This window comes from Fulvia fulva, chromosome 7, assembly GCF_020509005.1.
Source record: "Fulvia fulva chromosome 7, complete sequence".
Taxonomy (NCBI): domain Eukaryota; kingdom Fungi; phylum Ascomycota; class Dothideomycetes; order Mycosphaerellales; family Mycosphaerellaceae; genus Fulvia; species Fulvia fulva.
The window spans coordinates 2,401,512-2,677,510 of record NC_063018.1 but is presented as its reverse complement, the minus strand read 5'-3'; the positions used below and the strand labels follow the sequence as shown (position 1 = coordinate 2,677,510).

The window sequence follows — 275,999 nt, the reverse complement described above, 5'->3', positions numbered from 1 at the left end:
TCTTACTATCCTCTTCGTTCTAATATTCAGCCCATTTCACCTTATACTATATATCTACCCTGCGCTTATGCCCCTTCTTTGCCTTGCCTACCCGCTTACGGGTATATATATTAAGGATCTTTTCTACCTCGTATATATACGTAGGTGCTACTACTATATCGGCTACTACATTAGCCTCGGTAGTGTTAGGTTCGATAGTTATCGGTAGTAGCGGCGCTAGATACTACCCTTTAAGTAGTAGGAAATCGGGGTGGTCGGCTCGTTATAGTAGTAAGGTATAGAAGTAGTTATTAAGTCCTACTAGAGCGTCTAATAGTTTTAGTCGATAAGAGAGTCTAGCCGGTATAACTTCCGTAATCTAGTAAGGGCCGGCATATTTCCTATCTAGCTTCTTAGATAGTCGAGTCGTACGGATGTTCTTAGTACTAAGATACACCTAATCACCTACCTTATAGTCTAGAGGAATGCTTCGGTAGCGGTTTGCTACTTCTACTTAGAGAGCTTATAACGTTCGTATATTCTCTTAAAGGTACTTATAAAGCTCGTAAATTCGACGTATAAAGGTTTCTACTAATCGCGTATCTAGTCGCTAGAGAGTAGTTAGTCCTCCCTCCTTTCTAGCGTTCAGGTCAACTCGCTCTATAAACTTAGGGTTATAGCCTAAGGTGGCGTAGAACGGCGACATACTAGTAGTCTCGGATAGGTGATTATTGATCGCGAACTAAGTAAGGCATAGCTATTCTGCCTAGTCATCCTATACCTTATTAGTAAATACACGAAGATACTGTTCTATCGCCTAGTTAGTACGTTCTGACTATCTATTAGTTTCTAGGTAATACGAAGAACTTAGCTTACGATTTGGACGGAGCATCTTATAGTGTTTCTTCTAGAAGGTAAAAACCTACTACTTGCTACAGTCTGATATAATAGTGTTAGGAAACCCGCGCCGACAGAACATATGTTTAAGGAAAAGCCTTGCCGTATTCTATACTATTATTGCGCTAATAGGGATCAGCTCGACTTCCTTAGTAAGCCTATTAGTAACGGTTATAATGTTGTTATAGACTATACCGTTAAGAGTACTATCTAGGAGTCCGATAACGAAGTCGACTACAATATGTTTTTAAGGCCGATCTAGAATAGGAAGTAGCTATAATAATCCTAGTGGCTAGGAGTGTAGAGATTTTGTTATACGGTAGGTACGGCAATTCGCGGTATATCTACGTACGGATCTCGCTAATCTAGGCTAGTAGAATTTACGTACTACGAGTTTATAAGTACGAGCTCGTCCTAGATAGCCTACTACTAGAGCGTTATAGTTTATCTCAATTATCCTAGTCTATAAGGCTTAGTCATTTAGTACCTATAAGCTCTAGCCGTCGTATTGATTTCGAATATATAGTAGGTCGCTATCTACTTTATAGTGTACTAGGTGAATCTTCGCTCTCTATAGTAGTGTAGGAGTACGGTCTTTCTATAGGTCCTTAATCGCGGTCTTAGGCTCGTTATCGGTTACGTACGCCGTCGATATTCGATACTCGAGTTCGGCTTCCCGTTAACTTTTACGCGTCGCCGGTTATTTAGTAGGCGTATCTCGTTCTATAGGCATAAATTCTTTAGCTTTAGGGTCTAGCTATACTAGTTCCTCTTCTTCCGGCGTATCTTCTACTATTGCCTATAGTAAGGCGATCTTAAGGAATCGCTTAGGAGGCAGTAATGTCTAATGCTAATACTAGTTCCGAGGGTCGTTTACCCCCTACGGAAGGTCCTAGCTACGTCTCGTTAGGCTGTCTAGCTTTGTACCTTGAAGTCCTAGACGGTATATTATCTTAAAGTTGAACTATAATAAGAACTTAGCCTAATGCGCTTGTCGCCGATTTAGCTACTTTGTCTTTATAAAGTATTCTAGGTTCTTATAGTCGGTATAAATCTTGACTAGCTATAAGTCCTTATTATCTACTTCGTAGGCGAGCTTGGGTCTCTATTCCTCAAAAGCCTTAATAATAGCTAATAGTTCCTTATTATAGATTTCATAATTACACTCCTATAGACTCAACTTCTTCGAGTAGAAGGCTATAGGATGTAGTATACCCTTCTCGTTATACTACGAAAGCACGCCGGCGTTTATAAAATCTAAAGAATCTGTCTCTACTACCGTTTCCCTACCTAGTACATAATGTACGAGCATGCCGGCTTTGCTAAACGCAGCTTTTAAATTGTTAAAGGCTCGTTAGCAATCTGGTGACTATTGAATCCTTCTGTTCTTGTGATTACTTAGTCCGTCCGACTTGGTCAGGTTTGTAAGAGGAGTAGCTATACGCGAAAATGCTTCGATAAACCGCCTATAGAAGTTGGTAAATCTAAGGAAGGCCTAGACATCCTTTAGGTTCTTAGGAGCTTCCTATGTCTAAATATATTCGAGTTTCTCGGGGTCTATCTCGATGCCGTTAGGGGTTATAATTAGCCTAAGATACCTCACCTTCTATTAGTAGAATTCGCTTTTGTCGATGTCTACTATAAGTCCTACATCGCGTAGCTTAGTAAGAACCTTCCGTACGTGTTTAATGTGCTCCTCTAAGGTGTTACTAAAGATAAGTACGTTATCTAGGTAGGCCGATACAAAGTCGTCTAGGTGTTCTTATAAGACCTTGTTGATATATAATTAGAACGATGCTAGTCCGTTATATAAGCCGAATGGCAGCACTAGACACTCGTAGATGCCGTATCGTATCGCAAACGCCGTTAACTACTCGTGCCCTTTAGCTATCCGTAACTTGTTAAAGGCTACTATAATGTCTAGCTTCGTAAAGTACTTCTTGCCGTATATACGGTTAAGCGTCTCTTGTATTAAGGGAATCGGATACCGGTTCTTGATAGTGATCGCATTCAATCCTCTGTAGTCGATATAAACACGTAGCCTACCTCTAGGCTTACGTACCACTAGCACTAGTATAGGAGACTAGCTCGTCTTTTGCCCTACTTTCCGTACCTTCCCTTTAGATATTTGCTCGTCTAGCTATTTCTTAACTGCCTCGTTCTCCTTCTTAGCTAGGCCGTAGGGCTTGCGGTATAGTGGCTCTTATAGACTATTAGGCTTAATATAAATCTTATGATCTACGCCTAGTCGGTAAGGTAGGAGTCCTTTATAATCCTTAGCTAAGAAAGCGTCCGTAATATCGTAGTATATCGGCGGCAACTTCTCCTTTAGGTTGTGATTGAACTACTTGTTTAAGAATTGGTCTAGATCATTAGTAGCTATTACACTTAGCTTAAGCTCTCCGTCGTCGCTCTTACGCCTAGTAGGCATATTATAGAAGTACTTAGCCCTAGGCCGGTACGCGTACATTCCCTACGCGCGTTAAGAAACGCCCTAGTAGTCTACTTCTTTATCGTCTATGTCTTCTAGGTCATATAATAAGACGTTTAGCTCCGCCCCTCCTACTATAAAGCTCGCTACTTCTCTAGTAACGGGCTCTAGTCCGTACCGTACTAGTGCCTACTTCTTCTTCTCGCGATAGTTTAGGGATTATACTATTGTCGATGTCTTATTCTATAGATAGTAACCAAAGTAGTAATCCGATCTAAATGCTACCTCGCCTATCTCCTAGAAGATGTTTAGGTTGTACGCTATAAGCTACGGTAGGCCAAAGACGATATTGTATTCGAGGTCGGTGACGTAGTATAATATTTACTCGTAATAATCGCCGATAAGTACGTCTATAAGGGCCGCGTATAATAATCTGCCGTATAGTGGCCGTTCTATCTCCTAGTATTAGTCGTCGGCTTTACGTCAAAGGGATCAGGGGTATTGTGTATATGCGTATAAATTTCTAGTTAAGAAAGAGAGAGGTAGAAGCAGAATCTATAAGGCCTCGAGCCTTTCTAAATTATATTATTACGGGTAATAATATATAAGGGTGTATAGCTAGCTATTGTTTATCTAGTACGTATACCGATATCTTAAGCTCCTTACTATAGTCTATTACCGTCTCTTACATTCCGTGTCTCTCAATCTTATACTCTTTCTATCCTAGGAAGTTCGGGTGACCGCTATCTACTACGCTTAGGTAGCGGTCGTACTATTTCCCTACTACGGATCGGCGGCTAGGGAACTAAGGTTCGGGTTCGGATTTGGCGTAGTATTACATAGACGCGGTAGGCGATAGTCGCTATCGTACCTATATATTAGGTATTTAGGGTTAGTCGATACGTAAGAACCTATACGGTAGCGGTAGCACTTACCCTACTTCTTAAGGTCTTCGCGCTACTTACGGTTAAGCGTAGGTAGGTTCTATAGATATGTCGGTAGATCCTCCTTCTTCTTAGTACTAGCGTACTATAGTAGGCGCTATACTAAGGTACCTACTATACCGGTAGCGGTACTAGTAACTACGTTACCGTTATTCTAGTTGTTCTAGCCGCTATTACCGTTCGAGTTACTATTACTACGGGGGCGCTCCTTCTACGGGTATAGTCGATCTGTCTCGTAGAAGCTCTCGTCTAGTACGGTATACTCCTCGATAACGTCTTATATACTGTCTAGGCGGCGGTCGACTTCGCGGTCGCCGAAGGTCTTAATAAAGTACTTACGGTTTAGTCGGTTACGGAACAGTATAAGCTCGGTCTTATCGGTCTATAACATCTAGGCGCGTAACTTCGAGTAGCGTATATAGAAGGCTATAAAGGTTTCGCCTTGTTCTTCCTTATAGGTAGTAATGTTAACTATAGCCTTAGTTCCTTTATTACGTATACTATATTAGCGTGTTATCTAATCTAATAACTCTTCTCTAGTCTTAAACTCGTTAAAGGACTACTGTCTAGGCATAGGGATCCTCGGCTTAATGCTTCGCTAAGGATCACCTTGCGTCTACCTATATACGAAGCGTAGACTATCTACCTTAGTACGGAAGGTTACTATAGTTAGCTTTAGGAGAACACTGCTATACTAGCTGTCGAAATTAGGGTCATTATCGTTCTTAAAGTACTTAGGGTTAGGCACACCCTTACCGATCTCTATACCGCGAGTAAGGGTACGGTTAATAGTAAAGAGACGTTCTAGAAGGTCAACTAGTAGTGTCTAGGTACGGGTATTACGTATTCTCGAGTCACGACTATTATTAGGTCCTAGTCGCGGACGGTCATTATCACGTCCTCGGCTATTATTACTACGGTTATAGTCGTCTCTATCGTTATTACTACTACCGCCACCGCTACCTCTACTAGCAGCTTCGCGATACCTACGTAATAGTAACTCGAGTAAGGTCTCGCGTAGGCGGGAACGAGAGGGTCGGCGGCCTAAGCTGCCCCTACCTCCGTTCTATATAGTGTCTCCTACCTTAAGCCGAGCCTTTAGGTCATCGACTTCTTGTTATAGGGCCTAGTTCTTCACCTTAGCATCTTATGCCTTCTTCTTCTCCTTCTCGTAGATCTCGCTAAACTGCTTATATAGGTTGTTAGCTTCCTTATATTTCTTCTCTAGCTCTTATAACTTAGCTAGGTCGTAATCCTTCTTACTCTTAAGATCTGCTGCCATTTTCTATATAACAAGCTCTTCACTTCGTAGCATCTTATAGATACGGTCGTATTCGGTGTATAGCGTAGTATACTAGGTGTTCTAGAGGTCGTTAGCTTGCTCTATTACATCGAGTTGTCTGCCCTTAGTAATCGCCGTATTGACTACTTATAGTACGAAGTCGTAGGTAGTCTTAGGGTGTTAGGATGTAAGGGTCGTGAGGTTGTCTAGGGTGACATTCTAGTATTCGGATACGAGAATATGTTCTGCCTTATCGAGTAATAGATACACCTCGTCTAGGTCGCCGCCTAGGTTCTCTTCGAGCTTGAACTCGAACAGTTCTATAAAGTCAATCTTACTACCTTCTTCTCGCTCGAAGGCCTTCTAGTAAGCTTTATTAATCTCTTATTATAGCGCGACACCGGTGTCTACTATAACCCGCCGGTTGTCGTCCTATGTCTAACTCTAAGGGAAAGAGGAGAGGTCGGGGAAAAGAGATGTACGCTACTTGCTTTTGCCCTTAGGCTTAGGTGGCGGTAGTATGCCGCCGTTTGCTATTTATAAAGTCATATTGTCTAGGTTCGGGGGAGGCGTAACGGTGCCTATATCCTAACTATCTACGAGCGCGCGACTACCTACTAATAATGTCGCTACGTTACGTTCTCTAGGTATCTACGCGCTATACGCCTTACCGTGTTCTATATTCTAATACGACTCTACGCGTTCTCGAGTTCTACGGTTCTGTCTATTCCTATTGTTACGCGTCCCTTACCTAGATCCGCGATCTAGGTAGGGTGGTAGAACAAACTATAAGGGCGCGCGTATTATAGGGTCCGAACGAGATAGTTATTGTTCTATAAAGCTACGAAAGAGGAGCGCGAGGCGCGGCGAAGTTATAAAGCAAAGCTAAGCCGCGCTAACCCGATACGGAAGGTCCGCGGTTTAGCCGGGCCGACGTAGCTATAGTAGGGGGTCGCGGGCTGCCCGTAATATAGGCAACCTTATTAATATCATTATCTTCTAATAGTATCTTAGAGTCTAATACGTCTTCCTAGGTCGTATAGGCCCTTATAGGCTTACTAGAGGAGGCCTTTGGCTTACGGCTCTCCTTTATCTACTTTATAAGGTCTGTTATTACCTTAAGGACATTACGAAGGTTTAGTAATAATGACCTCCTACGAGGTGGTAACGGTTGTCTCTTAGTAGGGTAGGTAACTATAGCTAGTTTGTCCTTGTTCCTAATAGCCTACTAAGCTATAGAAAGGTATAGGCACTTGCTTATAAAATGGTCACTATTATAGAGATGGTACGTAAGCTTGCCCTAGAAACCCTTCTTAGCGAACATAGCTGTCCCTTAATAAATTATTGATTCTTGCTTCTCCCTAAGGATTATAAGAATGTCTTATAGTAAGAGATTCACCTAGGCATCAATTACATCGCGAATCGAGCTAAATAAGTCTAGTAGAGCTACTAAGAGTTACTAGATCTTTCTGTCCTTAGTCTTAATATCTTAGAACTAAGGCGAGATTAAAACAGCCCTCCTTATAATTAAGCTAAGCTCCTACTAGGCGTTATCTATTGACTAGTCCTCTGTCATCACGAAATTAGTATATTACTAAAGCAAAATTCTTCTAGTAGCGAGAAGTCTTCTCTTATATTTGGCTTTAGCCTATTCCTACAACTCCTTCGTATACCGGATCTCGTATATTATCTCTTAGTTATCTATCGACAGACAGATATACATCTTATATAGGGCCGTTACATTGTGCCGTCTATACGATGCCTTCCTTATCGCTTGATCTAAAGGAAGGAATGACTCCGATAATATAGAGGGTGTCGCTATAGATAGGGTTGTAGCGGGAATGTCCGTAATAATGTCTTCGAGGACCTAGTTAACCTACTTTAATACTAGGTAAATTCTTATTAGCTTGAACTATGTTTCGTAGTTCTCTCTTATTAGAAGAGGTGCTGCTCTCTTTCTTATAAACCTAGTCTCGTTCTCTATTTTTTGTAAGTTAAGGGACAGGTTGGCTACCCTTAGGTAAAAGGATGTATTCGGTCGTACGCGATCGGATCGAAATAGGATAAAACAAACGCGAGGTTAATAGCGGAGAGGATAGCTATCCGCCGGGAAGAGGAGGAAAGTCGAAGGATCGTATTAGTACTAAGACACTATAGCGTAACTCTCTTAGTAGAGGGGGTTTCTAAGACACTACGGCTCTCTTATAATGAACAGTTAGTCGATACGAACGCGATGTCCGGAGAGCGACTCTTCTTAGTAAGCTCGCCTACTTATCTAAGGTATTAGTATAGGCTCCCTAACTCGGAGTCTAACAGTGCCTTACTAGACTCTTTTACGTCTTATATATATCTATAGCACGGCTATAGCTTCCTATATAAGGCGGGTGCGGCCTCTAGTCTACCTTCCTTTTGTTCTAAAGAGGAATAACTCTAATACGACTTTGTCGAGAGTAAAATACCGAGTTGCTAACTCGGGCTTATAACCTATTAAATAGATAGATAGATATTTCATTAAGCTGTTGTAGTGCCCTTTGGCCTATGCAGCTATGCTATCTTGTTTTTGTATATATAGAGGGGAAACCGTGTTGGTGAAAACCCCTCCTCCTTCCCGCCTGTCTTTTCCTCCTCGTTGTCGTCTTAAATTTCCCTTGTTAGGGGTACGCTAGTGTCATGGGCCTGCCCTGATGACTACCCTATCTGCAACCCCCCTCGCTTCCGCCTCTTGTCTATCCACTCCTCCGTCTCGCTCGCGAGGCTAAACTGCTGGAGGTATCCCTGCTGTAGTATCCACCGAGAGATTCGGCGAATGTTGCCTTTGTCCCTAATAATTGACTTGTAGTCTCTCCTTCCCGCTTGGTGCCTCCAATTTCCCCTGCCTCTCGCCCACTGCGGGCATCGTAGTAGCATATGTTCTAGGTTTTGCGATGGGTAGCCACACTGGCAGGCTGGGCTATAGATGTCTAGTGCGCGTCTCCTGAACAGGTAGGCCCTTAATCCAATGTGTTCAGACCTGATTTGGATCGCTATGCTTGCTTCGGCCCTTGTCAGGTCCCTATATAGCTGGTAATTGTGTCTCTGGAAGGCTCGGAGCGCTATCGGGCCTGTTGTCTTAGGGGGCTTCCTTTTCCAGTCCTGCTCCCATAGGCAGCTCGCTATCTGTTCCGCTAGGTTTTGGGTCTTAGCCTTGCTCCCGCCGGCCTGGCGAGTCCTACGCTCCTCCTCCTTTCGTGCTAGCCATTCGGTGCTTGTCTATACGGCCGTAAAGGTAGTAAGGTCATCCTCTTTTTGGCTTGTCCTATATCCTGCCCCTCTCCGGTAGCGGCTTTCTATCTTATTCTTTGCCTCCTGGATCGTGGTTTGTGCTAGGTAACCTGTCGTCTTTGCCGCGTATTGAATTCTCATTCCCCGGATGTACTGGCCGATTGGTGGTATTCCTGTCTCCATTTCTACCGTGCTTGTTGACGTTGTCTTGTATGCGCCTAGTACCCTACGTAGGTTGCCTGCCTGTGTCCTGTTTAGGGGTTGCTCTATCCGTTTCGGGATCGGCTTGCCTGCGCCTCCTATTCCCCAAATCTGTGCCCCGTACAACATAGCTGGTCTGACGATCGCCTTATACATTACTCTTGCCTTGTCGAATGTTGCTCCCTATGTAGATGCCGTAAGCCTCTTTATCGAGGCTTCATTGACTTGCGCTCGACTCTGGGCTTTCTTAATCTGTACATTCCAGCTTAGCTTCGGGTCGAGCCAGATCCCTAGTACTCGTAGCTCCGCTGATGGCTTGGTCTCGTAGCCTTGGATTCTTACCGCCGCCTTCATATTATGGTGTGTTCTCGCTTTACTGAAGTGTATAAGTTGGTACTTTTTAGGGGCGAACCGGGCACCATGCTTCTTTGCCCACTCCTCGCATTTCTTGTGCCTATCTTCAAGGAGGCGACAGTTCTCTTCTGTCGAGTCTGACCAGGCTAGGATGTTTGTATCGTCTACGAACCCCGATGCTGAGGTTTGCGGAGAGGTGAGTAGGGGGATTAGATCCGACATAAATATCAGAAACAGGATAGGGGAGAGAGTAGATCCCTGAGGTATTCCAGTCTCTGCCTTCACCGGGTCGGACGTGTACCTTCCTAGGACTAGGTATGTCGTCCGTTCCTGGAGAAAGGAGAAGACGAACGACGTTGCCCACTAGGGGATGCCTTTCTGCTGTAGGATATGTATTAGCCTTTGGTGTGAGACGTTGTCGAAGGCCCCTACGATGTCGAGGGATAGTAAGGACGCCGCTCGGTTCCTGCCGTAGTGCCAGAGGGTCTGAATTTGCTCCGTAATTAGCTCCATTGCTGTTAGTGTCGATCGCTGGCTTCTTCCCCCCATCTGTGTTGCTGGGAGTACGTGGTTGTCCTCGGCAAGCTGCGTAAGTCTCTAGGCTACTATCTTTTCTAGGACCTTCCCTATCGTATTTAGAAGTGCTATTGGTCTGTACGACTTGGGCTGAGTATAGTCTTCCTTCTGTGGCTTGCGTAGCACTACTGTCATAGACTCTCTGTACGGCTTCGGGTGATACCCTAGCCGTAGGCACGCGGTAAATAGGTTTGCAAGGCTCGGCGCGATCTCTTCTCTACACTCTTTTAGCAGTACGTTTGGTATCCTGTCTGGGCCTGGGGCTTTTCGTCCCTTTAGCTTACTTATGACTCCTGTTACTGTGTTAGAGCTAACCGCCCAATCCATGTCCAGGGGTTCCGGGTATTTGCTCGGGTCGATGTCCGTAAGGTCTGCCTCTACTTGCGTCGAAAAGAAATGGTCGGCTAACGCTTTTGCCTTGCCCCGGGGCGTAGCCTGGGCAATCCCTTCGCGGTCTACGATTGGGGGGAAGTGAGGGGCTTGTTGCTCTTCAGGTAGTCGTGCCCATTTAGCAAGTCTCCACATCTGTTCCGGGTTTTCTGTAACGAGCCCGATCGTCGCTCTCCAGTCCTACAGCTTATCGCGTCTTATCTGTGCCTTCTTCTCTTGTGTCGCGTGGCAGTATTGCTCCCACGTCTCTTGGGTGTGCTCCTTCGTCCACTGTCGCCTTGCCCTTCTAGCCTCCCTTACCTTCGTAGAGCATTCAGGGGTCCAGAAGGCCTTCTGCTGCGTTGAGGGCCGGAGTAACGGCGTGTATTGTTCCGCTGCTTGCCATATGACCGAGGTAATCTGTTCCGCTGCTTGATCTAGCTGAGCTATCGTCTCGAGTTCTCTATGCTGTGGTAGGTTCGCTATTAGGAAGCCTCTTATGTCGTCCCAGCGTGCCTTCTTCCAGTTACGGCGTGGTTCGTTTGCTGGCTCCTCTATCGCCTTCACCCCTAGCGTCGTTTGGGAACCGATTAAATAGGTACGAGTTACGTAGTAGTAGAAGACGGCGGATTATACGAAAGACAAAGAAGGACCTAATAGGATAGCGTGTATCTATATATAGTATCGCCGGTATTAGTATAGGTAGATACTAGGTGTCCGGATATTTACTAGCCTATAGGCTAGCAAACCCTAGTCACGTGATCTAGTTATATAACACACCTACACCTACATACTTGTCCTACGGCCTGTATGTTCTTAACATAATACGAAGTTTATAAAGAAACACCTATTATAAATACGACTACCTTAGGCTCAGAAGATAGGCCTAGGAGCTAACCCTAAAGTATCTAGTTAAGCTATAGAATATATTAAGACTAAGGTCGACCTAAACGGTTATATCGAGGAAGTTAGTTACTTCGTTACTAACCTCGACTACGACTTTATATTTAGTATACCCTAGTTCTAGAATGCCTATACTAGACTAGAGAGCTAATATATTTATATTTACTAAAAAGTACTCTACGGATTATTACGATCCTTACCCTACGACTATCGGCGGTACGAAGGTTCGTATATAGTACGCTATCCCTTGTTTATAGACTCTAGACTCTAATATCTAGGTGTCTAGTATAACGATTAGCGAAGCCTACAAAGAAAACCTAGATAAAGATGACCTTATTTAGGAAATAGGGAGTCTTAACCCTAATAAGCTAGAGCCTACGACTAAGGAACTTGTTTACGATATTAGTATACGGCTAAGTACTATATTAGCTAAAGACAAGGCTATCTATATAAACAAGAAGTAAGCGACTATACGAGAAGTCGAATCCTTACTACCCTAATAGCTAAAGGACCTAAAGTACGGATTTGACCCGTCTATCGCTAAAGGCCTACCTCCCTATCGCCCGAATTAGATTTGGCGATTGAATTCGTTAAAGGCGCTAAGCTACCTTTTAAGCGTCCTTATTCTATATCGAAACTAGAGCTCGATATAACTAAAGCCTACGTTAATAAGGAAGAAGCCGCTAGTAAAATCCGACGCTCTACGTCCTAGATCGCTAGTCCTATTATTATTATTAAGAAGCTAGGTAGAGGACTCCGTATCTACGTAGACTATAGAGCTATTAACGCTATTACCGTTTAGAATAGGTACCCGATACCTTAAGTCCGTAAGACCCTAGCTCGTATAAGCGGTAATCGTAGTTCACTACCTTAGACATTATTATAGTACTTAACGAGCTACGTATCCGTAAAGGCGACGAATAGAAGACAGCCTTTACTACCCGATATAGTACCTACGAATAGCTTATAGTACTATTTAGTCTCTATAACGTACTAAGCGCGTTCTAGGTATATATTAATAAAGCATTATATAGACACCTAGACGACTTCGTATCTATATACCTAGACGACTATATAATATTTATGTATAGTCTATTTAAGGAACACGTAAAATACGTACGTACTATTATTAAGTATCGGTCGACGACGAGAATTACCTCTACGTAGTATCGGCTACGAACCTCTCGTCTTACTACGAGAGAGCTAAGTATTCTTACGCTAGAGCGTCGTAGGCGCGACGGGCGCGTAACGTAGGTAAAGCCGCGGCGAATAGAGGACTACTAGTAAAACAGGTATAAAAACTATCCGACGAGCGTATACTCGTATTAGGAGCGAGTCCCTCTTCTTTCTACGTATAAGAAGGGCGTAGAACCGTGGCCTATACGCTCGATAGGACACCTCTAGTATAAGTATAGAATTTTTACCTCCGGAAACCGTAAACCGAGCGGGCCGAGCGGCGAACATTAGACGAGCGGACTATAGAACAATAACTAAGCGGACTATACGACGGCGTCGAGTAGACTACGAAACAATCTAGTGTTTACTAGCGGGTAATACGGAGGGTAGGTAGACACGCGACGAAGCCTATAAGGGCCTATTAAGTACCCGGTATAGGATCGAGGGTTTTGCCTAAGGTACTACTTATTCCGCTATATAACGTACCTAGTCTAATATAGTAGATTACGACGTAGAAAAGACGATAGCCTAAGTAAGGAAAAGACGGCTATTAGGACGGGGAAAAGACGTATAATACGAGTAGATTAGTTCTATAATTAGGGAGGATCGAGGGTAGGGTAATAAGGAACTTTATTCTAGTTAGTAGGTAGAAACGTAAGGAGTACGCTACCCGGCGTAGTATATGCCCCGAGCAAACCTACGAGGTATAGACGGCCGCTTTCTAGAGATAGGCTACGGTAACGCGAAGGGCGTTAAAACCTAGGGCGTAGTATATACTAGTAGCGACGGCTAATACTATCTTTATAGCCCGAGAGGACGGATACGTATATCGGTTAATAGAGAGTACTAAAGGGCTTAGGCCTATAGAGGTGGATATTGGCTTAAGGAGCAAATAGGGAGGGAGGGCGTAGAGGGAAGCTTTTACTCCGGGCTAACCTCTCGAAACGAGGCTATACGTTAGTACTAGATAAGTAGGAAAGCGTAGTTAAGACTTGTTACCTTATCTCGTAGCTAGCTTACTAGATACGATTCCTTCCTTACTATAAGGGCCTATTAAGTACCCGGTATAGGAACGAGGGTTTTGCCTAAGGCACTACCTATTCCGCTATATAACGTACCTAGTCTAATATAGTAGATTACGACGAGGAAAAGACGATAGCCTAAGTAAGGAAAAGACGGCTATTAGGACGGGGAAAAGACGTATAATACGAGTAGATTAGTTCTATGATTAGGGAGGATCGAGGGCAGGGTAATAAGGAACTTTATATTAGTTATGTCATGGTCTCCCTACAGAGTGTACAGAAGGTGGGGACAGAAGAGCCTCAGAGTGCTCAGAAGTCGTCAAGAAGTGACAGTCTAGCTTAGTATATAAGCGCCAAGAATTATATGCCCCGTAACATTTACTACGGGACCTAGCCCTCCAAATTTACCCCTCTACCAAACCTTGACAGATTCACTTCGGCTCGTGACTGTGTGACTCACGGCACTCCCGCGAGCACCCGCGACTACGCTGGACCCTAGAAGAAGCACGTAGAAGACTCGGAACGTAGGGCAGGTTGGAATAAGGTTTTGAGCAAAGCTACTAAGCGCGGCTCCGCACGGGTTAGCCCTGTTGATACGGGGACACGCACTCGCGAGGGTCGCGTATAAATATCTGGCCTTCCCTAGGCCTCTCTTGCTTTCTTCGTCTTTTGTTTTGTGTAGCAATCATACTATACCCTTTTATATCTGCACTTCGTACCTACATTCTCGCTTTCACCCTTACATCTCACAGGCCAGGCTCTCGCCCTAACATCACAAAAGACCAACAAACCGTCAACCACTCGAGTCATCCTTATAGGTGACCACGCCACCGATAGAGGTGTCAACCTCGACAACTAAGACACTCTATTCCACTTTAGTGAGTGGACTGACATCCCCTTCTCGAACGCCGCTACCTTCGGTACCTAGGCAAACGCCAACCCCGACACCGCCTACGCTCTCATCAACCGCACCGTCTCCTCTTTCCGCGAGACCGCCTAGCAGGTCGAGCAAGCAAACAACCAAGCAATATACCTTCAAGGTATTGTAAACACCTTCTAGAACCTCGCCCCGCACGCCGACGACAACCACCGCCAGCACTTCTCTAAGAAGGTCAACGACCCAGACGAGTTCGACGGCAACAAGAGCAAGTTTAAGGCATTTGAGACACAGCTTACTATCAAGCTGTTAGCTAATGCCGACCACTTTCCGTAAGAGAAGGACAAAGTCACGTACGTCTTCTCCCTCCTTCGGGGAGACGCCGCGGCTCAGGTACAACACTATATCGACAACGCCACGCAGACTATCGGCTGCCCGGACGTCCTCACCTTGATGCAGGACCTCCGTGCTGCCTTTGGTGATCCAGACCGTAGAGCTACCGCCTAGAACGCCATCTACAACCTCCTCTAGAAGAACAAGAGCTTCGCCGAGTATCTCGCGGCCTTTAACCGCGACATCGGGTTCACCGGCTATAACGAAGAGACTAAGAAGAGCACTCTCCGCCGTGGTTTGTCAGCAGAGCTTCTTCGAGCCCTCGAGGACAAGGACGTCGGTGCTATAAGCTTCCGTGAGCTCGTCGAGACCTACTAGCGCCTCGACTCTAACATAAAACACACCGCCTCTCTCCTCGCTTCCCGTTCTCAAGGTCGTTAGCCTCGTGGTCCCGGAAGCCACTTCGCTGCTCTACTAGGCGCCGCCGCTCCTACGGCTCTCCCTCCCGTCTCTATAGGTGACGCTATAGATCTTAGCGCTAGTGCCGCCGTCCCTCGAGTCTAGGGCCTCGTCAACGGTAAGCTCACTCCCGAAGAGAAGCTTCGCCGTCGCCAGGCCGGACTCTACACCTACTACGGCGGTCCAGGCCACATCGTAGCTAACTGTCCGTAGCTCGCTACCCGTAACGCCCGCAACCCGGTTCGCGGCGCTGTCGGCGCTATCGAGCCTGCTCCTGCTGCTCCCGCTAAGTAGGAAAAAGCCTAGGTCTTCCTCATCGACGCGATAAAGACCAAGAACAACGTTTACCGAAAGTAAAGAGAGGAAAGAAGTTGAGGATCAATATAGCATAGCTAGACCTATACGACGAGACGGGCAAGGACTACGCTTATAAACCGTTCGTCACGAATGTAAATATCGGCTTAAAGAAACTCTCTTCTTCCAATCTCACTCTCATAGACACTGGCGCACTAGGCGAGTCTTTTATAGACTATAAACTCGCGACCTCTCTCAACCTCGAACCCTAGGAACTAAAGTACCCTCGCACCCTTGAACTCTTTAACGGCACGGAGACTACCACTAGTAAGATTACTCATGTTGTACACACGTCAATCACCCTCGGAGGCAAGCGTATGTCGATCACTAGCTTCCTTACGTCCCTACCGCATCAGAAGTTTATCCTCGGCCTCCCCTAGTTCAGACGACACCGACCTATCATCGACTGGACTTCCCTTACTGTCAGCTTCCCTCTAGAAGTTCCTCCGGCACCTCCGCCTTCTCCGCCGCCTTAGCGCGGTCCTGAGTATACTAAGATCTTCTAGGTGAACGCCGCTGCCTTCACTACTGCTACTAAGCAGCCCAAAGCTCAAGTCTTCGCCGCCTCTCTCCGCGATATCGACATCGCCCTCGAGAAGCTCGATAAGAAGCGTACACCTACCGACCCTACTACGAAGGTCCCTCCTTAGGCACACCACATCCTCTACGTATTCGATGCTAAAGCCGTAGACGAGCTGCCTCCTCATCGCCCTTACGACCACAAGATTGAGCTAGAAGAAGGTGTAGAGACACCGTTCGGACCGTTATATTCTATGTCCCGAGAAGAGCTTATCGTCCTTAAGAGATACCTCGAAGAGAACCTAAAGAAGGGGTTTATTCGAGCGAGCCGTTCTAGCGCTAGCAGTCCCGTCATGTTCGTCAAGAAGCCCGGCGGTGGTCTACGCTTCTACGTAGACTACCGAGGCTTAAACGCTGTTATAAAGAAGAACCGCTACCCAATACCGTTGATTTAGGAGACGCTCGAGCGCCTCTCTAAGGCCAAGTACTTCACTAAGCTCGATGTCATCGCTACGTTCAACAAGTTACGAATAGTAGAAGGACACGAGTATCTCACAGCCTTCCGTACTCGCTACGGGCTGTTCGAGTCGCTCGTTATGCCCTTCGGCGTTTATAACGGGCCTAGTACCTTCTAGAACTTCATTAACGACATCCTTTAGGAGTTCCTCGATCAGTTCTGCACTGCCTATATCGACGACATCCTAGTCTATAGCGAGACCAAGGAGGAGCACCGCGAGCACGTCTATAAGGTCCTTTAGAAGCTCGTAGACGCCGGCTTGCAGCTCGACATCGACAAGTGCGAGTTTGAGAAGACCGAAGTCAAGTTCCTTGGTTTGATCATTACCGCAGACGGCATCAAGATGGACTAAGAGAAGATCGACGCTATCGTCGAATAGGATGCTCCTACGAACGTCAAAGAGGTCCAGGGTTTCCTAGGCTTTACCAACTTCTACCGCCGCTTTATCCACGCATTTTCGGGCGTGGTACGCCCTTTGACGAAGCTCACGCGCAAGGGTAAGAAGTTCGCCTAGACCGACGAATGCCAGGAGGCTTTTGACTTGCTCAAAGCGAAGTTTGTTAAGAACCCGCTTCTACGGCACTTCGATTTCGAACTGGAGACCCGTGTAGAGACCGACGTATCCGACGGCGTGGTGGGCGGTGTCCTGCTACAACGCCGCTCGCCTGAATCCCCCTGGTTACCTATCGCCTTCCTCTCTAAGAAGATGACCGCTACGGAGTGTAACTACGAGATCTACGACAAGGAGCTTCTCGCCATCGTCAAAGCTTTCGAAGAGTGGCGCCCCGAGCTCGAAGGCTCTACTATGCCCGTCTAAGTAAGCTCCGACTATAAGAACCTCGTCTACTTTATGAAGAGCAAGCTGCTCAATCGTCGCCAGGCCCGCTAGAGCGAGTTCCTCTCCCGGTTCAACTTCGTGATCTCGTACACGCCCGGCAAGGCCAACTCGATGGCCGACGCCCTTACCCGCCGCCCTAGTAACTCTCCAGTTGATCGAAGAGGGGGCCGGCAAATCGTAGGGCAACAAGTCATCAAAGAGCACAACCTCTCTTCCGAGCTTCGAGAGTACCTATCGAACGGCTAGCCTACGCTCGCCGCTTCCTTTGCTACTCTCGTGCTCGCTCCTGCCTACCTTGACGAGAGTGACGATGAATCCGAGCCTAAAGAATACGCCTCGGACGCTAAGGACTTGAACGACGATGAAGAGGGCTTAGTAACGACCGACGGCTCATCCGAATCAGACTTTAAGGGGTTTGATAATGAGGAGTAGCCCGAAGGCATCATGGCACGAGTACGAACAGCGTACGATGCCGACATAGACGCCTAAGAGTTAGTTCAGGCCCTTGAATCTGGCGCGAGGACATTCCCGGGCTTCTCGCTGTCCGAGTGCGAGCTCTAGGAAGGTGTCGTCTACTTCCGTAAGAAGCTTTACGTACCGCAGCCCGAAGGCTCTAATATCCGAGCTGAGATTCTTCAAATCATCTACGACTCCGCCTCTAGGGGTCACCTAGGCGTAGCCAAGACCTATAAGCTCCTCGCTAGGTATTACTGGTGGCCGCATTCCTAGAAGGACGTCCGCCGCTACGTGCTGAACTGCGCTGCTTGCCGAAGAGCCAAAGCTAACCGCTACCGTCCCTACGGTCTCTTATACCCTCTCCCGGCTCCTAATCGTCCGTGGAAGCACATCACTATAGACTTCATCACCGATCTTCCTTACGGCAAGACCTTCAGCGGCGTGAAAGCAAAGGCCCTTCTAGTGATCGTGGACCGTCACTCTAAGGACCGGTATATGATCCCGTGCTAGAGCATGACCGCAAAGGAGACTGCTCGCTTGTTCTACGAATTCGTCTGGCGCTTTCAGGGCCTCCCGGATAGCATCACCTCTGACAGAGGCACCTAGTTCATCTCGCACTTCTGGAAGCGTCTGTGTGCTATCCTAGGCATCAAGCATAACCTCTCGACCAGTTTTTAGCTACAGACCGACGGCCAGACCGAAATTACGAACGCTATCCTCGAGCAGGTCCTTCGTTGCTTCGTCGACTACCACCAGAAGGATTGGCCTCAGCATATCCCTACGGTGGAGTTCGCTACTCGTAACTAGGACTCGGAGACTACTGGCTACTCTCCCTTCTATACTACGAGAGGTTACCACCCTCGTATAGGCATGGAACTAGAAGAACCTCTCCCGCCTACCGAAGACGCAAACGAGCAAGCAGCAGACGAGTTCGCTACTATGCTCTCACAGATCTATGAAGAAGTTCACGACGAGATAGTGTACGCACAAGCAATCTACGAGGATCAAGCCAATCGTCGTCGCCAGCCAGCTCCCGACTACTAAGTAGGCGATATGGTCTACCTCAACTCCAAGAACATCAAGACAGACCGCCCCTCCAAGAAGCTAAACTAGAAGAACCTAGGTCCTTTTGAGATCACCGAGCGTATCAGTTCACACGCCTACCGTCTAGCTCTTCCTACGAACATAAAGATCCACGACGTCTTCCATCCCGTACGCCTTCGGCCGTCGGCTAAGGACCCATTCCCGAACCAAAACTAAGACATGCCAGGTCCTCCCGATGAAGTAGAAGTCGACGAGCCTGTTAACCTACCTTCTGACGACTATGCCGTCCGCAAGATCCGGGGAATCCGCGTAGAGCCCAACGACGTTAAAGGACTACCGCCGATGAAGTATGAAGTCGAATGGCAAGGTTGCCCTAAGTAGGATACCTCATAGGAACCTATCCAACATATCATCTTCAATCGTCAAGCAATCGAAGAATACCACGCCCGCGCAGACGGCCCAGAAGTCAACATCGGCAGGCTCTTCGAATCTGAGCTCTTCGACGGGGCTTACCAATGGTGTATCGACCATAACATCAGGCCTAGGCCTGGTACTAAAGCTGAACATCCTCGATATATGGAACTACTACGGCTTCGTAGGAACTCAGCTTTGTTCGGGGGGGCTACTGTCATGGTCTCCCCACAGAGTGTACAGAAGGTGGGGACAGAAGAGCCTCAGAGCGCTCAGAAGTCGTCAAGAAGTGACAGTCCAGCTTGGTGTATGAGCGCCAAGAATCATATGCCCCGCAACATTCACTACGGGACCTAGCCCTCCAAATTCACCCCTCTACCAAACCTTGACAGATTCACTTCGGCTCGTGACTGTGTGACTCACGGCACTCCCGCGAGCACCCGCGACTGCGCTGGACCCTAGAAGAAGCACGTGGAAGACTCGGAACGTAGGGCAGGTTGGAATAAGGTTTTGAGCAAAGCTACTAAGCGCGGCTCCGCACGGGTTAGCCCTGTTGATGCGGGGACACGCACTCGCGAGGGTCGCGTATAAATATCTGGCCTTCCCTAGGCCTCTCTTGCTTTCTTCGTCTTTTGTTTTGTGTAGCAATCATACTATACCCTTTTGTATCTACACTTCGCACCTACATTCTCGCTTTCACCCTTGCATCTCATAGGCCAGGCTCTCGCCCTGACAAGTTAGTAGGTAGAAACGTAAGGAGTACGCTACCCGGCGTAGTATATGCCCCGAGCAAACCTACGAGGTATAGACGGCCGCTTTCTAGAGATAGGCTACGGTAACGCGAAGGGCGTTAAAACCTAGGGCGTAGTGTATACTAGTAGCGACGGCTAATACTATCTTTATAGCCCGAGAGGACGGATACGTATATCGGTTAATAGAGAGTACTAAAGGGCTTAGGCCTATAGAGGTGGATATTGGCTTAAGGAGCAAACAGGGAGGGAGGGCGTAGAGGGAAGCTTTTGCTCCGGGCTAACCTCTCGAAACGAGGCTACACGGTGGTGCTAGATGAGTAGGAAAGCGCGGTTAAGACTTGTCACCTTATCTCGTAGCTAGCTTGCTAAATACGATTCCTTCCTTGCCAGAATCCTGAGAAGATGTGGAAACTAGCAAAGTGGGCAAGACGACCCACACAGGACAGAAACATGCTGCCCCAGTTTCTAAACATTGAAGACCAGGAAGGAGTAATCCAACACACTCTCCCAGGAAAGGCACAGGCATTGGGGAAACATTTCTTTGGCACACAGGTAGAAGCTGACCTGCAGGATCTGGAGGGCAGTGTGTATCCAACACTACTAGAGCAATCCTGCACAGTGGGAGAGGGAGAGATCAAGAGCATCATTAAGAGACTCTCAGGAAACAAGGCCCCAGGACCAGATGGGATTCCAAACTTGTTCATCAAGACATGCAAGGACCAGATCCCCCCTGCACTGTCAAACATCTTTTTACAGTGCATAGCCTAAGGACACTGCCCTAAACACTTTAAGGAGTCACTGACTGTGGTCTTGAGGAAACCACAGAAAGAGGACTACACAAAGCTAAAGGCATACAGACCTATTGCCTTACTCAACACACTAGGCAAACTCCTGGAAAAGATCATAGCAGAAAGGCTAACAAACCTAGCTGAAGAACATGGAATCCTTCCTAAAGAACAGATGGGAGGCAGGAAACAAAGATCAACACTAACAGCTATAGAACTTATCACAGAGCAGATCAAGACCCTGTGGCACTTTGGGAACAATAAAGCAGCCACACTCCTCTCACTGGACATATCAGGAGCCTTTGACAATGTCTCATACCAGAGGCTGATCCACATCCTGAAACAGAAGGCTATCCCTAACTAGACAGTCCAGTTCATCTAGTCCTTCCTTAGAGGCAGAACCACAAGACTAAGACTGGGCAGATACAAATCTGACAGCATGCCTACAGAGACAGGAATCCTATAGGGATCAACAATGTCTCTAATCCTGTTTCTCCTCTTTATAGCAGACCTGCTAGCAAAGCTAAACTCTAGAAACACATCAGCCTCAGGGTTTGTGGATGACACAAACATCCTAGCCTGGTCAGACAGCACAGAAGAGAACTGCAGAATCTTGCAGAAGAAACACAAGGAATGTGAGGAATGGGCCAGGAAACATAGAGCCAGATTTGCCCTAGAGAAGTATCAACTCATCCACTTCAGTAGAGCTAGAAACAGACACAATATGCAAGCCCTAATCACTATTCAGGGACACACAACAGAACCCTTAAGTGAATTAAGGGTGCTAGGAATATGGCTGGATCCAAAGCTCAGCTAGGGACCACAGGTCAAGAAAGCACAGGCAAGAGCAGACAACAACAGGCAATCAATTGACAGGCTTACAGCCTCCACATAGGGAGCCACATTTGCGAAAGCAAAGGTTATGTACAAGGCCATTGTGAAGCCAGCCATGCTATATGGAGCCCAGATCTGGTCAGCCCAAGACAAGATCCCAAAGAGAATTGCAGATCCCATCAGCAGAGCCTAAGCCTCCTGTCTGAAAAAGGTGCTTGGAGCATACAAGTCAACTCCAACAAGGGTGGTCGAAATGGAGTCTGGCTCCCCACTAGCCAAGCTCTACCTTCAAGGGTTGAGATACCAGTATGCAGGAAAGACGTCTACATACCCAGCCTAGCTAGTAATCCAGAAGGCAGTCAACAAAATCAGGAGCCAGTGCACAAGAAGGCACAGACAAGCAAGACCCAATCCAGCCCTACAGAAGCAGCAGCACCTGCAGAAGTTCAAAGAACTAACAGAACAGCTGCACCTAGCCCAGCAGGAACAGGACAGAAGGGCTTAAGGGAGAGGATCAGCAGCCAGCCAAGGGAAGAAGCAACAGTCTCTAGCTGAAAGGATGGCAGGACTCCTCTAGAAGACTGAGTGGACAAGAACCCCACAGAGGCCAGGAACCCCAAAGGCACTCCAACAGTTTGGTAGCCACAACTACCTACTGTACTCAGACCTGACCAGGTCAGAAGCAAGCATAGCAATACAAATCCGCTCTGAACACATCGGAGTTAGGGCATACCTACATCAGAGAAAAGTCCTAGGTATCGAAGACAAGAGTTGCCTATGCGGCTACCTGTCCCAGAATGTCGAACATAGACTTCTGGTTTACAAAGAATGGAGTACAGGGAGAGGTGAATGGAGGGCAAGGGCAAGGAACAGAAACTTCTAAGCCATGATCAGCAATAAGGGAGACCTCTAGAGAATTACAAGGTGGATTATCCACTAAGGATTTTTGGAGCAGTTCTCTCTTACTAGGGAAACAGAGAGATGGATTGAGGAGAGAAAGAAGGAGGAGGAGAGCAGGAAGAGGGGGACAACTCCAGGGTTGCAGACAAGGTAGTTAGAGGCTAACTACTATGACACTAGTGCACCCTAATGGAAGGAAAACTGAGAACTCATGGCAAGGAAGCTATTAGAGAAGGAGAGGAGGTTTTTACCTAGGAACAGGTTTTCTACCTTATATAGTAACATATATAGACATAAACCCGTATAGGCCGGAGGGCACCATAACGGGTAAATGAATCATCTATCTATCTATTATTAAGTATCTGATTAACGCTCGACTTCCTATAGACGTCTATAAGTACCGCTTCTTCTAGAAGAGCGTCAAGTTCTTAGGACTAATCATTACTAACAAGGGCATTTAGATAGATCGATCCAAGGTATAGACTATTATAGATTAGGCTACTCTATAGAGCTTAAAGGATATACTGTCCTTGCTTAGGCTAGCTAACTTCTATAGGAGGTTCGTTAACAACTTTTCCGGTATCGTTATACCTTTAACCGACCTTATATACGGTAACGTACTTAAGAATCGTATACCCTTTATATAGAGCCTAGACTACTAAAGTACGTTCGAGACCCTAAAGGTAGTATTCTATAAACGCCTAGTATTAGTACATTTTGATATTACTAAGCCCTACGTCGTAGAAACTAATTCCTTAGATAGGTATATAGCTAGCGTATTGTCTTAGGTTAGAGAGGACGGTAAATTGTATCCTATCGTATTCTACTCGATAAAGATAAACCTAGTAGAATATAATTACGAGATTTACGATAAGGAGCTAATAGCTATTATTAGAGCGTTCGAGGAATAGAGGCCGGAGCTAATAAGCGCTCCCTCTAAGGTTCTTACCGACTATAAGGGCTTAGAGTAGTTTATAACGACTAAGTAGCTAACCCGCCGATAAGCGCGCTAGAGCGAGTTCCTGTCCGGGTTCGACTTCTAGATAGAATATTGCCCTAGTAAGCTTAGGACAAAGCCCGATAGCCTTACGCGCCGTAGATAAGATATAGACGATAAGGATGATATAGAATATAGGTAGTAAGCTATATTAAAGCTACGTAATCTCCCTCCTAATATACGTAAGCGCTTAAAGCTATTAGCTATAACTACTCCGTATACTACGGCCGACTAGTATTAATTAGTACTTTACGTACTCGAAGTAAACAAGGCCTCTATCGAAGAACTTATCAAGGAAGCCTATACTAAAGACGAGCTAGCGTATGGTATTAAGAAGGTTCTAGACGATAATGCTCGTACTTTACTACGAAACCTAGAAGGCTCTAGCTATATCTTACTTAGCGACTATAAGTTAGACGGTGACCTAATTAAGATCTAAGGACGTATATACGTACCGTATAAGCTTCGTCCGGAGCTAATAGCGAGGCACTACGGTACTCTATTAGCTAGATATCCTAGGCGTAAGAAGATAGTCGACCTACTTACGCGTACGTACTACTAGCCTAGTCTAGTAGTAGATATCGCTAAGTACGTTAAGAATTGTTACCTATATATACGATCTAAGGCTTTTTATAATACGTACTAAGGTATACTCCGATAGTTACCCGTACCCTCGGGTACCTATAAGGAGGTAGTACTCGATTACGTAGTAGAGCTACCGGATAGTTATAGTACTAAGGGCGTAAAGTATAACGCTATCCTTACCCTAACTTATAGACTTACTAAGAGGAAGTATCTTATACCCGTAGTAGATTTGACCCCTAAGGTAGCGGCCGACGCCGTATTAAAGTACGTAATTAAGGATTAGGGCCTATTTGATACGGTAGTATTAGACCGTAGTAGTTAGTAGGGAAGCTAATTCTAGAAGGCTCTAATAGCGCGTCTAGCTATACGTATAAAGATCTCGACTACCTTTTACCCTTAGACTAATAAGTAGTTAGAACGTACGAACTAAGCTATAGAATAGTACCTACGCGCGTACGTTAACTATACGTAGGACGATTAGGTCTAGTAGTTACCTATCGTAGAGTTTACCCTAAACAATTAATAGAGCGCTACTATAGGTATATTACCGTTCTTCGTAACGCTAGGCCGTAATCCTCGAATAGAGGTGTTACCTTAGGCTACGAGCGGTAATAGTACTAAGCTTCCGAAAGTATAGGCCTTATCGAAGTAGTACGTAGGAGATTTCGCGCCTTTTATAGAGAACGTTAACGTATACTATATTATATAGCTTAGATATACCTAAGAGCGGTACGTAGACACTATAGCGAATAAGCGTAAGCCTATACTAAGATACGCGATCGGCTATAAGGTTTAGCTAGATACTAGAAACATCCGTACTCGAAGGCCCTATAAGAAACTTAACTATAAGAATGTAGGTCCCTTTACGATTACCCGTAAGATTAACGTAGACGTATACGAGCTCGATCTTTAGGAAAGTATACGTATATACCCGAGGTTCTATACTAGCGTACTACGCCTAGTAAACGACGACCTATTCCCTAATTAAAGCTAAGGTCAACTACTTATCGAGGCCTCCGAAGGTGATAGCGAAGAGCTAGATAAATACGTAGTTAAGGCGATTATAGACAGTAGATAGACTAGTAGAGCTAAGAAGTACGTAAAGTATACCGTCCGTTAGGAAGGTAGTACTATTATAGAAGTGCCTTATAGTATATTAAAAGGTAGTACCGAGGAAGCGATAGTAGATTATTATTATAAGAACCCGTTAGCGGCCGGTCTACTACCTAGATAGCGTAAGCCTAAAGGTTAGATATTAGATAACCTAGATATCGTTACCGATAGTATAGACGACTAAATACCCTAGTAAGTAAGGGCGCGCCTAGTGACCCTAGGATAGCTTACGCGTAGTTATATATACTTGCCGGTCCGCGGGCCGTAAAATATATATAGTAATCCTGAAAGATAATAAATCTGAAATTTTTAGATTCCTATATTTTCGCCTTATAGAGAGATTCTTCGTAAATCCTACGTTTCTACTAAGGTCGCCTCCTAACTATATATATCTTAGTAGTACCTCTATATATCCCCGCTACGTAATTAACCGTTAAAGGTTAACGAGATTCGACGCGCAAATTTCAGGGTCTAAAGGGGGCCCTTAGCTCGTTAATATATCCTCCTCTATTACGAAACTGTCCCTAGTTTTACCTCCGCTACGCCTAATATAAACTAAGAAACTATACCTATAAGTTATACGTAAGGAAGGCGGATCCGGCGTCTAGTTAAGTAGTTAGTCTAGAGATATTAAGGAGATCGTAAGTCTATTCTATAAGGGGCTAAGTATTACCGTACCGGCGTACATTTACTTAAACCCGCGGGTACGTACCTAGACCTCGCGCCCGCTAACTAATCCGACTAGCGGCTAAGCGCCCGTATATAACTCTCGCGCCCTCCGCGCCTCTCTTAGATAGAATATCTATTCAACTTATACCTTACCCGACTACGTACTTATACCTACTTATAACACTTCGAATAGATTATTACTAATATATAGAGGGATACGAGAAGCTATATTCGGGAGATTATAGAGAAACCGCGATAGTATACGAGGAAGTACTAAGATTAGGTATCGTACTCGCTAAGTCGTACCTTAAAGTAGATTATAGCTGATATAGTAATAATAGCGAGACAGACCGGTACCGGCGTACTAGGCGTAAGTATAGAGAATACGGACAGACGCGTTTATCGCGCGTCCCTTAATAGATTATCCTCCTTTACCCTACTATCTAATCTGCCCGATAACGATAGCGCGAACCTAGCGACGTAGACTTAAGGACGTAAAGAGGATATCGTAAATAGGCTCCTCGACGAGAATAACTAGTACCGTAAGTAGTATAAGAAGGTGTTCGACTAACTTAAGGCGATTAAGGAAGAGGAGGTCGAGATAGAGCTAAACTTAGCTAACCTATATAGGGCGGAGTTTATTAAGGATAAGATAGAAGATAAGGGTACTAAGGCATCGAGGAAGAGGAGGGTTACTATCGATAACTTCTAGGAAGCCTTCGACTCGTTAAACGGGTTGAATATAGATAAGTTTAAGAAGACGGTTAATAACTATCCCTAGTAGATCTATAAGATCCTCTATAATATCGAGTCTAATTACCGACGTACGTATAAGCTTAATACTACGCTCGATATAGCTAACCGTATTAACCTCCGTAAGGCGTAAGATACTAAGGACTAGATAGACCGACTCGAGGATATAATCGATACGAAATAGGCGACTAGACAGTCCCTAGAAGAGAAGGTTACGCGACTAAAGGAGGAGATCGCTAAGCGCGATAACACTATCGTTATTAACCTAGACGAGCTTACGAGGGCTAAAGATATAAAGAAGGTGTATCGTATATAGTATAAGGTAGTAGAGAGTAAGCTAGTAGAGACCGAGACTAAGCTCGTAGTAGCCGAGAAGCGTATTACTAAGCTTAAGAAGTAAGAGAAGGACCGTAGCCGGTCTAAGGAAAAGTAAGACCTACTACCCTAGCAAACCGAGTCTAAAGAGTTACTAGAGCGTCGGTAAAATAGAGGTAAGCCTAATAAGAAGAAGTCGGACCCGGATTTAGCGGACTTATTAGACAACGAGGACGACGGTAATAAGGGCCGTAAGAATAGCCGTAAGGATAGTAGTCGTAAGGGTAGGAAGAATCGCCCGAGTACCGACTTAGATAGTAACCCTATCTCCGTATATACGACTTACGACGCCGATATAACTACTAGTATCAAGTCCTCTAACGAGCTAAAGGCCCCTCCTAAGTTCGATTTAAAGAGCGACGATATTAAGTTCTAAGAGTAGTAGCGTACTACCGAAGCTAAGCTCTAAGCCTTAAAGTACCGTACCGTAAAGGACTCCCTTTAGAACGTCTAGAGCTAGTTAAAGAACGGTATATAGACCTATATCGACTTAAAGATCCCTAGTCTTACTAAGTCTACGGAAGGTATAACTACTTAGTACGCTTCTATAGATAAGATAATAGAAGATCTAGCCCGGCGCTACGGTACCCGTAATACCTATACTAATACTATAACTAAGCTTAATAGTCTATAGTAGGGTGATTAGGAGAAGTTTAGTAACTTCTACCTATCCTTCCGTAAGAATACCGATATCGTTAACCTTAATAACGGCGCGAAGGAAAAGAAACTCGAGAAGGACTTCCTACTCCGTAAGTTAAACTCGCGCTATAATAACCGTATTAGATAGATAGATTTGTCAATCCCCTGTTCTAGGACTCTATTCGGCCTATATAGGTATATATCTATTATTATATATAAAGGGAAACCTGAATAGGTAAAAACCCTTCCCGCCCTCGACTTCTCCTTATCTAGATTAGCTTTCCCTCTAAACGTACGTAGTCTATATCACTACCCCGTTAGCCCCCGCTCCTAGCCGGTCTCGTCGCGCTACGTCGTATCCTCTCTTTCTATACTACTCCTACTAGGCGGTACTATTCTAGCTAGCCCTTCTCTAGTATCTAGTTCGTAATACGCCGTAGGTCCTTAATGTTATTAAGAAGTGCCCTAATCGTCCGGTTCCTCGCCTTTACTATCTACTCCCCCCTTCCTAGCGACTACCTCGGATAGACGAGGAGTACGTACCGTACGTTCTAGGAGTAATAGCCGTAGGGGTAGCTAGTATTTATATATCCTAGAACCTTCCTCTATTATAGGTACCCCTAGAGGCCGATATGTTTGCTTTGTAGTTAGGTTGCTATACTACTCTATACCCTCGTAAGGCGGTAGTAGATAAGCTTCGGGGGGTGCTTAACCGCGGATTTCGTAGCTAACAATTCTTTAGGTTATCCCGCTAGCTAAGGGCGTCTACTATACCCTATACCTAAGTTGTTCTACCTCTCTTTCTATAGTTACTCTATAAACGATTTCTTACCTTCCTATTATATTACTAGCTATTCGTCTATTGAATCCTAAACGAGCTACTAAAGAAGTATAGAGATTAACTAGCCCTAGTAGTTATAGCGATCTTTAACGCCTGCCTATAGACCGGATACTACCCGATAGCTTTTAAATAATCGACGATAGTAGTCCTACGCAAGCCGTAGAAGGAAGACTATACGTAGGTGAAGTCGTACCGCCTAATTGCGCTCCTTAACACTCTTAGAAAGGCGCTTAAGAAGCTAGTTATAACGAGACTCTCCGAGGCGGTAGAGGAACACTCCCTACTCCCGGACACCTAGATAGGTACGCGCCTATAGCGATCGACGCTATCCGCGATAGAACTTATTACCTCTTAGGTAAAGGCTATCTAGTATAGGAATAGGGACAAGGTGGCTTCCTTACTTAGCCTAGACATATCGGGAGCCTTCGACTACGTATTATATCCGCGGCTACTCTATATCCTAAAGTCGAAAGGACTCCCTAAGTAGCTTGTCAACTTCGTACGGTCCTACCTCTAAAACCGTAGTACGTCGATCCTAGTCGGCTAGTATAGAAGCCCATTTCAAGTAGTCTATACTAGAATCCCGTAAGGCTTAACGCTAGTACCTATTCTGTTCCTCTTCTTTATAGCGACGCTACTCCTAGCCCTAGAATCCTAGAACACCGCTACGAGCGGCTTCGTAGACGACATAAACATCCTAGCGTAGTCTTCCTCGACTAAGGAGAACTATAGGCTACTAGAAGAGAAGCACAAGATCTACGAGGACTAGGCTAGGAGGCACGGGGCTCGGTTTGCCCTAGAAAAGTACAATCTGATACACTTTACGCGCCGGCTACGGTTCTATAATATATAAGCTTCTATCTAGATATAGGGGCACACGACTAACCCGGTAAATCAGCTTAGGATCCTCGGACTATAGGTAGACCCGGCGCTACGGTAGAGGAAGCACGTATAGGCAATATTACGGAAAGCTAAACAGAATATAGCATTATACTAGAGGCTTACTACGTCTATATAGGGGGCGGACTTCCGGTAGTCACGACTTCTATATACGGCTATTATACGGCCAGTCCTTACCTATAGCAGCTAAGTGTAGTCCTTAGGCGAGAGGGCCTGCCTATCGAAGGGACTCGTCGCGCCGCTAGCGAAGATCTAAAACTAATGCCTAAGGAAGGTCACCGGGGCATATAAGTCGATACTAACGAGGATGCTTAAGTACGAGACCGCTATACCGCCGATCGACCTATATATCTAGGGACTACGGACCTCCTACTTAGGCAAGTCGGCATAGTACCTAGTATAGAAGGTCATCGCTAGTATAGTCGTAAGGGCCCGCGAATCAGTACTAGCGTATAGGGGCATTCGACCCGGAAACGAGCCGAACTACCGGGTAAGGGACGAACAGCTAGCAATATAATAGGAAGGTAAGAAATCGTTTGTAGAGCAACTATAGAAAGAGAGGTAGAACAACTAGGTTGTAGGGCATAGTGGACGCCCTTAGCTAGCGGGACAACCTAAGGAATGGTTAGCTACAAAATCCGCGGTTAAGCACCCCCCGAAGCTTATCTACTACCGCCTTACGAGGGTATAGAGTAGTATAGCAACCTAACTACGAAGCGAACACATCGGCCTCTAGGGGTACCTATTATAGAGGAAGGTTCTAGGATATACGAATACTAGCTGCCCCTACGGCTATCGCTCCTAGAACGTACGGTACGCACTCCTCGTCTGTCCGAGGTGGTCGCTAGGAAGGGGGGAGTAGATAGTAAAGGCGAGGAACCGGACGGTTAGGGCACTTCTTAATAACATTAAGGACCTACGGCGTATTACAAACTAGATACTAGAGAAGGCCTAGCTAGAACAATACCGCCTAGTAGGAGTAGTATAGGAAGAGAGGACACGGCGTAGCGCGACGAGACCGGCTAGGAGCGGGGGCTAACGGGGTAGTGATATAGACTACGTACGTTTAGAGGGAAAGCTAATCTAGATAAGGAGAAGTCGAGGGCGGGAAGGGCTTTCACCTATTTAGATTTCCCTTTATATATAACAATAAATATATAAATAAAGAAATAAATATATTTATAATACCTATCTAGCTCCTAAAAGGTCTACGAGGCCGGGGGCTATTAAGGAAGAGAGGGGGAAAAACCGTCGTACGGGGAAAACCCCTCTTTAGGTATTAGTAAGTTCTCTCTATTACTTATCGGTCAATCTGTCGTACTAGAAGCGGTAAGCACTAGGCGATTACAGCGCTAGGATAGAGAAGGAGGGGCTCTATATAGGGTCCTATCGGGCCTATTTCGCTAGCTTCTATATCCTCGCTAGCTTGTCGGCAATTTCTTCTACTATAGCTCTCTAGCCGACTACTTTCTCCCTTCGTATCGTAGCTTTCTTCTATTAGTATACCTCCCTATATACGTTCTAGGCCTCCTCGCTATAGCTACTCGTCTATACCCGGCGGGCTCTCCTTACTTCTCTTACTATCGTAGTACACTTCGGCGTCTAGTATAGTTTAGACTATATCGTTAGTTAGGTAAGCGGAACGTAAAGTAAGGTCGCTTTTCTTATTTCGTCTATTAACCCTTAGACCGCCTCGTCTATCTCGTCTTTACTATTATATTACTACTACGCGATCTAGACTAGCCTCTCGTAGTCGTCGAGGTATACCTAGATATAAGCCTAGTAGGCCTTTCTCTAGTTTAGCTTAGGGGTTCTCGCTAGTATATATTATATCTATATAGTCGACGACGAGAATTACCTATACGTAGTATCGGCTACGAACCTCTCGTCTTACTATAAGAGAGCTAAGTATTCTTACGCTAGAGCGTCGTAGGCGCGACGGGCGCGTAACGTAGGCGAAGCCGCGGCGAATAGAGGACTACTAGTAAAACGGGTATAAAAACTATCCGACGAGCGTATACTCGTATCGGGAGCGAGTCCCTCTTCTTTCTACGTATAAGAAGGGCGCGGAACCGTAGCCTATACGCTTAATAGGACACCTCTAGTATAAGTATAGAATTTTTACCTCCGTAGACCGTAAACTAAGCGGGCTAAGCGACGACTATTAGACGAGCGGACTATAGAACAATAACTAAGCGGACTATACGACGGCGTCGAGCGGACTACAAAATAATCTAGTATTTACTAGCGGGCAATACGGTAGGTAGGTAGACACGCGACGAAGCCTATAAGGGCCTATTAAATACCCGGTATAGGACCGAGGGTTTTGCCTAAGGTACTACCTATCCCGCTATATAACGTACCTAGTCTAATATAGTAGATTACGACGAGGAAAAGACGATAGCCTAAGTAAGGAAAAGACGGCTATTAGGACGGGGAAAAGACGTATAATATAAGTAGATTAGATCTATAATCGGGGAGGATCGAGGGTAGGGTAATAAGGAACTTTATTCTAGTTAGTAGGTAGAAACGTAAGGAGTACGCTACCCGGCGTAGTGTATGCCCCGAGTAAACCTACGAGGTATAGACGGCCGCTTTCTAGAGATAGGCTACGGTAACGCGAAGGGCGTTAAAACCTAGGGCGTAGTGTATACTAGTAGCGACGGCTAATACTATCTTTATAGCCCGAGAGGACGGATACGTATATCGGTTAATAGAGAGTACTAAAGGGCTTAGGCCTATAGAGGTAGATATTGGCTTAAGGACTAAATAGGGAGGGAGGGCGTAGAGGGAAGCTTTTACTCCGGGCTAACCTCTCGAAACGAGGCTATACGTTAGTACTAGATAAGTAGGAAAGCGCGGTTAAGACTTGTTACCTTATCTCGTAGCTAGCTTACTAAATAGATAGATAGATTTGTCATTCCCCTATTCTAGGACCCTATCCGGTCTATATAGGTATATATCTATTGTTATGTATAAAGGGAAACCCGAATAGGTAAAAACCCTTCCCGCCCCCGACTACTCCTTATCTAGTTTAGCTTTTCCTCTAAACGTACGTAGTCTATATCACTATCCCGTTAGCCCCCGCTCCTAGCCGGTCTCGTCGCGCTACGTCGTGTCCTCTCTTCCTATACTACTCCTACTAGGCGGTACTGTTCTAGCTAGCCCTTCTCTAGTATCTAGTTCGTAATGCGCCGTAGGTCCTTAGCGTTATTAAGAAGTGCCCTAATCGTCCGGTTCCTCGCCTTTACTATCTACTCCCCCCTTCCTAGCGACCACCTCGGACAGACGAGGAGTACGTACCGTACGTTCTAGGAGCGATAGCCGTAGGGGCAGCTAGTATTCGTATATCCTAGAACCTTCCTCTATAATAGGTACCCCTAGAGGCCGATGTGTTCGCTTCGTAGTTAGGTTACTATACTACTCTATACCCTCGTAAGGCGGTAGTAGATAAGCTTCGGGGGGTGCTTGACCGCGGATTTTGTAGCTAACTATTCCTTAGGTTGTCCCGCTAGCTAAGGGCGTCCACTATACCCTATAACCTAGTTGTTCTACCTCTCTTTCTATAGTTGCTCTATAAACGATTTCTTACCTTCCTATTATATTACTAGCTATTCGTCCCTAACCCGGTAGTTCGGCTCGTTTCCGGGTCGAATGCCCCTATACGCTAGTACTAATTCGCGGGCCCTTACGACTATACTAGCGATGACCTTCTATACTAGGTACTGTACCGACTTGCCTAAGTAGGAGGTCCGTAGTCCCTAGATATATAGGTCGATCGGCGGTAGGTACGCACTCCTCGTCTATCCGAGGTAGTCGCTAGGAAGGGGGGAGTAGATAGTAAAGGCGAGGAACCGGACGGTTAGGGCACTTCTTAATAACATTAAGGACCTACGGCGTATTACAAACTAGATACTAGAGAAGGCCTAGCTAGAACAGTACCGCCTAGTAGGAGTAGTATAGGAAGAGAGGATACGACGTAGCGCGACGAGACCGGCTAGGAGCGGGGGCTAACGGGGTAGTAATATAGACTACGTACGTTTAGAGGGAAAGCTAAACTAGATAAGGTGTAGTCGAGGGCGGGAAGGGTTTTCACCTATTCGGGTTTCCCTTTATCTATAACAATAGATATATACCTATATAGGCCGGATAGGGTCCTAGAACAGGGGAATAACAAATCTATCTATCTATATATACCGGTGACCTTCCTTAGGCATTAGTTTTAGATCTTCGCTAGCGGCGCGACGAGTCCCTTCGATAGGCAGGCCCTCTCGCCTAAGGACTACACTTAGCTGCTATAGGTAAGGACTAGCCGTATAATAGCCGTATATAGAAGTCGTAACTACCGGAAGTCCGCCCCCTATATAGACGTAGTAAGCCTCTAGTATAATGCTATATTCTGTTTAGCTTTCCGTAATATTGCCTATACGTACTTCCTCTACCGTAGCGCCGGGTCTACCTATAGTCCGAGGATCCTAAGCTGATTTGCCGGGTTAGTCGTATGCCCCTATATCTAGATAGAAGCTTATATATTGTAGAACCGTGGCCGGCGCGTAAAGTGTATTAGATTGTACTTTTCTAGGGCAAACCGAGCCCCGTGCCTCCTAGCCTAGTCCTCGTAGATCTTGTACTTCTCTTCTAGTAGCCTATAGTTCTCCTTAGTCGAGGAAGACTACGCTAGGATGTTTATATCGTCTACGAAGCCACTCGTAGCGGTGTTCTAGGATTCTAGGGCTAGGAGTAGCGTCGCTATAAAGAAGAGGAATAGAATAGGTACTAGCGTTAAGCCTTACGGGATTCTAGTATAGACTACTTGAAATAGGCTTCTATACTAGCCGACTAGGATCGACGTACTACGGTTTTAGAGGTAGGACCGTACGAAGTTGACAAGCTACTTAGGGAGTCCTTTCGACTTTAGGATATAGAGTAGCCGCGGATATAATACGTAGTCGAAGGCTCCCGATATGTCTAGGCTAAGTAAGGAAGCCACCTTGTCCCTATTCTTATACTAGATAGCCTTTACCTAAGAGGTAATAAGTTCTATCGCGGATAGCGTCGATCGCTATAGGCGCGTACCTATCTAGGTGTCCGGGAGTAGGGAGTGTTCCTCTACCGCCTCGGAGAGTCTCGTTATAACTAGCTTCTTAAGCGCCTTCCTAAGAGTGTTAAGGAGCGCAATTAGGCGGTACGACTTCACCTACGTATAGTCTTCCTTCTACGGCTTACGTAGGACTACTGTCGTCGATTATTTAAAAGCTATCGGGTAGTATCCGGTCTGTAGGTAGGCGTTAAAGATCGCTATAACTACTAGGGCTAGTTAATCTCTATACTTCTTTAGTAGCTCGTTTAGGATCCTATCCGGCCCCGGGGCTTTCTTCGCCGGCAACTTCCTTAGTATAGCGGCAACTTCTCCTTCGGACACCTCCTATTAGACCGCGATACTAGGGGCTAGGGGAGTAGAGCTGTTTATATCGCTTAGATTAGCCTCGACTAGGGGCGGGAAGAACTTGCTAGCTAGTAGACGCGCCTTGGCCTCGGGGTCGCTAACCGGGCTACTAGGCGATTGTAGCGCTAGGATAGAGAAGGAGGGGCCCTATATAGGGTCCTGTCGGGCCTATTTCGCTAGCTTCTACATCCTCTCTAGCTTGCCGGCGATTTCTTCTACTATAGCCCTCTAGCCGACTGCTTTCTCCCTCCGTATTATAGCTTTCTTCTATTAGTATACCTCCCTATATACGTTCTAGGCCTCCTCGCTATAGCTACTCGTCTATACCCGGCGGGCTCTCCTTACTTCTCTTACTACCGTAGTATACTTCGGCGTCTAGTATAGTTTAGACTATATCGTTAGTTAGGTAAGCGGACCGTAAAGTGAGGTCGCTTTTCTTATTTTGTCTATTAACCCCTAGACTGCTTCGTCTATCTCGTCTTTACTATTATATTGCTACTACGCGATCTAGACTAGCCTCTAAGAGTCATCGAGGTACGCCTAGATATTAGCCTAGTAGGCCTTTCCCTAGTTTAGCTTAGGGGTTCTCGCTAGTATACGTTATATCTATATCGTAATAGAGGTCCTGACTAGTATATAGTCTAACGACGCCTCGAGTTCATATTCGATCCTATAGTAGGTTACCGTGTAGTAGTAGCTATCTAAGATCTAGGAGAGGTCGATCGTGCCTTAGAGTCCCCCTCTCTTCTAGGTACCTAGGTCCTTCGGGGTATTAAGGGCAATTGCGTTGCTCGCTATCAAGTCGAGTACTTCGTCGGCTATAGGGTGCGGCTACATAAGGCTTTCCTAGGAAGGGTAGTATATATTGAAGTCTCCTACTACGATGTGGCACCCTTGTCTCTTAAGCGTACTGTCTAGGTGTCTATAGACCCCTAGGTCGCGGCTAGACCTCGAGGCTAGCGGTTGTATATATAGGTTGCGTATCTAGGTACTACCTACGTAGAGGGAGGTAATATCGCCCCCGCCTTCTTCGTCTACGTAGTACACTACCTCCTAGTCGGATTCTAGTATGTCCTTGCTAATATAGAAGTACGTGCGGGGTCTACCGTCGCCTCGTAGGTATGTCGTGTAGCCTAGTAACTTGTAGGTCGTTAGTCTCTTATAGTCCGGGTTAATCTATAGCTCCTAGATTATAAGGACGTAGTGGACGCGCGGGTCCGCCTCGTATAGGAAATGGTTCTGGACTATATCCTTACTATAGTTAACGTTATACTAGATGATGCTAAGCGTGTCGAGGCTAGTTATCGGCATCGACAATCATTTCCTCTATATCGTCCTATGTCCTACTGCCCTATACGTCCTAGTCTACGCCTATCGGCTATATACTAAAGGGGAGCCGGGCCTAGTTAGATTCCCTCGCCGTAGCTAGTAGAGTACGTGGCCTCCCGTACGCCCTAGGTTACGTATCCTTTATATCGTTCTCGGCCCTAGGGCGCTTATACCCGACCGCCGCTAGTTAGTTCCGGTATAGGCTAGCCTTACGGTCGCCGTAGAATCTTAGGGCGACGGTTCTGTTTGTGATTGCCTTGTTTTTCGCTAGTTTCCGCTATAGGCATTCCGTACTATACGATAGGTAGTGCCCCGGACAGTTCGCGTACCGTCTCGTAGTCGATATATAGTCCCTAGATATATAGTCTCCTATATAGTTTGAGCAGGCCTACTTATTTGTACACGTATAGGTTTGGTGTCTATACTATTAGCATTTGAAGCATTAGAGGACACGAAAGGATAAGGAGTGCTTTTCTCCTATCTTGAGGCTATATTGCTAGACTAGGCCTTGTTCTATCGCTAGATCCGCCGCTTTCGCGTCTTATAGCTATACGATTAGCGCCGAGACCTTCTTACCTTCTAGCCATTTCCTGTAGAGCCAAGTCGCCTTCTAGATTAGAGAGTTAAGAGTGACCGGGTTGTCCTCTTAGAGAGCGCGTAGGTGACCCTAGTTAGTTAGGTCAAACTCCTTAGGCATATCGTAGACTAGGATCGTAAATTGTTTTATTAAGACCTTCGCTAATACCGTAACCTTAGATACCTACTATAGCTATGCCTCTAGGTGCCTCCTAGTAGTAGTAGAGCTAGTATAGATCTATAGAGTACCGTTAGACTATTAGTTCACTACGACTACCCCTAGTTAGTTAATTCGTTAGGCGAGCTCCTTGTTCGATAGCTTCGTAACTTCGGCCTAGTCTTCCTTTACTATAATACGGATCGTAACTACATCGTACGTTAGGCGGGGGCCTAGTATCGATGCCGCGACCGATGCCTAGCTATAGGGGTGTTAATTCCGGGTGGCCTTACTAATCGCCTAGGACGTCGTCCTTATTTCTTATTACCCTCGGTAATACGACAGTATAAGCGCCGTACGTAGCTAAGTAATCATTACCTATAGAGACCGGTAAGGGAGCTGATCGTTAGTTTCTATACTTTTTGCGTCCTCTATAAGTTGCTACTAGTTGTCTTAGGGGGGCTTCGCCTATAGGGCCGTAGGCGCCGTTAGTGCCGTAGCCTAGGCTACTATTACCTAGGAGTTGCCTAATGTAGCTAGGTACCTCCGCGGCGTTTAGAGCTAAAGAAACAGGGTGAAGAGAGCTTTAAGCTATCTAGATTGAATAAGGTAGAACTCCCTTAGTCCTAGGGGTAGTGGCCTGCTTTATATATCGTTAGAATAGCCTTAATAAGAGCTTTCGAATATGTCGTGTTTTAGCGTAGAGATCGATGATTCCCTACACTCGCTATTTACTACTTTTATGTATAGGATAGGATAGCTACCTATAGAAGAAAGGTATTCGTTCGTACGCGATCGGATCGATAGGAGGTAAAGCGAACGCGAGGTTAATAGTAGAGAGAATAGCTATCTACTAGAAAGCGAGGAAAGTCGGTCGTAAGGATCGTATTTCTAAGACACTGTCTATAGCTCTCTTAGGAGAGGGTGTTCTAAGACACTACGGCTCTCTTAGACGGAACAGTTAGTTAGTAAGGACAATACGATGTCCTAAGAGCAACTCTTCCTAGTAGGCTCGCCTACCTTTCTAAGGTATTAGTATAGGCTTCTCTTCTAATCCCCTAAGTTAGTCAAAGTCTAATAGTGCCTTACTAGGCTCTTTTACGACTAATATATACCTATAGCGAGCTATAGCTTCCTATATAATACGGAGGCAGCCTCTAGTCTACCCTTCCTTTTAGTATTATAGAGGAATAACTACTACGACTTTAATCTATAAGACCTAAAGGCTAACCCGGGCTTATAACCTATTAGGAATAGGACACGAATTACGTAGCCGTAGAAGATAGAAATTATAGATTATATAATAAAGAAGGACCTAATAGGATAGTATATATCTATATATAGTATTGCTAGTTAATAGTATAGGTGTTTTAGGAGGGATAGCGATACTTAGGACTTGACTAGTAAGCCCTAATTACTAATCCCCCTAAGTACCTAATATTGACCCTATGACCTATATATTCTTAACACTTCCGGCGTTTAAAGACGCGTTTTTCGACGTGTTTACCGCGTTAAACTATAAGAAGGCCTTTAAGGCTATAGGGTTAGTTCCTATTAACGCGTAAGTAGTACTTAATCGCCTTAATATACGCCTACGAACCCCGCTAGGACTACCCCCGCCTTAGACGACTGTTACGAGGCTATAGTGCGAGAGTATAGGGGTATAGTATTAATAAAGTTGATAGCTAAAGAGAGAAGTAGGTTCTAAGGTCGAGGCCTATACTTAAGGGCCGAGGTGTTACGGGTCGGCTTCGGGCCGAGCGTTACGTAATCTAAGGTCACGTGCCCCTTCACTAATCCTTTACTTACGGAGCGGCCGTGACACTACCCCCCCTTAAAACACCTTCGTCTCGAAGCGTATGTCCTGAAATCTTCCTTAGTATATATACGAAGGCTTCGTTATCCTCTATACCGTCCGTCTTATTAAGTAGCTCTATCTAGGCCGTTTTAATTACATCCTCTATCGTTACATCCCTCGTTATATCTATTAGCTTACCGTAAGCCTTTATATCGCTTACGCCCTCCTACTATACCGGCGGGTAGTTAACTTGGCCTATACGAGCGTATAAAGGTATAGTCGAGCTAGTACTCTCGCTTAATAATATACTAGAAGTAGGTACTAAAACTCCTTTAACATTACCTATAGCAATATTAGAAGGCGTATAGTTACTAATAGGAAGAGCTATAGTACCGGTACCGTTAAAGGGAGGTCGTACGACTATAGTTACCTAAGGTACTAGATCTATACTATATATATCTAATTTAGGTCTTATATCGCGTAATGTTTTATTCGGGATCTAACTAGGTAGCGGATAAAAGTTAACCGGTATAGACTTCGCTAGGTTATTATACTAGAAGTCTATAACTACCTTCGGTATATCTTTATATACTACGCACGCGGGCTCCTAAGTAGACTTACTATCTAAATATCCCTACTACTTCACTAGTATAGTAATGCCTCTGCCCTTCGGCTTTGAATCTAGAATGCGCTTAATCTCCTACGTTTTAAACGTATTGCCTATATTATCTATAACCTTAATTAGCGGGGGACGTATATTATCCTCGGGATCCGCCGGTCGTAGAAGGTTTGCGTAGAACGAGTTATATACTCGTATACGGGTCTCGTCGAGGTTGACTCTATATACGTTCTGTCCTAGTATAGCGGTAATAGTAACCGGTCCGTACTACTTTACGTCGAGCTTCTTAGATAGTCGCGATAACTTCTAGTTCTTAGTATTAATATAGACGCGGTCGCCTTCCTAGTATCTAGGCGGTACGGTACGGTACATATTTATATTATTAGCTTATAGGGCTTGATTATAACGGAGGCACTTATATAGGTACTCGTAGAAGTCCTTTATCTACTATACGAAGCGCTCCGCTTTCTTAGTACTAATACGTTACTTAGTAGGTATAAGGCGCCTCGGTAAGTTACTATTAAAGTTACTAGGTCGACGACGAGAATCACCTGTACGTGGTGTCGGCTACGAACCTCTCGTCTAGCTACGAGAGAGCCAAGTATTCTCACGCTGGAGCGTCGTGGGCGCGACGGGCGCGTAGCGTAGGCGAAGCCGCGGCGAACAGAGGACTACCAGCAAAACGGGTATGAAAACCATCCGACGAGCGTGTACTCGTGTCGGGAGCGAGTCCCTCTTCTTTCTACGTGTAAGAAGGGCGCGGAACCGTGGCCTATACGCTCGACAGGACACCTCTGGTATAAGTGCAGAATTTTCACCTCCGGAGACCGCAAACCGAGCGGGCTAAGCGACGAACATTAGACGAGCGGACTACAGAACAACAACTGAGCGGACTATGCAACGGCGTCGAGCGGACTACGAAACAATCTGGTGTTTGCCAGCGGGCAATGCGGTGGGTAGGTGGACACGCGACGAAGCCTGTAAGGGCCTGTTGAACACCCGGTATAGGAACGAGGGTTTTGCCTAAGGCACTGCCTGTCCCGCTACACAACGCACCTAGTCTGACATAGTAGATTGCGACGAGGAAAAGACGATAGCCTGAGCAAGGAAAAGACGGCTGTTAGGACGGGGAAAAGACGTACAATGCAAGTGGATTAGTTCTGTGATCGGGGAGGATCGAGGGCAGGGTGATAAGGAACTTCATATTGGTTAGTAGGTGGAAACGCAAGGAGTACGCTGCCCGGCGTGGTGTGTGCCCCGAGCAGACCTGCGAGGCATGGACGGCCGCTTTCTAGAGATAGGCTGCGGTAACGCGAAGGGCGTCAAAACCTGGGGCGTGGTGTACACTGGCAGCGACGGCTGACACTGTCTGTACAGCCCGAGAGGACGGATGCGCATGTCGGTCAATAGAGAGCACTAAAGGGCTCAGGCCTATGGAGGTGGATATTGGCTTAAGGAGCAAACAGGGAGGGAGGGCGTAGAGGGAAGCTTTTGCTCCGGGCTAACCTCTCGAAACGAGGCTACACGGTGGTGCTAGATGAGTGGGAAAGCGCGGTTAAGACTTGTCACCTTATCTCGTAGCTAGCTTGCTAAATACGATTCCTTCCTTGCCCTCGACATCGCAGGGGCCTTCGACAACGTCTCACACTAAAGGCTAATACATATCCTACAGCAGAAAGGCATCCCCTAGTAGGCAACGTCGTTCGTCTTCTCCTTTCTCCAGGAACGGACGACATACCTAGTCCTAGGAAGGTACACGTCCGACCCGGTGAAGGCAGAGACTGGAATACCTCAGGGATCTACTCTCTCCCCTATCCTGTTTCTGATATTTATGTCGGATCTAATCCCCCTACTCACCTCTCCGCAAACCTCAGCATCGGGGTTCGTAGACGATACAAACATCCTAGCCTGGTCAGACTCGACAGAAGAGAACTGTCGCCTCCTTGAAGATAGGCACAAGAAATGCGAGGAGTGGGCAAAGAAGCATGGTGCCCGGTTCGCCCCTGAAAAGTACCAACTTATACACTTCAGTAAAGCGAGAACACACCATAATATGAAGGCGGCGGTAAGAATCCAAGGCTACGAGACCAAGCCATCAGCGGAGCTACGAGTACTAGGGATCTGGCTCGACCCGAAGCTAAGCTAGAATGTACAGATTAAGAAAGCCCAGAGTCGAGCGCAAGTCAATAAAGCCTCGATAAAGAGGCTTACGGCATCTACATGGGGAGCAACATTCGACAAGGCAAGAGTAATGTATAAGGCGATCGTCAGACCAGCTATGTTGTACGGGGCACAGATTTGGGGAATAGGAGGCGCAGGCAAGCCGATCCCGAAACGGATAGAGCAACCCCTAAACAGGAAACAGGCAGGCAACCTACGTAGGGTACTAGGCGCATACAAGACAACGTCAACAAGCACGGTAGAAATGGAGACAGGAATACCACCAATCGGCCAGTACATCCGGGGAATGAGAATTCAATACGCGGCAAAGACGACAGGTTACCTAGCACAAACCACGATCTAGGAGGCAAAGAATAAGATAGAAAGCCGCTACCGGAGAGGGGCAGGATATAGGACAAGCCAAAAAGAGGATGACCTTACTACCTTTACGGCCGTACAGACAAGCACCGAATGGCTAGCACGAAAGGAGGAGGAGCGTAGGACTCGCCAGGCCGGCGGGAGCAAGGCTAAGACCCAAAACCTAGCGGAACAGATAGCGAGCTGCCTATGGGAGCAGGACTGGAAAAGGAAGCCCCCTAAGACAACAGGCCCGATAGCGCTCCGAGCCTTCCAGAGACACAATTACCAGCTATATAGGGACCTGACAAGGGCCGAAGCAAGCATAGCGATCCAAATCAGGTCCGAACACATTGGATTAAGGGCCTACCTGTTCAGGAGACGCGCACTAGACATCTATAGCCCAGCCTGCCAGTGTGGCTACCCATCGCAAAACCCAGAACATATGCTACTACGATGCCCGCAGTGGGCGAGAGGCAGGGGAAATTGGAGGCACCAAGCGGGAAGGAGAGACTACAAGTCAATTATTAGGGACAAAGGCAACATTCGCCGAATCTCTCGGTGGATACTACAGCAGGGATACCTCCAGCAGTTTAGCCTCGCGAGCGAGACGGAGGAGTGGATAGACAAGAGGCGGAAGCGAGGGGGGTTGCAGATAGGGTAGTCATCAGGGCAGGCCTATGACACTAGCGTACCCCTAACAAGGGAAATTTAAGACGACAACGAGGAGGAAAAGACAGGCGGGAAGGAGGAGGGGTTTTCACCAACACGGTGTTTAACAGGTTATGAGCCCGGGTTAGCAACTCGGTGTTTCACCCTCGACAAAGTCGTATTGGAGTTATTCCTCTTCAGAACAAAAGGAAGGCAGACTGGAGGCCGCACCCGCCTTGCACAGGAAGCTACAGCCGTGCTGTAGGTGCATATAAGACGTGAAAGAGCCTAGTGAGGCACTGTCAGACTCCGAGTCAGGGAGCCTGTGCCAATACCTCAGACAAGTGGGCGAGCTTACTGAGAAGAGTCGCTCTCCGGACATCGCGTTCGCATCGACTAACTGTTCATTCTGAGAGAGCCGCAGTGTCTCAGAAACCCCCTCTGCTGAGAGAGTTACGCTACAGTGTCTCAGCACCAACACGATCCTTACCGACCGACTTTCCTCCTCTTCCCGGCGGATAGCCATCCTCTCCGCTATCAACCTCGCGTTCGGTTTATCCCATTTCGATCCGATCGCGTACGACCGAATACATCCTTTTACCTGAGGGCAGCCAACCTGTCCCTCAACTTACAAAAAATGGAGAACGAGACTGGGTTCATAAGAAAGAGAGCAGCACCTCTTCTGACAAGAGAGAACCACGAAACATGGTTCAAGCTGATGAGAATACACCTGGTATCAAAGCAGGTTGACTGGGTCCTCGAAGACATCATCACGGACATTCCCGCTGCAACCCTATCTATAGCGACACCCTCTGCATCATCGGAGTCATCCCTTCCTTTGGATCAAGCGATAAGGAAGGCATCGTACAGACGGCACAATGCAACGGCCCTGTATGAGATGTACATCTGTCTGTCGACAGATGACCAAGAGATGACATACGAGATCCGGCATGCGAAGGAGTTGTGGGAATGGGCTGAAGCTAAATATAAGAGAAGACTTCTCGCTACTGGAAGAAGTTTGCTTCAGCAATACACCAATTTCGTGATGACAGAAGACCAGTCTATAGATGACGCCTGGCAGGAGCTTAGCTCAATTGCAAGGAGGGCTGTTTCAATCTCGCCTCAGTTCCAAGACATCAAGACTGAGGACAGAAAGATCCAGCAACTCTTAGCAGCTCTGCCAGACTCATTTGGCTCAATTCGCGATGCAATTGATGCCCAGGTGAATCTCTCACCACAAGACATTCTTGCAATTCTTAGGGAGAAGCAAGAATCAATGATTCATCAAGGGACAGCCATGTTTGCTAAGAAGGGTTTCCAGGGCAAGCTCACGTGCCATCTCTGCGGTGGTGACCATTTTATGAGCAAGTGCCCACACCTTTCTGCAGCTCAGCAGGCTGTTAGGAACAAGGACAAACTAGCTAGGGTTACCTACCCTGCTAAGAGACAACCGTCACCACCTCGTAGGAGGTCATCATCACCAAACCTTCGTGATGTCCTCAAGGTGATGACGGACCTTGCAAAGCAGATGAAGGAGAGCCGCAAGCCAAAGGCCTCCTCTAGTAAGCCTGCAAGGGCCCATGCGACCCAGGAAGACGCATCAGACCCTGAGATACCATCAGAAGATGATGATGTTGATGAGGTTGCCCATTCCACTGTGGAAGCCAAAGGCAAGTACCCCTCGTCCGAGTGGTTGCTTGACTCTTGTGCATCATCACATATGACTGACCAAGATTCACTATTCAGGACACTGAAGCCTCTTCAAAAGAGGAAGTGGATCAAGGTTGGGGGTGGCTATCTACAAGCTACACATATGGGAAGTGCAGTAATGGGTGGTCCTTCTGGAAAGCAAATTGTCTTAGAAAATGTCCTGTTTGTTCCTGGCCTTGGAGTTAGTCTTGTTTCGTGGAATCAGTTCAGCCAACAGTTTGCTGTCCAACCACCCAGTTTCACCCTAAAATCCTTGTCTGGTAAACCCGTTGTCCAGACCAAACTTCGAGGAGGAGTACCGTTTATCCACTCGATCTCGGAAATTCTTGAGCCACAGCATGCTGGCATACTCTCTCAAGAACGTGACGGTACCGCTATGGCTAACACTGAGTCCGAAGATCAGTGGGAGCTATGGCATAGAAGATGTGCACACCTTGGCAAGGGACTGCTAAGAAACCTGCATAGAGTCACTGACAAGAAAGATCCCATTCCTGTTCCTTCTGAACACCAGAACTGCAAGGTCTGCTCCCTTGCAAACATGAGGAAGTTCAAAGGACCTGCCACAGAGAGGAAAGGGGAGAGGCTGGCCCTCATCTCCATTGACATCTGTGGGCCTTTTCAGGGCGCAGTCTCTAGGCTAGGATACAAATATTGGCTTGAGATTGTAGACAACTTCTCTAGGAAGAAGTGGGTAATCCCTTTGAAGGCCAGGAGCGACGCTCCTGCAGCCCTACGGGATTGGAAGGTCCAGGCAGAACGGCAGTCAAGGTGCTTTCTGTCTGCGATCCGCAGTGATGGTGCAAAGGAAATTCTCGCCTTGCTAAAAGAGTGGGAGAAGGAGTTTGGCACTCAGATGGACACAACTGATGCCTACAACTCTCTTCAAAATGGACCTGTGGAAAGGTCAATTCAAGCCTCTGAGAACACAGTCCGGGCTATGCTTGAAGACTCTGGCATGCCAGTTGAGTTCTGGCCAGAAGCTTTGCAAGCACAGACTGTGATCAGAAACAGACTGCCTAATGGTCCGATCATTGATGGTATTGCTCTTTCACCAGAAGAAGCCTTTACTGGCCAAGTACCGTCAGTCGACCATTTCCGCGTCTGGGGATGCAAAGCTGTGGTCTATGTAGACCCAAGAGCCCAACCTCAAGGCTTGAGGAGAGACAAGTTGATGAACCGAGGAAAAGAAGCCGTGTTTGTGGGCTACTCAGAAAACACCACAAAACAATGGCTGTTCTGGGATCCCGACATGAAAGCAATAAAAGCGCATAGTCACGTCGACTGGTTTGAGAATGAGAAGGGGGGAGATATGGATCTTGGTATCACCTTCACTAACCAGCCGAGTCGAGCGCCACAGCGCAATCCTGTTGGGAGGAAGCCCTTTGGGGCGAAATTTTCCGATAGGGGATTATCAGAGACACCGTTACGAAGGCCAGGAGAAAATATTGAGGCGGTTTCAACACTGTCGAAGGCCGATAACGGTGGATCTATACAGAACCTACCCAAGTCATCAACACCACAGCAACCGCTGTTTGTGCAACTTCCCCCTCCCCCAAAGGACATTGGGGAATACCAGAAGTTTGGAGATCAGGGTACTCCAATGAAAGAAAAAGAAGATGTCGTTCAGTTCGACCCATCCGAACACCCAGCGCCACCTCAGGTTGCAGGCAACAAGAGGTCAAGGGGGGACGGAGATGATAACTCTGAAGAGCATGAGGCTAAACACCATAAGGCTCTTATCGCCCAGATGTTCCATCTAGACCCTACAATGAGCTGGGTAGAGGAGATTCTGAACGACGTGGAAGAACATGCATTTGCTGCTGTTGGGCAGGCCATAGCCTATCAGCAGGAAGTGCCAATCCCAAAGTCCTATAAGGCAGCCGTAGGAGACCCCGAATGGGGACATATGTGGAGAGAGGCAATCGAGAACGAACTTATTGCCTTAGCAAGCAACAACACCTGGGAAGCAGTTGTACCGCCAAAGGGTGCGAATCTAATTACTTCTAGGTGGGTCTTTGATGTGAAAAGAATGATTAGTGGAGCCATTGAGAAGTTCAAGGCAAGACTAGTTGCAAGAGGGTTTTCACAGAAATATGGGGTTGACTTCGAAGAGACCTTTGCACCTACTGTTAGACATGATACTCTCCGAGTATTCATGGCAGTAGTATGTGAGAGAGATCTCGAGATGCACCTAGTGGATGTGAATAATGCTTTTACCCAAAGCAGCCTTCTTGAAGACATCTATATGATCCCACCCCCAGGAGTTGAAGCACCTCCAAACATGGTGTTCAAGGTCCTACGAAGCCTTTATGGGCTTAAGCAAGCAGCTAGAGACTGGAACAAGCTCTGTGTTGCGAAGCTAGAGAAGATTGGATTTACCCAGTCCCAGGTAGATCCATGCCTACTTATCCATACGGATAGAGACCTTATGGTCCTTACCCATGTGGATGACATACCCATTGCAGCTCCGAAGCTGTCAGATGTTCAGTGGTTTAAGGCTGAGCTTGGAAAAGTGTTTAAGATTAAAGATCTTGGTGAACCTACGAAGATCCTTGGAATGAGGATTACAAGAGACAGGTCCCAAGGCACTTTGAAGCTTGATCAAGGACACTATGTCCACGCTAACTTAGCCAAGATGAACATGGCTAGAGAGAAGGCTACGCCAACCCACTCACCTATGGAGAGCTACGAGCATTTAGTGCCTACGGCACCTATGGATGAGAGGTGCAACAAACAGGATTACCAGAGCCACAATGGTACCTGGATGTGGCCAATGACAATGACAAGGCCAGACTTAGCATTCCCCCTTGGAAGAATTAGCTCATTTGTTGCTGATCCCTCGCAGCAGCATATGAAGGCTTTGAAGAAGCTCTCCCGATACCTGCGGTCGTACCCAGACCTAGGTCTTATGTATAGAAAGGGAGGGGGCAATCTCCAGGGATACTCGGACTCTGACTACGCTATGGACAAAGTGGATAGAGTCTCAATTCTGGGATACGTGTGGTTCCTTTGTGGATCACCTGTGTCCTGGATGAGTAGGAAGCAGAAGTCTGTTGCAACATCAACAATGGAAGCTGAGTTCATGGCTATGAACGCAGCCGCAAAGCAGTCACAATTTCTTGCTGCTGTCCTCAGGGAAATGGGGTGCCCAGAACTGGTAGGAAAGAGCTCTTTCCAGCCGAGTGTAAGGGCAAGCAAGGGCACTGTTGACGAGCTAAGGCCAGTCAAGCTCATGGGTGACAACCAAGCCGCTTTGACACTTGTCAAAGATGCCCATGTGCATGAAAGGTCAAAGCATATTGATGTTGCATATAACTATGTCAGACATCTCTGGTGGCAGAAGAAGATTGCAGTGGACTACTGCCATACAAAGGACATGGCTGCTGATGGGTTAACAAAGCCCCTCAATGGCCAGCAGTTCCAAAACTTTGTAAGGCAGCTCCAGCTTGCGTAAAGGGATTGTAGGAGACCATGTGGCCTGAGTGGGAGTGTTGAGAACATACAGGCCGCAGGACAAGCATGTAGGTGTGGGTGTGTCATGTGATAGATCACGTGACTAGGGTTTGCCAGCCTATAGGCTGGCAAACATCCGGACACCTAGCATCTACCTACACCAACACCGGCGATACTGTATGTAGATACACGCTATCCCATTGGGTCCTTCTTCGTCTTTTGTGTGATCCGCCGTCTTCCACTGCTGCGCAACTCGTACCTGTTTAACATAAATAGAAGTTGTGTTTTTACGCGTAGGAAGTGTTTACGAGTTTAGAGTTAGTACCGTTATCGAGAAAGGTATATATATAATGTCTATTTGCTCTACTCTCTACTATAAAGTAATACGAGACTTTGGGTCCTTTATCTACTTCTATAGAGGGTGTATTCGGACGGGCTTATAAGGAAAATGCCTATACTGTTCTTATACCGTAATGTTTATGTTCGTGTTCGTATTTATAAGGTAAGTAATAGTACTTATACTAAAATAACACTTCCTATATCGGACTATTATCTATTACGCTTAGATAATAGTCTAGACGTTTTCCGCCGGTAGTACTACTACTATAGCGGTTAGACTATTATTAGCGGTCTTTCGCTTTAGGCGCTCGTAGGGGTCGAGTAGATAGCTAGCTACTCCTAAGGCGTGTCCGGTACCGCGGTACCGTAGGTAGCTACCGCTTATAATAATCTAGGTACGCTAATCTTAGGTAAGTAGTACGAGGTTCTTATATTGCTTAGGCCGGTCCTTCTATAGAAGCAAGGCCTAGTTAGTATACGGTGAGCGACTAAGCGGTATACTAGTATTAGCGGGAATCGCTAGCGGTGTTACCTAGCCGATAGTAGGCGTAGTTATACCTAGCGTCGCGCCCGGAGGCTTACTACTAGATAGCTTCTTATTGTCCTTGTTATCGTTAACCTTTCGAGGTAGGTCGATATCGAGCTAAGCTATCTCGCTCTCTAGGCGATAGTATTACGAAGCTAGGCCCTCGACTGTCTTAAATTCCGTACGTCCTATAAGATGGGTACGGTACTTAAAGCTAAGCTTCTTCTTTAGCTTAAGAGTTTCCTACCTACGGCTTAAAGCTAGCGGTAGGCGAGCGCGTTCCTTCTAGTACTTAGCGTAGAATAGAGAGAACTTGTCTAATTCTCCTATCTTTAGAACGTCTATATTATTACGTACCGTACCTTCGGGGTTATAGTCGCTAAAGTTACGGTTAAGAAACTTAAGGGCTTTCTATACGGACTTAAAGGGCTTACTAACTATATACTTTCCGATAAGGATCTTCTATAGAATATAGTTTCGAAGCATCTACTATACTAATCCGGTAGTATATTCTTAAACGAAGCGGAGGGCGGATAGTACGTCCTTAAAAGTCGAGACGGCGAACTTGTTACCAAGTTATATAGTCTACTTGTCGAGGCTTAGGGAGTCCTTACTATAGTTCTTACTAGAGAACTTAGGCTTCGGTATGTCGACGCGGCTACTAGTCTTAAAGTCCTTAGATATAGTAGGATTATAGCGGACCACGTCGACGCTAGTATCTACTATCTCGTAGTCCTCCTTAATAATAACTAGTTCCTTACTCTTCTTCTTATCCTTCTTCTTGCCCTTACTCTTACGCGGAGGTAGATCGACGTCGGAAATTGGAGTCGGAGGATAAGTCGGATAAATCTAGATTAGATAAGTCGTAGACGCGCTACTTACGGTACTTACGGGCGGTAGGCTACTTCTTAGTCCCCTTAGCGACAGGCTTACCGGCGGGCGTATTAGTAGGCTTGTTACCGCGGCGGCGTCGTAACTCGGAGAGGGAACGAGTACTACGTTCCTTTAGTTTCTCGGTAGTACGGCTACGCTTAGCCTCCTCGAGTTCCTACTAGAGCGTCTAAATCTTCTGTTATAGCCCTACTACGTCTATAGTAGTAGGTACGGTCTTATTAGGTACGAGGCTATCGAGTTCGGCTACCTTAGCCTTAAGTATACTAACTTCCTTCTTAGTAGACTTGGTATAATTATACTATTCGTTAGCCTACTTCCTATACTTAGTTACGTCCTACTTTGCCTTACTTAAGTCCTCGTTTACTTGTTCGAGGTCTTACTTATATTCCTACTCATACTTCGTAGTGTATTATAACTCGGTATATATATCCTTAAACTTCTTCTTATTTAGCTCGTTAGCCTTATATAACGCCGCCCTATCTAGGATAGCTTGACGATGATCGGCTTCGAGCTTACGAAGTACGTATAAGATAGCTTCTAGTTGATTCTTAACGTGATCGTAAAGCTAGGTCGAGTCGAGTATACGTAGCTACTCGAGTAGGATACGCTAGGTGCTACCGCGACCCTAGGCGTCTATAAAGTCAACGGCGAAGTCTTTTCGAGTATTATCGTAGGACCTATCGTCGTTCTTATACTTAATAATGTCGCCCTCGTATAATAACGTAGTAAGGTTAAGAGTGTCGGAGATTTCGAGCTATATCTCGTTACCTTCCTCCTCTTCTAGAAGCTAGTCGAGAATCTCGCGCTCCGTGTTAGCGTATGTTAAACAGGTACGAGTTGCGCAGCAGTGGAAGACGGCGGATCACACGAAAGACGAAGAAGGACCTAATGGGATAGCGTGTATCTACATACAGTATCGCCGGTCTTGGTGTAGGTGTTTCAGGAGGGACAGCTGTACTTAGGACTTGACTAGCAAGCCCTGATTACTAATCCCCCTAAGCACCTAATGTTGACCCTATGACCTGCATATTCTCAACACTCCCACTCAGGTCAGAAGGTCTCAAACAATCCCTTATACAAGCTGGAGCTGCCTTACAAAGTTTTGAAACTGCTGGCCATTGAGGGGCTTAGCCAGCCTATCAGCAACTATGTCCTTTATATGGCAGTAATCCACTGCAATCTTCCTTTGCCACGAGAGATTCCTGACATAGTGGTATGCAACATCAATATGCTTTGACCTGTCATGGACATGGGCATCTTTGACAAAGGTCAAAGCTGCTTGGTTGTCACCCATAAGCTCCACGGGTCTCAGCTCATCAACAGTACTGCTTGCCTTGATCCTAGGTTGGAATGAACACTCTCCAACCAGGTCAGGACACCTCATCTCCCTAAGGACTGCAGCAAGAAACTGTGACTACTTGGCTGCTGCATTCATGGCCATGAACTCAGCCTCCATTGTTGATGTGGCAACAGACTTCTGCTTCCTACTCATCCAGGACATAGGTGATCCACAAAGGAACCATATATGTCCAAGGATTAAGACTCTGTCTGCCTTGTCCATAGCATAACCAGAATCTGAGTATCCCTGGAGAATACCTCCTCCTCTTCTGTACATCAAGCCCAGGTCCGGGTATGATCTCAGATACCTGGAGAGTTTCTTCAAAGCTCTAAGATGTTGCTTTGGAGGGTCAGCAACATATGAGCTGATTCTTCCAAGGGGGAAAGCAAGGTCTGGCCTTGTCATTGTCATTGGCCACATCCAGGTACCATTGCAACCCTGGTACTCCTGTTTGTTGCACCTCTCATCCATAGTAGCTGAAGGTCTCAGATCCTCATAGCTGTCTATAGGTGAGAGTGTGGGTGTGGCCTTCTCTGGAGAGATGCCCATCTTGGCAAGGTTAGTTTGGATGTAGTGTCCTTGATCAAGCTTTACAGTGCCTTGGGACCTGTCTCTTATAATCCTCATTCCAAGGATCTTCGTAGGTTCACCAAGATCTTTAATCTTAAACACTTTTCCAAGCTCAGCCTTAAACCACTGAACATCTGACAGCTTTGGAGCTGCAATGGGGATGTCATCCACATAGGTGAGGACCATGAGGTCTCTTCCTCTGTAGATGAGTAGGCATGGATCCACCTGGGACTAGGTGGATCCAATCTGTTCTAGCTTGGCAACATAGAGCTTGTTCCAATCTCTAGCTGCTTGCTTCAGTCCATACAGGCTTCTAAGGACCTTGAAGACCATATTTGGTGGAATTTCAACACCTAGGGGTGGGATCATGTAGATGTCTTCAAGAAGGCTGCTTTCGGTGAAAGCATTGTTCACATCCACCTGGTGTATCTCAAGATCTCTCTCACATACTACAGCCATGAAGACCCTAAGGGTATCATGCCTAACAGTAGGTGCAAAGGTCTCTTCAAAGTCAACACCATATTTCTGTGAAAACCCTCTTGCAACCAGTCTTGCCTTGAACTCTTCAATGGCTCCACTGATCATTCTTTTCACATCAAAAACCCACTTAGATGTAACCAGGCTTGCACCCCTTGGTGGTACAACTGGATCCAAGGTGTTGTTGCTTCCTAAGGCAATAAGTTCTTTCTGGATTGCCTCTTTCCACATATGTCCCCAATTGGGGTCTCCCACTGCCTCCTTATAGGACTTTAGGATTGGCACTTCCTGCTGGTAGGCTATGGCCTGCCTAACAGCAGCAAATGCATATCCCTCCACATCATTCAGGATTTCCTCAACCCAGCTCATAGTTGGATCAAGATGAAACATCTGAGCAATCAATGCCCTATGATGCTTGGCTTCATGCTCAGCAAAGCCATCATCTTCATCCCCCTTGACCTCTTGTTGCCTGCAAGCTGAGGTGGCTGTTGAGGTTGATCCTCCTGAACAAGTTCCTCTTCCTTTTCTTTTCTTGGAGTCCCCTCTACTCCACTCTTCTGGTACACTCTAATGTCTTTTAGAGGTTGGGGAAGTTGCACAAACAGAGGCTTTGCCTGGAGCTGCTGTGGCTGCATTGGTGAACTGGAGACCTGAGCAGGAGGTCTTCCAACGGGGTTTCTCTTCAGGGCTCTGCTTAACTGGTTTGTGAAGGTGATGCCAAGATCCATATCACCCCCCTTCTCATTCTCAAACCAGTCAACTTGCCCGTGTGTTTTGATGGCTTTCATGTCAGGCTCCCAGAAGAGCCATTGCTTTGTGGTGTCCTCCACATAGCCAACAAAGACAACTTCTTTACCCCTATTCATGAGCTCGTCACTTCTCAAGCCTTGAGGTTGGGATCTCGGGTCTACACAGACCACTGCTTTACATCCCTAGACTCTCAAATGGTCAACTGATGGTACCTGGCCAGTGAAGGCTTCTTCTAGTAAAAGAGTAGTACCATCTATTATTGGTCCATTTGGAAGTCTATTTCTGACCACAGTTTGAGCAATAAGGGCCTCTAGCCAGAATTCAGCTGGCATACTCGAGTCCTTAAGCATAGCTCTCACTGTATTCTCAGAGGCTTGGATTGACCTTTCCACAGGTCCATTCTGAAGTGAGTTGTAGGCATCAGTTGTGTCCATCTGAATGCCAAACTCCTTCTCCCACTGTTTTAGCAAGGAAAGAATTTCCCTTGCACCATCACTACGGATTGCAGATAGAAAACACCTTGAGCTGTTCTCTACCTGAACCTTCCATTCCTTTAGAGCTGTAGGAGCATCACTCCTAGCCTTCAAAGGGATTACCTACTTCTTCCTCAAGAAGTTGTCTACAATCTCAAGCCAGTACTTGAAGCCAAGTCTTGAGACTGCCCCTTGCAAAGGCCCACAGATGTCAATAGAGATGAGGGCCAGCCTCTCTCCTTTCCTCTCTGTGGCAGGTCCTTTGAACTTCCTCATGTTTGCAAGGGAGCAGATCTTGCAGTTCTGGTGTTCAGAAGGAACAGGAATAGGATCTTTCTTGTCAGTGACTCTATGCAGGTTTCTTAGCAGTCCCTTGCTAAGGTTTGCACATCTTCTATGCTATAGCTCCCACTGGTCCTAGGACTCAGTGGCAGTCATAGCCTGTTCCAATTCACACTCAAAATGTGTACCTAACTTGGACAGATCCAAGTCACGCTCCTGTAGAGAGGCATATGCTTGAGGCATAGCTTCAAGCTGCTCTGAAACACTTTGAATGAATAGAACACCCCCTCTCGGTTTTGTCTGGACAACAGGTTTTCCAGAAAGGGATTTAAGGGTGAAACTGGGTGGTTGGACAGCAAATTGTTGGCTGAACTGATTCCAAGAAACAAGACTAACTCCAAGGCCAGGAACAAACAAGACATTTTCTAAGACAATTTGCTTTCCAGAAGGACCACCCATTACTGCACTTCCCATATGTGTAGCTTGTAGATAGCCACCCCCAACCTTGATCCACTTCCTCTTTTGAAGAGGCTTCAGTGTCCTGAATAGTGAATCTTGGTCAGTCATATGTGATGAGGCACAAGAGTCAAGCAACCACTCGGACGAGGGGTACTTGCCCTTGGCTTCCACAGTGGAATGGGCAACCTCATCAACATCATCATCTTCTGATGGTATCTCAGGGTCTGATGCGTCTTCCTGGGTCGCACGGGCCCTTGCAGGCTTCTTACTAGAGGAGGCCTTTGGCTTGCGGCTCTCCTTCATCTGCTTTGCAAGGTCCGTCATCACCTTGAGGACATCACGAAGGTTTGGTGATGATGACCTCCTACGAGGTGGTGACGGTTGTCTCTTAGCAGGGTAGGTAACCCTAGCTAGTTTGTCCTTGTTCCTAACAGCCTGCTGAGCTGCAGAAAGGTGTGGGCACTTGCTCATAAAATGGTCACCATTGCAGAGATGGCACGTGAGCTTGCCCTGGAAACCCTTCTTAGCGAACATGGCTGTCCCTTGATGAATCATTGATTCTTGCTTCTCCCTAAGGATTGCAAGAATGTCTTGTGGTGAGAGACTCACCTGGGCATCAATTGCATCGCGAATTGAGCCAAATGAGTCTGGCAGAGCTGCTAAGAGTTGCTGGATCTTTCTGTCCTCAGTCTTGATATCTTGGAACTGAGGCGAGATTAAAACAGCCCTCCTTACAATTGAGCTAAGCTCCTGCTAGGCGTCATCTACTGACTGGTCCTCTGTCATCACGAAATTGGTGTATTGCTGAAGCAAACTTCTTCCAGTAGCGAGAAGTCTTCTCTTGTATTTGGCTTCGGCCCATTCCTACAACTCCTTCGCATGCCGGATCTCGTATGTCATCTCTTAGTCATCTGTCGACAGACAGATGTACATCTCATATAGGGCCGTTACATTGTGCCGTCTATACGATGCCTTCCTTATCGCTTGATCTAAAGGAAGGGATGACTCCGATGATGTAGAGGGTGTCGCTATAGATAGGGTTATAGCGGGAATGTCCGTAATAATGTCTTCGAGGACCTAGTCAACCTGCTTTAATACTAGGTGTATTCTCATCAGCTTGAACCATGTTTCGTGGTTCTCTCTTGTTAGAACAGGTGCTACTCTCTTTCTTATAAACCCAGTCTCGTTCTCTATTTTTTGTAAGTTAAGGGACAGGTTGGCTGCCCTTAGGTAAAAGGATATATTCGGTCGTACGCGATCGGATCGAAATGGGATAAAACGAACGCGAGGTTAATGGCGGAGAGGATGGCTATCCGCCGGGAAGGGGAGGAAAGTCGAAGGATCGTGTTAGTGCTAAGACACTGTAGCGTAACTCTCTTAGTAGAGGGGGTTTCTGAGACACTGCGGCTCTCTTAGAATAAACAGTTAGTCGATGCGAACGCGATGTCCGGAGAGCGACTCTTCTTAGTAAGCTCGCCTACTTGTCTAAGGTATTAGTATAGGCTCCCTGACTCGGAGTCTAACAGTGCCTTACTAGGCTCTTTCACGTCTTATATACACCTACAGCACGGCTATAGCTTTCTATACAAGGCGGGTGCGGCCTCTAGTCTGCCTTCCTTTTGTTCTAAAGAGGAATAACTCTAATACGACTTTGTCGAGGGTGAAACACCGAGTTGCTAACCCGGGCTCATAACCTGTTAAACAGGTACGAGTTACGTAGTAGTAGAAGACGGCGGATTATACGAAAGACGAAGAAGGACCTAATAGGATAGCGTGTATCTACATATAGTATCGCCGGTCTTAGTATAGGTGTTTTAGGAGGGACAGCTATACTTAGGACTTGACTAGTAAGCCCTAATTACTAATCCCCCTAAGTACCTAATATTGACCCTATGACCTACATATTCTTAACAGCGTACTTAGTATAGGGATCTAGTAGGACGGAGTCATCGGACTAGATGTACTAATCGGCTCGCGTAAAGAGTTCTAAGTTTCGAGTTAGTCGCGTATAGCGTACAATACGTTAAGTATTCGCGCCGCCGCTAGGGCCGGTGCCCTACGGTCTCGCTATACTATAAGTATAGTGCGCCCTTCTAGCGTCTTTACTAGGAGGGAGAGAGAGAGTACTACGCTTCTACGCTAGTACGGGTCGGGGATTTTGAGGAGTCGCGCTATCGCGATTTTTGAGCTAAGCGGCGCCAAATATAGTAGCGTCCTTATTAATAAGCTATCGAAGTGTTACGAGGCTATAGTGCGAGAGTATAGGGGTATAACATTAACAAAGTCGATAGCTAAAGAGAGAAGTAGGTTCTAAGGTCGAGGCCTATACTTAAGGGCCGAGGTGTTATAGGTCGGCTTCGGGCCGAGCGTCACGTGATCTGAGGTCACGTGCCTCTTTGCCGATCCTTTACTTACGGAGCGGCCGTGATAGGAACACGTAAAACACGTACGCACTATTATTAAGTATCTAATTGACGCTCGACTTCCTATAGACGTCTATAAGTACCGCTTCTTCTAGAAGAGCGTCAAGTTCTTAGGACTAATTATTACTAATAAGGGTATTTAGATAGATAAATCTAAGGTCTAGACTATTATAGATTAGGCTACTCTATAGAGCTTAAAGGATATACTATCCTTCCTTAGGCTAGCTAACTTCTATAGGAGGTTCGTTAATAACTTTTCCGGTATCGTTATACTATTAACCGACCTTATACGCGGTAACGTACTTAAGAATCGTATACCCTTCGTATAGAGCCTAGACTACTAAAGTGCGTTCGAGACCCTAAAGGTAGCATTCTATAAACGCCTAGTATTAGTATATTTTGATATTACTAAGCCCTACGTCGTAGAAACTAATTCCTTAGATAGGTATATAGCTAGCGTATTGTCTTAGGTTAGAGAGGACGGTAAATTATATCCTATTACATTCTACTCGATAAAGATGAACCTAGTAGAATATAATTACGAGATTTACGATAAGGAGCTAATAGCTATTATTAGAGCGTTCGAGGAATAGAGGCCGGAGCTAATAAGCGCTCCTTCTAAGGTTCTTACCGACTATAAGGGCTTAAAGTAGTTCATAACGACTAAGTAGCTGACCCGCCGATAAGCGCGCTAGAGCGAGTTTCTATCCGGGCTCGACTTCTAGATAGAATATTACCCTAGTAAGCTTAGGACAAAGCCCGATAGCCTTACGCGCCGTAGACAAGATATAGACGATAAGGATGATATAGAACATAGGTAGTAAGCTATATTAAAGCTACGTAATCTCCCTCCTAATATACGTAAGCGCTTAAAGCTATTAGCTATAACTACTCCGCGTACTACGGCCGACTAGTATTAATTAGCACTTTACGTACTCGAAGTAAACAAGGCCTCTATCGAAGAACTTATCGAGGAAGCCTATACTAAAGACGAGCTAGCGTACGGTATTAAGAAGGTTCTAGACGACAATACTCGTACTTTACTACGAAACCTAGAAGGCTCTAGCTATATCTTACTTAGCGACTATAAGTTAGACGGTGACCTAATTAAGATCTAAGGACGTATATACGTACCGTATAAGCTTCGTCCGGAGCTAATAGCGAGGTACTACGATACTCTATTAGCTAGATATCCTAGGCGTAAGAAGATAGTCGACCTACTTACGCATACGTACTACTAGCCTAGTCTAGTAGTAGATGTTACTAAGTACGTTAAGAATTGTTACCTATATATACGATCTAAAGCTTTTTATAATACGTACTAAGGTATACTCCGATAGTTACCCGTACCCTCGGGTACCTATAAGGAGGTAGTACTCGATTACGTAGTAGAGCTACCGGATAGTTATAGTACTAAGGGCGTAAAGTATAACGCTATCCTTACCCTAACCTATAGACTTACTAAGAGGAAGTATCTTATACCCGTAGTAGATTTGACCCCTAAGGTAGCGGCCGACGCCGTATTAAAGTACGTAATTAAGGATTAGGGCCTATTCGATATAGTAGTATTAGACCGTAGTAGTTAGTAGGTAAGCTAATTCTAGAAGGCTCTAATAGCGCGTCTAGCTATAAGTATAAAGATCTCGACTACCTTTTACCCTTAGACTAATAGGTAGTTAGAACGTACGAACTAAGCTATAGAATAGTACCTACGCGCGTACGTTAACTATACGTAGGACGATTAGGTCTAGTAGTTACCTATCGTAGAGTTTACCCTAAACAATTAATAGAGCGCTACTATAGGTATATTACCGTTCTTCGTAACGCTAGGCCGTAATCCTCGAATAGAGGTGTTACCTTAGGCTACGAGCGGTAATAGTACTAAGCTTCCGAAAGTATAGGCCTTATCGAAGTAGTACGTAGGAGATTTCGCGCCTTTTATAGAGAACGTTAACGTATACTATATTATATAGCTTAGATATACCTAAGAGCGGTACGTAGACACTATAGCGAATAAGCGTAAGCCTATACTAAGATACGCTATCGGCGATAAGGTTTAGCTAGATACTAGAAATATCCGTACTCGAAGGCTCTATAAGAAACTTGACTATAAGAATATAGGTCCCTTTACGATTACCCGTAAGATTAACGTAGACGTATACGAGCTCGACCTTTAGAAAAGTATACGTATATACCCGAGGTTCTATACGAGCGTACTACGCCTAGTAAACGACGACCTATTCCCTAATTAGAGCTAAGGTCAACTACTTATCGAGGCCTCCGAAGGCGATAGCGAGGAGCTAGATAAATACGCGGTTAAGGCGATTATAGATAGTAGATAGACTAGTAGAGCTAAGAAGTATATAAAGTATACCGTCCGTTAGGAAGGTAGTACTTTTATAGAAGTGCCTTATAGTAAATTAAAAGGTAGTACCGAGGAAGTAATAGTAGATTATTATTATAAGAACCTATTAGCGGCCGGTCTACTACCTAGATAGCGTAAGCCTAAAGGTTAGATATTAGACGACCTAGATATTGTTACTAATAGTCGACCCTACAATATCCGCGTAATATAGATATAACTTAAGGCAAGCTAAGGCTTAATATATAGTTAGCTTATCTAAGGTATACTACAGTATAATATAGACTCTCGACTTAAGGCTTACTACGGTAAGATATATAGTCTCTCTACGGTTAACCCGACGTAAGCTAGCGCTTCCTAATAGTACGGTTCTTACTTACGGATATACCCCGCGGCGATATATTTCCGCGTACGAGAGCGTACGGCGGTTTAAGAGAGGGGGTATTATTACGGTTTACCTCGTAAGACTATACTTAGTATTACGTAACCTAGTACGCTAGCGCGCCCGGACCCTAGACCCTAACCTCGACGTTTACTTTATTATAGCTTCGCGACTTTCTTATCTTCTCTTCTTCGTAGAACTTATTCGATTCTAAGGTATTAATACGTTTACGCCCTATCTTACGCCTTGTCCGTATTAGTTCGATAAAGTTTCCTACGCCCGACTACTCTATAACCTCCGGGCGAAAGGTCTACCTAGCTAGCTCGTCGCGTTTGTTAAGTCCTTCCTTAGTAACCGGTCTACGTAGCTCGTCCTAGAGGAGTAGCGTAAACCTTAGATACGGCCTATAGAAACGGGGATCCCGTAGGGCTTATCGCTCTCTCCGATCCTCTTCCTTTTCTTCGCCTCTACGCTCCTTCTGCTACTTAGGGGAAGCGCCGGCGGTACTAACTCCTATATAGGCTTTATCGACGACATAAATATACTAATATATAGCGACTTAACCGAGACTAATTACCGCTAACTCGAAGCGGCGCTCGAGGTATATAACGACTAGGTAGCGCGATACGGGGTTGTCTTCGTACCTAAGAAGTACTAGATAATCTACCTTACGAGGACCCCGAAGGAGTATAACCTCTAAGCTACGATCGAGGCCGTGACCGGCGTAAGCTAGATTACTCTATAGCTATCTATCCGGGTCCTAGGTTCTAAGTAGATACGTAACTCCGGTAGTACGCCTACCTAAAGTAGCTCCGGTAGCGGGGAGACTAGAACAAAGCCTTAGTTATATACCTCGCGGCCTCTATATAGGGCGTAGCCTTCGTAAAGGCACGCTAGCTATATAGCTCTATTGTCCGACCGGCGATTACCTTTAGGGTACTAGTCTAGTATCTATCCTACGCGACTAGCTAGATAAAGTAGATTGAAAACGTATAGAACGAATGTTTACGTAGGGCGACCGGGGTATACGTACTATACCGACGTAGGTCCTAGAAGCGGATACGTAAATCGCGCTACTAGACCTTTACCTCTAATAGCTCGCTATAGGCTATACGCTCTAGACGGCGAATAGTAAGGTAGGGAGCGATATCCGCGCGGCGTACTAGGCGATAACGATACGCCTTCGATCTATAGCGCCTAAAAAGAAGATAGGATTATAGGCCTAGCGGTAGCTAGATACGTAATAAACCCCGATAGTAAAGTTCCGAGTATAGGCCCTAGCTAGTAGTATACTAGTAATAGGAGCGGGATAGGGACGTAAAGAACGGAAGGCTATAGTAAACGCGGTCCGTAGATATATATAGAGAATCTAGAACGAGCGCTAGGAGAAAGGCGAAAGGTATCTAAACGGGTAACTACTACGGCGACGAGCGTACTAATAAGAAGACGAGGTAGCGGCGAAGATAGGACCTATTAGCCGAGATAGAGTAATACTCTTCCGAGCCCTTACCCGCCTATAGGTAATAGTCGCGATACTACTCCGCTCGGAATATATTAGGTTTAAGGACTATCTATATCGCCGAAAGGTACCGGGAGTAGATAGTAGCCTATATAGATAGATAGATTTGTTATTCCCCTGTTCTAGGACCCTATCCGGCCTATATAGGTATATATCTATTGTTATGTACAAAGGGAAACCCGAATAGGTGAAAACCCTTCCCGCCCCCGACTACTCCTTATCTAGTTTAGCTTTCCCTCTGAACGTACGTAGTCTATGTCACTACCCCGTTAGCCCCCGCTCCTAGCCGGTCTCGTCGCGCTACGTCGTATCCTCTCTTCCTATACTATTCCTACTAGGCGGTACTGTTCTAGCTAGCCCTTCTCTAGTATCTAGTTCGTAATACGCCGTAGGTCCTTAGCGTTGTTAAGAAGTGCCCTAATCGTCCGGTTCCTCGCCTTTGCTATCCACTCCCCCCTTCCTAGCGACCACCTCGGACAGACGAGGAGTGCGTACCGTACGTTCTAGGAGCGATAGCCGTAGGGGCAGCTAGTATTCGTATATCCTAGAACCTTCCTCTATAATAGGTACCCCTAGAGGCCGATGTGTTCGCTTCGTAGTTAGGTTACTATACTACTCTATGCCCTTATAAGGCGGTAGTAGATAAGCTTCGGGGGGTGCTTGACCGCGGATTTTGTAGCTAACCATTCCTTAGGTTGTCCCGCTAGCTAAGGGCGTCCACTATACCCTATAACCTAGTTGTTCTACCTCTCTTTCTATAGTTGCTCTATAAACGATTTCTTACCTTCCTATTATATTACTAGCTATTCGTCCCTAACCCGGTAGTTCGGCTCGTTTCCGGGTCGAATGCCCCTATACGCTAGTACTAATTCGCGGGCCCTTACGACTACACTAGCGATGACCTTCTATACTAGGTACTGTGCCGACTTGCCTAAGTAGGAGGTCCGTAGTCCCTAGATATATAGGTCGATCGGCGGTATAGCGGTCTCGTACTTAAGTATCCTCGTTAGTATCGACTTATATGCCCCGGTGACCTTCCTTAGGCATTGGTTTTAGATCTTCGCTAGCGGCGCGACGAGTCCCTTCGATAGGCAGGCCCTCTCGCCTAAGGACTACACTTGGCTGCTATAGGTAAGGACTGGCCGTATAATAGCCGTATATAGAAGTCGTAACTGCCGGAAGTCCGCCCCCTATATAGACGTAGTGAGCCTCTAGCATGATGCTATATTCTGTTTAGCTTTCCGTAATATTGCCTATACGTGCTTCCTCTACCGTAGCGCCGGGTCCACCTATAGTCCGAGGATCCTAAGCTGATTTGCCGGGTTAGTCGTATGCCCCTATATCTAGATAGAAGCTTATATATTGTAGAACCGTGGCCGGCGCGTAAAGTGTATCAGATTGTACTTTTCTAGGGCAAACCGAGCCCCGTGCCTCCTAGCCTAGTCCTCGTAGATCTTGTGCTTCTCTTCTAGTAGCCTACAGTTCTCCTTAGTCGAGGAAGACTACGCTAGGATGTTTGTGTCGTCTACGAAGCCGCTCGTAGCGGTGTTCTAGGATTCTAGGGCTAGGAGTAGCGTCGCTATAAAGAAGAGGAACAGAATAGATACTAGCGTTAAGCCTTACGGGATTCTAGTATAGACTGCTTGAAATAGGCTTCTATACTAGCCGACTAGGATCGACGTACTACGGTTTTAGAGGTAGGACCGTACGAAGTTGACAAGCCACTTAGGGAGTCCTTTCGACTTTAGGATATAGAGTAGCCGCGGATATAATACGTAGTCGAAGGCTCCCGATATGTCTAGGCTAAGTAAGGAAGCCACCTTGTCCCTATTCTTATACTAGATAGCCTTTACCTAAGAGGTAATAAGTTCTATCGCGGATAGCGTCGATCGCTATAGGCGCGCACCTATCTAGGTGTCCGGGAGTAGGGAGTATTCCTCTACCGCCTCGGAGAGTCTCGTTATAACTAGCTTCTTAAGCGCCTTCCTAAGAGTGTTAAGGAGCGCAATTAGGCGGTACGACTTCACCTACGTATAGTCTTCCTTCTACGGCTTACGTAGGACTACTGTCGTCGATTATTTAAAAGCTATCGGGTAGTATCCGGTCTGTAGGCAGGCGTTAAAGATCGCTATAACTACTAGGGCTAGTTAATCTCTATACTTCTTTAGTAGCTCGTTTAGGATCCTATCCGGCCCCGGGGCTTTCTTCGCCGGCAACTTCCTTAGTATAGCGGCAACTTCTCCTTCGGACACCTCCTATTAGACCGCGATACTAGGGGCTAGGGGAGTAGAGCTGTTTATATCGCTTAGATTAGCCTCGACTAGGGGCGGGAAGAACTTGCTAGCTAGTAGACGCGCCTTAGCCTCGGGGTCGCTAACCGGGCTACTAGGCGATTGTAGCGCTAGGATAGAGAAGGAGGGGCCCTATATAGGGTCCTGTCGGGCCCATTTCGCTAGCTTCTATATCCTCTCTAGCTTGCCGGCGATTTCTTCTACTATAGCCCTCTAGCCGACTGCTTTCTCCCTTCGTATTATAGCTTTCTTCTGTTAGTATGCCTCCCTATATACGTTCTAGGCCTCCTCGCTATAGCTGCTCGTCTATACCCGGCGGGCTCTCCTTGCTTCTCTTACTACCGTAGTGTACTCCGGCGTCTAGTATAGTTTAGACTATGTCGTTAGTTAGGCAAGCGGAACGTGAAGTAAGGTCGCTTTTCTTATTTCGTCTATCAACCCCTAGACTGCTTCGTCTATCTCGTCTTTACTGTTGTATTACTACTACGCGATCTAGACTAGCCTCTAAGAGTCATCGAGGTACGCCTAGATGTTGGCCTAGTAGGCCTTTCCCTAGTTTAGCTTAGGGGTTCTCGCTAGTATACGTTATATCTATGTCGTAATAGAGGTCCTAACTAGTATATAGTCTAACGACGCCTCGAGTTCATGTTCGATCCTATAGTAGGTTACCGTGTAGTAGTAGCTATCTAAGATCTAGGAGAGGTCGATCGTGCCTTAGAGTCCCCCTCTCTTCTAGGTACCTAGGTCCTTCGGGGTATTAAGGGCAATTGCGTTGCTCGCTATCAAGTCGAGTACTTCGTCGGCTATAGGGTGCGGCTACATAAGGCTTTCCTAGGAAGGGTAGTATATATTGAAGTCTCCTACTACGATGTGGCACCCTTGTCTCTTAAGCGTACTGTCTAGGTGTCTATAGACCCCTAGGTCGCGGCTAGACCTCGAGGCTAGCGGTTGTATATATAGGTTGCGTATCTAGGTACTACCTACGTAGAGGGAGGTAATATCGCCCCCGCCTTCTTCGTCTACGTAGTACACTACCTCCTAGTCGGATTCTAGTATGTCCTTGCTAATATAGAAGCACGTACGGGGTCTACCGTCGCCTCGTAGGCATGTCGTATAGCCTAGTGACTTGTAGGTCGTTAGTCTCTTATAGTGCGGGTTAATCTATAGCTCCTAGATTATAAGGACGTAGTAGACGCGCGGGTCCGCCTCGTATAGGAAATGGTTCTAGACTATATCCTTGCTATAGTTAACGTTATACTAGATGATGCTAAGCGTGTCGAGGCTAGTTATCGGCATCGACAATCATTTCCTCTATATCGTCCTATGTCCTACTGCCCTATACGTCCTGGTCTACGCCTATCGGCTATATACTAAAGGGGAGCCGGGCCTAGTTAGATTCCCTCGCCGCAGCTAGCAGAGTACGTAGCCTCCCGTACGCTCTAGGTTACGCATCCTTTACATCGTTCTCGGCCCTAGGGCGCTTATGCCCGACCGCCGCTAGTTAGTTCCGGTATAGGCTAGCCTTACGGTCGCCGTAGAATCTTAGGGCGACGGTTCTGTTTGTGATTGCCTTGTTTTTCGCTAGTTTCCGCTATAGGCATTCCGTACTATACGATAGGTAGTGCCCCGGACAGTTCGCGTACCGTCTCGTAGTCGATATATAGTCCCTAGATATATAGTCTCCTATACAGTTCGAGCAGGCCTACTTATTTGTGTACGTGTAGGTTTGATGTCTATACTGTTAGCATTTGAAGCATTAGAGGACACGAAAGGATAAGGAGTGCTTTTCTACTGTCTTAAGGCTATATTGCTAGACTAGGCCTTGTTCTATCGCTAGATCCGCCGCTTTCGCGTCTTATAGCTATACTATTAGCGCCGAGGCCTTCTTGCCTTCTAGCCATTTCCTATAGAGCCAAGTCGCCTTCTGGATTAGAGAGTTAAGAGTGACCGGGTTGTCCTCTTAGAGAGCGCGTAGGTGACCCTAGTTAGTTAGGTCAAACTCCTTAGGCATATCGTGGACTAGGATCGTGAATTGTTTCGTTAAGACCTTCGCTAATGCCGCAACCTTAGATGCCCACTATAGCTATGCCTCTAGGTGCCTCCTAGTAGTAGCAGAGCTAGTATAGATCTATAGAGTGCCGTTAGACTGTTAGTTCACTACGACCACCCCTAGTTAGTTAATTCGTTAGGCGAGCTCCTTGTTCGATAGCTTCGTAACTTCGGCCTGGTCTTCCTTTGCTACAATGCGGATCGTAACTATATCGTGCGTTAGGCGGGGGCCTAGTATCGATGCCGCGACCGATGCCTAGCTATAGGGGTGTTAATTCCGGGTGGCCTTGCTAATCGCCTAGGACGTCGTCCTTATTTCTTATTACCCTCGGTAATACGACAGTACAAGCGCCGTACGTAGCTAAGTAATCATTACCTATAGAGACCGGTAAGGGAGCTGATCGTTAGTTTCTATACTTTTTGCGTCCTCTATAAGTTGCTACTAGTTGTCTTAGGGGGGCTTCGCCTATAGGGCCGTAGGCGCCGTTAGTGCCGTAGCCTAGGCTACTATTACCTAGGAGTTGCCTAATGTAGCTAGGTACCTCCGCGGCGTTTGGAGCTAAAGAAACAGGGTGAAGAGAGCTTCAAGCTGTCTAGATTAAATAAGGTAGAACTCCCTTAGTCCTAGGGGCAGTGGCCTGCTTTATATATCGTTAGAATGGCCTTAATAAGAGCTTTCGAATATGTCTTATTTTGACGTAGAGATCGATGAGCCGACGCGTCGAGTGCCTAGTAGCCTATATAAATATAGACGTATTTAGACGCCGAAATACGTCGTACTGTTCTACCTACGCTTTATAGAAGCCCGGTAGGTAATACGCCTCGAGACTAGGGCTATAGACTTCTAATATATAATAGGTATAGCGCGTACGATACGAGTAGCGGTACGAATAGTAATACGGACCGGCCTACTATAGTAGTTCTAGATAGCGGGTAAGATAGTAGTAAGAATAGGGGAGATAGCCTAGGAGGAAGAGCTCTAGGAAGCCTTCGAAGGCGCCCTACCTATAGACGTAGTAGAACTCCGGTAGTACCGACGACTACGTAGACGGGTAGATCGTAGCCTATAGCGACTCCGAGCGTAGGAGGAATAGCGATAGGAGTACTAATAGAGTATAGGAGCCCGGAAGGGTCGACTCGTCGTCTACTCGACGGCTAGCTCGTTTTCCGCTCGACGGTCGACCTATCTCCTACTCGATAGGCGACCCGCCTCTACTAATAGTCAACCTATCGTCTATTCGATAGTCGGCTAGCTACTAATACTCGTTCCTAGGTACCGAGTAGATTAGTACTCCGGGGCGGCTAACTACCTAGTACTTACCGCTTCTAGTACGATAGATTAACTAATAAGTAATAGAGAGAACTTACTAATACCTAAAGAGGGTTTTTCCCCGTACGACGGTTTTCCCCTCTCTCTTACTTAATAGCCCCCGGCCTCGTAGACCTTTTAGGAGCTAGATAGGTATTATAAATATATTTATTTATTTATTTATATAGTAAGTTTAATACGGAGAGAGTATAAGTATTACGAATATAGGTCGGTAGGTATACCGTATTAGTCGAGACACTAGTATAGCGTTAGTACGAGACTACTATAGAGATCGTCATTATATAGTAAAACTTAGGTAAAACCGCTAAGGCGTCGGGAAAGGAGCAGGGGCTAGAGATCTAGATTCCCCCTATATAGGTATAAGAGACTACGTCTCTAATCCTAGGGAATAAGATATCTTTATAACTAAAAGCTATTCTACTATATACCGTCGAATACTATATTAGTCCTTCCTCGTTCCCTATTACCTATCCTAACTTCTATACGTATATATACTATACCTCTTTAATAATAAGGGCTATCGGGCGCCGCGATAAAGTCTACGGTCGGAAGTATAGGCCTAGCCCGTACTAAGACCTAAGGGCTCGCCCTTTATACCGGCCTTATTTAAGTACTACTTCGTAGATAATACTATCGAGTACCTTACCGATAGCTACTAAGCGACGTCGTCTATATCCTTAATACAAAAGTTATAGTTATCCGTTATTCTTCTTTATATCTTTAGGTCTCGTAATATCTATATAAGGTTATCGAGGACGCTCTTCCTTTACTAATCTACTCGAGCCTTCGGCGTAGTATCGTCCGCCGTAGTCTTCGGAGCCTCCCGAGCCTTCCTCGCGGTCTAATAGGCTACTAGATACTTACGCTTATAGCGTAAGTCGTCGTACTTAAAGGACTGTTTCTACGATATAGTACTAACGGTATATATAGTAATCGGCGACGCGCTAAGAGTCTGATGGCGATGTTGTGGGATAATTGATCGAGTTCGTCCGCTCGGTCTCGAGGTTGGAACTTGGAATTAGGCTCTTGGCAAATTTGGGGGCGGAAAGGCAGGGATCATCGTGAGCAGACGCCGTTCTTGTGAGTCTCATGATGGATCAGTCGGGCTCAATGTCCTACGGCTACTACACTACACTTGGTGATGACAAGGTGAGTCTAGACATTATCGTGTGTTCAATGCAGTCAAAGCCTATACTCGGTCGCTACGGTAATTGTCATGGTCATTAGTATGTTGACGAACTTGCACCGAGCGCGCTCGGCGGAAGCGAAATGGAGGGAAGCGAGGAGTGCCAGTGTTGCGCTCAAAGATGTAGCAATGCGCGAGCGCCTCGCGCAAGTAGCCATGATCGCCGCATCGCTTTAGCACGCCGGCAGGTTCAAGCATCGATGTTTGTAGTGAAGAAGACGACGCGCTCGGCGGCAACAAACTTTGTCCACAGCCCTTGACCCGGCTCACAGGAACTATCTCGACAAGCTTTGGGTACGGTGGTCCGTATCAGGGGAGACATATGATCCACCAAAAGATCCAGGTGATCACCAGTGGGACTCTTCGAGGACGACTTGAGGTTTCACCAAGGTTGCTTAGGATGGACCAGCATCCTCTTCTCGAGAGTGGCCATTCGTAAGACTCAAGGCAAGATTCTGTTGAAACACCTGGGAAGTGTGTGCTATCAAATCTCCCTGAAGATTCGGCCGATGGCATTAGACGACTGGGAACTGTTCGAGAGCGCCAAGTCTCTCTTCAGTCATAACGAGCATGACTGCTTTTGCATCGTCGATCAAAGGCGAGGCGTGCGTACGGGAGGATGCGTCGACGGTGTGCTTAGCGGTCGTGCCTGGCAATACTGCTCGCCACAAGTCGCAGAACTTCGCAGAACTTCGCCAAGCCTGTTGGAACGAATGCTAGCGCACTCATTTGCTAGGGGCGACCTCATCGAGACCACCACTGCTCTTTACAACCTCATCGAAGTCCACGCCATTCTTCTCAAACTCCATCTGCACCCTCTTCGCAACCCTCTCCTGCCTCTCTCGTGTGAAACCACCATCTTTGTCCCTCTCTTCTTCCACGATCTCCGTCCACTTCCAAAACAGACTCTCTTTACCCATCTTCCCCAGCGTCTCCTTGAAGGCCACAACTTTCTGCCTCCTTCCCTCCACAACATCAACCTGTCCCTCACCCTCCCACTTCCACTGCACCCAACCCGCTCCTTCCAGGAATGCAAACACCACCTTATCCAGCTCCTTACTCTTCACATCCTCCCTTTTCACCAGCTCATGCGAGTCCAACATCACCTCAAAATCAAGATCCCAGCTCTTATCCATCATCAGATACCCCGTCTTCCCCATGACCTCCCGACTAATTGCAGGCAAGACTCTCGTCTTGAAGAAGGGATTCTCTTCACCCTGCTTGACGCCCTGCATCAAATCTTCCGTACCCCAACCACGACTGACTCGGACAATGATCTCATCTTTCCTAAACCCCAGCTTCCACCGATAATGCACCGGGTTCGAAGGTCGTTCCAGGAAGAATGTCAACGGCCACGGTCCTACAAATCGAAAGAGCAGGAAGTCGAGAAGGAACATCAGAGTTCGACGGAGGAGGATGCCAATCTGCTGTTTGCGAGTTGTGGATGTAGTGTCAACCGTGAGGGGTGTGTAGTAGCCTAGGAGGGTTTGGGCTAAGGTGAAGTACTTTGGGACTGCAACGTAAAGACGCCATAGTAGGAGGGCGGTGATTGTGGTGTTGAGCAGGACTGGAATGAGGAAGATAGACTTCTTGTAGTCGGCAGGTTGGCGGTCGATGTGGGTGATGTGGACGAGTTTCGGGTCGAAACGTTGGAGCAGTGGTTCGAGGGAGGAAGGAGCTTTGGTGAATGGGGCGGGGATCTGTGTCGATGTCGATTTATCCTGCTTGGCCCTCTGTTTGAAGCCTTTAGGGGCCATGGTGGCGTCTGTCTGCAGCGAGATGTAATTGTTGTAGTTGGGGAAGAAAAGTGACGAAGCAAAGGAACATGAGATGGACACAACACCTACGACGCAGCAGCAGCTTTGGAGTCTGGTCGTACCCCACAACGAGAGCAAAACCTTGTCAGCCAGGCCGAGGGCGTTGAGTATAGCAGTCTGACATTCGCAAAAGAAGATACATGTAGTGTTCGACATGCGTGCAGCAAGGTGTTGTTGGTTGTTGGTTGTGTCGGTGGCGCGGAACTCTTCCGTGCACCTCTCCTTCCAAGGGCTGGTGACAAAGTACGTCAACGGTCTAGGTCTCAACCCTACTTTTCAAAATACTGTCTAACGGGCGCTATGGCCGTTTATAATATATACATACATACGGCGACGCGCCGCAAGCCTGACTTTATCAGTACGGCCTTGCTACTTAGCTACGCGCCAGCATGTTTAGAGAAAGGCCTTGGCTTTAATAACAAATCGAAGCGCTTGGCGGCAATCAACTTTGTCACCTGCCCTCGTTCGTCTTGATCAATGGCAGCCACTCTTAGCCCATTCTCATGCTCGCTGCCAATGACAAAGCTTTGAAGAGGACTTCGATAGCCGATATATGGTACAAGCAAGGCTGTCCTGGCAGTTCCAGCCCAGACCATGCCATTCCAAAACGCCATCTCTACCCACCGATCCAACGCCGCGCTGAGGTATCACCAATCGCACATCCACCTCATACCTTAACCCAAAGACTGAGCACACCCTTGAGGTACTCCACAATCTCCTCTCCTCCCAATTTACTCTCCCCATACACTCTGTCCACAAACGAGATAGGCACCTCTGCAACCTTGAACCCCATGCCCTTCGCCCTCACCATCATCTCCATCTGAAATGTGTACCCCTTTGATTCTGTCCTGTTCATAACCTCCTGCAGGACCGCCTTCTTGTACAACCGGAAAGATCCAGTCAGATCGCTGACCCCCGGCCTCAACACTGTGTCCGCGAAAAGGTTTGCTCCTCTTGACACCATCTTTCTCTTGAGATCCCATCCGTAAACGCCTCCGTCTCCGGCATACCGTGTTCCTGTTACGATGTCGTAGTTCCCCTCTGCCTGCTTCTTGATCATTTGTGGGAGGAACTTTGGATGATGGGAGAAGTCCGCATCCATGATGATTACGAAGTTGCCAGTCGCGAATTGCAGTCCGTGGACGTAGGCTGTTCCAAGACCAAGCTTGCCGGCGCGGGGCTGCAGTTTGATATGAGAGGGACCGTAGGCTTTGATGAGTTGTTTGGCGATTTCTTGGGTTCCATCGGGGGAGCCGTCGTCGACGATTATGACTTCCCAGTCGAGCTTGCTGCAGTAGCATCATGTCAGCGTTTTCTGTGATCGGAAGGTTCAAGAGTGGTGAGTTTGTGTACATACTGCTCAGTGAACGTCTGATTGAGAAGCCATACAACGATGGGAAGGTTGCGGCGCTCGTTGTAGGTGGGCAGCAGGACCGAGTACTTGTTCTTCTGCGTTGACATGGTCGCGAGTTGTGGGGTGGAGCACTGTCAGGTGGAAGTGTTGTCCTTCGATAGGCGTAAAGAGTGACTGTAGTTGGTGGAGTGGTCAATGGCAATGCAGACAGGGATTAAATTGATGTCGCTCAGGTGAAGCTGGCCTTCGGCCCAGGTACCGAAAGTATCACGAGCCCCTGAACGCTGACTTCCACGTGCACGTATCCGCATTGCACAAGCACCGTCCGTATCAACGAGACCATATCCGCCCAAAAGGAGCTTACACCAGAGTGATGAGCTGCAACACTGGGAGCATAGGCGTCAAGGACTATTGGCATCATGTAAGTCGCACGCTCTGGTCAAAAGGCGCATCACTGCTGCCGTTCATTTGCCGACTATATAACATTGCACGTTCGCCTCAAGGCCTTCGTCCATCTCGCGTGATCGCTCAGGCGTCATGCAATCTCTTCTGAGCGCGCTGTAGTACTGACCGCATTCTCACAACGCCGCTGCAAAACAGTGCTATCTCAAACCCATTTTCTCAAGCCCAGGCCATGGTCTTGTTCAATGTTGCAATCTCGTGTCCGTCCCGAAAGCGCCATTTCCATAAACTGAAGAGTCGAGTCAAGTATCTTGTTACAGTTGCATTTATCGCAATCCTCCCATAAAGGTCGAGTCATCATCGACGTCTTTGTTTTGGTGATTCTCCTTGCCACGTTGGCCCACTGTCGGCGGACCCTTCTAATGTCCGCCGTAGTTAGCACTCCAGCCGCCACGCGATTGCCCGTAATTGCCGTAGGTCTGGTTGAAGCCACCGTAGCCGCCATAGGCACTCTGCTGAGCTCCATAGCCGCTCTGCTGTCCGGCACCTTGGCTGCCTTGATGAGATCCCAGACCGCCAAGACCGCCGTATTGACTGCTCTGGTTCTGAAAGCCTGGGTATCCGCCATAGCCAGACTGTTGGCCTTGTGGCGGAGGCAAGCCAGACTGGGAGACGCCGGCAGCGCTGTTGGCGGCTGAGCCTGGACGACCTGGCTGACCCAAGGCTGGTGAAGGACCGCCCTTGGAATCGCTGAATGGTTTCAGTGAATCTTCGGGTCCCGCAGTTGACATCTGCTGGCCATATCCTTGAGTACCAAAGCCGGAAGTGGATCGCGCAAAAGGATCATTCATACCGCCGAAATTGCTGCTTTGCTGGTGAGCACCACTCTGAGCTGACGATCGCTGATAGTCATCAAGTCCGCCAAGACCGGAGCCCATGCCGCTTGTGCTGCGCATTGAGCTCTGCTGGTTTTGGGCAAAGGCATTCGCATTGGCCGGTGAAGATGAATGCTGATCAAACGATGATTGCGAGCCCATGCCGTAGCCGGCATGTGGCTGACCGTACATGCCGCCCTTCTGGCCTTGTCCTTGTGGATATCCTCCATAGCCGGCTGGCTGGCTGTAGCCAAATTGGTTTTGGTATGCTGTCTGGTAGGGGCTATTGTAGTATGGGTGACCATACGGGAAGCCTGCTGCGTTGTACCCACCTTGGTGGGCCTGGGCCTGGACCTGGTGCATCATGTGCTGCGATTGCTGACCGCTGGGTGCCGCCTGCTGATGACCGCTCATGACTGGGTTGGGAGTGTTATTACCAGAGCCAGGAGCCTCAGCGAAGCGCGATTGTGTCTGCTGCGCCTGTGAACCAAAAGCCGACTCGTTCGCTCCAGCTCCGAAACCACTTGCAGATCGCTGTGGACCAAGTGCTTCGTGCTGAACTTGTGGCTGGGCTTGACTTGGGTGACCACGAGTGTCCTGCTGACCATAGGAGCTACCGTAGTACTGATTGTAAGCGTTGCGAGTCTGATCACTGGTGTAGTACTGTGAGTACTCGCTTGGAGCAGAGGAAAGGCCGAAACCTGCCGGTGCTTGCTGTGCTTGTTGTTGAGGCTGCTGGTGCTGGGCAGCATACTGGTCGTAGTGCGATGGTTGTCCCTGCTGACTGAAGGGATCGTATGGCTTCTGCTGTGGAGTGCCTGATTCCTGCTGTTGCTGTGGCATACCTGGCTGGCCGTAACGGGCATACTGATTGTACGCCTGTGGCATCTGTTGCTCTTGTGGAAGGCTTTGCGCTAGTGCGGGATCTTGGATCTGCTGCTGGTTCTGCGCTGAGGCTGGCGGGAGGCCAGGTGCCTGCTTTGGTGTTGGCAGCGCTTCTGGCAGACCTGGAGCAGCTTGTGGAGCTGCAGTCTCGCGTGGCGCAGGGGGCAAAGACGTCTTTGGTTGCGACGGAGGTGAGTGCTGAGGCGCATGGCGTGTCTCCGGCTCTTCTCGCTCCTCGTCAACATCTGGACCTGGCTCGCCGTTCAGTCCCATACTTCCAAACTGTACTGCAGCTCTGTCGACTGCGTTGTGTCCTGGCATCACGACCGCCTCTTGCTGTTCTTGTACCCTCCGCTGGAAGCTGGCGCTCCTGCCGCTTGAACCAGCCAAACGGTTTGCGCTGACGGCGTAGCCACCAAGTGGTGGACGTCCAATCGGGGCCTGTTTGTTAGGCATTGGTGTGAGGTTACGCGGGTCTGCAGAGCCTGCGGTGCTCGCGACAGTCTGGGTGGCAGGTGGATGCGACTCATCGGGGAGGTGTTCAACATTCTCTTCTGTCAACGGGTCCTTTGAAGGTGTCAGCGTAAGATCTTCACCATTCGATGTCACAGGGCGTTCTACAGGCTCGGCGGCAGCATCAGTGTCGACGGTAGCTGGCGTTGGCACGTTAGCAGCGGGCGCAGTCGCCAAGGGCTCCTCGATGGTAGGTGCAGCAGTTGGCAGTGGCAGTGGCTCCGCATCCGGGCTTTGGGCAGGATCCTCTTGAGCTATTATCTTCTCGAGGACCGCCTGGGCGGCGGCTGGTGGAGCTTCGATACCTGCGGCAACTACTGCAGCAGGTGCGGTCTCTTTGGTCAAAATCTGCTTCTGCGGCACAGGCTTAGGTGCAGCAAACATGCTAGCCCAGCTCTTCTTCGCGCCGCTGGCTGGTGCCGCAGTGCTCTTCGCAGCTTCGGGTGCGGCGGCTGGCGCAGGTGCAGCGGTCTCGGTCGTGGATGCGGCACCCCAAGCGCCAGCACCAGCATCGGTAATGTCCTTGGGAGCATCTGCAGCCGGTGTGTCCCAGGTACCCTCTGCGGTAGTAGCTTCAGTGTTCCATGCGGTCGACTCGGCGGTGGGAACAGACTCGCTGCCTGCTTCCTTGATTGTGCCATTGGTGGTCGCGTGACCGCCCCTAGCACCACGGAATCCACCTCTGCCACGGTCCGCACCACGGCCACGACTACCTCGAGTGCTGTCGAAGCCACCTCTTCCACGTCCTCCACGGGCAGCGAAGCCGACCTTATCGGCAGCGCCGGCCGTTGATGGCTCCTCCTTGGCCTTGGAGCGGGCGCGATCCTTGGGCTTCTTCACCTCAGCGAACTGTGAGACGGAGCCTTGTGAGATCTTTTCGACAGCTGCACTGAGATCGCCGCCTGACTCCTCAAGCGCAAACACTAAATCAGTGTCGGTCCAGCCCGTAAACATGTCTCTGAGCATCGGGAGCTCTGTCGCGTACTTCTTCTTCATCTCGCCGATCTCGCCCTGGTCTTCGAGTGACTCCTCTTCAGGTGAAGTTGCATCATCCGTGCCGTTGATCTTCCTGCCGCCGCGAGGGCCACCACGGCTAAAGCCACCTCTGCCACCTCTAATCGTGCTTCTGCCCCGAGCGGATGCAGTCCTGGCGTCGAGTTCCGACATTGTGGATGTGTGTGTGCTGTGCGGTGGGAGGGGAGGGTGATGGTGTGAGGTTCCAAAGTGGGGGCGGAGAGGAAACAGGGTGCGATGCGGTGATGGAGTCCAAGCTGGTAGCGGTGATGCGAAAGCTGCACGTCCAAGGGAGAGCGTCTCACAGTGTTGGCGGCGGCTGCTGCGAGCCTGTGCACCAAAACGGTGGAAGGTGTCGTGTGGAAGTCAATGTGGCAAGTGCGGACCTCTTGCGTGGATGTTTCACAGCAAGCACGTCCGGCGCAGTTGTAGGTGAAGTCGATTGTGTCGCTCTCTTCGGCCCAGAAAGCAGAGAACCTAACAGGTACGACGCGATCACAAGCTCCGGACGGGACCAGCCGAGCGAGATGACTCAGCAAGCCAAGAACTCTATCCTTCTCGAGAGCTGCTCCCGTTCTGTTCCTCCATGCCCATTGCTGCCATTGTTGGCACAACTTATCAACCTGCGTACTGGCTCACATGTCATGCTGTCCTATGTGAGGACTCGGCAATGTTCGCTACCTACACGCCCACAAGGATGAAGGGCACAGGCGTGGTGCAAGGTCTCAAGTCATTGGCGGCGAAGATCCATCCACAGCTACCATTGAACACGAAGGAGTCGAACAGGCTGCTTACTGCCTTGACAAGCTCATTCCGGACACATCTCGACGAAGCCCACCCAACCGCTGCAAGACCTCGTGTCGAGCATGCCAATGATGCATCGACAAGGCATGGTGGCGCAGGCGAGCCTCAATCTCACAGCCTGCATTCTTCTGCGGCGCACGCAGACCGGCATCTGGCATCGGTATTGACGAATCCACTGCTGGCGAAAGGTGGTCAACGGTTCGATTATGCCTCGGCCAAGAGAGAGCTCATCGAGAATCCCGCCAAGGACCCCATTCAGCTTCTAGAGGAATACCACGAGAGAAATGCTGCCACTGTCCGCATCGCCGAAGTCTGCCTGGAGCACTTCATGAGTGGCCTGACCAATATGAGTGCAGAGTTGCGCAAAGCCCACATACTGAAGTCAGAGCCGGGACGACGCGTGGCTTTGTGGTTACTGCAAAACAAGGTCTACGAGGCCGCTAACTACATTGATAATACGCTTTTCCAAAAGCTGTTGGTCTATTTCCTGCATGAAGAAGACAAAGAGCAGATTGTCTGGGACTGGATTAGCCTCGACATAAGAATGCCTGGCAGTGAAGGACGTACTCTGCGGACCAAATTGAAACAGGAATTGCACAATTATCGTTGGCGCGGACGGCTTCTATGTGCGTTGATATACGTCAAACTCGGGCTTTTGGAGAATCGTGGCAGTCTGCCCGCAACCAACGATCGTATGCACGACGCGCTGGATGTTTACTTCAAGGCTTGTGATCTGAAGCTTCTAGGACGACAACGCAAAGACCACTTTGAATGGACTCCACTGGGTGCTCCGGCCGTTGCACTGCACAGGCAACTGATTCAGCTTCCACGCCCTCATCCACGTGTTGACCTAGACGTGAATCGATACAACAGGTTTCGTGACGCAATCCCTCTGTTTCTGGAAGGAGCGCCTCAGATATACTTTCTAGCCCAGTATGCCAGCCTAGATTTGTTCCATCCTCGACGACAATCTCCCGATCGAGCTCTGCAATTTTGGCGAGAAATCCTGAACGACAGTCCTACAGCTTCTGCCTCTGCATTCGTGCCTCGGCTTAAGAATGGCGATGGTAGCGCCGAGATAGAACAGTGGTTCGGCTTACTCGCGCGGACTGTATACGTGTTGCAAGACGAAGGTCGCAACCAGGAAGCCTCGTGGCTGATTGGGCAAGCTCTCCCACTGTTCCCCAAGCAGGCGCCATATATGAACAAAAGGCTGGACGAGTTTCGAGCCCGTGACAAAACCGCCACATCAAATCAAAGTCAGGAGCATGCTGTTCGTGTGCCGTTCCCGACATTCGTATAGAGGGGAAAGGGCTCAGTTGTTCGGCATGGTACTCATGTAACATTCGACTCACCTAGTACACACGCAATGTGGGCACAGCTATACTGGCGTGACAACGCCTAGCACAACGTCGTCTCGTGAGTCATAATATTGAACCGCTATGGTCATCTGACTATGCTGACAAGAGACAAAGCCATGAAATCAGGGTGATACCCGGGCCTTCCTTGTGCGATACGTTTGGAGCTCTTCCTTCGCATACAACGCCGAGACGCCCACCTAGCCCGTCGTTCATGGTGACTACCCACTAAGCCTCCTCTGGCCAGACATCGTAGCCGAACGTATCCTTCATGTTGACGAACCGAGTGTGGCGGCCCTTCGCGACTTCATTCACGGCCTCGAAATCCTCGTCAGTGAGCTCGATGCTCTTGAAGTTGCTCTCGATACGCGAAGGCGTGGAGCTCTTTGGCAGCACGACATATCCGCGGCGGATACCCCATGCGATCAGCACCTGTGCGAGAGTGTTACCGCCCTTCTCTGCGATTTTGTTGAGCACTGGGTTGGTGTTGACCTTCTCGCCAGTGGTAGGGATTTGGTTCTGGGAGCCGAGAGGAGAGTATGCCTCTGGCAGAATGTCGCTTCGGAAGCAAAACTGCACGAGCTCCTCGTTAGGAAGGAATGGGTGAATCTCAATCTGGTTGACCGCCGGCTTAACCTTGGCCCAGCTCAGCACATCTTTAAGGCCTGGGATGGTCCAGTTGGATACGCCGATGGCCTTGGCCTTGCCGGACTCATGTATCTCCTCCATCGCCCTCCAGGTAGGCTGTGGGTTCTTTGTGAGCTCCTCCTTGATGATATACTGGCCCTTCTCGTTCAACTTTGGCCTGTGCTTCTCATCCGAAACTGCAGCAATTGGCCAGTGTACCAAGAGGAGGTCGACGTAATCGGTATTCAGTTTCTCGAGGGAGCTCTGGAGCGACCACTTCACCTCCTCCGGCTCGTGCAGGTGCTGCCACACTTTAGTGCAGATGAAAATGTCACTGCGCTTCAGGCCGCTCTCCTTCAGGAAATCTTGCACTGCATCACCAACTTCGTCCTCATTCTGGTAGAACCATGCGCAATCCAGGTGTCGGTAGCCGGTCTTGAGCGCGTGTGTCACAGCTTTGTATGTCTCGCCCTTTGCGCCCTCGTTGGCGAACGTGCCAAATCCCACTGCTGGGACGGTCACGCCGTTGTTCAACTTGAAAGTCTTGCCGCTCGACATGGTGATGGTGACTGGCGCTGCTAACTTCGTCTTCTTCGGTTGCGCGGATGCCTAACAGTGAGAAGTATGGGAAATGTGCAAATTTGATGCTTACCACAGCTCGCTGATCATATCTAGAACTAGTGACTACAACTAACTTTTTCACGCTATCCTCAACGACAAACACCTGATCCATTCGATGCTTCCTCGCCGAACAACAAGCTGATAAACAAGACGTCATGCGCTCGTTCTCACGCATCCCACCTTCCGACGTTGACCGCATGGTCAAACGGCGACGCATACAGATGTGGAACATATTTTGTGGACCACGCGACGAAAATCTCGCGTTCAGATCCATGGTCAGTGACGGTGCAGTCGCCGTATCAATCGATGATATCACACCGAAGAAATTCCATCACCTACAATCTTGGAGCTTGCGGCATCTTTGCGGTCGCTCGGCCATGCTCTCGGCTTAGCGTCTTACCTGCTCACTGGTCGTTCTCGACGACATCCTGTCGATCTACAGGCTCGCACGTGAAAGCCGACGACAGATGATGATCATGATTGGCCAGAAAACACAGCTGCATCTATTACGGCAACTGAAGGGTGGCCACCAGAGTTTCAGGAATCGTACTACTGGCGACCGGACGAGGCTCGCTCGTGGAATGAGATACCAAAAGTTTGTTCGCCATGTGCTGAAGCTTCTTCGAGCCTCTTCTACTATTCGACCGGTGTGACCGAGTAAGAGAGCTTCGCAGTCCGTCGTCGAACTGGTCTCCACAATGGCGTCTTACTATGGATCCTTGCAGGTGCTTGTATGGACCCTGACATCTGCTCTATCTCGGGAACGAGAATAGGTGCTGGAGACTGATGACATCGATGTCCCACGAATGCCGCAAGATGGTGGAGTCTCCCCTGGCACAGCTTGACATCGCAGATATCGTTGGGGAATGACGGAAGCAGCTTCGTCGCAGAGACTGCGGACGGCCAGGCTACCCGCAAGGTGAACAGGCAAGTTGTCGGCTTCGAGAGAGGGCAGGAGCTCGATATAAACGAACCCTGGTGTCCTGTGGACTTCCTTGAAGCTTTTCTAGAAAGATCATCCCACTCAAGTTCCACCTTCCCTCCAGTTGACGCCGATCTGACATCTTTTGTTTATTGATCTCAGAATCTTCAATCAACAGGTTGTATCTGTCACTCTCGGTTCATCCACGCCGCATACTTCGAGATTAGACATCAGACACTACTTCGATATCGTTACTGAACAGCAATACCGCGAACATGACTGGATTCGACGATCGTGACTTCGCAACCGACCCTGCTCCAGCACAGGCTGCTGAGACTGGCGATTTGACCAAGACCAAGACAAACGAGAGCGAAGGTGGTGTCGGCGGCCTTGGCCGCGGTCTCAGCGCAGCAGAGGGTAGATCCAGCTATGGCGCAGTCGAGGTCCCAGCATCGCGTCCTAGCGTAGCTGATGCATCCCCGTGAGTACTACCGAAAGCAGCTCAGATGCTAGCTCGCGGGTTGTCATCGCCTGCATCGATTCCAGATCCAGCTAGTCATCGATGCAGTGCAAAGGCATTCCCCGTGACTACCGCTGACAAGGTTCCCAGATATATGCATCAACTCTCTCTTTCACCTTCACAGCGTGACCGACGCGGCTCGAGGAACTCCTTCGGCGCAGCACTCCCCATTCCACGATCGAAGCGCCAGTCGCGCCTTTCTTCCGTCCACCACGCAGATGGCTGACCACAGCGCCCGGGCATGCCGCCCATCCAGCCAACTCGCGAGATCCTTGCTGCTCAGGTGCAAGACCTCTCTGGCGAGAAGGTCCGCGCCGCGAAGAACATGGCATTCGTTTTCGACATCGATGGTGTGTTGGTACACGGAGACCGCCTAATCCCAGAAGGTCAACGAACCCTCGAGATCCTGAATGGTGACAACGAGCTCGGCATCAAGATCCCACACATCTTCCTCACAAACGGCTCTGGTAAGCCAGAACAAGCCCGTGTAGAGCAGCTCTCGAAGATCCTACACCAGCCCATCAGCACCGAGCAGTTCATCCAGTCCCACACACCCATGAGTGCTCTGGCAGAATACTACAACACCGTCCTGGTCGTTGGTGGTGAAGGCTACCGCTGCCGCGAAGTCGCCGAAAAGTACGGCTTCAAAGACATCGTCGTCCCCAACGACATCGTTGCCTGGGACCCCACAATCGCCCCATACCGCGTCTTCACCCCTGAAGAGCGCGCCACCTCCCGTCCCCGCGACTTCTCGAAGATCAACATCGAGGCTATCATGGTCTTCTCCGACTCACGCGACTACGCGACCGATATGCAAATCATCATGGACCTCCTCCAGTCCGAGAACGGCCGTCTCTGGACCCGCGCCAAGGACCCAATCTCCCAGCGGATCCCCATCTACTTCTCCCAGGGCGACTTGCTCTGCCCAACCGAACACCCATACCCCCGCATGTCACAGGGTGCCTTCCGTATCGGGCTCGAGGCCATGTACAAGGCCCTTACCGGCGAGGACCTCGAGCGTGTGGTGTACGGCAAGCCAGAGTTGGCGACGTACAAGTATGCCGACGAGGTGATTGCCAGCTGGATGGAGACTATTCATAATGAGGAGAAGCTGCCGCAGAATGTCTACATGATTGGTGACAACCCTGCGTCGGATATCATTGGTGGCAACCAATATGGCTGGAACACTTGTCTGGTGCGCACTGGTGTGTTCCAGGGTGGTGACAACGATGAGAACAACCCGGCCAACTTTGGTGTGTTTAAGAATGTGCTCGAGGCGATTCAGACGGCGATCAAGAAGGGGCTGGGACAGGAGTTCATCTTCAAGTGGGAGGATGCTAAGGTTAACCCATTGCTGCAGGGCAAGGAGAGCTCTGGTGCTATTGAGTAAACGACGAAAAATCGGGTTGGAGAGAGCATTTGAATGGTGCTTGGAGTTTGTTCTATTGGCAAGCGCCGGCTTGAGATGAGTCGGGGCGCTGGTTCCCAGAGGAGATGGCGTTGTTGCATCGCATGGAGAAACAATATGTTGTTTGACGAAGCCATGATGGTGGACTAGAGATAGATTGTTAGAATCAAAGGGCGACTTTTGTTCGATGGTGCTGGTTGGGATGACGCTGTCTCACAGACTTGGTTGATCTTCGGGTGCGTCCTCGACTTGGACCTCATCGCATGCCTTTCCTCTGCCGCCGTGACCTTTCAACGACATACAATAATGTCCGACCGAAGCAGTCTTCTACCTATCCCTATGCAGTGTGGGGCAATGCCTTCATCAAGGCCGGTCTGAGGTCGATCCGGCCGGCGCTCTCATCTCCCGAATGATCAGCATGTTCATGTCGGCAGGGCAAGGAAATTATGAAAGCGCATAGCAAGCACCGCACATTGTGTACACACCTATCAAGGACAACAACCACAGGAGTGGCTTCTACTGATTCGCCCGCTGCTGAACAGGATTCGGCTGGGACATGCGGCTTGGGCACAGATGGCGTTGCTGGCGCGCGACGATCTCGACCTCGTGCGTCTGGAGCACGCCTCTTGACTCTTGCGCGCAGCACACGCACGATGATCACGAGAGGAGAATGCCGACGGTGTACAGCTGGAACGGAGGTGTATGAATCGTGGCTCTTCGACCTCATCTCCCGCGTCTGTTCGCGTCGTTGTCGGTGTCCTGATGGTGTAGACACAGTAGAGAGCTCTTCAATGCTGACCGTTCGGCGGTGTTTCATGCTGTGCTGAAACAGCCACGGCCGTTGAGCACTATCGGCGGATTTGGATCTTCGTTCACCGCATGCTATATACTGATCAGTACGGTCGAGACTCTGTCAGCTGGAGAGAAGAGCAATGGCGACCGTTGCACCACAGCGCAGAGATGGCGGCACTTTCGTCAACTTCAGCATGCCACGGCGATCGCAGAGCGTCAAGAGCTCGTTCTCACGACCAGTGCCGCAGACAGCGGAGGAGAGAGGTGAAGGATACAGGTCAGTCCTCACGATGATCCTTGATGTGCTGCCAGGATGCCCCTGCATGATTTGCCCTGACACCGTGTTTCACACCAGACATGCCCACGCGAACTTCGTTCCAACACATGCAACGAGCGATGACCTGCACGCCGCAGCACGGCCGAGCTTCGACGTCGACGGCGGAAAGGCGGGATTCGTAGCTGGACCTGCAATCCCAGAGCGAACGACGAGCTTGCATCGAAAGAACCAGACATGGCCAGCGACGATCAGGGAGCAAAGAGCTGGATCCTTCCAGCTCGATACTATACCAACACCAACACTCGTCAACACGCCATGGGAGCTCCAGCGGAAAAACTTGGGCTCGAGATGGTCGAAAAGCTCCACGGCATCGAGCGTACTGCGTCCAGAAGTCTTCTTGCAGCTGCCGAGGGAGATATACCAGTGCATCATCGACCACATCGAGAACGTTCACACCGAGAGGACAAAGGTGGATGTTTCGGGCATGCAGGCTGACCTGCACAGCCTGTGCCTGGTGAGCAGAACATGGCATCGTATTGCCCAAGATCATTTATACCGCGAGCTTTGGTTGCCGTCGAACAAGGCGCCTGCGAAACGAAGGTGGTCGAGAGACCACCGACCGAGCCGTTTGCATCAATTGCTGGGTACTTTGAAAGTTTCGCCGGGACTGGCGACGGGGACGCATCGTCTGAATATCACCGCAGCACTCGCTCAGGAGCTGCAGAATGAGATATCGTCTGGCCTCAAAACTGGACCGACCGTCGGCATCTTACAAGAGCTAGTTCGACTTTGCTATAGCATGGAACACATTTCTGGCTACGTCGTACCTGCAGCGGCGCAAACACAAGGTTTGGTGGATGCACTAGCGATGCGAACACACTTGAAGTCGCACATCTGGCGCCTAGAATCTAACAGGTCCTTGCCCAGCTTACCGGACTTCATCTATGCTCACGACCACTGGCTCAATCTGGAAACTCTGGTCGTCTCTGCCGACAGTGGTGTTGACCTTGGCGAGGTCGCTATCTCGCTCGTGCTTCCTCGTCTGCCATCTTTGAAGCACCTCGTACTTTCTGGTCTTCATCACGACGATTTCCATGATACCATGCTCTTGACTTTGCCCTCGCTGAAGTCCTTGAGGCTCGAGAGACTCGGTGGCCTCACAGACCAGGGCATCGAACAACTGGCTTATTGTCGCCTAGCTCCCTACATGGAAAGTCTGACTCTGGTTGACCTGGAACTGATGTCATTACAAACCATACAGACTCTGCTATGGCACCTGACCCGGATGAAGCGCTTCACCTTCGTACAGGAGACATCACCCGAGCCTCAAATGGACGGCACGACGATCAGCGACCCAACCCGTCTCAGCTGCCCTGCTCTACAACACTTACACTGGGACTGCCTCGTCCCAGGCACAGCTCTGTTATACCTGGCCACCGCCATTCAAGCAGACCGCTTCCCAGCTCTCATGACAATCAAAACACCATCCGATTACGATGGCACGATCCAAACCCTATGCCGCCCCATCGCCCGCAACAAACTCACCCACGACGACATCCAATACCTCGCCGAACGCACCAAGCAGTCGTATACCCGCGACCTACGAGTTTCACAGATCCAGGCACAACTTCGGATTAGGGAAAGACTGCAGCAGCCGAGCTTTAATGTTGTGGTCCAGGATGAGAGGATGAAAGTCTGCTCAACGCACGTCATTGGGAGCTTCTTGGGCGATATGGCGAGTAGGATTGAGTATGATCTCAGCGCTGGCGTTGAGGGAGGACGGACTGCGTTGGTCGAGTTGGAAGATGTTACGGTGCCGAGACCGACGAGTTTGGGGAGTAGTGAGCAGAAGTTGGAGGTTGGGAGGTTGTTTTGAAAATGTTTTGGTCCGGTTTTGAGCGAGTGATACCCCGTCGCGATGGCTTGGGAATGGGTCGATAGGCTTGAAGCACAGGATATCATACGTATCTCCTTGGCTCCATTACAGCGAACTAGCATATACCTAACTACACGGCCACTTGTGCGCTCCAATGGCCCAGTCTCGAAGCGTGCCGGCAGGGCCTGAGCTACACACGAGCAGGTGTAACACCACTTCTGCTAGCTATACTTATTCTGATAAGAAAACTACAGCATTGCTCTGAGCGATCCCAACAGCACGTGACGAGTATTCGCCAAATCCGGGTTCTGAGCAAGGTAAGCCTAGTCAGCCAAACATCAACTATAGTAAACCAGCAGTCTCATCCAATGGGAGGTATGTCTTTGACGGAGGCATACTTTTGATGCAAATGTATTTTTTGATGTAGCCATATTTTTTGATGCAGTAAATATATTTACTCGCAGAGGAAAGGTATAAAGTGCGAGGAACCATGCCTTCATTCCCGTCTGTCTTGACTTCACTTCAGTAACATAGCACACTCTCCACACCAATCATCTCGCTTGACCATACCGCAACGATGTCACCTTGCTCTTCTATTACCACGACTACCGCGAGGAACAACGCCATTGTGCCAGCCCAGACTACGGATGTGACGGCTGTCAGGACGGTCGATCTGGTAATACCCTGTCGATCTCATTGCTCGACTGTCCACTGACAGTGTCTCTGTGTGGCGCCCTGAGCATGTCAAGCCATTGCTGGAGCTTCGGATTCGTCATCTCCGATACAATTACGAACACCGCCATGCTGCTATCCGAAAGCATCATCAGGTCTATCTGAATAACTCCTGCACCCTGAAGGCGGTCAGTAAGCTCGTCAAGAAGGTCCCAGAGCAGTCGCTGCTTCTGTTGAGGGCCACGGCGGCAAGTGGCAATCGGCAGGTAGTTGAAATGCACCTCGTCGGTATGGAACATAACATGGCCTTGAGCGTGCTTCATCACTCGACCAGGACTGGGGACTGGAAGGCGGCTCGATGTTATCTGTTGCACTGTCGCCTTCGTGCCAGAAGGAATCAGCTTAATGGATCCGGTGGCTCGTCCAGACAGCCGATGTCTCGACCGAGCACATCGACGACCTTCATCAAGCGCGAGTAGGAGAAGGAAGGCTGCCAGGGGTGAGTTGAAGTCGTGGTACAATCGAAGTAAGAAGTCGTTGCTGATCATCGCTCAGGGTTGTGAAGATGAAGTCGCAGGCGATGCATATCGTGTCGAGCTTGTGGATTTAGTGACAGAACGAGGACACCCGGTGACGTCCGGTTTGTGTTGAGTCAGATCGCATCTCACGGTTTGCTCTGCAGTTGTGTCCCGATGGCCCCAATATCCGATGGTATGCAAGATTGCGGGAGGAAGTTGTTAGATAGTTGATGTATCGTTAGCTGCGCATCTGCCATGGTCGCTTCTTTCAAAGCTCGACGTCTGGTTGCATCTCGTGAGTACGTCCGTGTGTCTGTTTCTGTTAGCTAGTTGGCTCGCCGCGATATGATCTGGCGGCAGAGCGGTCCGGGAAGACGAAATGCGTAGCCCACACGCCTCAATCAAGTGCGCAGGCACTATGCTCGGAAGGTGCAACGCGCGAGCTTCCATCATGTATGTCCAATGCACAAGGCCGATTTTTCCAAAGTCTGGGCAGTGACACAGCATGTATATCTTTAGCCGATACCGAGTATTCCAGACTGCATGCCGCAAGGAAAGGGCATTTCCATTCCCTGTCCTGTGAGAAGAAGTGGTCATGCATGATGTGCCATCGAGGGCATAGAGTCCACGCATGATTGAGAGAGATGCCAAGTCTCGAGCAGTGATTGATGCGCCTGCAGCTGACCAGCTGTGGCTTGCTGCTGACGCAAGCAGCGCGCGAGGTTACTTATCAGGCCAGCGTCGCGTGTACATGTATCCACCCTTGAGTTCTCAGGCGATGTCGTTGTCGGTGGAGGAAAAAGAATGTCGCCAGCAACGACTGGAAGTGCTCGCCAGATCCCTGCTTGCGCCACGAGCCATCCCTGCCACGCGTGTTCAGAACCTTGTCTCCGCGACTCCTACCGTCCTACGTTGCTTTCTGATCACACCACTATTATACATGTACGCACATTCTGTTGACAACACCTGGTGCGGTCCCATCCGAACAAGCAACATACTGTACAGGCAAAGCACTGTGCTCAGGCTGACGCCGCACATGATACCAGGATTTCGCCCAGCCCGAATGCTTGCGGCAGTGTCGCGTCGTACATACTTATTGGAATGCTTGTACCTGCACGTTGACACAGACTTGTAGCACAAGTGATCCCAAGTCCAGTCCATCCAAGGGATCACTACTCCGATACGAAGACAGACGAGAAGTCCTGTGCTTGCACCGCTCGAAAACGTCCCTCGACCACGGGCGATGGACCTGCAGTGATATCCATCTCCAGTGATATCTGGAGTCTGGGCCTCTGAACAGTCGCCCGTCTTGTGTGTACTCACATGATGGTGGGGAAGCGATGGCAGGCGTAATCATACGCGTGCAGTCAACCCAGCTATCTGGTAGCCACGAGGCGACATCGCGATCATCGGTTTCGCGAAGACGCACAGAAGGTCGGCTCCAAGGTACGGGTTGCACAGCATGAAACCTCGGAGTGAGCATCCCACAGTAGGCGCTTTCAGCTCCTGTTACAACAGCCCAAGCCACTTTTAGTCACTCACCGACTCCATGAAATCACACCGAACCCCTGCAAGGTCACTGCTACTGGCGCAACATTAATTCGTCAGTGGTGACGAAGTTCCCACGTTGCAGACTGTTGCGTTACACTACCTGTACAGAGCATCTGCCTACCTTCCTGAATAGTTTCCGTTATGGTGCCGCAAAGATCCTGTCTGGAACCACATAAATGTCAGGCTCGCGCTCCTTGAACCCGCTTCAGTTTGCCACTTTCATGATAGATCACCACTCAGTACCAGAGAAATCATCAAGACCGAAGTACATCTATCGAGACAAAATCGAGACAAAATCGAAACAAGACTCAATATCAGGGCTAGCCTCTTGATAGCCATGGCTTGCGTCGACAACTTTCAACAGTCCGGCTTCGAACAATACCATGATGCAATGGCGATGCGAAGAAGTTCGATACAACGGATGACCAAGTCGTCATCTGCGCTGCTCCAGGTCAAAGAAGACAAGAAGCCAATCACATTCCGCGTCTACGAATCGCAACAACCACAAACACAAGCAAAACAGCCGAGCCGGCACTCTTTCGTGAAAAGGTGCTCACAGATCGCAACTGGATGCCGTCGTTCTATCACATCCACATATACTGCCCAGCAAGCGCCCAAGCTTGCTCAATGGATACAACGCCTACCACCGCATCCTGTCGACTACGAAGCTTTTCTGGAGAGCGCAATGGAAGAAGCAGTTGGACAGCTTGTGTGCGGTCCCGACTCAGCAGCAGAGGAACTCGAGCTTGGCTACAACTATGACACTCTCGAGGATGCATTACCGCAGAGCTGGGTCCGCGTGCGTGCTCAGCTGGTGGAGTGTAAGGGCAGGTCTTGGATTGCAGCCTCAGTGATGTCAAGAGTTGACCCAGAAGAGAGACCAGAGACTTATGCGTATGGCAAGTGGCAGCTGGTGAACACGAGGAAGTACTACTAGCCAGGGATGCGAGCTTGACGCAACTTTTACGATGTTACTGTACTGTTACTGAAGGCGATAGAGTAGAACTTGGGTCAAGGAATATCCCTCTGGGAGGAACATGAACATAGAAGCAGATGAGTAGCCCTAGAGATACATGATGAGGCAACCCGTAATGTATGTCACTTAATCAAAAAGTTCGAATGCAGTCGCCATTCGCAGCTCACCGGGGCTCACTCGCTGCTTCAGCGGCAATGCGAACAATGGCTCTCGACAAGAGAATTGGCAACCTTTACGAGTTTGTACAGATCCACTTGACCTTGCAAAAACGGCAGCGCGACGACTCCTTACGAGGGCTGGTGACAAAGTTGGTTGCTACCGAGCGCTTCGACTCCCTATAGAAGCGCAGCTCGTTGCTTCAACACGCTGGCACGTAGCTGAGTAGCAAGATCCGATTGATACAGTCGAGGGTACAGTGCGTCGACGTATATTGAACATAGGTAATCATAGCTACGACAACATACTTTGTCACCGGCCTTTTTCATTAAGTAGAAGCGTTGGAACGCGTGCAGGTCTCACCTGCTTTCACTTCCAGGGTGCGGCGGCCACTTCCTCCGCCCAGAGGTGCCAGTTGCTAGCGTTCGCGCCTGCCTCAGCTTACGGTGGAGCGTCGAACAGAGCTTGCGGTTCCTTCTTCAACATCACAAAATGACTTCACCATCAACATCCACACGAGCCTGCACTTCCAATCAGACATCAACATCAGCATCAGCATAGCACAGCACAACACAATATCGATAATACAACATCAATAACACAACACAACATCGCTACAACATTCATGGCGCCACGCACCCGAGCACGTGTCGTGCGAGCCATCACCGCATCCGCCAGCCAAGTTTTCGGCATGCTGACCATATCTGGGACGTTCGAAGTGACCGTCCTGGAGTCGTTGTCAGAGAATGAGCCGTACCCACCGCTGAGGAGGGTGACGTTTGGCTTCTGTATTTGAGCGCGACTGTCGTACTCTGCGTACTCGCCAAGAGTAGAGTGGATGAAGTCCATGACTGTGAGCAGTGTCAGGTCTGTTCGAGAAGAGTTGCAGGGATGCTCCTACCATGTCCGAGAACAACTGAAATCAAATTGCCACCGACTTTGATATCTGTGAAGTACTCCAAGCTTTCCGGCAGCCCTCTCGGATCAAAGACTGTACGCAGAGCCCTCACGTCGGAGCTGATGACTTTGCCGACAGCGCCGCTCGCCAACAGCCCACAGACCTTGATAACAGGTGGCGCATAACGACCTTGAAGCCCAGTGAAAGTCTTCGAGCCATTCTCGTGCGCTAACTTAGCCAGATGCTCGGCGGCAGCCAGATTTTCTGCCAACGGCCACTCAATGAAGACGTCTTTGCCGGCTCGGATGCTTGGGATAGCAACGTGATGAACGTCTACTCGAGTAGCGACGACAAGCAGGTCAATATCTGGATCGCGTGAGAGGTCTTCTGAATTGCCGTATATCTTGATGTTGGGGTCTAGGTTGAAGTGGTCGAGGGATGCTTGGGCTGCTGCTACGCTTGTGTTGCAGAGTGCTACGAGGGTGTAGGATTTCCTTCCACGCTCGGACAAGAGGTATGGAAGATGAAATTCAGCTGCCCAAGAGGTCTTTGCGCTGGCTGAGAGGCCGATGAGGGCGACGCGAATAGGAGACATGGTGGGAAATGGTGAGGCGATGGGGAGGAGGGCATACTACCTGTTCAGAGGGGTCTTATACTCACTTAGAGTTTGTAAGCTTGACAGCCTTGGCCAGCGTTGTATCATCGACTCTGCCACTGTGGAGCGTGTATGGACAAATCGTGTTGACGGGTTGAAGAAGGAACGTGAAGGAGCGATGTGATCTGCCGTCGGGAGCTCAAAACGCATTAGCCCGGGTTTGCGGCCGCGCGACCGCCAACCGCGTTGCGTGCGCTCTTGCTCTGGTTGTTGTGTGCATGCGATTTTTTTCTTTCTCCTCTCGTTGAAGGCGACATTGTCTCTACAGCATCGAAACGGTACGCGGTCGTCTTCACACGCCAGTCGGAGATCAAAGCCCTGTCATTGTCGTCGCTGTACCTCACCCACAACCACAAGGGCGCAGAGCAGACATCTGAGCACAGCACTCCCTCGACGGTGCTACTATCCCTGGACCGCATCGCTTTTAGCTGGACTATGCCTGGCATTTCATGTCGTTCGCCCCCTGCCGTCTATGATGTGTTACTGTTACAGTGTATGCTCTCGGATAGAGTCGCTGAGGGACCTGTTGAGATGTTGGTTTCCAGCTTGGCGACGACATCCGCGATGCTCTTCTGCGTACCTTGCTGGAATATGGCAGTCTTGCGCACGACTAAGAGACTGTACAGTGCCTGCGGCCGGAAAACAGGTGTGAGCACGCGATCAAGCTTAGCCCATGTCACGAGCCCATCTTGTTTGACTTCGCTTGCTCAACGTTTCGTTTCAAGCCTTCGACAAGCCTTTACTGGCTCCACGTCCCTTCTTCTGCGACTTGGGCGGCGTGTCCATGTCCCAGCACAGCCTGTGATCCCCAAAGGTCACTGTACGCCTGTGGGGCCTGCCATTGCAATGCATCTGGTCTATCTGGCCTTGATGATGTTGAGGTTGCTGGCTGTGACATTGCAGGTGGTAGAGTTCCAAACCCATGCTGCAGATCTCTGGTCTGACATCACAAGCACGATGAAACGAACTTCACCTTGTGGCAACCACGTCAAGCTTCGAATCTTGATGAGCTTCGCATCGAAATGTGGAAATCATACGCGCATTCCCTGCAAGCTTCATGCAGAGAGCAGCGAGAGCGACGTCCACGCCCGCAGCACTCCGTTCCGGCTCGTCCGCAATGCGTCTCGTCCTCAGAGATGCTCAGAACTGTGTCGTCCCTAGAAGCTTTCAACCAACCGAGGACGATCATCCTCGCACCGTGCGCGGCTAATCGCGTGCATCGAAGGCTCCGTTCCCGAGCGACATGAGTGAGGGACATTTTGCAGTTGGCATAGAGTGCGGTTGGGTGTTGCACAATGATCACCCGGATTGCACGTCCTTGAACGAGGCAAGTGCCATCCCGTCACGGTAGGCTGGTCTTGCTAGCATAAGCATCGCAACTTCCCAGCCTCTGACCTTGCCTACTCTTGCTTCTTTCTACTTCACTGTCCTACCTGTTTCTTTGCTTGGTTGTTCACTTCTGCCAACATTTCTCTGCTTCACCGACCGGCACTATCGCAACCACAGGCATAACCAACGTATCGACATAGCAGCATCTACAGGATTGATACACAGCAACAATGGCTCCACCAGTGATATGGGGTCTCGACCTCGCGGAGATGCAATGGTACAAGTTTGGCAGCAAATATATGTTCAAGAACAGGGACTATCACTTGAGGCGGACGAAGTTCATTGTCTACCAGTGCGCATTGATCTTCTGCGTGGTGTCGGAATCACTAGGCACGGCAGCATTATCTGGTGAGTGAGGCATTTCCGTTCTTCTTGGTTGTCCACTAACAGTAACATTGCAGACATGCTTGACGCACAAGACTTCGTCAAGGGTCTCGATCATAACGTCTACGTCTACAACAACGACTACATTGGCGTCGCATCATTCAATATTTTTGCGGGTGTTTTCGTTGCATTCATCTTCGGTGCAGCATTCTTCTTCGATCTCTTTTGGCCGGCACGTCGGGAATCAAGAGCTGTGATGTTGGCCTGGCAGATCTGTGGAGTTCTGGCAGTGGCTTTCATGACAGGAACCGCTTTCGCCTTGACGGTCATTACCGCCATGCGGTGTCAGTACTTCCGATCCGCCGATGGCATACCCTTCACAGCAGCATATGGACAGTCACTGCTCAGCCAGTTCAAGAAGGATGGAGGAACACCACTATGCTATCGGGACAACGGCCGCGCAGTTGCAGCAGTCGTATTTGTTTGGCTTGGATTTCTCAGCGTCGTGGGCAGCTGTATACTGCTATTCATGTCGATCAGCCACTACAAGAAGCTCGGCCCATACTCGACGCATGCCCGTCCTACAGTCGAAGAGAAGGATCCAGAGGCAGGTCACTTGAGCGAGGCGGAGATCCACGAACCACAACATCCGGCAGCAGTGCATCAGGCTCCCGCTGTGAACGACCAAGTTGATGGAGCGGCCACATGATAACACCCTGGCAAACGCGACCACAATCAGTTTCTGAAACAGGGGGCCCCCAGCACAATAATGTGTTGCCTTCAGATGCACCACCGCCGATCCCCCCAAAGTCAGCACTGCGCCCTTTGAGCCCGCAAACCACATGTCCAGCTTGTATTTCCGAGCACCAAAAAGGGACACTAATACGAGAAGATGATAGTAGGAGCGACTCACGTGAGAGCGATCCCCGTGAGAGCGATCCCTACGATTGGCTCGAGATACCTCCGTCGCCAATATACACATGTCCCTCCAATGGTGATTCGAGGTTTAGTGTGTTAGCGCGGCCAGCACATGCCCACGGTGACGACATTCGGCCCACGGGGATGCGGAGACCCATCAGTCAGAGGAGTCTCGCGGCGCTCACGAGTGAGCTGTCTGATGGTGCTAAAGAGTCGAGATGATGGGGAGTATTGCTTTGGAGTATGGTTTCTTTTGGAGAGCGATGGCGTTAGAGAAGGTTAGAGATACCACAGTGATAGCGACAGTAGTGAGGTCGACAGCATTGAGCTATAATTGAGCACTTCTTTGTGTTTCCTGCAGTGATGAGATGTCAGCACCGAAGAAGATCAGCTGCTGATTCCTCATGAACCGCCCACGCCTGACATATCCGAACATGCTCTCGACTTCTCGCAAAAGGAACGTGATAAAGCTTTCGCTCGGATCGTGCAACACAGAGTGTGTCGCATCTACCTCCTAGTGCACTATCAAGGTGCTTGTGTCGTCTTGACTATCAAGCCGGTGACCGGATCCGACAGGCTCTCGTCGTCTACATCATCAATGGCATAGTACGAGTCCTGCAGCTTCTCATGACAATACCACAGCTCCCAGTCCACCTGTCCGACTCTCCTGAACCTCTCAGATCCGAACTCACTGATCAGCTTCACATCTACCAGGTTCGGAAAGAGGCGTGGTATCGCACTTGGAGGCATACTGTCGATGCATGCGAGCTTGTACATGAAGTCGACACCCAATCTGTCAACGCACTCTTCATCCTCGAAATCCTGGTAGGCAGTGATTGATTCGATCGAGAAGAGGTTGGTACGAAGGCGGAGAAACTGCTTGATGGTCGCAGGTGAGGTCTCATCGAGCCAAGTATTGTTGCGCCAAAGGCGCCAGTAGCGGTCGTGTGCGTCTGCGGAGTACTTCTCATGGTCCACGATCCACTTCTTGCCATTCCAGTGTTCGCGAGGCCAGTCGAGTTGTCTCGTCATGGGCTCGAGCAAGTTATCGAGTAGTCTGTGCTCAATCTCGATGTGACGGATGTGTTGGAGACTCTGTCCGAGGTAGCCATTCAGTGCTCGGACGTCCGGACGTACAACATCGAGGGTGATGAAGCGTAGATCAAGAGTCATGCTGCCGTAGAACATTAGAGATGCCTCCCGGTAGATCTGTCGGCAGGTGTACAACATTGCCAAGCGGCGGCGTTGTGCTGGGCCGCGTTGGGAGTCGTGTTGCACGCTGGCCTGATGGATCTTCTTACGGCCCAAGGTGTGTTCTACTGGCGAGGTGGGCGAGTAGGCGACCATGACCGGCACACTGAACGCCGAAGCAGCGACTTCCTCGTAAATCTGGTTGCGAATCTCCGGAGGGAGGTCTAGAAACTGCGGAGCGCGCTTGTCTGGACTCGAGCCGTCGATCCTGCGCTCGAGTATCTGTATCCGCGCAAGCGCATTGCGAAGCTGGTGCTGCGTGCTGGTAAGGGTCTTCTTCGTCGAGCGCAGCTCTGATCGCGTCGCTTCGAGTTCTGTCTTGGTCGAGCTCAGCTTTGACTCGTGCTCCTCCTGCAGTTGCTGGAGTAGAAGCGAGAATCGAGAGTCCATGGCTGGGTTGACGCTCGCGCTGGTAGGACCGGACATGATGAGAATGTTGTCCTGCAGAAGGTGAGCTCGGATGATAAGTTCGAGATGTACTTTATAGTTGTCGGTCGGAACGGAGCTCCGCGCTGTCCAAAGAGAATGGAGCGATCACGTGTGAATTGCTTTTCTTCGGTGATTTTCTCAAGACTATGCTCAGCGAGCGACGAACATGCATCGAGCGTGAAGCAGAGGAAGTCGTCTGCACTGGGAATACAAATGTGAAGGTCGAGATTTTGCAACAGTCAAAGGGGTATCATTGCAGAAAGAAAGATCTCACCGAGGTCGCTCTTAATAGTCGTCGCGTACTTCCTGCTTCACAGGCGTACCACCACCTCCTTGCCTGTCTCGTCTACGCCGCACGCTGTCTCGTCTTCCAGGGCCAGAACTCTCAAGACTCGTGCCTATACCTGAATCGAAGAAGTCCACATCTTCATCTTCGTCCTCCACATCTGCATCGGTAGCTCTTGCAACAGCTTCAGGCACCACGACTGTCTCATCCTCAACATCTGGCTCGCGCTTGATCTCACGTTCAGTAGGTGAGCTATAACGTAGCGGTGCCTGGCCACTCAATGTGGGGAATGTCCGCTCAGTATCCGAAAGTTTTGCTGGCACATCGTCGTCTTCCTCTTCCTGCTTGATCTTCTTCGCGGTACTGCTCGCTCCCACCTCTTCTGCCTTGATCTTGCCGACATCTGGCTGCTGCAGGTAAAGTGCTAAAGCTCCCCACGCTAGACCGAAGAAGACAAGCTCTGTCATCCAAAATGTGGAGATGAAGATGAAGGCCGAGATCAGGCGATGATTGTACATGGCCCACTTCATGCTTGGAAACGCGAACCTCGCGCGGAACAAGGCTTTCGCACCGTAGATCTGCAGACGATGTGTGCTCTGGATCTCAAGTCGCATGGACGCAGGTGCATTCTTTGTGCCTTTGGCAAAATTGACTTCTTCAAAGACGGGTATGCGTAGTGTATTTGACTCGGAGCGCAGGCAGAGGATGTACCAAGGAAGCTCAATTCCCTTATGAATGAGATCGATCCACTGTGATCGATATGGCATGATCGCAGGTCGTCTGGAGGTCGCAAGTAGGAGTGCGTCGTTTTCCGACAGAGACGTAGGTGTGCCAGCTATTCCAGACTGTGGCATGCCCGCAGTGCTTCTACTAGATGAGCCGTACATGTTAAGCTCGACCATGAAGTTCCCAGCTTCGGAATTGTCCTTCGTCCGTGGCATGTCGAGCTCTATTACCACGTCGTATCCTTGTCCACTCATGATCTCATTGCCCAGGTTGGCACTCCCATACGGGAAGTGGGACGTGATACGGTTCGTGTACACACTGTCGAACTGTAGGTGGATCGTTCGCTCGAAGCCGATGCGAGGAATGTACTGCCAGTAAAAGAGGGTGTAGGCAGCAATGGCGAAACCCAGGAGTATGAAGGCGGTGATGACGGCGAGGAAGGTGGCCAGGTAGGCTCGTAGGGCGGTTCGTGAGACGAAAGGTCGTATAGGCGCGAGAATGGCATCCTATGCATCGTTCAGTAGAGATCGTCACGACAGGACGTGTCATGATCGGACTTTGACCAGAGCTATCAGGGAGAAGATCAAGCCTCGAGGCTCATCCTCCGCGTCTTTAGTGCTCCGTCGCGACGACATCGTGTCATCGGTATTGATAAATCATTCACCTCCCATCGTTTTTGGAGACAGAAGGTCGCGTCGCGACCGATGTCATTCTTAGTCAGCGCACAGCTTTGACTGCATGTGAAAGTTGCTCCCTGTTCTTTCGCGTTCTGCACTCAGATGTTCACGATATTGAATCTCATGATAGCGATCGTCATGCTGAGCCTCATGATCTGGGAACGACCCTCCCATGGCCCGCAAGGAGAGTATGACTGGCAGCAGTTCATCATGTCGTTGAGGCGCAGCAGCATACTGCCTGGATGCCATCGCGTGGATGAGCAACACTAATAGCAGATGCCCATCACGATGCCCATCACGATGCCCATCACGATGCCGAATATCAAGCCGCTCATTCATGGACAGTAATCACACAAAATGACCAGCTTTTCTCTTCCACGCCACTCTTCCTGTCGAAGCATTGACCCACTAGGCCTATGCGAGGATGTCGTGGACCCAGGGGACGGGACTTTACCACATGCGAATCTGATAGAAGTTCTACTCAAGCAAGCCGATGCTGAGCTGCGAGACGTCGAGGCTCTCCCATCGTTCAGCCGTCCCACATGGACGACTATCTTTTCTGGTCTGGTCGAAGACATTGCGTATGGATTACATCTGGATTCCTCGCTACAGACTGGAGGTCTGGAGATAGTGTTAAAAATCGAGGCTTTAGCAGACGCAGAGTTGAGCAAGTTCAGGAAGTCATTGATCAGCAGCGCTATGTCGTTGGAGGTGGCCTTTCCGACTCGAAGACTACAACAGCTTTGCGACGAGGATCAGTCCATATCGCTGCGAGCGGATCAGTTCGACTGTCTGCTTGCTTATTTACTACTTGGAACAATACACATGCCTTCTGGCAATACCTGGGGCCGTCCTGGCTACACACAGCTGTTCGGTGGCAGCGAAGCGACTGCAGAGACGAGCCAGGCGTATCTGCTTACCATCATGCAGCACTTTTCCATCGAAGGCTACAGTTCCACTTTGTCCTCTGATCATCACTTCACGTTCCAATTGTCAAGTGGGATGCAGATGCCAGAATTGTCCATATCGAATATACCGGCCGTTGCTATGCCTGTGACCGTGGTCGACAAGCCCTGCGATCCATCATCACGGCAGACTGCTTCGTCATCGGGGCAGCACATTCCCAGCTAGGCCCAGGTCCGGGAGGCACACAAGAAGAACGCCTTGTAGGACAATCGCCAGCCTTGGCGTTAGCAAGTCTCCTTACACCAGAACTCTCACCTCACGCTGCCGTCATAACATCATCAGTCACAGTCCATTCTCATTGGGAGGGTCATGGTAGAGATGCTCGCATGGTCCAGCTATATCATACCGCGGCTCGGCCATGTCGCCGTTACATCATCGCAGATGCACTGGAACTTGACGGCGAGGACATCATCAGTGAGACCAGCCCGAGGCGCATCGAGCGGGAAGTCAGGACGCTCTACGCGGCATTATCAGGGGCAAAAGCCTGCTCGCTGAGCGAAGGTTGGCCACTCGAAGATCTTCGAATCGAGATGCCGCCCTGGGGGTGCGATGCCTTTGGTGCGACGTTAAGCGTCAAAGCTCAGTGTATGATGATGGCTGCAGGACTCGCTGGTTTGGAGTCTCAGAACCTGGAACTCCTGGTGCCGCAAGATCGTGAACACGAGCTGGTGAACATTCCTCGAGGTAGAATCACTATCAGTCATTTGTTCAGCAGGCTGGCGGTAGCCATTTGATGAGATGTTCCTTCACAGAACCGTGGCGGTGGATGTCTCTGGGATCATAGCCAGGAAGAACGACCCATGGTCAAAAAAATGATAACACAGATGCCGAAAATCGAACTCCAATACCCTCACCTCTTTGCCAGGACAGCTGGCAAAAAAAGAAATTGGAGAAGGGGGAACTTGCACCCCCATCCATGAGACTGGCGGGCTTTCGCTCTCTACCGCGCTCTCTACCCACCCAGCGGTATCGGCAGAAAGTACGAACCAAAGGTCGGACAGCACGATTCTAAGGACGAGTTTCCACTCCGCCGTACCTGTCCCACGATCTTACTATTGGACCACAACCCCATTGTATGATTACGCAGAAATTGATAGTGATCATGGCTCCTCAATTACTGGAGCCGAAGAGGAGCCACTAGCGCGGGAAGCATGTGAAGGGTCGAGACAGGGACCTGCCGGAACCTTCGCTACCGCACCGAGATGAGTTGATCGAGGTCTTGCAAAGTTACTAGGTGAAGCGAGACCAGGTCAATTGAAAGCGTTGTACTGTACCTCTGAATCAGAGCGCCGGGTTCTTCGTCAAGAACAGCGTCTCGTAGCTGTTACCGCGCCGCAGTCTGAGCTTGTGTGAAGGGTGGCCGCTTGCGACGCTTGTCTTCGGTACTGGGCTCGCGTTGACGCTCTTAGTTCACCTGGACGGTCAGACAGCGAGGGAAATGGCGGCAGAAGTACTTGTCCTTATACCCTCGACGGTTGTTGGGATGTCTGTTGTCGGGGTCACGATCGTCGCGGTCACCTTCATGATCAGTATCACAGTCGTCCTGCCAGCCTGGACACTCGTCGAGCGGAATGCCTTGCTCCTGGGTATCTTCAGGTACATCCTCTCCTTCCTCGAATGCCGTCCACCGTGGATCGAGGTAGCGAGGTTCGCGAACAGGACCGTCTTGATGCAAGATCCACTTATTGAGATTCTCTTCACGCCGGTGATCAGGTTGCAGCCACCACAAAGCCCCAGTGTTTCTACACCGCTCCTCGACATCTATTTCAAGTAGCGCACCGCTGTAGTTGTTGGCCCATAGCCATCGGACGGCGCTAGACAGCTACGCACCAGCAGGTCCAAGCAATAGCCATTACCTGGACGATAAGGAGGGCTGCGATAGGTGGCCATGGGCTTGGTCGTTGGCTTGTTCATTGGCTCTTGAAGGCTGGCACGGATTGAGCTGCATTCACGACTCTGGCACAGGATGATTGAAGGAATGGGCCGGCATCTGGCTCACCACTGCTCCGTTGGAGCGCCACTTTGTGACTCCTGGTCTTATTTTGCTTTCTGCCACCAGTGCACGGTCTCAATTGCTGCATCGAACATCTACTCAACGGCAAAACTCATGCTTCAGTCGACATTTTGGCATGTGTACATTACACCGTCGCTCTCACTAGTGCCATAAGCAGCTCCCCTTTGCCTTTGGATGTTGGGTTAAGAGGCCATCGAACGTGTTCGCTCCTCCCACGGGAAGATCCAATCATCTGACTGGAGCAACCAAATTCGGTGGCGGCTACTGTCGAAGGTATTCGTTTTGCTGTACAGGTGTCGTATCTATAAGTACACAATGCATCTTCTTCTCTGCATCTCTCTTTCTCCACCTCCTCTCATCTCCTCTTGTAGCCTGCTCAGTCGTGCCCGGAGCTACCGCGTCGGCCTTTCTGCATCGAGAGCGGAGATGACCGCCAATTCCTCACTTCCACAGCTCCTGCACGCAGTGTCGCTATGCTGATGTAAATGCCCATGCCCAGAACGCCTCGCTATGCCATCAAATCATCGATATATTGCCATCTCCGAGCCGCAAAGTCCTCATCTTCAGCTCGGCGGCGGCTGTTGTGACGCCGATGATGCTTCCGATTGTGTTGATTGCTGACTTTGATGCTTCAGTCTTTGCGCCTACACCCAAATGTCGCGTCAGCACATACCCTTCATCATATGCTCAATCCCTGTATAGCTTCGGCCTCCAGCCATGCCGTATCTCTTCCTCCCGCTCTTTAGCTGCCTGTGCTTCACGTACCTCCAGCTCTATCCGTTCTCGCGCTCGTAACACTTTACTTTGTAGATAGAACGATCCTCCTTTCTTCGGGTCGTTCATGTCGAATAGGCGCTTGAACTGCGCGTGGATCTTCTGGACGTCTGCCTGCCCAGATTTAGGTGGTGAGACGTTCAGAATCTGGCAGGCTTCGGATAAGGTGAGGCCTGAGGAGGAGAGGGTATTCGCCGCTGTCGGGTTGCCAGCTTGCGATGCTGCGTATTTCTGGTAGACGGATCAGTGTCTGTAGGTATACTAGAGGATGGCGTGAGTGGTACTTGTGATGCTGAGGCTTGCTTATATCTATCGTCATGGTCAGTATGTATGTGCCATGGTGTTCATCGATCATCGACTTACGCCTCTGCGAACGCTCTCCCGAATACTCTTGCGCCGGTCAACTAGGTCTGTCAGTAACGATCATGTGTTTGTGGTATAGCAGTACATACGACGACCTGACTGATGATACGATGCGCCATGATGCGCCAAACAAGCAAAGGCAAAGAGTGTGCTGTGGATGTTCACTGACAGTCTTCCATCGACCATCTCGAAAGATCTCGCTCGGTTTCGGATCTCGGCGAAAACATGATGTCCGTGCACGCGGAAAGAGCCGATGCTTAGCGCAACAACCATTCCTTTTCCCTCAGCCATTACCGTGGCCATGACACTGGCCTGGGGATATAGCCTCGTCGAGCGACGGCACCGTGCTATCGGCATGGTCTTGGCCACCTGCCGCCGACAAGTCCGTCGACATGCACGCTTGAGAAGATAGGTGTCACTGACTGCCAGCATCCTGCACGAGCAGCAAAACACGGACTGCCGTACTACACTTTCCCTGTCAGAAGATACGACCAGCCAAATATCCTCGTCCTACACGACGGTCGTTCCGGCCAAGGCAAGCCCGATCTTACGGACACAAAGAACTTTTGGCTTTTCTCGCTTCATTTTTGCCAGCACAGCGATATGCAGCGCGGTTGCACAGCCGACTGTATTCTTCAGGTGGCATTCTGCGATCGACATGATCTAAGGCGATCAAAGTACGGTCCACGGTATTCGATCGCTCATTCCCCCAACAGGGCGGACATAGGGAAGCCCATGTGGCCAGTAGCACTGTGCCATGTGTTCGATCATCCTCCTGGAAGACGAGCTGGCCACAGACTAGGCTGCGGATGCTGTGACTCCTCGCATGCAGATGTTCCTGTTTATGGACCTCCAGTCATTTTGCTGCTTACCTAGGGCAGAGCAGCACTACTGCGAGCAAAGCTTCTGCCCAGCGAGCATCAAGCCTCAAACATCCTTACCCATCGCTCCACTCGGCCATGTGGTGTTCTTGCGGCTTTCTCCCATGCGTCGATCTATCTTTACTGTGACTTTCAGCCCCAGATTTTCTTCGGTGTAGTTCCAACACTGTATCAGCGCCAGCGATGACTTGAAGTGGTAAGCGGTGGACATTTTGACTGATGCCCTGCTAGACAGAAGATGGCTGCGGACCGAGGATGCGGACCTTACTTGCGCCTGCTGCGACTCACTGTCGCTCTCGACGACTAGAGGACGAAGAAGCAGTTCTAACATCATCTTGGCACTACTATTCTGCAATGCAACCACGATGTTCTTTGCACGACCCTGTGGCTCCTTCACACCGCGAGTTCGATGCAGGTACCGGTGTACTCGCAGACTTACTCTCCAGCACTGTTTGCATCGACATAGAAGTAATGGATATATCTCGTCTTGGCTGGCCGCCTCTCCAAACACATACCCAATTTCTACCACGTCCTTCACGACTTGATGCAGCCTCATAGCAATGTCGAAAGCCCACCTCAGCCTCGTACCTACGTACGCGATCGATCACGATACTCGAAGCCTTTCCCCAGTGGATGAGCACAAGGAGACAACCGATGCCGAGCTCTTTTACGACCTGTTCTTCGTGGCGAACCTGACAGTATTCACGTACATCCACAGCGTCTCGGATCTGTCTAGCCTCCAGCAATACATTGCGTTCTTCTGCATATTATGGTTCACATGGTATTCAGTTGCTCTATTTGACGTTAGATTCTCCAATGTCGACTGCCTCACGAATCGAATAGGCAAGGCCTTTCATTTCTGGTATGTGACGGACCTCTCAACTCACGGACCACAAAGTACTGACATGGATAAGTTTTATGATCGGCTTTGCATCAGTCGGACCCATGTTCAAGGTTGGCGAACTCGAAGACGACAGACATCGCCCCGTCGTCCACTACTTCCGCACGCTCACACTGATTCTGATGGCGAGCCGCCTCGTCCTAGCGCTACAGTACTTCCAAACGATGTGGCACTTCAGAAGACAACAAACATCTCGGCGATCACTCATGCTCCTGGCAGGCTGTTACATCATGGCAGCGGCAATTTATCTGGGCCTCTTCTTCGCTTTCACCAACGATGCTGAAAGCTCCGCATGGATCGTGTGGTACGTTGTTGGTATTATGGAATCGCTCTTGGCAACATTCGTGGCGTGTACATCCAAGCACCTTAACTCCTGGATTTTGGACCTTCTTCCGTGGCTTACGCCCATCATTACACCGCTCGCCATCGGCAAGACCCACGAGCTATCCTTCAAGCACACGCACCTGGTCCAGCGGATGTCGTTGCTGACTTTAATCATACTTGGCGAGGGCGCCATCAGTGTCGCGAAGCAGTGTCAAGTCATCGCAGAAGCATCGACGTTCACGTGGAATGTTGTCAACATTGTCATCATCGCTTGTGCGGTACTTATCCTCTATTTCATGTACATGATCTACTTCGACTGGCAGAGACTGGAAGCCGACGCCGACGAGACCATCGAATCGAGGTCGATCAGACAGCGGGTCTGGGCATTCATACACTTCTTCCTTCATCTCTTCATGGTGTTGTCGGTCCAAGGTCTGAAGCTCGGGATCACGTGGAGTGCTGCCATGCAAGAGGTAAAAACATTGAACAGCATCAACCAGCAATGGGTCGCGCCCGGTGCCAGGATCTACGACAGCGTCTTGTCAGAAGACGACTGGCACGATGTTAGCGATACCTGGAGCCAGGTCCTGGGCGATATCACGACCGACCAGGGTTACATATCGAGCTCAATGGCCGATGGTCTTGATACCGTCAACGACATCTGGCAATACCAGCACGCCCTTGAATACTTCGACGACCTCAGCAACGTCACCAACTCAAACCGCGCTTACGAGCTTTGCAATTATACCGCGTACACATCGATCTTCACCATCGCCGGCTTCGGTAAGAACTCTCTTGACACCGAGCTGGAAGAATACAGTATCCAAGACTTTGACATAAGCTCTTCCAATTGGACCGTCGGCGGCGACGATGCTGAGAGACTGCACAACATGGTGGAGATTGTCGGCAAGTTCCACTTGACATACATCTATTTCTGCGTCTCGATTGGTATGGTAGTCCTGCTGTGCACTGCACTGGGATACCTCAGCCGGCCGACACGGGAAGGCTACCATCGCGTGAGACTCAACTACAGTGGCTTTGCAGGGCTGGCGTTGTGCCTGCTCGCTACGAACGCTCTTCGGAATGGAGACCTCTTTGCACGATCGGTGGCTGAGCCTTGGCTTCTGCCCACGACGATGGCGTTGCTGTTTAGTGGTAAGTCCAACCTCTCGAGACCAATATGTGAGCCTGAAGCTGACGAATTACAGTCGTCATCGTTAACAATGTCAAGCTTACGTGGCACACAAACCGCCCAGCGGTCCAGAGAACCTCCGACTCTGGTCCATCTGGCGACGACCTAGTGCTCAGGGATATGGCTCTGGCATGACGTGCTTAGTCGTCGATGGATTCGTTCGAGATGTAATGATTCGTACTGTTCTATACCCAAATCGCGAATGACCGTAGACATAGACCATAGCATAATGCATTAATGACACCCTGACTGCCCAATAAAATCTCCAATGCGCTCGCTCGCTAGCAACGCTTCAAGCCAAACATAACGCCGCATCGCTCCGTGGCCTGGTATAGTGCTAGAATCAGAAGCAGTGAGTTGTAAAATGTTACTCATCGCACGCCAAAACATCTCCAATCACCTTGAGCATCGCTGAAACTTTCTCCTCCTCAAGCCTTCGCCCAATGATGGATAGTCCGATGGGAGAGTTCATGAACTTCTCGGGTCGTTTGTCTGGTCGCGAAATCGTCAGCTTACTCGTCTTTTCCTCTCACTTCGCAGCATGTCCACTTACAAGTCTCCATAACCTTCCTATCTTCTTCACTCATCGGCTCCCAGTCCGTGGGGACCACATCCCTCTCTAGATCGACTTGCGTCACTGGGAACGAGCCAGTCGTGAGATCGAGAACTGGTGACAACGTTCCATAGTGAGACGGATACGCCGCGTCGTGCTCCGCAGCCGGAAATACAACAGTCGGCATGATAAGTCCGTCGATCGGTCGGGCAGTTCCTGTCGAGGCTTGTGTAGCGTTCCAACGCGCATGCCACGTCGACGCTAACAGATCCCTCCTGCGCTGGTTCTGCCATGTTTCGAAGGCCGTTGCTCGTGGTGCGTTGGCGGTCTTACCTAACCACTTCTCGACCCCTATCGGGAGCGGTTCGCCGGAGGCCTCAGTGTCCCGCTGAAACTCCTCGCCACCATCGGCGGAGAACATGTGCTTGATGATCTCGTGGCTCTCAATCGATTCGACTGGAGTGAAATCGATTACAAGATGACCCGTTTCCTCGAGCTTCCTCCTCGTCATCTCCAACGCCCTCCGCAGCGGTGGAGTTGGCGCAACGCGGCCGTCACTCATGGCGATTCCAAAACATAGCTTCTCCGGTAGGATCTCTTCTTCGGTTCTCCACGGAATGGGGAGACAGCCCGGATCCTGCGTCCATGGCTTCGCTTCAATCACGGCTTTCATAAAGAGCCTCACGTCCTCTGGGCTCCTGCACATCGGACCCGCCACAGACCTTATCGCTTCCTGTCCGACAAACGTCGTGGCAACGTTCTGATAAGAAACTCTTCCGTGGGAAGGTCTCAGTCCATACAGACCAGTGCAGTGACATGGGTGCCTGATAGATCCTCCTATATCCGTTCCAACTCCCAAGGGACTCCCGCCGAGAGCGATAAGGGCGGACTCGCCGCCAGAGGAGCCGCCAGGTGTGAGGTTGAGGTTATAGGGATTGAGAGTGCGGCCGAAGACGTTGTTGATTGTTTCACCCATCATCAGCGTGGTGGGAACAGAAGTTTTGACGTAGATGATGGCGCCTGCTTGCTCCAGGATGTCCACGAGTGTGGATTCGGACTTGAGTGGATGGCCAGCTTTGGCGATGTAGCCAAGAGTTGTGTCTAGGCCTGGGACGTTGAATTGGTCTTTCAGGCTGATCGGGAGGCCGTGTAGAGGACCGACGGTCGTGCCGTCGATTCGAAGGCGGTCATCGAGCGCTCTCGCTCTTTCGATAGCATCATCGAAACAGATCTCGGTGAGGCAGTTCACCAGTCTCTGGGCGATTACAGCTCGCTTGCAGACGGCTCTGGTGACTTTCTCGGACGTCCAGACTCCCGTCGCGATGTTCACGACGATCTTGGATGCGGTCGCATCGGTCAGCTCCAACTCATGTTGGGAAAGTAGTCCGGAATCGCGAGGGAATGAAGAAACATCGAGAACATCCGGTCCGGGAAAGAGCGAAGGTGGAAACTGCCATTCCGACGGTATCTTCGCCTCACGTTCGGCGCGTTTCCTGACTGCGATCGCCTGCCACGGCTCTTTGTGCTCGGTGGAGTGGTTACCCATAGAAGTCAGCCAGTCGAACGATTAATCAATCAATCAATGTCAGTGATATGTCCTTCTCAAGCTCAGCTGAAGAAAGCAGTAGAAATGGTGATAAGCTGCGCCGAGAAGAAAGAAGGCAGCACTGTCGTAGAAACAGTGTCGTTAGCAACCAAGTCCTCCCCTCACCGCACCGACTCGGACTCGCGCCTCAGCATAACGAGGAATGAGCCTGCACTGCTGGGCAGCAGTGGCGGGCGCGGGCGCGTGACCGCTGTCGGCGTTCGCTATCTTTGTGCTTGTGAAAATTCCCGGAAGGAGCTGATAAGCATCTGGGCCGTTGTGGCTTACGTGTAGCCATCTGTGGCTCTTGTGTCTAGACTTCTGCTGCTGGGGATATGTGGCCTGTGGTAGAGCTGTATGTAAATGACAGTCATGTTTCCAGGCTCGACGGTCAACGTGTGTGACCACAGGGTGTCGAATAGCGGCAAGCATCATGCTATACAACTCAAGGCAATCGCTTCGACGCGACAGCATGCACGACAGCGACACTGCATAGCGCATACATACTGAAAACATGCAGAGAGGTCATGCGCAGCAGGAGCAGCAAGCATGATATTACTTGATCCATTCGTGGCCACTTTCATCCATCGTGGCTATGTATCATGAAATCGGAAGCCTAGGCCGATAAGAAATTGGAGTACCACGATTGGAGTCGCTACAGAGTTTCGACCTTATCTATCCCGGCTACATGCTTGGACCGGTGAATGAATACGATTGTATGTACTGTATCCCCCGGCCATATGCTGATGACGAGGAGAAGCTGACGTGAAGCTGAAGAGATAATGATCTGACTCTATGCATTGTGCTTATGTACAAGAAATCGCGGACGTTAAGAGTTCTGTTCCAACAAGAGGAAAGCCTCGTCACTCTACATCATCACACAACCTTCTACAAAGCGAATGCAGCACCGAAGAGGATGATGGTGAGAGCAGCGATGCTGAAAGTGTTGGCGCTTGCACCACCAGTGTAGCTCTCTGGTGAGTTCCATGGCTTGGTGCTGTTGCCAGTGCTGTTGCCGCTCTTGGGGTATCCGTACGAGCCAGTTGGCGAGGCAGCACCGGGGTAGTAGGGGGCCGTTCCAGTTGGCGAGGCAGCTCCCGGGTAGGTGGCCATACCTGTGGACTTGACACCGTGGTACTCAGTGGCCGGCACTGGGACGATGGTGACCTGCTTGGTGGTTGTAGCGCTGCTGGCTGGGTAGGTTGGCGCTGGAGCAGACTCGTGTGGCTGGTAAGCCGGAGCAGATGGAGCGTTAGCTGGGGCAGACTCTTGTGGGCTGTATACTGGGGCGGACTCTTTTGGGCTGTAGACTGGAGCCGATGGAGCGTAAGCTGGAGCAGACTCGTGCGGCTGGTAGGCTGGGGCAGATGGAGCGTAAGTCGCCTTGGACATCATTGGGTACGCCTCAGATGCGGAAGGCGATGGCTGGTACTCCATGACTGGAGCAGACTCGGAGGGCTTGTAGACCGGGGCGCTCTCGGAAGGCTTGTAGACCGGGGCGCTCTCGGAAGGCTTGTAGACGGGGGCAGTTGGGTATGTCTTTGCCTCCTCAGTGGTCTTAGTTTGCTGGTAGGTCTTCTCGACGGGGTAGGTCATCTGCTCCACGGTCGACCAAGTCTGTGCATAAGTCTTGCTCTCGACTGGGTAAGTCTTGTGCTCATAAACTGGAGTGGTCTCCTTTGCCGGGTAAGTCTTGCTCTCGACCGGGTAAGTTTGGCTCTGAACGGGGTAGGTCTTGTGCTCGTAGACTGGAGTCGTCTCCTTTGCCGGGTATGTCTTGTGTTCGTAGACAGGTGTAGTCTCCTGTGCCGGGTAAGTCTTGCTCTCGACCGGGTAAGTCTTGTGCTCGTAGACTGGAGTGGTTTCCTGGACAGGGTAAGTCTTGCTCTCGACCGGGTAGACTGGTGTCGTCTCCTTGGCCGGGTAAGTCTTGCTCTCAGCGGGGTACGTCTTGTGCTCATAGATAGGTGTCGTCTCCTTTGCCGGGTAAGTCTTGCTCTCGACCGGGTAGACTGGTGTCGTCTCCTTGGCCGGGTAAGTCTTGCTCTCAACGGGGTACGTCTTGTGCTCATAGACAGGTGTCGTCTCCTTTGCCGGGTAAATCTTGCTCTCGACCGGGTAAGTCTCAGCTGGGTAAGTCTGCTGAGGGTAAGTCTTGTGCTCCTCTTCGGTGCAAGTAGTGGACTCCGCAGGGTACGTCTCCTGAGCGGGATGAGTCTCCTCAGCAGGAGTAGTCTCACTGTGTGGGTAGTATGTGGGGATGCTGACGGAGCCAGTGACGGTGGTGTAGTAGACAGTAGTGGCAGTGGAGATGGCAGAGTACGTAGTGTACACAGTCTGCTCGCCGTAGGTGGCGGTGTCGGTCTTGTCGCAGAGCGTGGTGTACTCTTGGGTAACACCAACAATGGTCACATCGTTGTTTGACATCGTGGAGGTCGAGATGGAGTCGTATGGCACCGAAGCGTACGGCTTGGTGTAATGCTCGGTCACCTTGGTCTCAGGGTAGTATGGGACCTTGGGAGTGTTGTATGGCTTCTCGACACTGGTTGATGTCGTGACGGTCGACTCTGGGTAGTACGGGACCTCGAAGCTGGTCGTGGTTGCGTACGACGAAGTGTCGATCTCGATCGTGGGGTGCATGGTGAAGGGCCTGGCTAGCTTCGTGGTCTCCGAGTTGGTGTAGAACGGCACGAAGGTCGATGTGGGCTTCTCCTCCTCCTCGGTGCAAGAGGTGGAAGCACTCTCGTAACCGTAGGCCTGGGTTGGAAGGCCATATGTAGCGGAAGTGGTGGTGTACTGCTGTGGTTGAGCTGGCGAGCTGTACCACTGTGGCTCGTGAGAAGAGTGCTCAGGGCTCTTTGGTGCGTAGCTCTCCGCTGGGGCCTGGTATGCTGGAGCCGATGGCTTCTCGGTCGATGGCCCGTATGCTGGGGCCGCCGGTGCTCCATATGCTGGAGGCGCAGCTGGTCCGTTTGCTGGAGGCGCCGGCGCTCCGTATGCCTCGAGAGCTGCGTAAGAAGATCCAGCCGCCGCAGCGGTGAGGATCAATGCCGAAAAGGAAGGCATTATAGTCTAGTGCTAAAACAGATTATGGAATATGCGATAGTGTGAAATCGACTAGACGGCGAACAGTAGCCTGCAAGGAGTGTGGTAGACCAAAGGGTCAGAAAGGAATGAATGCAGATGCGAAGTCTGCGAAAGAACAAACAGTTGCCGTCTAGAAGAGACGCTGAAGATGCTTGCGAAAGAGGAAGCGGTGTTAAAAGAGCAGAGAGTTCTTCTATACGCACCCTTGGCCACGGGATGCGGCATCATCTCAGCATGCTGACGACTCTCAGCGGCGAGCCACAGCCGCGACTGCTCTTCGCAATCTCTTGCTCGACGTTGACTTTGCTAGACGTCGGAGTGCCATGTGGAAGGCATCGAGAATAGCTAGCGAGCTGGCAACGGCAGACGGGCCTTGGCTCTAACAGCCTGCCGCTAGTCCAAGAGAGGCATGAATTGTGCTATAGCGCCCTATAGTGGAGCTGCTACGACTCGAGAGGTGAAGTTGATAACCATCCGAACGACTCTCAACGGCGTGGCGGAGCTTGTCTGAACTGCGTGTTTTGCTGCTTTGTCGCGCTCTGGCATGCGTTCAAGCCATTTTGAGGACATTTCATGCTCCCACTTTTCTTTAAGTGGCGATGAGGACGTTTGGGCGGTTGTAGACTTGGATGGAAGGCGTTGGCAAAATAATGAAGGGTCATTTGTTGTTGACGGGATGATCTTCATCTGAAGCTTGATCGGCAAAGGAGAAAGAGCGGAGCACGGCCCGCATCCCAAAACAGGTCAGCATCAAATCACATGGCGAGGCCCAAGGAGTGCTCACTCTTCGACAACGACTATGAATCAAGCAGTGTTGCACCTGTGATAGTATAGTCTTAGAATCTCATATATGTGGTGAAGAGACTGTCGTCTATCATTGAGATCTGATACTCATTCCTGTCGTTCTACACAACTTTCATAATCTTCCAACCGCCTTTACACACTCTCGCTATCACCAGAATCCCGGCGGCAACAATGGTCATGATGCCTCCCCAAATCCAAACATACGTGTAACTGCTGGCATCAAGAATGGCTCCGCTGATTGGTGTGCCAACGAGAATACCAATAGCCGTGCATGAGAAACCCATACCCATCCTCGTCCCTATCAAGCCACGATTCTCCGTTATGTGTACGTATATTGTTGCTGGCAAGCTCACGAAGGTGCCGGAGAAGAACCCATACAGGACCGCGATGACTATGACAGGCGCGACGGAGCGTGTTGGTGCCAAGCATATGCACAATATGCCAGTAGCCAAGGTGCATGGTATAATAACATTGAAGGGCCCAATCCGATCAGCAATGAGATTTGGGATCACTCGTCCGAACGTGCTGGCCGCATTAAGAATCGCAAGAAGGTAAAAAGCCAAGTCCGGGTCTGCTATTCCAGTCTGGATAGCATAGCTCTGGAGGTAGAAGAAGGGTGTGTACAGTCCGAGAAAGCCGATAAACGTAGCCAGCACAAAGAATGTGAATGGACCTTCTTTCCAAGCAGAAAGATCAAAGAACTTCCTCCTTCCAGCTGGCAGGACCCGAACCTTGAGCACTGCATTGGACACAGCCAAAGTTGCCAGCATGAGGAAGCCAATGACCCGCGTCGCCCAAGGGAATCCGATGGTGGGCTGAAGTCGGTAGAAGACCACAGGATATATGACGCCGCCAATGCTACTTCCCGCCGCAGCCAGACCGACTGCGGTGGCGATGCGTGTGCTGAAGTACGTCGACAAGATCGCAACACAGGGGATGAACAAGCACCCAGTCCCGATGCCGATGCACACAGCCTGCGACAGGAAGACTTGGTAGTATGTTGTTGAAAGGGAGAGCATCATCTGCCCAAACACGACCAGAAACGTCCCAACACTGACCAAGGAGCGAACGTAGCCAGCGTCATAGACCGGTCCTGTTAGGGAGCCCACGACCATAAGGAGTGTGGCCTGCAGTGACCCGATCCATGAGATATCCGAAGGACTCGAAGACGCAAGGATGCCGGCTTCGTAGTAGGTTTGGTATGTGCCAAAGGTGTTGACAACGCCCCATGTGTTCATGAACAGGAAGAAGCTGCCCACGACTTGCAGCCATGCTGTCAGGCCGCCATTAGGGACACTCTTGATGTTGTTGACTGAAGGTTTGGAGGAGGCGACCTTCTCCAGAACAGCGCCGAGGGCGCCATCGGCCGTCACGTCGGCATCGTCGGTAGCGATGAACGTGGGCTCCGGCGCCTCACGAAGCTCCTCCTGGCCTTCCGTGAGATGAACGCCATCTTCGCCAGCTTTGCTTCTGCTGGTGCCCTTCTCGTTGATGTCGTGGTCCAAGTCAGAGTTCGTTGACGCGTGAGACATGCTTTCGGGCAAACAAAGTTTCCGCTCGGCCCTTGGCAGGTGCTGACTGCGATCCAGGTTCTTTGATAACAACACACTCTCCCTCAACCCTGGCAAGCAAAAAACTTCAAGAAGAGATGGTAGGAAGAGGTCATCGCGTTCGACTCCGCTCCAGTCTCGGACTTACAACAAGCGCTGGCGGCCGGCATTTGCAAGCAGAGTATTTCGCCATGGCCGCCTCCTTCGCTACTGTGCCGTGCTTCCGCTGGTCGCACAGAAGACGACAAGTGCCGAATCAGCGAAGCGATCAATTAACCACTTCAGCTCAGCAATTGATGATGTTCCTCCACCGTTCTTATTCCATACATATTACGTATCGAGTGAAGCTACGATCTAGTAAATGGTATCCTTATGCATCCTGTGCCATCATTAACGCAAACGCCTTATTTCCACTGCTCATTGGGGTATATCCTGTCTACTACACAAAATGAATGAATGAGTCCTGTCCTTATCATGAAAGCTTCGTCCCCTTCCCATCTGCACCTTTTGGTCTGCACTGCAGTCTAGATGAATGAAGTGGCTTTGCCAAATCTATCTCTTCGCACTCTCTGCAAAAGTCGCAGCCATCGGTGTGGGCGGATTGAGCTTCAACGGATCTGGAAACGGTCCCATCGGAGCCTTCACAGGAGCCTGCCTAGGAGTACCATACTCCTGCTCTATTGTCTCTGGCACTGCGTGCGCGATCTCACTCCCGCTCTTCGACGTCTCGCGCGAAGGGACAGGATCAATATCATCGTCTTCGCAAGCAGATTCTAGCAAGCCAACCTCGCTCTTGCGATTCTTGCTCAGCTCGACTACTCTCGGACGGACTGGCCGCTTGAAATTGTCACTGGATACCGCGCGCTGTACTCGGCTCCTGGCCTGGCTGACGCTGACTTGGCGTGCGACACTGACTTGGACGATCTGCCGTTCTAGGTCTTCTGGTGATGTGACGCGAGGATAGTGAGTCGACGTGTGAGCAGACTCAGCCACGACACCCCGAACATGATCCGATGTGACCATGTCGAAAGCTGGCTCTGCATCTTGCCATTCTCGCCTGATGGACGAAGAGTCAGTACAGGTCGTGACGGTCGCTGGTGTCGATGGGAGCGAGCCCTCACTAAAGAGTGCGGACTCGTTCGACTCGGGCGAACTTTCTAGGGTTACTTTCCTGCCCCTGGTAAAGACTGTTGTGAGCGGCGAAGTGGTGTTGAGCGGCGCGGTTTGAGCACGCTGCATCTGACGTGGTCGATTGACAGCGGTGGATGGTTCGTGATCGTCTGCGTGATGACGCTCGTTGCTGTCGACTCTGATGGAAAGTCGCTTGTCGAGATGAGGGGAAGTCATGCTCCTTTTGGGGGTTCCCGGGCTTTGGGCAACAGCCTCCAGTCGTTCTCCTATCTTGATGTCTCCAACTCTCATCTCGGACTTTCGTCGGTGTGCTCTGCTCTGCCTTCGCTCCAGCAACGACGGCTTCGACTCATTTGATAAGAGCTTCTCGAACATCACACTGTAACGCTCAAATTCTGGCTTCTCAAAGTTGACATCGAGCCTTGGAGTTCTTGGTTCAGGTGAGAAATGTCGAGGATCGCGAGCAATTGGTGAGTCGTGACAAGGTTCATTCTTCTTACGCAGCCGCGGTGAGCTCCAGCCAGAGGCTTTACCAGGGTCAGGTGTTACACTTCCTCGTGGTGCTCGCAATTTGTCTCTCAAGTTTGGCATGAAGGATGATCGCAGGCCTGGTGAGCGACCTTCGAGGCGCGACCCGCTTCTCGGTGGCGCCATTGTCCCCAGCGACGAGCCTGAGTGCATGCGTGTGTGACGCTTCTTGTTGGCGCTCGGTCGTGGCAAGTCGAGGGAGGACGCTTCGGATGGTGCCAACTCTTTGGTCAATGGCTCAGGTGGTGCCGCCTCGCGCACCTCTGAATATGGCTGACTCGTTTCTGATAGCTGCGTCGTCTGCACAGCAGGCTTCGAAGTCCAGCGGAATACAGTCCTGATTGTCTTCCAGCTTGACTTCTTCTTGCGCGCATTCGGACTGCTGTTGGCTGCGATTGCGGGTTCTGCTGGCTGCGTTGTCGGCGGCGGCGGCGGCGCACGACTTGGAGGCTGATGTGTCATTCTGGACGATAAATGATCTGCTGTGTAGGATCTACCCCAACTTGGCGGTGCATTCGTTGGAGATCCAAGAGCAACGCCGATAACGGGCGATTCCTGTTGTACTTGCAAAGGAGAATGTCGAAAGGTTGCCGTCGTGGCGCTTCTGGGCATTGACGGCATGTGCGGAGAAGGTGTAGGAAATCTGAAAGTGTCCAGCCCATCCTTGTATTCCACAACGTGCCCTGATTTTTGTAGATCCTCCAGACACGTTGGTGGCTGCTCTTTGACTCCCCTTGGTCCCGTGCTACCCTCGAACGGACTGCGCTTGCGTCTCTCAATGCCATGTGAAGTACTCGGCCGCTTGTCAGCTGCCTTGCTGTGAGCACCAGCTGATCTGTCAATATCTGTGTTCATGCTGCGTTTGTGATCATCCCTCTTCCCGATTTGTTGTACTGTTGCTGCCACCCTGTTCTCTTCTCTCATGGTCCGCGCTGAAGTAGCGCGCTGGAGGAAGCCCATGCTGGGACCTGCTGCTGTTTATACTGAGCTTCGATGTATGGTTCGAAAAGATCAAACGCGTGGGATAAGGTTAAGGCTGATTGAGTTTGCACAAGGACCCAGCGGTGGTGATAGCGTTGGTGCCGGATCGTGGTGATAGACGAGTCGGGCAGGTGCTGTCAGGAAACGGACCTTGGATGCCTTCCTGGGTTGTGGTAGTGGTGTGCGTCCCAGACGAGAGGAGGTGAAACTCGCTAGATCCTGCTATTTCCGATGAGAAACCTGCTCTGTCGCTTTTGGAAAAGGAAGATGACGAAGCAGCAGCACAGATGAGACGCCAGTGACAGCGATCAGTAACGAAAAATAGGAGGATGAACTTGATCAGACTCTCGTCTGCTCACCTCCAAGCGCGCTTGGCGACGATGAAATGTAATGAAGATCGAAAGGTGTAGGGCCAAACTACCACCTCGACACACCACGGCAAGATGCCACTCGGGAGCTCGACAGCGTGGCTCATCCTGATCTCACCGTGAATCCGCATCCCGGGATATTGCAGCAGCCCTACGGGCTCAAACGCGACGAGTGAGAGATCCTACGCGCGTGCGGACATTTGACTGCTCAGCCACAGCATCTTCCAATTCGTGGGTGATTGACGAGATTGCTGTCCGGTTGGTGGTCGCGATAGATGTGGCGGTCCAAATGGTCGCGTTGGTCGAGTGAAAGTTGATTAGAGCAAATACAGTCCTGGGCATAGTTTTTACAAACCCTGTTCTTCCACCTTTCCTCATTAGGAAGGATGTATCCACTGCTTGGCGTAGCTCACCACCTGGTGTGTCCTCCATGGTTGGCTATTACTGCCTCGCAGCTTTCTCGCATACTCTTGCATATACGTTGTATGTCCTCAGGTGTGAGCTTGGCCCATTCTTGATAGTGAGATTGAAGGTAGCAACACCTTCTGAGATGGACATCAATAGCCGGAAGGGGTTAACGTAGATACAGGGGTTGTAAAAACTATGCCCAGGACTGTACTGTATGTGCGCAGCGAATGGAAGAACTGGAGTGAAGCAGAGTAATAAAGCTGAAACGATCAGGGTTTGCGCTATAAAGCTTGTATATAGCATCATGCACGTGATGAGCTCGGGTAATGTGTATGTTCTCGACAAGATCGCGACAAGACCGACCAACCAAATCGTGACCAGCATGACTTCATGCCATTTCAGGAAAGGCCTGTACTGCCCAGGCGGGATTGAGTTAGCATTCCTACAGCGTCTGTCAAGCTTTGACCCTTTCATCTGATCCGCCACGAAAGTGAGACTGTCTGTAGCTGGATCAGTCCCGTAAGGCTACCAACGCCAGCTAGGACTATCGCATTGGTGCATGGACAGGCCTCGCATCAAACCTGATCGTGCTCCAAATATCGTCTGCTTCCTTGGCCATGCATCCAGACCTCGCTCCAGATCCGGCCCATTACAGAGCCTCTTCGCACTGCAAAGAATGGCCCATTACCTACACGTCAGCTTGGAGATTAACACAACCGGACGCATGGATGTGTCGCTTGGTTGCAACCACAGGAAGACCGAAGGAGCATCTTCGTGCTATCATGTTGCGGCCTGCCGATTGGGACGTCAATACCTTGTGTATAATTCTGTGAAGCCGTTGACCGAGTCAATAAATCATGCAGAGAGGCTCGAACTGTACTCGGTGATCGATTGACATACGTTCGTCCAGGGTCCATTGGGCAGGGTTGCTCACACGAGAGAGTTAAGGACATTGGGTATCGTAGTCGAGACTGTCAATTTCTTGACTGTTCGTCTCAGCCTTCCAGACTCTCTCGGTGTTTCCAAGCGCCTTCTCAGTACCACACATGGGCGGCCTGCCCCAAAGTGTTGTGTAGGAACTTGGTCCTTGGTCTGATGTATCTGTGAAACTTGCGTGAGGACTGATCCAATCATGAAGATGTTTACTACTGAGTCTTCCTTGAGGCAGCTGTCGCCTTGCAAAAGAGGCGTCCACGGCGCACGCTGCCTCTTGCAGGTGTCAATGGCCAGTGCAAGACACTGGCGTGATGTTAGTGTCGAGATGTAGCGTGGTTCTTGAGGTACTACGAATGTCAATATCTCTTTGTATCTCTTCAGAGCGCATGGTGACAGCCTCCGAAGGAGCCAGGCAGGCACAAAAGCATGCGGATCAGGCCGGATGGTTCGTTCATCTTCTCTCGCTTCTGGCGGATGGACCTCTTCCATAGCTAGACCATCGCGATCAAAACACTGCCTGCTTTCACGAAAGTAGCATGGCCGCCAGGAGATCCTCCGGCTCCTCTCGTGGCCGTGAGTGCGTCATGTCTGCCATTGCGTGTTGTGCTTGTCGCTGGAACATCGTCGGTCGGAGCTCACCTTGGAAGCATGTCGGGTTGCATAACCGTCTTGGAGTTAAGCGGATGGGAGAGCACTCGGCCACGTTAAGAGCTTTGAAGTGGAGACCGGAAGGAAGCGACGACGCGGTCCGTGCTCTGAACCGTTCCATCTCATCTCACTTTCATCTGGCTTCATCTTCTTCTTTCTCACTTCCGTGGAGGCCCAGGCGACTTGTCTGACAGACAACCTCCCTACAACAACCAGCCACCTCACGGAGCCGCCGTGCAGCAGCCGGAGACTGGGAAGAAACGCGATCGAAGGACAGCAGCACTGAGGTCGTGCATAGTCCGAAACCTTAGCACGCGCAGTGTCGGTGAAAGATGCAGAGCTCACGGACGATGCTGCGAGTATTCCTGGTGAGGCACAGCATCACGATGGGCGAATGTCATTGAGGCGGTCGCGGCCGACAAGCAACATCCCAATGATCGACGTGCATTCGGCTCCTGCTGGCTGCCCTGTTGTTGGTCGCTGAGTAACGCCCATCTGCACGAGTTGCAGACTGCAGGTGTTGCTTCCCGCATGCGCCTGCAACACAGAGCTCTCGCAAATCACGAACGGGCTGCCACGGCGATCCTGTGTTACTCCATCGCCAGAACTTTAGGCCCGCAGCATGTACATGAGCACAGAGCTTAAGTAAGACGTAGTACATGCGAAGCTGGTGCAAAATCCTGAAGCGGCTGAAGCTACACATATTCCTGGTTGCCCTCGATCCCTTCCCATTCCCACTGTTCGCACAATCTATGAAGATCCGGTCATACTAACAAGCACACCACGTTGCTCTGCACGACAATCAACACCATGGCCGGCATAGATGTCCTGGGATGCATCGCTGCCATAGTTTCGACTTTCCACGGAGCAGCACATCTCGCACTAGCTGTGCACGAACGTAGCGACAGAAGGCGACGACGCAATGCCGCATCCGACGCGGAATTGGCGTTTCAAGACAAGATGCTCATAAGGTCTCTAAGCGATGGCGAGTTGCAGTGTAAGGCAGCAAGAGATGACAGATATGCACAATACGGCACAGCATTCAAGATTGGAGATGCTGTCGCGCTCTCTACACTGAAGGATGTAATCGTCAGCCTGCAAATGGACGTTGTGAGCGCACTCCAGGTTGCTCGCGCAATGGAAGGCGCGACTCTCGACCTGTCGCGATTACACGAGGCATCAATCATGAACAAGAGCAATGCACTTCGGGCTATCAACGATCTTTGCAAGCGTCTACCGGAACCTGAAGCTGGCGATGCTCTGGATAGTCAATCAATACGAAGAGTCGCTTCTGCTGGCGCGGTGCACATGACTGGCATCGACCGCCCTTTGGCAGTCACCCTTCCTACACCGCCCGCCTCTCCGCAGCCTCCAAGGTATTCGACCCTTGAACGCTCTCCGACTCGACAACCGTCCACTGCGCGTCAGCCAGCCGCTGGAGCGATGCCCTCTCGTCCCAAGAAACGAGGATTTTCTAGAATGTTCAGCGGCTTGTCAGTCTCCTTGACGATGGCGAATGATGATTATGGTGCTTTCCGGAAGGAGGCCGATGATCAAAGAGCCACGCATCTCCAGCAGGCTGAGCAAGAAAGGACCAGTCCAGAGATCGAGAAGACTGCTCGCCGTTCACTACCTGATTCTGCTTATGGTGGCTCGGGTGGTAGTCAGACAAGCTCGCGACACCGCCCTACAGCTAGCATTACATCGACGCTGTTCTCCGAAGGGTCATGTGTTACTGCAGAATCCTATGAGCAGGCTGAAGGAACCCCGAGAAACGATTCCGACACACTTCCCATCGAGTCTGTAACCTCAACTCAAGCCACCCAGCTTGGGCTATCGCATTCGGGTTCCACATCGTCATCCTCGTCATCAGCACGACCATCGGTCTCGCACAACGGCCTTCCTGTGACACAGTGGGAGGACGATGATGGCGTCATGCGCGCAACTCTTGCACCCGAGGTCGTCACACCAGAATATCAGAGTATGCTGCCTCGCCGACCGGCACGACCAGTCCCACCGCCTGCATCAGAGTCGTATTCCATGACTAAAATACACCCTGCTTTCCGAAACGCCTTCATGGTCGACTCTCCCGCAATACCACCCCAAGAACCAGATAGCGTTTGGGCGCCTCTCACAAGACCAGCCAAAATCAATGGCTACCACAACTTCTGCAAAGGCGCTTGGCAGGTTCGAGACCGTGCAGAGGAAGGTCTGAGCATAGCAATGCTGCCCGGAGCCACCGGTTTCACGGTGCCGCATTGGAAGTGCAAACAATGCCAGTTTCGCTCCAAAGCAATGAACAATGCAACAGTCCTGCCCGATCATGTATACTTCGCATCCAGTGGAGTTCGATACCGATGGCTGTTCCTTGCCAAGTCACATATACACGCTGGGACGGCACAGAGCAAGCCCGAGGCGTATGCCTATGGGTGTATATTCTGCGCTGCAGAAGGCCGTGAGACTGCCGTGCACCCTAATCTTGACGCTCTGATGAGTCACATCTTGTCTAAGCACAAGACTGCCATGATGACCCCAGAAGTGAAGGCGAAGACGATGTGCATCGTTGGCGGTTCGCCAGAGAAGACTCAAGTTTGGGACATAAACCTGCCTCAAACTCACAGGAGGAAGCTAGGCGGCTTTGTGGGAGAGTATGTTGCGAAAGCTGTCCATGGACTGTCATGAGTATGAGAGCACGACTGATGAGAACGAGCAGATGAGATAACGAATCCTAGCGATACCCCGATAGCAATTTTTGTAAGCATAAGCACCGCTTGCCTGTTTTCCTTTCACGTCGTTGTCCCCATTCGTGTCGCCGCCTGATTTGCTGAGAAGATCGAGCCCCGGGCGGTATGGAGCATGTGGAGCGAGCGGAACGACATTCCTGGCAATGGAGCCGACCTGCCTCGCCTGAACATTCACCCGAAGCCAGCTGTTGTGAGGCAAGGCAGAGTGTCGGCGTATGAAGGTACAGTAACCACATCCGTATTACTAGAGGTCTTCTTGATGTTCTGTGCTGCTGCGCACGACGCCTCAGAAACAGAATCGACTGACAGCTGACATGGCTTGCGAGAGCAAATCCGACGCCGAAGCCTGCAATGGCTGCTCTCAGCCTGACAGCTGCACCAACGGCAACATCGTCGACATCGAAGACTACAAGACCGAACTCAACACTCTCCGAGAAAGAACAAAAGAACTCGAAGCCAAATTAGCCAAACACACCATCAACTCTGGGAAGTCTCTCCGCTCAACAAAATGGTTCAACCGCACCGACGACAAAGCCATGACAGCCCTCTACGTCGACCGTTACTTGAACTACGGCCTCACAAAAGAAGAACTAATGTCCAACAAGCCCATCATCGGCATCGCCAACTCCGGCTCAGATCTCACGCCTTGTAACCAATACCACACAACCCTCGCCCACCGCGTCCGCGAAGGCATCAGATCCGCCGGCGCCATCGCAATCGAATTTCCAACCCACCCAATCCAGGAATCCTCCCGTCGCCCCACAGCCACTCTGGACCGTAACCTCTCCTACCTAACCCTTGTAGAGCTGTTATACGCCTACCCCTTCGACGGCGTCGTCCTCATGACTGGCTGCGACAAAACAACCCCCGCCTGCCTCATGGCCGCCGCGACCATGAACATCCCAGCAATATGTCTCAACGTCCGGGCCCATGCTCAACGGTTACAACAAACCCGATCGGATCGGCAGCGGGACAGTCCTCTGGAAAGCACGCGAAGAACACGCCGCTGGCCGCATCGATGATGAGGAATTAACGAACCTCGTCACGGCCGGGACCCCGAGTGTGGGACACTGCAACACTATGGGTACCGCCTCGACCATGAACGCGCTCGCCGAAGCATTGGGTATGGCGCTCCCTGGATCTGCCGCTATTCCCGCCCCGTATAGAGAACGCGCACAATGCGCGTATCGCACGGGTCTGCAGATTGTAGAGATGGTGCATAAGGACTTGAAGCATAGCGATATCATGACCCGCGCTGCCTTCGAAAACGCCATCGTCGCCAACACTGCCATCGGCGGCTCCACCAACGCCCCCATCCACCTCTCCGCGATAGCCAAACACATCGGCGTCCCCCTCTCTCTCGACGATTGGGATTCTCTCGGCTACCATATCCCCTTAATGGTGAATGTCCAGCCCGCCGGCTCCATGCTCTGCGAAGAGTACTACCGCGCCGGCGGCCTGCCCGCTGTAATGGCCGAACTCCTCGAACAGGGGAAATTGCATGGAAATGCGATAACCTGCAAAGGCAAAATAGTCGCGGAGAACGTCCTAGGCAAACAATCCTGGGATCGCAGAACGATTTTGGCGTATGACGAGCCTATGAAGAAGGATTCTGGGTTTCTCCACATTCGTGGTAATCTCTTCGATTCTGCGATTATGAAGACGTCCGTCATATCGAAGGAGTTCAGGGAGGAGTTCCTCGAAAACCCATCGGATCCTAACGCATTCGAGGGCAAAGTCGCAGTTTTCGATGGGCCGGAGGATTACAATCGACGGATCGAGACAGCGGATATAGATCCGCGAACGATTTTGGTCATGAGGGGGACTGGACCGCTGGGGTATCCCGGGGCTGCGGAGGTTGTGAACATGACAGCGCCGGGCCATCTCTTGAAGAAGGGGTTGAAGTATTCGTTACCGTGCATTGGGGATGGGAGGCAGTCGGGTACGTCAGGCTCGCCGAGTATTCTGAATGCGAGTCCTGAGGCGGCGGAGAATGGGAATTTGGCGATTTTGAGGGATGGGGATAAGTTGAGGATCGATTTGAGTAAGCGGAGGGTGGATCTGTTATCATCAGAAGAGGAGATCGAGAATCGGCGCAAGGAGCTGTTAGACGGTGGAGGCTATAAGGCGATTGAGAGCCATACACCGTATCAGGATTTCTTCAGGAGGGAGACTGGGCCTCTGAGTGAGGGGATGGTGTTCAAGAGGGCGGTGCAGTTCCAGAAGATAGCGCAGAAGGTGGAGATGCCGAGGGATAATCATTGAACTATGCTACGCTGTGCTGGATCATGCTGTACAGAGTTGTCGTGAAGTGCTTAAAAGGGGTTGTCCTCCGGTGGTACGTAGTCGATAAAGTAGCTGCCAATCAACGGAAGCTTCTGTAGGATGTCCTGGCTGGGTCAGTACCTATCAAGGAGGCGGAGCCACAGACACATGATCACTCACCTTCTTGACACGCGGCACGCCATCGAGAAAGAAGAGCGCGGCGGTACCTGCCACAATCCCGAAACCAGCTCCGATCTTGGACCTACGCAACATCGTCAACTTCTTCCGATGTACCATCATCTCCCACTAGCGATTGACTCACCAGCCGATCAGAGTCTTGGCGTCGATGCCGTATACATTGAACGGCACCTTGTACCTGAGCGGTCGTCAACATCATGATTGCGTAGAAATCAACTCGGTGGACGTACTGTGGGCCGTGTGGGCTCTTGTAGGACTTGTAGTTGATTGGCTTGCGCCACGGCTGCAACGCCGACGCTCCAGGCTCTGTGTCGATCGGCATCTGACACTCTGTTAGTTGGACTTCTCTGAGAATGCCGAGATGTTCACATACACTTCTCGCCAAGGTGCGTTGCATTCTGAGGATGGCGGTGCGTTGCATCTTGTCTGATGGTGTCTGTTGTTTTTGTGTTAGTGTAAGAGCATGTGCTGCGTAGAAGAAGTGCGCTTGTACCAGAACAGTATGGACAAGTGAAGTCTAAGTGAATGGAACAGCAACGAATAGTCGCGACTTTCGATCACGCTTTTCGAGATTCGTTGACCAATCGCATCACGATGCTGTCAGCATGTGATACCCCTGTTCATGTTCCCTGTTGCTATCGGGGCGGCTTCGGAAGTTGTGCAACGATGTGTTGCGAAGTCTCGTCCGGTATGTGACATAGTAGAGGGTAGGGAGAGAAATCGATAGTAGATTGAACATTGATATGCTTCGGGATGTAGAACGCCCGAGGGATTGCAAATATGCGAAGCTAGTTGCAAAGACGACATACTTGGAGTAGATCGCAGAACCGTCGAAGGCTTCGACGTGAGGCGAAGAGTGCTCAAAATCATGCTTATTCGACAAGCGGGCGTAGCATGCGATGCATGCGATGGGCGTCGCCTCGGCCTGTGCAAGCAGCAAGCAATGTCGCCGACTCTGTAGTTCACGGCTTGTTGGGAACGCGTGGCGGGCAGTACAAGGCCTCACATGTTTAGTGATCGGTTGTAAAGGGCGTATGGGTACGCACACGTACGAACGAGAGCGAGAGCCAGATAAGAAGCTGGGAGTCGAGCCTGGAAGATGTCAACATCGCCCTCGTTCAGTCATTCGCAGAACCAAATCATGTCGGAAGCAGTGACCAAGTTCCAAGCTCTGATCGAGCGTAGCCGGTACGATGACTGCCCCAGAGGAGAGTATTGTGATTAGTTCCTGACGACAACAGGAAACGACTGCCAACATATCAGCCTCCGCCGCAGATGAAGCTCTTTGCGCACAATGACTCCCACCCAGGCTGGATCTTCATGGCGGCTTGCGCGGACTCTCGCGTGGACCCTACACACATCTTCCAGCTGGAATGCAGAGGTGAGTCTTCACATCGAAGGGTTGATATGAGTTCTAGGCTGATGCTGAAAAGAGGTCAATGTGATCCGGGTGGCGGGAGGTCGGATCCGCGACGATACCTCAAAGTCGCTAGAGATCATGGGCACGATGGTTCCTATTGGCCTCGTAGTGGTGGTTCAGCATACCGGTATGAGCGTCGAGCTGGTTGGCAGTGGATCTTGCTGACAGCATAGACTGCGGTGGCCTGTTCACGGCTGATGACGAGATTCGTAAGCGGGTGAGTGCACGTAACCCGGAATGTGCCCATCTTGTGAAGGACAGCGTGTGGGATACCTCCAAAGAGTGGTGAATCGAGAGAAGTGGGCACATCGCGTCTGTAGATGAATGTGGTCTGTATGTAACAAAGTGAATGTTAGAGGAAGAAGTGATGTAGTTGTAGTGGAGAATGTATGTACATGTAGTTCCCACCTTGATGTGCACGGACAGGGATCGTCGCGTGTTTCTCCGGAGGCTCGCTCAAGAATAAACACCGCCAAACACATCTTGTCTCCCTCGCTTTTCCCTCTGCAACGCGACCACCATGTCGCTCCAGCAGTCGCAGCAACAGCAGCTGTCAGACTCGCTACAGCCATCACAGGCTGCACCCGCCTACTTCCAAGCGCTGCTCGATCGCGGGCAGAAGCGAGCAAACACCAACGATGAACCACAACTCCAGCTCGGTCTGCAGGACATTGCCCGCAAAGTTAGGAACTTGGGCAAAGGCTTCACAGACGCCCGCGCACACTATCTGCTTTCTGCCTCGGGCGTGAACACGAGCGAAGCCCTCCGCGATCTCGAAGACCTCGCCGGCCCACCATCCTCCATACAGCAGCCCATCGAGCCAGTCGCGACAGGCGTGAAAGAGACTTTGGCGAGAGAACATGAGAGCGACTTCCAGCAGATGGTCGACAGCCACATCAAGCGTGCGCACGCCGAGTTTGACCAGATGATTGAGGAGAGACTGCATGGGGTGGATTGGGATGCCCACAGACAGCGCATCTACGAGCACTTCGGCTTGAAGAGACCACAGAATCAGGATGGAGGGAACACGATTGGCGGTGCCAGTGTCAACGGCGGCGCAAGCACATTTGGCCGATCCTCGCGAAGAGGTAGAATCTCGACGGCGAACCGATCGACCTTTGGCATTCCTGGCATGTCCAAGTCGATCATTGGCTCAGTCGGGCCTCGCGACCTCAAACAGAGCGCCTTCAACGACATCGCGCATAAGCTGCCAGCAGACGGATTTCGGGCGGCGCCAAACGACAGCATACTGAGGAAGAAGCAGGACAAGTACGCAGACAGAGTCAAGGACCTGAACGTTGCGCGTCTACAGGAGAAGGTCTACCCACTGTTGACCAAGTTCGCGGAAGTGGAGGCTGAGCCTTCGCACGAGGATACGTCGATGTTGGTCAATGCATTCAAGGCATTGGTGCACATCACGGGAGAAGATGCGTCGAAGGAGAACACCAGTGAGCCTGGAGTGGTTCGCGAGCGACAATACGCAAAGGGCTACATCGATGATACTGGTGGTGCTGAGAACGTAATGGTTCGCAAGAGGATCATTGACGGCTCTCGCACTTTCCTTGAGAAGCTGTTCTACTCCCAAGTCCAGACCACAGTGGCACGGAACCCCACCGAAGCGCATACTGGAGGAACACCATCAGCGCTGAACGTGGTCAAGGGCTACGTTCGTGTTCGAGCTTTACGGAAGGAGCTTGGCAACGACATGGATGCCCTGCAACAGGTCAATGATGACTACGGCTGGGCTGTCATGTTTTACCTGTTACGAAGCGGTCTGTTCGATGAGGCGTCTGCGTATCTTGTAGAAAACAAAGACGCCTTCCGATCGATCGACAGCCACTTCGTCAAGTACCTAGAGCACTTCTGTGCAAGTCCCGACCGTAGGCTACCACCTACTACCCAGACCAGCATCAGCAACGCGTACTCGATGCTCAGTCGCCTAGGCCCGCAAGGCGCGGTAGATCCGTACAAGCTGATGTGCTACAAAGTCCTTGGTCGTTGTGACCTTGGACGTCGTACACTTGACAACATCACAAACGACATGATGGACTGGCTATGGCTTCAGTTCGCGCTAGCTCGGGAGTTCAACCGAGTAGACGAAATGGCCCATGAGGCTTACGGGCTGTACGATGTCCAACAGTCGATTGAAGAAGTGGGAAACAGATACTTTCAACCCGGTACCGAGATCGCCAATGCGACCACTACTTTCTTCTTCATGCAGGTTCTTGCTGGCAAGTTTGAGAAAGCTGTGGCTGACCTCTACCCACACAACTACGTATCGGCAGTGCACTTCGCCATTGGTCTGGACTTTTACGGCCTCTTGCGCGTCAGCGACATCAGCAACAGCGATGATCTGCTCGTCCTCACTGTCAGGGCACAACATCAGATCGCATTCGGCAGCATGATCGGACTCTACACACGCGACTTCCGAACCGCTAACGTCACTGCCGCGGTCGACTACATCACATTGATCTGTCTAAATGCAGATCTCCAGCCCGAGAACTTGGGCAAGGCGCAACGTGAGCTTTGTCATCAGGCGCTGACTGAAGTCCTCCTCGAGACTCGCGAGTTCTCGCAGCTGATTGGCGACATCCGCGCTGATGGCATGCGCATCAAGGGCGCCATTGAACTTCGCCTCAAGCTGATCGGTCTTGGTAACGAGCGAGAATATTTGCGACAAATCACTCTCGTGGCTGCCAGAATCGCGGAAGAGCAAGGCCGCACCACAGATGCTGCGTTGCTATACCACATGTGCGACGACTACGATAAGGTCATTCAGGTCGTCAATGACGCAGTTTCTTTGGCTCTCACCACTGAGCTTGGTGAACAGCCCGCGCGCCTGCAACCACTCAAGCCACGCAACACAGACGACCACAACAACCAAGACCCGAACCAAGAGCAAGCAAGTCTGAGTCTCACACAGAACGAGGACCCTATTCAGCTCGCACAGGATATCCTGCAACTCTACAAGAGCGACGGCATGTACTTGAACAAGATGTCTCGGAAGTACAGCGACGCCTGCGAAGTGCTCCTGCAACTTGCTGCGGCACGGAAGGAGCTGGAGAATGGCAGATGGTCTCAAGTCGTCGATGTAAGTCCTCTCCCCTACTCCTCCAAGATACACCATACTAACATCTTCCGCAGTCCGTAACAGCATCCGACGTGATCCCCACCGAAGCAGCCGGCAATATCTCCGCCATCCGCTCAAAGTCCCAAGCCTTCGACCTCATGCCCACGACCGTTGCACGCACCATTGGACACGTTATGGTCTGGACTGTCGTTGCTCTGTCAAATCAGGTCAACAGGCTACGGAGTCAAGAGTATGAGACTCCGGCGATCAACGAGGCGATTGCGAGGTGTACACAGTCGGCGAAGGATGTCATGGTTTTCGCGGGCTTGATACGGTACAAGCTTCCTGGTAGGGTCTGGGAGACGTTGGCGAGAGCTGGACAGGATTTGGGAGCGTACTAGATGATAAAGGCCTCAACGGGGAAGCGCGGGGGCCTCTAAAATACGCAAACGACAGTGATGCGCGCGAGATCCCGTGAGATGTTGTGATGGAGGTGCTTGTATGATGTTGTAACATTACTTGGCATCGCACGCGATGGAATACACACATGTCAACGCTTTCATTTTCAGATCGCCTTGGTGTCTGCAGAGATATGACTCCGCACGTTCAGTTCTCGTGGACCGATTGCCATGCATCAAACATCACACAAACTATACGCATGTTTGCCCAAAGCGGAAGGCGCAGCAATGAACAATGATAACGACAACGACAGCAACGCCCGCCAAACCGTCTCGGTTTGCACAAGCAGCAAAGCCGGGCGAGAGCACCCTTGATATCATAAGTTACAAACATACCCTCACCGCCATATATATCTCATCTCCAGCGTTCATCCAGTCTGTCTCTGCCAAAGCATGGCCTTCCCCCACCACCCGCAACCTCTCGCCGAAGACTACCAACAAGCCGCCTACAACGGCTTCCCCTTTCTTCCCGAATTTGGCCACCGCCGTAACGCCCCTCGCGAAGAACCATTTGTCCACTACCGTCCCAACCGCGGCTGGTACCAAGGTGGCCGGAAACTTCAGAATTTCAGGCCGAAGAAGTATTGGGCGAGGCCTGTTGATGGTGCGAGGAGGGGTACGCTCGGGCGTATCAAGGATGGGTTGACGGGAGAGGGCCCGGATGTGTTTGTTGTGATGAATGGAGATCGGAGGACTTTGCATCGGGATATGCCGAAAAGAGGACATTGGAGCCATTGGGATGAGACGGGGTTGGGGTGGTTGAATCGCGATCCGGATTGGAGAGGTATGTTGTATCCAGCAGTGAGGTGTTCTTTGTGGAGTGTGCTGACTGACATTGTGGTGTAGGTCCTGCTGAGGATATGGATTGGTTGCCGCCTGGAAATTTGGGAAGTACGCCTTGGGCCAGGAGAGATCGGGATGAGGTGTATAACTTCCGGACGAGGCGGTATAGTGATATTCGGCCGGGAAACAAGTGGGGCTTCTGGAGTGATGCGCATTGGCCGCATGGTCATCGTGGGAAGTGGTCGATGCCGACTTGTTGGAGGGATTGGGATGGACATTGGAATACTACTGTTGATGGGTCGGCGGGTAGGTGGCCAGGTGGACGGCCGATTCGCTGATGCCAGAAGGTTTGTTAAGGGCTGTATCCAAGACGGTGGTGCCGCCAGAACCATCGCGTAATTGAAGTCTTCGTTTAGCAGTCAGAGTTGAGAACAACCGCTGAAGTCGCATTGCCACTGAAATAGCTCAATCGTCGCTGGTCCAGCCAGCATGCGGTACAGTCATCGCTTTACGGAGATCGGAATCCCTTTTCAAGCTCTCGTCGCTCCTTGAGAACAGCTCCCGTGTCTCTTCCGAGGTCCAGTCTTCCTTCAACGCTTGAAGACCAGTTGACGAGGACACGGCCGCGTCTCTAAGGTCGGCAAATGCTTGCTGCTTCGAAGAGTAGTTGCGTGGCCTGAGTGGCGCGGCGATAGCCTGCATCGTGTTACGAATAGCGTAAATCTGTGTGATCATTAGAATGACGTACGGTGATGAGCAGCATATGGGCGAGCGTACCTGTTCCTGCAGCTTCTCCAAATGTGCCAAAGCGGCTTCGTACTGTGCGATGTCCCAGTCCTGCTGGGATGTTGCGTCCTGCTGAGCGGTTGCCATGATCAAAGATGTTGTATCATTCCTGATTTGCGTTTGTTTGTGACTCGAGAGTCGAAGTGGATGTGTGGTGGAAGGCAGGTCTCGTGGCACAATAAAGAGGTGGCTGGGACAATGGTGAATCCCTGCAAAGCTAGCGCCGGCTGTAGCCGAATTGTTCAGCCGGCACGTGCTCACACGCGTTTCACGACTCCATTCCCCTTCAAAGTTCAAACACACTTTCACTTTCGTGGCTTCCATACTGACTCATCTGCACATCAGACTCATCTCAGGATAGAGCCGTCCTCGATCCGGACCGCTTTCATCGCCTGGGACATTTAGCACGATACATTCGTGGTCATGGAACTTGAAGACCGAATGCTGTACACCATAGCGCCTCCCGTGCCATAACTCGTAGCGCCTTTCGAAGATGGCAGCGTCGACTCTGGACACTTTACCCATAGAAGTGCTGCATGGGATATGCGACGAACTCCAGGCCTCGCATCCATCCAGTGTAGCACAACTTGCTCTAGTCAATCGACAATGCCGGCGGGCAGCCACCTTTGCCCTTTTCCGCCGAATCACCTTGAAGGTCGAGAGCCCGGAGAAGCTGGCTGCTGATATACAGCAATGGACCTTGTCATTGCGCAGGAACGACAGCTTTCGGCACGTGCGTGCACTCGCGGTGCGAGGCAATATATGGCAGGAGTGGCGACGTCACGCTCACAAGCAGATACCGGATTCAGCGGGTCGTCGACTCCCGCCTTTTTTCTACGAGGGCTCATGGCAACCGCTCGCGCACTTTATGGAAAGATTGTCGGGCCTGAAGGACATTGAGTTTGCATGCGAATCAATCTTCCCCTCTTGCCTACTATCTGTTCTGCATTCGAGCAACTTACCCGATTGTCGCTTGCATATTGGACACCTTCACTTGAGTGGTCTTGTACGTACCACTGGCGAAGCTGACAGAGATCCATTGGGGCTGAAGCCCAACGATATTGCCCTGGTCACGTCTCCAAATCTCTACGCTATCAAGCTGTCTGGGAGCAGGCTTACGTCGGCGGGCAAAGCAGACTACCATTTAGAAGCTATCTTGGACTTAGTAGCGCCGGGAAAGTCCCGCTTTTGTGAGTTGGAGCATTGCTACGTACGGCCGAGAGATTCGCCAGCATCGCGCAGGAGCAGGGAAATAATGCCATAACCTGGGCTTGTGCTACTCGATGGGTCTGAGAAGAGCAAGAACACCAAAGCAAAGCTGACTAGTCTTGCTTTAAAAGGGAGAATCGAGATTATGGACGCACGGTGGCAACACACAAACTTGGATGCCCTACGCACACTAAAGCTCAAGGACAACGTCGATGCTGGCACACTGGAATGGACTGCGAAACATGCTAACTTCCCATCGCTATCTGCTTTAGAGATCAGAGCTGGATCCGGCGGCAACAGGTCTGATACTGCCACTCTGCTTCAATCTCTGCCATCGCTGAACGAGTTGGCCTTTACTGGGGATGTCTGTGAATCCACGTTAAGCGCGATCGTGAGTCATCATGGACACTTTTTGCGGCGGCTCCCGGTCCCTCGGTCCGCAAGCACCATCGAGAGCCTTCAGATTCTCCGTAAGGCCTGTCCATTGCTCGAGCATTTGGGTGTACGGATACTTCGCACGCAGGGCGATAAGCATGAGGCCGGACTCTATACATGTCTGGGTAGCTTTACCAAGGTGCGAAGTCTGTGCTTGGACCTGGATTGTTCTATCACAGTCCACAATGAGAACACACTTGATGACCTCAGCTGGAGCGGAATCACCCAGGACCCGACATATAAGGAGCTTTGCACGCGCCGTGTGCTCGTCAACTGTGCGATCGATGCCGCTCTGGTCACTGCAATCTTCCGCCGAATCGCTGCGGCTAAGCCGAAAAGTTCTACTCGGTTGCAGAGTATCGAATTCAACGTCGTTGGAGTGGGCACCATCTGCTTTAGCGACGCGCAGGTTTCTGCTGGGGAATTAGATTCCCGTTATTCGGGATTCGATACCACTAGATTGTATCCTCTTTATCAACACTTTGAGCGGCAGTGGAAGTGCGCTCTCAGCCCAAGAGACGACGAACCAGATGGAATTATCACCGAAGAGCTGAAAGGCAGTCAGGCTAGGCGCATGAGGTACGAAGATATTCTCGGTGGCAGGCCACCCGAAATGGGCGATGCAGAGCCTGAGTTCTGTGCGCTGTGGCCTAGAGAACCGAGCCAAGATTGGAGAGATGTTTGGAGCAGTCTACCCCTGGCAGAGGCATAATGGCCCTGTGTAATCACTGAGGCGATCCAAGAGTCCCTTCAGCAGCCTCGATTCATGCTATCGCGTGAGTACCGACGCTGCCGCCAACCTTTGTCAATGTCTCGAGAGGGCCGTTCAATTTCGTAGACTCTCCTGCTGACTTTGAAGCGTTCGAACGCACTCGCTTGGATCTAGAGGCTCACAGAAAATGAACCGTGATCTGCCAATTTCTCTGTCTCTTCTGGAAGCAGCAAAGGCTGGCCACAGCAAACAGTCATCTGAAAGTCAAGAGCAGATGAATAGCAAAGCTGACATTTTCCCCCAGTACTTGAGTCATCTGGACATGGTTAAGTTTGAGGAAATCTACGAGGTCTCCGACCAAGAATTCATATGTGCCTGGCCGGACTGCGGCAAGAAGCGCATTTCTCCCACGCCAGTGATTTCACTACGTTCGGTACCACGAAACCCAGAAAAGTGTGGTCTGTCCCCACGACTGCTCGATGGATAACCATGGCTTCAGCAGCGTTGAAGGACTGGATTATCATTTGCAGGTGAGGCATATTCACGACTTCAATGTTCTTGCCTTTCGCCATGAAACAAAAGGGCTGGTGACGAATTTGTTGGCCCTATGCGTGACCAGTAAGCCACCCGCCAAAGTGACTACGCGACGACGCGCTGCACGCTCCACTGCATCGAGACGACCTTGCTACTCCGCCATGCGCCATCGTGTTGAGGTAAACGCTTTTGCTTCGATCATGAGTCAACGTGCTCCACGGTACACAGTCCTATCACCAGCCGTCGGTGACTCGTTGGGCATCGAGCGCGTGACAGCCTGTCCGGCCAGAGTAGTCGCTCACTTGCAACACCAAGTATTAGCAATTCATGGAGGCCGTTCATGGCCTTGGCATGGCTAGGAAAGCGTCTTGCAGACGAGAGGGTCATGTTAAGCCTTATCCTGATCCCAGCGTCGAGTGGGGTTTACTTTGCAGCAATGGAACGACAATCGGCTGAGGTCTTTGGAGCAATCGGTTGCCGCTTCCGTGCTGCAGATTGCTATGACTATGGCGTCCAATGCTCCACGATTCACCGTGGAAGGAGGCAGATGGAACGGCGCGCCTTAGGCTTCACGCATCAAGTTATAGCTGTGCAGCTCTGAGATGCTCCCGCAGGTCCGAGGAATACTTATTGTACCGTACGAGATGGACCCGGGGACATCCAGCAACTAGGGCCGGTGGTAACGTCCAAAGGTCACAACGCATTGTCCAATACCCTGGCGACTATCTTCCTTGCGCGGTTGATGAGCATGCGCCACCTCCAGACGGTTAACTCATGCGTTAGCTACCGTGCTCACCGCAATCTACTGCATATGCCGAGCAATACGTTCTACCAAGGTCGTCTTAAAGCTGGCCGGCCAGATAGAGACTTCAACACCAATCTCGCACAGCGAGTAAAGGTGATGTTGAAGTCTCACTTTACCGGTATTGACCGACTACTGCGAGATGACGAGCGTCAATTCTTTCTCGCAGCAAAGCTCCAAGACGACGGGTGTCAATCGTGGACCAGCTTCGAATGCCTGCAGGCGGTCTTAAAGATGGCCAAGCTACTCGTGCTTGTCGCGAAAGTGCCTCGATCAGCTATCGGTAAGCGCGCCGTCTTACCGGAACAAGCAACGAAGCTCGAACCCGCCGGTGCACTGTCTCATTGCGTAGAAAACACGACCAAAGTGAGTTCGGATCGCGGTGCTGGGGCGCATCATAAGCCTGGGGACCTGTACAAGACCTGTAGGGTCAGAGAATTCGAGCAACAATCAGCTTCACATGTGAATCTTGGCCTGAGGCAACCACGCTTGAGCTTAAGCCGCACTGATCCCCATAAGTAGCCCGTGCATTATTTCAGATCTCTCATAAACTCAAATTTCCAACCTCCTGCACACTTGCCAAAAATTTCGCTCTCTCGAACTCACAACACCAGCAAACTTCGTCATTCAAACATCATCACCTTCCACAATTTAGCGACCTCATTACTTTACCTGCATCACCAAGATCCTCGCCATATCACCCATGCTCCATCGTCACTATCTTCCGTTGCAGTGCTGAGTCTGGTTGGCGAATACTTTCCGTACAATTCCACGCTGTCAAGGCACATCCTCTGGACTCTCTCGACAGCGGTGTTCGTCTTCACGACCGGGGTTCTCGTTGCGATCGGGCGCGGTTCCTGCCTGGCACCGACTGAAGAGTGTAGGACCGAGAGATCCCTTGCACAGATTCTCTACAGCGCTCGCAGGCGTATCGTGAGGCGTTGTCAGCGAAGTTCGCCGCGATTGGGCGTGGCTGTCGTATCTCTGCCGAGCGGTACGCCCCCGTGGCCTCTACAAGGATACAAAATCCGTCTGTCACACAGACGAGGTATTGATACCCCCCACACGCGCTTCTACCATCACCAGCTGACCATTATTCATAGAACTCGTCCGATCGACCTCTACGACACCCCCTGCAACCAACCGCCACATCACTCCCCCCTTTGTTCTTCGATTCCCGTTGCTTGTGCTGAGTCTGGACGGCGGAGTTCCATTCTAGCTCTCCGTAAAACCCCTGCTGTCAAGGCACTCTACCCAAGCGCCCTCTCTGGTGGTGTTAGTCATCACGACCCGGGGTTCGCTCGCATTGGCGTGGTTCCTGTCTGGGCACCGGCTGGTTAGGGTCGCTTCGTAAGAAACCTTGCACAGATTCTCATGGCTCGCAGGCGTATCGCGAGGCAGGATTAGCGGGGCGCTCGCATTGGCGTGGTCATTCGTATGTCTGCCTCACGATACGCCCCCGTGGCTTCGACCGACGACGAAACGTCTGCTTCGCAGACCAGGTGACACGCCTTCCCTTCACGTGTGTGATGTGTGCCGGCCACCCGGGCCGGCGGATGCTGACGAGTGTAGGTCATCGTCCTTTGGCATCATGCTGGATGGCGGAGACCGTAACGCATTGTGGCATAGAGCATGTGGAACCAGCACAACTAGATTGAGGGCAGCTAGTGACGATAGCTCGCGCAAGAAGGTTCATAACACTATCAAGGCTTTGGCGGAGGTAGAGACTTACCAACGCAAGGGAGGAGAAAGTGGCAGAGCCAGAAAACATCCTGTCCTCCTGGCATCGATTTGGAGCGTCCTTTGTCGCTAGGACATGAGGCGATGGCGCTCCGGCCACGCATCGTGGTGTGTGTATATTATTCCAATGCTTGTGCGAAGGCCATGGACAAAATTGACTGCCGCTCAGGTCCTGTCCAACAAGTACCCAGGTACCCTGTGCGACGTGAGTCAAGGAAATCCAGAACCCCCAGGGGAACAGCATTGCGTGGGCGCTTCGCGTAAGTCGCTATGCTCTACACATCGCTTCAGCCCGCTATGAGGTTTAAGCATTAACATCTGTAGCGAAGACGACAACGCGCTCCGCGGCAACAAGCTTTGTTCACAGCCCTCGGTGCTTGGTCGAGTGTTAGTGCGGCAACTTCCTGTTCGTTGAGCAAGGCGGGTTGCCCTTCGATTCCGATTACCTAGAGATCGTGGATTAAGGCCATTGATGCGGTCCTTGATCTCCTCAAGGGTGATTATTCGCCAGCCGATAATCGTGGACACCTGGAGGTATTCGGACTGTCAACTTAGGCTCCGAGTGCTGTCGCAAGTCTTAGGCGTAAGAGGTCAGTAGAGCGTTAATGTACCTGTTTCATTTCCTCGATTGCGCCATCCGATCTGATTCTGCCAGCCTTGGCCAGAGCAATATAAACATACAACAGAAGCTTTGCTCCAGCTCATGTGTCTCTCTGCGTGTCCATCACACCCCGCCTAACCTCCTGCCTCACGCCATCTAGTTGTTCCAGCCCACGGCCTCCTTGGCCTGCTCCGTCAAGCTCTTCCCAGTCCTCTCCGCCTCCAGCTCCCTCTCGGCATTTCGGTAATACTTGCTCGTATCCACTCCATGCTGCTCATGGTTCACGAAATTAAACCACGGCATAACATGTATGAACACTCCACTGTACCGACTCTGCCTACTCGCCGCACCCTGCATATACTCCGTCAAGACGGTCTTTCCATACAGCGGCTCTCCCCTCTTCACGCGATCGGTCATTTCGCGCATGTCCAAGTCGATCTCTCGGCGGTTCTCGCTGAAGCCGTAGAAGCGGTTGATGCTGCGGGAGTAGAAGAGGAGGAAGCCAGCCGTGACGGATATGGCGCCGGAGAGACGCATGATTTGGGCGAAGCCGCCGCGGCCGACTTCTGAGGGGGAGATGCGTTCCCACCAGACCATGAGGGCGGAGCCTGAGGCGGCGAAGGCGGCGCCCGCGAGGTAGTCGGAGCCGCGAGCATAGCGGACTACGCGGGAGAAGTGAGGGTCTGAGTCGATGAGCTGAAGTATGAGTGTCAGTAGGGGCGGGTAGCGGAGCTTGAAGAGGTGGTGGAGCGTACTGGGTAGTCGCCATTGGATCGCTTGGCTGGGACATAGGGTCTGCTGTTCTTGATGTTGGGATCCTCAGTTATGGAGATGGTGCCCGCAGGCCGTTCTTGCGCCATTGTGCTGGTTGTGTGGTGTGCGCAATGGCAGCGAGGTGTTGCTGTAGATGAGTGAGGCGTGGTGGTAGTCAAGCGGAGGGCTTTCGCCTCAGCCACAGATCATCTGCACCGCCACACGTTCCAAGATTTCAACTGAAACCGTCCAAAGCGCGGCCAGAGCATGTTGTTGATGGTGAGGAAGTGCACTGTGTGGTCAGCAGAAGCAACAATGTCGCGGCCAGACCTTAGCGACTTGACCGGCGACAACGAATTAGCCAAAATCGCACGCGAAACATGGCTTGCAACAGCGAACCCGCCGAAAGTGCTGCCCAGTACCGTCACAAAGCTCTGGAAGCTGGTTGAAGAAGATGGATGCTCAGCCTTCTCACTGCTTCTGCTAGAGCAGCTGCAGGCACTGGAGAGATATCTGTGGCCTGGCTACACCTCAGACTCGTCAAACCAGCATGTGCTTCTACTAGCACTGCTGGTCAACACCAAGCGACAGGAACACCTTCCCACATGGCCAACCTTTGCCAGCAACCCAGAACGAGCAGACGACTTCGCCGATTTCTTCAGACGCGTCGCGCAACTGAGCATCGATCAATCACTTTCTACGACGCTACGATCTTTCCTCCTCACTTTCATCGTTGGTGCTTACCAGAGTCTCGACCATGGCATTATCCGCAAAGAGTGTGCCCCTCTGGTCTCGATAGGCATCTGGCACAACCTACACGACGATGCGACTCGGGAGCGGCATCTGGGAAAGAGACCACAGCTGCAAAAGGCATGGCGAGCAGCAGGAAAGAAGCTCGACAACGAGGATGCGGCAGGACAGGCCAAGCTGCGGTTCCAGCGTAGTTGGCTGCATACTTTGCTTTTGCAATTCCTGGATAAGCTCTACGATGCGGATGCGGGTGCGGACACCAAGCAGGAGAACGTGCTGTTCTGCGAGCGCTTTCTTGAATTGCTATGCGACCTGCAGAGCCAGCTCCCCACGAGGCGATATGTCAATACTCTGCTGAAGGACATGAACGTGCTGTCTGCAATAAGGCTGTCGTTCATGTACCAGGACGAAGAAGTGCTGAAGGAGATGTATCAGCTTCTGGCGCACTACACGCATTTTCCTATCGAGGACCAGACGGGAGAACAGTTGAGCAGACAGGCTTATGAGGAGGTCCAGAATGCTGAGATCTCGAGGCTGCAGAAGGTGTCACTGAAGCTGCAACCGGAAAAGCTCAAGATCCTGGTTCTGACCAACTTTGGTGCACTTTCGCAACGGCAAGGGCTGGAAGGTCATATGCAGGCGCTGACGGATCAAGAAGTGCTTGTGCTATGCAAAGAGCTGGGTTTGAGAACAGCGGAATACCCAGAGAAATCAATACTGGTCCGAGATCGAACATTCTTTGTGGAGACACTGGTGGAGGTGATCGAGAAAAAACCATACTACACGGAGAGGCTACGGACACTGCGAGTACTGCCGACAGAGGAGACGCTGTACGACGATGCGATGCTCCGCGTGGACGAGCATGACCACTCACGACCTCTGCCTATTCCAAAGCTGAATCTTCAATACCTCACGATAGGCGACTTCCTCTACCGCTCGTTTGTTTTGTACCGACACGAAGCACTTTACGGAATCAGAAAGCACATCGAGGACACCATTAAACGATTGAAGCCGCGCTTGGGGGGTGGTATCACCAGATTTGACGGCTTCTCACGACTAGCGATACCCATCAGCAAGCCTGGCATAATCGACGTTGTAGCGCCTCGTGTTGGCGAAGTAGTACCTGCAGAGGCCAAGGTTGAGGTCGTACTGGACGTGAGCAGACTGCAGCCAGGGCTACGACGAGAATGGGAGACCCTTCGACCTGACGACGTCGTCTTCTTGCTTGCTCTGCATCCCCAAGACACAAGCATGAAGCTCACCAACGGCAACAGCAAGCACTCCGCCGCTAAGACGATCGGCTTGAAGCACGTAAGATGTGCTGAAGTCATTAGCGTGCTTGATGAGAACAGCAGACCGCTCCGCCAAGGTCAAGAGCAGCAAGACTACATTGATGGAGCACCACGGCCAAGATCGAGGCGTCTGTTACTGAGACTGGACGCCGCAGCTTACAAGGCAGATAAGGAGCGAGCAGATGCAGGCAAGGGCGACATCTACGAAAGTGTTAATGTTGTCGTCCGTCGACGAGCACGCGAGAACAACTTCCGGCCTGTCCTGGAGAGCATTAAGCAGCTTGCTGTGTCCGACGCACCGGTACCTAGCTGGCTACAGGAGGTATTCTTGGGCTACGGCGATCCACAGTCTGCAACTTACAAGCGACTACCGAACAGGCTGAACAGCGTCGACTACCGGGATACTTTCTTGGACTGGCAGCATCTAATAGAATCACTGGCTGGCAAGACTTTAGAGCCTGACCCGAAGTTTGACACCGTTTTTCCTCCGCCGTACGTGCTCGAATCTACAGGTACGCAACCTGCGCCTGCGCCACCGAAGAAGAACAAGAAGCGGAAACACGACCAGCCAGATGGTCCAGAACCTGCACCTTCCGCAGAGACCTACAGGGTGTCCACCTACAAGCCACCCAGCCTTGGACCTTATCCCACTGACGTGCATAAGCTGAACGGAGTGCGATTCACACCAATACAAGTTGAAGCAATCACGTCTGGCACACAGCCCGGTTTGACCATGATAGTTGGGCCCCCCGGCACAGGCAAGACGGATGTGGCGACACAAATCATCAACAACATCTACCACAACTTCCCACAACAACGCACACTTCTCATTGCACACTCAAATCAAGCGCTGAATCAACTCTTCCAAAAGATTGTGGCCCTCGACATCGATGATCGTCATCTGCTGCGGTTGGGTCATGGCGAAGAGGAGCTTACAACAGAAGCGAGCTTCAGCAAAGCAGGCCGAGTTGAGTCTTTCAACGAGCGAGCTGGACATCATCTGGCGGAAGTGCAACGTCTGGCTGCTAGCATCGGAGCCGTTGGCGCTCATGGTTCCAGCTGTGAGAACGCAGACTACTTTGATCAGGTCTGGGTACAGCCACTTTGGAAGCGATACCGGGAGTCGTGCAAGTCAGACGAAGCCAAGTCGGAAGATCTGGTCACCTCGTTTCCGTTTCACTCCTTCTTCGCCGATGCGCCACAGCCTCTCTTCGTGCCAGATGCATCAAAGGAGCAGATCATCGAGACCGCTGAAGGCTGCGAGAGGCACATTCGCCGCGTCTTCGACGAGCTGGCTGACATTCGACCATTCGAGATCTTGCGAGCACAACGCGACAAGGCGAACTACCTTCTTGTCAAGGAGGCCCGCATTATTGCGATGACATCTACGCACGCTGCTATTAGAAGGCAGGAAATTGCCAACCTCGGCTTTCACTATGACAACGTAATCATGGAGGAGGCCGCACAGATCACAGAGGTCGAGAACTTCGTGCCATTCGTGCTTCAAGCTCCACGCACGCAAGACGGCAAGCCAGCTGAGTCGCAGCTCCAGCGCATTGTCCTGGTCGGCGACCATCTGCAGAACTCGCCGGTGATACAGAACAATACACTGAAGACCTACGCCAATCTCGAACAATCGCTCTTCCAGAGACTGATTCGCCTCGGTGTGCCGCACATTCAGCTCGATGCTCAAGGCCGATCACGACCTTCACTGGCTGCGCTGTACAAATGGCGATACCCAACACTACAGAACTTGCCCTTCACCTCGACTGCACCAGAGTTCGTCGCCGCCAACGCTGGCCTCCGCTATGATTACCAATTCATCGACGTACCCGACTACCAGGAGAAGGGCGAGACAGAACCAACGCCGCACTTCCTGCAGAACCTGGGTGAAGCCGAATATGCTGTCGCACTGTACCAGTACATGCGCCTACTCGGCTACCCAGCGGAGAAGATCACGATCTTGACAGCATACGCCGGACAGAAGGCGCTCATCAAAAATGTTCTCGATCATCGGTGCAAAGAGAACCGCCTCTTCGACTTACCTGGCTGGCTCGGTACAGTGGACAAGTATCAAGGTGAACAGAACGACTATGTCATTCTGTCACTTGTGCGTACGAAGTCACCAGGTTACCTCCGCGATCTGCGCCGCCTGACAGTCGCACTATCCCGTGCTCGTCTTGGTCTTTACGTTTTTGGCAGGCGAGAAGTCTTTGAGTCCTCACTCGAGCTAAGAGAAGCTTTCGCAACACTCTTCGAGAGGAGTGATAAGCTAAGCTTGGTCACGAATGAGATGTTCCCGGCTTCTCGAGAGCTGAACGACAAGGCACCTGAAGGCGTCGCAGAAATGGCAGGCGTGGAGCATCTGGGACAGTATGTGTTCCAGATGACTCAGGCGAAGGTCAAGGCATTGAAAGAAGGGGCTAGCCAGCTGCCGCCGCCTGCAGTTAAGCAGAGGATTGAAGCAGCGGGTGACGATGAGGACGACGAAGAGGATGATACTGCGCAGGGCGGTGGCGTTGACGAAGATGGAGATGAGGAGTTGATGTAGAAGGGAGACTGATACCCAACAGGCAGGGAGTGTGGTATGTACAGTGAATGAAACGATTCCAGGCTCACCACCACTTGTGGCGGTGATCTGACCTGAGCAGCGATCACCAGTGCTCCATGGTGTCGCCCGTGACAAGCGCTTCGCCTCACCCGTGATGAGCAACGAGGCTCGAATCCGATGCTGCTTCGTCGCATAGTGTAGAAGAAAAGGATCAGCCAAAGGACGAGTCGCGTCGCTGTGGGACACTGCAATATCCGGACGACCGTGCAAGGTCCAAGGCTAGAAGCCTATGCAGAATGGGAATGCGTCGAAGCTCTGGGCGGCGATAGACGCTGACTAAGTGAATGGAACAAAGATCGTTATTACCACGGTGGTACACCGTACTCCGGACGACCGTAGCCGCCAGTCATCGTCCCCCTCACAACAAGAAAGCTGTACAATACGAGAATGTCCAAACGCCTATCCGAGCAAACGGCCAGGAGAATCCAATCAAAACTCCTCAGCTTCCATCCCATCTCACTTCCTCGTCTTCAAAACTCTCATCTTCTTACTCGGACTCCTCAGGCCCTTCTCCCTCTCCATCATCGCCAGCCTGTCCCTGAGCTTGGCATTCTCATCTTCCAACTCTCCGACTCTTCCATCGGCGACCTTCATCTTCCCCACCTTCTCACTGAGACCCTCCATCACACTCTCAGCGAAATCTTCACCGCCGATGGGAGCCTCGTTCTCTTTGTCCTCGTCTTCGTAGACTTCGATACCTCTTGCCATAATCTCCAACTTGCGGTCAAGGTGCTCGTCCTGGCGATCTAGCTCTTCATCGCGAGCGGCTCGCCATCTTCGCTTCTCGTGCTCTAGTTGAGACTCCATTTCGGACCATACTTCTTCGCGGATTTCAGCTTCGACTTCGTCGATGCGCATTTCGGCCGTCGTCCAGGATGCTTCTGCTTCGAGGCGGCGTTGAGTTTCCTCTTCCAGGCGGAGCTGGGTGATGTCGAGTTCTTCACGTAGACGTGCGACTTCTGCTAGGGTCGCTTCCAGCTCCTCGACGATGGCAGAAGGTGTCTCTGGGCGGCTGTTGGAAGATGGAACTGCTGATGTGCCGGCGAGTATGGTAGATGTGACGCTTGGAATGCGTGGGACTGTAACTTCTCTTGCAAGAGCGCTGTATCGCAGAATCTGAGAGGTCGCGTTGAAGTCGCCAAGTGGATCTGCGGTGACGATCATGATGGCTTTCTGAGGTGGTTTGTGGTGGAGTCCTTGGTTGAAGCTGTTGCTGAAGAGCAGCTCGGTGAGTTTGCATTGGCGGTACGGCACGAGGTGAGGATTTGTAGTGTGGGCGTTGTCAGATTGCATCTGCATGCACTGGCCAAGATACATGAGGGACTCATTGATCTTGCCGGCTTCTGCGAGGGTGGCACCTGCAGTCTTTGCGGTGCGAGCACGTTCGGAGCCTACGGCGTGTTAACAATTGGCGAGACTTGACAACGCAGTCGATACTCACCGGCGAGATCGACGATAGTCATGGTGCTGCTTGTCCAAGGCCCAGGCACACCTCTTCCGCGATGGCGCTTTTTGACATCCAGGCAAAAGAAGCCGTGACTTCTCGAGCTGACGGCATTGCTTCCAGTGCCAGCAACTCTTCTCTCTTGCAGACCAGTCTCCAGGACTAGCAACGCCTCTTCCAGGCTCGAGCAGACGACCTTCTTCAGACCGGCAACCACCTTTCGATCTGGGCTCGACTCGGTGCTCTTGAATAGCAGTGCACGTCTCTTTGCCGGACTCTTCCCAGCCATAACGGTGGCTGTCAACAGGTCGAAGATTCGGTCGTTGTAGACCTCGTACATGCTGATGACGATAGCATACTCGGCATCCTCGTCGATGTCGATCTGGATGTCCTGGACGGATGGGGATTGTGGCAGGGTAGACACACGTGGAGTGTAGCGTTTCGATGTAGCGGCGGCAGACAAAAACGAGGTATCCTGGTGAAACGACTGGGTAAGTTTGGCGAGACTGCGAGTAACATGTGCAAAGCGGGATATGGGGTTGATGGAGGAAGACTTTGTAGGGGAGGGGGCAAGTGATGGGTGGTCGGGGAGAACAGGGTATAGTCTATCATAGACTGTGATGGGTTCTTTGGAGGAAGGAAATGCGCCTGGGAGAATGGGCGTTTCGTGTCGTACCAAAGCGGGCGTTGTGGCTCTGGACATGCGAGTCGTGTCGCCGTTGCCGTAGAGGTTGTCCAGGTATGTGGTTGCAGGGAGGAGCTGTGATTCCGAGACATCTGCAGAGCATAGCGAAGAGTAGACTGCTTCGCTGGCGTCGACATTCGCGAGGTATGGCTCGGTGTGTTGGAAGAGTACGTCGAGCGTCAGCTGAGTCAGGCCACGCTGCGTCTTGGATCCGAGGATTGTGTGGCTCTACCGAATGTTAGCATCACACGCTGGAATAGGCTCCTGTCAGGGATTCTACCTTTCCCGATCCTGTGACACCAAGTGTAGCCAACAGTGCATCGCGGCCCTCGCTTCCCGGTGCGCCAAGCACACCTTCAACAAGCCGCACTGCGCCAGTCGACTCGAGGACATCTCGCTGTCCCGCATTCTCCTCGAAGACTCGTGTAAAGGCGAATCGCTCGACTGCTCGCTTTCGTGTGTCTTTGGCGGGAGGTTTGATGGTGATGTGGGTGGGCGCTGCGGACAGTGTCTCTTCGACATCGAGGAAGCGCTCGCGGTCTGCTTGGCCTGGCCGCAGACGGAGGAAGACGTCGAACAGGGCCGTGGAGGGCTGATTGTGCTCCATCTTGGGTGGGCATGGATGTCGATGTCGACGTCGATGTGCAGAGTAGAGTGATTCCACACAATCAATGTCCGAGCTGCAGGCTTCGTCCGTTTGCGCGTCGTTGCTAGGGGCGGTTTGGGGAGCAACAATCGATTGCAATCTCGCATACCATACGAGGCTCACGAAAAGTGCACGCTGGGCACGTTCGGCTTTCACATCAATCACCTTCTGGTAGCATGTTTGAATGCCGCGCGTGTATCCGTCGCGCAGTCCGTGCCATAGCCAGAGATGCACTGGATGCGCAGACGATACACCGACCGCTCATCTCGGCGCCTCGACTCGCAGCTCGTCGCCCACGAAGACGACTCGCCACAGCAGCGATTCCTACACAGCACGACGGCGATGCCTTGGGACCCCTCATCGAATCAGCCATCTCGAGCCATACTCCCCGACACAGCGCCCGACCGAAGAAGGAGGAAAACGCCCTCACGCCGGCCGAAGAGAAAGCGCTTCGGACGGAGGTGCTGTGGCTGAAGGACCCCATGAAGCTCGCCGACCATGTCCACTATACCCTGCGGAACAACCAACGCGACAAGGCTCTCAATCTCTGCCGCATTGCGAGTAAGAGTCAGCATTGTACCGTAGCTTGGAACCACACCATCGATTGGCATGTTAAGCAGGGCAGATACACCGCCGCCATCGACATATTCAACGAGATGAAGAAGCGTGCACAGCATCCCGATAGCTACACTTACATGCTGCTGCTCCGCAGCTTCCCACAAACTCGACTTGATCCAGGCGAGCAGTTCCCCAAGCACATGTGTAGCAAGGCGCTCAACATCTACAACAGCATGAACGCGGAGAACAGCACGGTCCAGCCGAGCATCATGCACACAAATGCCATGTTGCGGGTATGCGGCTTGGCAGGAGACATGGACGCGCTATGGGCTGTGGCAAGTCAGATTCCCGAATCAGGACCCCGTGCTGCCGACTACATAACATACTCCACCCTGATCGGTGCCATACGTCACGGAGCCACAGCACAAGACGGCAAGGGAAACATACCTGCAAGAGATTATGCGCAGAAGATGCGGAAAGCCGTCAATGAAGGACGAAGCATCTGGCAAGAAGTTGTGACAAAGTGGAGAGGAGGTGAGATTACCATCGACGAGAAGCTCGTGCTCGAAATGGCCAACTTGCTCCTCATCAGCAGGAGCATGAAGGATTGGGATGATGTCTTGTCTCTTGTTCAACAGACTACCAAGATCGAGAGACTGATCCCGCCTGTCGGATCGCCGGAACGAATGACAGGCCACGTTCCTCGAGAAGCGGAAACGGCTGTTGTGGAGGACTCCGACGGCTGGGTAGACTCAGTAATCAGCTCCTTCAAACCCGTGACAGGTCCAACGAAGGATCCGGAGAATCCGAGGAAGAGTGCATCCATGGCTTGGGTGCAGCCTGGCAACAAGTTACTTAGCGTCGTCCTCGACGCCTGCCTTAAAATGCGCACCCCAAAGGCGGCTCAAGCATATTGGGACGAGTTCACTTCCAGACAAAACGTCCAGCCTGACCTCGACAACTTTCACACTATGCTGCGAATCCTCAACCTCAATCGTAGCTCCAAGAAGGCCGTGGAAGTGGTCCAGCAAATGCACAACTCTGGTGTCGAAGCCCGACCCATCACCTACCGCCTCGGCATGTCCGCCTGTCAGCGAGACTGGAAGAACACCCACATTATGGAGAACGCCACCGCTTTGATCGACGACATGCAGCAGCATCTCTCCTACCCGGATGTCAAAACTCTCGAAAGCTATCTTGCCCTCGCCCTTCAAACTCGCGATAGCAAGAAAGTTGTCCGCGCAATTGATCGCATGGACCCTATGGTGCACCTCTTGCGATCGCGCATAACCTATGGCACTGAAGGTGTATATACATCGATCAACGCCCACATCGCCGAGAAGGAATCAGCACTTCGCTTCATCAAGACCATGATCGGCACCATCGACACCTTGAAGAACCGTAGTCTCGTCCCGGAAAAGGACTTTGCACATTGGGAAGCTCGGCGGAGTCAACTCCAAGGTTTTGTTGGGAGATCCGCCAACAGCGTGCAAGATCAGAGGGAAAGGTGGGAGAAGAAGCATGGAGAGGGGGAGAGTGTTGGAACGTCGAAGAAAGGTCCAGTAAGGAGGGTTGAGCCGAGAAAGCCCTGGCAAGAGAGCAGGCCATTCAGGATGGGCCCGCACAAGTGGGCGGAGAAGCAGTTGAGGGTATTTCAGGAGAGGCCTATGAGGGGTTCTGACGAGGGTGCTGGGTAGAATCCGAGGAGGAGGAATAGAAAGAGGAGGGAGCATGAGGGGGTATTTGCGGATAGTCCGATGGGGTTTGGGACGGGCTAGGCTCAAGTGCGCTCGATAATCTTCGCGGCCACAAGCGCTTTCTCACCTCCAACATGCAAGATGTCGCCACAACCACGCTCGAGCTTTCCCCATTTGCACTAAGTTGCGATTATGTTCCCCTGGCCGGTACCACTTCGCCAGCGCAATAATCTGCTCACTCATCACTGGCGCTGGCTCAAACGCGCCTCGGTAGAGCCTTGCGTCCTCCTCTGTGACGCATTGTCCGAAATCATACCCCCAGAGCACGAGCTCGTCGTGGTCAGCCGGTCAGCAACTATCACCCACGAATCAAGGTCCCGGCCGTCCAAACTTCCACCGTCGAATTTCATGTACCAGATCCCCACTCGCGCGGTTTCGACGAGGGAGCACTTCCTGAAGATATCTCCTTGGCCGAAATTGCCTCGGTTGATAACCTCCATTTTCTGAACGTGCGCCAGGTCGCGAGTCATTCCGCGGATTTGGCGAAGGTCTGAGGGTCCTAGGTCGAGGGTGCGGAGGTCGAGAGTGAAGCTGGTGGTGGTCCAGTAAGTGCGATAGGCCTGGAGGTGCAGGCCATGCGCTTCGGTGTTGAGCTGGCGGCAGCTGAGGAGGAGAGCCTTTGATGGTGGTTCAGCTGTGCGGATGTCGATGAGCGTGTTGGCGTCGTGGGCTGGCGTGAACACGAGCTCGTAGATGGTGTTGTGCAGCTCTGCGGGAAGTAGAAGCAGTCGGGATCGTGGTGGTGTGGCCATGGTGGTGGTTTTGGTCATGGAATTTGGTGTCGATGTTGCTCGGTTGAGGAAAGTGTTTAAGTTGTGGTTGGAAGAGCTGGATGCTCGACCGCGAGTGGCGGCGACAAGCACATGCAAGCCGCCAAGCACATCACAATCTGGGTGCAGGGCGACGCAACGCCTATTGCCTACATATTTCATTTAAAAGTATGTACTGTATAACAACCGGGGCCAATCAAGCCTTGCAATCTGTTCTTGGGACTGCCATTTAGGCGCTGAGATCTGGACTGCAGGGTGGTCTCGGTTGTTTTGCTTTTGTGAAGCTCGAAACTGCCAAGGCTCTTAGTTCGAGTCCCGTCGGCGGAGACCAGAACATTCTGAACATTTAGGGATGTTTGTCTCACCTTGTCGTATCACGAGGATACGAGTTGGGAGAGAAAGCGGCTACGCGCTGACACCTTGCGCCTTGTTGAACAGACTATGCATTTCGCTATTCTACCGGTGGTACAGGATTCCGCTTGTTGTATTGAAGCAGGTGAGACGCTTGTCGACAAAAGGAGGCTGTCGGGCGTCCTGAGAGCTCATACAGCGGACTTCGACACCATGCGCTGCCACGCCCTCTCAAACACGTCAAAGAAGTCGAGCGAGACTGCTCCGCGCGCCTAGGCCCTCTCAATCAGTGGCAATCCACCATACTTCGGACGTCCCCACCTCCACATAGTCAGTATCTGCTCAGCGAGCGGTACTTCCTTCCGAGGAATCCGCACTACCGTTGCTCGTTCAGACCTTGCACTCTCCTCGTCACTCCAAGCGGCGAGCGATACTTTGTCCTTGTCTCGATATCTGTAGAATGTCCAATACAATGGGAGGATCGAATCATTGCGGTCGTTCGCATACGTTGACTTCCACAACCACAGCCCTGCAGTGTTGGACAACTTGATGCGCTCGTGTACAGTTGCAGCGGATGAGTCACTGGTGTCCACGAAAGCTTCGAGGTTGGCGATATGCTCGAGGTCGCAGTTCTTGAGGCGTGAGATCTTGTCTGGGTCCACCGCCGGGACAAACCGAGAGCGGAGGTCGAGGACGAATGTGGTCTCTTTCCAATACTTGCGATGGGCGTCTCGATGGATCCTGCGAGTCTCGTTGTAGACCTGTTTGCAGGTGAGGAGAAGAGCTTTTGGCGGTGGTGATGCGTCGCGGACGTCGACTTTCCCATCGGCGTTGTCGCTGGTGAAGACGAGCTCGTAGATGGTATTGCGTAGCTCGCCCGGCAAAGCGAGCAGTCGAGAGTGTGTGGCGGCCATGTCCGTAGTCGTGCGGTAGGTACGATCGAGTTGGTTTACGGAGTGATGCGGTGGTTGTCGTTGGGAAGGAAACTTGTAGAAGCGTTGTACATGGATCAATGAGATGTTGTGCAGTCTTTGTCAGGAGCGTGTGGACCGAAGTGAATGGAACCAGCGTCAGAGTTCACTTCCGCTGGATGATGATGGAAGTGGTGCGACCTCCTGGCAAGAGACCATACAGCCATAGCTGTCGAGCTTGTTGCTGTCATATCAGCGTGTCATGCTTCGAGGTTGTTGCTATAACTCGCGCCAGAGAGATGCGTTCTAGCGTGTTCGAGCAAATACCCTTCCGCTTTTCTTGGTGGAGCGGTTGATTGGTCAACACCGAGAAAGGAACCACACATACAGACAACGCACTCTCGTGAGACACCTACAGCGTCGGTTGCAAGAGGCCTCCAAGTCCATGCTCAAGAGATACATCGATCAAGCCTTAGCCACTCTGAGTGTTGCGTCCGTCGGTCGCCCGTGACATGCGCCATCATCTTATCTTCTACTGTTCACTCCTACTGCCTTTCTTCTCGCCTTGCCATCCAGTGTTGTGCTATCGTGTCCAACCCGTTGGAGATCACAAGGATTTGCTCATTCAAAGTGAGCGCTCGATCGGCATTTTCCTCGCGCAACTCGGTAAGCTCCCCCTCTGTGGCATAGTATACCCTGGCTCCATTGGCATTTCCGCGGAGAATAGCCAAATGTTTCGACACTCTGTAGATTCTTGGAGGCACATTTCGTTAGCTAAGACTCAAAGGAGGCAGAGTAGAAGCACAATATGTTTGACTTACAGTCCGCTGGGAACTGGGAGATACAAATTTTGCCGCCAGATACTAACAGCCGGCTTCCACATATGGGTCCACAGGGAGTAAAGCATTCGAGGGGCCTGGTGATGGAGCCATGTACCGCGCCTGATAGGGAAATGCATAATGATGATCATGCGCTGCACGTGAAGGAGGTTGAGGCTCAAAATACGCGCTTTGTCCTCATCCGTAACGGTATGAATGCGTTTGTCGAGAACGAAAGTGTTATTGGTCCAGTAGTCGTGGAAAGCCTCGCGGTACAGTCGGAATGCTAGCGGCAGAAGGCGTTAGTCATAATTTGAGGCATCGCAATGGAGTAGCTGAGAGTCATTGCTGAGCGCCAAGTGCGCCGCATGGCGGCGGGACATACCTTCGTTATAGGTCTGCCGGCAGGTAATGAACAGCGCCTCCGAGGGTGGCGTTGCACGACAGATAAAGATTCTGCATAATTGTCCCGGTCGTCAGAAGGAGCAAGTACAAATACGTAGATGATATTCCTTATCTCCCCCGACATTGCCGTGAGTGACCGGTTGTTGTTCATGTTGAAATTGGTGATGATGTGCTGGTGTGTCAGATCTGTTATCATCTGGACTCGAGTCGCGTTGTCGAGTTGCGAAAGATATGCAGAGGTGATCGATGAGTGTGATCAATATTGCTGAAAGTACTGTTGTGGTTGAAGCATGTTGCATTGTCGCTTTGCGCCGAAACACATGCAGTCAACACACACACAGAACGAGACGGCAGAAGCTACACCTCACCCAGATCACGATTGCTTTCGGTGGACGCAGGTGACAGAGCATCTGCTCCGAGCCTGCACTCTCGCTTTACATGTTCTGCAGCAGGTACAACATGCCCTGCCAGTGCTCCTCCCCAGTAGGTCTGATCTGGTCCGGAGGCAGCACAAAGCCGAACTGACCCTGATCACGTAGCTCGAATGCATACGAAAGGTCGGCCTCCGCAACATCGTACACATAGTCCAGGCTGCCGCCATTGACTGCATACAATGTCTGGCAGGTAGGTCCAGTCGTAAGGTTCTGTCCGTTGACAGCTTCGATCACCTGAGCAGTCTGCTCTCCTAGCGACACTAGCTGCGCACTGTCCTGTGGCAGTGCTGAGCAAGTGTAGCCCCATGGCGACAGGATGTAGTTGCCGTACGAGTGCCAGTCGATGTAGAATTTGATGCCTTGCTGGCGCGCGATATTGTCGACCAAGCCCTTCATGTACTTCATCTCTGGCTCGGAACCTGGTGAAGTGCCACGATAAGCTTGTGAGCATGGGTCTGTGGACGAGCCTTGCGGGTTTGTGTCCCAGTTCCATGGCCAGTTCCTGTTGAGATCGACGCCGAAACAGGTCTGGTTAGCACCTGGTGGCGGTGCTTGACGGTTCTTACGGTACAGTCTGTCGACTTCAACGCTGTAGACGAAACCATCCGGGTTAATGAATGGAATGATATATATCTGCGTCCATCGTCAGCGCCACAGGTTGAGGTCGAGCAGTATTTATCTTACATCATTGAACGAAGCATGTCCGGAAAGCGCCCGGAGCGACAATACAATCGAGATCTGACATGCAAGCCCCTCGCGTTGGCACCATGCGTCGTATAGTATCGCGTTGTAGGTGCCGCCGTCGTTATGTCGCATTGGCATTGTGCACGGGCAGCTGTTACAGTATAGGTCGATGAGATAATGCCGACCAGGCTAAACTTCAGAACGGGCGCAGAATTGAGCCCGGGCTGTGATTCGTCAAAACTCGAGCAGCGCAGCACGCTGATTGGCGCTTGCTTTCACGTGACAGACTCGATTGTGTTGTCGCTCCGGGCGCGCACCTTTCGCTCACCCCATTGGCAACGCAGTGCCATGCGGTATCATTTTATTTCTCCAGTATCTGTCGGACTTCCACATTACGGTTCTTATATTCATTGATCATGTTCCAGGTGATGTACTCCAGAGTCATACCAGTAATCCACTCGCGAGCGTGCACTTGGCCGTGCCAGAAAATGTGCTGTTGGCGGTTGTGAACCTCCAAAGGTAAGCGTAGCGGAGTGGAGCTCTCTACCAACCCTTCTAGACTGCAAAGTAGCGTGCGATCCACGCTACCGCTACCCGACGTACAGTGCTTATTATACGACGACATAGGCGTTAGCGACGAGTATATGTTTGCGAGTTCGCCAACAGGCACAGTGCGGTAGGTCACGTGACCCTAAAACTTGAGAGTTGACCAATCAGAGCGGGCGCCAAGGCTAGTTGAGGGCTGGTATGTATAGAGCTTCACTCCCTCGCTGACGCCTCACCTACGTACTCGCAAGCTCGTACTCCGGTGTGGCTAGCGCTCGGTCGCTACGCTTAAACATGGCGGGATGAGGTACCCTTCCACTTGTCGAATTTCTCCTTGCGTACGGCATCACCGATGTTCTTCATCTTCTCCTCCCATTTCAGCCCAAGCTTTTTGAACTTGGCAGCTTCTTCGGGCGCAAGAGCAATATCAATGTACTTGTTAGTGGCATGGCTCAGTTCCTCGTACTTGATCGATGAGAGTGCAGAGTATGTTTTCGCCTTGTCAGTAATGTCTACACGCACACCCTCGTAGCCGTCGTATGTCAACGCTTCCTCTCCGCGTGGAGTCACTGGCGACCCAAGCACCAGAGGGAGGAGGGCCAGGGCTAGGAAATGCATCATGGAAGATCGTCCAATGTCAACCGAGACCTACCAGGGCAGGCGTGCACTACACATCCTTTTATGTACTGCTTCTTGCAGCGACATCATATGGCCAAGCATCGGTCAAGGTTAACGCCTGACCTGCGTGCGCAGTGAAGGGCCTCTGATATCATTCCGCACGTGTCTACCATGCATTCTACCTGTGTTTGCTGGGCTTAACACGGCATCGATGGTGCAGGATGCGATACGTTGCGCGGCATGCGTGACTTCTCTTGTCTCCTTCCATTGTGGGCAGGTATCAAGCATCTTGCTGTCATGACTGAGAAACGGCTCTGCACTGGGAGGCGCAGGGGGGCCAATTCATGGTCCTGATGTGAGATGGAGGCTACTTCTTGTCGTGTTTTGAAGAAGTAACTGAGCTAAGACTGAGCTGCTGTTGTCCTTCGTTGTCCTCGCCAGTGTGCTCCTGTCGTGCATCTCGACGCGTCTTTTGTTTGCTTGAAGGGCGATCGGATTGGCGCGTGAAGTCGTGCCATCGAGACCAAGAACTGCACATGCTGAGCTTGAGGGGACTGTATCGTGATTGGACCGGTAGTTCTACTGAGATGTAATTTGGCCGAACCAACCTCACCAACACCATAATGGATCCCATCTTCATAACGTTCTTTGCATTCCAGGCACGACGGTTCCCATCGCGTGAACTGACCGATATGTCACTCTATCGTGCCTTGAGCGTAACATACACTGCCCAGCACGTAGCCATCAACCTGCATCACGCATTGCAAGAGCTATGGAGATCTGTCATCCGCCGAAGGGGCATTGATTCCGGGTGAAATACCGATGGCATACCGCACGGCGTCCTAATGTCTGGACCTGCATGCCAGTATCGAAGAGGAGTAGCATTGAGAAAGAGCTGGAGGATCGCGAGACCTTACATGATGGACACCTAGTCCATGGCAGGACACCATGCCACGACGTTCTGCAAATGACCATGTCCGCCATGTGCTGCTTCTGAGAGGGCTGATAGCCCAGTAGGTCGCTACGGAGCGCTTCGTCTCCTCTGCCACAGAGGCTGTCGCTCGCGTCTGACGGGACGCTAGAGCGGCGCGCAGAACTCAGCGACTTGCGCATGGTACTTACGCAGTGCCAAATCTTCGTCGATCTCTCGAGGATACTTCACCTGTATTGCACAAGCCAGTCATTGCAATAGTCAAGCGGCATTCAATCTGCTGACGACATATGCGCAGTCTCGCTTGGATGCCACCGCGGCGATCGGCCTAGTCTTGGTTGAGGTAACGTTGAACGCGTTGGATATGGTTGTAAGCTCGTGTCAACGACGTGGCCGTCATGGCGGCTTGAAAAAGTTCACACAAGAGTCGCAAGAAAGGGTTGCTTCACATGAGGATGTGTCCCTGGCCTGGCCAATGCCAGAATTGTGCAGGTGCATGTGCAAACGACAGCACACTGACTGCGTTCTCTGGTCTCATTCACTCAACTGCAGAATCTGGACAATCAGGAAGCAGCCTCCACTATTCCCTGTGCAATTCCGTTTACTTAACACGGCATTTATTTCACACCACAAGTCCGTCATACAGCACTGCATCATTGGACACGACCACCTCCAAGCACCACAACCACCACTATGGGTCGAGTCGATATAGTACCAGATGGTGATGTGATCCTGGTCGTGCAGGACCAAGTCGAACTTCGAGTCTACTCGATCGTCCTTAAGCTTGCTTCTGCAGTCTTCAAAGCCATGCTTGGCCCTCACTTCGCGGAAGGCCAGGTCCAAGGAACTCCGACTGACCCGAAGAGCGTCTCTCTGCAGGAAGACAGTACTGAGGTAAGACTTCCCTCCATATCTGTAACTTCTCACTTATTGACAGAGTGTAGGGCATGAAAATGCTGTGCCTATGCTTGCATCACCCTCAAGCAACCGCCACAAGTTGCACTCATCGAAGACCTGGCTATCGTCGCCGACAAATACGGGTGCATGAATGCTGCTCACTTCGTTCTCGAATCTTGGATTTCTCAGATCAACATCCTCCGTTGCCGTGAGCCTGGCTCTTTCATCCACGTCACTTATCTTCTTGATGATGCCGAGGCCTTTATGGAGCCCACAGAGACCATCATTGGAGATGGTCGATCCATTAAAGCATGGCCCGAGGCCTCGCACGATGCAGCACGGAGGATTCATGGTAAGCAGGAGACTCGAGTCGAGGTGGGAAACATACTGATCTCTCGCAGCGAAGGTCAAGTCTCGGCAGGAGAGCATTCTTCGTATCATAGACCAGTACTCCTACGACGCTGCAGATATGCTCATCAAGAGCATCGGTCCTCAACATGAACACTACTGCGGCCATCGCCCGGGCCATGAGCCTGGAGAAAGAAACGAGGATGGCGACGAGTTTGAGATGGACTATGATGGTAGCACTCCCAAGAAGTGCAGTTTCGCCCAAGACTACATGCTCAAGCACCTCAAACTGCTTGCCGGTGCTCACATCTGGCCTCGGGGCGCGCGCGAGGGTACTGTCAACCAACTTTTGAAAGCAGTTGCCGACTTCGACATCGACTATGCAACTCGTCATGAGGACGTGGGATGGCGCACCTGCAATTCGCTGGCATGTGAAGAGTGGAAACTGAAAGAATATGGTCTCCAGAGCAAGGGGCGGACCAGGGCATGTAGCATTCCGAGTGCCTACATCTAACCACCCTCTACCGAAGCTCAAGTGACCACAAGACTATAACTACTCGTGGTAAACCTCGCACCACTCCCACTCGTGGGCTCCGTCCCAGCACCCGCACTAATCAAATACTGACTAGTACTCAGCCCCCTATTCGCCGTCAAATAGTTGATGAACACCTTCAAATCCCCACTAAAACTCGCCACACTCGCCCCATTCGCCGGCAAGAACGAGTAAACATAGTTGTACCCATTGCTGCCCTCATACAACCTCCAACTCCTCCCCGCCAGCGTCACAGTCGCCACGGCCACTGGATTGCCGCTCGCGTCGTACGAGGAAGAGATGGGACCAGCACCGCCGAGCGCTGCGAGCCAGATCATGATCTCGTTCTGAGCGGAGCCGCCGGCGGTGGAGGAGGTGAAGATGTCGTAGGCTACGTTTGTGACAAGGTTGGAGCCGGAGTAGGTCCAGGACCAGGAGGATTGCATAGTTCTAAGGGCGGAGAGTTGTTTGCCTATGCCGCCCGAGGTGACGACGTTTGGGTAGGATTTCACGCCGTTGGAGCCGCCGAACCAGGACCAGCTGTGATTGTGTTGGTGAGGTGCTGGGAGGTGGTGAGATTTGGGAAGGTCTACTTACGTGCTGTGCCATTTGATGGTGCTGCCGCTGAGGCTGTCGAGGGTGACGCATTGGGAACCTGTTGCGCCGCTGATGCCCCAGAGGTTGTTGTAGAGGGTGTAGCTGCCGGTGACGACGGAGTCCCATTGGCCGCAGAGATCGGCTCGTGGGACGAGGGTCTTGGTTGGTGTTGATACTGCGAAAGCAGCAAGGCCAGCAGCGGCCAAGTAAAGTGAGCGAAGCATTGTTGCGTGAGGAAAGTGGTAGAGGGTTCAGGTAAAGTTTGGGAAGCTGGTTGAAAGTACTCAGTACTTACATCCACTGGTGCGCGATTATGAGTTGTCTTTCGCATGGCTATGTGCCACTCTGAGTGGTGTAGCGACTCGAAACACGCCTGTCGATCATTGCAGCTATGCGAGGCGGAACAACATCCTCCGCCACTTACCATGCGGCTAACAGACCTTACCTTCCCACTTCAGATGAGCATGCGTACCTCATAGTCGATTATAGTACTGGAGTGTTCCTTGCTTCGCATGTTGTGATTGATCTAAGCGACGTATGGTGTAAGCGTCCTTTCAGCTGAACGGCATAACTTGAAGAGCTCGGTGCGCTTTGACTCAGCGACGAAGTATACTTGAAGTGCGATCGTCCATGGGTGTAGTACGATTCGATGTTGATGAGGAGTCTTCGTATGGACAGGCCAGATCATCTGCTTGCAGCCGACCCACCACTAACAATTCTCCTCGCCACCAAACCCGCCGACAATGTCTTCGCCTTAGCATGCTCGACGCGACACTCCCCCTCTTTCAGCCCTCCTGCTAGATAACAGTCCAAACACAACCCCCACAGCCTCTCCTCGTGCATCTTTCTCACCAGATCAACTGCGGTGGCAAATTTATCCTCCACGTGCAAGCACCAATAGCACTGATCGCTTGCGTCATATTCCGGCACCCTGAATTTCTTGACAGCATTCACAATGGCCTCCACGGTGTTTACCCACTTCGTCGCCGGCCATATGTTTGCATCACGTAGTGCAGCCAGAAACTCTGTCGCGCCTTCCTTATCCACGACGCATTGCACTGCTTCTCTGTTCTCGTCTGGATGTGGTTCGTCACCGGGTGCGCAGTCAATATAATGCTTCGCGTCATCGGAGAGAGCTTCGGCGCATGTGTCCACGATGATGTCGAGATCGGCTTTCAGTGCGTTGATGGCGCCTTTCTGCCGCGACAGCAGCTCTGCTGTCAGGCGTATTCGTGCTTGACCGGCGCCGCTGGCGAGGGTGCCGAGAGTCTGCCCCAGAGGTTGCTGCAGAACCCAGTGTGTGGTGAAGCGAGCGAAGTAGGTGGGATCGTTGAGGATGTAAGCGGCTTCGATCATCTCGAAGGCGACTGCGGTCGGTTTCTTGTTGTAAATGTGATCGAACCAGGGTGAGGCCGCGCGGGAAGCAGCCGTGAGGCACTCGTACTGCGCTGCGACTTTGATGTAGCGTAGCAGGAACTCGGGCTGGATGCACGTAGGTAGGATGTCGTTGCGGTGGTGCAGGACGTTCATCAGCAAAAGGAACGCATCTGGCTCCGGTGATGCTGCTTGGTGCTCGTTCGCCGCGAGAGATATGCTGTACTCCGCCAGATCGGAGCTGTTGCACTGCGCGTTCGCAAAGAGCTTATCAAACACTGGCGATACCATACGGAGGACCTGACTCGAGCAGCGGATCTCGACCCTGTTGCATGTGAGTATCATCCAGCACGTAGGCGCAGACGCCAACTTACACTCTCTCCTCGAGCTCCGCAACACCCTTGATAGCGATGAGCGCATCTCCGCCTGGATACACGTCCATTCTACCTCCAACGCGCGGCGCGGTCTCTGAGATGGCAGTCATTGGTGTTGGTATGCGAGCCGGCATGCTCACTGTGCGCTCTCCGGTCGTTGGAAATTGCGCCATGTCGGGCATGCTCTTTCGACGCTTCGCTGCTGGTTCGTCCGCGGTCATCGCGGCGGCAAGCGGTGGAAGTTAGTACAAGCCAGCACAAACGGCGAAAGAATCCACGGCGACTGTGGCGGGGATTTGACGCTAGTCACTCCGCTCGCTGCGTTCGACAGGGATCATGAAACGGCGCATGTGCTCCAGCTTGAATTCACTAGTGACTTCCAGCTGATAATAGCGTCGATTCTAAACATTGCCTCGCGCTCTGCCTACGATTCACGTCTCAGTCGCATCCACAACCTCATGCTGAAGTGCATTCAGCATATCCACTCCCTCGTCATCCTGCACATCGCGCATCTCTTCGCCTTCGTCATCGACAGGACTGCTCCGATCCTCTTGCGGCCGGTCATTGTCATCTTCCAGCTCACTGAGCTCGCTCTCGTCGTCAGCACTGTCATGGATGCTGCCTGGTGCACTAGTTTCGACAGAAGCCTCTCCAAGTAGGGGTAGGCGTGCTCGTTCTATGAGCACCTGCACTTTGGGCGCATTCGCAATGATTTTGTCAGGGTCGATTGGCTGCGTCTTCGAGCCAGCCTTCTGGAAGCAGGACTCTGCAGTGGTCCTGATTTCTCGGCGGCCAACGCCAACCTTTCTGCGGACGGGAGGTGCGTCAGCCGACGGTCCTAGTGTCGCTGACGGTGCTGCCCCGGCATGTGGCTGTGGAGTGTGCGCAGTGTCGCTGCTGCCATCTACATTCATCAGATGCGTGAGGCTCATCATAGGGTTCCTCGCCGGACTAAGAACTGGCGGAGGTTTCTCTGCCTCGCGCTTGGCATCTTCTTCCCGCTTGGCTCGGAGCTCCTCCTCCCACAACTGCTTACCAACGGTATTGAACAGCTGCGCATATGAGTCGCCGATCAAGTCGTCTATGGCCCCCGGCTTCATTAGTGACTGGTTGATCTTCTTCAACTCCTGCACCTCACGTAGGACATCGAGAGCCGGCGACACGCCATTGTCGGTAGATTGCATCCATCTCTCGAGTGGCTCTTTGCGTGCAAGGAAGTCTTCGTGGACGATGTTGCTGAACGTCGATGTTTCGAGGCCCTCTGAAAGCGCGCCGTGGCTGCGCAATAGCTGGAGGTATGCATTGCAGATATCCTGCCATACTTGACCATGTTCGAAAAGGTCGTGTGGGCGCCTGCGCACCCTCCTCGCCAGCTGTTCGAGACCTGCTCGATCGTTCAGATGCTTCAGGATTTTCATGAAGAAGCGGGTATAAGCAGTCGTGTACACGAAGTGGCGTCCAGCACGTTCGCTTTCTGGACGCCAGACTTGCAACACCATGGTCTTGGTGAACATTTGGGCAGACAACTCCTGCTTGGCACCTATCGCACCTGCATCTTCGTCACCGCGAGCAACGGCGTCTTCGTAAATGATATAGGCCGACCTGAAGATCATGCGATGGTACCAGTTGGACTTATCGGCAGCTCGCAGCGTCTTCAGAACGCCAAGCACATACGGCGTCCAGTCATTCATATTCGTGGGGAATGTCTCTTCATCTTTGCGCGCATAGAAGGAGTGTCCAAGGACTTCTTTGGCTTGTTGCAAAGTAATGCTCTTCGAAAGAGTGAGTAGCTTGTGGACTATGCTGAGCAGCTTGTAGTGTGGCTCAAGAACAGGCTCTTTCTTCGTGTCACGACTCTCCTTCTTGTCTTTGTCGGGCAAGAGTTCGAGCGCTCGAACGAAGGCTGCCAGAACTTGGGTAGCAGCTGGCGCTTCACCGTGCGGGCGTACAGAGCTTGGTGCAGCGTGCATCTTGTGGAGACACTTTCCGATCATGTAATGCAGCATCCAATTGTCTGGTTTGCCTGGCAAAGCGCGTTTGAAGAGGACATTGGCCAGCTTTACGGCAGTGTAGACGCGCAGGGATTTGAAGGGCACTTGACGTTGTACACCGGCACTCTGAAGACTCACAAACCGCTCCGTATCTTCAACTTCGAAAGCGTGCATGTTAAACGGTTCCCTCGCAGAGCTGTAAAGACGGTGCGCGAAGTCGTAGAACAGTTCAGTCATCTTGCTGGAGGTTTCGAACGCAAGGTCTGCAGATCGATAAGCTAGTGCCGTTGCCATGATGTAGCAGTGCAATGCGGCCCTCTGCATGCTGATGATTTCTTGCATGTTGTTGTTCAGTTTCTCGGCAGACCAAACGACATTCTCTTCTATCTTAGTGTCGTACGCCTGTGCGAGTCTGAGCCACGTCTCCCAATTTTCTCCAGTGTACTCCAGGTCCTGATTGAAGAATGCGATAGCAATATCAACATCCTCTGTCGGCGTCGGTCCCGTACGCTTTTGGGAACGATACTTGGTGAGAGCCAAGTGTCCCATAAGAAAATGCCAGCCCTTGGAGGCAAGCAAGGCGTCATCCCTCGGTATTGGAGTAACAGGGAGCTGATTGCCATCTCCTTTGAGACAACTGAAAAGATCCACAGGATTGATTGGTGACTTAAGATACGCGCGGTAGATCTCACGATTGCGCAAGATAGCTTCGGTAGGCTTCTTTCGAGCCAAAGCGCCATGCACTTTGTCGATGGTGTCCTTGAGGGGATGCTTGATGAGTTCTTTGACGGGCAGTTTTGATGCTTGAGCGAGGAGTAAGTCCACGGCTTGCAGCGCCACATTGCGGTCCAAGAATGCATCGGCGGTACAGTTGTGCTCAATCAGCTCATAGGATGGGTTGAGGAAACAGTTCAGACGATACAGATCATGCAAGACTTGGGCCTGCTCGCTATCGTATCCGTCAACGTGCTGCATGTGGAAGAATTCGTCCTTGAGCATGCGGACAAAGGCGCGATTGAGCTTGCCACATATGCCACGGATGCCAAGATTCCGATGAGCGGTCCTGAGGAAATCGAATCGATCTCCGAGTGGCGTTGGAAACTGGTCAGCATTCTGCGCCATCGCTTCTTGCAAGAAAGCATAGAGGATGATCCAAATTTGCACTTGCATCTCGTGCACCATGGTTGTGACCGCGCCGAATGAGGGAACCGGTAGTCCATTGGGCTGACTGGGCGGGTGGGACTGTCCCACTCGCAGGGAATCCTCCGCCACGTTGAACACTTGCAGCAACTGGAGGATCTCACCAAACGCGGTGACACCTAGATTGAGCCGGTCTCCATCGATGGTCTCAAGTGCGTCCGAAGAGCTTTGCAGTACGTTGTACATTCTTTTCACCATGTCTTGCAAGAGCCGAAAGCACTTCAGCACAGTGCTCTGTCGATCGGCCTGTGGCAGAGCGGCTACCTCTGCCGACTTCAACTCGTCAAGCACGATACGTGCCATGCGGAGATAGCAGTACACTACCATTGGCTTATACTCAATACCGATGTAGGCATCACGGAGTCGTTGCCACAGAAGAAGTCGAGTCGAGACGTTACTGCCCTCGAGAAAGCGGACTAGCTCGGACGATACACCAGGAGGTGGTTCTGCAGTATCGCCGTCGGTACCTGGACGTTGCCTGGCTGCTTCCAATGCCTCCAGTAAAGGCTCGAGACTTTCTATGACGGATGCAGGATCTCGAAGATCTTGGTCGGTGACCTTGAGGAAGAAGTCTTTCGTCGTCAATCTGGAGATGTCGCGGTCCAGAGCTGCAAGAGACAATTCTGGCATGATTGCGTTGTTCTGCAACAGTATGCTGAGCTCTCCGGTCTCGGCGAAAATACCTCGAAGGTCGTTCATGCATTCGAGGATGTGATCTTGTGTTACCTCGCTGGACGTGCCCATAGCGGCAGTGGTAGCCCACAGGAAGCGTAGATTGAGTGGGTCCTGCAAGCTCGTACTTGCACTCCGTTCGGCGCGGAATTGCATGTACTCGCGCGCAAGATCTGACCAGCGTTGGAGGCGATCTCCTTGAGCGATTACTATATCGCTCTCGACTCCGCTGTTAGGCTGTTTGATTAAGCTGTAGATATCGAGGTGCAGCTCAAAAACGCCTTGTACCATTTCCGCGGGCGCATCGAAAGATTCCTGGGTCAGTGATCCCTTCGCACTGTCGAGCCTTGAGAATGCCTCGGCGTAAATGCTGTCGTCGAAGTTGACCATGTTTCTGACAACGATCGTTTTCAGATCTTCAGGCCAAAGGTATTGGGTGTAACTGCTGCCATCTTCGCAGACCTTGCCAGGTTCGAAGAGTGCTTCGATGAAGAGCCACGTTACTTCCTTGGTCAGGTACTGACCTTCGTTGACAGAAGTGAGCATCTCTTGCAAGCCGTCATTAATCATCAAAGGCATTTTATTGACAGCTCTTGAGGCGCTACCCATGGTATATGATGCAGCTCCCCCAGCTACAGAGTGGCTTTGCCCGAGGTTGAGAGTTTCGCCCCCGTGAAGCAGAAAATGCGCCAGCTTGTCATCAAAACGATCCAGGAATGACTGTATGGCCGATCGAGCTATCTTCAGGTCCTGCATTGCATTCGTGGGCTCCGTGGAAGGTGTGCTACCTGTCGATGATGCCATTTCTTGTCGTACGTGTCGTGCTGCATCAAAGCCAACGATCCCGGCTCGCTCAAAAAAGTTTCCGACCGTCTCGAACATCCAGTCGTCGGCAGCCTGGAATTCATTCAATTGTTGCTCGTACTCCCATCGCGTGTTGGCATCGACAACAGCTTGTCGGCCCTCGACACTGTCGACATTGGATTCGCGCGTTCTTGTACGGCGGCTCTTGGTGCGGCCCTCTTCTGGACCGTCGTTCAGACCGGCCGCATCGCCAGACCGCTTGCGGGATGGTAAGGTCATGGTAGGAGACGCAGTCGGATCCACATCCATGTCTTGGGGAGACGCGGACGCGACCTGCATACTAGGATCCGCAGATGCTATCTGTGGCTGTACGGTCGGACGCCCACTATCAAGCCCTGGAAACATGTCGCTCAGGCTTGTTGGCATAGCGGTCTCGCCAGCATTAGGCAGTGCTCCAGCAGTGCTCGGGGACCTCGTGTGCTCAGCACTATCGTGCGTTGACGAGATTGCTCTGCCCAGCTCGAATACTATCGGTACACCAGGGACCGAGGACGACATGCCATATTGGTTGTTTTGCAGCTGTTTCAGAAGTTGATCTCCCAGTTCTGTCCATGTTGCGGGTGCTTTCAGCGGAACGTTTTGGTATCTGTGGGCCTTGTACGCCTCCTCTCCTCGCTCTTCTGCTAGACTCTTCTGCTGCAAGAGACCTCGATACGGATGGAGTTGCCTCTTTAGCATTTGTGACAAAACTTTACGTTTGGTCACAGACAGAGGAGCTTGAAGAAGAGAAAGATGGTCTTGCAGCTCCATCACCAGATCTCGCAGCTGCTCTCCGGCGAAGCCTTCTTCCAGACCTGGCAGAGACATTACAGCATTGAGACCGGCGTCGTCCTCAGCAAGGACAGATTCCAAACAAAACCTTGCGATGCGTTTGCTATCGAGGATTTCTCCGACTGATGCAGTGCGTCGCCACAAGTCCAGGTCGCTGTCATCTTTGTCCAGGGCCTGCACAAAATGTTCCAGTGCTTCGCTAGCATCAGCCAGGATCTGATTTAGACTGGCATTGAAGGAGTCAAATTTAGCCGAGAGGGATTCGAGCCTGAATTGAGCATAGTTTTTGTGCGATAAATGCAGAATCTGAGGCAGAGTACTTGGTCCGGTGTCAAGACCTGTGGTCGTGGGCAGCAGGCCCGTCTGCAAGTCGTCCAGGAAGTCATCTTGGTCGGGCACGCCGTACAGCTCTATGCGTCGGAGTTCAGCCTGAGACTCTGGATATCTGAAGACTTCCGAGTCAAACAGCTGACGATATGCCTCCTCGGCTTTGACAAAGGATGGCGGTCCCTCGGCGTGGTACTTCAAAGCATTCTGATACAGCTTCAAAGCCTCCTCGATCTGGATCTCTTTCGTGTCATCAATCTCGATGTCGGACTCATCATCGGACTCTATGTTCAGAGCATGGAACCCTGACATGGTGGCCGAGTATTCTGCGATGGCCGTGTAGTGCTGTTAGTGCATGTCTAGGTTGATGTCTAGTGGAAGTCGTGTTGACTAGGAAGAGGTAGATGTAATAAGTCGCGTGTCGCGCACCCTGGTCGTGTCTCAGACCTAGCCGCAACTTTATTGACTGGCGTTGCGCTTGTGGAGTGCTGAGCTTCGCTAGCAAGCAGCACATGTTCCAATGCTATGACTTACACGTTCGATCACAACACACCCAATTATCCCTCCGCCGGCAGACGAAGCTACAGCGACTAATCGCGACGACACTTGCTTACACAGCAGAGAGAGCAGGCACCATGGTGGTGTCAACAGGGGTGCCAGAGTAAGAAGTGGACTCGTGGCTGGTTCGCGTGGGACAGATGAGCTGAACGATTGCTGCAGGTTATTCGAGGACGAGCAGCATTCCGTGATCGAAATCCGAACAGAGAGCCTCGCTGCCTTGCGAGAGCTTGGCCCGCCGGATCTGGTGCACCTCGTCAAACAGCCCAGCAAGTCGTCCTCCTCGTCGAAACAGGTAAGAGCAGCCCTCGATATCGCATAGGGAGCAGAGCATGGCAGTCGGCGACGACATCCTGTGTGTGCTATGGACTGATCATTGCGGTAGGTCGGCATCTACCACCATGTCACAGGAGTCGATGCGTCCTCCTCAGCCAGTCTCGCAGCATACATCAACACCCTCACCTACGCACCCAGCAATGCGCCGCTGAAAGTGAGCTCCGGCATATATTGCTGCTACAATGCCTTCTCGCGAGTCGATATGCGCGTCCAAGTTCAGATTCCCGGGACCGTGGAGAGCTATTGTGTCAGCGAGCGTGGAGACAAGATGGAAGCAACGGAAGAGCACTGGCTGGAGGCATATTTGTGCAGCGTGCTAAGAGCGTACTCTTACGCCGATACTGGTTCTGGAGATGTCATCAAGCGCATAATGGGCGTTAGACGGTTCAATCCAGTCACGAGCACCGAGCAGGAGCAGAAGTTCTTGGACGCTGCGGAAAAGCTATTCTTCAACGGCTGGCAGTTGGGCTCAGATCCGGAGATCCAGGTCCCCAATCTTGTCTCCAACCACCTGACATCCGGTCTGCTGCACTACTTCAAGACTACTGGACGATTTAATGCTGGTATCAACCTGTTCGAGAAGCTGCGCATGCGGGACCCCGAGATTTCCTCATTACTGGCTCGTGTCTACATTCTCGCTGATGAGGAGGTCAAGGCAGTCCGATTACTGCATGAGGCTGTGCAGGAACTACCTATGGACTATTCAATCCTCGATTGCCAAGCTGAGTTCTGCAACAAGAAAGGCCGTGGCGACTTGGCATTGGAATTGGCGAAACGAGGCGTCGTCTCTGCTCCGAGCGAGTTCTCTACTTGGGCGCGCCTGGCTGAAGTCTACCTCAAGATGGAGCAATGGGACCTTGCGCTACTGACACTTAACTCGTGTCCGATGTTTACCTACCAAGACAAGGATGCACCCCGACTACCAGAGCCTTCGCGAGTATCTCTACCTCTTGCGCCGGAGACCATGTGCGACGAGATTGACGATACTGGCGCAACTCCAGAGGGAGACTGTATACACCCAACTTTGCGTAGATTGCAAGCTGGCGGCTACAGAGGGACCTTTTTAAAGGCCTACATTCTTCTGACAGAGATCACGAAGCAGATCGGCTGGGACAATCTCCTGAAGATAAGATCACAGGTTTTTGTTATGGAGGAAGAGTATCGCCACGAGAAACAGACGCCCGGTGGCCGTCAGAGTAGGAACGCTAGTACCGTTGCACTCAGGGGCAATGAGACACCGCAGCCCAATGGTCACGCCGAACCGACCGAGGAGGTACCATCAGATGCTGACACGGACGACATGATCAATGGCGACAGTGAGCCCTCTGCGGCGTCGTCACACCTAGATCCAAATGTGTCAAAGCCGGACGCATCAATCACTGTACGGTCGAATGCGGAAACGCCGAACACGGATCCTGCACATCAATCGTATACTCAATTCCACAACAAGCGATTGTGCGAACGTTGGCTGGACAATCTCTTCATGGTCCTCTACGAGGATCTCCGCATATACACAATATGGCGGACAGAGGCGCAACAGTACAAGCAACAGCAGCTGTCATACAAAAAGACCGCCGAAGAGTGGGAGATTCTGGGAGACCTGGCCGAACGTTTGCACCATCCCGAGGAAGCTGCAGAAGCATGGCAGTCGTGTTTGAGCATGCGCTTCAGCCCTAAGGCGATGCGCGGTGTACTCAACGTCTACGAACGATCTGGTGATGGTCGTGGTCAATTGGGAGCACTGATTCGCTTGGTGGCTTGGCAGTTCCGCTGGTACTCTGAAGTGAGCATCTAATCGCTATTCTTTTTGCATGGGCTAACATAGACATAGTTCGCACCCGACCTTCTATACCACATTCGCCGACTGATAGAGGACGAAGGCGCTGTCAAAGTCCGCAGCATAATCCAGGCTACCAGCTTACCACAGCACATCCTGGATCTCACACATCAGTATGCTCAGCTGTGCGCGTCACTCAGGAGCAGCAGTAGCGATGGCTAGTCGCCAAAAGAAGTGGAAATCTTAGCGAAGGACTCCGTTCAAGAGATGCATATATTTGGTGCCCAGCAAAGGCGTTTGCGGTACAGTGATACGGGGGACCTGGTGGACATTGTCAAGAAAAGCGCGGCGCAGGTAATGGAAGGTCGAGAAGCCAGGGGCTTTTCGAGGGCATCAACACAGGAGCGTCGTTGATGCTGATTTGACGGCTTGCAGGGACTAGAACTGCGTTGTCGCGCGATTGCGAAGTAGAATTGCCGTCTGGCTGCAATCTTTTCCGCTTCGGCTTGCTTGGTGCAGGTCCGCGGTTTGATGCGTCTCAAGGTGTGATCAGCGCTCGTCCACAACTATCGCGCCCTACTTCCTCCACATTGTCCATTGGCCGTTCTAACCCTTTGGCCATCCATATGACCTTTTCCGTTCCACGAAGTCCCATTGGAGTCGTGGGACTCAGATCTTGATCAGCTTCTGCCCGGAACATATACACCTATCTCGACATAATCAGCATTGAACCACAGTAAGGGAGTAAGCCGCATGCCTTAACCGTGTTCGACACTTCGACCCTTCGCGACTTCTCAGCTTGCGACACTCTAGCCTTTAGACTCTGCGAACTTTCCATCCAGCCTCTGGATGAGCTTCAGGTTCTCCCGCCTTAGCGCCGCAAAGTCATCGTCCAGTTTGGTATGCCATGGGTAGAGGACGAAGACTTGAAAGCCGAGTGCTGATGTGGCGATTAGAAAGTTTGTGACTGAGAAGCGGCGAGCTATGAGAGACATCTCGAGGGGCCGGCGATCTGTACGCGATTGCGCGTCCGTTGCTTCAGATATCGTGGGCGGGTTGAATTGTGTATTGTGGAGGGAAAAGGTGATGGTGGTTCTGCGAGAGCCTGTGGTGCTAGGCAAAGTTGCAGGTAGTAGGTGTAGTACAGGGCTTGCTTTTTGTAGTGAGTGAACTAGACATGTGCTTGGATCGGACTTCGTGCCGCTGGCATTTGATCGGAGGTGGTCCGAGACGATGGCGCCGTGGCATGGTAGACTGCTTGCTTCTTGACAACACTTGTTGCAATAATGGAAAGCACAACCTACAGTGTTGAAAGTCGTCATTCCGATGCAAAAGAGGAGATACACGGCGGTGAATGAACTTTCGGTATGAACACATATCGGGCACTCTGGAGAACATAGTCTTGGAGTGGGCTTAGATCTATCATCAATTAGTGAACTACTCGAGAGGTGTCGATCTACTTGATCTTCTTTTGGTCGAAGGTACGCCAGCATTGTATAGGCGCTTCAGATGACTCTCCGAAAGTGGTGGTGAGCAGGATGCGGCTGTTGGCCTGTCAGTATCTTGGATCCGCAAATCGTTGGCGAGAACACTCACGATGCAACATCTCATTACCACTATACCTCCTCGCCCCAGCTATCGTGACTGGCATTGACTGCTCGCCCGCGTCTTGTGTGGGTAGGCCGGAGTGGACAATCATATGCCGCCTCAGATCCTTCGGGAAGTGGAAGCCCTTGCCACACCGCGTGCAAACATTCGGACGTCCTTCAGAATGGTACTTTTCATGTTTTGTCCTGTCACCGGCTCGGTCGAAGATTTTGTCACAACCGTGATCCCGACAGGGGAAGCCTCCTGCAACCTTTGGTACACGCTTGCGTTTTCGTGATGTGCTGGTGTCGGAATGGTCCGATATCGCGGCACTACGAGCTGAGCCTGCTGATGCGTAGCCTGCATCCATGGAAAGTGATGATGCAGCAGAGGGACCATCGTACGGAGCGCGTCGAGCTATGGCTAGGCTTGAGGAATGTAGAGTATCGTCGTCCGAATCGGATTCTGACTGTGGGGCGCTTCCTGTTGCGATTGCGCGGTCACGTTTGCTCTCCTCCGCTGAAACCTGTGCCAGTCGTATGGCCTCTGGCAACGTATCGAAAGCGTCCAATAGCGCATCATTGAAGTTGAAGCCGGCAGGGAACCTCACGTAGTCGCCCTCGATGGTGAAGCTGTTCCAGTTGGGAGTTGTGCCGTCCAAAGCTAGCAAAGCCATAGCTGCGTCCTCAGAGCTTGCGAAGATAGCAAATGCTTTGGCAACGGATATTGTGAAGCCGTTCATGTCCATCTCATAATAGTCCATGGTTGTTTTGAGCGGCGCAGCAATGTCAGCACCCTGCAGCACGTTGCTAACATGGAAGGAGTCCATGTTTGGGTCTAGCATGTCGAATACAACTACTCTCGTGTTCACAAAACCTGCTGACCAGGTATCGCATGGGTTCCAGCGCCTGCCTGTCGAGACTGGCATACGCGATGTCGAGCCTGTCAAAGCGCCTTTGCAGACGATCATTCGTTTTTCGCGTCCTGGCCCAATGCTCATGTGACTTAATCCCCAAATGTTTGCCATCGAATGCACCTTGCGGCGCTGTCGAGTCTGTAGTGGTGTAGTGATCAGTGCGACTCGATCACGATCTCGTCGAAAGGCTGTCAAGCTGGCACGTAGGCGTGTCACCCATTCTTCTGCGTTGTCGGCTGCCGTCCAAGAGTGGTGGCTATCGCTGTCCTCGTACACGGTCTCGGGGCCATCGACTGTCAGATCTGCTAGTAGTCTACCCTTTCGTTTACGAGGGGCGTGTGTCTTCAGTTCTCCAGTTGGAGGACCTTTGAGTTGTAGCGGAGGTCCGTTGGGTGCTTGGACGAGCTCGTCGAGATGGAGACCACTGTCGGTCAGTACCTTGTCGATGTCGAATCGGTCAAGGTCTTGGACCAGGCCGTTCATACTGCTAAAGCTGTCGAAGGAGGTCGTGCCAGCGGCGAAGTTCACGTCCATCGTGCTTTCATCCCAAGCAGGCGGCATAGCCATGTCCCAGTCAGACGACTGCCATGCGGAGGCATTAATGCCATCGCCGTCGACTCCGGAACGAGCGAGAGGTCGAGGGTATCGCCATTCCCTCGCGTATTTGCCTCTGGTGCTACAAGATCAGCTGGATTGACCGTATCGAACGTTGGCGGCGCCATGTCTTCTGCTGGGGCGGCAAATCCTTGAGCAAACATTCTTCGTGACATGGTCAGTGAGCTCCACGAGATCAGAGCCCATGTGCGAGAGCTAATACTTTTGACCCGATGCGATTAGAGGCTTGAAGGTGTTGAAGGCGGCATAAAAGGACGCTGGCGGCCGGCGAGATGCAAACGAAGCAAGGGAGGAGGTGCAGGTGCAGAGGCGCAGCTTCCGAGCTTCATCCTGAGCCCACCAATTACAACATGCTACAGCATTCCCTCAATGCTATCGAGTGCATGGGCGATTGCAAAGAATCTACCTACACCAAGATATTGACTCCATGCCGAGGAACGCACTGGAATCGAGCGAAGCGAACTCAAAGTCACCGGCCCAGGCATGTACCTTGCGAAGTAAGCATGCACCAGCAGGGTCGAGTACACGTGAATGTTCTGCGGAGCAGAGGCGTTCGGTTGCATCAAGCGACCACCAGAGTTGGGAGTCCATCTGTTTGCCGTGCACTCTGCTCGCACGTCATGTATACGCCTGGCACGCAGTCATCTTTGTACACATACTGTACAAGTCTCTCCATAACTACAACCCACCATTCTTCCATACTTCCTTAGAGTCCTGGTACCTACTGCCAAACACCGGCAGATCCCTCAGCACCAACTCATCCTCAATCATCTTCCATCGTCCAATCTCCTTCTCCTTGTGCACAGGCGTCCGTCTGCTTGCATGGACCTGAACATTAGGAGCCTGTTGCGAGACCTGCTGCAGCTGTGGTGTCTGCGCTAGCTTCTTAATCTTCTCCTTGATCTTGAAGGCATTGTAGAGGTCTTCGAGGCTCGTGGCCGAGGAGACGTCAGGGTCGGGGATGCGTTTGCCGGTGAGTTGCATGGCGCGTTTGATGATCTAGAGAGATCCTGGTTAGTAATATAGGTAGAGAGGAGGAAGAGCAGACTTACTGCTAGCTTGATCATAGGATCCTGTACATCGACTTTCCGCATGCTCTGGCTCTCTTCGCCTGGAAGCTCGACTTCGGTGAAGTCTACCAGTCGGATCTTGCCCATCAGCGCCTCTTGCGAAGCTGTCGGTTCCTCGTTGCAGACTTCAAGGACATTGCGGCCCTGCTTCTGTAGTGAGAAGACTTCCACTGCTATCTGACGCAGAAGCTTCTGCCATTGCGCATTCGTGAGCTGTAGCTTCTTTTGTGCCATGAACCTACGATCCACATTAGCTAGCCTCCGGTCCCATCTTACTGTATCCTCACCCTTGGTACTGCTCTCCTCCATCCGCTCTCCTCCTCACCCACTCCTCGCTACCCACACTTTCAAGTCCCTGCCAGGTATTTGAGACGACATAGTTGCTATGCGTGGTAGGGTCCACGACTTCAGCGACTTCCCAAACTCTGCCTTTGGTATCTGTCTTCGTCACTGGTCCAGTCCTTGGCTGCTCTTCCAGACGACGTTTCCGCTTCTCTTCACGAGACTTGTCGGCATGTGTGGCCTCCTTCGATCCGAAGAGGTTCTTTCGCATTCGTTTCCAGAATGGTTCATCATCCTGTACGCCGGCAAATCGAGGGGAGGTCGTGTGAATCGAACGTGCTTGGGCGAGACATGCTCGGCAGACATATGGTTGTTGTAATGACTCGGCGGCTAGGCGCAATGCCTGCTGGGCAGGTCGTAGATGTCGCATTGCGGTGTTGTGAAAGAGAGATGGCGAGTCGCGAGCTCGCGGGAGTCTTCGACTGCTCCGCAAAATGGAGATTCAGACCATGACAGCGGGGCTGGGACTCGAGACTAATTTTGGTCTGGGGAGTCTGGGAGGCATTGAACACGCCGAGTAGATTGTGACTACCTAACTATCTAGCTTCCACTACTGCCACCCCCATCACCTCCTCCGCCGTCGCCGCTGGAGCCCGTGAAGTCTCCGATTGCACTGCCAAGATCCACAAGATCACCATTCCTTTTCGCTCGTCTCGCTGCTTCAGCCATTGCAACCACTGATAGCAGAACTTCATCGTAGCTCTCACGACTCAAGCGCCCCTTCTCAAATGTCAACAAGTCACCCTTCATCCTTGCAATTACTTGTCCATTCTTCTTCGAATCCACAAGTTTAGCGCCCTTGCTCATCTTGTCGCTCGTCCAGTACCATCTTTCCTCCGCATTGGGACACGATGTCGATTGAAATCCCCAGCGATTGTGCAGCATGCCTGAGTGGAATATCCTTGTATGGCGACCGTTGACTGCTAGATCAATGCTGCTCGTTGTTACCGAGTGGAACCGGATGGTGCCCATAGTTGTGCTGTTGATTCGCATAACCGTGACCAGAGGCTTCGATGATAGGAATGAGGGCATGTGCGCAGCTTCACGTGTAATCACGAAAAGCGCAAATCCAGTCTGTGAGTCGTACACATCCTCCTTGCCTATACGGACAGGTGCTATCGGCTCCGAATCCTCGAACGCTGTGCTTTGCGTCTGTGTCAGAGCTTGTGGATTCGAGTGTGGTGGTAGTGGATCTGGTGCTATCGTTGACGCTGTAGAGGTCGTATGCGATCGTTGTCTGAATGGCAAGCTCTGCTCTACTGCGGTGTCCATAGGAGTCTTCGGTGGTCGCGGAGGTACAGCAGGAAGCTGCTCGTGCTGCATGAGCGGCGGAACAGGCAGTGATTTAAAGTCGTACGCTGGCCTGATGAAGCCGCGTTGTGGATGTAATGTCCTCTGATCAGGAGACGTCTGCTGATAGTAGGCAGTTGGTTGAGGGTGGTGCTGTCCATTCGAATGATGGAAGTGTTCAGGCATAGGCATGGCCGTTATCGTTGCTGAGTAGTAGGCCATACTTTGTCGCTTTGACGGTTCCGATGAATATTGCGCCAGTGATACTGCCATGTTGGCTCGTCTGCAGTCAATGGGTATATATTTCTTAGGCTTGCGTATTGCTCTTGCGAAGCTCAGGCAGCCATGAATCCAAGACGGTTCGAGAGGGCGAGATAGTCAAAGACCTAGTCCGAGATGCCGGGTTGCTGCCTCCTACCTGTATCGCGACATGGTACCAACATAAGTACGCTGACGACATGCACGTTCCGCAGCATTGAGTATTGCGGCCCCCGTGTTAGAGCCCTCAAACGCACCGCACCGTCCTAAGATCTCCACACACGGTTTGAATCCTTTTGCACAGGCTGGCTTCTCGTGCTTGCAAAAGCTTCAAAGAGCGAAGCAGAGCTGGGAGTGGTCAGATGGGCAGTCGTCTTGCCAGGAAAGGCGTCTATTCACGACATTGCGTTTGCGCTTCGCCTGCTTTGTCGACGGCTGAGCAGAATATGCTTCCTGCACGCGCCCTACTCGTGGGAAGCACCAGGGCTGGGTGACGATCGTTGGCCTAAAAAGGTGGCAGCGAAGTCGAAGGATCAGAGTAGTGGAAGGAGGGAGGAGGGTTTCAGACGGGGCTTTATTAAGCGCCGTGTCACCAGATATTGACTGGAATTGATGGCTGGGCCCATCAATATCTTCCACGTGACAAGCATCGATCATGCTTTCTCCTCTTGGCTTGCTTCATCACAAACTTCAACCGTCCATCTACATCTGTTCTTTAGCTTTCCAGACGAAAGCTTCACCATCAAGTCCGCGGTGTAATTTTGACCCAGAGAGGTCCTTTCTCCCAGAAGATGAACGCGCGCTGATTGAGCCAGTCCGATGATCTGATGTCAAGCTCCATGTCGAAGTTGTACACCACACGCGCCATAATCGAGTACATCTCGGCGTACGCCAATGCCTTTCCGAGGCAATTTCTTGGGCCGAATGAGAATGGGTTGACAGCATTGCGCTTGTCACTGGCGAATCTGGCATCAGCATTTGCCAGCCACCGTTCTGGCAAGAAACGTTCAGCGTCATGAAAGTTGCTCTCGGATCGATGCGCTGTCCACTGCTGAACAGCCACGCGAGTACCACGTGGCACGAGGCGACTGTCGATGTCCATCGCATGGTTTGTGACACGCACATTCGCTGCAGGTCCAGGAGGGTATAGCCGCATGGCTTCCTCTATGATGGCCACCAAGTACGGCAACTTTGAAGCAGTGGCGATGGAGATCTCTGAGGTCGATCCGAAGGCTGACCTCACTTCATCGCAGAGTCTTTGCATGCTCTTCGGATTGTTGAGCAAATAGAATGTCGCTCCGGTCAAGGTCGTGGCAGTTGTCTCACTGCCAGCTCCTATGAGCAGTCCGGAATTGGAGTAGATCTCTTCTCGACTGAGACCGCGGCCATCTTTCTCGTTATGCTTCAAGATGTACCAAAGGAAGTCCTTTCTGTCAGTCTCGCGGCTCATGCGAGCTTTGACACGCTCTGCCGCGAAAGCGAAATGCTTTCTCCTGCCCTCCACGGCTGCTGGAACCACTGACATCAACATTCCAATAGCTTTCAGCGCCCATTTGTAGACGCTCAAACGCTGAAACATGCTGAAGACTTTTAGGTTCATGAAAACGCCGTTCATGTACTCATGATACTCAAAGGCATCGAGAGCACCGAATGACTCGCCGAAGGCCAGATCACCGATCACATCGAACGCGACGCAGTTGTACATCTTCTCCATATCAACGAGCCCGCAGCGAGATGCCCAGGCCTGCTCTCGAATGCGGTCGACCATTTTATCAAAATGCACCCGCATGAGGTACTCCTGCTCCTTCACAGCCGCCGCGGAGAAGGCATGTGCAAGCTTCCGTCGCATCCGTGAGTGAGCTTCATCCGGAGCGAGGATGAGATGCGGAGCCTTAAGGACGAGCTCTGCTGGTTGTTAGTACCAGAAGACAGCCGAGGTTCCGACATGACCTACCTGGATTATCGACAATGATCTGCTTTGGCAGCTGCTTCTGACCAGGCTTTATACCGTAGATGTCTATTACCGGTCAGCCACGGCGTCATGTTGTCTCCATAACAACGAACCTTTCCAGGCTGTCGGATCGGCTAAGCTGAGCTCATTCGGAGCAATGCGAACGACACTGCCATACTGATCGTGCAGGGGTTTGATGTACTTAATATCCCCTTGCCGCGCGCAAAAAATTGAGGCAAAAAGCTCGCTGCTGCTGTCTTTGGGCCGGGAAAGAAAGCCAATGGGTGGTAAAATAGATTATAAACGATGCAGAAGACCTGGCGGACTGATAATATGACCGCGAGGCTGCCAATGATGGCCAACATGAGGTGCACTTGAGACATGACGCTCAGTACGGGTAGCGCCGTGTTGTGACTGGTCTCTACCGTCGCTTCAGCGGAATACACCTTCATATATACACAACAGCACCGGTGGACACGGTCAGACGCGTTCAACATCTTTGCGGGGATCCGGGCAGAGGTATGTATATCGAAGGGTGGGTTGCCGTGGCGTGTAACACGGCTCATTACATTCTGCAGGACGCCTTGATGGATTGGGTCGCTGCTATCATCTTCGCGGACCACATTGGACTTCTGCTTGTGTACTAACGCCGATTGTGTTGCTGCTGCAGGATGCTCGCACCAAAGCTTCCAACTCTGGGGAACAATGTGTTGAGCTGCGAGTGAAGTTCACAAGGCTGTTTCACCCGATGGTGGCTTTCGTACAACACAGCGCTGACGAGCTGGATGCATGCAACACGCAGAATTCAGTCTCCAAGTTTGAGAAAGTGAGAAGCGACAACCCTTTCTCCAGAACATACTTCATAAAAGAACAGCTTGTCGCAGCTATGCTAATGCTGATGCTTGTACAGTGCGATTGCAAGAATAAAGATTCTTCCGGCAGCTGATAGCAACTACATGCTGCTCTCAAGATCCAGCCGCCCTGCTGGAGATGAACCACTTGGGGCACTGAGTACGCTGAACTACATCCATATGTCCTCGACACCGGTTCCAGCAGTCCACAGGCAGAAGCTGCAGCCAATCCAAAGTGGCAAGGTGCCAGATGTCTGGTTCTGCAAGAAGGTCGTTCCTTGATTCCGGACGGTTGTCGACGCCTCTGATCCCAAACAGCACATTGCCTGGATGTGGCTGCTGTCTTGAGCCTATCAATGTTCACGGCTAGGAAGCCGCTTGGTTGCGTCGCTGCTTCTGGGAAGTCTACGGCCACGCCGTACCTGGAAAAGAGATTAAGGTCTACACCGCGCCTTGGCCGAGCATGTGGAAGTGTTAGTCTGTTGACGACTCTGCTATAAGTACGGATTGCTTCCCACGCCGATGTTCCACGACACAACCGCACTCGTCGATTGTCGCAAATATGTTTCGTACTCTCCTTCTTGCTACTGTCGTGGGCAGCGTCAGCGCGGCGACTACGCCTGCTAGAGAACTAGACGAACGAGGGACAAGTCCACCGGGTTACTACTGTTCGTCGTCGAAGAACAAGTGCTCGGTCGCCAAGCAACAGAGTGCAGCATCAGCATACTGCTCGTCCTTGTTAGCAGTACCACGGGTGACGAAAACCAAGACAGTATCCAACTGCAAGTAAGAAGACACTGCAACTCAAATACCGACGACCTCGAAGACTGACTCTCGTGTAGAACCGTCACCTCGACTATCACATCTTTCACTCGCACGGCGACACAGACCGCGGCTGCTTCAACCATAACCGTCAAGCCAGTATCGACAATCACTAGCTGTGCTACGCCAGCCAACACAAATGTGAACATTCAGCACAAGCGCGGTGCGGCCGCTAAACCATCATGCCTGCCATCAGAAAGCAGAGCGTGTTGGCCGCATGTAGCTGTCTCTCTCTACAGCCCTCGACTGTCACGACTACAGTCACCAACACGGACACAAAGAAAGCAACGACTACCGTCAAGGTAAGTATTCCATGCACTGGTAATGAATGTGTTGCTGACATTATCAGGCGTGCACAACCATCACTCAATCCGCTACTACGACCTCTACAGTTACGGAATCAGGCGACACCTCCTACGCCCTCCCTACCAGCTTCTATATTCAAAACGACAATTCATTCTTTGCCGTCGACCCAATGAATGTTAAAGAGGTTCAAGACGTCGCCTTCAGCGATAACACCACCAACGAAATCCTCTTTGCGCTGAACTCAGCCGGTAACCTCATCCACGAAAACGGCAAATTGCTAGCCGAACCTTCCTCCAGAGACGCCGACGGTGAACGCGAAAGCATCCAAGTCAACACTGCAACACAAAGCGACGTGGATGCTGGGTTGGCCCTGCCATTGACTTGCAGCGTGTCGTATTCCGCAGAGGACGGAACGTGTCCACTAAAGTGTCAAGTCGAGGCTGGCGATGTGAATCAAGTCCCACAGGCTTCCAATTGGTTCCTAGGACCTCCTGGGTTCGCGGGTGATCAGACCTTCAATACGTTTGCTGTGGTGCGGGGAGCTTCTTCTGGAAGGGGAAGGGGAGGGAGGAGTGTCGGGAGGAGCAACCGAAGTCGGCGGTAGTGGGGTGATACCCAAAGAGATCGTTACATGATAGAGTAATGTCTATAACATCAACTTCACCGCGCCTTGCCCTGGTGAACTTCAGGATCGTCGTTGAACTGGCAAGCTGGCGCGAGCTCCGCGTGGCAGCTTCACGGTTCAATCCGACTTCGCCCACTCACTTCGTTTGCGGTGACGTTCTACATTTGATGGCTGAGCGAGGTGGTTGACATGTCTCCAAATATGCTTTTCGGCGTCATCCGGAGACAGTACATTGTCGCGAGTGGGCATTCGTGTTCGGTTCCATCATACCAATCAGCGTTAACGGACGTGGGTGACATCCTGCAGGTTTCTTGCATGTAGTCAAAAACTCGAGAGGAGTGCTGCGCAAGATTCTCCTTGGTTACACCCAGCTACGCCTACCTAGCAGGATATCAATGCAATGCTGTCAGACCAATCTATGTCAGGCCTCCCGAATGGTATGATCGAGACGCCCCGGCTTATTTGCGATCGTTGGTTCGTTCTTCGCCTGTGACGGTTACCGTAGGCTTATGGAAAAGCAAGCAGACAGTTACAGTTGCTTCAAATTGTGCAGAATGTGGTCGAGGCGAGTTGTGTTGTGAAGACAAGGGCAATACTTGGCTCGCTATGGAGCGACGTCTACCTCTCCTTCACGTCCGAGGATGCGGTATGAGCTGTGAGTTATGCATTGCTGCTGTTCACGCGCAATCGCACGCGTCCGCATCCGCGCATGGTATTGTGCAATCCTCGTTCGGGTATGTGGATGCATATCGCTCAGGAGCCTTCATGATGAGAGACTCCAATGGATGCCTCAGCAGTCCGAGTGCGAAAGCGAGCGTACCTGGCTGCGGATCCCGAGTTCCGCTTCTTCAGCGTCCGCGGACAGCGCACCACCAAGATCGATGTCGAAAGCGGCGTTTCTTGCTTTCCATGGCACGCCATCAACCATGATGTGAAGCAAAGCAGACTGTGGCGGTAACCACGACTGTCTGTGACGATAGTCGATTGAGGCAATGAGAGGGATGTTGATGTTGAGAAGTTGGAAACTCGTCAGAGGTCAATTTTCGCTTTGGTCTGTGCAGCGCACGTGGCAGCGCGACTTGCCGAATCACGTGCCTTAGCATCTGGGACAGCAAGGTCATCCTCACTTGGACATGTCAACACCTTGTTTGACAGCACTACATCGCACGCGTGCCTGAAATCGAGGGCTGATGGCGTTTCAAGAACAATATCAAAATTGTGCGAGACTGGTAGGAGTCGTAGCACATGGAAGAAGGTGGGACAATTTCACACGTCATCTTCGCCTATGTGCTTGCCGACAGCGATGATGTGCAAGATCTCCTTCGTCTTCGCTGTCAAACCTGCTGCACTGATACCGTAATCATTTCGATTGCCTTGGACACCTCATACAGCCGGTCACCATGGCGGATGAGTTCCTAGCCACTCCCAAGCCGCCGCCAGAGCTCAACATACCAACTTCAAGCAACATCGTGAAGGTGTCCTGCATCGACAGGTAAGAGACGCGTCGACAACATCTACCATAGATCCTGCCAACACACCACAGCACATCACGTTTCAGGCTGCCTATCACCAACTTCCTCCAGCCAGACTACGTAGGCCACGACAAGCTCTGTGGGCCCTCCTTCTCCTTCCTCATAGAACATCCATCCTCAAAACCTGTTCTCTTCGACCTTGGCGTCCGCAAAGACTGGGAGGAACTGCCCTCCTACCCCAAGTTTGTCAAGAATAACTGGTACATCAACGTCCCGAAGGACGTACCAGAGATTCTTGGCGAGAATGGCGTCGATGTCGATGGAGGTGCAATTAGCGCTATCATCTGGTCACATCATCACTGGGATCATGTTGGCGATGCTTCCAGGTTCCCATCTTCCACGGAATTGGTTGTCGGGCCGGGCTTTAAGGACGCGTACCTACCGGGCTATCCCAAGAATGAGAAATCAACACTTTTAGAAACTGATTTCGAGGGCCGAAATGTAAGGGAGGTTGACGTGAAGGGAGAGGGCGGCGGATTGAGGATTGGGCGGTTTTATGCATATGACTACTTTGGCGATGGCAGCTTTTACCTGCTTGATACGCCGGGTCATTCCGTTGGGCACATGTGTGGTCTTGCGAGGACGTCATCGAGCCCTCATTCGTTCGTGTTCATGGGAGGCGACGCAGCACATCATGGTGGTGAGTTCCGACCCACGGAGTACCTGCCACTGCCAACGGAGGTCAAGCCTTCACCATTGAAGCGTCGTAATGTGTGTCCTGGGCACTTGATGGTTGACGAAGTACATTCGCACAAGACTCCGAATCAGCCGTTCTACTATGTCACGGAAAGCTTTGCACACGACAAGAAAGTCGCTGACTGGACAATTGATGGTCTGGGCGAGTTCGACGCTCACGATCGTGTCTTGATGCTAATGGCCCACGACGATGCGGCTGTCGATCCTGCGCAGCTGGACTTTTACCCCAAGCCACTTAATGACTGGTATCAGAAGGGCGTTGGGCAGAAGCTCAAGTGGATGTTTCTGGAAGACTTTGAGGAAGCACTGGAGTCGAATGAGAAAGGAGGGCAGGCCTTCCTGTGCACCGAACGTACAGATCGCATATTTTCCGAGACATGTGTTAGTACCATCGGTGTACTCGCCGCAGGTACTGAATGATCAACGCAGCGTTGCACAACATCCAGTGGCTTGCAGAAGATTTGACAGATTCCAGACTTACTGTGTAAGGCTGCAGCTCACCATGTACAGCGCAATCAAGCTAGGGCTGAGATATTCTGTCCACGAACTCAGACGCTATACGACGCGGTTGTAGACAAGCATCGTTACAAACTAGGGCATCAGCGTAGATTGTGTCCATCGACACCTATTGGTCACATCGTGTCGGTGATTGAGATGGTGTGGGACGCTTCGCTGTCAGCCGGGCTCTTTTAGATGGGCAAAGTATGTCTTTCCTAATCAATTGATGCCAGGCCATAGGAAGGACGTCCACTTAGGGTCGCGTGCTTAGGAGTTGTGCAGATGTCTCGTCTCAACATAGTTGGCGAAGGTAACACACCGCAGTACCCGTTCTCGGTACCCGGAACTGCAGATCGGCTGCAATATTGAGCGCTGACAGATGCGTGGTAAATCTTCCAACGCATAGTGTTGGTATATGGCTTGGCCGCCATTCTGTGCGCCTGATAGGTCGGCGGTGTTCCACGAGCTGAGTTGAGCTGACTGACGGATGCTTTCGGGTTCGCCGACCCAAGGTCTCGGTCATATAGATGCTCCATGTGGAGATGTGAGATCTCTGTTCCCGGAGTCAGCTGTTCCTGAATCATAGCCAAGGACGCCTGTTGAAAGTTAGGCGGACAACTTGCGACCGAGCCGATCGACTGGGGTGTCTTCTTGAAGGGCGTGGCAGTCGTGTGAACGCTGTAGTGGTCGAATACGTGGACATTCGACGAGGACGTCGGTGGACGGATCACGACCATGACAAGGACTGGGCTGACTTTTCCTGCGCAAGAACTTTTGGAAGCGTCTAGCAGCAGTAGAAAATTGTTCAGCAAAATGCATATCGTTCAATAGCGAGAAGACCCACCATACCAAGGCCTTGTTTCGGCGTTCGTACCGTTTGTCAGCTGTCCGAGTTTGTGATCTGTCGGCGTTCAGGAGGGATTAAATCTAGAATCGCTCCGCTGAGGTAAGAGCCAAGGCCATGCGTGGCAGCGAGCAGGGACGGAGTTGCAAGCAGCCGACAAAGAAACTCTCGAAGCATGCAAGATTACTCTCACAATCCGTCGGATAACGTGCGAGGTGGTTTTAGAGCCAAGATTGCACCATCTGTGCGAAGGATCTGGTCGACAGAGGGCAGCATCTTCAGCTTCATTGGGAGGATGCGCGATGGTTTTGAGCAATTGAATGATAGTCGTACACGCAGCGAGGCATTGTTAGGGCCGTGCAGTGCGTCAATGTTTGATGAATCCTTCCAACCGCAGACCGCCAAGCGCATGGGCTGCATTGAGTAAGGGATGCGCGGGCCCGTACAACCCGCACTCGCACGATGCGGGCTGTGAATGCCTGTGGGCAGACAACATGCTGTATACGAAAGTCATGGAGGTAACGGCCGTTATGCGCGAGGAAAGAGGATGTATCGTGATGCCATGAAAGTGTTGCGTTTGGCGGGTCTTCATGCTGTGTTTCGGCCGATGGAGGATCGGGAAGCTCGACATGGTGCCGGCGGTTGGACAAAGTCCGAGTACTTCCATACCAGTCGTGACTCAGGCCGCCAAGCGGATTCATGTCGCCGTCATTACACACCTACTACCTAGGGCAGAGGAAACGGAGACGGCGAGTGCGCGACAACTCATTTCATGTCCCTGGCAGCGTGGTCCAGTCAGCCCGAGCTGGCATCGCAGGTCGCGTCGCAGGTCGCATGGCACTGCATTCAGCCATGCTACAGGGTGTATCGTGCATATGTAGATAGTGCGAGTTTGGATCTGCGCGGCTCGTTCTCGATCCGGGCATTCCCCTACTGATCTATAGTATAACCGACCTAATTATCGAATAGTAGGCTTCGATATTACCTCTTCTAATAATATTTATAGTATAGACAATATAAAGCTAAATTAAGGTATTATTACTATTACTACTATATAGGCTATAGCGACTATCTATTTACCTTACTTCCGGCTCTTTCTTAATAAATTATAGGCCTACCTACTATAACAATTACTACTTAAACTTACTATAGTATACTTTGAATTAACATATTAATATATCAAGATATAATAAGAGCTTCTTATACTTCCGGTACTCTCTAAATAACTATATCTTTACTAGTAAGGTAGAGGTTATAGATAAACACCTTAACCTTGAAGTTCTAATTCTTAATAGAGTTAAGATCCGGTAAGTTAGCTAGCTACGGTATAAGTACTAGAATATTAGCTGTCTTAAAGATACTTATAGTATAGTTACTATAACGTACTTTACTACCGAGCGGGCTATACTACCGAGCGGGCTACTTTTACTAAGAACTGTACTACTTCTACTTTAATTACGACGGTATCTTAACACGGCGACATCCTATAGAATTGTTACTAGGAGGACAATTCCTCTTTAGATTCTTCGCTATCTAGTAAGTCTACTTAATACGTACGTACGTAATACCCTAACTCGCTATATTGCTTATAGTATCGTAGTCTTAGTTCTAGCCGAACACTATCTAGCGACTCTCTACTCACTTCCTACCTCCTAGTATCCTCTAGAGGTATTAATTACGACGCCTTATCGAAGGTTAGAGACCCTCTAGACTAGATATACTTGCGCTTTCGTACTTTCCGCTATATAAGGGCCTCGTTAGACTTATGTAGCTTACTAATCTCGCTTTATATAAGAGCTATCTAATACGCTATCTCTCTACTCCCTCTCTATTACCCTATTAAACGACCTTCCTCTTTCTACTACGCCTTTCTAAACCCGTAACGACGCTCTAAGACGTAATAACACCTATTATAAACCCTATCTCGTCGAAGCTATAGGTGCCCTAGTTAAGGATACTATACTTCTCCTTTGTATTACGTATAAGTAAAAACTACTTCTCGATAACGTCTAGATCTTCTATTAGGGCTCGCTAACGATTGTATCTACGTGTTATATAAACCTTTAGCTCACGATACCGCCTAATAAACCTGTCTATCTAATTAAGACTAGCGGGCTTAGGACCCTTCTCTTATAGTAATAAATCGGCTATTACTCGTACACTAGCCTTTTATAGCGGAAAACCTCTAGGATCTAGCTCGAGTATATACTTAAGTATTACCCTCTCTTCTAGCTCTATAAGCTTCTTCGAATTAGGCTCGTAGTCACCCCGAGGAGGTCGTCTATTCAATCGATACCCTAGTATAGTTCGAGACGCGTCGTATACCTTTATAGCAAGTCGATTCGTAATTATCGCGTCGCGTTTCGTGGCCTAGATAGCTAAGGTCAGTTTGGCCTCGTTTAAAGACAATATACGCTATTATAGTAGTTATATAGCTATATCTATAGAAGTAGTATAGTTCTTAGCAAAAGTGGCCCGCTCGGTAGTATAGCCTACTCGGTAGTAAAGTACGTTAATCCTAAAGATTAACGCCTAGTTTACTAACTAAGCTCGATAGAATAGTAAGGCTAATAAAGCCGCTTAGTAATACCTTCTTTGTATTAGTAATGGCCTTGTCACGTTCCTAGTCCTTACGATAATTACGATTTAATACGCTAAGTAGCCGCTCGCCGTCGTCGCTTAAGTAGTAGTTAATAAAGTTTTTCTAGTACTTCTTTTACTACTCTAAGCGCTAATCCTTTACTAGGTGCTTATTAGGGTTAATTATATTATATAAGAATAGGCCCTTATAATAGGTATCCTTAGGCTCGCCGGTAATATTCTAGTAGCTACTTAGCCTATTATTATTATTATTATCATTATTTTTATTCTTATTACCGCGGCTACTACTACGGCTCTTATTACCGCGGCTATTACTACGGTTATTATTACCGCGACTACTACTACGGTTATTATCTTTATCCTTTTAACTAGTACCTATAGATACCGTTTTATTCTCTACTAAGGTTTCTCTAGAGAAGGTTATAAAGACTTATCGACCGTTAGTTATTACTAGTACGGTATCGCGTATCTACTCGAGGTAACGCTTAGTAAGCTTTTAAAGTAATATTTTGTTACGCTTCTACTCGTTATATAGAGAAGCACCGTAGGCTAGAGCCTACTTCTACTAAATAGCAAGTAGGAAGTGTCTACTAAGGTCGTCGTACTCGGCGTAGTTATACTTAAGTATCTTAGTCTATAAAACTATCTAGTCTAAGTACTAGTTATCGATTCTACGAACGCTAGCCTTCTAAAACCTAGATAACTTAAGTATAAGTTAGCGCTTACGTAGTATATTATCTAGGCCGTACTAATCCTTAAGAGCCTAGTATTTTGCTTAAAGAGTAGTCCGGCTATATATAAGCTTTTATCCTAACTCGGTCGTTATTCGGATAAGGTAGGTAATAAGCTTTAATCGCGTAGTAGTAAAGATATAATATATCCGTTACCTTTAGTCTACGTCTATTTATCGTAGCTTAATAAGGTCTCTTACTATAGCATATTCTACTATATACGCTTGTTAGATTTCCTTAAACGTTAAGTAAGTAGGCTCTATTAGCTCGTTACTTAGTTAGTAAGAGTCTATATACTTCTAGACATTTAAAGACTCTACGTAGAGCTCTAGCTAACGGTTAAACTTATCTTATTAATTAAAGCTCTTTAGAACTACGGTACCCTAAGGTAGATTACTAGTAGTTACTCCGTTTTTAGTAGTAGCTATAACTACGGATAGAGAGGCTAGTAAAAGTTCTACGCGGGTTTACTAGGCCTAGGGGCACTACTATACTAGTTATAATAGTATTTCAACGATATAAAATCTACTTTAGGGCTTCCTTGTCGTAGCGAACATTAGTAAGCGCTAGTTAGGCTTATAACTATTTTATTATTTATATAGGAAGTTATTATACGGGCTTATATAGAGTGTTTTAAAAGTAGACTATATATTATATATATCTATCTAGAATAGATAAGTATTACTTTTAAAGAGGCTATAGGTAACTAATAAGTTACCTAATTCTTAGCGTACATAGCCTTAAGTTTTAATAATAGACTATTACCTATATATACGCTCGGATCGTAATACTTTACTTTAGACCCGGGATGATATAGGAATCATAAACTCGATACGATACGATAACCGGGTTATACGGCCGGCTACCGTAGTAATATATTTATTATCTCTCTAACGAAAGAAATAACTCTTAGAGAGTTTTTATACTCGGGCTTAGCGGGCTTTTCCCTTTATAACTTAAACTTAGTCTTTATCTTACGACTTCGACCTATATAATATAATAAGAATAATAATAAATTTATAATGCCTATCTAGCTCCTAAATAGTCTATAAGGCTAGGGGCTATTAAGGAAGGGAGAGGGGAAAATCGTCGTACGGAGTAAAACCCTCTTCGGGGGTTAGTAAGTTCTCTCTATTACTTATTAGTCGATCTATTATACTAGAAGCGGTGAGCTCTTAAGCGGTTAGCCGCCCCGGAGTACTAATCTACCTAGTACTAAGAGAAAGTATTAGTAGCTAACCGACTCGCCTACCGTTAGCCGGTCGCCTATTAGGCGGAGCTTAAGTCGCTAAACCGCTAACTCTTTAGTCGCTCTAGTTTAGCCCTCCCTTTATAGCTACTATCGCGGTCGGGGTCGCCGCGGGCTATAGTCTACTCTCTCGCGGGGTCGTAAGTACTATTGTCGGCGCCCTACTAAATTAGTAGGCCGGACGCCCTTATAGGCTTCCTAGAGTTCTTCTTCCTAGCCTACCTCTCCCGCCCTTACTACTATCTTTCTCGCTATTTAGAACTATTAGAGTAGGCTAGTCCGTATTACTATCCTCGCCGCCGCTCGTATCCCGTTCGCTATATTTATTATATACTAGAAGTTTGTTACCCCGGTTTTAAGGCGTATTACCTACCGAGCTTCTACGAGGCGCGGGTAGAATAGTACGATATATTTTAGCGTAACCCGCTAGTAAGAACAGGCCCCCTAGCCCTACGAACCTTCTAGAGACATAACTACCTCCTATACCGCGACCTTATAAGGGTAGAAGTAAGCGTAATAATCTAAATCTCGTCTAAATATATCGGGCTTAGGGCTTACTTATATAGGAGGAACGTCCTAGATATAGACAACCTAGCGTATAAGTGTAGCTACCCGTCGTAGAACCCGGAATATATAGTCGTACGGTACCTATAGTAGGTAGAAGGGCGGAGTATATAGAGAGCGAGAGTAGCTAGACGCGACTACTAGTCGATCGTTACGAATAAGAGCGACGTATAGAGGATAGTATATTAGGTCCTAAGACAAGGATACCTCACCTAGTTTAAACTAGCTAACGAGACGGAGGAGTAGATAGAGAAGAGGAGGGAGACTAAGGGGATGTAGATAAGGTAGTTATTAGGATAGGCCTATAATACTAGTATACCCTCTATAAGGAAAGCGGGAAGGTAAATAACGGACAATAGTAGTATAGGAGAGGAGAGGGGTTTTCACCGCGAGCGGTTTCCCCTTCGTTAGACAGAAGTACGTAGAATAGCTATATAGGCTAGGAGGTACTATAATAGCTTAATAAATAATATATCTATCTATATTTAAGCGTTTACACGCGTCCGTACTTATATAGATTACTATCGATACCTAGTACCTTACGGCGGTATAGGTAGTCCTTAAAGCCGATTTATTCTAAGCGGAGTAGTATCGCGACTATAGCCTACGGGCGGGTAAGGGCTCGAAAGAGTATTACTCGATTTCGGCTAATAGGTCCTATCTTCGCTACTACCTCGTCCTCCCTTCGATACGTTCGTCGCCGTAGTAGTTACCCGTTTAGATACCTTTCGCCTTGTTCCTAGCGCTCGTTCTAGATCCTCTATATATATCCGCGGACCGCGTCTACCGTAGCTTTCCGATTCTTACGTCCCTATCCCGCTCCTATTACGGGTATACTACTACCTAGGGCCTATGCCTAGAACTTTATTCTAGGGGTCTATTACGCTTTAGGCCGCCGCTATAGCTATAGCTATAGTCGTGCCCTCTCTCTACGCGCTACCGGTCGAAGGCGTATCGTAATCGCCTAGTACGCCGCGCGGATATTACTCTCTACCTTACTATTCGTCGTCTATAGCGTATAGCTTATAGCGAGCTATCGGAGGTAGAGATCTAGTAGCGCGATCTACGTACCTGCCTCTAGGATCTATATCGGTATAGTACGATATACCCCTATTACTTTACGGAGGTATTCGGTCTATACGTTTTAGATCTATTTTAGCTAGCTAGTCGCGTAGGATAGATACTAGACTAGCGCCCTAAAGGTAATTACTAGCCGGACGATAGAGCTATATAGCTAGCGTACCTTTATAAAGGCTACGCCCTACGTAGAGACCGCGAGACGTATAACTAAGGCCTTATTCTAGTCCCTATACTACCGGAGTTACTTTAGGTAGGCGTACTACCGGAGCTATATATCTACTTAGAATCCTAGGACCCGGATAGATAGCTACGGAGTAATCTAGCTTCCGCCGGTTCCGGCCTCGATAGTAGCCTAGAGGTTATACTTCTTCGGGGTCCTCGTAAGGTAGATTATCTAGTACTTTTCGGATATAAAGACCGCCCCGTACCGCTCCGCCTAGTCGTTATATACCTCGAGCGCCGCTTCGAGTTAGCGATAGTTAGTTTCGGTTAAGTCGCTATATATTAGGATATTCGTATCGTTAATAAAGCCTATATAGGAGTTAGTACCGCCGGCGCTACCCCTAAGTAGCGGTAGGAGTATAGAGGCGAGGAAGAGGAAGAGGATCGGGAAGAGCGAAGAGCCTTACGGGATTCCCGTTTCCGTAGGCCGTATATAGGGTTTACGCTACTCTCTAAGGATAAGCCTCGTAGATCGGTTAGTAAGAAAGGACAAGACGAACGCGACGAGCTAACTAGGTATACCTTTCGCCCGGAGGTTATAAAGTAGTCTAGTATAGAAGACCTTATCGAACGCCTCTAAGATATTAAGTAATAGTAGGGTAGCGACCTATTATCGGCGTATTACCTATATTATATAGACCTACTTCGTAACGAGTTCTAGGGCCGTTATAGTAGACCGCCCTATCCGGGCTCCTATCTACTCGGCCGGGAGGAGCTAGTACTCCTTAGCTAGCTTAGAGATACGGTCGGCCGCGATACGCTCTAGCGCCTTCCCGATCGTACTTAGTAGAGCTATTAGACGGTAGGCCTTCCCGACGTTGTATCTAGCCTTACCCTCCTTACGGAGGACGACTATACTCGAGTACTAGAAAGGATCGGTACGTAGGACTACCGGAGGTATATTATAAATAGCTCCGCGAGGTATGTCATGGTCTCCCCACAGAGTGTACAGAAGGTGGGGACAGAAGAGCCTCAGAGTGCTCAGAAGTCGTCAAGAAGTGACAGTCCAGCTTGGTGTGTGAGCGCCAAGAATCACATGCCCCGCAACATTCGCTACGGGACCCAGCCCTCCAAATTCACCCCTCTACCAAACCTTGACAGATTCACTTCGGCTCGTGACTGTGTGACTCACGGCACTCCCGCGAGCACCCGCGACTGCGCTGGACCCTGGAAGAAGCACGTGGAAGACTCGGAACGTAGGGCAGGTTGGAATAAGGTTTTGAGCAAAGCTGCTGAGCGCGGCTTCGCACGGGTTAGCCCTGTTGATGCGGGGACACGCACTCGCGAGGGTCGCGTATAAATATCTGGCCTTCCCCAGGCCTCTCTTGCTTTCTTCGTCTTTTGTTTTGTGTAGCAATCATACCATACCCTTTTGCATCTGCACTTCGCACCTGCATTCTCGCTTTCACCCTTGCATCTCACAGGCCAGGCTCTCGCCCTGACATCACAAAAGACCAACAAACCGTCAACCACTCGAGTCATCCTCATGGGTGACCACGCCACCGATAGAGGTGTCAACCTCGACAACCAAGACACTCCATTCCACTTCAGTGAGTGGACTGACATCCCCTTCTCGAACGCCGCTGCCTTCGGTGCCTGGGCAAACGCCAACCCCGACACCGCCTACGCTCTCATCAACCGCACCGTCTCCTCTTTCCGCGAGACCGCCCAGCAGGTCGAGCAAGCAAACAACCAAGCAACATACCTTCAAGGTATTGTGAACACCTTCCAGAACCTCGCCCCGCACGCCGACGACAACCGCCGCCAGCACTTCTCCAAGAAGGTCAACGACCCAGACGAGTTCGACGGCAACAAGAGCAAGTTTGAGGCATTTGAGACACAGCTCACCATCAAGCTGTTGGCTAATGCCGACCACTTTCCGCAAGAGAAGGACAAAGTCACGTACGTCTTCTCCCTCCTTCGGGGAGACGCCGCGGCTCAGGTACAACACTACATCGACAACGCCACGCAGACTATCGGCTGCCCGGACGTCCTCACCTTGATGCAGGACCTCCGTGCTGCCTTTGGTGATCCAGACCGTAGAGCCACCGCCCAGAACGCCATCCACAACCTCCTCCAGAAGAACAAGAGCTTCGCCGAGTACCTCGCGGCCTTCAACCGCGACATCGGGTTCACCGGCTACAACGAAGAGACCAAGAAGAGCACTCTCCGCCGTGGTTTGTCAGCAGAGCTTCTTCGAGCCCTCGAGGACAAGGACGTCGGTGCTATGAGCTTCCGTGAGCTCGTCGAGACCTGCCAGCGCCTCGACTCCAACATGAAACACACCGCCTCTCTCCTCGCTTCCCGTTCTCAAGGTCGTCAGCCTCGTGGTCCCGGAAGCCACTTCGCTGCTCCACTAGGCGCCGCCGCTCCTACGGCTCTCCCTCCCGTCTCTGTAGGTGACGCTATGGATCTCAGCGCTGGTGCCGCCGTCCCTCGAGTCCAGGGCCTCGTCAACGGTAAGCTCACTCCCGAAGAGAAGCTTCGCCGTCGCCAGGCCGGACTCTGCACCTACTGCGGCGGTCCAGGCCACATCGCAGCCAACTGTCCGCAGCTCGCTGCTCGTAACGCCCGCAACCCGGTTCGCGGCGCTGTCGGCGCTATCGAGCCTGCTCCTGCTGCTCCCGCTGAGCAGGAAAAAGCCTAGGTCTTCCTCATCGACGCGATGAAGACCAAGAACAACGTTTACCGAAAGTGAAGAGAGGAAAGAAGTTGAGGATCAATACAGCACAGCTAGACCTGTACGACGAGACGGGCAAGGACCACGCTTGCAAACCGTTCGTCACGAATGTAAATATCGGCTCAAAGAAACTCTCTTCTTCCAATCTCACTCTCATGGACACTGGCGCACTAGGCGAGTCTTTTATGGACTATAAACTCGCGACCTCTCTCAACCTCGAACCCCAGGAACTGAAGTACCCTCGCACCCTTGAACTCTTTGACGGCACGGAGACTACCACTGGTAAGATTACTCATGTTGTACACACGTCAATCACCCTCGGAGGCAAGCGTATGTCGATCACCAGCTTCCTTACGTCCCTACCGCATCAGAAGTTTATCCTCGGCCTCCCCTGGTTCAGACGACACCGACCTATCATCGACTGGACTTCCCTTACTGTCAGCTTCCCTCCAGAAGTTCCTCCGGCACCTCCGCCTTCTCCGCCGCCTCAGCGCGGTCCTGAGTATACCAAGATCTTCCAGGTGAACGCCGCTGCCTTCACCACTGCTGCTAAGCAGCCCAAAGCTCAAGTCTTCGCCGCCTCTCTCCGCGATATCGACATCGCCCTCGAGAAGCTCGACAAGAAGCGTACACCTACCGACCCTGCTACGAAGGTCCCTCCTTGGGCACACCACATCCTCCACGTATTCGATGCTAAAGCCGCAGACGAGCTGCCTCCTCATCGCCCTCACGACCACAAGATTGAGCTAGAAGAAGGTGCAGAGACACCGTTCGGACCGTTATATTCCATGTCCCGAGAAGAGCTTATCGTCCTCAAGAGATACCTCGAAGAGAACCTAAAGAAGGGGTTCATTCGAGCGAGCCGTTCCAGCGCTGGCAGTCCCGTCATGTTCGTCAAGAAGCCCGGCGGTGGTCTACGCTTCTGCGTAGACTACCGAGGCTTGAACGCTGTTACAAAGAAGAACCGCTACCCAATACCGTTGATTCAGGAGACGCTCGAGCGCCTCTCTAAGGCCAAGTACTTCACCAAGCTCGATGTCATCGCTGCGTTCAACAAGTTACGAATGGCAGAAGGACACGAGTATCTCACAGCCTTCCGTACTCGCTACGGGCTGTTCGAGTCGCTCGTTATGCCCTTCGGCGTTTGTAACGGGCCTAGTACCTTCCAGAACTTCATTAACGACATCCTTCAGGAGTTCCTCGATCAGTTCTGCACTGCCTACATCGACGACATCCTAGTCTATAGCGAGACCAAGGAGGAGCACCGCGAGCACGTCTGTAAGGTCCTTCAGAAGCTCGCAGACGCCGGCTTGCAGCTCGACATCGACAAGTGCGAGTTTGAGAAGACCGAAGTCAAGTTCCTTGGTTTGATCATTACCGCAGACGGCATCAAGATGGACCAAGAGAAGATCGACGCTATCGTCGAATGGGATGCTCCTACGAACGTCAAAGAGGTCCAGGGTTTCCTAGGCTTTGCCAACTTCTACCGCCGCTTCATCCACGCATTTTCGGGCGTGGTACGCCCTTTGACGAAGCTCACGCGCAAGGGTGAGAAGTTCGCCTGGACCGACGAATGCCAGGAGGCTTTTGACTTGCTCAAAGCGAAGTTTGTTGAGAACCCGCTTCTACGGCACTTCGATTTCGAACTGGAGACCCGTGTAGAGACCGACGCATCCGACGGCGTGGTGGGCGGTGTCCTGCTACAACGCCGCTCGCCTGAATCCCCCTGGTTACCTGTCGCCTTCCTCTCCAAGAAGATGACCGCCACGGAGTGTAACTACGAGATCTACGACAAGGAGCTTCTCGCCATCGTCAAAGCTTTCGAAGAGTGGCGCCCCGAGCTCGAAGGCTCTGCTATGCCCGTCCAAGTAAGCTCCGACCATAAGAACCTCGTCTACTTTATGAAGAGCAAGCTGCTCAATCGTCGCCAGGCCCGCTGGAGCGAGTTCCTCTCCCGGTTCAACTTCGTGATCTCGTACACGCCCGGCAAGGCCAACTCGATGGCCGACGCCCTTACCCGCCGCCCTGGTGACTCTCCAGTTGATCGAAGAGGGGGCCGGCAAATCGCAGGGCAACAAGTCATCAAAGAGCACAACCTCTCTTCCGAGCTTCGAGAGTACCTATCGAATGGCCAGCCTACGCTCGCCGCTTCCTTTGCTACTCTCGTGCTCGCTCCTGCCTACCTTGACGAGAGTGACGATGAATCCGAGCCTGAAGAATACGCCTCGGACGCTGAGGACTTGAACGACGATGAAGAGGGCTCAGTAACGACCGACGGCTCATCCGAATCAGACTTTGAGGGGTTTGATAATGAGGAGCAGCCCGAAGGCATCATGGCACGAGTACGAACAGCGTACGATGCCGACATAGACGCCCAAGAGTTAGTTCAGGCCCTTGAATCTGGCGCGAGGACATTCCCGGGCTTCTCGCTGTCCGAGTGCGAGCTCCAGGAAGGTGTCGTCTACTTCCGTAAGAAGCTTTACGTACCGCAGCCCGAAGGCTCTAATATCCGAGCTGAGATTCTTCAAATCATCCACGACTCCGCCTCTGGGGGTCACCCAGGCGTAGCCAAGACCCACAAGCTCCTCGCTAGGTATTACTGGTGGCCGCATTCCTGGAAGGACGTCCGCCGCTACGTGCTGAACTGCGCTGCTTGCCGAAGAGCCAAAGCTAACCGCCACCGTCCCCACGGTCTCTTGCACCCTCTCCCGGCTCCTGATCGTCCGTGGAAGCACATCACTATGGACTTTATCACCGATCTTCCTCACGGCAAGACCTTCAGCGGCGTGAAAGCAAAGGCCCTTCTAGTGATCGTGGACCGTCACTCCAAGGACCGGTACATGATCCCGTGCTGGAGCATGACCGCAAAGGAGACTGCTCGCTTGTTCTACGAATTCGTCTGGCGCTTTCAAGGCCTCCCGGATAGCATCACCTCTGACAGAGGCACCCAGTTCATCTCGCACTTCTGGAAGCGTCTGTGTGCTATCCTGGGCATCAAGCATAACCTCTCGACCAGTTTTCAGCCACAGACCGACGGCCAGACCGAAATTACGAACGCTATCCTCGAGCAGGTCCTTCGTTGCTTCGTCGACTACCACCAGAAGGATTGGCCTCAGCATATCCCTGCGGTGGAGTTCGCTACTCGTAACTGGGACTCGGAGACTACTGGCTACTCTCCCTTCTATACTACGAGAGGTTACCACCCTCGTACAGGCATGGAACCAGAAGAACCTCTCCCGCCTACCGAAGACGCAAACGAGCAAGCAGCAGACGAGTTCGCTACTATGCTCTCACAGATCCATGAAGAAGTTCACGACGAGATGGTGTACGCACAAGCAATCTACGAGGATCAAGCCAATCGTCGTCGCCAGCCAGCTCCCGACTACCAAGTAGGCGATATGGTCTACCTCAACTCCAAGAACATCAAGACAGACCGCCCCTCCAAGAAGCTGAACTGGAAGAACCTAGGTCCTTTTGAGATCACCGAGCGTATCAGTTCACACGCCTACCGTCTAGCTCTTCCTGCGAACATAAAGATCCACGACGTCTTCCATCCCGTACGCCTTCGGCCGTCGGCTGAGGACCCATTCCCGAACCAAAACCAAGACATGCCAGGTCCTCCCGATGAAGTAGAAGTCGACGAGCCTGTTAACCTACCTTCTGACGACTATGCCGTCCGCAAGATCCGGGGAATCCGCGTAGAGCCCAACGACGTTGAAGGACTACCGCCGATCAAGTATGAAGTCGAATGGCAAGGTTGCCCTGAGTGGGATACCTCATGGGAACCTATCCAACATATCATCTTCAATCGTCAAGCAATCGAAGAATACCACGCCCGCGCAGACGGCCCAGAAGTCAACATCGGCAGGCTCTTCGAATCTGAGCTTTTCGACGGGGCTTACCAATGGTGTATCGACCATGGCATCAGGCCTAGGCCTGGTACTGAAGCTGAACATCCTCGATATGTGGAACTACTACGGCTTCGTAGGAACTCAGCTTTGTTCGGGGGGGCTACTGTCATGGTCTCCCCACAGAGTGTACAGAAGGTGGGGACAGAAGAGCCTCAGAGTGCTCAGAAGTCGTCAAGAAGTGACAGTCCAGCTTGGTGTGTGAGCGCCAAGAATCACATGCCCCGCAACATTCGCTACGGGACCCAGCCCTCCAAATTCACCCCTCTACCAAACCTTGACAGATTCACTTCGGCTCGTGACTGTGTGACTCACGGCACTCCCGCGAGCACCCGCGACTGCGCTGGACCCTGGAAGAAGCACGTGGAAGACTCGGAACGTAGGGCAGGTTGGAATAAGGTTTTGAGCAAAGCTGCTGAGCGCGGCTTCGCACGGGTTAGCCCTGTTGATGCGGGGACACGCACTCGCGAGGGTCGCGTATAAATATCTGGCCTTCCCCAGGCCTCTCTTGCTTTCTTCGTCTTTTGTTTTGTGTAGCAATCATACCATACCCTTTTGCATCTGCACTTCGCACCTGCATTCTCGCTTTCACCCTTGCATCTCACAGGCCAGGCTCTCGCCCTGACAAGGTACGGGGCGAGCGTCTAGCGGTAGTATTTAAGGAATTGGTTCGGGATCTTATCCGGTCTAGGGGCCTTATCTAGTAGCGCTACCTTTAGTACTATTAGTACCTCCGCCTCTATTACCTCTTAGCTAGTCTCGAGCTCTATTAGGTATATAAAGCCCTCGATATCGTCGAGCTAAGCTATAACCGGAGGAGGGAAGAACGCTTCTACTAATACGTCGGCTCTACCTTACTAGGTTTCCTAGAGGATACCTTATCTATTATAGATAGGCGGAAATTATAGTAGTAGCGGCGGTATCCCCGGCGTTCTTGTACGCGCCTACTTAGCGAGCCTCTAGACCTTACTCTAGTCTCCTATAGCTTCCCTAATAGCGTCGCGCTACGCGATATTACCCTAGCGCCGGATAATCCTACCCTTCTCGTTATCTAATCGGCGGTATCGGGCGTATATAGCGTCCTATTTCGTCTCCTTCTACTAGCGCCTCCCCGCTACCGTAGAGCGGACTACGTCTACGTATTTCTATAACTAGGCTAGCGACGCGTACTTAGAGTATCGGGCTTAGAAAATCCTATTCCGGATTACTCCCGCGATATACTACTATAGGTTCTCTACTACCGCGTCGAGTTCCGCCTCTAAGTAGAGGGGTATTAGTAGTAGAAGGGCCGTTATTCGTTCCTTTAGGGCCTTATTAACCTCCTTCTAGTCTATACGCTTCTACTAGGGCCGCGGTTCGAGGGCTAGTAGCGCTTATAGGTATACTATATCGAACGTCGTACGGATAGTAAGATAGTCTAGGTAGCCGGTATCGAGTTCTAGGTCCGTATCGTAGAAGACTATCCGCTAGGCTAACTATTAGGTCGCGAAGGTTAGGTTAAGCGTCTAGGTCGTATTTTGCTATTAGTACGTAACTATATCTACTAGGAGTACTAGGTTAAGGCCGGATACTTCTATTAGGCCGATAAGTATATTAGCGGCGGTATAGGCCGAGAGTACGCTATCCCCTCCCTATCTCGGATAGTAGAGGTTAAGGTAACCGATTAGGATATATATATTAGCGTCCTCTTAGAGGGCTCCTTAGAGCTAGTAGAGAGTAGCCGACTAGCTATCGTCTTCTATCGAGCCCGGTATAGAGTACTAGTTATAGGCGTTATAGATAACTACTATTTTACCGTTAGTAAGGCGTAGCTATAGCGAAGCTACGTCGCTAGAGTAGGTATAGGTCGTCTACGTTATTATCGCGATTTCTTTACTTACGTAGAAGTAGACCCGTACTACCGGCTAGTTACCTTCGGAGACTACGAGGTAGTATCTCGGGTCTCTAAGTATCGTCTTCCCGTTCGTCTACTATTCCTAGATAGCGACTACGTAGTATCGGCTATAGTATAGGAGGCTAAGTAGCGGCTTCTAGGCCTTATCCTTACTCTTATTAGCGTTATACTATACGATAGTTAGTTAGGTAAGCGTATTATTTATAGTTAGACTATTATATTAGCTATAGTTCTCCGTTATATCTCCGCGGTTAGGCCGCTACCGCTACCGGGGCTACTAGTAGGGGTACGTTACCTCCGTAAGGGCGGAATATTATCGTATCGAGGCGCGTCTATCTAGGGGCCTAGGCCCGGAGTCGGTAAGCGCTAGTCGACCTACTCTATATACTAGGCGTCTATCGCCGTTCGGTCGCCTCTTCTTACCCCCTTCTATAACTAGCTAGAAACCGTCGGTATCGACCCTCGGTTAGTATAATACGGTCGCTATTTCTCCTCCTACCTATCGTACGCCTAGGCGCGCTCCTACCGCCTACTCCGCCGCCTACCTCTTTACTCTATACTTACCTATCTACGCCTTATAGCCTCTACCGTAGTTAGCGTACTTACTTATCTCGGGTTAGGGGTAGTCGCGGATATTATACGCTATCGTGTAGTAGCTATACTAGGTCTCCCGTCGATAGTATTTTATAGTATACCTAAATCTCTAGTACCGGAAGTACTAGGTTACTATATAGGTATAGTTATACTTCTCTATATATTAGTACGAGTAGGTAAGGACTAGTCCCTTCTCTACGGCTTAGGCCCTCTAGCCGTTATACTTAAACGCGATTACGAGCGACGAATATTTCCGCCCTATTCGTTCCGGCTTCTTTATCTAGTACGCCCGGATAATAACGAGGCCTAGGATAGTAGCCTAGTTATCCTTCGCGATTACCGCTCCTATCGCTACCGGGCTAGTATCCGCTAGGGAGGTGTCGACTAGGGCACTATATATAAGGACCTAGTATACTAGCGCGACCGGTATTACGCTCTTCGTATTTACTATCTCGACCGCCTAGGCTACGTTCTATAGGAGCGTTAGTCTCCCTACTATAGTTACGAGCGTATATAGTATATCTCCGCTCCTTAGCTTCTAGGCTACGATAATGTCCTATTTACTAGCCTAGCGTACCTACTCTACGAGGCGTTAGTACGAGAGTACCGCTACCCGCTCTCTTTCTTCGGGGTTATTAATATATATCATAACCTCGCGCTAGATTAGCCTAGCGCGGTACGTTAGTTACTCTATAGCTACTATAGCCGCTTAGGTATATATCGCCGGCCTAGCTCTTCTAAGCGGTTAGATCTCCCGTAGGAGGTCGGCGTTCGTTACGTCTTTTACTAGCGCTAGTATCTTTATAGCCCGTAGTAGCTCCTAGATTACTTTAGCTAAGCTCTCGAGGAGGCTACGGATCGCGCGTTCGTAGGGTAGATTAGCGTTTACGAGGGTCGCTATAATTTCGTATATAATAGCGATATATTCTACCGTTTCTATACTATATTTCGTATACTAGTCCTTTTAGTTAGCGGCTTGTAGTTACTATAGTCGTTATAATAGTTAGTCGCTATCCTCCGCTTATCCCGGCCGCGTTGTCGCTCCGCGCGTCGCTCTTTATCCTCCGCTATTCGATAGTATTATCGGTATATATAATAGGGCCCTATCCTATCGAGTTAAGGGCGCTCTTTACTTTTACGACGCTATTGTCCCGTCGTTCATCATTTTTACTTTAGCTATATTAATATGCCTCTATTCTATAGTATAGGAGAAACTATTTAATACGAGCTAAGACTAATTATCTTAGCTAAAATCTTTTAGCTATTTATTTAAGTTACGTACTAATAAAATTATAGATTAAGCCCCCTTATTATAATGTAGTAACTTCGTTATAATTAGTAGACTAAGTCTAGGTAAAGTATACTATATAGGTAAATTTAGGCCTATAATAATTAGTAATTAGGATCTAACTAAAAGTAAGCGGGGACCGTTTAACTTATACTAAGTAGTAGACGTAGTAGTAGTAGTAGCGCTAGTAGGTAAGACTAGTAGTAAGGGCCTAGTTAAAAGTTAACGGGGTCCGATTAAGAATAAACGAGATATAATACTTATAGCGTAGGTAACGTAAGAGACGCTAGCGAGGGCCTAGGTAAGGTATTACTTAGTAGATATCTTTATATAGGTACTAGTTAGTTTTAGTTAAAGGGCGTAGGTTGTTAATTAGATTATAAGGAGAAGGAGTTAGGATAAAGAGTTTAATAGATTAGGATGTAAATGAATATAATACAATAGCGTAAGAAGGTATTATTAGGGGTATCGGACTTATAATTTACGCTTTATATAAGGAAAGGAAAGAGAAGGAAAGAGAAAGGTCTACGGAAGTTATATATTAGACAATAATAGTAGGTAAGGATAATACGAGATAAGGCTTAATTAATTAATTAATCTATTAACGTACTTATTATAGGCGAGAGGAACTATAGTAAGGTCAGAGATAGATATATATAGTTACGCGGATTATAAAGTATTAACCGGTTATATATTCCTTCGTTAGAGTTGGAAAAATGGCGACGACGACGGTAGTAGACGACCGAGAGTAAGGGGGAGACGAGTAGAGGACGCTCTACAAGAAGGCGGAAGAGATAGTAGCGGCAGAAGAAGGGAGGTTTCCGGAGAGAGCACTAAAAGGAGTAATAAGCGAACTACTCGGGGGACTGAAGGCGCTCAAACGACAAACAAGCACTACGATCAACATAGCAATTGAGGCAGTAACACGAAACGTAAGAAACAACCCTTAAAGAGACCCGAGATAGACCTAGGGCCTAACGACCTAGGCAACAATCGCGAGCCAACCTACCCCCCCTTAAAGTATAGTACTACGAGTCTATATTACGGACTAGAAAGAGAAGGAAGAGATAGGAAAGATGACCGGGAGGGAGATAGTCGAGAAGATCGGAGTAAAGGGAATAGTAGGGGCAAGGGCAGACAATAAAGGGGTCAAGCTGTTTATAGCATACGTATAGGACAAGAAGGCCCTCGAAATAAACAAGTAGTGGACACTGAAGATCGGGAGCACAGCGAAAGTCTCCTATCAATAGTACATAGTAATTGCGTATAGGGTCCTACGAACCTTTGATATATAAAGGGATACACCAAACCTCTAGAGGCAAAACTAGGTAATAGCACTAGGACTATAGATCATAAAGACAGCGTGGGTTAAGAAGAAGATAGAGGAGGGCAAGAGGGCCTCCTCGCTAATCTTATAGGTTGTAACACTAGAGTAAGCGAACAAGGTCTTAGACCAAGGGTTGTACTAGGACTTTAAGAGGCTGGATATAGAAATCTATTAGAGCAACTACAGAATCCTTCAATGTTTTAACTGTCAATAGTACGGACATATTACCCTAAAGTGTAATAAAGCCACACTAGTCTGCTCATACTATACTAGTGATCACGCGACCTAAGAGTACCAAAAACGGAAGGAGGACATAAGATACGTAGTATATAGGAGAAAACACCCGGTATAGTTAAACTAATGCCTAGTTAGACTATTAGCCTAGTGGAGAGCGCGGGAAGCAAGGGTAACAACACTAACTAGGTTCCTAGTAGGTGAACAGAAACAACTAGAGAGAACTACCCACCCGAATAAGAGACCCCGGCTATAAGAGGAGCTATAAATAGTGCTAGCAATAGGGAGACTAACGTTCTTATACAAGGCAGCGCAGAGCAATAGACAAATGAGAATCAACCAAATGATAGGGAGCCAACCCTAAAGGGAAGAACAGGAGGAGGGACGGGAAAACTAATAGCAAGACTAATAGTAAGACTAAACGGACCTAGACACAAACATGTCCTAATGCCTCACACTAACAGACTATTAATCATTTAGTATAATGTGAACAGAAGCAAAGACAAGGTCTAAAGGAGCTTTCTACAAGCCTTAGACCCGGAGGAACACCACATTATAGCAATATAGGAACTATAGATCAACCTATACTCTAGGATTCTATTAACTATACGAGACCCGAGATACTACGTAGTAATAAACAGAACCGAGGGAGTCCTACGAACTTGTATCTATGTTAGTAAGAAGGTACTAGTAGAGGACTAGTAGGCCTAGCCGAGAACCGATAGGGATATTACTATAGTATAGCTTAAAACAACTTAAGGCCAGGTCCTGATCTATAGCGTATACAACCTACCTCTAGAGTCTAGAAGCAGTACACAACTACATACGCTAGGAAGGCTCCCGGAAGCAATAGACTAACAAAACTATAACATCGTGATAGGAGATTTCAACCTCTACTACCTAAAGTAGGGATCGGACTTCACCCTAGCACACTACTTCTTAGTAGGGAGGCTTATTAGTCAGATAGAAACAGCCCAAATAGACTTGATCACGCCAAAGGGAACAGAAACTTGGGCTAGAAACAACAGTTCTAGTACGCTAGACCTATGCTTTATGTCCTACGCCTTAACACGACGGGTAGAAAGCTACATAGTTAATGACTAACTAGAGTCCTTATTAGACTACTATCTAATCCAAACCGACATCTAACTCATAGTTAAGGAGGAGAGGGAACCTGAGAGGAGGCTCTGCTAGAAGTAGGCCGAGTGGACACTAGTATAGTAGCGGCTAGAAGGCGAACTAGAACAGGTGAACATTAATAACATATATATAACGGAGGGGATTGACCAAGCAGTGGAGCAGCTAATAGAAGCTATACAAAGGGCAGCCTAGGCCTATATACCTAAGAAGAGATGGTCGCTATACTAGAAGCTATACTAGACACTAGAGTGTATAGCTAAAGTCAAGGAGGTAAGGAGAGCAAGAAGGAGATAGGAGTAACGGCGCACCTAAGCAAACTAGGAAGCCTATAACAACGCGTACAAAGCAAAGAAGGCGTAGATCAGAAGAGATAAGACGTAGGAGTGGAGGTCAACTATAGGGATAATCATAGAACACCCGGAACAAATCTAGAGACTAGTAGAATAGGCTAGGAAACTAGACGAGGAACGAAACTCCCCGCCCTAGTTTCCCTTAATATAGGACTAAGACGGGGAAACGCAAACCACTCCGATAGGGAAAGCGAAAGCATTCGTAGACTACTTCTTCGGGACTTAGGTAGAGGCAGACCTAAGCAACATCCTAGGAACATACATTCCTCCGCTAAGGGAGGCTAACTAGTAAGTGTCTGCTATAGAGATCGGAAACATTATTAAGAAACTAAAGGGCAACAAAGCCCTAGGCTTAGACAAGATCCCTAACTGTTACCTAAAAGCTAGTAGTAGCCTTATTACTCTAGTGCTTACGCTAATCTTTACCTAGTAAAACCCTAAAAGGAAGACTATACTAAGTTAAAGTCATACAGACCAATTGCGTTGCTAAATATACTAGGGAAGCTCCTAGAGAAGGTCGTAGCTATAAGGCTCACCGGAATAGTAGAAGAACACAACCTCCTCCCGGCAACGTAAATAGGGGGGAGACAAAAGAGATCTACCCTCATAGCAGTCGAACTGATCATAGAGCAAATCAGACATATCTAGCACTATAGTAACAATAAGGTAGCCTCACTACTTTCACTAGACATATCAGGGGCTTTCGACAACGTGTCCTACGTAAGGCTCCTACACATCCTTAGAATAAAAAGCATCCTAGCCTAGATAGTATACTTTGTGTAGTTATTCCTTAAGGACAGAACAACCTAGATCCTCCTAGGGTCCTTCAAAGCCCCGTAGACCCCAATTGCGAACACGGGCATCCTATAGGGCTCTACACTCTCCCCAATTCTGTTCCTCCTCTTTATAGCCGACCTGACCCCACTCCTAGAAACAGCAAACACCTTAGTATCGGGGTTCGTAGATAACACAAATATCCTAGCGTAGTCGGGGTCTATAGAGGAAAACTACGCACTCCTAGAGGAGAGATATAGACAATACGAAAAGTGGGCAAGAGAGCATAGGGCAAAATTCGTACCGGACAAGTACTAACTTATCCATTTTAGTAAGGCAAAGACAAAACACAACTTAGTAGCACTAGTAAAAATCTAGGGGTTCGAGACCTATCCTATAAGGGAACTTAGAGTCCTTAGGATATAGCTAGACCCGAAACTTAGCTAGGGACCACAAGTAAAGAAGGCGCAAGCGAGAGCGGACACTAATAGACAATCAATCGAGAGACTCACTACGTCAACCTAGGGGGCGACCTTCACAAAGGCCTAGACTATGTATAAGGCCATTGTCAAGCCCGTAATGCTATATAGAGCAGCAATTTGGGTAGCGGAAAAACACATCCCGAAGAGAATTAAGGACCCCCTTAATAGAGCGTAGGCAGCCTGCCTAAAGAGAGTACTAGGGGCATATAAGCCAACCCCTTATAGGACAATAGAAATGGAATCAGGTACAGCCCCTATCAGGGAGTACCTCTAGGGCATAAGGTGTTAATACGTAGAGAAGACATCAGCATACCTAGCCTAGGGAACTATCTAAGCAGCTACTTAAAGGATAAGAACCTAGTAGGAGAGGAGGAGAAGACCTAACCGGCTACACATGATCCTATAGAAGGAAGCAGACCTAAAAACATTATAGGAAATCCTAGTAGCCCTTGAACAGAGAGAAGCTCTAAGGGAGCAAGCTAACATAGGGGACAAAGGGAAAAAGAAGTAAAGCCAAGCAGAAAGGATCGTAGGTCACCTATAGGAAACGCGTTAGAACCAAAAACCGGTAAGGCTAGGAGCCCTACTAGCGGCCAGGACCTTCGGGAGGTATAACTACCTTATCTACAAAGACCTGAAGAGGGCGGAAGCAAGCATAGCTATCCAGATTCGCTCTAAGCACATTAGGCTAAGAGCATACTTGTACTAAAGAAGAGTCCTAGGATACGATTCTAAACGTTGCCCCTATAGCTACCTATCCCAAAACCCGGAGTATATAGTGCTGAACTGTACTAAGTAGGTAAAAGGGAGAAGCTAGTGGAGGGCGAAGGCAAGAGACAGGCAATACTAGGCTATCATCTAGGACAGACAAGATATAAGGAGAGTGACAAGATAGATCCTTAACAAGGACTACCTAGAGCAATTCTCCCTAGCAGTAGAAACGGAAAGGTGGATAGAGAGGAGGGAGAGAGAGAGAAGAGCCGGGGAAACAGAAGGGAGAAAGGGAATCGAGAGGAGGACATTACTAGGGTTACGGGCAAGGTAGTTATAGGGTAACAACTATAACACTAGCGTACCCTAAAGGAAGGAGAACGAAAGGACAAGACAGGAAAGAACGAGGAGGGCAAAGACGAGGAGGTTTTCATCCGTTAATCGGGTTTCCTACCTACACAAATAGACCTAAATAGCGAGAGACCTGTATAGGCTATAGGGCACTAAAACAGGCAAATGAATAATCTATCTATCTATATAGTTACGCGAGCTATCTAAGAGGTCTAAGGAAAGTTAGATAGATAAAGGAATCGGAAGGACGCTAGCGCGTAGAGACGCGGCCGACAGCGTTAAAGTATTACGGGGTAGTAAGTAAAAGAGCTATCTCGTAATAGTACTATTTAAGTCCTAGACTATATAATACGAGTCTTATAATAAGACTAAAAGTCGAGACGAGAGGAAGAGCCCTCCGACTAGAAAAATCTCTCGAAAGTATAGAAAGAGTTTATTCTTTACGATATAACTAGAGCCTTTCCGCCCTACGAGTCCCGGCGTATAGCTCGTACTCCTTTTACGCCCTATTTTCTAGTTATCGAGTTATCGTATTGTAGTTTACGTAAGCTTCTACTCTAGAAAGTAAAAATTACGTCCGGATTTCCCGTCCTTCTCCGCTACGCCGGATAGCCCCGTCGTATATAAATTATAAAGAAGCGAAATCCTAAAATACCCGTCCTCTCTATTTCTCCTTCGGTATTGCTAGTACCGGTCGTAGCTTCTCGTATTATATAGCTCTAGTAAGAGAGATAAATAAGAGAGAACCGACCTCTCTCGAATATTTCTCTTCCTAGGCTCTAGAGTTCCTCTCTTAGTTCTAGCCTCGTAGTTTACGCGGTTTTCTTCCGTAAAAGCCTCTCTTAGTTCTAGTTTTACCGTAAACGTAGTTTATTAAGCGAAGGGTAGATTAAAGAGTATATATAAGTAAACGAGGCGAGCTTACGGGCCGGAGTAAACGGAGTATATCTATAAAGCTCCCGTAGCGAGAATAATAATTAGAATCTATTATCTATTACTTCTTCGAGGGTCCGTACTTAGGAAGGGGGCTTTAGAATAAAAGCTATCGCTAATAAATTCGAGCTACCGTCTAATTAGTTAAGAAGAACTTAGAAATTTAGGAGTAGCTTACTTACTATCTACTCTAGCGCGGTAAATTCTATTCTAAGTACGTAAGGATATTACGACGAGAGTATATTCAATAACTACAATACTACGACGACTATAATACTACGACGACTACGATACTACGATAATATCGTAACGATAGCGAATAAGTCATTTCTCGAGCTACGGGTACTACTCTTCGCTTATTTCTATAAGGACGGAGGCCTTTTAATTTATTATTTTACTCTAGAAGACGCCGTTATTATTCGAGTAAAAAAGATCGTCTCTTTCTTTAGTTCTAGAGCTCTTATATATAGATTTTGTACGTACCTCGTTTATATCTTTATATTCTCGGGGCTATTATCGCGTCGTAGTAGGTCGTAGGAATAGGCGTCGCTTTACTTTATCGTACGTAGAAGTATAAATCTAAGAGAGAGTAGAAGAAGAGGATCGACGACCCTTCTAGCTCTATAGTTCGAGAGACTTAGTTTCCCTTTATAAGAAGGTACTTACGTCGTCCGCTATAGGAAGGCGCTCTCGAAAGGACGACGAGGTAAGGCTTAGTAAGGTAGTAATAGTACTTTATCTAGCCCTTATATAATAATAGAGAGAACTTATATAGATAGATAGATATTTCATTAAGCTATTATAGTGCCCTTTAGCCTATATAGCTATATTATCTTATTTTTATATATATAGAGGGGAAACCGTATTAATAAAAACCCTTCCTCCTTCCCGCCTGTCTTTTCCCCCTTATTCTCGTCTTAAATTTCCCTTATTAAGGGTACGCTAGTGTTATAGGCCTGCCCTAATAACAACCCTATCTATAACCCCTCTAACTTCTGCCTCTTATCTATCTACTCCTCCGTCTCGCTAGCTATACTAAACTACTAGAGGTATTCCTACTATAAATCTACCGAGAGATCTAGCGAATGTTACCTTTGTCCCTAATAATTGACTTATAGTCTCTCCTCTCCGCTTAGTACCTCTAATTTCCTCTACTACTCGCCTACTATAGGTATCGTAGTAGTATATATTCTAGGTTTTATAATAGGTAGCTATACTTACTTTAGCCCTTATTAGGTCCCTATATAGCTAGTAGTTATTTCTCTAGAAGGCTCGTAGTACTATCGGGCCTATTATCTTAGGGGGCTTTCTTTTCTAGTCCTACTCCTATAGGTAGCTCGCTATCTATTCCGCTAGGCTTTAGGTCTTAGCCTTGCTCCCGCCGGCCTAGCGAGCCCTACGCTCCTCCTCTTTTCGTACTAGCTATTCGGTACTTATCTATATGGCCGTAAAGGTAGTAAGGTCATCCTCTTTTTAGCTTGTCTAATGTCCGGCCCCTCTCCGGTAGCGGCTTTCTATCTTATTCTTTACCTCCTAGATCGTAGTTTATACTAGGTAATCTGTCGTCTTTACCGCGTATTAAATTCTTATTCCCCGGATATATTAGCCTATTAGTAGTGTTCCCGTCTCTATTTCTACCGTACTTATTAACGTTATCTTATATACCCCTAGTATTCTACGTAGGTTACCTCCCTATATCCTATTTAGGGGTTGCTCTATCCGTTTCGGGATCGGCTTACCTACGTTTCCTATCCCCGAGATCTATGCCCCGTATAATATAGCTAGTTTAATAATCGCCTTATATATTACCCTTGCCTTATCGATTATTACTCCCTATATAGACGCCGTAAGCCTCTTTATTAAGGCTTTATTAACTTACGCTCGACTCTAGGCTTTCTTAATCTATATATTCTAGCTTAGCTTTGGGTCGAGCTAGATCCCTAGTACTCGTAGGTCCGCTAATAGCTTAGTCTCGTAGCCTTAGACTCTTACCGCGGCCTTTATATTATAGTATATTCTTACTTTACTAAAGTGTATAAGCTAGTACTTTTTAGGGGCGAACCGGGTACTATACTTCTTTACCTACTCCTTATATTTCTTATATCTATCTTTAAGGAGGCGATAGTTCTCCTCTATCGAGTCTAACTAGGCTAGAATGTTTATATTGTCTATAAATCCCAATACTAAGGTTTATAGAGAGGTAAGTAGGGGGATTAGATTAGACATAAATATTAGAAATAGGATAGGGGAGAGAGTAGATTTCTAAGGTATTCTAGCCTCTACCTTTACCGGGTCGGACGTATACCTCCCTAGGACTAGGTATATCGTCCGTTCCTAGAGAAAGGAGTAGACAAACTTCGTTACCTACTAGGAGATGCCCTTCTATTATAGGATATATATTAGCCTTTAGTATAAGACGTTATCAAAGGCTCTTACAATATTAAGGGATAGTAAGGACGCCGCTCGGTTCCTACCGTAGTACTAGAGGGTCTAAATTCGCTCCGTAATTAGCTCTATTACTATTAGTATTAATCGCTAGCTTCTTCCCTATATCTATATTACTAGGAGTACGTAGTTATCCTCGGCTAGCTACGTAAGTCTCTAGGCTACTATCTTCTCTAGGACCTTCTCTATCGTATTTAGGAGTACGATTAGTCTATACGATTTGAGCTAAGTATAGTCCTCCTTCTATAGCTTACGTAGTACTACTGTTATAGACTCTCTATACGGCTTCGGGTGATACTCTAGCCGTAGGTACGCGGTAAATAGGTTTATAAGGCTCGGCGCGATCTCTTCTCTATACTCTTTTAGTAGTAGGTTTAGTATCCTATCTAGGCCTAGGGCTTTTCGTCCTTTTAGCTTAATTTTAACTCCTATTACTATATTAGAGCCAACTGCCTAATCTATATCTAGGGGTTCTAAGTATATACTCGGGTCGATATCCGTAAGGTCTATCTCTACTTACGTCAAAAAGAAATAGTCGGCTAATACTTTTGCCTTACCCTAGGGCGTAGTCTAGGCAATCCCTTCGCGGTCTACGATTAGAGGGAAGTAATAGGTTCGTTACTCTTTAGGTAGTCGTACCTATTTAGCTAGTCTCTATATCTATTCCGGGTTTTCTATAACGAGCCCGATCGTTGCTCTCTAGTCCTATAGCTTATCGCGTCTTATCTATGCCTTCTTCTCTTGTATCGCGCGATATTATTGCTCCTACGTCTCCTAGATATGTCCCTTCGTCTACTATTACCTTGCCCTTCTAGCCTCCTTTACCTTTATAGAGTATTTAGGGTTCTAGAAGGCCTTCTACTACGTTAAGAGCCGGAGTAACGGTATATATTATTCCGCTACTTACTATATAACCGAGGTAACCTATTCCGCCACTTGATCTAGCTAAGCTATTGTCTCGAGTTCCCTATACTACGGTAGGTTTACTATTAGGAAGTCTCTTATATCGTCCTAGCGTACCCTCTTCTAGTTACGGCGTAGTTCGCTTACTAGCTCCTCTATCGTCTTTAGCTCTAGCGTAGTTTAAATAGGGATATAGTCTAAGGAGGCCTCTAGCGCGTAGTTCGGTCGGTATTAGACTAGTCTCTCTTTAAGTTCTCGTAATATAAAGTATAGGTCGATTATACTTATACTTATACGGGCCTTCTACATCTCTATTCCCTTTAGGGTTACTAGGGCCATTCCGTAGTATACGGTTATATCTAGTAGCTTCCCCCCTAAAATCGCGTACGGGGGAGTAAAGTCGAGTCTCTACTATAGGTAGTAGAGATTAAAGTTACTAAGGAGTACTTACTTCGTGTCTTAGCTTAGAGTCCGCTCTAGGTAGGCGAGGGTTCCTAGTTCCCTACTCGTTCGACCCTACGGTAGCGGGTTATAGACGTTATAGATCTAGATAGAGCCTTATATCGTATCGATCTAGATTAATGTTATATCTCCTAGGTTACCCTACTACGGTAGTATAACCTTCTACGACTTAAGGTCTATAGTCTTACTTACGTATATATATCCTCGGGATAACGCCTCGTTCGCCCGCGATTACGGTATAGTATCTCCGGTTATTATAAGTAGCTAGGAGTCCTACGTAGGAGTTGATCTATAGTTCCTATACCGTAATAACGTAATACCGTAGCGGGTCTAGCTCTTATAGAAAGTGACGCTAGACCTTATCCCTACTTTTGTTTACGTTATACTATATAATAGTAATATCGTAGTATAGTATTATTTGTTATCCGTAAGGTCTATTTCCGTACTAACCTACTATATCTCCTAAGTCTATTTCCCGCTATCCGGCTAGCCCTAGGACCGCTAGGGCGCCCTAAAGATTTGTATTTAGCCTAGTTTGTTAGTAGCCCGGTTAAGGTGTCTAGGCCTACCGGGAGGTAGATACGTTTAAGCTTAGGTTCCCTTATTCGTTTCTTCTACCCTCTTCCTCTTACTCGGCTCGAAGCCCTTATATACGGTAGGTCCCTCCTACTATCGTTAGGGGTACCTAGCTAGTATAGAGATCCTTACTTGTCTCGCTCGTTCTTATACTACTATTATAGCTAGGTATTAGTTTAAATACACTAGGTACCTTTTACCGTAGTATATATACCTACTCTCCTTTTTTAGACATTCCCTTCCCTAGTATATGCCTACGTAGTAAGGGTACCTTAGGGTCTTCTCCCTATATTTTAGGGCTATATAACCGTACTATTAGTGTTAGAAGTATTATAGTACCCTATAGCTACTCTGATAGATCCCCGTGTCTATTCTCTCGTAGTTCTAGAATAGCCTATTATCTAGTATCTAGTTAGCTTGTTCCGCTGTCTCTACCTAGATAATAAGCGATAAATATATCTTCTCTCGGTCTACTATCTTATATAACTATATCGCCTTCGTTAGTCGTACTCCTAGGGATATATTCTAGTTCTATACTTAGAGTTAGAGAAGGTCTTCGACCTTAAATGTCCTAGGGACCCCGTAGGTAATAACGGTATACTATTAGTAGGAGACTCGTACCGACTTTATGACTTTAGTAGTCTACTCCTTATAGGTCTCTAGTTTTTGTCTATTAGACTCTTATACGGTAAAGAGTCTTACTACGCCTATTGCCTCTACCTTCGCTCTATCTACCTCCTTTTAGCCGATTCTATCGATAATCCCCTTACTTATTAAGGCTACGATTTCTTGTTTCTCTACCGGATTAGTAATATATAGGCGTACCGTATTACTTACCTTTATAGGGGGTTAATTCTTACCTACTACTACTATTATCTATATAGTTATTCTCTAGGCTACCTTCTATATTACTTATTAGATTATCTTCGGGATTTGGTATAATAGCGCTTTTAGCGCTCCTAGTAGCTATACTATAGTGTTCTTATATACCCGGGCTAGGTGTTCGTTATCCCCTAGTAAGTTTTCCGCCTCCGTATATAGGGTCGTCTACGCTATATTATTTATCGTTAGCCTCTACTTTCTATATAGTAGGCCTTAGCTTATATCTTAGGTTCTTCCTTAGTTTGTTCTCCGGTTTAGCTCTTAGTACTAAATGTTCGTAAGGCTATAGCTCTCGTTAGTTACTATCCTCCGCTACTATATAGGGTAAGGTCTACGCTTCCTAATTAGGTAGTTATCCTCCGTAACTCCGTAATTCTAGGGTCTATAGTTAGGGGAACGGAACCTTAGTTTTAGGGTTCTTTATACTACGATTACGCCGCCGCTAGCGTAGGCGGGTCGCTACTACTTAAGTAGATTACTCGTCTTAATAAAGGCTATCGAGTAGATAGTCCTCGTTAATAGCCTCTTGAATATTCTACCGCGTTACTCTATATAAAAGTCGAGGAATATTAGTAGTAGTATATATCTAAGGCTATCTATAAAGTAGTAAGGTACAAGTCTAAGAGGTATATAGAGGAAGCGAGCTTATAAAGTAAGTAGAGCGAGTAATTCGCGCTAGAGTATAAAGTTATATAACTTAATTTAGGGTCTAAGATAGCTTTTATAATAACCTCTAATACCTCCTTCTTTAATATTATCGACTCTTCTATTGGCCTCCGGCTATATTATTAGGAATACTACCTCTATTATTCTTAGAGCTTACTAATACCTTCTATATCGTAATCAATATATCTATTACTCTTAGAGGTAGTATATTTTAAGATCTAATACCCTCCGAGGGTAACCGTTTAATAGAGTTAATAGTAATTAAAAAATAAGGTAGAAGAACGCGGGATCCTAATAATATATATTAGAGCTTAATAAGTACTAGCTAATAATACCTTAATTCTATAATAAATATACGTAAAGCTATAGCCTATAAACGAGCCTCGATGTTCAGGGAGCGTCACCGGAAATTACTACTCAAATAGGCCTAGGGTGCCTAGAAAGAGGGATAGCGCCATGGGCACTATCCACGTATACACGATACACCCTGTACGCTGATCAGCCCTGGAGATGACAAGCCACACGTGCACAGCTCGCCGAAGTGCTGAATAACGGTGAAGCCAATGGCCGATCGTGTTCGTTGCGACATGCGAATGCGCACACCGAACGAACGCTACAGTTTGATTGCGGTTGCCTGATGACTAGTCCCCACGTATGTGGGAGCCTTGGGACGCAACAACAACAATTCTGCGGCCTAGGAGTCCTTGCGCAATTACGCAGCGCCAGAGGACACAGGCTCTTGGCTCTTGCGTTCTGCCAGCCAAGACACATGGTTCAGTGGGCCCTGTGTGGGGTGATTCAAACTGGGTCACGACACAGAGAATGATTCCAACGCCAGTTCTGGTAGCAGTCGTGCATTGGAAAGCAGCTGCGCATTACGAGAGCACTGAATACCGCATTGGGAAGTCGTGATGGTGACTCGAAGGAGGAACGGTACGTCCGTGGCAGTGTACAGTAATCTGCCCTCGCGAGCGAGCGAACACCGCTCTACCGGACCAGGAAGCAAAGACTGGACGGACCAATCGCTGTGGTTCATGCTTAGATCCGTGGACCCACCCTTGTGGCCTTTAATGCATGATCCTTTGCAGGGGTTTCAGGCGGTCGAGCTGTTGCCAGGGCCCGCGGGCTGCGGAAGAACGCAGTCAAGCTTGGATTCGTAAGGCCGATGGCTCCGTCAGGTAACAGGTTGCTCGCACAAATAATGCCTTGATTCCCGCCCAGTATCAGGTTCCCTTCATCCAGACATCGACTCAATAACAATCCAACACACAAAGAAGCACATCAAGACTCTTCAACGTCCCCAACAATCGACAAAGCCTTCTTCATCAACCTAAACAACGCCTTAGACCCTTGTTGGCCGGGGTGACTCAGGCAGAACTATTCGCCATACCAGACTCACACCTACATCTGAGTCACGTAACCCATATAACCACGATGACTTCTCACCTGAGGATCCAGTCCAGCTACGGACCAGTACCAGCAAAGGCTGTCTACCAAACCACATCTCCGTCGCTGCCACCCGCCAAGAAGCAGAAGATGTCTCTCACTCAAACATACTATGTTGCTTCGACTGCACGAACGAAGCTTGGCCGCGAAGCACAACGATCAGACCACAACCTGAGGCTCCTGGTCGGCCACGCCAACCTCCTTGACACCCTGATGGTCGAGCTCGCCGATGCAGAGAGGGAACAGGAAGCATGGTTCAACCAATCCGTAAAGACAGCATCGAAGCCACAAGAACGACACGTTCAGTGGATAGATTCGATCGCAGAGGAAGACGACGAGGAGGATAGCGATATGGATAGCGATGACGGCTCCGAGCTGTACGACGAAGATGAGGAGATCGAGATGTTCAACATCCCACTTCGCAAAATGCGCTCACCTCCAGTGGAGATCACGTCCCAAGAAATCGAACTCGACGCCGAGTATGAAGACGACGATTTTGATGATGAGCTCACACTCACTCGCGTGGCATCACAACACTCTCCACCAGCGAGTCACTGTCCTTCATTAATCGAGGACTCAGACTCGGAGTCAGACGATGAATCAATGCCAGCATCGCCAGAGCAACCCACATTCGAGCTCAGCGAGAAGGAACGAGAAGCAATCACAACGACAGCCTTCTACGACATCAAGTCACAACAAGGCATCGAAGACTACATCATGTCACAACCTCAGCAACCGCTGGTAGCAGCCTGCTGATCGGTCTTTGAAGCATTTTGTCGTTGTGATAGCGTTTGAGCGAGCGAGCATTACTTCTGAGCGAGGAGTTTTATGTGAATGGACGAACTTGTGTGCGATACTCATCTCAGGACTATGTATACAATGGTGGTTGCGGAGCTGTTCTCCCTGGCATTTGACACAGGTTGATGAACGCTTCAGCTATATGGAACGATACGATGGAAATTTAGTAAACAACAATCAAAACATTCCAAACCATCACACATTCTCCCACTTCCACATTTCACTCTCTATTAATTAACATTCGCAGCATCCATCATCTCACATCGCACGACATGCTCAACACCGCCCACCACAATAGCACCTTGCAGCTCGCAGAGATGTGCACGGTAGGGCTTGATTGCATAATCCTTCTGCATTCCAGTAAGGGTACAAAGGTACCGGAGAGATTTGTGCTCAGAACAATTCGTCCGAGCCAGCCACTTCTCCGCACCCCGGCGGTCACCGCACCCCGGCATAGATTTGTGACACATAGTGTTACTGGCTTATATTAATTGCTATACACGCTCAAAAATACACGTTATATAGCTCAAATTGCTTGGAATAGCATCGCAAATATAGAATAATTATGTTTTATATTACTATATTATTACGGTATAGTAGTATTAATAGCTTCCGAATATAGCCTTAAATCCCTAAGTTTAGCTTCTAGACTCCGCTAAAACCCGGCGCTAAGCTAGAGATATAAGCTTTAGCGACGATAATACTTTACTAAAACTAACGTACTTTACTACCGAGCGGGCTATACTACCGAGCGGGCTACTTTTACTAAGAACTATACTACTTCTACTTTAATTACGACGGTATCTTAATATAACGACATCCTACAGAATCGTTACTAGGAGGACAATTCCTCTTTAGATTCTTCGCTTTCTAGTAAGTCTACTTAATAGGTACGTACGTTATACCCCGACTCGCTATATCGCTTATAGCGTCGTAGCCTTAGTACTAGCCGAACACTATCTAGCGACTCTCTACTTACTTCCTACCTCCTAGTATCCTCTAGAGATATTAATTACGACGCCTTATCGAAGGTTAGAGACCCTCTAGACTAGATATACTTACGCTTTCGTACTTTCCGCTATATAAGGGCCTCGTTAGACTTATGTAGCTTACTAATCTCGCTTTATATAAGAGCTATCTAATACGCTATCTCTCTACTCCCTCTCTATTACCCTATTAAACGACCTTCCTCTTTCTACTACGCCTTTCTAAACCCGTAACGACGCTCTAAGACGTAATAACACCTATTATAAACCCTATCTCGTCGAAGCTATAGGTGCCCTAGTTAAGGATACTATACTTCTCCTTTGTATTACGTATAAGTAAAAACTACTTCTCGATAACGTCTAGATCTTCTATTAGGGCTCGCTAACGATTGTATCTACGTGTTATATAAACCTTTAGCTCACGATACCGCCTAATAAACCTGTCTATCTAATTAAGACTAGCGGGCTTAGGACCCTTCTCTTATAGTAATAAATCGGCTATTACTCGTACACTAGCCTTTTATAGCGGAAAACCTCTAGGATCTAGCTCGAGTATATACTTAAGTATTACCCTCTCTTCTAGCTCTATAAGCTTGTTCGAATTAGGCTCGTAGTCACCCCGAGGAGGTCGTCTATTCAATCGATACCCTAGTATAGTTCGAGACGCGTCGTATACCTTAATAGTAAGTCGATTCGTAATTATCGCGTCGCGTTTCGTAGCCTAGACAGCTAAGGTCAGTTTAGCCTCGTTTAAAGACAATATACGCTATAATAGTAGTTATATAGCTATATCTATAGAAGTAGTACAGTTCTTAGTAAAAGTGGCCCGCTCGGTAGTATAGCCCGCTTAGTAGTAAAGTACGTTAATTAAGATAAGCCGTTATAGATAGATATTTATAAAGTAGTACCGCCTTCTTATTTATAAAGCTAAAAACGTCCGGTGACCTTACTATAACTTACTAATTAGATATAAATTAGTTAGTATTCTCGAACTTAATCTAGTACGTCCGTCTATACTCGTTAGCCTACTAAACCTAGGCGTAGTAACTACCTATCCTATATAGCTTAGCGAGTATATCTTAATTAATATAATAATAATAATAATAATAAATATATAATGCCTATATAGCTACTAAATAGTCTACGAGGCTAGGGGCTATTAAGGATAAGAGAGGGGAAAACCGTCGTACGGAGTAAAACCCTCTTCGGGGATTAGTAAGTTCTCTCTATTACTTATTAGTCGATCTATTATACTAGAAGCGGTGAGCTCTTAAGCGGTTAGCCGCCCCGGAGTACTAATCTACCTAGTACTAAGAGAAAGTATTAGTAGCTAACCGACTCGTCTACCGTTAGCCGGTCGCCCGTTAGGCGGAGCTTAAGTCGCTAAACCGCTAACTCGTTAGTCGCTCTAGGTTAGTCCTCCCTTTATAGCTACTATCGCGGTCGGGGTCGCCGCGGGCTATAGTCTACTCTCTCGCGGGGTCGTAAGTACTATTGTCGGCGCCCTACTAAATTAGTAGGCCGGACGCCCTTATAGGCTTCCTAGAGTTCTTCTTCCTAGCCTACCTCTCCCGCCCTTACTACTATCTTTCTCGCTATTTAGAACTATTAGAGTAGGCTAGTCCGTATTACTATCCTCGCCGCCGCTCGTATCCCGTTCGCTATATTTATTATATACTAGAAGTTTGTTACCCCGGTTTTAAGGCGTATTACCTACCGAGCTTCTACGAGGCGCGGGTAGAATAGTACGATATATTTTAGCGTAACCCGCTAGTAAGAACAGGCCCCCTAGCCCTACGAACCTTCTAGAGACATAACTACCTCCTATACCGCGACCTTATAAGGGTAGAAGTAAGCGTAATAATCTAAATCTCGTCTAAATATATCGGGCTTAGGGCTTACTTATATAGGAGGAACGTCCTAGATATAGACAACCTAGCGTATAAGTGTAGCTACCCGTCGTAGAACCCGGAATATATAGTCGTACGGTACCTATAGTAGGTAGAAGGGCGGAGTATATAGAGAGCGAGAGTAGCTAGACGCGACTACTAGTCGATCGTTACGAATAAGAGCGACGTATAGAGGATAGTATATTAGGTCCTAAGACAAGGATACCTCACCTAGTTTAAACTAGCTAACGAGACGGAGGAGTAGATAGAGAAGAGGAGGGAGACTAAGGGGATGTAGATAAGGTAGTTATTAGGGTAGGCCTATAATACTAGTATACCCTCTATAAGGAAAGCGGGAAGGTAAATAACGGACAATAGTAGTATAGGAGAGGAGAGGGGTTTTCACCGCGAGCGGTTTCCCCTTCGTTAGACAGAAGTACGTAGAATAGCTATATAGGCTAGGAGGTACTATAATAGCTTAATAAATAATATATCTATCTATATTTAAGCGTTTACACGCGTCCGTACTTATATAGATTACTATCGATACCTAGTACCTTACGGCGGTATAGGTAGTCCTTAAAGCCGATTTATTCTAAGCGGAGTAGTATCGCGACTATAGCCTACGGGCGGGTAAGGGCTCGAAAGAGTATTACTCGATTTCGGCTAATAGGTCCTATCTTCGCTACTACCTCGTCCTCCCTTCGATACGTTCGTCGCCGTAGTAGTTACCCGTTTAGATACCTTTCGCCTTGTTCCTAGCGCTCGTTCTAGATCCTCTATATATATCCGCGGACCGCGTCTACCGTAGCTTTCCGATTCTTACGTCCCTATCCCGCTCCTATTACGGGTATACTACTACCTAGGGCCTATGCCTAGAACTTTATTCTAGGGGTCTATTACGCTTTAGGCCGCCGCTATAGCTATAGCTATAGTCGTGCCCTCTCTCTACGCGCTACCGGTCGAAGGCGTATCGTAATCGCCTAGTACGCCGCGCGGATATTACTCTCTACCTTACTATTCGTCGTCTATAGCGTATAGCTTATAGCGAGCTATCGGAGGTAGAGATCTAGTAGCGCGATCTACGTACCTGCCTCTAGGATCTATATCGGTATAGTACGATATACCCCTATTACTTTACGGAGGTATTCGGTCTATACGTTTTAGATCTATTTTAGCTAGCTAGTCGCGTAGGATAGATACTAGACTAGCGCCCTAAAGGTAATTACTAGCCGGACGATAGAGCTATATAGCTAGCGTACCTTTATAAAGGCTACGCCCTACGTAGAGACCGCGAGACGTATAACTAAGGCCTTATTCTAGTCCCTATACTACCGGAGTTACTTTAGGTAGGCGTACTACCGGAGCTATATATCTACTTAGAATCCTAGGACCCGGATAGATAGCTACGGAGTAATCTAGCTTCCGCCGGTTCCGGCCTCGATAGTAGCCTAGAGGTTATACTTCTTCGGGGTCCTCGTAAGGTAGATTATCTAGTACTTTTCGGATATAAAGACCGCCCCGTACCGCTCCGCCTAGTCGTTATATACCTCGAGCGCCGCTTCGAGTTAGCGATAGTTAGTTTCGGTTAAGTCGCTATATATTAGGATATTCGTATCGTTAATAAAGCCTATATAGGAGTTAGTACCGCCGGCGCTACCCCTAAGTAGCGGTAGGAGTATAGAGGCGAGGAAGAGGAAGAGGATCGGGAAGAGCGAAGAGCCTTACGGGATTCCCGTTTCCGTAGGCCGTATATAGGGTTTACGCTACTCTCTAAGGATAAGCCTCGTAGATCGGTTAGTAAGAAAGGACAAGACGAACGCGACGAGCTAACTAGGTATACCTTTCGCCCGGAGGTTATAAAGTAGTCTAGTATAGAAGACCTTATCGAACGCCTCTAAGATATTAAGTAATAGTAGGGTAGCGACCTATTATCGGCGTATTACCTATATTATATAGACCTACTTCGTAACGAGTTCTAGGGCCGTTATAGTAGACCGCCCTATCCGGGCTCCTATCTACTCGGCCGGGAGGAGCTAGTACTCCTTAGCTAGCTTAGAGATACGGTCGGCCGCGATACGCTCTAGCGCCTTCCCGATCGTACTTAGTAGAGCTATTAGACGGTAGGCCTTCCCGACGTCGTATCTAGCCTTACCCTCCTTACGGAGGACGACTATACTCGAGTACTAGAAAGGATCGGTACGTAGGACTACCGGAGGTATATTATAAATAGCTCCGCGAGGTACGGGGCGAGCGTCTAGCGGTAGTATTTAAGGAATCGGTTCGGGATCTTATCCGGTCTAGGGGCCTTATCTAGTAGCGCTACCTTTAGTACTATTAGTACCTCCGCCTCTATTACCTCTTAGCTAGTCTCGAGCTCTATTAGGTATATAAAGCCCTCGATATCGTCGAGCTAAGCTATAACCGGAGGAGGGAAGAACGCTTCTACTAATACGTCGGCTCTACCTTACTAGGTTTCCTAGAGGATACCTTATCTATTATAGATAGGCGGAAATTATAGTAGTAGCGGCGGTATCCCCGGCGTTCTTGTACGCGCCTACTTAGCGAGCCTCTAGACCTTACTCTAGTCTCCTATAGCTTCCCTAATAGCGTCGCGCTACGCGATATTACCCTAGCGCCGGATAATCCTACCCTTCTCGTTATCTAATCGGCGGTATCGGGCGTATATAGCGTCCTATTTCGTCTCCTTCTACTAGCGCCTCCCCGCTACCGTAGAGCGGACTACGTCTACGTATTTCTATAACTAGGCTAGCGACGCGTACTTAGAGTATCGGGCTTAGAAAATCCTATTCCGGATTACTCCCGCGATATACTACTATAGGTTCTCTACTACCGCGTCGAGTTCCGCCTCTAAGTAGAGGGGTATTAGTAGTAGAAGGGCCGTTATTCGTTCCTTTAGGGCCTTATTAACCTCCTTCTAGTCTATACGCTTCTACTAGGGCCGCGGTTCGAGGGCTAGTAGCGCTTATAGGTATACTATATCGAACGTCGTACGGATAGTAAGATAGTCTAGGTAGCCGGTATCGAGTTCTAGGTCCGTATCGTAGAAGACTATCCGCTAGGCTAACTATTAGGTCGCGAAGGTTAGGTTAAGCGTCTAGGTCGTATTTTGCTATTAGTACGTAACTATATCTACTAGGAGTACTAGGTTAAGGCCGGATACTTCTATTAGGCCGATAAGTATATTAGCGGCGGTATAGGCCGAGAGTACGCTATCCCCTCCCTATCTCGGATAGTAGAGGTTAAGGTAACCGATTAGGATATATATATTAGCGTCCTCTTAGAGGGCTCCTTAGAGCTAGTAGAGAGTAGCCGACTAGCTATCGTCTTCTATCGAGCCCGGTATAGAGTACTAGTTATAGGCGTTATAGATAACTACTATTTTACCGTTAGTAAGGCGTAGCTATAGCGAAGCTACGTCGCTAGAGTAGGTATAGGTCGTCTACGTTATTATCGCGATTTCTTTACTTACGTAGAAGTAGACCCGTACTACCGGCTAGTTACCTTCGGAGACTACGAGGTAGTATCTCGGGTCTCTAAGTATCGTCTTCCCGTTCGTCTACTATTCCTAGATAGCGACTACGTAGTATCGGCTATAGTATAGGAGGCTAAGTAGCGGCTTCTAGGCCTTATCCTTACTCTTATTAGCGTTATACTATACGATAGTTAGTTAGGTAAGCGTATTATTTATAGTTAGACTATTATATTAGCTATAGTTCTCCGTTATATCTCCGCGGTTAGGCCGCTACCGCTACCGGGGCTACTAGTAGGGGTACGTTACCTCCGTAAGGGCGGAATATTATCGTATCGAGGCGCGTCTATCTAGGGGCCTAGGCCCGGAGTCGGTAAGCGCTAGTCGACCTACTCTATATACTAGGCGTCTATCGCCGTTCGGTCGCCTCTTCTTACCCCCTTCTATAACTAGCTAGAAACCGTCGGTATCGACCCTCGGTTAGTATAATACGGTCGCTATTTCTCCTCCTACCTATCGTACGCCTAGGCGCGCTCCTACCGCCTACTCCGCCGCCTACCTCTTTACTCTATACTTACCTATCTACGCCTTATAGCCTCTACCGTAGTTAGCGTACTTACTTATCTCGGGTTAGGGGTAGTCGCGGATATTATACGCTATCGTATAGTAGCTATACTAGGTCTCCCGTCGATAGTATTTTATAGTATACCTAAATCTCTAGTACCGGAAGTACTAGGTTACTATATAGGTATAGTTATACTTCTCTATATATTAGTACGAGTAGGTAAGGACTAGTCCCTTCTCTACGGCTTAGGCCCTCTAGCCGTTATACTTAAACGCGATTACGAGCGACGAATATTTCCGCCCTATTCGTTCCGGCTTCTTTATCTAGTACGCCCGGATAATAACGAGGCCTAGGATAGTAGCCTAGTTATCCTTCGCGATTACCGCTCCTATCGCTACCGGGCTAGTATCCGCTAGGGAGGTGTCGACTAGGGCACTATATATAAGGACCTAGTATACTAGCGCGACCGGTATTACGCTCTTCGTATTTACTATCTCGACCGCCTAGGCTACGTTCTATAGGAGCGTTAGTCTCCCTACTATAGTTACGAGCGTATATAGTATATCTCCGCTCCTTAGCTTCTAGGCTACGATAATGTCCTATTTACTAGCCTAGCGTACCTACTCTACGAGGCGTTAGTACGAGAGTACCGCTACCCGCTCTCTTTCTTCGGGGTTATTGATATATATTATAACCTCGCGCTAGATTAGCCTAGCGCGGTACGTTAGTTACTCTATAGCTACTATAGCCGCTTAGGTATATATCGCCGGCCTAGCTCTTCTAAGCCGTTAGATCTCCCGTAGGAGGTCGGCGTTCGTTACGTCTTTTACTAGCGCTAGCATCTTTATAGCCCGTAGTAGCTCCTAGATTACTTTAGCTAAGCTCTCGAGGAGGCTACGGATCGCGCGTTCGTAGGGTAGATTAGCGTTTACGAGGGTCGCTATAATTTCGTATATAATAGCGATATATTCTACCGTTTCTATACTATATTTCGTATACTAGTCCTTTTAGTTAGCGGCTTGTAGTTACTATAGTCGTTATAATAGTTAGTCGCTATCCTCCGCTTCTCCCGGCCGCGTTGTCGCTCCGTACGTCGCTCTTTATCCTCCGCTATTCGATAGTATTATCGGTATATATAAAAGGGCCCTATCCTATCGAGTTAAGGGCGCTCTTTACTCTTACGACGCTATCGCCCCGTCGTATATCATTTTTCCCCCTTTTCTTAATTAATGTACTATTTATATAGGATAATACTACTTTCTAGAAAGATAATATCTATTAAGATATAGTATCTTAAAGGGAGTTAATAATTAGGAAGTGATCTAGTAGCCTAAGGCATCTATAATGACTCAGCTTATAGGGAGATACCTTCTCTCCCCTTTAGCTTAGATAGATATCTAACACAATTAACATATTAGTTCCTAATATGTTGCTATATACTCGTACTATTAGTTAGTTAAAGATTCATCTCTTACTCCACTCCGCTACTATTAATCCGAACCTGTTTAACAATATCTAATATATTTAGAAGCGCTTATTCTTGGTTAGTAAGTATTACCTTCGGTATAGGTAACCTACGCTCTTTAAATCGAGCTCTAAGCTATAGTAAATAGGGGATATAGTACTTCTTCTTTATACCGTCTAGTAGGTAAATTAGGACTAGTAGGGTATTATTTATTAGAATCGCCAAGACTATATTTAGAAGTTTACGGTTATAGATATTAGTCTTTAATATAACGTCTATAAGTAGATAATTAGGTACTTAGTTATAGAGATCTAAGTAGTCTGAATAAGTAATATCTATACTATATAACTAGCCCTTATTATTACGAGCTCTAGTAAAGGTGTCGTAATTAAGATTAAACCCCTTCTCTTAGAGTAGTAATATATAACGCTATACTTATATCTTTAGGCTTTAAGCGCTAAGGTAATACCGCTACTTTAAGTTAGAGATATTAGTCTTATTAATAAGAATACTTAGGTAGTATCTATCTACCTAGGCTTTAATCTAAGCTAGACAAATACCTATCCGTAAGAGCCCTTTAATCTATTTAAGGACTTTAGTAGTACAAAACTTTACTTAATCTCTAGGTAATATAATAGGCTCTAGAGGTAGATAACTATACTTAAGGTATTTACTAGTAGATTCTTAAGAAAGGCATAACTTATAGTACCCTATTACTTATCTATTAACAATAACTAAGGATAGCTCTATAATAACAGTAAATATCTTCTAGAGATATCTATACTTCGAGCTCTTATACTTACTTAGATCAAGAGCCTATCTAGCTTATATTTACTTATTAAGTAGACCCTTACGGTAATACCGCACTTCTAGCTTATATCTATTACTAGTAAGCCTATTATTGTCTATCTTCTTCTACTTCTATTTCTTAAGATTGAAGCCCTATACTAAAGCCTACCTATTAAGCTAATCCTATAAGTTATTAAATAAGTCGAAGTTACGGTAGCGTAGAGGTAGTATCTCTAGAGGACTAGGCTCTATTAGATTATCGTATTTAAGTATTAGATAATATAATACTAAGCGGTATTTTAGATAGGTATAAATGTTACGGTTCACCTCGTAAGGCTACACTTAGTATCACGTGACCTAGTACGCTAGCGCGCCCGGACTCTAGACCCTGACCTTAATGTTTACTTTATCGCGGCTTCGCGACTTTCTTATCTTCTCTTCTTTATAGAACTTATTCGATTCTAAGGTATTGATACGTTCACGCCCTGTCTTACGCCTTGTCCGTGTTAATAAAGCTCTCGATAGCTAAGTTTAAGAGCCTTCGAGATAAGTATCGAGACGGGTATTATATAGAGTATATAGTAGGTATTATAGATATTATAGGTACTAGAATACGCTAAGTTAGATATATAGCCTTATTATTATATAGTAGATTACGCTCCTATTAAATCTAAGAGCCTATAGGTACTATAGTAGGCTCTATAGTATATTATTATATATATAAAAATAAGAGATACGTAAATCTCGATACGTACGTATAAAGCTTTAGTAGAGCTCTTACTAAAACTCTATACTAAAGCGTTAATACTAACCTCTTAGTAATATAATTAAGTAAAGAGTAGCTTAGAGAGTATACGAGAGTAACCGAAGCGAGCTTACGAGCTAAAGGGAACGAAGTATATCCGGAAAGCGCCCGTAGCAATAACTATAATTATAACGAGATTAAGATATAGCGGTACTATAGCTACTCGTCTATATAGAGTTAAGAGAGAATTTAGAGTATACGCTCTTATTAGTTAAAAAGAATCTAGAAATTTGTAATTAGCTACGTATAAGCCCGCTAGCGGACTTATACCCCTTCTCGGTAAAGAACTTTAAAATCTATATATAGCGACCTTATACTTAATACAACAATACGTATAGTAATATTATAGCTTTAATATAGAGCTAGCTAGAAAGAGCGACGTCGAAAGGTTACGCTATAAAGTATACAAAGTGTCGGAGATACGGCGCTATTAATACGGGCTTATACCCTTTACGCCTCCTCTTAAGACGGTTACCGGCTCTCTAGTACTATATTTTATATTTCTACGTAATATATATATATATAGAATATAGAAATAGATAGCTACAATAATAATAGGAAAAGAATCAAGTTAATACGAGCAATATTAGTAGTAGTGGCTATAAATAGCCGCCAGGGTGCGGTGACCGCCGGGGTGCGGAGAAGTGGCTAGCTTCGTCCGAGATGCTGGTCCGGCGGCGACAAAGATCATGCCGACCGGTGACTTCATCTCTCGGGCAAGGACAGCTCTGAACTTCCGCTTTCCGGCCGCCGCCAGCTCGCACCACCCGATGAGCAGACTTCTTTCTCGTGCGTACACGGCTGCTCGTAAGTTTGCGAGTTACCACCATGGTGTCTGAGGTGTCCTATTCGCCCCGACAGCACAGCAGTCAGCAGGCCCCGCTGATCAGAGGGCTCGCGCCTTTTGCGATGGAAGGATGCACAGCACACTGCTGAGCGATACTCGGCGAGCGACGCGAGAAACGATGTGCGAATCTGCAATTCTCGGGAGGAAGAGCAGAAGCAGAGGCAACGTCTTACCGCTCGCGGCATGCCACGCGAGACACATGCTGCTGCATACAGCTGATGCTGACTGCCCATGTCTCTACTGCTCGGTGATAGTGCCGGAGAACCGAGAGTCTGCATAATCAGATTTCGGTATTGGGTAGGTGTGTCTGCTTGCAAAGCGTGTGATCAGCAACTACTTGGAGGGGCAGTCGTCTGTATTACGGACCGCCGACTGGGACTGCTCGCTCCCTCGCTCGCTCGCCTGTAGATGGCCTGAACGAGCTCTCAGTCTGCCAGCGAAGCCGTTCATTAACGGGTGAGTGTAGTTGATTACGCCCTCACACGCTACCATGTACACAGCATGCAAGGCAGCCACTCCATATCGCGCTGTCGTTTGCAGGCCACAAACGGCAGTACATCAAACGTCTCATTTACTTGAACGACCCTAAGCTGATGGCGGCCTGATCGATCACGTTCTGGACTTTTGGTGAAACATCGCTTGCTCTTCGATGTACTCTCTGACAACGCTCTGCTGCAAGGCCATGTGGTGATCATCAGCAGGATCCGCCTTACGAAGTGCCTGCCTACGCGAGATGTGAAGGAGGAGTCAGAAAGGGTTAACGGCTTACTCTGGCAAGACGCCTCGCTGTCCTCCAGCACGCATCTATCTTATGCGTAGAATATGCAATATATGATACAAATGCTTGCACATGTAAGTCATCAATCAGAGGTCCCGCCAGGCAACATGCTCCGCCAAAGGTGTCACATCTTCATCAAGAGATTTCCTGTACCCAAATCTCCATCTTCGCCATATCTGCCATATCCTTCCTAGCAGCAGCCTTACACATCCCCATTGCCATCTCCAAATCATCCTGGTCCCCCATCGTAATCATATCCCCCTCCTCATCCTTCATCTTCAGCTTATACCCACCCTTGATCGAAAACTTCGCCCGTATCTGCTGCGAGAATTCCTCGAAACTCACAGATGGCGTAGTCATGACATATCTCAAATCCTCCGCATGCACCTTAACCCTCACCTTCCTCACCTCCGGCGCACGCCTCGATTGCTGCGAGGGATGCCGTTGATGTGAAGAATACACGCCTTTCGGCGGCACAATCTCAAACGCCAGCGGTGAAGTGACAGAATCCGACGGACTGTAATTCTCACCCTCGCCCTCTTCCTCCTCAATCGGGACGGGCTGGCTCCGATGTGCACTGGATCTTGACCGCTGATTAATATGTGCCTGTGCTGATGTGATAGTGTGGTGTTGCGATGCCTTATCACTATACGCTGCGATCGGGTCTTCCTCGATCCGCACTTCCGGGATGTGCCGGTCTCGATTACTGTTTTGGCTGGATCTCTGCGGTTCGCGTTCGCGATCACGATATCTGCTTTCTTGCGATCGAGTTGAGCTGCCTGAGAATTCTCGTCGCATGGCTGGGCGTTCAGACTCCGACCTTTTGGGTTGTAGCCGAGGTCGCTCTGATGCTCGTTCGGCGGCGGATTTCTGCTCGAACGCCGCGACGCCGAGTTCGAGTCGGAGAGGTTTTGCTGCCGGTCGCGCTTGTTGGAGACTGGATTTTGTGGATCTGTTGGATCTGTCTGAGTTGCTGCTGTCTGTGGATATGCGTCTGCCGTGTGCTGAGTCGGGTCTTTCGAGCTCTGGTGGTGGAGTTGGAGGGAATACTTGGCGATGTAACGGAGGCTCAGATTGCTGTCTCGTCGATCTACTTCGTAGGTCTGGTCGAACGAGGTTCAATGCTGCGTAGGACAGCTTCTCGCCAGGTCTGTCGTCAACGCCCATCGCCGCAAGCGCTGCCTGTCGTCGTGGATTGTTGTGCTGTTGGTCCTGCGTTGCGACTAGTCTCGCCTTGCCAAGGTAATCCTTCGTCTTGAGGTTCTTAACCTTTGCTTCATTCGGTCGATACACCACTCCGACAGGTATCGAGAAGACTGTGTACCCTTCTGCTTGCTCTCTGATGGCCTCGTCTATCACATCATGGTCTGGTACCATCTTCTCCCGTGTCGCAAAGATCAGGTCTTGCATACCGGCATCCTTCTGTTGCAAATAGATATAGCAAAGACCTCGATTGAATAGCACTTCGCAAGAGTAGAGCTTGAACTTCAGGCCCAGTTGTTCGTAATCGATGTTGTTGTTTCCGCGCAGGTACAGCAGAGTGTCATTGAAGTTGGCCAGCGCTTCCTCAAAGTCACCCATGAGAAAGTTGCTCACGCCCTGCTGGAAGTACGATATGGCGAGGTATTGGTCCAGCTGGACAGCTCTTTGGTAACATTCTACAGCCCTGGTATGCTCTCCCAAGGTGGCATGGATGACTCCGCAGTTGAAGAGGATCTTGGACGTGTCGGCGATCTGCTCGAAGCATTTGATGGCATTGTCGAACTCGTTGTTGTCGTATGCTGCCAGCGCAGCGACCCAAGTCTCAATCTCTTGCTTGAGCGACATCGCGGCCTTCTCTTGCTACCTCACAGCGCGATGCGACTACACTGCAATGCGATCGTCCTCTGGGATGCGTGGTCGACTCCGGATCTCGGTCCGTACTGTCCACCAGAGGGGTTGGGGTAGCGTTACACCAGCGGAGGGTACTCGGGGAAGGTTGGCTCGCGCATTGAAGATCCAGGAGAGGGTGGATCAGAGAGACATGAACAGCACAGCACTCCAGGGACGCTGCATCGATATAGCAGCATAACACCACAGCCCTCTAACATGGTGCGCGCCTAACGAATGGTCGAGGGCCGAAGGTGGCTTTCACCTCCTTCACTGGCCAAGCCGCGAGATCACAGCGACGAGACCTTGGGCCAAGCTCAAGTGCCTTCTGAATGGATCCCGAGGCGCCTTTTCCAGCAAGAAGGTCGGCGCGTACGTGACGAATCAAGGAAGAGTCGGGCAATTGCTCCGTGCGGGCAGCAAATCATCTTTCGCGGAAGGCTCCCAAGACTTCATCCGAACCACATTTGGAGAGGCGGGTGGCCGGCCACATGCCTGCCATGCATATGTTTCCACGTTCTGGTCGAGGGAGAAGGAGGGTGTGGCTTGCCATTGCACTTGTGAATGGTATATAGCTGGCAGCACGCGGCAGCGAATGTACGCCAAAGCACGCGTGCGAAAGATACCTCTGTGATGGGCTTTGCTGCGAGTGATCTCTCTCTTGTTACGGTGAGGGTGGCCCAGATGTCAAGGAGATGCCAACGTGCTTGCCAATAATTCGCTTCTGCATAACTGTACGAGACTGCCATGAGCAGAGTCGTGCATAGACAGCACATTGTCATTCGTCTGATCAGGAATAGACACACAATTCAGAACGCATTTTCGCATTGATTGCATCACTTTTAACTTAGGTCGCTGGATATCATCTTCCCATCGTCCCCTTTCCCGATCATGCCGCTAATACGGCTTGGATCTTTCCCTGATCAAACACAAAAACTCCATTTCGATGCATTCTCCGCCACCAAGATAGCGTGGCTCCCGCTCTATGCGCCAGCGCCGTGCTTTCCCAAATGTACAAAAGTCCAAGTGTGCAGATGTGGCATGATCCTCGTGGAGCATAAGAAGTTGCACAACGGTCATTGCTGCTGATGTTGTTGCTGCTGCGAGCTAGAGCGAGTCCAGTGTAGTACGATCGCCAAAGGTAAGAATACAGTCGGTCCGAGATAGTGTAACGCGGCACGGAAGGAGTACGAATGGTACCTGACGATCGCGTCAGTCTACAAGATTCGGCACGAATTCGATTGGTACCTGACAGGCGTGTCAGTATCACAGGACCACCGGCCCAACCCTTCAGTGCAGCCAGTCAGCACGGATGCGACGGAGAGACGTGCAAAGGGCTGGTTGTAGGTGCGGTTGGTGTGACTTACCATCTTTGTGACTCGATCCTACGAATCCAGATAGTGGTGATCTTCAGTCGTTCACGCACTGTTCGTGTGCCTAGGAGTTTGTATTTCTCCTCTTCCGATATTGGCAGGACGCTAGCGAACCAGTATGGAAATAGTGCAGCATCGTCCGGCGGTTGTCCATGGATGTCGAGGACTCGCTGTTGAAGCCAGTTCGCGCTTCTGGCCTGCATCCTCTCGACAAACTCCTGGGCGACATGAAGCAACTCCTGTGTGGACATGTGGTTGATTTGAGCCGCGAGGTCCTCGTCTTCTTCGACCGGCAGTGATGTCTCTTCTGCCTCTATGCGTTCCTCTTCGGCTAGATTGAAGTCGTCCAGGCGTTCTACTGTGCCTACAGTATACCCGTCCAGAACATCGTGCGACTTTACGCGGAAGCGGAAGAGACCACGAGTCTCTATCAAACTGGTACCGTCGGCCAACAGCTGTGCGTGAATAATTTCCAGCATGGTCCCGTACTTGTAGAAGTGGACAGTGCCGAGGTCCTCTTGAGGCTCCCCATAGCGATTGTACATCAGCAAGCCAAATTGTCGGTTGGTTTCTAGAGCTCTTCTAAGCATCAGCCGATATCTCGGCTCAAAGATCCTCAAGAACGTCGGCTGATCAGGGAATCCGAGGGTACAGACGAAGAGTGGTACGTTCTGGTCACCTTCTGCGCCACGTTCCTCAAGCAGAGATGCTTCAGCTCGCGCGGCGACGACATCTGGACACAAACCGTTCAACAGGTCCACGAGTGTCTTGTTGCTCGGCTGTCTCATCAACGATGGCGGTATGGCTAGTCCTCTCCTGCAGACGGGACAATGCAAAGAATGATCCAGTACGCGGGCAAGACACTTACGGCATAAAGTATGCCCGCAGAAGGTCGTCACTGGATCGAGCATGAGAGAGTAGCAAACTTGGCAGTCAACCTCTTTTTGAGTCGTTTCGAGAAGTTCCCGCAATACGCTAATTTCCAGCGCTTTCGTGCCGCCATCCGTGTCCATGTCGTCAGGGTAGAGCACATCGGCGTTGTATTGCAGCTTCCCTTGTGCAGCCAGCAAGAAGGTGGCGACTAGTCGAGAGCCAGAGTGGTCCAATTGCTGTGGCTTCTCAGAGGAAGGCTGCGAACTGACAACTTCGTCCCATCGCACATCTTCTTCCTGCAGGACTGGCACAGTCTCAATCATGGAGCTGTGCCTTGCGATCACCTCTGATATCGACTCCATAAGCTTTGTTAAAGTGACATCGATGTTGCAATCAGAAGCAGGGTGTTCTGCCCCACAGTCTTCAAATGGACACTCGAATCCTTGACGTCGTCCTGGTAGGTCTGGATATGAAATGTGCTCGCGTTCGTGGGCCTCCGGCAGGCATTTTCGACATAAGGAGTTGCCACAAGGCAGCGTGACCGGATTCCTGAATGGCTTGGAGCATCTCGTGCATTGCAACAGTCTGACCAACTGCCTGGCATCCTCATACGCTGCTAAGGCCAGGGGTGCTTTGGTCTTCTCCAGTATACCGCCATGTTGGCTCATCAATGCTTCTGACCACCCCGCCAGGCTGGACACTGGGTCGACTGACGTCGATGTGTCTGGGTCTATTCCCTTCTTCTTGTGCCACTCATATGTCAACACTATAGCGACCACACTCCTCCATGTATTAGCGACTGCAGATTGGCCAGAGCGAGAAGACTGTCGTGTCTCGGTGATCCTGTAGTGCTCGGACGCGGTGCTCTTCGATGACGTCGTGCGCTGGATGATCGAAGATGGGTGAATGGGCGATTATGTGGGAGCAGATCAGGCACCAGCGAGGATCAGTAAATGCGCGCACGGTAGGAATACGTTGTAGAACAGAGTATGTATGCAAAGTATGTGTAGAGAAGCAGAATGTACTAGGAAGAGAGGTCCGTTTGGAGGCAAATCGCGGTCATAGAGTGTCCGCAGTGTGCCCTCCCACCCCAGCTGCTGTCATGCAGAAGACGGATAGCAGGGATCATCAGTACTCGGCGACGCGGCTTCAACACCAGTCGACAGATCATCGACTGGATGCGACAAGCTCAAGACAAACAACCATCTACATCCTGCCGGTAGCATAACCATGGTGCCCTATTCGCCATCGCCGCAGCCTGCACATGTTGTGTCCTCTACGCGAACCAAGAATCGCTCGTTTGCCGTGGCCCGTGATGGCACAGTGATTGGCGCGGATTAGCGAGCAGTCTAAAGACGTCGATGAAGAGCTGTGAGGATCGAAGCATCGGCTGTGGGCATCGCAGCATCGGGCATTTGGTGTGCAGTGGCCCCGAATGGTCAGTGATGCTGCTAATATAGTCATGTCTGGTATGTTGTTGTACCAGGGCGGCGACGCGTTGTTGTCTGTGATATCACGAGTTTCCGGTAGTCTGGCTTCAAGTAGAATGAATGATCGATGTTGTTGCTGAGTCTGCGAGGAAACACATCGGACCTGGAGGCTGGAATTTCCGACACCTCGGTCTTGGCGCTGCCTTCCAGAAGGCAAGTGTTACATCTCCTTCGGGTAGCACACTTGCTGCCAGCTGGTAACAGTCGTCACAGACAGAAAGACATCATGTAATACAGTGTATACAAACGCTAATATCATCAAACCCCACCTACAACTTAGCCTTCTGCTCCCACACCGGCGACCTGGGCCCGATCATAGGGTCATACGACTCCAGCGACCTGATATCGGATGGCACGCCAGTTGTGTGCATGCTCAAAGCCCGCGTGTCCACAAACTCCGGCCCCAGCTGGCTGACATCGTTGCATCCTATCAGACGCATGTTCATCTCCATCTCGTCCTTGAGCAGCTGCATAGCACGATCCACACCTGGAAGTCCGTAGGCACTCATGGCGAACAGGAAAGGTCGACCAATGCCGACTCCAGTTGCACCCAGGCAAAGAGCCTTGATGATGTCTGTCGCTCTTCGGACGCCTCCATCGATGAAGATCTCGATCTTGTTGTCAAGACCCAGTCGCCTCAGCTCTGGCATGACTTCGGCGAGAATTTCGATACCAGAGCGAGCAGTATCCAGCTGTCGACCGCCGTGGTTGGAAAGAACAACACCTTGGACACCAGCAGCAATAGCCTGGATGACATCTTCCACTCTCTGGACGCCCTTGAGGATGATTGGCATCTTCGTAATACACAGGAACCACGGAATGTCCTTCCACGACAGAGCCGGATCGATGAACGAGGAAATCGCACGAGCAGCACCCTGTGATCGATCGACATTGTCGCCGCCAGTGTTTTGCACATTCGATCCAGTGTCGTCGAACTTCGAGCGCATATCCTTCTCTCGTCGTCCAAGCTGTGGTGCGTCAACTGTGATGAAGAGACCCTTGCAACCACGCTTCTCTGCATGCTGCACAATGCGCTTCGTGATCTCGCGGTCCTTGTTGACATACAGCTGCAACCATTGCACCTGATCGCCTTCCTTCGCATCCACAATCTCATCAAATGAGCACGAAGCCAGCGTCGGGATCATCTGAATCACATCATGCTTCTTCGCGCCCCGCGTAAGTACAACCTCTCCCTCGGGATTTCCAAGCTTGCCCAACGCCGTTGCCGTTACATAGAATGGAATCGAACACTTCGTCCCCAACATCGTCGTGCTCAGATCAATGTTCTCCACGTCCTGCAGAATCCTCGGCCGGAACCAAATCTTATGAAATGCAGAATGGTTCTCTCGCATTGTGATCTCATCGTCCGCGCCACTGGAGTAATATGCCCACGCCGTCTTCTTCATCACCCGTCGTGCTACAGCCTCGAAGTCCATGAGGTTGTAGCATTGCTCGAGGATTGGCATGTGCTTGATACGCTCTTGTCGCTCTTCCTCTTCTGGGTCAAATTTCTTCTCTTCTTGCTCAACGGTGCACATGTCCACCTCGCCCAGATGCTTCGATTTGTCCAAGAACTTGTCGAGGGTGTCGGGAGGGTGGATGGGTTCGTATTCTTCGGTTGCGTCTTTGCCGGCATACTTTAGGATGATCTTGGGGCCTCCGGGGTGTTCTGGTAGGACTGTGGCGAGCATGTCAGTTGGAAGCGACGCAATGGATCTGGTTTGACATACACTCCGTCACGTCGTATGCCTTGCCGTGGACAATGACCCAGCAGCTTTCACGATCATTGTGCTTTGCGATCTCCTCTCCAGTGAGCTTGGTCGCTTGGTCCTGCTTCGAGCCTTGGTGGTTCATGATGGTCGTCTTCTTCGTGCTGCTGGTCAAGGTAAGTAGCACAAGAGAGCTACTGATAGATGCAATGCAGCAGGTAGGGTACACAAGATCGAAGGAGGGGAATAACGAAGAATAGCAACAGGATGCCTCTCAGATCTTTAACACTCACAGACTTCAATGGCGTAGTGCATCCAGCCTCATGAACGGCCTCGTCCCGCGGCAGAGAGGCACGAGAGGCAAGACAGCAGGCCTGTTCTCGTTCTCCACTGCCCCGACCGAGATCCCCACACGTTGTATCGTGGCAGGTAGAACGACGAACCAATGACAGGAGTGTGATTTGATGGCCGCGTTCCGTTCGCGACCTCCGCAGTAGCCGCAGCTGGCTCGATACGGCAGATGAGAGCGACATCTTCACCATAACATCGGTCAAGTCCTGGAGCACCACAGACCGCAACGTCTGTACTCGCCTACAGTACCGCAACGCTGATCTGGGAGCTGTCGTCTGCGGGTCTCAAATTGAAGGAGACCGGGGCAATAGTGGGACTTTCTGAAGACGACACGAGAAGATAAACAAGCACTTTCGAAAGTATTTGTATCGCAGGGCCATTACTGTGGCGCTTCGATGGTCCAGGCTAGAATCGTCGTCATTGTTTGCTCTACTCACAGACTTCAGTACTGTCTCAGCATACGAGTGATGTCCGTGATAATTCGACCTGAACCTTCGGAGAGAACCTCTGCCTGCCACATTACAGATTAGAAATGTGCTCGAAAGTTCCATGGTGATGGAAGGTGGCTAGGGATATCACACAGACTTCATTCCCTCTTCACTCAGCACTATTCTACAATGCATCAAAGGTCGTGCCACTTCATCAACAGTAGGTAGTAAGTAGTCCACCCCCACCCCCATCCCGTCTTCATTCAAACTCCTCCCAATGCAATAACAACAGTAACAACAGACCTAGTACAGTGCTTCCTTCCCTTCTCGTCAAAATGAAGGGTCCTATAGCTAGAATTTTTCTTTCTCTGTCTCATCAAAATTACCACCTCTCTTTTTAGACAAGAGTCCACCCTCCCTTACGATGGAGCTGGGAATGATGCATCCTACATCACCCCACTCCATCCATGATCCTGCCTGTGAGCAAGTCCCACAAGCATGTGCTCGACCTGCGGCGCAGCCTTCATGAACGGCAGGTTCCAGAGGTCGTAGGTCTGGTTCTTCATCATCTCGAGGAGCATGACAATGATGCCCCAGGGGTGTGGTCGAGGTACGGCGCGCTCGCACAGCAGGCGCATGATCTGCTCCTGGAGTTCTGGGGAACCGATGCTGAACATGTGCTGTAAAGCTGTGGAGAAGTAATGTGTGTGGGCGTTGATGTACCTCACCTGGTTGGCCATCGCGGTGATCAAGTAATAGCGAGCCTGCTCGCGAGATTCACGTAGAAGTCGTTCGAGAAGTCGTGCTGGTGCAGCTGCGGAGGAGAAGACCGAGGATGCGGACGTGGCGTGGACGCCGACGTAGAGAACGAGCGCGTTAACGAGGATGGCGCTCGTCTGGCCGTCTGATCGGTCAACGGCAGACACGATGGTTCCGAAGTCTTGCTCGCTGATATCGCCTCCTTCGCAGATGCGGTCGATAGCTGTTCTGATGCCCGCTTCATCCAGCACGTTGCTCATGGTGGAGTGTACGGCTGGTGCCTGACGGACTTGTTCCAGTCTGTTGATCTTGAGGCCTGGCGTGAATGGGTCTGGCTGATCGTTGTAAACAGTGCGCGGTGTTGCACTGTTGACGATGTTGAGCAGTTGCACACATTGCACGGGAATACTGGCATCCAATTGCATGTGGTTCTCGATCAAGAATTCTGGGAAGTCGTGGTGCAGCATGAGGAAGAAGCGGATCACACCTCTGTAGTAATCCAGCACGACAGCCGGAACATCTGACATGGACAGCAGATCTCCAAGGTTGACCAGCAGGATGTGCACAAGTCTGGTGTATGTGTCCCATCCTCCGTTGGTACGGCCTTGACCGTCCAGGAAATGGCCGAGGAACAAGCGGTGTCCGAGCAGCGACAGCCAACCATGCATAAAGCCTGGGAAGTATCTTGGCTGCAGTACTTGCAGCGCGTTGGCGAACTCGCCAAAGATGGCCTGCGACTGCTCGATGGTCAACTGCTGGCGATATCCATGAACCTCGCACAGGAATGTTGAGAACAGCCGGAAGTAGACCCTGCCATTGAAGCGTTCACGGTACCTCCTGTGGTGGTCGTTCATGATCAAGATGACCAGGCGAATAAGAGCTGCGAACGGCTTCGCCTTGTTCGCTTGCGGCTCGCCGTCGCTGGTGCTCTGGAAGATGACCATCATAGCGATCAGCTTGGCCAGCGCATCGATGTGAACGTAAGCTTGGTCCAAAGTGGCGTATGGCACGGCACTGATCCTGTCATACTCAGCGCACGACATGTCCAAGCAGGCACGGAAGAATTTGATGGCCTCCTCTTCGTGCGCGATCACGCCTCGATTATGAATCTGCTGCATGAAAGCGAGGTGGGTGCGGTCCGGCAGATCCTTTCTCTGCAGGCGCACCCACTCTTCGAAGATGTACTCATGTTGGTCGATCTTGTTGCTGTCGGACTCTGGACTTGGCATCCCATTGACCTGGTTGGCTGGAAGCTGAAGCTTGGTCATGATTTCGCGTCCAAGGTCGAGACCTGGCTCTTCATGAAGCCAGTTGCTCAGCGCTTCATAAGTAAGCACGAAGTCTGTGCGGAATGACATAGGGTTGTCCCCGAGCAGGAGCTCATCCACAATTTCCTTCAAAAATGGCAGAGCAACATGTCTCTTAGACTTGATCCCCTTGGCAATCTGAGTGTCGATGTGCTGCAGCTCCAACAGTCCCTCATTGTGCAGCGCGACAGTTGCTGCTGCGTTGTACATGTGATCATTGTCTGCGGTGGCGAGCTGCATGGTTATGTTCCTGCCGGCTGCAGTGGACATGCGGCATAATTGTGTAAGCAAGCGCACGAAGACTTCAACCTCGAGCCGCTTTTGTGCAGTGTTGTACACCACGTTCAAGCACTGCATGCCAGAGTTAACGGCAAGAGCGTCGAGTCCAGGAGCTCGTTCTATGAGGCCGACAAGTTCCCCATACACTCGTCGGATCGGCGCGCCTTCTCCAATCTCGCTGATGTGTTCCTCTGGAGCTTCTCTGGAAGTCTGCTGCAGCTCTTCTATGAGCTCCATGATGCGCTGGCCGATGTTGGGATTGTCCATGTAGCCATTGACGGCAGGACCAATGGTTCTTTGCTGTGTTGGTCGTGGCATTGCAGGAGCCTCTGCTGGGGTCTGCAGGCTTGGCAGATAGTTCTCAGGTAGCACGTCGGGCAATTGGCGACTACTGTCCTGTGAGATGCTGTTGGCGTGCACCGCAGGTGTCAATCTAGCGACGCGTCCAAATTCCTCGTAAAGAGCCAATTGCTGGCGATTGAGACCATTTTGGTCCTGTCGGTAAGGATCCGGTATGAGGGTTGCCCAGCGACTTACAGACTGCTGAGAGAACGGCTCGTTCGGTCGCTGCTCGTTGTGCTGTCTGCGATCCTCAAAGGCTTGCTGGAGCTGGAGATTGATCTCAGCCAGCGAGTGCTCCTCGGCCGCACGCTCGACTAGACTGCAGACAGTATCGATGTTGTCGTTCACAAACATGAGGATTTGTCCTTCAGGCAGCTGCTCAGGCAGAGACCTTGCCGCTAGAAGCCGGATGTTATTTGTGATGCTCATGCGGAGTGGTTCTTTGCAAGTAACCAAGGCCAAACTGCCAGAGAGCGCCCTCACCATGGTGTGGGCAGAATTCCGCATCTTGTCGACGTCACCTTCGGTGTTGAAGTCCTTCTGAATCAGCTCTGAGGTGGAGATCGAAGCTATCGTGACTGAGCGTTCCACGACAGGTGCAATGATTTCATAGATCGCTTGCTGCGCGGCGTTAACGAATATGCTGCGCATCTGCTGTTGAGTGATGGCTCCAACAGCTTGAGGAATCTGGAGCATCCCGCCGAGATCGGGGACTGCTTGAATTACTGCATCAGGCGAGAAGCGCTCGTTGGGACCACGCTTGGAGAGGCCCATGAGTGCCATGTCACCAAAGGCGTCTGGTCCATCGGGTACGTAATTCATCATCGCTAAATCGAGCAGAGGCCGAGACCGGATGGCCTCAGACATCGGAATCTCATTCATCTCCAGCTGAAACTCGCGGAACAACATTTCGATCTCGAACTTCAAATTAAGCTTGAGGTCCGTGGCGTGGTAAAGTTCGGCAAGTATGCTGAGAATCTCCACAATCCATGGATTAGGGGGTCGAAACACCTTGGAATGCGCCGCTTGGACGAGGGTCTTGCAGGTAAAGGGGATAGCGACGAGTTGTCGCTGAGTGTCGTATCCTTCGAGCAGCAGCTCTTTGAAGGATAGGTTTCGGTGTAGTATCGGCTGGTTCCGAGCCAAGGTGATTGAGCCCAGCCACACGGCAAGATTCTTCAAGGTCGCTCGCTCGTGCTGGTTGTCCATCGTTGACTGCGCGTTGATCATCTTCTGACAGCTCATGTAGGTCTCTCGCAGGACTTCCGCCCACAGTGGCTTCTGGTTGAATTTGTCCAACACGCTGAGATATAAAGACTGAAAGTTGGGCTGCGATTTCGCGAGCTCCTCCACGAGATAGTGAGCGAACCACGAGTGGTACTTATCCTCGAGCGCTGATTCGATTTCCTTAAACTTCTCTTCCAGGTTGCGCTTGGAAACGTTGTTGAGCACGAAAGTCACCTTGTCGGAGATGTCTTCGTTCGGGTCCTCGTAGAAGCTCTCGCGTAACGGCGGGTCGACCTGAATCGCCGTGAACGCAGGTATGGCAGCTTCTGCAGAGAAGTCGTCATCGACAACTCCATTAGTGATGCCATTCGCGCCATCGCCGTTCATGCCCAGATTTTCGTGCTGCATCTTCTTGACAACTGCCTCAGCAGCGGTCCAGACTTGTGTGCTGCGGAGGTTGGGAGTGTGAAAGATCCGTTCCGCGAGTAGCGGCCATTCTTTCAGTCTCGGAATGCAGTGGATCAGTGCTTGCAAGCCGAACTTGTACATAGGGTCCTCCTGGGTAGACTCTGAGGCTGCTTCTACCATCATGAAGATGGCAGCTTGCTCAGCGATGCCGAACAGCACATTCCGAGCGATGAGACCGCCAAACAAGACCGCGGTAACAGCTAGCGCCTCGTTGGGATACTCCCCAAAACAGCTGTACTCTTCGAACAACCCAAACAGCATAGCAGCAAACAGGTCTTGCTCGTTTGGGTCCTCTGATGTTTTGAGTCTGTTAAGCTCGGTCACGACGTCGTCAGGAGTAGTAGTCCCACTGTACATGAGCTTGTAGCGATCTTCCATCTCCTTCGTGGCGCTCTCGGGCAGTGCGTGACCTTGCTGACACAGAGTCTCAATGATCTCGTTGCGCGCATCATCTTCGCCATAATTGAACAGTCGCGGCCACGTTTGAAGGCACTGTTTCAGCAAGGTCCCGATCGTGTCGTCCGGCACATTCTCCGAGATGAGCAAAAGCAGTGTGTGCACAGTCTTGATGGTTAACGAGGTCATCGTAGGCTGTAGGTGCTCACGCTGAACGTTGTTTTCATCGTCCATCTTCATCTTGAGAAAGCTGTACAAGGCTCGTACGAATTCCAGAGGATTCATGCCAGCGATCAGTTGTTGCGCCCACTCTTCCAAATCACAGTGGCCCATACCGTGCGCGTAGGCAGCCAGATCGATGGCAAAATGGTTGTGCAGTGTCAGAAGATCGGCCAGCCAGCTATGCTCTTGGGCGTGCTCGTAGATCGGCCGTAGCAAGTTAAGCTCCTGCGCGTAGAACTCGACCAGTTTACCAGCTAACCAAGTCTTGTCGTGCTGCCATAGCGCATGCATCACGAAGTCGTAGTTCTCATGTCGCTTGAGTACGAACGGAAAGAGGAGCTGCTTGAGCGCCTGGTCCTGCAGGGGTGCCCATGGTTTGGGGATAGCCGACGCTGCGCAGACGAACACGGGCATGTTCTGGTTGATAACGGTATCCGGTATGCCAAGCATCTGAGCCACGCTGTAGCTTTCCTGCGAGCGGAATATCATGGAGAACAACGCCTGCGTAGCGTCTCGCGACACCAGAGGATGCCTGAGCGCCTGCTCTGCAAAGTCCTTGACGCTCTGTGATGCGGTCGCAAACTCGGTGAGCTCGAAGCACTGCCGGAGGTTCGGTATCTGACCAACGTCCAACTCTTCCGGTGTAGTGGCCAAGAATGCGACCACGAAGCTCAGTTGTGTTTCCTCATACTGCCATTGGCCTCCCCACATCAATTGGATGTCCAAATTGCTGTACTCTTTTGCAAGCGGCAGCAGCGCATTGTACAGCGCTAGGAACTGCTTCTTCGTGACCCTCAGGTTTTCTCTGTCGAAACCTTGCACCACATCCGTCCAGTCGATCTTGGCTCCTGCCCGGTGTAGTCGCAGTGCATCCACGAAGATGCCAGCATCATAGAGGTCTCCGCCCTGAACGATGACCATGAACAGGAGGGCGCTCGCGACCTGGTTGTATGATATGTCACGCGTCTCGACGCCCGCCAGCATGTCTCTGCACATTTCAATGCTGCTCGTACTGCGTGGTCCCGCTCTCTGCACGACTTTGGCCAGACGCGAGTCCTGAGACGCGAAGAGCTCATCGAGGAACATGGCCGACTCGACGGCGACTGGTATTCGTGTACGGAGGTGATTGATGTAACGTAATTTGATCGCGAGGAAGAGATTGTCGCGCTTCTCGTCCTCCAACTTCTCCGGTGGCTCGAGGACGGTGCGCTCGACAATCGTCGCCAGTACTAAAGGTGAATAGTCGGAATCGGGATCGGCGGACTGTGGCTGCGAGACGTATTGGAGGAAGAGCGGCCAGGTGGTCGCGATATGTTTGTCCGCTGCAGGAGTTAGCTTCCAATCAATACTTAGGCCGGATCACGGTAATGTCTGCTGGAACGTACCTTTTGCCCTTAGATCAGCCTTCAAAGCCGTCCTGCACGCAAGTGCTAGTGCTATCTGACTGAGTGCATCAAGCTTGAAGTGGCTGATGAGTTGTGGTAAGTCAAAGTCTCGGAACAGCTCGCCCTCGTTCGTGTCCAATGCCTGTGCAATTTTTTCGGCTTGCTGTGGCTCCTTTGCTATCTTCATCATCTCCTCACTGAACAGCTGGTAGCTTCCGGCATTGTCCTGTCCGGCTGGCGCAGCACGCGCATTGGGGAAGATCTGCGACGCGCTGCCTTGCAGCAGACGTCGGAGGTATATGCTCGAATCCATGCCGCTGTCATCGACCAGTTTCCTAACCTTGTCCGCCTGCGCCGTCCACTTCCCTCGGTCTGAGTCGTCCTTCAGCGTACTCAGGAGGATGTTCAGTTGGGTGACGAGCAGACTGCTGATCTGTGAAGATGATGCACTAGCGCTGCGTGGTGAGGATACGGGTGAGGCGACGCTGGTGGAGAGTGAGATGGCAGGTGAATGCCGCGGGAATCTGGTCGGCCCTCCGCCGGTGCTGCCACCTCCAGACGACAAGCTCGTGAGTGAGGCCGCAAGGCGAGGGCTGCCTGAGGACGCGAGCGTTCGCGAGCGTGTGCTGGCGAGGAATGGGTTGCTGTTAGATGTCGACGCTGTTGCTGGCGCAGTCGCGTGGTCTCCCCAGTTCAAGGAATTGGTCGATGAGACGGATGACTGTCGGCTGCGGATGTGCTGATTCGCGGCAACAGCAGCGATATTGTAGTGGGGTGTAGATGTGGATGCGGTGGGTGAGAGCTGTGTCCTGAGCTGCGGTGATGGTCGAATATGGCTCTGGAGGTGGTCGAGCGGACGGCTCTGAATCGGCGTCAAGCCAGATCCAGATCCTCGCTCGGATGTCCGTGCGGGAGGGAGTCTCGTGGAGAGCTCCGGTGCGTCGTCGTTGCCGCTGTTCGAGTGTTGCGGGTGGCTCATCGATTCGGCAGACGCATTGAAGCTCGTTGCCAGACTGGCCGTCTTATTACCGTAGAAATGCTGCTGTCCTTGGCATGTATGTCACCTGCATCATATGTTCTTGATGCAGACGTTGCTTCCTCTGCCAAGGAGTAGCGCCCGCTTCGTCCCGCACCTCCCTAGCTGCACCAAACGTAACTTCCTTCTTACCATGACACACATGAATGCCCTCAGCACATCCAAGGGCATGGTCTTCTGTTGATGCTACATGACACTGCGAATACGACTATAGAAAAGTACACTGTCCACCAGTATGGACCGACCGCCTCCACCTCGGACCTTAAGCATGGAGGAGTGGCATTCGGCCATATCCTCTCGAGCACGCCGTTCTGCTCCACACGAGGGATATTGTGGGATGAAGACGTGTACGTTTACTGAACTATCGACAATCTGCTATGATACATAACGAGTGATGAAGGTCAACCGCACGAACGCATCATTCATCAACACGGCCCTACAACGATCCACGGCAAATCCTTGCAACTCCAAGAGTCGGACATACCCTGCCTCAAGCTTCTAGACTCTCCTCGATCATGTGTGCTCCAGTAGACGCCCAAGGCTGCGTTGTGTGTCGGCCGACCGCCTGCAACACCTCGCAAAATCGGGTATCTCAGCTTCGCTGCTTAGCTTCTTCGAGTGCCGCTGCTTGAGCCTCTGCTGGTTGTTCCGCTCGACTTTGTGCTTGAATTGGTGCCAGCGGATCGGGGAGTTCCTACTTTGGCTGAGTATGCGGCGCTGGTATCACTTGCGACAAGCTGCTTCTTTTCCAGCTTGGCCAGGACCGCGACAATGAACGTCTGGCAACGTCATAATTCCACGGACTGCACGGCGGCCTTCACCTTAGCTCTATCGGTCTCGGAGATGCCACCGACTTTAGACAAGGTCTCAATCCCACGACTGCCGATCCTCTTGTTGTCTTCGATGTGTACAGAATACCCTTTGCCGGACTGGTCGCCTTGTGGGCCTCCTTTGACGTGGTACCAAGTGCACTTCGGATTTCCAGGCGCTCGCAGGATTAAGATCAAGTGTTGAGTGTCTCCAGGACGTCTCCGGTTGCAAAAGCCAACATAGACCTCTAGCGATATATTCAGATAAGGGAGTTGATGTAGGGGATGCTGACTGGTAGGATACTGGATGATGGAATTGCTGTGATCTAATCTATCTTGCCCTCCAGGCGCATCGATCTACTGTTGTATCCCTCGTGTATACAGGCGCCGGGGCGTCATCAGCGGCACAGCCTGCAACCAGAGCGCCAGCGACCATCGGTATACCATTTTGAGAGCCCTCGAGGGCCTCACAAATAGCGAGGCTTACGTATCTAGTTGGCACACTCCATCTGGGCGTGTCGTTCATCGCTGAGCTACAGCAGACGCTGGACATTTCGAAAATGCTTGCGTGGCCTGACCTACTGCATCCACCGCAACTGGCGCACCTAACGTGTTGGAAGCAGACAACCACATGCTCGACCGATCGCATCGTCCCACTGGGGTCGTATCGCTTTGAGAGGCACAGCGGATGATACGCAGCGTCTCGCTCATAGTCAGCGCTTCGTGACTCGTGGTGACAGAGGCACAGCACGAACAGTTCTTGTTGGCATGTGCTTTGCCACATAAGCTTCAAGGTTTATGCCGAGAATCGGCCGTTGAAGCGCACGCACCTGCCCTGACAACTTGCAAGACAGGGCAATCTTGACTCGAATAATTACTCTTCTGTTCATCACAAGACTCGACAATTCCTAGCTATCAATCGTTTCCAAGATGAGAAGCCCAGCAGCGAGCAAATCGGAGACGGGAAACAAGACCACCAAAGGAAGCCGCGCCTCACATCCTGATCCATTCATCGTCGTGGCAAAACGAGCACAGAAGCAGAGCCTCATCTTGCTCCACGGCCACGGCAGCAATGGCGAAAAGTTCGGACTCGAGTTCCTCAAAAGCCACACCTCGATGACGTGTGGCCATGATGGTGTCCCCATGACTATGGCAGACCACTTTCCAGATATGAAGTTCATCTTTCCCACAGCCAAGAAACGACGCGCCAAATGGTATAATCGGGCGACCATCAACCAGTGGTTCGACAGTGTACCGATTGATGAGCAAGATGGCCACGGCGTGACCAAAGAAGAGGAAGAGTGGCAGCTTGACGGCCTGAGAGAAACGCGGGCAGCAATCAGGGCGATCATTGATGGGGAAGTGGCAAACTTCGGTGCTTGCAATGTGTTCATCGGTGGTCTGAGTCAGGGCTGTGCTATGAGCTTACATGTGCTGCTGAGCCACGAAGGAATTACGGACGATGCAGCGCCTCTTGGTGGCTTTGTCGGGATGAGTGGTTGGTTACCTTACGCGACAGCCATTGAGCGAATTCTGCAAGGACAACCCCCGGACGATGAGAATGACGAAGACGACGACGATGAGGACGATGTCCTTGGCCCTTCTAGCGACGCCGAGGCCGACGAACATGATCCATTTGCAAGTGGCGACGACCATGACAACCACGACATCGCCCCAACCACACAGACCGGCAATGATTCAGTCCCCACCCGTGTTTGTAACTTCGTCCGAGACAATATGGATCTTCCACCACTAAACACTTCAGATCCGCTCTGTCTCAGGACCCTGGTATTTCTTGGCCACGGCAAGAGTGACGAGAAAGTGAAGATGATCAAAGGGCAGAAGGCGGTGCAGTGCCTGAGAGACATGGGTGTGGACGTGACGTGGAAGGACTACGATGAGGGCCACTGGTACAAAGTGCCCGAGGAGATCGATGACATTGTAGAATTTCTGCAAACTCGGCTGTTAGACTGCAGTAGTTCTGCGTAGCATCGGACTGAGCGGCATTCCAAACCCTTTCACAAGTCGCTTCTATGCTGTTGCCTATCCATGTGCAATAATCAGTCCGTAACCATACGCTTAAGGGATGCTGAGAAGTAGATTGAAAAATTTCTATCCGGCACAGGTCTACCAAGACAGAACCGATGATACCGCTGCCCTATCAGCGCGAGTCCATTCCTCACGCTCCCCGCCTCAACCACCGCTTCCCAAACCCTCTCCCTGAGAAAGCACTCATCTTCACCAAGAACGGACCCCGGTCAATCGTGTTAATAACAACAAACCCACTCGGAAATGTGAAATGACTCCACGTCCCAAAATCCCACGTCGCCACACCTCCTCCCGGCTCATCATCATCACCCGGGAACACATCAAAGAACGCAATCTCCTCGACTCCACCGCCAGTAGGATCATCAGGAATACTGCTGACATCCAAGATTCTGAGACCGGCCTGGTAGTTCGATTGATATGCGAGGCCGCTGTGGACGAACTGATTGTGGTCGACAGATTGGACGGAGGACTTGTAGAAGCCGGTGTTGACGGGGTTTTCGAGGGATGTGATGTCGAAGATGAAAGTGGCGGGGAAGCCGTCGTCAGAGGGGCCCGGGTTGGTCTCGCCTGGGGAGATGACGCCTTCGTCGAGTTCGTCGTCGAGGAGGAGGTGGGTTTGCCAGTTGGGGTCGAGGATCCAGCCTTGGTGCTGTGGAAGACGTTAGCCATTATACTATTCTAGTGGAGGGGAATGACGAGGGGATGGCTGACAGTGTAGGACGCTCCGACGTAGGGAGTCTTCGAGATGATCTAAAAGATTTGGGAGTCAGTACATAGTATTGGCGAGAAAGCGCAGAGCAATAGAACCGCAACAGAGCTAGCAGTCTCCCAGCACGACCCTATAGGGGCCTGCTGTCGTGCGCGTTGTCGTGTGTATAAGACAAGTAAGCAATTTTGAGACACTGCTAGCTCCGCCGCAACTGTATGTACTCCCTGGAATTTACTCACGGTGGAGGCGTTGGGGCCTTCTTTGTCGGTTACGTCGTAGATTGTCAAGGTGTCTTCGTTGTAGCCGTAGCAGATGTCACGGCCGTTGTACTTTTCGTCTGGGCCGCGGTAGACGATGCATTGCGCATCGTGGACGTAGCCTTCGAGTGGTCAGTAATGTTCTATGTCAGATAGTAAATCATAGACTCACCATCTTGTGGAGCACATCCTGGGGAGTAAGGGTTGGCTGGGTCGTCCATATTGATAAAGATGAGCCCAGATGCACATGCATCAGTTCTCGGCGCAGCACCAACAGCCACTGCATAGTTCTTCTCCTCGTTCACCTAAACAGAAGGATCAGCCATACTCGGATACCACGTGGCAATGTCTCAGCAACCGCTACTAAGCTGGGGATGCCACGCGCATGTTCCAGACAGGCGATGCCTTCTGCCCTTCGGATTTACTCACCACGACGTTGTGTGATCGACCGATTGGTAGATCTGTAATCATGTAAGTCTGAGTACTCAAGAAGTGCAGCTGCAGTTATACCATTGAACAAACTCGTCACCTCAGTGGCCGAATCGAAGACCTTTGGCGAAGCTGGATCAATATCAAGCAACTTCTTCATATCGAAGATCTGAATGCCGTGGCTCTCAGCCTCAGAGCCAATAATGAGGTAGTCGCCATTGGCCTTAATCTCCTTCCAGATGACAGGCTCGGCACCAGGTGTCACGGGCAGGCGGCCGAGGTATGCGAAAGATCCGCCCGGGAGGACCTCGAGGAATGCTGTGCCCTCCGTCTGTCCGATACCAACAAACTCGCGGCCATCGATTACTACACCCCATGAGCCAGAGCCTTCGCTGGCAGGGCCGCCGATCTCAGCGTGGGTTTTGAAGTCGTACATGTCCTGTGGCTAGGTTTAGCAAGTGAAGTTCAGGAACGGAGTCTGTTTGACCCACGATGCCGCTGCATTTGTAGGTCTGATCAGCATCACCAGGTACTGCTTCTGCCTTGCCGTCTATGCATTCGACCTTTGCGCGGCGTGCATTTGCGCGGCCCTCGCTGAAGCCAGCCCACTTCTTACTGTCGTAGTGGCCAGCAGCTCTGTGACGAGCCCATGCAGACTAAGTTCCATCAGCATCCTGCGCAAGTTACAAGATGTTGGCATTGTTTACCTCCTTCGCCTCCATCATCTTTGCCATGACTTCACCAGAGTCATATTGCTCCTCTGTGTATTGAGCAGCAGATGCCAGCACTGGCAGCGCAGCCGCCGTAAAAGTCGTAAGCTTCATCTTGACCGTGACCTTGACGAAACAAGCTGGAAATACTGAAGAAAGCTACAACACTTACACCCACCCACCTTCATAACACAACACTGGTACAGCTCCATACCTCGCTGCAGACACCACACCAACCGTCCCACAGTCCCACCACTGTGTACTTTCGTGCTTTCATGCCAACTCGCGAGCTCGTGTGTGGTGCGCACCAACCACAGTAACGGTGTTGACATGATTGCGATAGTGATGGATCGTCACTGCAATGAGACCTTCCTATCACGGGTCGTCCGTGCAATTAAGCAAGAGGTAGCTGCAAAACGCTGTGCTGGGCAGCGCTTGAGAAGTCTTGGTTGTTGCTGGCCGCAACCGCTCATTTGTTTTCCATTGCCTTGGCGCAGGGAGACGTTGCGGCTCTGGGGCGTAGTGGCCGGCTGGGCAGGGACCAACCGATATTGTTCTTAGGCGAGGTGGGACCAATTGTTGCGTCTTATGCAGGATATGTTACGAAGAGGGTCTTCGTGTCAGTGGCGAGTTAGAGAAACGAAGGGTATCCGAGCACCGACACTCGACGGATAGTCGGTTGTGTGACGACCAAGTGGAAGAGTCGTCGTCGCATGCCTTCGAGCATCTTGGCTTTTGCGGTACCTTCAAGTCACTCACGGCAGGCTAGTCGATCAGACACCCGGTCCCATGACTTGATCAGGAAGGTGCTGGGCCAATAGCATACCATCCAGAGATGCAAGTACGGCCTCCTCCGGCCACAGAGATAAGGTGCAAGTGAGGTAGCATCACCGAGCAGCCAAGCACAGCTAATGCATGACAATACGATGCTTTTGTGGACGAGCAGATGAGGTACGATGTTTACTTAGATGCCGTGCTTGTCTCGCGTGGTGATGTCGCGAGCCGTGTGAAAAGTGCTGGAGTTGCACGAGCGCGGCAACGGCTCGGCAACGATGTGGTGTGCGAGCCGAAAGGTCGCAAGCAGACCGAACAGCAGCATTGGAGGAGAAGTTCGACTGGGGACTTCAACCATCTTATGTTCGTGCATGAGCATATTTGGGCGAGTATCCAGCTTGGCACACTCAGTGCCAAATCAGTGCCCTGGACGGAATACAGTATTACAAACGGAGTGATGCATTGCACGACGCGCTTGCACAGCTTAAGCACTCCCTTTCGCCTTGGTCATCGGACCCCAATTCTCCCTCGGGTTCTGCTGGTACCTAACCAAACGTTTACCCCCAGGCCTCTCCTTATCCTTTCCCAAACCCTCATCAAAGACCACCTTCAAGCTCTTGGTCTCGTCAGCCATTATCTTTCGTCCAGGCGTGTTCTCCTTAAGATCTTTGATGGGCGATTTCTGGCGAACCCACTCGCGCATCATCTCCCAGATCACACTCCATGGCGCATCTGTCTTGATGGAGCCAGCTTGACAGTGAGAACGCGTCGCACGGTATCCCAAATGTCGTAGAGCGCCATTGATGGCGGCTGCAGATGGTGCGACGCAGTGGATGACCTTCGAGACTGCCGACGGGTTGAAGAAGAAGGGATGTGCATCGACGGCCTCTGCGGGTACCTGGGGGATCATCTCATCGCCTTCTTTGCGATCTTTCTTCGGGATGTATCGCGTGGCCGCCTCGTTGACCAGTAACTCATCGAGAGCGGTGGAGAGCATGCCCTCAAGTCGTGGCTTCGTCTCATACACACTACTATCGGCCTCTTCAAGATCCTCGAGCAGCTTCTCTATGAAAGCGCCGTTGTGCAGTGGACCACCCCACATAGGTCCGGCGATATGAGTCTTGAATCCGCAATGCCTGCATTCTTTGTCCGCTTCGACTTGGCCGATCCCGTGCTTGAACGTGTCGGCACGGTTCTTAGCAGTTTGTTTTGTGTTACGCCCGATCATGCTGGTAGTCCAGGCACCACAGCCAGCATCGCAGCAGGCGACATACATTGTCTTGCCAGCGAGGTACTTGACATCGGCTGGGCTCTTGCGTACCCTGATGAATGTCCGTGCATAGAAGTCAATGCTCAGGGATAGGAGAGGCTCGATTGCGATGCCGATGGCAGCGGCGGCCTTGGCGATGGAGCCAATGATAAGGCGAAGGCCAGCCTCATGGCAGTATGGTCCCTTCGCGGGCATGCCTCCGTACAGAGAGTACGTTTTCTCGCAGTAGCCAGCCGATGCGAACACGCCGGAGTCGGTGCAGGTGACACAGAGCAAGCCACCATCGTTGAGAGCCTGCAGTGCAGCGTTGATGAACGGTGCCGCTGTGCCGTATGGATCCAGGTCGATCACGTCGTACTTCTTGGAGACGTGGTTCGGTCCATGCGCTCCAGTAGATGGGTATGCCACGCTGTACATATGGCCTATTGCGTCGCCAGTATTCGGTGTGATCTTTGAAGTCAAGCCATTGTGTGCGATGTTCAGTGCCATACTCTTTGTAGCATTCGGGTTCATATCGTTGGCGACCACACTAGAGGTGAATGGGATCTCCTTGGCATAGCGGAGGGCTCGTAGGCCCGTTGCTGATAGAGCGTCCAGTATGCTGAAGCGCGGTCCGTTGATTTTTGCATCCCCGTTGGTGGCTGTATGGCTCTGCGCATCGGTCTCCTGCGCGGTGTATGCAGTTTCTGGCTTGTCCACAATGACAGTCACATCAGGCTCACTGTCCGCCTCGCCATTGCCGTTCGTGAGTACCTATCAGACTCGTCAGCCATGGTGTACATGCGCGTCGTGCAGTGGCCATCTCCACGCTTCAATTCGCATCCATGCTACCGTCGGACGCCCGAGACTACTTACCTCGCTGTTAGCTGGTGTAGGCTTCCCATCTTCTGCCTTTCTCAGCTTCTGCGCGCCGCCATCGTCCAGAGTCTCATCTTGCTTACTCCATGCCAGCTTTCGCTTCTTATGCTGCTTCTTGCTGTGCCGCTCCTTGTTCCTATCGTTGCGCAGCCTCTTTCGCTCCATCCAGTCTTCACCAAAAGCCTTGATCGAGAGCACACTCAAGTCGCGGTTGAACTGCTGGATCGGGTTGTAGAACACGTTCTGCGCCTTCTCTCCCTCGGCCAATTTCGCTTGCGGATCGACATGCTTTTGCGTGTTTGGCGGGATCAAGATGTATGCGCCTCCCTCCCTGATGGTCTCATATGTCTTTCCTTCATGCTCGACGAGTTGGCCGACTGCGGGAGGTGCGCTGAGAGGCACGGGCGGCGATGAGGTGGTCGGGGGCGCTTCGTCGGTGGCCATGCTTCGAGTGAAAATGTGACTTGCTATGCTGCTCGGCCTCGAATGTCGCTGAGATGAGAGGCGAATGAAATGGTACTTAGCTGTGATATGATTGTGCGATGCCAGTCCTACAAATGCTCTGATTGCGCGCTGCAGCATCAGTTTCGCGCAGGAAGCAGCAATCATATCACGAGAAGGTCATCACGAGAGCTCAGAAGCATCTTCAGTTTTTGAGACGCACCCGACTGACCGGCGACCGCGCGTTGAGACTCAAAGATGGCGCGACTTCAACTTTCGGCAGCGACGAATCACCCTGTCCTTCACTTTCACATCACCAGCGGCCACCTCCATCTCTACCGTAGAGTGTACTACTGGGCGTCCGCCGCGCTCCTCAGACGGTCATGGCATCTGATCGTGGTCGTGGTGGAGCTCGCGCGAGCCACTGTTGCGACGACGGACTCACGTCTCGATCTCATGCTCAACTACTCATCAGATTTCAGCTGACAATCTGCCTTGGTCGCGACACATGCGGCAACTCTTGATAGGACTGTATTCCTGGCAATTGTTACACTGCAGCAATGGCGTTGACGGACTCGTGCCTCCTCCTCGCTTATGATTGACCCCAACTATGGCTACGCTGTGTGCACCCAACTACGACATTGACCAACTGACACTGAACGTGTAGTACTTTGGCGGTTCCAAGGCAGTGTTGGGAGAGGCTTATGCTGGAGGCGACATTGGCTTCAGCTCCAGTCGTATACAGCAGTCCGGTCAGCAAGAGCATCGGCGCCATACAACCCTTGTCCCACTCCACCATCTATCGAGGCAAGCGAACAGCCTCTCGCAACCGACATGCAAGAAGAACAGCCACAGCTCAGCAAAGTACTCCAGCTGAACCGTCCAAGTGAGTACCGATCTGACAGAAAAGAATGCCTTGTTCCAAAACTTCCCTCGCGATTCCTGCCGTCTGCTTCTGCCGTCGTGCAGACTATTGCTAACAAATATGAATTACGTAGCCCTAGGTGAAGATGGCAAAGAGATCAGACTCATCACACTCCGATGGGTCGAAGTCAAGCCTCAGCAAAGCGAGACAAGTGAGCTCGAAGTGCACGACGCTTTGAGCTGCGACCTCGAGAACTGTCCTTTCCACGGCCATGATGCTTTGCCAGGTGTGGGCGACTCCGCTGCCCATCTTCCTCCAGCCAACAGCTACGTAGCGCTGAGCTACACGTGGAATCAAGATGGACATGTCAAAGATCTGAAAGTCAATGGTCACACCGTCAGCATTGGTAAAAACCTCGCAGATGCTATCCAGGTGTTCCAGCGAACTCACCTAGCCAAGGACGGCTACAAACTCTGGGCGGATGCACTTTGTATTGACCAGAGCAGTATCATCGAGCGAAATCGTGAAGTGCCTCGCATGCGTGAGATCTACCAGCGAGCAAGATATGTGTTCAGTTGGCTGGGTCCGGCCGAAGATGATAGCGATCTGGTTCTGGACTTCGTTAATGGACTCAGCGCTGTCTGGAATGCTAACGAACAGAGCGCGAGAAGTTTCTTGCAAACAACTCTTACAGCTCAAGGTCACCGCTTATTTAAAGCAATGACGAGGTTCATCCAACGTCGGTACTGGTTGCGCGTTTGGGTCATACAAGAGCTGGCTCTCGGCTCGGACGACAGCCTAATATTCTGCGGCAATCGAAGCACAACATGGGGCAACATCCTGCTGACTTATCGAGCTTGCAACCTGCGGCTTCGAGAATTTGGCAGTGCGCTCGCAGATGTCTTCCAAGATGAGTTCACAAAGCTACCTTCCAATGTCCGCGAGCACTACTGGCGAGAAATGATCTACTGGCAATGGGGCAAAGTTGAGGCGTTCAGCGAGATCCAGGAGCAAGTTCGAGCAGGAAACCCGATCCTAACCAAGCTCGTTGTCAGCCGGACTCGACACAGTGGATGCACGAGGCCCGAAGACAAGGTTTACGGTGTGCTAGGGCTCCTCAATAAGAGCATATCCTCGCGTTTACATACCGACTACAGCTTGCCTTACATTGATACGTATCGCATGTTCGCAAGAGCGTGCATCGAAGGCGAGCAAAACCTCGAAGTCCTACACTGGTGTGGTAACGATTCGTGGACCACGGGACACACGCGACCTTTCGAAGAGGACCAGCCTTCTTGGGTGCCGGACCTGAGCTTCTCCAAGAGAGTCATGAATGCACGACACGAGCCAGATTACAATGCCCATGGAGCTACCAAGCCGGAAGTATCGTTCCCTGACGATGGTCGCGTTTTAACCGCCAAAGGTGTTTTGTTCGACATCCTCGACGGCGTCGGCGGCAACAGAGTTCGAGAAGACGACTTCAGCCAAGCCAACGACATAGTCTCCTCAACATCGAACGCCAACGGCTATGGTAGTACTGAGGCGGCGGCGGAAGCTTTCTGGCGGGCGTTGCTGGGCAACCGAGATCGCGCCGGCCAGACCGCACCAGCTAGCTACTCATGCTTGCTCGACTCCTTGATCATGGAAGACCCTGCTTCATCACCACCACCGGACGACAGTGAGTTTCCGCAAGATCTCTTGTGGCACGTGCACCTTTTCTTCAAGCGTCATGCCGACTTCGTGCTCTGCGGACGACCGCTGAGAGACTACTTCCGAGACCATGGGTCGTTTGCAGACGCACCAGATCGCCGCGTGGCGTTGATCGAGCACTTCAGGACCGAAGGCGAGCAGTACTTTAACCCTTTCAGGCGCATGATGGATTTTATGTGGTCGCGGCGTTTCGCGCAGACCAAGGACGGCTACATTGCTGTCGTACCCAACTTGGCGAAGCCGGGGGATGTGATTGCTGTGCTGTATGGCAGCAGTTATCCTATCCTCTTGCGGCCATTCAGGGGCAAGTATAAGGTAGTGGGGCATTGCTTTGTGCAAGGTATCATGGATGGTGAAGTGCTTGACATGATCGCTAGTGGGGTGATGAGCGCTGTCGATGTTCACATGAGCTGATCTTCACTTGGAAGGCACTGCGACCTTGCACACAGCAAATCTGTTTCACATCAGCTGTCTGCGACTCGGGGACTCGCTTAGCACTTCAAACCGTATCCCGCCGCTCGGCACTAGATATCTCACTCCGCCATATCCTCACAACGACGACAACATTTACACCACACACAAACCGCCAAACATGTCAAATGAGACCATCGACATGACTGGCGAGGACGAGCGCAACGCCAAGCGACGGCGGTATGATCACCACAGCAGGTCAGCAAGTGGTTCGACTAACGACTCTCACAGCTTCTCGAGTAACATCATCACCCTCAACGTCGGTTCACCACCCGAGACATTGACCGCGCACGAGGACCGACTTCGAGAGAAGTCAAGCTTCTTCCGTGCTGCTCTTGATAAACACTGACAGGAGGGAAAAACGGGCTTCATTGAGCTTTCTGAGGATACCGCCGAGATTGTGGCCACATACTTGGACTGGCTCTATGGCGCTCCCGTGGCTCAACTCGAACCTGTGACCGGAGCGTTTGATAACCAGCTGGCCAAACTTCACATCCATCTCGCGAAGCTATACGTCTTCGGCGAGAAGGTACAAGACGATGCCTTTTGCGATGCTGTACTAGCGACACTGGCGGCACAGATGGACCGACTAAGTCCAACTGAGGGACGGGTCATGCCTGCTTCGGGTGTGTATTTCATCGCATCGTGTATGACGGAACATGCAAGGGCTCACCTGCACGTCGTTTTCTCGTCGACATGGCCTCAGAGGCGAGGAAGGATACTTGGGCGAACGAGAACCACAGGGACCGGCCAGTCGAATTCTATCAGGACCTGTTTGATGTGCTGTGGCAGAAGCGGCAGATAGAGCCAAGAAAATCGTTCTACGATCGTAAGAAGAAGTGGATGAAGAAGAACATCGGGGCAGAGAGCGCCACGATGAGCGATGACAAGTGAGCGTATGATCTGGTTACAATCGCAGCGGATCTGGAGACAGGGGAGAAAAAGTTGATGGTACTGTACAGCGACACGCAGCCTCAGGCAGTACAGGGCAGAAGTTAGCCTCTTGATTGATCAAATTTGGGAGCCAGTTGACAAACACGCCACGATAGCTTCAGACAAACTCTGTAAAAGTTTGAGGACAACAAAGATTAGTTCTCTTGCCAGTCATCACCCCCTGAGGTATCGTCACTAAACAGCTTCGGTTGAACTTTGTCCCGTGTCTCAGATCGAAGTTCAAGATATCGACCATTGCATCTTCTTAACTCCGTTGATACTACATCGCAAAGGCAGCAGACTTGCATCGTGATCGCGTTATAGCGTTGTCCTTATTCATTGCTTTTGGCGTTCCGGGGGTCATTCTTTACCATGTCCATGCCTTCGCTTTTGCTTCGCACCTCACGAACCAGCATAGCCTGCGCATCACGAAACCTTCGAACAACCACAAACCCCTACCTCTCGTCAGCTCGCGCGATGACTTCCATCTCCACCACCACTCCCTCGAATCCTCGACCAGCACCCGATGATGTCTCTGTCAAAACTCATCATAATAAGGGCAAGAAGGGCTTCACCAACCCATGGCCCTCGTTCCGCGAGATGAACTTCTGGACTATCATGCGCTGGGTATGGCTCTAATCAGACCCGTTGCTCGTTGTTCTTGGTGTGGAGCGAACATCTGACTTGGGAGGCAGGTATGGCTCGGAAAGATAGAAGGAACACGCTCCGATCCCGACCTCACAGGGCCCTTGCCCCCAGTACGCAAGTCTAACTTCCTTCCAACACGAGAAACAGCGACTTTACGCGCAACATGGCTAGGTCACGCATGCTCCTACCTCGAATTCCCCAACGGCCTCCGCGTCCTCTTCGATCCAGTGTTCGAGGAGAGGTGTAGTCCTTTCAGCTTCGCGGGCCCGAAGCGGTATACGAAAGCCCCGTGCCAGGTGGAGGATCTGCCGTTTGTGGATGTTTTGGTGATAAGTCATAATCACTATGATCATATGAGTTGGCCCACACTACAGGCGTTGAGGAAGAGATTCCCGGATGTGCAGGTTCTCACGCCGTTGGGGAACAAGCAGTGGTTCAAGGAGGGAGGCTTCAGGAATGTAGAACAGATGGATTGGTGGGAGGAGCGGGAAGTCAAGGTAGAGGTAGAGGGTAAAGAGATGGAAGCGAGGATAGGGTGTTTACCAGCACAACATACCTCCGCACGCTTCGGATGGGATAAGGGTGAGAGACTTTGGGGCAGTTTCAGTATCGAAGCTGGAGGGAAGAATGTGTGGTTCGCAGGTGATACTGGGTATAGAACAGTGCCGAAGCTGGGCAAGGGAGAGGACGATTATGGAGAGGCGCATAAGGATCTGCCGCATTGTCCAGCATTTGAGCAGATTGGGGAGTTGAGGGGCCCTTTTGATTTGGGACTGATACCGATTGGAGCGTATGAGCCAAGGTGGCTGATGTCGCCGGTGCATGCGAATCCGTATGATAGTGTTGACATCTATGTCGAGACCAAGTGTGAGAGGGCATTGGGGATACATTGGGGGACGTGGGTGTTGACGGAGGAGGAGGTGTTGGAGCCACCGCGGATGCTGAAGGAGGCGTTGAAGAGGAAGGGCTTGAAAGAGGAGGGAGCTTTTGAGGTTTGTGATATTGGTGAGTCGAGGGAATATTGATTACACCACAGTAACAAGCAAAGCTTGCTTGAACACACTATAGCGGACCTCTAGCAGCGAGTCCCCAAGGGCTGTGGGCAAAGTTCGTTGCCCGCCAAACGCGTCGTCCACCCTCGTCAAACATATTATTGCTTGAACCGTCCGGCGTGCTACAGCGAAGTATAGTAGTAGCGACCTACACGAAGCGCTCGCGCGTCACCTTACCCGATAATTTTGAAGACCTAGACCACAAAGGTTGGTCGTCGCAATGATCCACCCGGCAATGAACTTTATCAACAGCCCTCGCCCGATGCTGCTCGAGATGATGCTCGTCGGCCCCCAGCATCCTACCAACTGCCGTCAGCGAACTCACTCAGCGGATGGCTGGCGATATCTCCAAGATAAAGACTATTGCACGAAAGAGTATCGTTAGACGCTGCCTTCTCAGCAGTGCTCCCGTCCCCCATGGTCAAGGCTAGCTGGTTCAGGATCGCATCGGTCGTCTGCATGTTCAGCGGCGCCATAAGAATATTAGCGTCACGAGCAAGGTCATAATGGAAATTGAGGCCATCAGGACCGATTTTGACCAGCTAGCCAAATACAGGTCAGCCTCAATTTGGGGTGCCCATCGACGAGATCAGCACTTACGTGGTTGACATTGGTCCACGCACGGAGCGTCGGCAGTTCTCGGGTGCCGTATATGCCGTTGGTTGGTGGATTGTAAAAGTCTTTGGTCGAGTGGTGAACAATGGCAGACGTTCGCGCCAGTCTGGCGAAAGCTCTGGACATGGTCTGGTAATACACCTGCTGATACTGCTTGTTTCGATGTATACAAGCAAGCGGGTTACTATCGTCCGTGCTGTTGTTGTACAGCCCAAGGTCTTCCGGCCCTATGCCAATATCAGACTCAAGTCCGTCTCAAGGCTTGAAAAGCGGAGAAGACTTACAAACATTCCAGATGGTCATCCACCGATTCTCGCAGTTCCTCGCAATATTCTGGGCAGCCTTTGAGCCACCTCTGGTATAGAACAGTGCGTTGCCATCGAGGGTGGTCGGATTCAGAACATGGCGAAGGAACCACTCCTCCCTGTACATCAGTCTTAGCTTACAACCATCTGAGTAGTCCACATTGGCATCTGTCCAGGTCGATTGCGGCAGCGAAGAGATGATGGTCGCAGACACAATAAGCAACATCAGCCGGAGCCTCAACTTGGCTAGAATCATCCTCGAAAGAGCAGGAGAAGCTAAAAGAAAAGCCGAGGTGAACGACTGTAGCGAGCACTGGGGGTCAATGACTTATGCAACTATTGACGTTATAGAGCTCTTGCGAACCACCGCGCAATGCTCTCTGCTCAGATGCTCACACAAGCATGCAGTACCCAATGGCAGAGGGCCAAGCGTGAAGTCGGGCTTTAGTCTTGGTCCAAAAGTTTCCAAAGTCAGGGCCTCGAAGCACGAGTATGTCTCTTCCCGTCTGCGGCACACTTGCGTACTCCTCAGTTTCTGCTTTGATGCTTTGCCTACGTCACTCAAAGTGATGCCGTGGCCTGTTTGTGCCAACGTCACGACATGCGACACACAATGCTTCCTCTATGCACCACCACTGTGCTCATCTTCGGCCTTGCTCTCCTGCTCCGTCTTGTGCTTCTTGCTGCTCTTGCGCTCCTGACTGCTTGGCTTTTCGCAAGTCTTGTGCGCCTACTTGCCTTTATGCTCCTTGCTGACCTTGTGAATCTTCCAGTCCTTCACCTGGCACTCTTTACCGCAGTAGTGAGTGACCTTGCACTTGCTGCACGAAGAGAGCACCGTCTCACGCCATCCCTTCGGGATGCCACAAGTCTGGCAGACTGGCCCACGGATGTATAGATCGTAGAACTTGGTGTACTGCTCAGGTGTGGCCTGAGTAGCGGCGTTGATGGCCTTCTGCCGGGCTGCTGCGTAGTCTTTGCTGGTGGGGTTGATGTCTTGAAGTGCCCGAACATCAGCAAGCTCGAGTCTGGCGTATGCCTCCATCGCCCTCAGATCCTCCTCACTCAAGCTCTGGATATCGCCGCGAGAGAACATGACTTCGCCGTCTGAGGTGGCAACGGAGTTGCCGAAGGTGGGAGAGTTGGGGTCGATGTCAAGTGAGAGCAGACGCAAGGTCTCGTTGTCGGGGGACTGCATGAGCTCGCTGAAGTCATCGCAGATGAAGCCGCGCAATGGGAATCCCAGCTGAGCGGTGAGCGGCAGCGGGATGTGGAATGCATAGTTGTAAGTGTCGCGGCGAAGCGGCAGACCATCCATGACGAGAGGGACTCGGCCGTTACCGATGCCTTCGTCTCTGAACATGATCTTGACGAAGTTGGGGTCATGGACGACCTTGACGCCGCAGAGCCAATTGGCTGGATGTTCGGGTGCCATGTCTGAGCTGCGGATGGTGTTAGTGCAGCTGGCAGCTATCAGTGATTGAGATTGACAGAGCTTACCTTTGATGTCTCGTGGTAGTGATATCGCCCTGCGTGAGATTGAGGTGGTCGATTGGTGGTCTGTGAGGTGGTGTGGTGGAATGTTCAGCTTGCGTGGTGCTGGTGAAAACAAAGTGTGTTGCCGCCAGAAGAAGAAGTAAGACGCATGAAGAAACCTCGAGTCGATGGCTGCCTACGCACGGTCAACATTGCAAACGCAGTGAATGCATACTCTGGACAATAGGAGCGTCGGGTCAGGCCAGCACCTTTTAGCCAATTCTTGTCTTGATGTGATCGTTGTCGAGGTGGCTCAGTAGATAAGAGAAAAGAACTCCATGTCGACAAATAGGCTTACAGAGATGAGAGCTCTGAGCGTTGAATATCACATGCCAACGGCCACTCCGCCCGCGATTCAGCTGTTTGTTAGCCTGGCCTCGATGATGGTGTATAGACTGTTGCTGGCTGAAAATAATCGGTGAGGTTATCACATGCCTGTAGTCTTTCGAGGACGCTAGTTCTTGCTAAATCAGTGTCGTCGACAAGGGTGTGAGTCTGGACCAGAGTCTGACGGACAGCAATCCGATCCACTAGTTCGCTGTCATGCTCCGCGATTTGGTCGTCCGATGCCTCAGCCGTCATTCTCCAGCCCAGATGCTGCTGTTGGGAGCGACGAGAGGTCACTGAAGTATCAAATGCGGCTTTGCAATTGGTCTCTTTTACTTTCTAGGACTCTCCATAGACTGTACAGAAGCATTCCACCGACAAGGTCCCAACTCCTCAACACCATTGCTATACTGCCCAGGAAAGAAGACCCATTCATTCATGATACACACCACCCCCTGTTCTACCTCCCACCCAAGTCCTCGGTAAACATACTCCTCCTCTCCGTCGGACTATTCTCATTACTCCCATTCGTATGCAAACTGCTCTGATTCTTCCGATGCGCACTAGGGCCTCTCCCGCCAGTCGCACCTTTGTACCCCGTATCCACGTCCGGCCTCGGACTCACGCTCCTCAAACTCATGTTACTCGCCTCCGCCGCATTGCCGAAAGGATTCAGCTTCGCGCCTCCACCATGCACCTCCTCGTCATACCTCTCGTCCAGCTCCCGTTGTCGACTCCTACTCCTTCCTCGCCCTGCTTCAATGCCGCCGACTCCTACACTATCGCTATGCGCATGTCCATACCCAGAGCCTCCGTAGGGGCCGTGTCCGGGATCTTGGAGGCCGAGCTCTTGCTCCTCGTAGTATCCGCTCGCTTCGTTGTCGACGCGCGCATCCCATGCCTCGTCGGGGTCGAGAGGTCCGAAACCTCGCCGTCCACCTGATCGTCTCGAGCCGCCTGCGTCGTAGCTGGTGCTTTCGTATGCGCCGCCTGCTGTGCGGCCTGAGCCTGAGCCGCGGATGCCATTCCACTTGTCTACTACCCAGTCTTTGATGCCGTTCGGTGCAGGGGCGGGAGCGCGGTAGATGTTGTCTTGCTGGCTGTTTTTCGAGAAGGAGTTGAGGTTCGGGGGAGGCAGGCCTAGTTTCCGTGCGCGGGAGTGCGTGTAGCTGGCCGGGTGGTGTTAGTGGTGTTGCTGGTGGGGCGGATGGTGTGTCCTACCCTACGTAGCCTCCTCCAGCTGCGATGACTACTACGACAAGGATTATGAGGAAGACTGCCCAGCCTGAAATCGCCATTGCGGATGTTTCAGCACATGCGATTGGAAGCGGATGCTTGGTGGCTGGAGTCGGCTGGCGGGTCGATGATCGCGTGCGGCGTCGGTTTGTCGCCCGATTATGTTCTCAAAGTGTGTTCAAGCGATGGTTTGGCGACTCAATGTCTGTAGGTGACGTTCAGCAATGTGTTGGTGCAGTGTTCAAAGGCTGAGGCGCCAGATGCATGTGTCGCCGTGCTCTCCCAAGACTCCCATGTCATCCCGCCCAATCCTTCCGCAGCCAAACGACCCTGAAATAGCTCGTGGATGATGGCACCGCTGCTTCTGTGACGCCCTTCAGCCTCCATACATGTATAACAGACATGCATCTCCACCTCACCTCTCGTCTTCATCATCTTCACGATGGGCTCCGACGCATCGTCACCAGCACACACGGAAGGCCAGATTGATGGTCGCCCCGTCAGCTTCTACTACAAGCGCGCCGACGGCGACAATGAGGAGACAAAGCTGAGCTGGACAGACGGCTACAAAGTGTGTGAGTGATCGCAATGGCCATCACTATCATGCACATGGTCTGTGATCGCAGTATGTGCGTGCTCACACGCGTCACTCAGATCCATCCTCCACATGGCACGACATCCCCGCCAAAAGCATCCTCGCCATAGCCCCAACAGGGCATCACAACACGGAAAAGGCGGACTATCATTTTCTATATGTCGAGGACAACCCCAATGCACAGGATGATACCTCAGCCTCGCCTGTGGTCTTTCGATCTTGCATCGTTACGAACCCTCCTTCGTGGCTAGTTCAGGACGAGTCTTTGCCCTCCGGCAAGTCTTGTTTCGAGTTTCGATATGATCGATCTGATGTTTTGCCAAACTTCCACATCGTTGTGTCGACTGGCTCAGGCACGGGACAGGCGAAGTCTGTCTGGGAACAGCTTGTCAAGCCGATGCTGGACTACGTTCAGCGCAACCAAGACAAGCCCGCGAATGAGTATCAACTGCACTTTACTACTTCGGAGTCGAGCGTTGCGGACCTCACCCAGGATGTTCTCTTGCCGCAAGCCGACCTGGGTGTGGCACAGTCTGTGTTAATGATGAGCGGAGACGGTGGTATCGTGGATGTCGTTAACACTCTGCTTTCGAGCGAGCGCAGCAAGAACTACAAGAAGCCGAACTTGTCAGTATTGCCACTGGGCACAGGCAATGCCTTGGCCCACAGTTCTGGAATTACCGCAGATAACACGTTGGGATTGAAGTCCTGGTTTAAAGGAGAGCCAAAAGAGCTGCCACTCTTCGCTGCCAGCTTCTCGCAAGGCGCTCGAGCTTTGTTCGACGGAGCAAGGCAAGAACGCGAATTGCATGCATTCAATGGCGTACTAACAGCGCACGGTGCAGTCGTATGCTCATGGGGTCTCCACGCCGGTCTCGTGGCAGACAGCGATACTGCAGAATATCGCAAGTTCGGCGCCGAGCGCTTCAAGATGGCGGCGAAGGAAGCTCTGTTCCCTAGCGATGGCTCGCCGCCGCACAGATATCAAGGCCATGTTGGTGTCCAACGTTCTGGCAAGAAGGGCTGGCGGACGATTCGTCAAGGACAGCACGGCTACATCCTGGCAACCATGGTCAGCCAGCTTGAGAAAGGGTTCACGATCAGTCCTGCATCCAAGCCACTAGATGCCATACTTCGTTTGATTCACTTTGGCCCACTGAGTGGTGAAGGTGCGATGGACATCATGACCAAGGCGTACCAAGGTGGACAGCATGTCGAAGACGAGCGCGTTGGATACGAAGAGATCGAAGCCTTGCGCATCGAGTTCTTAGAAGGCGATGCTCGTTGGCGTCGGGTCTGCATAGATGGCAAGATCATTCGCGTTGAGAAGGGTGGCTGGGTGGAAGTTCGCGCTGGACAGAAGGGCGTCGTCGATTTGATCGCATGACCCACACTCGCGCCAGCCTCGCACAACGATTGCTCCAGTGTATTTCCGAGGCTTCGCGGCCGGCTGAGGCAGTGAGGTCCGCAAAATCTCGTTCGGTTGCACCAGCTGGCGCGCGCCAAAAGGGACAGCCATGACCCTCTTCATCATCTCCCAGGTTCAAAATATCTCACGCGGGTGGATCGACACTTCGAACAGTGGAAATGGATGCTCGAGCAAGACGACAATCGCGACACTGTTCAAAACCTGGTCTTTCAGCAGCAGCACTTCCTTCTGCGCGACTTCTTTGCTTCTCCCAGCCACAGGTGAGGTCAGTATTGAGTGACTCACGATCGAATGCATCTTCTGAAACACTCCAGAAGTGCTCTTGCTAGCTGCAGGGAAGAGCTGGGCTAGCATCTAGCTCCGAGATGCTGACCACTCAGACGCGCCAAGAGCATTTAACCGCGCGACTCTTCAACCACAAAACATCCTGCACCTCACATGCAACTACAAGTGGACTTGCGCCAGAATATGCGCCTGGTGCATTGACCTTGCAGCAAGTGTTTCATCTCTGTAGACGCCGAAGCAAGCGTTTAGCTGGGAGCTCAACTTAGGTACAGCCACTGATCTTCAGCAGAAAGCCTTGGTCCCCATATAGCGGTCGGCAACCGCAATTTGCTTGAGCCACCAGACCACGAGGTTGTGAAACTGTAGAGGAGTCTCTCCACCGCTCCAACCCGTTTCAACGTCCTAGATCGATCTTTGGACCCCACTACTGGGTCTACTGTCAATGCCGAATGCATTCAGGCTTACCGTGTAGGCAAGCACGGGTCTTCGTTGCACAGCTCAGAGGTTCGTGTCAGGTTTGTAGAATGACGCTACTTGTCGATGATACGGTTCGCTCAGAGTACGCGAGCGCATATAGAGCATGTCGTGCCCGATGCATGCTCACTTTCTCTCCGACAGGAACAACCACCAACAGCTTCGAGTGCGGCATTGAAGCAGTTACGAGCTCGACGAGTCTCTTTGCACTTTGTCTTTTCTTGAGTCTTTCTACTAGGCATTCATTGGAGCTGGTCTCCTGCCCAATACACGACGTCGGTCTAATACTAATCACCATCGACATAATTACACCTGAGCTCTGGAAGCTCAGCATAGACGACATGGACTACAGGCATGTCACGCCTCCTTCGGACGATGAGTACTCGACTATGCACTGCCCTGGTGGCAGCGCCAGTACTCAGGCGTCCTACTACCCTCACAACTGGTCCCCAGAGACCGTAATGACCGCTGCCACAACTCCGCCTCGCTCACCATACATTATCCGCGAAAGCGGCTCCCGCCTCTTACCAAAACCAAGAGACCAGGACCAAATCATTGAGCCTAAGCCGTCAATGGCAGGCTTCCATGGCCACAGCCGCACAGCTTCACTGCCCGCTAATCCCTTTGCGATGCAGTTCGGACCAGCCATTCCACAGTTCTCGGGCATCGATCGACGCTCTGCAAGCCCTCGTGGCAGAGCGCAGGCACCGAGCCCCGCGCCTTCAGCATATGGACATCTTCAGCCAGAGTCAGCATCGCACAGACCAACGATGGCCAATATGAGATCTGTGTCTGCATACCACATCTCGAGCGTCAGGTCTCACTCGCGCAATGCGTCATCTTCAAGCATCGACGCCTCCATGCTTAGTCGGTATGGTTACCCGACATATCGGCAAAGCCCTACACCACAACCGATCGGCTGTGGGATCTCGATGTCACGCACACCAAGCGCCATGAGCCACCTAGCGCCTATTCCCATGCCCAATGGCCAAGTCCAATCGTACCCGAATGGTCGCAGAACTGCCAGCCCTCCGGCAAACCCATCTCGACTGTCTGTTGAAGCAGAGGTCCCGGACGACACCGACTTGTCGACCTCGACTGTCCTGGAGTACCTCACCGCACCAAACCCAACCCCCTCCCTGATCCAAAAGATCACCGAAACCAACAAACTCCAAAATTCCCACTTCTGGTTCGATATCCGCAACATCAGATCCTGGTCGGACTTCAACATCAACACAATCTCCACCATCCCCGGTCTCCTCGATCTCCTCAAAGTCGACATCTCATCCCGCCACCTCCCCACCCCAAGCACCGTCAACCTCTCCCCAGAATCTCCCTCACAACTAGCAGAACTCTGCGCAAACCACCACGCCATCAAAGTCAACGCCGCCCTCAAAATCGCCCAAGGCGACAAACACATCGCTATGCGGACCCTTCGACCCATGCCCGGTGCCCGCCAGCAGCCTGAGTTCGTGGCCAACTATCAATCCGACGGGGAGAAGACAATCTACGGCGACGGACGCGGCCGCGTAGTCGGTATTGTCAAGTCCTACGACCAGTGGAATTCAGGCTACCGGAATGGATCCCCGATCGATAAAATCAAGTACCTCGAACATCTAGCCCACCTCCACCGCTTCATGCGCGAGCATGGAACGCGCTATGGGTTCATCATGACGGAGATCGAGCTGGTCTGCGTTCGTCTGGGCGGCCCAAACACAGCTGAGAACATCCCCCTCTTTGGATACCTCGAAGTGGCACCTTCTGTCCAAATTTCCGCGCATGGGACTACGGAGGATGGGGAGTTGAGGATGACGGTGGAGTTGGCGTTGTGGTATTTACATATGCTCGCTAAAGAGCAGCCGTTTCCGGAGCAGTGTCATTGGCGTCTGGATGTGGGAGGGCCGACGGTGATGACGAGGAAACATCATCTGCCGAGGGATGAGTGGATGCCGAAGGTTAATCAGCAGGATAAGAGAGTGTCGAAGAGGATGAGGGGCTGGGTTTGGCCGGATGAACCGCTTCATAAGAGGGAGTGTGGGAAGGGGAGGAGGAAGTGAGTTGTGTGTTGAGGGGAATGTGATGGCACTCCAGCGGGCTTGAGTGTGGTGGAGAAGAGAGAGTGAGTGTATGTAAGGCCTCGTGCATATGTTGGATACCCTAAAGCGATTCGGCGCTGCGTAGCTCAGCATTGCGGATGATTGTTGTTGGTATAATGCATAACTACTAACTACAATACTGTACAGTGTATCTTTGCTTCCACATGGGGAAGTTTTATGCGTTCTGAAGATTTATCCTCGAGTGCCTCAGACGAGTACTGGCTTCGCCAGGACCATGCGGCTCTCAACGAAAAACAGCAAAGCTCTGTCACTGCTCATCGCCCCCAACAGTCACCACCGACCTCACATTACCTTCCGAGTATTCGCCACATGCACAGTGTGGCAATTTGACTCTCCTCCAAAACAGAGCCACTCAGCCGTCGCCTCACTTCCATGTCCAGCTACCAACTCCTCACTCACTCCCTCAAAACTTCAAGTTCAAAAGATTCCCAATCATCTCCCTCCCCGTAATCCTCGTCGTCGCCCACAGCGTCGGGAAATCCAACGTACTACTGAACGTATCCGCATACCCAAACCCCAACATCGGCGGGATCCATCCTCTCGCATACTCCAGGGCAAAACAAGCAGAATCCATCTTATACTGCTTCACCTCCCCACGCCTCAAATGATGCACACTACCCGCTGGGTAAACCTCCGGATGAAAGACGCCCGGTCCAGGTTGATATGCGAGCTGCGTCCCAGACAAAATGTTGAAGTAATCATCAGCAGTGTGGCGGCCCGTGTGGCCCTCTGTCCCGAGGGCTGTGCCGAAGATGATGAGGTACTCGGTAATGCTGGCGTGAATGATGTACATGGCGCCCATGGCGCCGCCGGCGTTGTTGAAGACCCATTCCTGGTCGAGGTTGATGTAGGGGGCGATGGAGGGGATGGCTTGGAGGTCGGAGACGATGGAGGAGACGATGGCTTCTGTGTTGTTGCCGTGTTTGGAGATTGCTGAGAGGGAGATCTGGTGGAGGTGGGAGGGGGTGAAGATGTAGAAGTTCTCGAGTTGGGACTCGAGGAAGAGGTAGAGGCCGTAGGAGGCGGCTAAAAGCGCGATGAAGATGGAAATTCCAGTATAGTTGGGTTTTGATGTTTTGGGCGTCTTGGATTTGTTTTTGGACGCCATGGCTGATGATGGGAAGGGGAAGTGCAGAAGAGAAGGTGATGGCAAGGGGAGGAACAAGGAACGTAAGGAAGACGAACAGAAGACTTGATGTTGTTGTGCTGTCGTTACAAGACGATGACCATTTTCTTGATGAAGAGACGTTGTCCTCCCTCGAAGGAGCGGCCCAATGCGGTTTAGACGATCGTACGAGGATGTGCCATGCTTGCCGGGCGGCCCAAGTCCCAAGTGTTCATCAATCATCATTCCATGCACAGCCTCCTTTCGGGAGAGTGCGGCGCCTCCCGGTCGTTTCATCAAAGCTGAAACACAATATTTGATTGGACTTGATGTCACGAGCTCTTGTTGTCGACATCATCGTTCTATTCTTCCAGCGCAATCGATTCTTCTTGACGGCATAGGCACATCAGATCAGCACTCTTCACGAACAACGCGACATCAACATTGGCATGCTACGCGTCTTACTGCACTTTTGGCTTTCTGCCGCATTCACCTCGACACTGATGAACAGAGTCCCGAGGTCGGGTTCGAGTCCATCTTCAGCCTTGAGCCTTCGGGCCGTTGCCCGTCACGAGCCGCGACGAGGGATTACGCAGTGAATGGACCAGGGATCCTGACGCGCAATCTGTCGACATGTTCGCCAACAACAAGTTCTCGATTGCTAAAGACCCCTCTTGGGCACCGAAATCCGCTCGAGCATCTCTTGCTCCCTCCACCTCTGTGTACAGCGACGTCCTCAACGAGCCGCTGTCCAGAGTCGACCATCCAGACATGCCGCATATTCCTCCGCTTCGAGTGTCGAAAGCCAAAGTGGGAAAGCCGAGTCAGGTCCCCGACCACATGGCAAATGGCCACCAGCAGATCCAAGACAACGGACCACAAGTCAGACAGTCACGACTGCCAATTTTCAAGCAAGTGCGATCGATGTTGCAGAAGCCTTCGCCTCTCACCACATCTGAGGCCATCGGACACAATGACACTTTCCGTCAAACGGGCAGGGCTCCAGACGTGAAACCGTCTAATTACAAGGATGCATATGAAGCCACCGACGAAGCGCAAAGACGGCCGTCTCCCACTCGACTGCAAAAGAATGTTCCACCAAGTCTGCGAAGCACTTCACCAGTATCAGTGTTGGAAGATCGAGATACGCAGCACGAAAGATTGCCACGCTTCGACTGGGATCCCGAACCAGGCTCACCTATATCATCGACATCAGACATCTCACCGGACTACTATCAGATACCCATCGGCCCGAGTCAGGTCTCAGTGAACCTGCGCGCTGTGCCTCAGACACCGGCGCGGGCAAAGATGGTCTCGATCAAGCGAAAAGCAAAGCCGAGTGGGTATTCACAGGCTTCGGAGAACATCCCACCTCCTCCTCCACCACCATACGACAGTCACTATACCACACTGAACTCGTGGAGAAATCAGATACAGCCGAACAGCCACTTCAGCTGGACGACTGGCGCGCCTTCAATCAGACCCGCTTCACGACCTTCAATGGACGGAACCAACCCGGCACCACGACACAGTAAGGATCACGGCGACTTCATGCCCAACAGCCGCTTCAGTTGGAGCACAGTTCAGACTGGCATGCGCCCAGAATCACCACCTCCAAGCCCTCCACCTGTGGTACCCTCAAAGTACCGCCAACCTCCAGTACAATCCATCCTCTCCCGCCACAGACCGATCCAACGCGCCGACAAGGAAGTCTGGACACCACCTCCACGCAAGACCTCACTAGCCGATCCTGAAATCGACCCAGGCACCCCCACCAGCGCGAGATCCAAACTCACAATCAACTCCCGGCCCTTTACCGAGCACGACAACGCCGGATCCGGCAAGAAGCTCCCTCCTCCACCCGAGCTCCTCACACCTACCATGTCGCACAAGGAAGTGCTGTTGAAAGAGGAACAGGATAAGATTCACCAGAGGCAGAATATCGAGAGGGCTATCGCGGATCTTAGCAAGATTGAGAACGCCAGTCCGATGGATGTGAGCTGGGAGCAGGTGAAAGATGCCAGATCGAGGATCGCGGAACTGAAGACTACATTGGCGGAGGTGCAGATGGAGGAGCGGGAGATTGGGGTTGCGATTACGAGGGCACGAAGAAAGGAGGGCGAGGAGGAAGGATTATGGGTTAGGAGGGTTACGAGCTAAGTGCTTGGGTGCGAAGGAGCCACTGATTTGAGCGTTGGAAGCGGTACTGGGTTGCAGCAAGTGAGCGAGCGAGCGAGCGAGGGCATGTTATTCTACAGCATTTTCTAGCGTGGCGTTGGGTGGAGCAGTCAGCTGTGCTGCTGCTGGCAATGATTCTTCTTGTACGATGAAAGGCAACGGACGACGAAATCTTCCTGAGCCTGTCTTAGCATTTGATGCATCAGGCACCACTGACCACTTAACTAGATGGCCACGATACACATCACCACGACCCTCAAGCCAAACCCCCATCATACCTCACCTCAACCACAAACCTCGGTCCCTGCCCATCAAGAACCCCAGCTTGGAACGGCGTCTGCCTCATGATCCTCGACGTACATCCTTCATTAGAACTCACAAGCTCCTGCAAGATCTCCCTCGCTTTCTCCTTAGCAGCAACCTCACTCTCATACGACTGTCTGATTTCCATATCCTTCATCGGCACCATCTGATTGCGCTCCGCCCAGCCACTGGCCTTGAGCTCGCTGTCCAGCTCAGACACTACGACATTCCAGACCGGACATGGAAGTTTGGCGGCTAGGTGGGCGTCTTGACGACGTAGGAGTGTGGTTTTCTTGATGCGGTTTGGATCGCCGTTGATGGGGGAGGCGATGTGTTCGAAGGCCATATGTCTGCCGTCTCGGACAAAGTCTTCGAGAGCTGATCGTCCCGGTGAACATTCGGAGCCAAAGTTATGGCTAGCCTGAGCATGTACGCTCTCCAGATCATGGTATGGGCCCGATACTGCGATGTCGTGGATGTGGGGGGTCGATGTTTTGAGGTAGTAGATTGTGTCTGAGGTATCCCGGGATTGGTTACCTTGACCCATCAGGTCAAGGAAGTTCATGCGCATCGTTGTGCGGGTTCGAGAACCGGAGCCCCCGGCGCGAATTTCGAGGCATTGTTGTTTGTGCGAGCTCCAGTCTCTACGCTGACAGTCCCTCGAGCAGCACTGTACGCTGTGGCAGCCAGCGCATTGCTTTAAGGGTTCGCCGAGGTCTGAGGCTGCGGTGTGGCAGCGGCCGCAGGAGGTGTTGGGGAGGGTGGGTGAAGACATGGCGGGATGGAGGCGTTGTGCTGGTGCAAAAGGACTGTACTTAGATTGCAGCAGCTTTTCGCCTTTCGTATTTGAGCTCTATACCCATGTCTGGACTCAATGGCAACAGGCAGCCAGCGAGGAGAAAGTTCTATCGATGGTTGCTATGGTGGAATTGGTGTCGATCATCCTGGAGCGCGTAGAGTGGTTGCATGGAGCATGGACTGAGGGATGCAGCTTTGCATGATTTGTGAAGGCCTCATCTGGCCATTGCATCAACGCGTGGCTGTCATGTCGAGGTTCAGAGCTGCTGGCTGTACCTTCCATATCTCCCAAACGTTCAATGCTCCTGCAGTGCACTGGCAATGGCCGAAATGGGGTCGCGTAAGGCTCGCGACCAACAATGGGCTTCGATGTCCAAATGTAATGCTGGTGCCCTTCACAGCTCTTGTTATCAAGGCTATGCGTGCCTGTCGTCGCGTCGACGTGATGATCTCTCAGCAGAACATGTCTTCCTCTTGTGGGTTCTTCCTCGGACTTCTCGGATGTGGCGGGCGCGACTTCCGGACATTTAAACTTTTGCTGCTTCTCGTGCCACCGCGAGCAGGAACGATGCGATAGGGACGCCTCCATCGTCGACAATGCCATCGTCTGTGCATCGACATAGCTGGTCGGTATATTATCGACCACATTGGCTTCGGAGACTGCTGACGATAGCTCAACTGGAGACGCTCCCCGTCTGGCCCTACTGATCAGAATTGGTCATCGTGCTTGAACATCGGACCAGGAAACCTCCATCGAAGGACAAGACGACAGGCTCGGGAAGCATGGAGACACCAGAGTCAGCATCTATCCTACAGCATCAGTCCGGATCTGACGCGCCAACTTCACCGCAGCCCAAGAGACAGCGCATCTCGCAAGCCTGTACGCCGTGTCGAGATCGTAAAACGCGATGTGATGGGAGGCAGCCCGTTTGTGTAGCATGTGAGAATCGTGGTGTGGCCAGCATCTGTACATTCGATTATGCTCGTCGGCAGCGCGCAAAGCCATCTCAAGCTCCACGACGACCAACAGAGGTTCCGAACCGACTAGCCGATCCGACATCTGCTCAAGCAACATCGGAAGTGCCTGCGAACAGGCCTCAGTTACTCCCTACTGGTAAGTCGCATCAAGAGTGGCAGGCGTGGGATAGATGTGGCGGGAGGACATGTGCCCTCATTCATGGATCTTCGCTAATCACGACACTAGGCCCTACAGCAGCAGCACTGTACCCGAAACCTCCTCAGAGATCAGGAATAGATCCCGGACTCAGTCCCAGCGTACCTGCTCATGGCTTGGTACACGCCAGAGCAGATGGTCTGGCTACCATCGCAGCTGGTCATGATGAATCTCTGTATGGACCATCCTCGACCGTTGCTTTTCTGCGGCATGTCATGCCGAATCAAAGTCGACACGGCTCGGTAACACCAGTACATCACGTCTCCCATGGTTCCAGAGAGTTACCAGATGCGAGGAATGGGTCAGCTGTGCCGGACCGTCTACCTGCGAAGGCTGATGGTGTTGCTGTGCTTCCACGCCGGCGGCAGGCTGACCACTTCTTGTTATGCTTCTGGGAGTTCATCCATCCATTGTTCCCGGTATTGCATAAGCCCAGCTTCATGCTGAAATATGAGAGACTCTGGGTAGAGGACGATCAAATACAGGCTGCTCATGAGTCGGAAGCCGAAGAAGCCATCTTCACGTCTACACTAAACTTGGTCTTTGCCCTGGGTAGCAAGTTCAGCACCCAGGTAGATCCGTCGCAGAAAGTCTCGGTGGCAGACGATTTCTACCAGAGATCTCGGCAATCATATCCTTTCGATATCCTCGACTCCACCTCTATCAATTTAGTGCAGATTCTGGTTCTCACCGCGGTTTACTTGCAGAGTACAGAGCACGCAAGCCGTTGCTGGAACAGCCTGGGACTAGCAATACGGATGGGTCAAAGTCTGGGATTACACGTGGACCATGGTAGTCGCAAAGCCATCACACAGCTGGAGCTAGAGATGCGTCGAAGGATATGGCATACTTGCATGAACCTTGACCGTTTGCTAGCCATGACTTTCGGGCGGCCTTCCATGATCGACAGATTCACTGACGTTCCAGCCCCTGCTTTGGTCGATGACGAGTATCTTAGCGACCGCGACATCGGGGTCCAACCTTCGTCTGTCCCATCACGGCTCGGACTCTTCGTTTCGTCTTGCCAATTGTTTGACCTTCTTGAGGAGATCTTGGAGCTCTTCTACAGAGATAGCTCTGGCACCAGCTCACAGAAGCACCCCAATGGGATGACACAAGCCTCGGAGCTGCTAGCACCTGTCCTGGACCTGAATCGGAGGTTGGACAAGTTCGTTGAGAATGTGCCGGAGTATTTGCAAGTACCGACAAGTGGCAGTGGCACCGAGGATCATATCCACCTGCAGCAACAGGTACTTTATTGCCGCTTTCTCTATGTGAGACTGCTGTCATTACGACCAGTGTTACTCATGTCGACGAGGAGGAATGCAAAGGCCTTCACGACTCCCATGTCACTGGATGACGACTTGATCCGAAGCTGCTGCACGCTTTGTACCTTTACAGCATGTCGTCTGATCGACACTCTATACGAGAATCTGGGGACTCTATATCGAAGCTCTGGCTGGCATACCGTGTACTTCACATTCTCTGCAGCTATAGTGCTGCTGGCCTCATCCAAGGTGGAAGAGCTTGGCCCTCATGTCAACAGGCCCACCATCGAAGCGGCGTGGGCGCGGTGTTGGCAGGTTTTGCAACACTACGAGGGACAAATACATTCGGCAGCGCATGCTCGAAACATTCTGCAGACCATGAAGGCGCGGATGACTGACTCGTTCCGCCGTGGAGGAGACAGTCAGCGTACAGTGGCACATGACAACTATGCTGTCAGACAGGACACAAACGGTACTGCGACAGCTTACAACAACGAGATTTACCCACAGATCAGCTTGGACGATATTGACCTGACATTCAGTGCGGATAATATGTCGGAAGCATGGTTTGGTCAACAGCTGATCAGTCTTGATTGGCTAGAGATGTCTCAAATGTAGCGGTACCTCCTCACTCACCGCGCCATCCCCAAATCTCTCCTCACAATGAGGCTTTCTTCTTCGTCGGATCAGAAGGTGCCATGCGCACATCGTACTGGATCTCAAGCTTGGCCTCTGGATCGTTCTTCCGGGCTTGGAATTCCACTGTGAGACTGTCCTTCACAGCGAAAACCTGGACCATGTCAGCACAAGAGTTGGGCGATATGATCATACGCGAGGGCCACTAACCGAGTCATTATCAAGGTAGTCGCTCTTTGCGTCGAAGATCTGCGTAGTGATAGGCTCGTAGCCTTCTTTGAGCACCTGATATCTGGTCAGCACTATCCGCGGCGCCGGTCGATCCACCACACTTACTATCAGATGAATGTGGCCAGGTCTATAAGGGTGACGATCCATCAACTGCAACTATTTGCCCGCAGGACCGTCGAAAGGCACCGGATATGGCGTCGGCCTGATGCAGTAAAATGCATACTCGCCGTTGGCATCCGTCATGAACTTGCCACGAAGATTATGCTCGATCTGTTTGTCATCTTGTTGCTCGTACAATCCTACGTTTTGTGTCAGCAGCGATTTCAACAGGATCAGCTCAAGCCTCCACCTACCATTGGTAGACGCCATCCACACATCCACAGATGCATTCGCCAAAGGCTGCCCAGACTTGGCGTCAACCACCTGGCCGAAGAAGTACAGTTGCTCGGCACCCTCGCCTTTGGTGATATGGATGTTCGCGCCCTTCGATCGCACTGGATGGTCTGTTCTAAGGAATGGGCCAAGGATAGCACTCTGGGTCGCAGTATCTGCGGCTTCCGACGCTTTCTTGTATGTGATTTCGTCAACCAGGCTGCAGGTTTGATCGGCTTTGTCACACAGCAAGACTGCACAACATGGGCCTACGACTCAAGACCGACCACGTCACAGACGAGCTGGCCTTCGTTTCTCCTGTCGTTGCTCATCTGTCCGGCCCAGTTCAGCAGATTGACACCTGCCATCCACTCATCGACGGTCAACTCGACCTCACGAGCGAAATCGTGCAGATGTGGAACCAAAGAAGACATCACTTCTCTCATTCGAGGCGAAGTCTTGGGACCCATGGCTTCGATGACGCTTTGTGTAAAAGTCGGGTCGAAGCGAGCAGAGCCATCGGCATTCTTCTTCATCTCTGGACCTTTGTGGCTTAGTCCGTTGGAAGTCATGATGGATATTTTGAATCTCGAATAGTCGCTGGAAGTTGGTTCACTGGATTGGACGTCGATTGAGTTGGATAGTAGTGTGGTAGGCGAGAGGAACTCGCTTGCTACTTGACCTTTGGCTGCGTCCCTGGTTCTCACGGAGATGTCGAGAGAGCGAGCCTGATACAGTGCTTTCTTCGGAATGTGTCCGTCCAGGTAGCTTCTCAAGCTCAAGTGTTGTTGCTGGTGCGTTCGCAAGGCCTCGCATCGGTGCAAGGATCGGCTGTCGGCCTTCAACGTCGGATCGTGCACCAGGCTCGGCACATTTCCGTCGGCTTGCTGCTCAAGCACAGTTCGCATCAGCTGCGAGATGCACAACATCCACTGGTAAGACATCGTATGCCATTGGTTGCACGGAACTTGGAATCCGAGTTGAACGTGCATACGATGCTGTTGATGCTGACTTATACGGACTTGGCAGAAGTCAATGGCACGAACACCCCAGAACTCACCCTGGCGTCACCCATCTCAAGACAAAGCTCCCTGGTGTCATCAGGGAGAAGGTCGCGATATGCTTTGTTTCGAGATATATCACAGCTTTCCACTCGCCGCTAAACTAGCACCCAGCCGCTGCTTCGCCTCCCGACACATACTCGCAACATCCACATCCGCAATCATACCATTCCTCGTATCAATCTCATGCTTAATCTTCTTGAAGTCCTCCCCAACGCCCTCCGCAAGCCATTCATAACAGTTTCCAATGTGCTGGCTCGTCTGCACCAACCAATTCCCTCTCTCCCTCCTCACCTGATCGAACGTCTCAAACGCAGCTGCAATATCTTTCTGGCTCTTCACCCTCTCATCAGCCAACAGATCCGCCAGCACGGCACTATCTTCAATACAAAAGCCAGCTCCGGCACCGTGATGTGGACTCGTCGCGTGCGCCGCGTCACCGATCAAGAGGACACTTCCGTAGTTGTACTTAGGTACAGGATTGTCACCCAGATGGAAAATCGCCCATACGTCCAGATTCGGCTGACACAATTCCAGCAAATTCCTCACATCGCTCCCATAGCCCTCGAAGTCTTTCAGCGCATCCTCTCGCTTCGCTGGCCGTGTGAGGTGTGAATCGTCTGGCCATTCGTCGTCCGTCGTGTGGAACGCCACAATGTTCAGCGTTTTCCCGTGGTTGACGGGGAAAGTGAGCATGTGTCCCCCAGGACCCATGTGCATACACGCATTCTTCGCCTTCTCCTCGCCCACGGCTTTCACCGCATCCTCCATCGTCGCTAACGCGCGGTACGCGTACTTGTGCGAATACGTCGGCTTCGAACACGGATGAGAAGGTCCATACATCAGACTCCGGACCTTCGACTTGATGCCATCACACCCTATCACCGCCGTCGCTGTAGCGGTGGACCCATCATGGAAATGAAGCACGTGCCGTCCAGTCTTCTTATCCCTCCCCAACCCCTCCAACCTCCTCCCAAAATCCACCACATCCTCCGGAATCAACTTGACCAACTCATCCAAATACCTCGCCCTATGCACCCCCGCCTGTCCTAACTGATTCACAATACTAAACGCCCACGTCCCCTCGCCGCCTTCCTTCACACTGAACCCATCGTGATAATCAAACCACACTTTCTTCTTGCTGTCCCAAATGTTCCCAGTTCGGACTTTCTCAAAGGCTTCGTAGATTCCACTGTAGCAGTGCTTCATGGACTGGACTGCGTTGCCTGTGAAGGCGACTCCTGCGCCGACTTCGCCGAAGGAAGGGGCTTGTTCGTAGATTTTTACGCGCAAGCCGCGGGTGTGGAGGGCGATGGCGAGGGTTTGACCTGAGATTCCGCCGCCGATTATGGCGAGGTCGAAGTCTCTTTTTGATGATGGGGTGGTGGAAGGCATGGTGGTGGTGGTGGTGGTGGTGGTGGTGTTTGGGAATCTATGCCTGGGCAGGAAGAGGGTTGTCTAGAATGGAAATGTGTGAAGGATGATGGCGATGATGCTGATGCTGATGCTGTATATACATTCATATGAAATGAGGTTACACCGGCCGACGATGCGATGATTCTTATCTATACAGTAGCAACCGGTCGGCATGGAAGTTCTGATATTCTCGAGCCCGTCTTTCGTCATCGCCTTTCTCGCATTCGTCGTTGGAGAAAGCTGCCGATACATGAGCCGTAGCCGGGCCGTGTTGAAGATCCGACAGTCAGATCCAACACGAGCGTAATCTCAGCCTATCAGAACCCCTAACGCAAGCTCGCTTCGTTACCTAATAGGAACAAGTCTAGGCTACTAAAGCGCAGGTAGTCTAAGGGCGTAAGTCGCGAAAAGCGCTATCGCTACGTAGACGCGTACCTGTTTTATACTATAATAGCTTACGATATTTAATTGCTCTATACGCGACAATAGCGATATTAAGATATATTTTCTAAATTGTTACTTCGCGGATCTATAGAACAAAGCCTCCTCTATAATCCCCTATAAACCGCTTATCTATAGCTATACTATAGTAAAAGCCTTAGGGATTTCTATATAACCTATTCTATGTCCTATTTTAGTATATACTATCACGTTAGAAGTGTGGGAAGTTATTGTACGGGCTCAGATAGGGTGTTTCAAAAGCAGGTTGTGTATTGCATATGTCTATCTAGAATAGACAGGTGTTGCTCTTGAAGAGGCTGCAGGTGACTAATCAGTCACCTGATTCTTGGCGTACGTGGCATCAAGTTTTGATGGTGGGATGTTGCCCATGTACACGCTCGGATCGCGACATATACACTATAGCGACTACTCCTCTACGACTACGTACCTATTTACGACGAGCTATTCATTATCCTACGCGTAGAGGTTGGCGCTATCGATCCGAAAAGAGACATTTACGTAATACCGCGTAATAATAGAAATATAGCGTAGCTTAGAGCGTATACTATAGATCGCTAGTAGCGCGAATTAGGTAAACTCCGCGCGATATCTAGGAATATAACGGACCTAGTAGGAAGAGGAGGTCTAGAAGATAGTATACGGCTATCGTCGTAGCGTCGTACGCGTATAGCTACTATATAAGAAGCCGTAGAAGAGAATTATAAAGAATCGGATAATAAGGGTAATGTTGAGAACAGGACACGAATTGCGCAGCCGTGGAAGATAGGAATTACAGATTATGTGAACGAAGAAGGACCCAATGGGATAGCGTGTATCTATGTACAGTATCGCCAGTTGATGGTGTAGGTGTTTCAGGAGGGACAGCTGCACCCAGGACTTGACTAGCAAGCCCTGATTACTAATCCCCCTAAGCACCTAATGTTGACCCTATGACCTGCATATTCTCAACACTCCCACTCAGGTCAGAAGGCCTCAAACAATCCCTTATGCAAGCTGGAGCTGCCTTACAAAGTTTTGAAACTGCTGGCTATTGAGGGGCTTAGTCAGCCCATTAGCAACCATGTCCTTTGTGTGGCAGTAATCCACTACAATCTTCCTTTGCCACCAGAGATTCCTGATATAGTGGTATGCCACATCAATATGCTTTGACCTGTCATAGACATAGGCATCTTTGACAAAGGTCAAAGCTGCTTGGTTGTTACCTATAAGCTTCACTGGTCTCAGCTCATCAACAGTACTTTTGCTTGCCTTGATCCTAGGTTAGAATGAACACTCTCTAACCAGGTCAGGACACCTCATCTCTCTGAGGACTGTAGCAAGAAACTGTGACTGCTTGGCTGCTGCATTCATGGCCGTAAACTCAGCCTCTATTGTTGATGTGGCAACAGACTTCTGCTTCCCACTCATCCAGGACACAGGTGATCCACAAAGGAACCACACATGTCTAAGGATTGAGACTCTGTCTGCCTTGTCTATAGCATAATCAGAATCTGAGTATCCCTAGAGAATACCTCCTCCTCTTCTGTACATCAAGCCCAGGTCTGGGTATGATCTCAGATATCTAGAGAGTTTCTTCAAAGCTCTAAGATGTTGCTTTGAAGGGTCAGCAACATATGAGCTGATTCTTCTAAGGGGGAAAGCAAGGTCTGGCCTTGTCATTGTCATTAGCCACATCCAGGTACTATTGCAACTCTAGTACTCCTGTTTGTTGCACCTCTTATCTATAGCAGCTGAAGGTCTCAGATCCTTATAGCTGTCTATAGGTGAGAGTGTAGGTGTGGCCTTCTCTAGAGAGATGCCCATCTTGGCAAGGTTAGTTTGGATGTAGTGTCCTTGATCGAGCTTCACAGTACCTTAGGACCTGTTTCTTGTAATCCTCATTCCAAGGATCTTCTTAGGTTCCCTAAGATCTTTGACCTTGAACACTCTTCCGAATTCAGCCTTGAACCACTGAACATCTAATAGCTTTGGAGCTGCAATAGGGATGTCATCCATATAGGTGAGGACCATGATGTCTCTTCCTCTGTGGATGAGTAGGCATGGATCCACCTAGGACTAGGTGAATCTAATCTGTTCTAGCTTGGCAACACAGAGCTTGTTCTAATATCTAGCTGCTTACTTCAGTCTATACAGGCTTCTAAGGACCTTAAAGACCATATTTGGTGAAATTTCAACACCTAGGGGTGGGACCATGTAGACGTCTTCAAGAAGGCTACTTTCGGTGAAAGCATTGTTCACATCTACCTAGTGCATCTCAAGATATCTCTCACATACTACAGCCATAAAGACCCTAAGGGTATCATGCCTAACAGTAGGTGCAAAGGTCTCTTCAAAGTCAACACTATATTTCTGTGAAAACCCTCTTGCAACTAGTCTTGCCTTGAACTTTTCAATGGCTCCACTGATCATTCTTTTCACATCAAAAACCCACTTAGATGTAACCAGGTTTGCACCCCTTAGTAGTACAACTGGATCCAAGGTGTTGTTGCTTCCTAAGGCAATAAGTTCTTTCTGGATTGCCTCTTTCCACATATGTCCCCAATTGGGGTCTCCCACTGCCTCCTTATAGGACTTTGGGATTGGCACTTCCTGCTGGTAGGCTATGGCCTGCCTAACAGCAGCAAATGCATGTCCCTCTACATCATTCAGGATTTCCTCAACCTAGCTCATAGTTGGATCAAGATGAAACATCTAAGCAATCAATGCCCTATAATGCTTGGCTTCATGCTTAGCAGAGCCATCATCTTCATCCCCCCTTGACCTCTTCTTGCCTGCAAGCTGAGGTGGCTGTTGAGGTTGATCCTCCTGAACAAGTTCCTCTTCCTTTTCTTTTCTTGGAGTCCCCTCTACTCCAATCTTCTGGTACTCTCTAATGTCTTTTGGAGGTTGGGGAAGTTGCACAAACAGAGGCTTTGCCTGGAGCTGCTATGGCTACATTAATGAACTGGAGACCTGAGCAGGAGGTCTTCCAACAGGGTTTCTCTTTAGGGCTCTGCTTGACTGGTTTGTGAAGGTGATGCCAAGATCCATATCACCCCCCTTCTCATTCTCAAACTAGTCAACTTGCCCGTGTGTTTTGATGGCTTTCATGTCAGGCTCCTAGAAGAGCTATTGCTTTGTGGTGTTCTCCATATAGCTAACAAAGACAACTTCTTTGCCCCTGTTCATGAGCTTGTCACTTCTCAAGCCTTGAGGTTGGGATCTCGGGTCTACATAGACCACTGCTTTACATCCCTAGACTCTCAAATGGTCAACTGATGGTACCTGGCCAGTGAAGGCTTCTTCTGGTGAAAAAGTAGAACCATCTATTATTGGTCCATTTGGAAGTCTGTTTCTGACTACAGTTTGAGCAATAAGGGCCTCTAGCTAGAATTCAACTGGCATATTTGAGTCCTCAAGCATAGCTCTCACTATGTCCTTAGAGGCTTGGATTGACCTTTTCACAGGTCCATTCTGAAGTGAGTTGTAGGCATCAGTTGTGTCAATCTGAATGCCAAACTCCTTCTCCCACTGTTCTAGCAAGGAAAGAATTTCCCTTGTACCATCACTACGGATTGCAGATAGAAAACACCTTAAGCTGTTCTCTACCTGAACCTTCCATTCCTTTAGAGCTGTAGGTGCATCACTCCTAGCCTTCAAAGGGATTACCCACTTCTTCCTTAAGAAGTTGTCTACAATCTCAAGCCAGTACTTGAAGCCAAGTCTTGAGACTGCACCTTGAAAAGGCCCACAGATGTCAATAGAGATGAGGGCCAGCCTCTCTCCTTTCCTCTCTATGGCAGGTCCTTTGAACTTCCTCATGTTTGTAAGGGAGCAGACCTTGCAGTTCTGGTGTTCAGAAGGAACAGGAATGGGATCTTTCTCGTCAGTGACCCTATGCAGGTTTCTTAGCAGTCCCTTGCTAAGGTGTGCACATCTTCTATGCTATAGCTCCCACTGGTCCTAGGACTCAGTGGCAGTCATAGCCTGTTCTAATTCACATTCAAAATGTGTACCTAACTTGGACAGATCCAAGTCATGCTCCTATAGAGAGGCATATGCTTGAGGCATAGCTTTAAGCTGCTCTGAAACACTTTGAATGAATGGAACACCCCCTCTCAGCTTTGTCTGGACAACAGGTTTTCCAGAAAGGGATTTGAGGGTGAAACTGGGTGGTTGGACAGCAAAGTGTTAGCTGAACTGATTCCAAGAAACAAGGCTAACTCCAAGGCTAGGAACAAACAAAACATTCTTCAAGACAATCTGCTTCCTAGAAGGACCACCTATCACTGCACTGCCCTTATGTGTGGCATGTAGGTAGCCACCCCCAACCTTGATCCACTTCCTCTTCTGAAGAGGTTTCAGGGTCCTGAAAAGTGAATCCTGGTCAGTCATATAGGATGAAGCACAAGAGTCAAGCAACCACTCTGAGGAGGGGTATTTGCCTTTGGCTTCCACAGTTGAATAGGCAACCTCATCGACTTCATCATCGTCTGATAGTGTCTCAGGGTCTGATAAGTCTTCCTAGGTTGCATGGGCTCTTGCAGGCTTCTTGGTGGATGAGGCTTTCTTCTTCTGGCTGTCACCCACCTTCCTTGTAAGGTCCTTCATCACCACTAGGATGTCCCTCAGGCTTGGGGATAGGGACCTCCTTCTTGGTGGTGATGATTGTCTCTTTGCAACAGAGGTGTTTCCTCTGTTGAGCTTGTCCTTCCTGACAGCATGCTTGGCTCTAGAGAAGTGTGGGCAATCCTTGATCACATGATCACCATTACAGAGATGGCAGGTGATCTTGCCCTGGAAACCTCTTCCTATAAACATTGCTGTTTCCTTAGATGCAACTTCCAGCCTGGATTCATGTGACTCAAGCAGTTGTAGACAATTTTTATATGACAGTCCTGGCTAGGATAGGATGGTGTTCTTGGTCTCAAGATACACCTCAGGCAGGGCTTGAAGCAGATGCTTTAGCTTCCTTGTAGGCTCTCTGTAGTGAGCCTCTGCTGGGTCAACTTCAGCAATCCTTCTTGCAAGATTGCTAAGGTGGACCTAGGCCTATCTAATGGTCATGCTATCTGTCATTCTGAAGTTGATCAATTCTTGAACAACTGCCATTATATATACAGCATGAACCTTGCTATACTTTGCCCTCATCTTAAGCTAGATCTCTCCAGCTTGTCTTATCTCTAACACCTCATCTTGGTCATCTTGTGAAAGGCAGATGAAGATCTTATATCTTGCCTTTACATTTGCTTTCCTCCCAACTAGACTATATCTTGACTCTTTAAGTCTAGGTGAGGGATCTAATGACTTAGATAGTATTAAGGAGCTGGGTGTGCTTAATAATGGATGGCTTCTATCTATAACCTAAAGCACATCTTAAGCTTTAAGATGGTCTTGCATTAATAAGAACTATGTCCTCTAGTTGTCCTTAGTTAGGATAGGTACTACTCTCCTCCTACTAAGGGTACTATGTCTAGTTTCCTCTATACTTTTATATATAGGACAGGATGGCTACCTATAGAAGAAAGGTATTCGTTCGTACGCGATCGGATCGATAGGAGGTAAACCGAACGCGAGGTTAATAGTAGAGAGAATAGCTATCTACTAGAAAGCGACGAAAGTCGGTCGTAAGGATCGTGTTTCTAAGACACTGTCTATAGCTCTCTTAGGGGAGGGTGTTCTAAGACACTACGGCTCTCTTAGACGGAACAGTTAGTTAGTAAGGACAATACGATGTCCTAAGAGCAACTCTTCCTAATAGGCTCGCCTACCTTTCTAAGGTATTAGTATAGGCTTCTCTTCTAACCCTCTAAGTTAGTCAAAGTCTAACAGTGTCTTACTAGGCTCTTTTACGACTAATATACACCTATAGCGAGCTATAGCTTCCTATATAATACGGAGGCGGCCTCTAGTCTGCCCTTCCTTTTAGTATTATAGAGGAATAACTACTACGACTTTAATCTATAAGACCTAAAGGCTAACTCGGGCTTATAACCTATTAAATAGGTTACGAATTACGTAGCCGTAGAGGATAGGAATTACAGATTATATAAATGAAGTAGGACCTAATAGGATAGCTATATCTATATATAGTATTACTAGTTAATAGTATAGGTGTTTTAGGAGGAGTAGCTATACTTAGGACTTGACTAGTAAGCCCTAATTACTAATCCCCCTAAGTACCTAATGTTGAACCTATAACCTATATATTCTTAATAGGTAATACTATATTAGATTCGGACTTATTAGACGTACTAGAAACCTATAGGATCCTTCCGATATATAGTAACGTACTTTACTACCGAGCGGGCTATACTACCGAGCGGGCTATACTACCGAGCGGGCTATACTACCGAGCGGGCTACTTTTACTAAGAACTGTACTACTTAGATTCTAGTTCCTAAAATGTAGTAGCTCTATTAATGCCTATTAGAAGTATATCGTCATCTTCTTTGTCGTTAGATTTAGACGTAGTAGGTCTGTTCTCGTTCGGAAGATCGTCTTTTTTAATATTCGCGATATCAACCCTATCCTCTAGTACTATAATGTCTTTAGCTTTAGGAAGATTAAGCTCCGGGTCCGGTCTTAACTATAGGATTAGCTTCAGGTTCTCTCGGGCTTATATACTATTTAACCTCGTACTATTAAGCTCTTTAAGGACGTATATACTAAACCCCGAGTACACCTTAGCTATATAATACGGCCTAAGCTAGCGGTAACTAATCTTTCTAGATAGGTTATCCTTATACGGCTTGTCGAACTTGACTATAAGATCCCCGACCTAGAACCCTACGAAGTTAATACTACGTTTAGTATCGAAGTATTCCTTACTTAGGATATAAAGCCTTACTCTCTATAACTATAACTCCTAAAGACTTATATCCCGTACCTATAATTAACGCGCCCGAATAGCTAACAGCTTCTCCGTTGATCTAATAGATCCCTATTTATAGTTCGCCTATATCGGGTATCCTATCTCGATCGGGAGAATAGTACGATAGCTATATAGGACCTCCGCCGGAGTTATACCCGTAATTCTAGATACCGTAGTTCTATTAGCCTAAAGTACCGTAGTGATCTATCGCTCCTAGGACTTATAGGTGTTCTTAGTAAGCTTGGCTAATATAGCTAGAATAGGTCGATATCCTACTTCTATAGTTATATTTAACTACGGGTAGTAGGGTAAGATCCGGATATACTTAATACCTATACTAATAAGTATCCTCTCTACCTCCCCTTTATTAATACTAGCGTTATTAAGCACAATCTTATAGTAGTATCTATATCGGCTAAATACTATCTCGTATAAGAACTTAGTAATCGCCCGCGAATTTAGAGGCTTCCGTACGACCTTCGCCTTAATCTACCTACTTAGAGCTTCTCGGGCAATAAGTAAGTACTCGTTTCTAT

At 50.3% G+C, this 275,999-nt stretch overlaps 70 protein-coding genes across 70 annotated transcripts; 30 read left to right on the top strand and 40 right to left on the bottom strand.

Annotated features, from left to right (window-relative positions):
* Positions 1-67,978: 67,978 nt before the first annotated feature.
* Positions 67,979-69,010, bottom strand: CLAFUR5_10349 (uncharacterized protein; the record flags this gene model as incomplete). The annotated part of the gene is made up of 1 exon (XM_047909497.1): positions 67,979-69,010. The coding sequence occupies one exon, from the start codon at positions 69,008-69,010 to the stop codon at positions 67,979-67,981; it is 1,032 nt and encodes a 343-aa protein (XP_047764427.1).
* Positions 69,011-69,737: 727 nt separating this feature from the next.
* Positions 69,738-70,531, bottom strand: CLAFUR5_10348 (Dolichol-phosphate mannosyltransferase subunit 1; the record flags this gene model as incomplete). The annotated part of the gene is made up of 2 exons (XM_047909496.1): positions 69,738-70,359; positions 70,428-70,531. The coding sequence occupies 2 exons, from the start codon at positions 70,529-70,531 to the stop codon at positions 69,738-69,740; spliced, it is 726 nt and encodes a 241-aa protein (XP_047764426.1).
* A 714-nt stretch (positions 70,532-71,245) lies between these two features.
* On the bottom strand, positions 71,246-74,266 carry CLAFUR5_10347 (uncharacterized protein; the record flags this gene model as incomplete). The annotated part of the gene is made up of 2 exons (XM_047909495.1): positions 71,246-73,153; positions 73,208-74,266. The coding sequence occupies 2 exons, from the start codon at positions 74,264-74,266 to the stop codon at positions 71,246-71,248; spliced, it is 2,967 nt and encodes a 988-aa protein (XP_047764431.1).
* Positions 74,267-74,699: 433 nt separating this feature from the next.
* Positions 74,700-76,220, top strand: CLAFUR5_10346 (uncharacterized protein; the record flags this gene model as incomplete). Its single annotated transcript, XM_047909494.1, has 1 exon — positions 74,700-76,220. The coding sequence occupies one exon, from the start codon at positions 74,700-74,702 to the stop codon at positions 76,218-76,220; it is 1,521 nt and encodes a 506-aa protein (XP_047764430.1).
* A 283-nt stretch (positions 76,221-76,503) lies between these two features.
* CLAFUR5_10345 (Glycerol 2-dehydrogenase (NADP(+))) lies at positions 76,504-77,460 on the bottom strand (the record flags this gene model as incomplete). The annotated part of the gene is made up of 1 exon (XM_047909493.1): positions 76,504-77,460. One exon carries the CDS (start codon positions 77,458-77,460, stop codon positions 76,504-76,506), a length of 957 nt encoding a protein of 318 aa, XP_047764429.1.
* A 1,260-nt stretch (positions 77,461-78,720) lies between these two features.
* CLAFUR5_10344 (uncharacterized protein) lies at positions 78,721-79,191 on the top strand (the record flags this gene model as incomplete). Its single annotated transcript, XM_047909492.1, has 2 exons — positions 78,721-78,926; positions 79,056-79,191. 2 exons carry the CDS (start codon positions 78,721-78,723, stop codon positions 79,189-79,191), a joined length of 342 nt encoding a protein of 113 aa, XP_047764428.1.
* A 15-nt stretch (positions 79,192-79,206) lies between these two features.
* On the top strand, positions 79,207-80,355 carry CLAFUR5_10343 (uncharacterized protein; the record flags this gene model as incomplete). Its single annotated transcript, XM_047909491.1, has 1 exon — positions 79,207-80,355. One exon carries the CDS (start codon positions 79,207-79,209, stop codon positions 80,353-80,355), a length of 1,149 nt encoding a protein of 382 aa, XP_047764274.1.
* Positions 80,356-81,305: 950 nt separating this feature from the next.
* CLAFUR5_10342 (uncharacterized protein) lies at positions 81,306-83,318 on the top strand (the record flags this gene model as incomplete). Its single annotated transcript, XM_047909490.1, has 2 exons — positions 81,306-81,442; positions 81,521-83,318. 2 exons carry the CDS (start codon positions 81,306-81,308, stop codon positions 83,316-83,318), a joined length of 1,935 nt encoding a protein of 644 aa, XP_047764434.1.
* A 3,078-nt stretch (positions 83,319-86,396) lies between these two features.
* On the top strand, positions 86,397-86,996 carry CLAFUR5_10341 (uncharacterized protein; the record flags this gene model as incomplete). The annotated part of the gene is made up of 1 exon (XM_047909489.1): positions 86,397-86,996. One exon carries the CDS (start codon positions 86,397-86,399, stop codon positions 86,994-86,996), a length of 600 nt encoding a protein of 199 aa, XP_047764433.1.
* A 747-nt stretch (positions 86,997-87,743) lies between these two features.
* Positions 87,744-88,684, bottom strand: CLAFUR5_10340 (Galactose/lactose metabolism regulatory protein GAL80; the record flags this gene model as incomplete). The annotated part of the gene is made up of 2 exons (XM_047909488.1): positions 87,744-88,042; positions 88,093-88,684. 2 exons carry the CDS (start codon positions 88,682-88,684, stop codon positions 87,744-87,746), a joined length of 891 nt encoding a protein of 296 aa, XP_047764432.1.
* A 1,619-nt stretch (positions 88,685-90,303) lies between these two features.
* On the top strand, positions 90,304-91,166 carry CLAFUR5_10339 (uncharacterized protein; the record flags this gene model as incomplete). Its single annotated transcript, XM_047909487.1, has 2 exons — positions 90,304-90,481; positions 90,535-91,166. 2 exons carry the CDS (start codon positions 90,304-90,306, stop codon positions 91,164-91,166), a joined length of 810 nt encoding a protein of 269 aa, XP_047764018.1.
* Positions 91,167-91,900: 734 nt separating this feature from the next.
* Positions 91,901-93,052, bottom strand: CLAFUR5_20311 (uncharacterized protein; the record flags this gene model as incomplete). Its single annotated transcript, XM_059463147.1, has 1 exon — positions 91,901-93,052. The coding sequence occupies one exon, from the start codon at positions 93,050-93,052 to the stop codon at positions 91,901-91,903; it is 1,152 nt and encodes a 383-aa protein (XP_059319062.1).
* Positions 93,053-93,340: 288 nt separating this feature from the next.
* Positions 93,341-94,702, bottom strand: CLAFUR5_10338 (Seipin; the record flags this gene model as incomplete). The annotated part of the gene is made up of 2 exons (XM_047909486.1): positions 93,341-94,573; positions 94,625-94,702. The coding sequence occupies 2 exons, from the start codon at positions 94,700-94,702 to the stop codon at positions 93,341-93,343; spliced, it is 1,311 nt and encodes a 436-aa protein (XP_047764019.1).
* A 399-nt stretch (positions 94,703-95,101) lies between these two features.
* CLAFUR5_10337 (uncharacterized protein) lies at positions 95,102-96,444 on the top strand (the record flags this gene model as incomplete). Its single annotated transcript, XM_047909485.1, has 2 exons — positions 95,102-95,806; positions 95,872-96,444. The coding sequence occupies 2 exons, from the start codon at positions 95,102-95,104 to the stop codon at positions 96,442-96,444; spliced, it is 1,278 nt and encodes a 425-aa protein (XP_047764026.1).
* A 1,967-nt stretch (positions 96,445-98,411) lies between these two features.
* Positions 98,412-98,980, bottom strand: CLAFUR5_10336 (Mitochondrial import inner membrane translocase subunit tim16; the record flags this gene model as incomplete). Its single annotated transcript, XM_047909484.1, has 4 exons — positions 98,412-98,729; positions 98,783-98,807; positions 98,862-98,902; positions 98,951-98,980. 4 exons carry the CDS (start codon positions 98,978-98,980, stop codon positions 98,412-98,414), a joined length of 414 nt encoding a protein of 137 aa, XP_047764027.1.
* A 1,322-nt stretch (positions 98,981-100,302) lies between these two features.
* Positions 100,303-102,294, top strand: CLAFUR5_10335 (uncharacterized protein; the record flags this gene model as incomplete). Its single annotated transcript, XM_047909483.1, has 3 exons — positions 100,303-100,604; positions 100,657-102,122; positions 102,176-102,294. The coding sequence occupies 3 exons, from the start codon at positions 100,303-100,305 to the stop codon at positions 102,292-102,294; spliced, it is 1,887 nt and encodes a 628-aa protein (XP_047764024.1).
* A 232-nt stretch (positions 102,295-102,526) lies between these two features.
* Positions 102,527-104,258, bottom strand: CLAFUR5_10334 (Putative amidase; the record flags this gene model as incomplete). The annotated part of the gene is made up of 2 exons (XM_047909482.1): positions 102,527-102,651; positions 102,713-104,258. The coding sequence occupies 2 exons, from the start codon at positions 104,256-104,258 to the stop codon at positions 102,527-102,529; spliced, it is 1,671 nt and encodes a 556-aa protein (XP_047764025.1).
* A 927-nt stretch (positions 104,259-105,185) lies between these two features.
* Positions 105,186-107,363, bottom strand: CLAFUR5_10333 (uncharacterized protein; the record flags this gene model as incomplete). The annotated part of the gene is made up of 1 exon (XM_047909481.1): positions 105,186-107,363. The coding sequence occupies one exon, from the start codon at positions 107,361-107,363 to the stop codon at positions 105,186-105,188; it is 2,178 nt and encodes a 725-aa protein (XP_047764022.1).
* A 926-nt stretch (positions 107,364-108,289) lies between these two features.
* Positions 108,290-109,720, bottom strand: CLAFUR5_10332 (MFS-type transporter dbaD; the record flags this gene model as incomplete). Its single annotated transcript, XM_047909480.1, has 1 exon — positions 108,290-109,720. The coding sequence occupies one exon, from the start codon at positions 109,718-109,720 to the stop codon at positions 108,290-108,292; it is 1,431 nt and encodes a 476-aa protein (XP_047764023.1).
* A 570-nt stretch (positions 109,721-110,290) lies between these two features.
* On the bottom strand, positions 110,291-111,460 carry CLAFUR5_10331 (uncharacterized protein; the record flags this gene model as incomplete). Its single annotated transcript, XM_047909479.1, has 1 exon — positions 110,291-111,460. The coding sequence occupies one exon, from the start codon at positions 111,458-111,460 to the stop codon at positions 110,291-110,293; it is 1,170 nt and encodes a 389-aa protein (XP_047764020.1).
* A 4,088-nt stretch (positions 111,461-115,548) lies between these two features.
* Positions 115,549-117,420, top strand: CLAFUR5_10330 (uncharacterized protein; the record flags this gene model as incomplete). The annotated part of the gene is made up of 1 exon (XM_047909478.1): positions 115,549-117,420. The coding sequence occupies one exon, from the start codon at positions 115,549-115,551 to the stop codon at positions 117,418-117,420; it is 1,872 nt and encodes a 623-aa protein (XP_047764021.1).
* Positions 117,421-117,796: 376 nt separating this feature from the next.
* On the top strand, positions 117,797-119,747 carry CLAFUR5_10329 (D-xylonate dehydratase; the record flags this gene model as incomplete). The annotated part of the gene is made up of 2 exons (XM_047909477.1): positions 117,797-118,422; positions 118,451-119,747. 2 exons carry the CDS (start codon positions 117,797-117,799, stop codon positions 119,745-119,747), a joined length of 1,923 nt encoding a protein of 640 aa, XP_047764466.1.
* A 50-nt stretch (positions 119,748-119,797) lies between these two features.
* On the bottom strand, positions 119,798-120,366 carry CLAFUR5_10328 (Cytochrome b-c1 complex subunit 10, mitochondrial; the record flags this gene model as incomplete). Its single annotated transcript, XM_047909476.1, has 5 exons — positions 119,798-119,872; positions 119,928-120,009; positions 120,070-120,123; positions 120,176-120,267; positions 120,319-120,366. 5 exons carry the CDS (start codon positions 120,364-120,366, stop codon positions 119,798-119,800), a joined length of 351 nt encoding a protein of 116 aa, XP_047764465.1.
* A 720-nt stretch (positions 120,367-121,086) lies between these two features.
* On the top strand, positions 121,087-121,654 carry CLAFUR5_10327 (uncharacterized protein; the record flags this gene model as incomplete). The annotated part of the gene is made up of 4 exons (XM_047909475.1): positions 121,087-121,133; positions 121,187-121,326; positions 121,379-121,492; positions 121,539-121,654. The coding sequence occupies 4 exons, from the start codon at positions 121,087-121,089 to the stop codon at positions 121,652-121,654; spliced, it is 417 nt and encodes a 138-aa protein (XP_047764472.1).
* Positions 121,655-121,885: 231 nt separating this feature from the next.
* On the top strand, positions 121,886-124,836 carry CLAFUR5_10326 (Nucleoporin NIC96; the record flags this gene model as incomplete). The annotated part of the gene is made up of 2 exons (XM_047909474.1): positions 121,886-124,456; positions 124,510-124,836. 2 exons carry the CDS (start codon positions 121,886-121,888, stop codon positions 124,834-124,836), a joined length of 2,898 nt encoding a protein of 965 aa, XP_047764471.1.
* Positions 124,837-125,286: 450 nt separating this feature from the next.
* CLAFUR5_10325 (uncharacterized protein) lies at positions 125,287-126,014 on the top strand (the record flags this gene model as incomplete). The annotated part of the gene is made up of 2 exons (XM_047909473.1): positions 125,287-125,677; positions 125,740-126,014. 2 exons carry the CDS (start codon positions 125,287-125,289, stop codon positions 126,012-126,014), a joined length of 666 nt encoding a protein of 221 aa, XP_047764474.1.
* Positions 126,015-126,141: 127 nt separating this feature from the next.
* Positions 126,142-126,549, bottom strand: CLAFUR5_10324 (uncharacterized protein; the record flags this gene model as incomplete). The annotated part of the gene is made up of 2 exons (XM_047909472.1): positions 126,142-126,399; positions 126,454-126,549. The coding sequence occupies 2 exons, from the start codon at positions 126,547-126,549 to the stop codon at positions 126,142-126,144; spliced, it is 354 nt and encodes a 117-aa protein (XP_047764473.1).
* A 1,267-nt stretch (positions 126,550-127,816) lies between these two features.
* On the top strand, positions 127,817-128,818 carry CLAFUR5_10323 (uncharacterized protein; the record flags this gene model as incomplete). Its single annotated transcript, XM_047909471.1, has 1 exon — positions 127,817-128,818. The coding sequence occupies one exon, from the start codon at positions 127,817-127,819 to the stop codon at positions 128,816-128,818; it is 1,002 nt and encodes a 333-aa protein (XP_047764468.1).
* Positions 128,819-129,005: 187 nt separating this feature from the next.
* On the top strand, positions 129,006-129,305 carry CLAFUR5_10322 (uncharacterized protein; the record flags this gene model as incomplete). The annotated part of the gene is made up of 1 exon (XM_047909470.1): positions 129,006-129,305. One exon carries the CDS (start codon positions 129,006-129,008, stop codon positions 129,303-129,305), a length of 300 nt encoding a protein of 99 aa, XP_047764467.1.
* A 3,346-nt stretch (positions 129,306-132,651) lies between these two features.
* Positions 132,652-133,355, bottom strand: CLAFUR5_10321 (NADH-ubiquinone oxidoreductase; the record flags this gene model as incomplete). Its single annotated transcript, XM_047909469.1, has 2 exons — positions 132,652-133,191; positions 133,251-133,355. 2 exons carry the CDS (start codon positions 133,353-133,355, stop codon positions 132,652-132,654), a joined length of 645 nt encoding a protein of 214 aa, XP_047764470.1.
* Positions 133,356-133,563: 208 nt separating this feature from the next.
* On the top strand, positions 133,564-137,841 carry CLAFUR5_10320 (RNA helicase aquarius; the record flags this gene model as incomplete). Its single annotated transcript, XM_047909468.1, has 1 exon — positions 133,564-137,841. The coding sequence occupies one exon, from the start codon at positions 133,564-133,566 to the stop codon at positions 137,839-137,841; it is 4,278 nt and encodes a 1,425-aa protein (XP_047764469.1).
* Positions 137,842-138,357: 516 nt separating this feature from the next.
* CLAFUR5_10319 (Kinesin-like motor protein 9) lies at positions 138,358-140,637 on the bottom strand (the record flags this gene model as incomplete). Its single annotated transcript, XM_047909467.1, has 3 exons — positions 138,358-139,292; positions 139,343-140,258; positions 140,311-140,637. 3 exons carry the CDS (start codon positions 140,635-140,637, stop codon positions 138,358-138,360), a joined length of 2,178 nt encoding a protein of 725 aa, XP_047764060.1.
* A 215-nt stretch (positions 140,638-140,852) lies between these two features.
* Positions 140,853-142,931, top strand: CLAFUR5_10318 (Pentatricopeptide repeat-containing protein 2, mitochondrial; the record flags this gene model as incomplete). The annotated part of the gene is made up of 1 exon (XM_047909466.1): positions 140,853-142,931. One exon carries the CDS (start codon positions 140,853-140,855, stop codon positions 142,929-142,931), a length of 2,079 nt encoding a protein of 692 aa, XP_047764015.1.
* Positions 142,932-143,173: 242 nt separating this feature from the next.
* CLAFUR5_20310 (uncharacterized protein) lies at positions 143,174-143,743 on the bottom strand (the record flags this gene model as incomplete). The annotated part of the gene is made up of 1 exon (XM_059463146.1): positions 143,174-143,743. The coding sequence occupies one exon, from the start codon at positions 143,741-143,743 to the stop codon at positions 143,174-143,176; it is 570 nt and encodes a 189-aa protein (XP_059319061.1).
* A 641-nt stretch (positions 143,744-144,384) lies between these two features.
* CLAFUR5_20309 (uncharacterized protein) lies at positions 144,385-145,026 on the bottom strand (the record flags this gene model as incomplete). Its single annotated transcript, XM_059463145.1, has 1 exon — positions 144,385-145,026. The coding sequence occupies one exon, from the start codon at positions 145,024-145,026 to the stop codon at positions 144,385-144,387; it is 642 nt and encodes a 213-aa protein (XP_059319060.1).
* Positions 145,027-146,680: 1,654 nt separating this feature from the next.
* CLAFUR5_10317 (Metallocarboxypeptidase A-like protein) lies at positions 146,681-148,531 on the bottom strand (the record flags this gene model as incomplete). The annotated part of the gene is made up of 4 exons (XM_047909465.1): positions 146,681-147,313; positions 147,750-147,857; positions 148,205-148,375; positions 148,433-148,531. 4 exons carry the CDS (start codon positions 148,529-148,531, stop codon positions 146,681-146,683), a joined length of 1,011 nt encoding a protein of 336 aa, XP_047764052.1.
* Positions 148,532-150,503: 1,972 nt separating this feature from the next.
* Positions 150,504-151,218, top strand: CLAFUR5_10316 (uncharacterized protein; the record flags this gene model as incomplete). The annotated part of the gene is made up of 2 exons (XM_047909464.1): positions 150,504-150,708; positions 150,758-151,218. The coding sequence occupies 2 exons, from the start codon at positions 150,504-150,506 to the stop codon at positions 151,216-151,218; spliced, it is 666 nt and encodes a 221-aa protein (XP_047764053.1).
* A 17-nt stretch (positions 151,219-151,235) lies between these two features.
* On the bottom strand, positions 151,236-152,057 carry CLAFUR5_10315 (putative xyloglucan-specific endo-beta-1,4-glucanase A; the record flags this gene model as incomplete). The annotated part of the gene is made up of 2 exons (XM_047909463.1): positions 151,236-151,776; positions 151,834-152,057. The coding sequence occupies 2 exons, from the start codon at positions 152,055-152,057 to the stop codon at positions 151,236-151,238; spliced, it is 765 nt and encodes a 254-aa protein (XP_047764054.1).
* A 460-nt stretch (positions 152,058-152,517) lies between these two features.
* Positions 152,518-153,802, bottom strand: CLAFUR5_10314 (uncharacterized protein; the record flags this gene model as incomplete). Its single annotated transcript, XM_047909462.1, has 2 exons — positions 152,518-153,532; positions 153,582-153,802. 2 exons carry the CDS (start codon positions 153,800-153,802, stop codon positions 152,518-152,520), a joined length of 1,236 nt encoding a protein of 411 aa, XP_047764055.1.
* A 210-nt stretch (positions 153,803-154,012) lies between these two features.
* CLAFUR5_10313 (Histone transcription regulator 3) lies at positions 154,013-159,718 on the bottom strand (the record flags this gene model as incomplete). The annotated part of the gene is made up of 1 exon (XM_047909461.1): positions 154,013-159,718. One exon carries the CDS (start codon positions 159,716-159,718, stop codon positions 154,013-154,015), a length of 5,706 nt encoding a protein of 1,901 aa, XP_047764056.1.
* Positions 159,719-159,918: 200 nt separating this feature from the next.
* CLAFUR5_10312 (uncharacterized protein) lies at positions 159,919-162,299 on the top strand (the record flags this gene model as incomplete). The annotated part of the gene is made up of 4 exons (XM_047909460.1): positions 159,919-160,067; positions 160,127-160,259; positions 160,350-162,083; positions 162,132-162,299. 4 exons carry the CDS (start codon positions 159,919-159,921, stop codon positions 162,297-162,299), a joined length of 2,184 nt encoding a protein of 727 aa, XP_047764057.1.
* A 587-nt stretch (positions 162,300-162,886) lies between these two features.
* Positions 162,887-163,072, bottom strand: CLAFUR5_10311 (uncharacterized protein; the record flags this gene model as incomplete). The annotated part of the gene is made up of 1 exon (XM_047909459.1): positions 162,887-163,072. One exon carries the CDS (start codon positions 163,070-163,072, stop codon positions 162,887-162,889), a length of 186 nt encoding a protein of 61 aa, XP_047764058.1.
* Positions 163,073-163,514: 442 nt separating this feature from the next.
* Positions 163,515-165,147, bottom strand: CLAFUR5_10310 (uncharacterized protein; the record flags this gene model as incomplete). The annotated part of the gene is made up of 2 exons (XM_047909458.1): positions 163,515-163,621; positions 163,674-165,147. 2 exons carry the CDS (start codon positions 165,145-165,147, stop codon positions 163,515-163,517), a joined length of 1,581 nt encoding a protein of 526 aa, XP_047764059.1.
* Positions 165,148-165,873: 726 nt separating this feature from the next.
* CLAFUR5_10309 (uncharacterized protein) lies at positions 165,874-166,977 on the bottom strand (the record flags this gene model as incomplete). The annotated part of the gene is made up of 3 exons (XM_047909457.1): positions 165,874-166,194; positions 166,248-166,503; positions 166,553-166,977. The coding sequence occupies 3 exons, from the start codon at positions 166,975-166,977 to the stop codon at positions 165,874-165,876; spliced, it is 1,002 nt and encodes a 333-aa protein (XP_047764323.1).
* A 170-nt stretch (positions 166,978-167,147) lies between these two features.
* On the bottom strand, positions 167,148-168,170 carry CLAFUR5_10308 (uncharacterized protein; the record flags this gene model as incomplete). The annotated part of the gene is made up of 1 exon (XM_047909456.1): positions 167,148-168,170. One exon carries the CDS (start codon positions 168,168-168,170, stop codon positions 167,148-167,150), a length of 1,023 nt encoding a protein of 340 aa, XP_047764505.1.
* A 727-nt stretch (positions 168,171-168,897) lies between these two features.
* Positions 168,898-170,489, bottom strand: CLAFUR5_10307 (Cytochrome P450 monooxygenase astJ; the record flags this gene model as incomplete). Its single annotated transcript, XM_047909455.1, has 3 exons — positions 168,898-170,063; positions 170,220-170,318; positions 170,351-170,489. 3 exons carry the CDS (start codon positions 170,487-170,489, stop codon positions 168,898-168,900), a joined length of 1,404 nt encoding a protein of 467 aa, XP_047764504.1.
* Positions 170,490-171,519: 1,030 nt separating this feature from the next.
* CLAFUR5_10306 (uncharacterized protein) lies at positions 171,520-172,689 on the top strand (the record flags this gene model as incomplete). Its single annotated transcript, XM_047909454.1, has 3 exons — positions 171,520-171,743; positions 171,976-172,081; positions 172,129-172,689. The coding sequence occupies 3 exons, from the start codon at positions 171,520-171,522 to the stop codon at positions 172,687-172,689; spliced, it is 891 nt and encodes a 296-aa protein (XP_047764503.1).
* Positions 172,690-174,110: 1,421 nt separating this feature from the next.
* On the top strand, positions 174,111-175,358 carry CLAFUR5_10305 (Cytochrome P450 monooxygenase mpaDE; the record flags this gene model as incomplete). The annotated part of the gene is made up of 2 exons (XM_047909453.1): positions 174,111-174,202; positions 174,254-175,358. 2 exons carry the CDS (start codon positions 174,111-174,113, stop codon positions 175,356-175,358), a joined length of 1,197 nt encoding a protein of 398 aa, XP_047764502.1.
* A 31,403-nt stretch (positions 175,359-206,761) lies between these two features.
* On the top strand, positions 206,762-207,529 carry CLAFUR5_10304 (uncharacterized protein; the record flags this gene model as incomplete). Its single annotated transcript, XM_047909452.1, has 1 exon — positions 206,762-207,529. One exon carries the CDS (start codon positions 206,762-206,764, stop codon positions 207,527-207,529), a length of 768 nt encoding a protein of 255 aa, XP_047764501.1.
* Positions 207,530-219,323: 11,794 nt separating this feature from the next.
* Positions 219,324-221,015, bottom strand: CLAFUR5_10303 (Neutrophil cytosol factor 2; the record flags this gene model as incomplete). Its single annotated transcript, XM_047909451.1, has 1 exon — positions 219,324-221,015. One exon carries the CDS (start codon positions 221,013-221,015, stop codon positions 219,324-219,326), a length of 1,692 nt encoding a protein of 563 aa, XP_047764500.1.
* Positions 221,016-222,274: 1,259 nt separating this feature from the next.
* On the bottom strand, positions 222,275-223,971 carry CLAFUR5_10302 (LON peptidase N-terminal domain and RING finger protein; the record flags this gene model as incomplete). The annotated part of the gene is made up of 2 exons (XM_047909450.1): positions 222,275-222,305; positions 222,425-223,971. The coding sequence occupies 2 exons, from the start codon at positions 223,969-223,971 to the stop codon at positions 222,275-222,277; spliced, it is 1,578 nt and encodes a 525-aa protein (XP_047764499.1).
* Positions 223,972-225,062: 1,091 nt separating this feature from the next.
* CLAFUR5_10301 (Cytochrome b2, mitochondrial) lies at positions 225,063-226,647 on the bottom strand (the record flags this gene model as incomplete). Its single annotated transcript, XM_047909449.1, has 2 exons — positions 225,063-226,471; positions 226,524-226,647. The coding sequence occupies 2 exons, from the start codon at positions 226,645-226,647 to the stop codon at positions 225,063-225,065; spliced, it is 1,533 nt and encodes a 510-aa protein (XP_047764685.1).
* Positions 226,648-227,727: 1,080 nt separating this feature from the next.
* On the bottom strand, positions 227,728-234,645 carry CLAFUR5_10300 (General negative regulator of transcription subunit 1; the record flags this gene model as incomplete). Its single annotated transcript, XM_047909448.1, has 2 exons — positions 227,728-233,603; positions 233,667-234,645. The coding sequence occupies 2 exons, from the start codon at positions 234,643-234,645 to the stop codon at positions 227,728-227,730; spliced, it is 6,855 nt and encodes a 2,284-aa protein (XP_047764498.1).
* A 1,796-nt stretch (positions 234,646-236,441) lies between these two features.
* Positions 236,442-237,500, top strand: CLAFUR5_10299 (uncharacterized protein; the record flags this gene model as incomplete). Its single annotated transcript, XM_047909447.1, has 1 exon — positions 236,442-237,500. One exon carries the CDS (start codon positions 236,442-236,444, stop codon positions 237,498-237,500), a length of 1,059 nt encoding a protein of 352 aa, XP_047764651.1.
* A 190-nt stretch (positions 237,501-237,690) lies between these two features.
* CLAFUR5_10298 (uncharacterized protein) lies at positions 237,691-239,779 on the bottom strand (the record flags this gene model as incomplete). Its single annotated transcript, XM_047909446.1, has 8 exons — positions 237,691-238,209; positions 238,272-238,310; positions 238,509-238,648; positions 238,699-238,831; positions 238,956-238,987; positions 239,037-239,394; positions 239,447-239,611; positions 239,663-239,779. 8 exons carry the CDS (start codon positions 239,777-239,779, stop codon positions 237,691-237,693), a joined length of 1,503 nt encoding a protein of 500 aa, XP_047764650.1.
* A 1,144-nt stretch (positions 239,780-240,923) lies between these two features.
* On the bottom strand, positions 240,924-243,176 carry CLAFUR5_10297 (tRNA (guanine(26)-N(2))-dimethyltransferase; the record flags this gene model as incomplete). Its single annotated transcript, XM_047909445.1, has 2 exons — positions 240,924-242,462; positions 242,565-243,176. 2 exons carry the CDS (start codon positions 243,174-243,176, stop codon positions 240,924-240,926), a joined length of 2,151 nt encoding a protein of 716 aa, XP_047764142.1.
* Positions 243,177-243,842: 666 nt separating this feature from the next.
* CLAFUR5_10296 (uncharacterized protein) lies at positions 243,843-245,997 on the top strand (the record flags this gene model as incomplete). The annotated part of the gene is made up of 2 exons (XM_047909444.1): positions 243,843-243,894; positions 244,007-245,997. The coding sequence occupies 2 exons, from the start codon at positions 243,843-243,845 to the stop codon at positions 245,995-245,997; spliced, it is 2,043 nt and encodes a 680-aa protein (XP_047764562.1).
* A 178-nt stretch (positions 245,998-246,175) lies between these two features.
* CLAFUR5_10295 (uncharacterized protein) lies at positions 246,176-246,948 on the top strand (the record flags this gene model as incomplete). Its single annotated transcript, XM_047909443.1, has 4 exons — positions 246,176-246,234; positions 246,286-246,313; positions 246,407-246,680; positions 246,761-246,948. 4 exons carry the CDS (start codon positions 246,176-246,178, stop codon positions 246,946-246,948), a joined length of 549 nt encoding a protein of 182 aa, XP_047764595.1.
* Positions 246,949-247,359: 411 nt separating this feature from the next.
* Positions 247,360-248,660, top strand: CLAFUR5_10294 (Metal-dependent hydrolase lscR; the record flags this gene model as incomplete). Its single annotated transcript, XM_047909442.1, has 2 exons — positions 247,360-247,614; positions 247,683-248,660. 2 exons carry the CDS (start codon positions 247,360-247,362, stop codon positions 248,658-248,660), a joined length of 1,233 nt encoding a protein of 410 aa, XP_047764567.1.
* A 326-nt stretch (positions 248,661-248,986) lies between these two features.
* CLAFUR5_20308 (uncharacterized protein) lies at positions 248,987-251,042 on the bottom strand (the record flags this gene model as incomplete). Its single annotated transcript, XM_059463144.1, has 4 exons — positions 248,987-249,229; positions 249,288-249,529; positions 249,587-249,726; positions 250,342-251,042. The coding sequence occupies 4 exons, from the start codon at positions 251,040-251,042 to the stop codon at positions 248,987-248,989; spliced, it is 1,326 nt and encodes a 441-aa protein (XP_059319059.1).
* Positions 251,043-251,930: 888 nt separating this feature from the next.
* Positions 251,931-252,768, bottom strand: CLAFUR5_10293 (uncharacterized protein; the record flags this gene model as incomplete). The annotated part of the gene is made up of 2 exons (XM_047909441.1): positions 251,931-252,639; positions 252,692-252,768. 2 exons carry the CDS (start codon positions 252,766-252,768, stop codon positions 251,931-251,933), a joined length of 786 nt encoding a protein of 261 aa, XP_047764560.1.
* A 380-nt stretch (positions 252,769-253,148) lies between these two features.
* Positions 253,149-254,688, top strand: CLAFUR5_10292 (uncharacterized protein; the record flags this gene model as incomplete). Its single annotated transcript, XM_047909440.1, has 2 exons — positions 253,149-253,281; positions 253,361-254,688. 2 exons carry the CDS (start codon positions 253,149-253,151, stop codon positions 254,686-254,688), a joined length of 1,461 nt encoding a protein of 486 aa, XP_047764558.1.
* Positions 254,689-255,830: 1,142 nt separating this feature from the next.
* CLAFUR5_10291 (uncharacterized protein) lies at positions 255,831-257,546 on the top strand (the record flags this gene model as incomplete). The annotated part of the gene is made up of 1 exon (XM_047909439.1): positions 255,831-257,546. The coding sequence occupies one exon, from the start codon at positions 255,831-255,833 to the stop codon at positions 257,544-257,546; it is 1,716 nt and encodes a 571-aa protein (XP_047763957.1).
* A 463-nt stretch (positions 257,547-258,009) lies between these two features.
* On the bottom strand, positions 258,010-258,714 carry CLAFUR5_10290 (C-8 sterol isomerase; the record flags this gene model as incomplete). Its single annotated transcript, XM_047909438.1, has 1 exon — positions 258,010-258,714. One exon carries the CDS (start codon positions 258,712-258,714, stop codon positions 258,010-258,012), a length of 705 nt encoding a protein of 234 aa, XP_047764561.1.
* A 630-nt stretch (positions 258,715-259,344) lies between these two features.
* Positions 259,345-260,871, top strand: CLAFUR5_10289 (uncharacterized protein; the record flags this gene model as incomplete). Its single annotated transcript, XM_047909437.1, has 1 exon — positions 259,345-260,871. One exon carries the CDS (start codon positions 259,345-259,347, stop codon positions 260,869-260,871), a length of 1,527 nt encoding a protein of 508 aa, XP_047764450.1.
* A 274-nt stretch (positions 260,872-261,145) lies between these two features.
* CLAFUR5_10288 (uncharacterized protein) lies at positions 261,146-261,763 on the bottom strand (the record flags this gene model as incomplete). The annotated part of the gene is made up of 1 exon (XM_047909436.1): positions 261,146-261,763. One exon carries the CDS (start codon positions 261,761-261,763, stop codon positions 261,146-261,148), a length of 618 nt encoding a protein of 205 aa, XP_047764451.1.
* Positions 261,764-262,773: 1,010 nt separating this feature from the next.
* On the top strand, positions 262,774-265,050 carry CLAFUR5_10287 (Sorbicillinoid biosynthetic cluster transcription factor sor3; the record flags this gene model as incomplete). Its single annotated transcript, XM_047909435.1, has 2 exons — positions 262,774-263,104; positions 263,195-265,050. 2 exons carry the CDS (start codon positions 262,774-262,776, stop codon positions 265,048-265,050), a joined length of 2,187 nt encoding a protein of 728 aa, XP_047764149.1.
* A 40-nt stretch (positions 265,051-265,090) lies between these two features.
* On the bottom strand, positions 265,091-265,446 carry CLAFUR5_10286 (Catechol 1,2-dioxygenase; the record flags this gene model as incomplete). Its single annotated transcript, XM_047909434.1, has 3 exons — positions 265,091-265,222; positions 265,279-265,353; positions 265,405-265,446. 3 exons carry the CDS (start codon positions 265,444-265,446, stop codon positions 265,091-265,093), a joined length of 249 nt encoding a protein of 82 aa, XP_047764150.1.
* A 9-nt stretch (positions 265,447-265,455) lies between these two features.
* CLAFUR5_10285 (Catechol 1,2-dioxygenase) lies at positions 265,456-266,243 on the bottom strand (the record flags this gene model as incomplete). The annotated part of the gene is made up of 3 exons (XM_047909433.1): positions 265,456-265,598; positions 265,653-265,891; positions 265,945-266,243. 3 exons carry the CDS (start codon positions 266,241-266,243, stop codon positions 265,456-265,458), a joined length of 681 nt encoding a protein of 226 aa, XP_047764147.1.
* Positions 266,244-266,810: 567 nt separating this feature from the next.
* On the bottom strand, positions 266,811-268,127 carry CLAFUR5_10284 (FAD-dependent monooxygenase orf3; the record flags this gene model as incomplete). Its single annotated transcript, XM_047909432.1, has 1 exon — positions 266,811-268,127. The coding sequence occupies one exon, from the start codon at positions 268,125-268,127 to the stop codon at positions 266,811-266,813; it is 1,317 nt and encodes a 438-aa protein (XP_047764148.1).
* Between the last annotated feature and the right edge of the window lie 7,872 nt (positions 268,128-275,999).